The sequence below is a fragment of the Balaenoptera musculus genome, chromosome 11 (genome assembly GCF_009873245.2).
Source record: "Balaenoptera musculus isolate JJ_BM4_2016_0621 chromosome 11, mBalMus1.pri.v3, whole genome shotgun sequence".
Lineage (NCBI taxonomy): Eukaryota > Metazoa > Chordata > Mammalia > Artiodactyla > Balaenopteridae > Balaenoptera > Balaenoptera musculus.
Window position 1 is genome coordinate 21,436,462 of NC_045795.1, and position 246,218 is coordinate 21,682,679.

At 40.6% G+C, this 246,218-nt stretch overlaps 16 protein-coding genes, 1 long non-coding RNA gene, 29 other non-coding genes and 2 pseudogenes across 54 annotated transcripts; 22 read left to right on the forward strand and 26 right to left on the reverse strand.

Moving 5' to 3' along the window:
- Window positions 1-3,835: 3,835 nt before the first annotated feature.
- TRNAS-UGA lies at window positions 3,836-3,917 on the reverse strand. The gene has a single exon. It is a non-coding gene; the product is annotated as a tRNA-Ser (tRNA).
- Window positions 3,918-9,027: 5,110 nt separating this feature from the next.
- On the forward strand, window positions 9,028-9,099 carry TRNAQ-CUG. The gene has a single exon. It is a non-coding gene; the product is annotated as a tRNA-Gln (tRNA).
- A 3,785-nt stretch (window positions 9,100-12,884) lies between these two features.
- On the forward strand, window positions 12,885-12,966 carry TRNAS-AGA. Its single transcript has one exon. It is a non-coding gene; the product is annotated as a tRNA-Ser (tRNA).
- Window positions 12,967-19,538: 6,572 nt separating this feature from the next.
- On the forward strand, window positions 19,539-19,620 carry TRNAS-AGA. The gene has a single exon. It is a non-coding gene; the product is annotated as a tRNA-Ser (tRNA).
- A 4,813-nt stretch (window positions 19,621-24,433) lies between these two features.
- On the reverse strand, window positions 24,434-24,515 carry TRNAS-AGA. The gene has a single exon. It is a non-coding gene; the product is annotated as a tRNA-Ser (tRNA).
- Window positions 24,516-27,191: 2,676 nt separating this feature from the next.
- TRNAS-UGA lies at window positions 27,192-27,273 on the forward strand. The gene has a single exon. It is a non-coding gene; the product is annotated as a tRNA-Ser (tRNA).
- A 1,825-nt stretch (window positions 27,274-29,098) lies between these two features.
- On the reverse strand, window positions 29,099-29,170 carry TRNAQ-CUG. The gene has a single exon. It is a non-coding gene; the product is annotated as a tRNA-Gln (tRNA).
- Window positions 29,171-35,400: 6,230 nt separating this feature from the next.
- On the reverse strand, window positions 35,401-35,482 carry TRNAS-AGA. The gene has a single exon. It is a non-coding gene; the product is annotated as a tRNA-Ser (tRNA).
- Window positions 35,483-40,315: 4,833 nt separating this feature from the next.
- Window positions 40,316-40,403, forward strand: TRNAR-UCU. Its single transcript is given in 2 exon segments — window positions 40,316-40,352; window positions 40,368-40,403. It is a non-coding gene; the product is annotated as a tRNA-Arg (tRNA).
- A 5,931-nt stretch (window positions 40,404-46,334) lies between these two features.
- TRNAL-CAA lies at window positions 46,335-46,441 on the reverse strand. Its single transcript has 2 exons — window positions 46,404-46,441; window positions 46,335-46,380 (listed from the first exon to the last, which is right to left on the reverse strand). It is a non-coding gene; the product is annotated as a tRNA-Leu (tRNA).
- Window positions 46,442-49,861: 3,420 nt separating this feature from the next.
- Window positions 49,862-49,934, forward strand: TRNAK-UUU. The gene has a single exon. It is a non-coding gene; the product is annotated as a tRNA-Lys (tRNA).
- A 3,236-nt stretch (window positions 49,935-53,170) lies between these two features.
- TRNAK-UUU lies at window positions 53,171-53,243 on the reverse strand. Its single transcript has one exon. It is a non-coding gene; the product is annotated as a tRNA-Lys (tRNA).
- A 1,871-nt stretch (window positions 53,244-55,114) lies between these two features.
- Window positions 55,115-55,186, reverse strand: TRNAM-CAU. The gene has a single exon. It is a non-coding gene; the product is annotated as a tRNA-Met (tRNA).
- A 7,802-nt stretch (window positions 55,187-62,988) lies between these two features.
- Window positions 62,989-63,096, forward strand: TRNAL-CAA. Its single transcript has 2 exons — window positions 62,989-63,026; window positions 63,051-63,096. It is a non-coding gene; the product is annotated as a tRNA-Leu (tRNA).
- A 2,430-nt stretch (window positions 63,097-65,526) lies between these two features.
- Window positions 65,527-65,633, reverse strand: TRNAL-CAA. Its single transcript has 2 exons — window positions 65,596-65,633; window positions 65,527-65,572 (listed from the first exon to the last, which is right to left on the reverse strand). It is a non-coding gene; the product is annotated as a tRNA-Leu (tRNA).
- A 3,070-nt stretch (window positions 65,634-68,703) lies between these two features.
- On the forward strand, window positions 68,704-68,776 carry TRNAT-CGU. Its single transcript has one exon. It is a non-coding gene; the product is annotated as a tRNA-Thr (tRNA).
- A 6,399-nt stretch (window positions 68,777-75,175) lies between these two features.
- TRNAI-UAU lies at window positions 75,176-75,269 on the forward strand. The gene is made up of 2 exons: window positions 75,176-75,213; window positions 75,234-75,269. It is a non-coding gene; the product is annotated as a tRNA-Ile (tRNA).
- A 15,455-nt stretch (window positions 75,270-90,724) lies between these two features.
- Window positions 90,725-90,797, forward strand: TRNAF-GAA. The gene has a single exon. It is a non-coding gene; the product is annotated as a tRNA-Phe (tRNA).
- Window positions 90,798-93,825: 3,028 nt separating this feature from the next.
- Window positions 93,826-93,898, reverse strand: TRNAR-ACG. Its single transcript has one exon. It is a non-coding gene; the product is annotated as a tRNA-Arg (tRNA).
- A 1,137-nt stretch (window positions 93,899-95,035) lies between these two features.
- Window positions 95,036-95,117, reverse strand: TRNAS-CGA. The gene has a single exon. It is a non-coding gene; the product is annotated as a tRNA-Ser (tRNA).
- Window positions 95,118-99,776: 4,659 nt separating this feature from the next.
- Window positions 99,777-99,849, reverse strand: TRNAV-AAC. Its single transcript has one exon. It is a non-coding gene; the product is annotated as a tRNA-Val (tRNA).
- A 4,224-nt stretch (window positions 99,850-104,073) lies between these two features.
- Window positions 104,074-104,147, reverse strand: TRNAT-AGU. The gene has a single exon. It is a non-coding gene; the product is annotated as a tRNA-Thr (tRNA).
- A 2,237-nt stretch (window positions 104,148-106,384) lies between these two features.
- On the forward strand, window positions 106,385-106,458 carry TRNAI-AAU. The gene has a single exon. It is a non-coding gene; the product is annotated as a tRNA-Ile (tRNA).
- A 6,978-nt stretch (window positions 106,459-113,436) lies between these two features.
- LOC118904009 lies at window positions 113,437-119,278 on the forward strand. The gene is made up of 3 exons (XR_005021913.1): window positions 113,437-113,884; window positions 115,345-115,446; window positions 117,944-119,278. It is a non-coding gene; the product is annotated as an uncharacterized LOC118904009 (long non-coding RNA).
- A 1,998-nt stretch (window positions 119,279-121,276) lies between these two features.
- On the reverse strand, window positions 121,277-121,359 carry TRNAL-UAA. Its single transcript has one exon. It is a non-coding gene; the product is annotated as a tRNA-Leu (tRNA).
- A 1,375-nt stretch (window positions 121,360-122,734) lies between these two features.
- Window positions 122,735-122,808, forward strand: TRNAT-AGU. Its single transcript has one exon. It is a non-coding gene; the product is annotated as a tRNA-Thr (tRNA).
- Window positions 122,809-129,253: 6,445 nt separating this feature from the next.
- Window positions 129,254-129,325, reverse strand: TRNAQ-CUG. The gene has a single exon. It is a non-coding gene; the product is annotated as a tRNA-Gln (tRNA).
- Window positions 129,326-133,013: 3,688 nt separating this feature from the next.
- On the reverse strand, window positions 133,014-133,085 carry TRNAQ-UUG. The gene has a single exon. It is a non-coding gene; the product is annotated as a tRNA-Gln (tRNA).
- Window positions 133,086-138,845: 5,760 nt separating this feature from the next.
- Window positions 138,846-139,219, reverse strand: LOC118904003 (annotated as a pseudogene).
- A 304-nt stretch (window positions 139,220-139,523) lies between these two features.
- On the forward strand, window positions 139,524-139,921 carry LOC118903989 (histone H2A type 1). The gene has a single exon (XM_036869615.1). The coding sequence runs from the start codon at window positions 139,529-139,531 to the stop codon at window positions 139,919-139,921; it is 393 nt and encodes a 130-aa protein (XP_036725510.1). The 5' UTR covers window positions 139,524-139,528.
- Window positions 139,922-141,621: 1,700 nt separating this feature from the next.
- On the forward strand, window positions 141,622-142,053 carry LOC118903985 (histone H3.1). Its single transcript, XM_036869609.1, has one exon. It carries the CDS (start codon window positions 141,622-141,624, stop codon window positions 142,030-142,032), a length of 411 nt encoding a protein of 136 aa, XP_036725504.1. The 3' UTR covers window positions 142,033-142,053.
- Window positions 142,054-144,334: 2,281 nt separating this feature from the next.
- On the reverse strand, window positions 144,335-144,721 carry LOC118903993 (histone H2A type 1-J-like). Its single transcript, XM_036869621.1, has one exon. The coding sequence runs from the start codon at window positions 144,719-144,721 to the stop codon at window positions 144,335-144,337; it is 387 nt and encodes a 128-aa protein (XP_036725516.1).
- A 311-nt stretch (window positions 144,722-145,032) lies between these two features.
- LOC118903998 (histone H2B type 1-C/E/F/G/I-like) lies at window positions 145,033-145,487 on the forward strand. The gene has a single exon (XM_036869626.1). It carries the CDS (start codon window positions 145,033-145,035, stop codon window positions 145,411-145,413), a length of 381 nt encoding a protein of 126 aa, XP_036725521.1. The 3' UTR covers window positions 145,414-145,487.
- Window positions 145,488-147,229: 1,742 nt separating this feature from the next.
- LOC118904005 (histone H4) lies at window positions 147,230-147,613 on the forward strand. The gene has a single exon (XM_036869632.1). The coding sequence runs from the start codon at window positions 147,251-147,253 to the stop codon at window positions 147,560-147,562; it is 312 nt and encodes a 103-aa protein (XP_036725527.1). The 5' UTR covers window positions 147,230-147,250; the 3' UTR covers window positions 147,563-147,613.
- Window positions 147,614-154,952: 7,339 nt separating this feature from the next.
- LOC118903523 (histone H4) lies at window positions 154,953-155,264 on the reverse strand. Its single transcript, XM_036868678.1, has one exon. The coding sequence runs from the start codon at window positions 155,262-155,264 to the stop codon at window positions 154,953-154,955; it is 312 nt and encodes a 103-aa protein (XP_036724573.1).
- Window positions 155,265-158,545: 3,281 nt separating this feature from the next.
- Window positions 158,546-160,087, reverse strand: LOC118903988 (histone H2A type 1-D-like). Its single transcript, XM_036869614.1, has 2 exons — window positions 159,677-160,087; window positions 158,546-158,587 (listed from the first exon to the last, which is right to left on the reverse strand). The coding sequence occupies exon 1, from the start codon at window positions 160,069-160,071 to the stop codon at window positions 159,679-159,681; it is 393 nt and encodes a 130-aa protein (XP_036725509.1). The 5' UTR covers window positions 160,072-160,087; the 3' UTR covers window positions 158,546-158,587; window positions 159,677-159,678.
- A 212-nt stretch (window positions 160,088-160,299) lies between these two features.
- LOC118903995 (histone H2B type 1-N) lies at window positions 160,300-170,339 on the forward strand. Its single transcript, XM_036869623.1, has 2 exons — window positions 160,300-160,798; window positions 167,415-170,339. Exon 1 carries the CDS (start codon window positions 160,395-160,397, stop codon window positions 160,773-160,775), a length of 381 nt encoding a protein of 126 aa, XP_036725518.1. The 5' UTR covers window positions 160,300-160,394; the 3' UTR covers window positions 160,776-160,798; window positions 167,415-170,339.
- Window positions 170,340-176,275: 5,936 nt separating this feature from the next.
- Window positions 176,276-176,682, reverse strand: LOC118903996 (histone H2B type 1-L). The gene has a single exon (XM_036869624.1). The coding sequence runs from the start codon at window positions 176,680-176,682 to the stop codon at window positions 176,302-176,304; it is 381 nt and encodes a 126-aa protein (XP_036725519.1). The 3' UTR covers window positions 176,276-176,301.
- A 320-nt stretch (window positions 176,683-177,002) lies between these two features.
- LOC118903990 (histone H2A type 1-like) lies at window positions 177,003-177,395 on the forward strand. Its single transcript, XM_036869616.1, has one exon. The coding sequence runs from the start codon at window positions 177,003-177,005 to the stop codon at window positions 177,393-177,395; it is 393 nt and encodes a 130-aa protein (XP_036725511.1).
- Window positions 177,396-178,233: 838 nt separating this feature from the next.
- H1-5 (H1.5 linker histone, cluster member) lies at window positions 178,234-178,969 on the reverse strand. The gene has a single exon (XM_036869602.1). It carries the CDS (start codon window positions 178,912-178,914, stop codon window positions 178,234-178,236), a length of 681 nt encoding a protein of 226 aa, XP_036725497.1. The 5' UTR covers window positions 178,915-178,969.
- A 2,661-nt stretch (window positions 178,970-181,630) lies between these two features.
- On the reverse strand, window positions 181,631-189,688 carry LOC118903524. The gene is made up of 4 exons (XM_036868679.1): window positions 189,284-189,688; window positions 187,022-187,158; window positions 182,939-183,256; window positions 181,631-182,192 (listed from the first exon to the last, which is right to left on the reverse strand). Exons 1-4 carry the CDS (start codon window positions 189,686-189,688, stop codon window positions 181,631-181,633), a joined length of 1,422 nt encoding a protein of 473 aa, XP_036724574.1.
- A 1,119-nt stretch (window positions 189,689-190,807) lies between these two features.
- On the reverse strand, window positions 190,808-191,200 carry LOC118903991 (histone H2A type 1). The gene has a single exon (XM_036869617.1). The coding sequence runs from the start codon at window positions 191,198-191,200 to the stop codon at window positions 190,808-190,810; it is 393 nt and encodes a 130-aa protein (XP_036725512.1).
- Window positions 191,201-191,512: 312 nt separating this feature from the next.
- LOC118904001 (histone H2B type 1-L) lies at window positions 191,513-191,903 on the forward strand. Its single transcript, XM_036869628.1, has one exon. It carries the CDS (start codon window positions 191,513-191,515, stop codon window positions 191,891-191,893), a length of 381 nt encoding a protein of 126 aa, XP_036725523.1. The 3' UTR covers window positions 191,894-191,903.
- Window positions 191,904-199,946: 8,043 nt separating this feature from the next.
- Window positions 199,947-200,018, reverse strand: TRNAM-CAU. The gene has a single exon. It is a non-coding gene; the product is annotated as a tRNA-Met (tRNA).
- A 364-nt stretch (window positions 200,019-200,382) lies between these two features.
- Window positions 200,383-200,453, reverse strand: TRNAG-GCC. Its single transcript has one exon. It is a non-coding gene; the product is annotated as a tRNA-Gly (tRNA).
- Window positions 200,454-204,831: 4,378 nt separating this feature from the next.
- On the reverse strand, window positions 204,832-205,768 carry LOC118903973 (olfactory receptor 2B2-like). The gene is given in 2 exon segments (XM_036869586.1): window positions 204,832-205,395; window positions 205,397-205,768. Coding segments are annotated over 2 exon segments (936 nt in total).
- An 11,329-nt stretch (window positions 205,769-217,097) lies between these two features.
- Window positions 217,098-228,100, forward strand: ZNF165 (zinc finger protein 165). Of its 9 annotated transcripts, none has more exons than XR_005021906.1 (5): window positions 217,098-217,131; window positions 220,864-221,346; window positions 221,691-221,829; window positions 223,905-224,982; window positions 225,059-226,001. XR_005021906.1 is itself a non-coding variant. In XM_036869554.1 (5 exons), exons 1-5 carry the CDS (start codon window positions 217,612-217,614, stop codon window positions 227,903-227,905), a joined length of 906 nt encoding a protein of 301 aa, XP_036725449.1. In that variant the 5' UTR covers window positions 217,212-217,611; the 3' UTR covers window positions 227,906-228,100. The 9 variants fall into 9 exon arrangements, 8 of the variants coding, with proteins under 8 accessions (XP_036725448.1, XP_036725447.1, XP_036725443.1 ...); XM_036869554.1 differs by lacking the exons at window positions 217,098-217,131; window positions 225,059-226,001 and adding exons at window positions 217,212-217,629; window positions 227,697-228,100 and having other exon boundaries at window positions 220,936-221,346; window positions 223,905-224,033; XM_036869553.1 differs by lacking the exon at window positions 225,059-226,001 and having other exon boundaries at window positions 217,115-217,131; window positions 220,936-221,346; window positions 223,905-224,963.
- A 3,646-nt stretch (window positions 228,101-231,746) lies between these two features.
- Window positions 231,747-240,495, forward strand: LOC118903965 (annotated as a pseudogene).
- The last annotated feature ends 5,723 nt before the right edge of the window (window positions 240,496-246,218 follow it).

Sequence of the window (246,218 nt, forward strand, 5' to 3'; positions counted from 1 at the left end):
AAATAAGCTGATGGTACAGAAGAATGCATCCTAAACAGACCCACTTATACAGTCACTTGATTTAAAACAAAGGCCACCCTGCAGTGCACTAGGGAGAGACCGTTCTTTTCAATAAATTGAAATTCAATAAATTGGTGGCTCAATTGGATATTATGGAAATAAATGAATCACGACGTACACAGAACTCTGATGAAATGTATATTTAAACATGAAATAATGCTTCTGAAAGATAACTTAGGATATCTTCATGACTTTGGAGTATGCAAGAATTTGTAAAACAGAGCACAAAGAGCAGTCACCACAAAAGATATATTTATATATTAGACTTCAGCATTGGAAACTACTGTCCACCAGTAAGCAAGTACAAGACAAATCTTAGAGAAGATATTTGTATTACATATGCCTAACAAAAGACTGTGTCTAGAATATAGATTCAGATATAGAGGCATTGTTACGACTTTGTTAAATTAACAATTGTTAAGTGGAGCACAGGATGCCAGATGATGAGTCAGTCAAGTTTCAACAACAGACTACAGAGAAATTGAAATAGAGAAGTTTATTATTCACAGGTCCTGGAGGAAGTAGTACACTGCATACTTCAAGGGGCCACATACAGGAGGTCAAGGCAAAGTATAGACAAGACAGAGCAATAGGACCTGGGGCACACGTTTTTATTAGGGTCCATGGGTGGAGTGCTTTGGGGTTCCCAGACTAAGGCAGGATTGATCAGTTCAAACCAAAAGAGAGAGTAAGTTCTTTTGGTAAATTCCAAAGGGGTCTAATCTAAGGGGTACACAAGGGAATGGTCCTGTGCAGGGATGACAGTTGATCACAAGCGCTGTTGGGGAGGTAATATCAGTAACTTACATTTGTTTGAGACTCTGTAGGCCGCTATCTAGGGCATGCACTTGCATGATGAGGCTAGTATCAGCTCAAGGTCCCTGCACACCGCTTGGCCAAACAAATTGGATGCTAAGGCAGTAATACCATGGAATAGCTTAGCTAAACTCTTGACATGTATAAACACAAATAGACGTGAATAAGAAAAACAAATATGGAAAGGATAGACAATCCATTAGAAAAATGGGCAAAAGAGTTCTACAGGTCCTTCACAAAAGATATATCAAAATAACCAATAAACATACAAAAGGGTGATCTTCATTCGTCCTCAGAAAAAGTGAAAAGTAAAACAATTAGATTCCACTATTTTATTTGTTAGAGTTTACCAGAGAAACAAAACCAATAGGATGTGTGAAGGAGATTTATTTTGAGGAATTGGCTCATGTGATTATGGAGGCTGGCAAGTCCAAAATCTGCAGAGTGAGCAGCAAGACGGTGACCCAGGAAGAGCTGATGCTGCAGTTCAAGTCTGAAGGCTGAGTGTTGGCAGATTTCCCTCTTACGAGGGAGGCCAGTCTTTTATTTTATTTTTGCAATTGGATGAGGCCCACCCATATTATGGAGGACGATCTGCTTTACTCAGAATCCACTAATTTAAATGTTACTCTCATCCAAAAACACCCTCAGAGAAACATCACAGAAGCATGGATTAATGGTTGACCACATATCTGGGCACTGTGGCCCAGCAGGTTGACACATAAAGTTAACCATCACAAATATTTACCTACTAGAAGGGTTAAAATAAAATAACAAAAGACAGATACTACCAAGCATTACCAAGGATGTGGAGCAACTGGACTCTCTCATACATGGGAATATAAATTGGTTCAATCACTTGCAAAAGTGTTTTGGCATTACATACTAAAGCTTGAACATACACAATGACTGCAATCGTGACTCTGCAATTCCATCCATAAGTGTCTCCACCCAGCAAAAATCCTTGTTTGTATTCACTGAAAAACATATATAAGAATATTCATGGCAACACTATAATAGCCAAAATTGGAAACAATCCAAGTGACTTTGTAGAGGAGGTGGATTTTAGAAATGCCTTGACATCTGGGGCTGATTTTGAAGAGTGGAGATGGTGCAAAGATTCCTGTCAGAACAAGGGGCTTCTGTGGTCAAGGAAGCTCAGAATAAGAGTGTCCGGAAGGGGTGAGGACATTCCTGTATTTGGTACCCTACTGGCTTCTCTTCTGTTCCATCCCGTCCATCTCCTAGCCTTCCTCCTTCTCCTTCTCTCCCTCCCTACCCCCTCCTGTTTCTCCTTCCTTTTGTTTTTCCACATATTCTCTGCTCCTACCTGGACCTTTTCTTCCCACTTTCTTCTGCATGGGAATCAAAGTACTGAGTTTCTGAATTCATATTTTGTTTCCTGAATCAACTGTAAGGCCCAGATAAATGTTCACAACCATGTTTAAGTAAGTCGACAAAAAAACAACACAATCAAAAAATGGGCAGAAGATCTAAACAGACATTTCTCCAAAGAAGACATACAGATGGCCAAAAAGCACATGAGAAGATGCTCGACATCACTAATTATCAGAGAAATGCAAATCAACACTACAATGAGGTATCACCTCACACCGGTCAGAATGGCCTTCATCAAAAAGTCTACAAACAATCAGTGCTGGAGAGGGTATGGAGTAAAAGGAACCCTCCTACACTGTTGGTGGGAATGTAAATTGGTACAGCCACTATGGAGAACAGTATGGAGGTTCCTTAAAAAACTAAAAATAGAACAACCATATGATCCAGCAATCCCACTCCTGGGCATGTATCAGAGAAAACCATAATCCAAAAGGATACATGCACCCCAATGTTCATTGCAGCACTGTTTACAGTAGCTAAGACATGGAAGCAACCTAAGTGTCCATCAACAGAGGAATGGATAGAGAAGATATGGTACATATATACAATGGAATATTACTCAGCCATAACAAAGAATGAAATAATACCATTTGCAGCAACATAGATGGACCTAGAGATCATCATACTAAGTGAAGGAAGTCAGACAGAGAAAGACAAATATCAAATGATATCACTTATATGTGGAATCTAAAAAAAGGTACAAATGAACTTATTTACTCTATAGAAACAGAGTCATGGATGTAGGAAAAAACTTACGGTTACCAGGGGCAAAGGAGGGGAGGGATATATTGGGAGATGATTGGGATTGACATAGACACACTACTATATATAAAATAGATACCTAATAAGGACCTACTGTTTAGCACAAGGAACTCTACTCAATACTCTGTTAACCCCTATGGGAAAAGAGTCTTAAAAAGGGTGAATATAGGTATATCTATGTATAACTGATTCACTTTGCTGTACAGCAGAAACTAACACAACATTGTAAATCAACTATACTCAAATAACATTTTTTTTTTACAGTCGATGGTTCAGATACCATTTTACTGTGCAGTGTTGGGCGAGTCAATCCTCAGTTTCTTCATCTTTAAAATGGTGCTAATATTATCTACCTGATAGGGTTCTATTGGTGATTAAGTGAGATAATCCATGTAATGCCAATTCAATGCCTGGGGCATAGTAGGGCTTCCAAAACTGTAGCTGTTAGAATATATACTGTTTTTATAAATCTTGAGTTCCCTAGAACAGATAGTAGCAGTGAAAGCACCTCCACCCTAGGAGAGGATGGAATCTGACTTTGATGCTGAGAGAATCCAATTTGGCATGACCTGTAAATGAGGAAAAATGAACGGCCTTCCTCGATTCAGGATTTGATATCACGCTCACACCGTAGTAGACTTACTCCTCTATTTGAAACTGCCATGTTTCAGGAGGACAGGTTATTTGACCCAAGGGAAATAGGTGACGGATGACGCAGGGTGAATTAGACTACAGAGCACTTTCGGTTGATAACGGCATGAAACTATGCAAAGGAGCTGTCGTCAGGTGCGGATAAAACCGTAGTCGGCAGGATTTGAACCTGCGCGGGGAAACCCCAATGGATTTCAAGTCCATCGCCTTAACCACTCGGCCACGACTACCTGCTGAAAGAGGCTTCTTGTTAACGACTTTGAAGGTACAGCGAGCGGCGTGCCATTTAATCGCTGTGAATCAAAACATAGTGAAAGCTATTTTGGTACATAACTATTAGGTCTGATAACAAAGAATTTCCTATGTCCATTCAGGGCTTCTGACGTTTGGATGAAATAAGTCATCCACGGCAAATTGAAAGTCAGCGGAGGAAGATGGAACTCAAAGAATCATTCTGAGACAAGGGATTCGAATTTTCTATGCCCTAGAACTGAGGGTGGCCCTAGTAGCCTCAGACCTGCAAGTGCCAATGGAACTGGAAACGAGCTGGAAGAAATCTGGGGAAATCCGAAATAGTGGAGCCAGTCGCGTTTACTTTCAGCGTTAAACACTAAAACAGAAATATCTTCAATGGCCTTCAACTGCTTTTACCTTTCCCTGCCTTAAAAAAACTATTTGAAACTGGACTTGAGCCGGGTGCAGGGTGAGAGGGGTAGGGAGGGTCCAGGAACTGAAGGAAAAGATGCTGGGAAGATCTCCAACCCCTCAGGAAAAGTAAACTCCTTTTTGCCTTCCCCAGAGAGGAAAGCCCATAGCCCAGGAGCCTTACGAGGGAGAAGCAGCCTGAGGACATTCTCTATCTCTCTTAACACACAAGGTCGTGAATGCCAGACTAAATCTAGCTGTAATAATAGGATTGTTTCTGGGTTTAGAGACTTGATTCAGTGAAACACTGTAGAAGTGGATTCTTTTTTCCTTTTTTTTTTTTTTTAATGGGGAATTTAGGACTATAGCACTGAGTTCTGAGAATTGAAGTATTTTGCCAAAAACACCGTCAAGTAGATTCAGACAGACTTTCAGATACAAACGGGAGAATGCCTTTCATGGCTGAGACCCTCAAACTCTTTCATACGTAGAGCTCTCCCATATCTGTTGTCATTTACGGCAGGCAAAGAGACAGTTGTTCCTGTAGTGGGTTGAATTTTGTCACCCAATAAGATATGTTGAAATCCTAATTCGAGATACCTGTGAATATGACTTTATTTGAAAGTAGTCCTTGCCAGTGCAATCAAGTTAAGATGAGGTCATACTGGATTAGGGTGGGCCCTAAATCCAATGATAGCGTCCTTATAAGGAGAGGGAGATTTGAGACATACAGAAAAACAGACACACAGAGACAGAGATTGTGTGAAAGGGAGGCAGAGACTGGAATGATGCAGCTGCAAACCAAGGAGCTACAAAGGTTTTCAGGAACCACCAGAAGCTAGGAGAGAGCCATGAAACAGAGTCTCCTGCAAACCCTCTAGAACCAAACTTGCAGACACCTTGAATTTGGATTTCTGGCCTCTGGAACTGTGAAAGAATAAATTACTGCTGTTTTAAGCCACCCACTTTGTGGTAATTTGTTAAGACAGCCCTAGGAAGCTAACACTGTTCCCTTCTCCTTATGCTTGGAACAAGATCCTTCTTGCCACTTTAGCACTTCTAAATTCCACCAGCGAGGCTCATGCAAATAGTTACTCCCTTTCATATGGTAAACTCATTTTGGACAAAACTCTCCTAGGGAAGTAATCCAAACTAAAAGAAATCATTTATGTGCAAAGACATTTATGATATTTTTAGTTATAACAATAAAATAATTAAACATTTTCAACAATGGGGAGGGGGATGATTATATAACTTGGGTTATATATACCTGGAAGAATATTACCAAGCTGTTGAAAGTAATATTTTGTAAGAAGTTTTGAATAGCTCAGGGAAGAAGCACAAGATATAATGTTAAATGAAAAGAGTAGGATAAAAAATACATGTGCTATGTGACCTCAATTATGTAAAATTTGGGGGGGTGGGAGAAAATAAACCGAAGAGTTGCTAGTGTGGTGTCTGGGTTGTGTGATTGTGGGTTATTATTATTTTTTCTTTGTTTTTCTATGATGTGAAGCAGACATCATTACTCAAGTTTTATAAGTGAGGAAGCAGAAATAGTGATTTTATTGCTGGAACAAGAAAAACGTAGTCTCTAGATACAAGACTTTCGTATTATTCCATAATCAAACATTGAGCTCAAGTGGTCATTTTCCAAAGGGACTACTGCTTGCTAGGGTGGTGAAACCCAGGACTTTATCTTTGCTTTCTTACGATGCTTGTAAGTTAACAATAAAAGTAATTAAAAGAGGTGTAATCTCACAGTGATGAAAAGAGCAGGAGAGCAAATGACAGATGGTAAGAAACATTGTTTGCTTTCCAAATTGCAGTAGCATGATGCAGTTGAGATTTATTCCTTACTCGTGTAAGAGTCCATTGTAGATTTTTGAGTCAGCAAAGAAAAGGGAACACATTTTTGCCCTTGTAGTGATTCAGGGACCCAGCTTCTTCCACCTTAAGGATCTGCTATCTCCTAAGGCTTGAGAAAGCCCACGCTTCTTAAAAGTCTAAAGGGAAACATGTTACTTTTGCATTCATAATCCATTTATTATTACTAATCACACAGCCACACTGAGATGTAAGTTGTCTTGGTAGATACAGATGCTGACTGGGTAGCTTATTTCCATAGACAACTCTGTACTATGGAAGATGGAACACGAATTTAGGTGAATACTACAATTACCAACAACATTTTGGGAGGTAGAAAGGCGTTGGATAAATAGTAATTGAATTCGTAGAGTGACTAAAGCTGACACCTTACTGTCTGCAAGGTGGAAAGCTAAAAATTATAAAGTTATTAACATCTGTAAAGGATATTACAGATCCTTGGAAAGGCTAATAGGAATTGAAAAAAAAAAAACATGTAACCTTAGGCTTATTACTCTGGATTGCCCCTCTCTCACAGAGGTCAAAGACAAGACTTTTATTTTAGGGCAAAAATGCTCCAAGATGCTCTTGACTTACAGAGACGAGGCACAGCTGAAGGTGGAGGTGAAAAGCCATACTGAATACTGGGGGATTGAATGAAAGTCTCTCTGGGAGACCCCCAGCTCCTTTTCTGTATTCGTTTCAGAAAGCATGGAGAGCTAACCTTACATAACCTCTGATCCTAAACATTTAGAAGATTAAAGGATTAGTCTCTGAGAAAACTGTCATGGAAAAACTGAACCACAGATATGAACATATCAGGTATCCTGATTGCAGTGGTCTGTCATATACAATCATTCTAGAATGGGCCCATCTATTGGTATATAGGCTTATAGTACCAATTAGGTTTTTGGGTCTACTTCTTAAATAGGACTGGACTGCTAAGGGTCACCAGAAATCTGAGGAAAGATATGTACCAAAGCAAACAAATGGAAGAAAGAGAACCTGATGGAAATAGAGACCAGTAAGTAACAGAAAGAAAAAAAAAGTATTATTAATTTTTTCAGAACTAAAAGAACATTTTGCACCTATGGGACAATAATAGTTGCTATTATTTTTGAAAGAGCATCAAGAGAACAAGAACTCGAAAATTTTTAAAAACTGTGATGATAGGAAAAAATTTAATAGAAGGGTTGGACGATAAATTTGGAAATGTTTTCCCATAAAAAGGAAGAGAAAAGGAAGATGGAAAATGGGAGGACAGAAGATAAGAAAATTAAAAGGTCATTCTAGGAAGTCCAACAACATCTGATTGAAAGAGTTCCAGGAAAAGACAATAGAGAAAATAAAGGGGTGACAATTACTCATAAATGAAAAAAAAAAATCCCCAAACCTAAAACATCCACCTATTTATTACTCCACACAATGAACGAAAAAGACCAAGAATATACCGGAGCGTCTATTTAAGAATGGCATTTAACTTCATCACCACAGTGATATCTAAAAGACAAAGGAGTCATGCTCACCAAATTCTAAGATAAAATGATTTCCACTCTAGAAATCTCTAGCTGACCAAACTAAATCATTTATGAAGTTAGAATAAATATCTTTTCAGAAATGCATTATATTCGGTGGTGGGAGTGGATAACCTGCAAACAGAAACCTCCTGAGGACTTAAATCTGGGTGTCTCTAATGCAGGGAAATCAGAACCCGGGGATGGGCGTTGGGGGGAATCACATTCTGGCAGCAGGCCTGTCTGGCAGGGTCTGGAGTCATGGAGGAGACACAACTGCTGTTGCCAGGTGATGTTACATGAGGCAAGGAAGCAGTTACGGTGCGGCCTCTACAAGCTGGAAGTATTTCCTTCCACATATCAGACATCTTTATGCAACACAGGTTGTCTTGGCTGAATGCCGATTTGTCTCCGGGGTTCTTGCTCGGAAGGTTCAAATCCGCACAGCTACGATTTTTTACTCTTAGTAAAGACGTTTGCTTTTCTCCTCAACCCTTCGGGTTGACAATCTGGAGGCTTCCGTCTCCTGCCGTTTCCCTCCCCTGCTGCGGAGGCAACGAACCGTCCTGGACAAGTCACGTCCCCTGCTTGACATCAGGAAAAGTTTCCTGCTGAGGAGTTTGGGAGAGTCTCATATTTGCTGCCCTTAAAAGAGGCAGGTCACAGCTTTCTCAGCTAGAACAAAGTTACAAAACCCTGCTTTGAAAACATTCACGCTTTTTATCGTGCTTTACCCTTTGGTCTCCACGAGGTGGAAGCTTTCCGAGAAGCAGAAGCCATCTCTTGGCATCCCGCTTTCCACCCACCCTGGGCAACGCCCCACAGGGCCAGGACTGGTTGGCACACCACGTCAGATGAAGTCATCCACAGTTTATATGTCACGAAATTAAACTTCCAAGAGCGTCCCTTGCGTTCGAAGAAGAGAACTCGGGACACAGACTCGGGAGGCAGCGAGCCCCGCCGTTCCTCCAGCAACGCAAGCGGGGAGCGCGGTTCGGCGGATGCCGTGTTGGAGCCGCCGGCCTCTGCGTCTGGGCAGCCTGGCTGACTGCGGCCCAGCGGAGAGCCGCCCCGCGAGCTGCAGAAAAGGCAGAGGGGCGCTAAAAAGCAGGAACCTACCGTATCTACCCCTAGAAACCGATTTGCTCTTGGGTTTTGCACTAGGAGTCCTGTGCGCGCAAGAAAAGGGACGTGTGCTATGGAAGCAGATGGAGAAAACAAGGATGCGAAGTTCAGCTTTTCAAAGGCCTTCTTGATTGCAGAACTGAAGCTATATCCTATCAGGGAGAAGTGCTAGCGCTGACAGCTCACGTGGGGTTCCATGGTGTAATGGTTAGCACTCTGGACTCTGAATCCAGCGATCCGAGTTCAAATCTCGGTGGAACCTAAGTGCTTTTACTTTCTAATTATTTAAATGTATTTACTTATCTTTCCAGTTTTCCTTTTAGGGATGGCTGGCCGGGAATCCGCGATTCACATTTCACCTTTTCTTTATAGACTTTAATATACGTGAATAAATGAATATTTATCGTGGTATAATACATAATTTTAGAGTTTTTCTTCCTTGTGAAAGTTTAAAATGGCCAAGTATACATTCTTCTTTTAAATTATCTTGACCAGATGGGAAGAATTTTCAAATAGAACTTTAAAGACTCAAAGCCAAAACAGAAAATAGTTTTCAAAGTTGTTTTAAAATATTCTAGAAGTAAAGAATTAAGATACAATCACATCCTTATTATTCCTCATTATATTCCAATGAAAATATTTATAAACGTTTGGTGGGAATAAAAGTGTATGATGTCCTTTCTACTGTTATTAGCTAAAGAATGCTTTCATTATATTAATTTCCTTATATTAATTAATTCAATTTTTGTTAATTATTAATATTACATAAAATATAGATAAAATTAACAGTTTTCTCAAATTATTAATTATTGAAGCCCTTGAATATCCATTCACACTTTAACTGATTCATAGTATTTCAGCATGTAAAGCACATTAAGGATATTTTCACTCTATGCTTAATAGCTGGAATTTTTATTCTCATTGCATCTATCTATTTTTTTTTCTTAGCTGAATTTTCAATTACCAACAGATGTTATTGAGCAATCTGGAAAAGCAAATTGCTAAAATAAAGGGGAAAAAACCACCTGTCGACACCTTTTCTTTCTTTGCTATGTTCTTGTGGTTGCTAATACTTCAGCCTAACTGATATTGCTTTTTATGAAGACATCAACTGCCTGATTGTAATTTGAAATCTTAACTCCTCAGGAGTTTGTGAAAAGGCCTTATTTTCATTTCTACCAATGATACAATTTGTGCAAAGCCCTGCGTGTATGCTATTATCAGAGACTGCTTCCTGGTAGATGTATATCCCTGGGGCCTCAAACCCTTTATTATAGGTACACGTTTTCTCACCTTCCCTGAGTGCATTTACTTATAAAGCCATGGAAATTTGATAGGTACAATGAGCCTCAGCTGGCACCAGTTCCTAATAAGGATGTCCACAACACTATTTTTAAACATAGGACTCCATAATAAAACATCTACTAATCCACCTCCAAAACCTGAACTCAAAAAATGGAGAAACAACCTAACTTAATGTCAACAATTGCTGTAGGCAGTGGGGTCCTCAGGGAGCCACTTCCTGCTTCTATTAGCACAGTGGAATCAGCATGGTAGGTCAGGAAAAGGAGACACTCTGGAACTGAATTCTTACTCTGTGAATGTCTAACTGTAATTTTTGAAATATACAACTGCTCTGTACCTCAGTCTCTTTATATGTAAAAGAAGGTAAGGCATTCTTTACTATGTTTTACCACAGTAAGTACCTTGCTTAAGGAAGACACTCCACAAATACTAAAGCTCTCTCTCCCCCTTTTTCTTCTCTCTCCTCCTCCCTCTCCTCCCCCTTCTCCTCTCCCTCCTCTTCCTCCTCCTCCTCCTTCTTCTTCTTCTCCTCCTCCTCCCCCTCCTCCTCCTCCACTCCTCCTCCTCCTCCTCTGAATGAAGGAAAGAAAGAAAGAAAGAAAGAAAGAAAGAAAGAGAAAGAAAGAAAGAAAGAAAGAAAGAAAGAAAGAAAGAAAGGAGAGAAAGAGAGAAAGAAAGAAAGAAAGAAAGAAAGAAAGAAAGAAAAGGACAGAATGGGGGAAAGGGGACATTTTGGTCTCTTTGTATAAATTCAAGTACAATGATGCTTCCTTCCTAAAAATATTCTTCTTCCCAGCAGAAGCAGCCCATCCTCTATCCCCAAACACTAGCCTATCCTTGCTTTAAAATCAGGTAAAGATCTCACCTGAAGCAGTTACCTTGCATGAGGATATTGATTTTTCTCAAGACCCACATCTACCACTCCTCTCTGCCTACAGGCCTCAGGGAATCAGTATATATTGCTATTTTACATACTGAAAGAATCGCAAGATCATGCTAATTCATATCGAAAGAAACCAGAGTAATGTGTGTGGGAGTGCTAGATCAGGAAAAAAGAAACACAGTGTAGAATTGGATCAAATTTATTGATGTGGGTACACTTAATGGAGACTCTGAATTTAGTGTGTTAGCTAGAACAGCTGGGAGTTATAACAGTGTGCTTGGTAGGTTGCCTGCAACCTGAAATCAGTGGAACTACAGTAAATAAAGAAGCCAAGACTTCTTCGGTATAAGGTAGAGAAAGATATCCAATATCTTAAAAGATGCAGGGAACTTGCAATGGATTTATCACATGTGACACCCACTCATCCTCCCTCCATTACCTCCCTAGAAGGCTCAAAGGACACTTCCCTCACAAAAACCCCTGAGAAACAGATTGGTGAAGGGAGTGCCAGGGTCCTTGGGAAGCTCTCTAGTACCTGTCCTCTGTAGAAAGGTTTGATGGTAGTACATGCATCCCTAATTTTTTTTAAATTTATTTACCTTTTTGATCCCCTTCCTCCATTTCTCCCACTTCCCCTGGCCCCGCCCTCACCTCTGGCAACCACTCATCTGTTCTCTGTATCTATAAGCTTGTTATTTTCTTTTTTTTTTAGATTGGTATTTGTCTTTCCTGTCTGGCTTATTTCATTTAGCGTCATGCCCTCAAGGTCCATCCATGTTGTCATAGATGGCAAGGTTTTATTCTTTTTTATGGCTGAATAATATTTCATTATATATGTGTGTGTATGTGTGTGTGTGTGTGTGTATATATATATATATATATATATATATATACTATAACCTCTTTAATTCCTTCATCCATCGATGGACACAGGTTGTTTTCATACCTTGGCTGTTGTAAACAGTGCTGCAATGAACATGGGAGTGCAGATATAATTTTCAAGTTAGCGTTTTCATTTTCTTCAGATAAATATCCAGAAGTGAAATTGCTGGATCATATGGTAGTTGTATTTTTAATTTTTTGAACAACCTCCATACAGTTTCCATAGTGGCTGCACCAACTTACATTCCCACCAACAGTGCACAAGAGGTCCCTTTTCTCCCCATCCTTGCCAACACTTGTTATTTCTTGTTTTCTCGATAATAGCCATCCTAACAGGTGTGAGATGATAGCTCATTGTGGTTTTGATTTGCATTCGTCTGATGATTAATGACGTCGAGCATCTTTTCGTGTACCTGTTGGCCATATGTATGTCTTCTTTGGAAGACAAAGATCTATTCAGACCTTCTACCCATTTTAAAATTGGATTGTTTTCTTGCCTTTCAGTTGTATGAGTTCTTTATATATTTTGGATATTAATCCCATATCAGATATATGATTTGCAAATATTTCTCCCATTCCAATGGTTTAATGGTTTTAGATTCTTCATTCAAGTCTTTAATTCATTTCTATCTGGACATAGGTCTTGGTGATGATTTTTTGGATTTGACACCACAAGTAAAAGCAACAAAGGCAAAAATAAGCAAGTGGGACTGTATCAAATTAAAAAGCTTCTGCACATCAAAGGAGACAATAAACAAAATCAAAAGCCTTAGCCTCCTTCCATCAGAGCATCCGAATAAGGTGTCATTCCAGTCTGAGGAGGAGGCGTTACTTGCCACAACTGCATATTTGTCTAAATGATGCCAAAGAGTAAGAAACTTTGCTTAATACAAGTACATTTTCTGATAGAAAATGTGACACTTTGAAGAGAGCCGAAGCTCTCTACAGCTACTTCCACGAAACAACTCTCTCGTCAAGTAGTCGTGGCCGAGTGGTTAAGGCGATGGACTAGAAATCCATTGGGGTTTCCCCGCGCAGGTTCGAATCCTGCCGACTACGACACCCTTCCCTATTGAGGCATAGCCAGTTGGGGAAGAATGCTGTTGCCTTAAAGAGAGAAACTGGATTGTTCTCCAACCTGGCTCTTTATGGTTGCCCCTGAAAGGCTCCACGAAGCACGCCGATTGCGCCCCAAACAGCGTGGGGTCTTCTTATTACTATTTTTAAGTAATTACTACTATTATTTTTAAGTAATTCTCCCTAGAAGAGCCAAGGCTTTGATGATGCCTTCCTGCTTCCTGCAATCAAAACCCTCCTTACAAGGCAGCCTTTTCTAAAGAAAAAAACTTGGCAGAAACGTTTTCCCCTCATAGGGGCTCTTCTGCTGTCATGTACATCCTTGTTCACGTACAAAACGAAACTCCACGAAATCTTGGATCAAATACAAGTGAAAGCCAAGACTCATAGCTATGGTTGTGAATCCAAACTGGGTATTAATAGGCAAACCACTACATAACTAAAGGTATTAATTAAGCCATTTTTGGGGTAACCCAACAAAAAGGTTGACGACGTTATGCCAGACTGACTTGTCCCGGGGTCCAGGACAGTGGTAAAGAGAGAGGGACTTAAAATGAGGTGAAGTTTTGACTCATTCTGGGCACAGAATTCAGATGCAAAATCCCATTGTATGATTAACATGTATGGGTTAATGTATTAAAGTGTTAAAGGAATGTTAACCACAGCTGAGCGCCTTTCTAGGAATTCCTAGGAAAATTTGATTATCACTACCTTGACAGTTTAATGGAACTGGTCCTCACCTCTCTTGTGGAGATTGGCGCAGTTGTCATACTTTGGTGCACCTCACCCAAGAATGCATCTAATAATTTTTCTTAAACACAGTGCTTTCCATATTCATTGATTAAATACCAGATTCCTTCCTCTTTCATGTGTGTGTTCAGAGGAATGAAGTACAATAAAAAGCGTTGAGTTGCAAAGTCACATGGGTCAGTGATGCTGAGCTGTGACAAGTCCTCTTTGCTGAGTAGTGCCCACCTGATGAACATGACTTGGTTTTGTCTACTAAGACCTGGGCTTCCAGAGGACGAACTTCTTTCTTTGCAAAACTCATCATCTCTCATCAAGCCATCTCTCACATTCAGCATACGGGTTACTTTGACTCTGAGAAACTAATAGAATTCTAGAATGTCAAAGCTAATGAAATGTTAAGGCCCTTCTGTGGAAACAATTCCTAACTTTAGAGCTGAGGAAAGTGACTCACATGACATCAATGTACAGAATTTAAAAATAAAAATTTGTTCAAAAAGATACCTTAGAGAAGAGTGTTGATAGTATAAGCAGAAATCCCTCTCATTCTGGATACTTCTTTCTGTAGGAGCCCATGGAGAATGAAGCTCCGGTTCTGGGGGCTGGAATAGAGATCCTGAGCCAGGACTGACCATTACACAGAATCTTGCTTTGTGGAGAATCAGCCTGTGATCTGGTTTCCGAATACTGCTTAGGATTCTGGAAGGGGTTCTTCTCTCTTTACTTTTAAATCGCTGAAATTTCTTATAAACAAGGAAAATAAAACCAAAACCAAAACACACTGGTGAACAGTGAAACAAAAACCAGAGTTACAGCAACTGCAACAGAGAATGTAAATAAGGAAGTACATTTCCAATAGAAATAAATGTGAGCCACTGACATAATTTAAAATTTTCTAGGAGTCATATTAAAAAGTAAAAAGAGACAAGCATAATTCATTTTAATGATATATTTTATTTAACCCAATATATCCAAAATATCATTTCAACATGTAAGCAATATTAAAAGTTGACAGTGTGATATTTTACGGTTTTTTTTTTTCATACAAAATCTTCAAAGTCTGGTGTGTATTTTGCAGTAAGAGCTCATCCCAAGTAGGACCAAGTGCTCAACAGTCACATGTCTCAAGTGGCTACAGTATTGGACATCACAGATCTAGAGTGTGTAGAGAGCATAGAACTGAGTTCGTAGAAGACTGAAACCAAGGGAGGGTCTACACTGCAAACAATAGGCTACAGTCCAAGATAGAAGTCTTCTTGGCATGCACTTCTCGGTGCTTTCGGGACTCTTGCTGCTGTAACACCCAGTAACTAAACTTGCTATTTACGGGAGCTCTTCCTCACCTCCCTCAGGAGTGTCTGCGGAAGCCCAGCGAGTCCTGCTCCCAGTTCCTCTTCCAGCGCGGTAGGCAGCAACTGGCCCAACATGGTGGACAGCTCCTGTTTCAGTACCGTGGGCGCTGTCAGCCCACCGAAGATTCTATTTCTAGGAAAGCAGAGGTCAGGAAGTTCACGGACCTCCTTCACTCATGTCTCTTTTCTTTTCATTTGTTTCAGTTGTGGGGGTCATTCGTCTCTGATTGGCTGATTTGCTGTCCTTAAAGCCAAGGTAGAGTTCCTCAACTGTGAAATTGATTATTAGCTTCTCCAATGTTGTCACTCCCAGGTTCTTCACCTCCTGAAATCCTGTGCATTCTTAACGATTGCCTCCCCACGTCTCCTACTTTGAAAAGTCCTCAAGTTCATCCTTCATTCCCCTCCTTCTCTGCCCCTTATGGTGTCTTTGCCATAACATTGTTTAAGAAAATGCAACAATAATATTAGTGCTTCCATATTTCTTTGTTTATATGTCTCATATGAAACTACTTCTACATTTGTCATGCATTCTGCCTGCTAGCATGTGTATTTCTGAGGAAATGAACTGTTTAAGTCTTATCTTAATCCTCCAAGCCCAGGTAGTCAGTTATTAAATAACTTTAAATGATGTAAACTAATGTAATAGAAACTAACCCCATTTATGAATCGAACTGGTGTGTGTTCTTTAACTAGCATGTTCCTTTAGTGCATCCTTTCATCTCTTTTGTTTTCCTGGCACCATTTAAAAGTCTCAGTAAAGTAGATGGTCAATTAATCCATCATTTTTCCTTATATATGTTATGAATCTTTGATATTTCCTTTGCTACACCTGTTAGTCTTTCAGAAGCAACAGAACATCCTAAATTAAGTGCTATTTATGAGCTATCTTTGACTTTGAAAAGGAAAGTGCCACCTCTACATGGCAATTGCAGTAAACACTCAGTAAAAACACAGAATTCAGAATAATCATTAAGACTTAAGAGAGCCAATGTTGTCTAGCATCTGTCTCCTTTTGCATGCTACCTTCTTCAACAAGAAAGGGAGAATATCACAAATCAAGGGCTTCTTCTCAGTGGAGATCTTAGAGTAAGGGTTGAAAAGGAAATGAAATAGAGGTTCCAATAACCTCTGGTTGAAAAAGAACAAGGTTCCATTCCACTCTGTGGGACCTACATATGTTTAATTCTAGTGTCCCAAATGGGTACCGTGAGAAACCCACACCCATGATCCCTCTGAAAAAGGCGAGAGACGCTCTAAGAACTGGTTTGACTGGGATTTTAGCTTCAGGCATGGGTGCACTTTGGCTTCCTAATTTACAAAATTGAGGTTAATGACTCATATAGCCATATTTCAAAGATGATATTTCTTCAGCAACTTTGTACTTAATTACAGTTTAGTAATGGTTAAGCTTGTTAGTTAAAATTAGGTTTTGTAACATAAAGGAGACTCTTCAATGTAGAGGGTTCTCAACCTCGTGTCTGTGTTCTCCAACAGTATTTGTGAATCCCTGATATGGTTTCTACAGTTGTTAGCTTTGTGTCAGGGCCATCTCTCTGTGAGAGGGTGAACAAATTTTATTTTACATACCATGGGATTTTGAGCCAAAAAATAATTTAAGGGTCTCTGTCGTAATAACTTCATGACCATTGAATGAGAAGAATTTGTTAGCTCTATTTTGTTGTTTTGGGAAACACATAAAATGACTATGAAAAGATATGTGGGCTCCAAACAAATTTCTTCTAACTGTTGTAATAGATTTGTCTGACATGAACCCAACATCTGTCTTCCCAGTGACAAATTCACACTTACCACTATACTGGGGAAGAAAGTTTTATTGAAAATCACTATGCTCACTGCCATGCCTTTGTATATTTCTGATGTCCACAGACCAAAACAGGCACATGTCCATCTAAAGCAAATAATTTTCAAAGCCTTGCCTGACCCATGTTGCTAAGGGCATTGACAAAGTTTTTCTTTTTCTTTACATTTCACTATCACGTTGCTCCTGAGAACAAATAGGCAGTATCTTAAGGATCTAGTTCACAAGCTACCTCTTGTGTGTAGAAAAGACATGAACTGGTACTCTCTTCTAATCATCACCTTCAAGTCCCATTCACCTAAAATTACAGATTTCAATTTTATTTATGCTTTTCACCTTATCTCTGTCATCATGCTGTCAGTCTTAAGCAGTTTCTTCAAACTGTCCCTGTGTGGGCTATATTTATTTGCCCTGTTTGTGGAGTATCCCACCTAATGGACTTGAATCACAAGGGCAGGGGTCATGCTCTTTGCCTTGTTAACTTTGTGTTATTACACCCCAGTCAATATGATTAATTCCATCCAGAAATGGGGTTTTATCATATCATGAACAATATGAAAGAGACTTTTTAATTAAGGTGGTTAATTAACCATTAAGGTGATTTCCAGATGTAATGATTAGCACTCTGGTCTCTGAATCCAGCCATCTTGAGTTTAAGGAAGCTGTTTATTTTACAGCTTTGTTTCCCTGTTGTCAGGAGTTCATTGTCTACAAAAGCCATACTAAGCAATTTTATTCCTGATCTCTCTCAGCACTTAATATCTGTATCTAGGAGGCTTCAGACAGCCTCATCATGTTTCATAGGGAAATAAAAAGGGGTCAAAAGTAAATACATTCATTTAAAATAGCATCAAAAGGAATAAAATATTCAGGAGTAAATTTAACAAAAGAAGTGCAAAACTTATACTCTGAAAACTACAAAACATTGCTGAAATGAATGGACATCTAAATAAAGAGGAATATATCTCATGTTCATAGATTGGATCTTAAATTAACATTGTTAAGACGGCAATTTTCCTCCAAATCGCTCTACAGATTCAATGCAATTCCCATCAGAATCCCAACTGACTTTTTTGTGGGAATTGATGAGTTGATTCTAAAACTCACATGGAATTTCAAGGGACCTGGAATATCCAGAACAATCTTGAAAAGAAGAAAAAAGTAAGAGGACTTGTACTTCCCAATTTCAAAACTAACTACAAGGCAATGATAATCAAGACAGTGTCATAATCGTGTAAGGATAAGCATATAGATCAATGGGATAGAACTGAGAGTCCAGAAATAAAGTCATATGTCTATGGTCAACTGATTTTTTTAAGGGTGCCAAGACCATTCAGTAGGGAAAGAATAGTCTTTTCAACAAATGGTTGCTGGGAAAACTATGTAATTACATGCAAAAGAATGAAGTTAGATCCTTACCTCATACAATTTACATAAATTAACTCAAAATAAATCAAAGACATAATGTAAGAGGTAATATTATAAAACTCTTAGAAGGAAACATAGGAGTAAATCTTCATAACCTCAGATTTGGCAATGGATTCTTAGATATGACAGCAAAAACACAAATAACAAAAAATAATTGCTAAATTAGACTTCTTAAAAGTTAAAAACTTTTGTGCTTCAAAAGACACTATCAGGAAAGTGAAAAGACAACCTAAAGAATGGAAGAAAATATTTTCAAATCATATATCTGATAAGGGACTTGCATCTAGATTATACAAAGGACTCTTACAACTCAAGACAAATAACCCATTTAAAAATGGGCAAAGGACATGAATAGACATTTCTCCAAGAAAGATATACAAATGGCCAATAAGCACATGCAAAAAAATGCTGTAATTAGTCATCTGGGAAATGCAAATTAAAAGCACAATGAGATACTACTTCACATCTTCTAGGATGGCTTGAATGAAAATGACATATAATAGCAAGTGTTGGGGAAGAATGGAGAATTCAGAACCATCATACACTGCTGGTGGGAAGGAAAATCATGCGTCCACATTGGAAAACAGTCTAGCAGTTCCTGGAACAATTAAACATAGCTTTACCATGTGACCCAGCAATTCCACTCCTAGGTATATAAACCAGAAAAAGGAAAATATATAAATAAGTAATAATGATAGTAAAACTCAAGTTCTTTTGAAATATGTACAGTGAAAACTAAAATCTCTCTCCAGCCTATGTGCTCAGCTATTTAATTTCTATCCACAGTAGCAAACTGAAACCAGGTCTCATATAATCTTCCAGAGTTAAAATATATGCATGCACTTAAGCTCTATTTTTTAAAAATCATTGCTGTTACATATAATTGTCAAGTGAATGTTAAAGTTTGTTCCAATTTGCGGGGGGTATCTATCTCATGAATCTCCACCAGAGGCTGTCAGAGCAGAAGCTGATCTCATTCCAACAATCCATCAAATAAGGAGTCCTTCCAGTTCTGAGGACAAAGTGTTACTTGGCAATATGGTTACAACAGCATGATAGTCACCCAAATGACATCAAAGAATAGGAAACACTGACTGCAAATACTCTTTCTGATACATGATTCAGTCTTTCTGGTATGTGATTTGCTTTTATGACACCTAAGTTTCAGCACAGCTGTTTACTTTTATAAGGAACCACCTTGTCGTGTAGTCGTGGCCGAGTGGTTAAGGCGATGGACTAGAAATCCATTGGGGTCTCCCCGCGCAGGTTCAAATCCTGCCGACTACGTGGTAGTTAACTGAGTTAGTTCCTTAAGGCTGTACATTTTGACAAATCCTGGAGTTGCTAGTCCAAAGACAAAACATGAATTCTAACTAAGATGCAGGTGGTTACTAAACTTGCCAGTTTATGATCCTGCAATTAACTTACCCATGATGGGGCTCCATCGTGCTGGCCAGAAAAAAGAAGTCATAATTATTGTATTTTCCAGTAGGTTTGACCTGTATCCTAATATATTTTCTTTCCTCCCAAGAAGAGTCCTAGCTTCAGAGATACCTTGGTGTTTCCTGCTATCAAAATCCTACTTGCTTCTCCATGGAATTGTTACCTTTTCAGGGATTTCCTTTCTCATATATAACTGTATCCTTTATATGTCTCAACACACTCATATTTTCATCTGTCTGAGTGAGGTTGATCTACATCTCCAGGCTTGCTTCACACAACTCCAGCCTGTTTATGGGGTAAATAAAGTGCCAGAAGTAAATGCTATCTGAAGACAGCAAAATTCTTTGCCCCCATGTGACTGGAAAACTGTATCTACCAAAAAGCAGTAATCAACTGATATAAAGTTTATTTTCCTTCCCTATTAAAAATTTTAATATTTACAATAATAATAATCATATTATTATTATTAATAATCATATTATTATTATTAAACAAACATAATAATCATGATATGAAGCTCAAATGATTTTGAGGTTATATGCAATGAATAAAATCTATCTTCTATCCATGTGCTCTAGCTGTTTAGTTTCTCTCCACAGTGAAATGAATTTTTGTATAACCTTCCAGAGTTATATGTGTGTATAGTATTCAATCCACTCTTTATTTTTAAATGAACGGTAGCAAACTTATATTCAGTGATGGTCTTGGTTTTTCCTCTCCCTTAAACATATATTCTGACCTGTACAAAATATGCCCAACTGATTTTTGACAACAGTACAAAAAACATTCATTGGAGGAGGGATAGCCTTTTCAACAAATGGACTTCCATAGGTAAAAACAAAAACCCACGTTGACCTAAACCTCATTCCGTATACAAAAATTAAAATAAATCAAAACTGAAATGTAAAACTATAAAACTTTTAGAGAATAACATAGGAGGTCTTCAGGATCTTAGTCCTTAGACTTGATACAAAAGCCCAGTCCTTAAAAGGAAAACAGATAAATTAGACCTCATCAAAATTAAAAACTTTTACTCTTCAAAAGACACTATTAAGAGGTTGAAAAAAACAAGCTACAAATTGGGAGAAAATATTCGCAAACCACATATCTGACAAAGGACAATATCTAGACAATGCACAAGAATTCTCAAAACTCAGCAGATTAAAAAAATAAACAACAACAAAAATCCTAACAATCCAAGTAGAACATGGATAAAACACATGAGACATTTCACTGATTGGGATATACAGATGGCAAATCGGCACATGACTAGGAACATGTGCAGGGAGCTTGGCTCAGCTTTATAAAGTTGACTCTAGCAATGGCAAAGTCCCGGGCCATAATGATCTTACAGCTTTCCCACATACCCTTTTTCAGGTCTTGGCTCAAAACTTTCCATTTCCTAGAAAATGACTGATGCTCAGCTGCATAGGCCAAATGAACCTCTTTGGAGGTGGCTACTGTGTTCTGTTAATGCTGGGGTGAGAATACTGGCAGTCGATAAAGATGTAGAAGTGAGGGCCCCCTTCTCCCCCTGCAAAATTGTCTTGGGCTGTCAACATTGGCTCTGCAGTTTCTGTGGCAGAGAATAGGGAAAAGAACAGAAACTCTGAGAATCAACTGGAGAAGGCGAGCAACCTGCAGAATTCAGAAGAGAATCAAAAAGAATGAAGGACAGCTCAAGGAGGAAACCAATCATCATCTTCCGAGGAGGTTTGACTTCTTGCTGCTACAAACCACGCTTGCCTCAGGGGAAACTTGCCCCGATGTTACGGCAAAATCCTCATTTCAGAAAAAGGGCTTGTCCTTACCCTTGGGAGCTGTCATTTGCAGTTCGGGACCTTGGCAACCTGTTGAGTCGCTGGGGCCTTCTATCTTTTAATTCCTAAGTCTCTCCATTTCCGAGCGATGAGAACACGTTCAAATGAACCTCCCATATGAGGAGACCTTTGAAAGTGGAGAGCGAAGCGTTGATGACTCCCCATCGGGTTATGGAGAGGAGGAATCGCAGTTGGCCCTGAATCCCGCAAGAAGGGGGAACTTGGAAAAAGGGAGGCTTACTTTGGAGTCTCAAATAATGGAGAGCAGCAGAGCAAGTGAAACCTGCGCAGACACAGGAGGAGGCGAGAAACTAAAGCTGAAACAGAGATATTGTCCACTTTTGCCTGATAGATAGGAGTGCGTGCTTGGAAGGAGGGAAAAGAAGAAAGGTAGTTGGTTCTAGGACCAAGAAGAAATCCTGAGGCAAGGGCTTTGGTTGAAGAAGAACCTGACTCTTGAAAGGTTTTATAAGGCTTTGCTGGGTTCTTGTTCTGGAAATCTGACATTGTAGCCATCCTTGTTCCCTACCTAGCTATCATAATTCCCAATCCAAAGGGAATGATTGGCATCCACTTGAAGAAAGGTTTGAAGATTTGTGAAGACCTCAAACTAGAGATGGTGTGGCATTAATATTTTGAGAATGACATGACTGTAAGGGCGGGAAATAAAGTGAAAAGTGTAGAGGAGGCGGACAAAGAAAAATAATGAAAAGAAGGCATTGAAGTGTTGGGAAAGTGGGTAAGAATCAAGATTGAAAAGTATTTCTCAGCTTTTCACAGCGAGCAGGGTGGTGCAGCGGGAGCATGTTGGGCCCATGACCCAGAGGTCAGTGGATTGAAACCATTCTCTGCTAGGCTTGCATGTTTTTCTCAAGTCCGGAGATTTTTTCCTGCTTCCTACACCTACCAAAACATCCACAAAGCAGAAATGGTAGTCAAAAGAAAGCCACCGGAGACAATCTCACAACCATTCTCATCCTCACATCTTCCTGGGGCAGGAGTATCTCATTTTCTCTGCTCCAGCTATCTTCAAAGCCCACAGAATGATGGCAAATGCTATCCAATCTTACTTGTCTTCCACCTCAGCTGCTTACTCCCTCACTGCTTGCTTGGCTCTCACTTAGAGGTGCTCAAAAAATATATGCTGAACCAAAGAAGCCTTACCGTGACCATGGCCACACACATTTCCTCAACTGCTGGTCGTTGTGGTCTTTGAATGGGATGAAGTCAAGATAAACTGTGGAAGGAAAGCATTAGAGAAAGACCTGGAATGATGGGGAATCTCCATGTGCTGGGCGGAGGCAGAGGTGGATTAATGTGATTCCACCTTGTCCTAGAGGAAGGGACATGGAGGCGAAAGTGTCCAGTTGGGAAATGCTGGGTAATGGCGGGAGAAGAGGAAGAGGAGCAGAGAGAAGAGGAAAAAGAATGGAAGATGACGAGAAAGGAGACCAGAGTGCAGGTGGAGAAAAGGAAGACATAAGGAGAGAGAAGAAAAGGAGGAGCAGTTGAGTGGAAGTTCAGGAAAGCAAGGAAAAAGTACAGGATTGGGGCGATGTGGAGTTTGAGGGAGACGGTCTTCACCAACTGAAACAAAAATAATTTCAGCCTCCCGTTTGTTTGGTTTCAGGTAAGGGACCAGGAGGGAACTTGACACTTGAGCCTAGGACTTCCTGACCTCCCGCCACATACCTAAAAGGCATCAAGCAAATACATTATGCTTCAGTCCTCTTCATCAGCTGGATGTTGCTTCTTCCTCAAATAGAAGCCGGTTTCCCTCCGCACATTTTTGTATAATTCGGGCCTGGGGCTTTTCTCCTGACTACGCGGAGGTAAAACACACCCCCTTCATACACGTGCAATCATTGATTCCAGGAATAAACTCCCTGAATCAATCTTACCCTAAGTACGCAGCCCGACTTCGATCTTTTACCCTCTACTTTCGCGTATTTATCGTCAATAATGCAGAGATCAACAATGACCTGCTCAGCTACCACCGACCCCCCTATCCCCAAGGCCTGGGGTGGAATTAGGAATTACCAAGACTTCGGAAAGACCCATATATTCCCTCACATTATGGACCACTGAGTTGATAGAGACACACACTTTTAATCTGAGCATCTATGATTCAAATCCCTGTTTTTCTTCTTTTGATTTCAGCCTCACCAGATATGACCTACCACCTACCTGGAAAATCGCTGCCCAGTGGAGAATGTCTGGGGACCCAGTAAGTTAAGAATAAGAAAAAAGTACAACTTGCACATCCATCCACAGTCATACCAATAACTGCTTTGGGGCCCCAGTGAAAGCCAGCCAGGTGTAATGTTGTCGTCCCTATCTGGCTGGATCACAAAGGAAAATGGCTTTATTTAATTTCTTTAGTTGTGTAAGTAATTTGCTTATTAATACCCAGTTTGGATTCGCGGCTTGGTGACCTAGCTATGAGTCTTGGCTTTCACTTGTATTCGAGCCAAGATTTCGTGGAGTTTCCTTTTGTACGTGAACAAGGATGTTCGTGATTAGAGAAGATAAGGGTGCGATTCTTTGGACACGGAAATGCTCCTATGAAGTTTTTTCTTTAGGAAAATCTGTTTTGTAAGCAAGGTTTTGATTGCAGGAAACAGGAAGGCGTCACCAAAGCCTTGGCTCTTCTAGGGAGAATTACTTAAAAATAATAATAGAATAAGAAGACCCCATGCTGTTTGGGGGCGCAATCGGCGTGCTTCGTGGAGCCTTTCAGCGGCAACCATAAAGAGCCAGGTTGGAGAACAATCCAGTTTCTCTCTTTAAGGCAACAGCATTCTTCCCCAACTGGCTGTCTCAATAGGGAAAGGTGCCGTAGTCGGTAGGATTCGAACCTGCGCGGGGAAACCCCAATGGATTTCTAGTCCATCGCCTTAACCACTCGGCCACGACTACATAGCAGTTGCTCACTCTATTAGCATAAGTAGCTGCATGGAACTCCAGCTCTCTTCAAAGGATCAAATTTTCTACCAGAAAGTGTATTCGTATTAAGAAACATTTCTTATTCCTTGACATCATTTAGACAAATATCACGCTATGGCGGCAAATTGGCAAGTAACACTTCCTCCTCAGTCTGGAAGGGCCCCTTATTCTGATGCTCTGCTAGAAGGAACCTAAACAGGAGACATCCTGAGAGACCAGTTTCCTGCTCTGTCAGCTTCTGATGGGGATCCTTGAGATACACACACTCAACAACTGAGACACACTCTAACATTTGTTGCAGAATTATGAGTATAACCACGATTTGAAAAACTCAAACTGATCATCAGTTTTAAAAATAAATTTTGGGACATCCATATAGTGGAAGATTCTGAAATTTCTAAAAGATTTCAGTCTTTTAGAAAACTCACAACTATTTGATTTGAAGGATTGTCCCACCTATATCAACACTTTTTTTTATTTTCCTGCATCCATATGCAGGAATAACTAGGGAACAAACCTCAAATAAAACAGCTCCCCAAACCTTAAAAACGTGAAAATTCATGTTACAAATTTAAAAGACTTATAAAACTGTGCTCAGTGTTCTTTCAAAATGATTTAAAAAGAAGAAAAAAACAGTTAAATGCTAGCAAGCAAGAAGGGGTGGAGAAGTCTTCATTATTTCTAACAATCTCTAAATGGCATTGATTATTTGAGAAACAAGTTTAAGGTGAATGCTTTCACTGTGGAGTGTATTGAACAAGACAGATGATTAATCCACCTGCCACTTGAGGCAAATATCAGCTCTCGAGCAACATCAATAAATAACCAATAAATCAATAAAAGACATTGTTCTGCTATTCACTTACAAAAGTTGATGATTACTTTACACTGTAAAAAGCAACAACAACAAAATTAACTCATAATCCTGCAACCCAGAAACCAGCACTAGCAGAGTTTTGAAGTGTTCCTCCTCTACTCCCAATATTTCATATGCAAAAGTTTTGCATAGTTGAAGTCATGTTCTTTGCATCCTGCTCTTGTCAGTGAACATTATAAACATTTTCCCAGATCAATTACAAAGTGTTCCCAAATTTTGTTTTACTGGCTCTGTAATGATCTATTACACAGATGAAGCAAAATTCTATTTTTAAATACCTGTTTTTTGCTATCACAATGAGAAATAAAAATAAAGATTTTTATGCAGTACGTGTTTTTCTTTGTTAAGATTATTTCCTTAAGAGGGTGCTTCTCAAACTTCGGTGGGCATGAGAACCACCTGGAGGGCTTCTTGTTAAAACAAATTGCTGGATCTCCCGGCTTCTGCCCTCCCGCCTCCTAGCAAGTTTTTAATTCTGTAGATCTGAATTCAAGCCCAAGAATCTGCATTTCTCACAAGTCCCCAGGTGGTGCACACGCTGCTGCTGGGGACAACCACTTTGATAAGACCGCTCAAGGACAACAAACTTAAAAATAAATTTACTGTGTTAAAGGTTATAAACTCCTTATGAATCTAAATGGAGGTATATAGCAAGCGCCATGGTAGTAAGACCAAATAATATTTGCAAGACTACAGTGAGGGGAGGATTATTCTTACTATCCTAAAGAAAAACATGTTTTTTAACTACCAGAGAGACAAATTCCAGCCTCGATCATGGAGGTCACGTTCCTTTTGTATCTGAGATTCTCTTTAAATCTACTAGTTTATGCCCTGGAGACGCACTTCCATTCCTAGAACTCAGAGAAAGTCCTTGGTTTTGGAGTCCTTGACATTTCCATAAAAAGGAATCTAAGCCAAGTGTCCCCTTCATCATCCCATTCTCATAAACCAGATAGTCTCTGACTCAAGAATCAACCTTATTAATTTAGCTAGATTTATTCTGACATACACATGTTTGCATTTCTTTTTGGCGCTATTCTGCGTTGAGAATGTCTTCCTGCTGAGTTCGGATCCCTGGAAAACCTGTATTCTGAGTTCCTTTCCCCCGGGCTCCGGAGGCTGAAGGCTTCGTTCGCTTGGGAATTGCCTCGCGTCCTTCACTAGGACAACATGAGTGACCTTCAAAGGAAGGGGTCCGAGACCTCTCCTGCCTTGTCTTTTCCAGTTAGGACAGAAATTGCTCTCCCCCCACCCCGCCCCCTCATTCCGAACTGTCGCCGCAGTCCGATTTTAATCGTTCTTTTGGAAGCATAAGTCAGTTTGATCCATGGAAGAGATTCCTGATTTAGATTTTAAACCTGAAAGTAAACACGGATGACTCCCCATCCCCACCCCCGCCATTTCTCGCACGTTCCCTTCATTCGAGTTCCTTCTCCCATTGGTATTTGCGACTGGAGGTTATTAGCTCACTCTAAACTCAAAGCTCCCCTTCAGCAGGTTCCCGAGAATTAGGTGTGATCGTGCGTGTCCAAGATTATCACCGACTTTTGGACAAGCTCCAGCGTCTAGGAAGTTCGAGTCGCTTGTCTAGGAGTATTTTATTGAATTACATCACCAGTTGGCTCTTGATTTGCCCTAGATGAGCTCTTTCATTCTCGAGGGAGTGGCCTGGACAGGCTAAGAAACTTTTTGTTGCCAGACCTACTGTTGGGGAACGTGCCACACATCCACCACTAGTTTTCACCTTAGCCCACTAAACAGTGGGCAAGTTGGTAGTCGTGGCCGAGTGGTTAAGGCGATGGACTTGAAATCCATTGGGAGCTCCCCGCGCAGGTTCGAATCCTGTCGACTACGGTTTTACCAGGAACCCTGCATGGTTAAACACGCCTCAAAGAACATTGCAGTCCGTCTTGCTACTAAAAGCACAGTGATATTCTCCTACTGGTGATTCGTCACTACTGTCAACCAAAGGGCTGTCGGGATTCATAAAAAGTAGCGACACGAACCATTTTTGTTGAACACTTAAGATGTGATATAAGCAAGAGCTCCATAATATTTATATCTCCATTTGGTATTTAAACTGTGTGATGGCAATAAATGTATGCAGTAAATATAGAGTTACATTTGCAGAGTAGAGGCGTTTTTTGCATTTTCATCTGGGACAGAAAATTTATGTATCAATAAATACAAGAAAGATAAAGCAAACTTCAATCTTGACCAAACTAAAAGTGATCTGTGCAGTGTATGAATGATGGAGCATGAAGAGTAGATTTCACATACTGTGAAGGTCAAAGGGGTGTAATGAGACCATAAGTAGTGTTTTCACAGTACAGTATTTGCAAAAACAAACAAACAAACAGAGGTGCATAGTGTTTTACAGTTAGTGGCACTGTGAGAGAGAAAACCAACACTCTCTGGTTTTGAACAATGGAATATGTTCACATGTAGAAGCAGGAACTTCACAGAACTCATTTATTATGAAGGAGAATCTACATATGAATGTTTGGATAAGCAATTTACACATGGGCAATGTTAAGAAGAAGCAGACAGGGAATAAGATCGGTGTATGGGGGGAGAATCTTCATTGTGAGCACACTTGGAGTGAGTGATATGTGATGGTTGTGAGAAAAAAATTTTGCTTAAAAATTCCACACACAACCTGGTATCATAAAGAGACTATTTGTGTGTATGTGTGTGTGTGTGGAATCTTCCCAGCCCCTAGTCCATGTGAAATGCTTGCAAATTTCTAATTCAGAAAAACAAAACAAAACAACCCACACTTCATCCAAGACAAATACTATACTAAAAAAAAAAAAAAAAAAAAAATTCCTGAGACCTTGGCAAAACAGTACAAGAACAAATGAAAAAAAGGAAAACTTATAAACAAAGAATGTAATTAGTAAAGAAATCATTCATTAGCATGTCACTCATTTTATCTGAGAAAAAGGAATGTTTGGTGTTTTGTGCATGGCACAATGACCAGATGAATATTGCAATGAAAATATCATTATGGTTTCCCCCCCCAATTTTAACCTGAAGTGTGTTAAATCTAGATATTTTTAAAATGTAATAATGAGTCTTGCATGCCCTTTTACTTAGAGTCACCTACTTTAAGATATTCCATATTTAGATCTGCCCCCCCCCTACCCCGCCGTGTCTGTGGTGTCTGTCTGTATTTAGTATATATAAAGCATTTATATATACTGGGTTCAGTGGCCTTGTGGATGGGGTGGAGGGCGTCAGAAATTGTGCAGGTAGAGGTCATGGGCAGAAGAGAAATTTGCTATTAACTGTATATTATCCAATACTATTAGATTTTTTTATTTCCCATATTTGAAATATTGAACAATTTCAAATATTCTTTTTAATGTGCACAGAAAATAAACTTTATTAAAAGAGTCGTTATTGCTTTTTATTAGAGTCGGTTTTCTAGTGGCAGCAGAGTGCAGGGGTTTTGTTATCTTCCACCTGTACTTAACCTACTTCTGATACTTCTCTTATTCCTTATAAAATGAATTCCATTAAACCAGAATGGAATTCCACTTCTGCCTCCTCACCCAGATGCAGATATGTTTGGACTCACAGGAGCTCACAGGAGATATCAGAGGCAAAATTGATAGCGGTCTTTTAGGTGGACAGTATTTTCCAGGGGAAAACAAGTGAAATGAAAGGACGAAGCAGGTTCCACCGAGACTTGAACTCGGATCGCTGGATTCAGAGTCCAGAGTGCTAACCATTACACCATGGAACCGCACACGGGGTGCTTCATCTCATAATTGTCCATGACATGTCGTAGTAACTCTACTGAAACCATTTAGCTTAAACAATCAAAATTTTTAGTTACGTCCACTCACGTCATTTTCGAAGAAAATCCTAGGGGATTTAATTTTATTTATTTTTTACTTTTTATCTTATTTTTTGCGAAGGAACCCATAGGGTCCGCCCCCACCATTAACTCAGAAACTTGGTGATCCTAGTCCTCGCTTTCTTCATTAAGAAAAACAGAGTGAGCGGTTCTTATATACACCAGCACTCAATTGAACGTCTTACATCCATTATATGATTTAATACTTAAAAACTCGCTGAATTTTTTTTAGTCTTTATGTAGACAGGAAAACTGAGTCTTAGAAATTTCAAGTCTTTTATCTGCACCTCTGCTCAATTTCAGCCATGTGATATTTTTCTCCACAGAGATTATGTAGTTATCAGGTCCATTGCCTCTAGGAAAACAAGCTTTAATGTGTTAATTTCTGGCACAGTCACAGAAGAAACCTTGAGATAAGCTATGTTTTCGAGAAAATGGAAAAGGTATGCTTGAAGAAAAAGTCTGAATTTTGTCACCTGTAGCGATCGGTAAGGGACGCGATATTTCAGGATCAGAGACTCATCACACTCGCCTTCATCAAGAAGGTGCCCAGTGAAGGCTGCCAAATTGTACTAAAGACTTTGTGGGGTGTTTTTGTTTGTTTGTTTGTTTTACTGCTATTCCACAGACACCTTTTTCTTAGATCCAGCGCGCTTCCTTAAACACTAGGTTTCTTAGGCGGGGTCGGTGGATCCCTCCGCGTCCACGCAGCCAATAGAGCCCCTGTTTCCCTTCCAGCTCGCTTGGTCTCTCGCCTCCTTTCGGCTGCACTCACCGAGGCTTCCCAGCAGCAAGTTTCTGTCGCGATTTCCACAGAACTTTAGCCGAGTTGCGCTTTGGAATTTGTGTTGGTGGAATTCCGGGGATGCTGACTCCTTTCCCAGCACTCGTCCCAGTAGATGTGTATATAGGCATTCTCCTACGACTGTATAAATGACTTCTAACTCCATGGAAGGACATCTGCCTCCTTAAATGAGGCGGCGCAGTGACTACCCGGGGAAAACAAATGTCCGCCCTCAGGACTGTTCTGAGAGTTCAGTGACAGAGGCCTCTGCGATGGCAGCGAGAACGTCGCCACGTACGGCCCTCCGCCTCTCACTCACAGCAGCTTCCTGCAGTCTGGTGCACTCGCCCACGCGGCGGAAGACAACGGAATGGAACTCTCCTGCTAACTGAGATGAACAAAATTGCAAAGGGGGCCCACTTCTCCTTCCAGTAGTCTCAGTGATTACAAACAAACACACGAGGATCTTGCAAAACATCAACCCCGTGCAAAACCCTTATAGTGCGGACCTACTAAGGGCTATAGGAACTTGTACCAGACTCTGAGTTGTGTTCGCCCAACACAACTGCATATGATCTCCAGCGCGTGAAGAAAGTATTATCCGTAACTCACAAGAGCACAGAACAAAAACCATAGCCAAAGGAAATAATTGTAAAGGGAATGTAGAACTAACTCTTGCAGAGTCCAGAGATAAAACCTTCCCACCTTTCCTAAATAAGCCATTCTCTCAGGCCGGGTGATAAACGATGTCACCTCTTTGTCTAGGGCTACCATATATATATGTATATGTATATGTGTGTGTATATATATCAGAAAATCAGGAAGAAGGAATGGGATAAGAAGAAATTAGAAAGGAAACAAATCAAAGAATTCAAACAGAGATTTTTTTAAGTTCTTATTGTGGAAAAAATTCATTACATTAGCACCTTTTTCAAATCATTTGTTTAACTAGTTTTACTGAATTCCTGTGAAGGATCAGATGCTGTGCAAGTTGCTGGAGGCATAAAGATAAATAAGATAAGTGCGCAACCCCTGTCCTTGTGGAGATTCGTATCTACTAGGAAGGAAGCTCTATCAACGTGTACATAAAACAAAGCCTAGCCAGGAATAGGTTGGAGAAAGCGCTTGTAACGCAGACTAATGGCACAGGTATGATGGAAAGCTAAAATACAAATAAAATGGAATTTGGTTTGCACAAGAATTAATACTGCTACTCTGCAGAAAGTGCTGGTCCATGATCTTCCATACACAAAATGCATAATAAGAGTGCAGCATATGGATCCTGATTGTAAAAGGAGTGGTTTATCTTGGGCAGCAACAATATAGTAACATATAAAAGAGAAAATTAAAGAATAAGCTCCATAATGGACTTAGAATTATGGCTCAGACAAGCCCCATTGCTGTTTACTTTTAGGAGGACATGCCAGCATCAGTATGTGAATGTGAAAAACAAGTAGGGCATTGCTGGTGAACATAGGAGCTTCCAGTGGGGCTTTTATCCTTAATATATTGGTGAGCATTGGTTGCCATGAGGGAAAAAGGCATTGAGCCCATGTAGAAAAGCTGCTTGTACTAGTTAAAAAGAATTTGCTTGGGGCCTCATGGCCACCGAAAGGCATTTAATGCATTTTTCAAAATAATAAAATTAAGTTGGCATTTTCCTCTCTCTCCCTTTGATAGATTGTGAAGTTATTAGGGAAGACTTCTAAAACCTTTGTTTGTTTAGCACCCCATGGCAAATGCAATGGAAACTTAGGCACTCTCTCACACCAAGATGAACCTAGACACAAAACACAGCACTTAGCAAACCATACCAGGAAATTCACAAAATTATTGAAGACTCTGTGCCTTAGGCTAAGAGTTTCTCCTTTATATCATGTAGCCTAATTGTAACTATTAAAAAATGAAATCACTCAAGTAAAATTAGGCATAAAGCTGCTAAAGAAACATCTTTAAATTCAGGCTCCATGATTCATTAGCCCCAATATTGTAACTTAGGAGGCAAAGTTGCACACACGCCTGAGGCTGAGATTCTAGTCAAACCAGTTCTGAGTGTCTCTCTCATCTCAGAGTGGTTATGGGATGTGGGTTCCTGACTACGCAGTTTTGGGAAGCCAGAGTTAGACATCTCTAGGTCAGGACCAGTGGATGGAACCAGGCTCATTTTTAAGCACAGGGTGATCAGAATCTGCACTGCAGCTTATCCTCAATCTTTATCCACCGTTTCCTATGAGACAAATTATGTTTGAATTACATTTTCCTCATTTCTTTTGAGGAAGGAAACATAAATTTCTAAGTAGCAGCATGTCCCTAAAGTCTCAATGAATATTCTAAAGCTTGTATAAATTAAATATATTTTTTTCCCGAGGCTTTTCTTGTTGCAGTTGTCCAATTGGAGGGAGCACCTGGTATCTCCAAGTCATAGCTGTTACATAAATCATGCTCTATCCAGAATTTCTTGCTTCTGGAAGTTTAAGAAATGGAGAAGAAAATCCAGAAATTGATGGAAGTACAAAGAGAAAGATAAAAATCACAGTCATGGTGGGTTATTTTTGCACAATACACCTCTCTGAAAAACTAATTAAAAACACACATGAAAAAATAGCCATAAGACAAAGGAATGCAATTCATATAATATACATACATATATAAGGAACCGTGCACATATCAACTTCTGGATTCCAACTTTTTCCAAACACACGTGGAGTTATCCCAAACTTGACATTTTACCAGGCCACAAAGCAAGTCTCCAAAAACAACAGGGTTAGATACATGCTATTATTTCAGAACAATAAAATTATGCCAAAAATCAAAACGTAAAAATTAAAATTTGTATTTGTTTACAAAATAATAAATATGCTTCTAAATAATTTATGGTTTAAAGACCAAATGTCAATCAAAATTAGGAACTATTTTACATAACATTGTAAGTCAACTATACTTCAATAAAAATATTGACAAAAAAAGAAAGAAATTAGGAACTATTTTGAAATAAATGATAATAAAAATAGTGCATGTCAAGACATGTACTGTGCAGCTAGAAGGGTACTTAGAGGGTAAGTACCCTAAATATTCTAGAAGGGTACCTTAAACACATATGTATAAATAAAATAAATGCTAAAGAGTAATTAAGCATTCATTACCTGAAATTAAGAAGCAGCCACTAATTTAAATTCAATTGAAACTAGGAAAGGAAATAATGAAGCAAAGAGCAGATAGTAATGCAATAGAAAATAAATACAAAATGGACTCAGAGTGTTCATCAAAAAGAAAGCACAGCTAACACTTTTAGGAACGGAAATGGACTATGTTGAAGACAAATCATCCAGTGAGTTTGTGTCCATTAACCCAAACAACAAAGAAACAAGTGGTTGTGGAGAAAGCTTTAATATTTGACTCCTAGGGACTACTCAGGCTGTAAGCTCCAGGAGCGCTCATGGAAACTCTATGGCTTTTGGAAGAAATCTTGTGACAGTCACATACTTAAAACTTAAAATGTATGGTTGCCTTATGAGTAATGCATTTGAATGCAAAAATTAAGTAATGCACTTTGAAAATGAAAAATAACCAACAAAACTAACAACAAAAATGGTAATCTCTTTTTTCTTTTTGATTTTTTATTGTGACAAAATATACGTAACATAAAATTGACCATTTTAACCATTTTTAAGTGTACTGTTCAACGGAATTAAGCACATTCACATTGCTGTGCAACCATCATCACCATCTATCTCCAGAACATTTTTCATCTTCTCAAACTGAAACTCTGTATCCATTAATTAATAACTGCCCATTTCCCCCTCTTCCCAGCCCTGGGCAGACACCATTCTACTTTCTATCTCTATGAATTCACTCTAAGTATCTCATATAAGCACATTTATACAGTATTTGTCCTTTTATTACTGGCATATTTCACTTAGCACAATGTCTTCAAGGTTCATTCATGTTGCAGTATGCACCAGAATTTCACTCCTTTTTAAGGCTGAATAATATTTCATTGTATGTATATTTTGTATGTTTGTACATTTTGTTGATCCATTCATCCATCAGTGGACACTTGGATTGCTTCTGTCTTTCTGCTATTGTTAATAAAGCTGCTATGAACATGGGTGTACAAACATCTGTTTGAGCCTTTGCTTTCAATTATTTGGGGTATACTCAGAAGTGCAATTGCTGGAACATATGATAATTCTATTTTTAATTTTTTGCAACTTCATTGAGATATAATTGACATATAACATTGTGTAAGTTTAAGGTGTACAACATAATGATTTGATATATGTATATATTGTGAAATGATTACCACAATAAGGTTAGTTAACACTTCACTAAAAGGAGTATGAAGGTGGCAAATAACACCCAAAAGGATGTTCAGCATCATTAACCATTAGGAAATGCAAATTAAAATAACAATGAGGTATCATTACACACCTATTTAAATGGTTAAAATTAAAGATACAGACAACATCAGTGGCTGGTGAGGATGAGGAGCAACTAGAAATCTCATTCATTGGTGATAATAAAGAAAAGTACAGCCACTCTGGAAAACAGTTTGACAATTTCTTATAAAGTTATACACTTGCCGTGTACCCCAGCAATTGCACTTCTAGGAATCTATCCAAGAAAAATGAAAATGTACATACGCTAATGTTAATAGCTTTTTTCCCCACAATTGCCAAAAACTGGAAACAACCCATATGTCCTTCAATGGATAGGTGAAGAAATAAACTGTGGTACACCCACACAATGGAATTCTATTCAACTGCAAAAAGGTACAAAATTTTGATATATGCAACAACTTGCATAAATCTCAAGGCATGTTCTATCTTAAGTGAAAGAAGCTAATCTCAAAAAGCTAATCTTACATTTTGTATGATTCAGTTTCCATAAGATTCTCAAAAAATTCAAACAAAGCAACAGAAAACGTATCTGGTTATCCAACTGTTAGGTACGGGATTAGGAGGTGACTATAAAGGGATAACACAAGGGAGGTTTATGGATTGATGGAACTGTTCTGTATCCTGATTATGGTAGTGGTTACATGAATATATGAGTATAATGTCAAAAAGCCAATATTACTCTATGACAAAATTTTTAATAAAATAGAAGTAGCTTAACACTTTCACCAACGTGTCTCTTTGGGGAGGGTTTTGGGGAGAGAAAAACTCAGACACCCTTGAGCCTTGTACAAGGATGGGAGCTGGGAATTACTAAGGCTCTACTAGGGCAAACTTCTTGAGGGAGTAATTTGTTCTTTGTTTGTTTTTCGCCGGAAGCACGTTTTTGGCAGGCTGGGGCAGGTGCACTCTCCGTTGTAGGTTAAAATCTCAGTCGTGGTCGGCAGGATTCGAACCTGCGCGGGGAAACCCCAATGGATTTCTAGTCCATCGCCTTAACCTCTCGGCCACGACTACTGGTGTGGAAAAAGAAGGTTCTCATTATAAAACGATATGTGGCAGATATAAAGATAAGACTCCTGTGTAGATAAAAGTGTGTGCAGCGAGTTGGGCAAAAACACTCAGGTGAATGAAAGCTTGGGGAGGGAAGTCAAACTCTCTCCGGCAGCCACGACATTTAGGAGAACTGGGATGAGAGTACTCGCTGTACAAGTATCTTTGTTCAAAGTTCAGGTCAGTTCACCAACTAGAGCCTGCCTCCCTCGCAGATGAGTTGGGTTCATGCTGGGTGCTGGGGTCTCCGAAACAGGAACCAAATTTACTCAGCACAGAGGTGAAATCAGCGTAATCCTACTTTTAGGCGTGGTGGGACCAACCCTTCTGCTAGAACTTCTAGCCTGCTCGATGAATGATACTGTGCTCAACGGGTTTCAGGGAAGGAAATGTTCCCTCTGATTTGTGTCTAAGGTGGAGGGAGAGAAAAACGACTTTGAAAATCTCCTCTGGATTCCCTCACTCGTTGTTCCTAGGCTCCTAATTTAGGCCCAAAGTGTTAATCTCACTGTGTTTGGGAAAGTGCTTTGCAGATGCAAATACGCTTTCCCTTTCCAGACACGTTAAGAAGAGGCATAGCCAGTCCTTGAGTTTCATTTTCTGTGAGATCGTAGCTGCTTTCTAAAACATGGGTTACGTGGTTCAGTTTTTTGGGGGCAATGCAAGGGCTCGTTTTCTCTAAATGTAACCCACACTGCACGTTTCCCGTTCTCCTTTTTACGTTTGTAACTCACTGGTTCCTTCAGCAGAATTTCCAGATGCTCTGCAGAAATGATTCAGAATAGAATGGTTAAATGCAGATGCTGGATCCCAAGATGCATATATAGGTCCCCATTTTATGACCAACAAACTGTTAATGGGTAAGAGGTGAGAGCTGATGAATAAGATGTATCTTGAGAAAGCTGGTAGGTAATTGCTTGGATTTAATACATTATATTTAACCAGACGTAACAAAGTGTTCTTTAAATAGAGTTCTATTCAATTCAGATATCACTGAGAAAGCCTTATGGGGGGGTAGATCTAATTAAATATCAAATAATTTACTTTTATCTATATCCAGAAAAGATCAATAATACCATGACTAACAGAAGAAATCTGGTCATGAAAAGCAAGTGCATCACTCACCTGTGTGCTCATAGATTCAGAGCATTTCTAATGTGTTTTTCCATTGGCAATTTTTGGAAAATTCCCAACCATTTGCATTAAGAGATTGCCAAATATATTTAAAATCTTTATCTTCTGTCCATGTAGGAGTATTTTTGGGGCAGACCTGTTTCATGAGGGTTCCTAAAACGTTTTTTTAAAGTTACCATTTTTTGTTATGAAAATAAAAGCCCATAAAAGATTAGTTTATCAAAGTATGCATACAAAATAATTTTAAAAGTCTAATTAAATATTAGCAGGTGATGGGGGGAGAGACACCTCCATGGATTCTACAAACTTCTAACTAGCATCAATTATTCAAGAAACAAACTCAAGGCCCACGTGATTGTGAAGGGCATTGAAAAAGATAGTTGCTCAAACCAAAGACTACTGAGGTAACATTCAGTAACCTCAAAGTCCTTGAGTCTACGTTTAGAGAATTCATCTTTCTTGTGCCAAGTAAAATAAGTTTCTCCTTCTTGAGAAAACTTGGGTAATGATGACTAACACACTGGGGGTGGGGTGGAGAGAAACCAGCAAAAGCAGCACTTTGGTTTATCTCTCCCTCAGTATTTTGAATGCAGAAAAATGTGAATAGTTTAAGTCATACAGGATATGAATTGTGCCAATATCTTCCAGATAGAAACCACCAGGAATACACATGCATTTGAACAAGTTGGACATAGAACTCCTTGTAGCAATTGAGAACACAGTGGGGAAGCATGGGTACATCCTAGTAAAAGAGTACTAAAAAGTACTTAAAGAATTTAGTCTTGTGTTGGGCGATTTGGCAAAAGAGTTAAACAATCAGGACTTTGTTTTAGATTAAATGCTGTCTGGAAGTAAGGGGTGATTCTGTGATTAAATAGCTTAAATTTAGGATTAGGATTTAAAATCTTATCCTGAAGGAAGGAAGAATAGAGCAATGCTAAAACTATGATTGGCAGAAAACCGTAGTCATTTTTTGGCATGTGTATTTACCAAGATAAGGAGGTTTGGGGTCATTTTTGTGGTTTGAACAATGTTTTTGTGCAAGTGTGTGTGTGTGTGTTTCATGTTTGTGTTCGTGTTCAGACATGATTACAAAGTGATCTTAATTTTGTCTTGATCCACCATGGTCATAGAATGGCCTTGTCTGACATTGGTGTTCTGTGAAATTGTTTCTGTTCAACAAAAGGACATCAAGTCCTAGCTGATAGTACCAGGTCAGCTCCCAAATGTCAAGGGCTGCTTTTATCTCTCTAAATTGTGTATTTTACTAATTTAATTGAATATTATATCAATATTTTTTCAGGAGCTTTCTAAATGTTATTTTAGTGGCTTTGTAATGTTCCATTATTCAGATGAAGTAAGAATTAATGAAATATTCCCCTTTGTTGGACAGCTATGTAATTTCTGCTGTGCTACTGTTATCAATTTTTTAAAAATACCATCATTGTTTTTGTGCACCAAATGTTTTTCTTCAGTTAATATTAATTCCCTAGAACAGTGTTTTACAAAACGAATTACTGATTCAAGTGTTATCAAGCTTAAAATTAGCTGAAATGACTGTATTTGGTAAGTGTTATGGTTTCAGGAACAAATAACATCTTGTGAGATTATAAAGAAGGGAATAATTACTCCTGTTACACCAGAGGAAAAGAGAAGCTGGTGAAATTTAACTATGAATGAGACTTTGGGGGATATGGACTTGAGAAAACTTTTCCCTTGTAATCTGAAAATGTGTTGGTATTTACTTGTTTGTGTCCTAGCAACACACTTCGATTCCTAGAATGGGGATTGGCAGTCTAAATTAACTGTCCCTGCCATACCCAGTAACAGGAAGCTGGCTCAAAATCCTCCTCTCATGAACCACATAATCTCTAAACCCAGAATCAACCCTATTTATAATAAAACTTAATTTTACATAGCTGTATTTACATGTTTCTACCTGTCCTCTGAGCTTTGTGCGTGACAGAACGTAGCTAAGGCCGGCTCTTTGGAAAACTTGCTCTCTGGGATTGTGCCTTTTCTTCTGTGGCCGCGGACTTCCCTCTTCGGTACGTTCTCGCGTGCTTCACTAAGGAGCAGAGAAGTGAACTTTGTCCGAGCGGGTTGGAGACCGTCCCTGAAACCTCCTTTTCAGTAAGGAAGAGAGCTAGTCAGCTCCCCACCGACTCTCAGCCAGCATTCCCCGCACGTGAGACTTGGAATAGTCCTTTGGGCCAGGGGAAGGGCAACCCAGTTTACTGTTATCAAAGTCAGTTACCGGTTAGCTGTGAAAGCAAACGCAGACGACCCCGATTCTTTCGAGTGCCCTTCATTCCGGGTCCTTCTCCCACTAGCATTTCCAAGTCTGAGGCTGCCTGGAGGTGCCACTCAGCTCCGGCCCGCGTCTCCTCAGTTCCCGAAACTTGGACTTGAACCGACACGTCCTCAAAGACAAGAGGCTGGAGTGTAAACTCTGTGGTCAAGGAAGCTTGACCAGATCTACCTCCCACCTCCCCAGTCCTTAGGCTGCCGGAAGGAGCTGAGGAACTAAGGAAGTGATGCGCGGCGTGGTCCTGGGAAGAAGCCGAGCACTGGGAGAGCAACCATGGCCCGGAGGAGAGGATGGGGAGTGGGCTGCGGGTGTGAACGCACAGGGTCTCAACACCCAGGCTCCTAGGCTCTAGGGCTGCAAGAACTTTTTCACTCAACTCAAACTTCAGCTCTGGTCTAACATGTCCTTTTTCTGCTTTGCGTTTTTGCAGACAGTCGGTTCAGAGATTGCGTTTTGTCTTGTAATTTTCAGAATTAATTATTTTCATTTCCAAAATGAAATGGCCTGAGCTTTCTTCTCTTCCTTCCACAACCCTCCTCCAGTTTCTCAGATCACAACCACTCGCCTGCTCCGGGTCGACAAACCTTGGACTCTCCCGCACTTGAGTTTCACCCTCAGTGACCTCACCTGTAATTCATCCCTTTCTGTCCTCAAAGACATCAACCCACGTGACCGACGGTCGCTAAATGAGCCAGTGCGACTGGACCATACTGTCTCACAGAAAAGCGGCAGCGAATAAAAAGGTGTCTTTTGATCTCAGCGCAAAGAGTCACCAAAAGAAAATTCCCGAGTTAGAAAACCTGGGATCTCTCCAAAGCTCCCTGGACGCATTTAAAAACGGTAGCCCTCTCCTTCAAGAGAGAGGGCGAGAGTGGGATTGCGTTGCTCCATGACCCCATTGGCAAAACAACATACGAATTCATCTTTTTCAAAAAGAACACAAGTACGAACAAGAAGGCCCCCCAGATCGAAAGAGAGAACTCCAGACTGGAGCTAGAGGAAAGGGAGTTGTGGGGCTGGCCACGTATTTACAATACCTCCCAACGTCATTTGCTGGAAGTTACTCAAATTCCATTTTTGCGAAGCCAACCGTCCCGAGAGTGGACTTGGAGAGACCAAATGAAACTGGACAAACTATTTATTTCATGACAACGAATGACATTAGTCACTGAAAGGCTCAGAAATTCCCCCATGCTGGGCATTGCGTGTCCCTTGCATTGTCTTATTTGTTTTTGTGTTTCTTGAACTTTCACGGTGACTGGAACAGATTAAATCTCCACGAATTGTATTTATTGATAAGCAAATAAATGATCAAAAGTCTTTGGGAGCCAGCCAAGGCCCGTACGTTGTCGGGCTCTGTGGCGCAATGGATAGCGCATTGGACTTCTAGTGTGGAAGCAAGGCATTCAAAGGTTGTGGGTTCGAGTCCCGCCAGAGTCGCGGATGTTTTGTCACCAGCTGGATGCCCTTGCCAACAGTCGGTCCATTCCTGTATGAATTGAACGTTTTCTCCACAGTCAGCGAATACGAGGTCCCTACATTTCTCACTGCCGATATTTCTACTTTCTGGTGTTTACATTTGAGGAGCTTCTTCATAAGCATCCCCACGTGTGTCAACAGTGATTTGATGAAAAAATTATATATCCTACCCATCTTTTGTGTGTATATACATGATAGCAGGAGAAGAGAAAGAATCAGAAAGCTAGATATCAGGGAGAATTGTTGGGGCTTAAATTATACTTGAAATCCTATGGGAGGAAAAGTGGATTCTGTCACTTTCAAAGTTGAAAGTGTCATTCTCATTCCTTGGAGTGGCTACATATTGTAAGTAGAGCTGTTACTAGAACCCAGGACTTCTAAAAAAGAACTTCTAAGCACCCAAAATTGGGTCAGTGGATAGACAGATTATATTGATACTAATAAGAATGCAGTAATAAGGCAGAAGTAGAAACGGATGTGTGCATGGGTCATTCTCTGGGTCCAAAGATAAACAGTCACAGATAGGACATTCATAAGAAATGTGGTCTGTCACAATGAGAAAAAAAAATTTTTTTTCTTTTTTTGCTTGAATGCTTTGCTTAGTTTTGGGGAATTCGTTCTAATAATGACAACGTTTCAGGCCATAACTGTTTCTTATGTCACTTCCGTGCATTCCTTAGGAAACCATAATTATGAGTAAAAGTAACTGATTCATAGGAGAAGAGGCTGGTGATCCTTTCCTGGAAGAAAATGTGAGGTAACTGGATGTGAACCCAGCCATGGAAGTAATGGTCCTGGCTTCTGTACTAGGATGACAACACAATGTCTACACTTCTGTGGCAGAAAATTGGAAAAAGAACAGAATGCTAGGAATCGCTTGGAGAAGAATGGCACCATGCAGAATTTAGTGGGAAATCAAGAAAGGGCCAATGATGGCTCTTGCAGGAGGTCAGTCAGCATCTCCTCAGTTTGGACAAGGCACAGCTGCCCTGGGCTCTGGAATCCTGGGCTAGTTTCACCACAACGCTGTATCACTTGGAGAGCAGTTGTTTCTTTTTCCTTAACATACTCGAGGCATTAGTATACTCTATCTGCAGAATCCCACTTAAAACCTTACTTCCCATTGTTAAGAGTATTTTGTCTCTAAGAATTTTTACTTCAGAGCAATGCAAATTCATTTAAAATTAAATAGGCTAAAATTATGCATTTGAAAGCTAAGATGTGAATATGGCTAACTCAGCACCTGGTCCCAGGGGAGGAGACTAAAACTGGCTCTGGTCTTGGATGTGAACAAAGTCTTTGATGAAGGAAAGATCATAAGTTTGGACTCTAATAACTAAAAGATTAATAATATCCAGAGAACCAAGGGAATATAAGATCTGCACAGACTTGAAGACACTACCAAAAATGTCTAAATAAGTTTTAGTGACCACTCTTGCTGGCAAAGAAGGAGCTTCTTTGGGAGGATAGGGAATGGAGGAAGTTAATCTATGAGAACAAGAACTAAAGTGGAGGGAAATGGCTTTGCCTAAAAAGGATTTAATAAAAAAAGTTTTTAAATGGCTTTGCCCAGTTCCCCATCTGGAATAGTGGACTGTCACTGACAAAAAAAAAAAATCCACAGACATAACCATAAAGTTCTATTTTCTGATCCATCATCCACAGACCAAATGGTCAAGACACTACCAAAAAAAAAAAAAATCAGTTTCCTTTATAAAGTGAAATGGCCACTTCAATTTTCTTTTAAAAATAAATAAATGATCTAGATAACATTATTGTATTATAATCATCAAACTTGGTAAGAGACTAGAACTTAATTACTCAAACCACTAAAAAGAAATCTTAATTACTCTAAGCTAAGAAGTTAGCCTACTACAGTTTCATGGATACTGGCAGAAGATATGAGACTCCTCGATGAGAGACAAAGGACAGTTTATTATTCACCACAATATCAGTAACCAGATAACATCATTTGAACTGATTCCCCAAGTATCATATCCCCACAGGGATCACTGGGAGGACAACTTGGAGGCTGGCTACCAGCTATGTCTAAGTGTGGTCTTCTTTGTATTTATCCAGCTTGGTTGTAGTAGGGCTTTTTGAATATTCAGATCAATTTGCAGTCATTATCTTTTCAAATGTGGCTTCTTTCCAATCTTTTTTCTCCTTGCCTTCTTGGCTGTAACTGTCAATGTGTTATGCCTTCTCAACTTCTTGATTGTGTTTTCCTTTAATAACCTTTTTATTCTGGATATTTTCATCTTACCAGTTTATTAATTCTCTTTTTGCTAATTTGTTTTAAAACCCATCCATTACATTCTTAAATTATTTTTTAAAGTTTATATTTTCTTTTTCTATTTTCAGGTGGGTTTTTTTTTTGAGTCAAAATTCTTAATTTTGTGTGTCATTTCCTTTGACTATATTAAGTTCAGCTAATTTTGAATCACTCTGTTGGACTACCATTGTATGGATTCCAGGAGGGTCTGTTTCTATTGTCAGATGTTTCTCATACTTTTGGTCAGTTTTGTTGGTGCTTTGGAAATCTGCCATCAGAAATGAAGTGTTTTACCAAAGAATAATGGATTGCATACTTTTCTTTTGAACCTCCCCTTGCCATGGGACCACTGGTAAAGTAAAGTAAGATCACTTGAAACAATATGTACCGGTTTGAAGACTATGCTTTTAAGTCATAGTATGCTTTCCAATAGTCATCAACTTTTGGAATAACTTGAAGCATTGCTAGCTTGATTCAGTTCAACTTGAAATTTTTAGATGGGTTAGAAATTACATGGAGTTTCTATAACAAACATTATCCATATTAAATTAAGACATTGAGATAGAAATTACATATTTTATTGTATGTCCTCTGAAAACTCACTGATACTATAGTAAAAAGATTTTTTAAAGCACAACTGTGGGAAGAACACAAAAGAAGTGAAAAGCAAGAAACATTAAAGCCGAAAAACAGGTGGACAAATAGTAATAGACTTCACAGAAACAACCTGATTTATACCAAAGATTCTTCAAAAAGCTCTGGAACTGAGAGCACTATGTACTGGAGGCTAAAGGGAAACTTAAAGCAGATTGTCTAAAATTTGAGAAGCAATTAGATTCCTAAATTCTCTGCACTTATACATACTGACTGTTTGGCCTTCCACCACCCAGGAAAAAATCTGGAGATTTGTTCTTCAAAGAAAATAAAGAATGGGGTTAGACTGTTACAGATGAGAATCTGAGTACCATAGTGAGATCAGGAGAGATTAAGCAGCTTGGTATATAGGAACGCTGAAGGGCGAAATGCCTAGCTCTTTTTCCTCACCTTACTCTCAGATCTCTGCCAGTTAGGGCTTTACCCTGCTGGCAGGACTGAAAAAAAACAGACTTTCAAAAATGAAAGGTAAGAATACTAAGAATCTATATATGGGGCAACCGATGTAAGTTGGGAAAGTCTAACATAACAGATAAGCATATTGAAGGCTCTTTTCACCATTACCTCGACTTTGAGTTATTTTTATAACCTAAAAAAAATAAAAACAAAAAACCCTTAAGAATACTCTCCACTAAAACAGTGGAGCAATTAAACGAACAAAAAATAGATTATAAACAGGTGAGCAAAGAGAAGATTCAGATGACAGCTGTGCAGCAGGTCCACAGAGCAACCAGTTCAGACTGCAAGCAAGTAGAGGTCAGCTGGAAAAATAGCTTCAAGAAAACTATTTGAACTGATATATTACCTGATTTGATTGATCTTGTGGAAAGCTCTACTGAAAGCTATTTGGCAGTTAAGGAAGAATTAGCAATTACCAATAGATGTGAAGGAACTTAGGCACATTAAAGTTTTTCTTTTTAAAGTTTGCCTTTTTAGGCAATTATTAGCATCCAGTAAAGAATGGAAACACAATCATAGCTCACAACAATGCTGTGTGTAATACTTTCATAGGAATATGACATAAACAATAAATGTTGAATTAAACAAAAGCTGAAACATAATTACTTTGGAAGGATAAGGAGTAGTGGGTGATGGTGGTGTAAAACAGTTAACTAATTAACATGATGGAAAGTAAGTAGATAATATCTAAATTGATTAATCAATAATAGCAGTTATACATATTATTTAGGAAAATAGAGATCTGTAAATCCAAGAAGGAAACAGTTAAAATGTTAATTTTGGTGGCATCGAGACAAGAAAATTTGAGGAATTAAGGGACAGAAGACTTATGTATTTCACAATAAGCCTTCTAGCAATATTGAACCTTTTAAAGCATATGCATGCTAGAGGAATTTATACTGAGACATTCAGGAAGCACTCATTTTTATTTTTAATATAAGGACTATTTATAAAGATGTATACAATTAGAGAAAAACCACCAGGGAGAGTGTAGTTCTCCAGCACTAGTAACAGTAGGGGTATTATTACTCCTATACCTGAGGAGGCATGGAGAGAGTGTAATTACTTGAACTCAGAAGAAGAGAGCCTTGTAGAGAGGGCTACCTTGAATGAGGTGTGGTCTCCAGTCAAGGAATGCAGCTCATCTGAAGTGACCTGCAGGGAGAGAGACAAGAAGTAAATACCTGCCGCTCATATCTCCTCCTGGGACTCCCACTGACTTAACCCAGCTGGAAACCAAAGAGCTCAAAAACCCATACAGACCAAGTCCAAGGGCTATATCAGCATGCAGTAGGGTGAAGAGCCACACACACACACACTATAAATATATATAAATATATATATATGGCACAAGCACAAAAGAGAATTGACAATGAGAAAAACAGCAAACAATATAGAGGATATCAGAAGAGAACAACAAAAACAGAACTAAAATTTCAAAAAGGATTAGGTAGAAAATGATATGTAAAAAGAAAAGCAAAGAAGATCCAACATATGAATTGCTGGATTTACCAAAAAAAAAAAAAATCAAAGTAGTAAAACATATATTTAACAAATAATTTAGGCTCTGGTAGGTAGAGCCACCCTTAGGGGCAATGGGACCTGGGCAAGTTTTTCTTTCTTTCTTTCTTTCTTTTTCTTTCTTTCTTTCTTTCTTTCTTTTCTTTTCTTTTCTTTCTTCCTTTCTTCCTTCCTTCCTTCCTTCCTTCCTTCCTTTCTTTTTCTTTCTTTCTTTCTTTCTTTCTTTCTTCCTTCCTTCCTTCTTCTTCTTTTTCTTTCTTCTTTCTTTCTTTCTTCTCTTCTTCTTCTCCTTCTTCCTTCCTTCCTTTCTTTCTTTCTTTCTTTCTTTCTTTCTTTCTTTCTTTCTTTCTTTCTTTCTTTCTTTCTTTCTTTCGTCTATAAAAACAACTTGATTTTAAAATTACTCCTGGTTGAGAATCACTGTTCTACTCCTTCTGCCTCTCACATCTCTCTTATCTTATGCCATAGAATATATCACATCCAACCTCTTCATTTCACAGCACATACCCTTAGACTAGCAAAGAGACGTGATGGGAGAAAGTATGCAAGAAAGGAAAGAGGAAGGAGAAGAAAAAAAGAGAGTCAGTTGAGGACAGTGGAGAGGCAGGGACACGCAGGAGAGGTGTGGAAGAATATTCAAAACTTATCCTTACAGAACAGTTAAAATACTGAATATAGGAACTTATAACCATAACCTCATACATATTTTAAGACATGTATTTTAATACTGATATATTAGTATTATTCCATGTAGATATTCATAAACATGCAATTTTTATTGAAAGAAAGAGGGAAAGAAAGAAAAGGAAAGGAGGGAGGGAAGGCGGGCGTGATGAGGGAGCAGACATCTAAATCGCACTGGTCTAAGAAGGGTGAAACATGGATGGTAATGGGTAAGATTTGGCAACGCCTCCTACGAAGGTAGTTGTGATTCACTCACAGAAGTTGCAGAATTTGAGCTTGATAAGAACAAAACAACCCCATGTCAGAAGTGGGATTCGAACCCACGCCTCCAACCAGAGACCAGAAACCCCGCGCTCGGGAAGTAGAAACTTGAGTCTGGCGCCTTAGACCACTCGGCCATCCTGACACGTCCGCTTTTAACTGTGGTATAACCTGCTGCTGTGATTAACAACCAATGAGATTCGTATTACATCCAGAATACGTGGGGTGAAACACAAGCTCTGAACTGATCGCAAAACGGAAGAGGCAAAAAGACAAATTTTGATGGAAGCTGGAGGCTGTTGCTATGGCACAAAGTTAAGTCAGACCCAGAGCCAGGGAGCCAGGGGTATTGATAAGCCGCTCCCACCACACGTCCCCTTACCCTCCCGCACCGCGCTGCCTGCCTCCCAAAGGCCCTCCAGGCCACGGCCCACGACGGTCCCTATGGTGTGGGAATTTCACAAATCACAGAAAAGCCCACAGAACAGAGTTAGCGCTGGTTTCGAAGACCGCTTCAGCCTGCTTCCCGCGGTGTTCATGCTCTCTCATTCCCACAATAAAATAAAAAGTAACATAGGCAAGAGCCCGTGAGAAGGGCTAAAACCCTCCTTTAATAAACCTATTAAAAAAATAATAAAAATAAACCTATTTAAACATTAGAACTGTCCGTCTAAGAGTACGAGGCAGGCATATTGCACACTCTTCCGGTGTTTCTCCCCATAATCTTCACTTCTCCTTCCATATCTTCTCTTCACTGGCTTTTATCTCCCTCATTTCTTTTCTCCCGTTAATTTCCTCCCAGTGGCCTAGGGAAAGGGGATGCGATGTATTATGTGATACAGGATAATAGATACACGAGTTAAAAGGTTTGATGGCCGTTACCGAGTAACAAATAGTTTCTCTCTCTCTCCACCCCAGCCCCCCAGCCCCCAGTGGTAAAGGTGAGAGGTTTTTACTCTGTTGTTTATTCTTCATTTTGTGTCAAGCTAGTTCCTACTGTCCTTGTTTCCATTTCCTATGGTTAGGGCTCCCAGCGTTGTAGACACCAAGTGTAAATCAGTTATTGCAGTCTACTTTGTATATGGACAATGGCCAAAGGGGAGTTGATTTTACTTTTGTTGTTTACCTGTCTGTAATTTTTTGTCTGACTGAGCACCTAAAATATTACTTGCTGCTTTCTTGACCTTCCCTTCCCAAGAATGTGACTTTTTGCTTTCCTATGGATAAAGCTGACTCGATTTATTTTTTTATTCACTTATTTATTTAACAATATTTAATGTATACTCAGATTCTGTAGTTGGGTCCGAGGATACAGAAATGGAGCAGTTGGAGGCTGGGGGCAGACAGTACCCCAAGCTAATGAGTGCCAAAACGCACTCCTGCCAAAGTCTGCCACTGACACACCTGCAACTGAAAAAGTTGGTTTTACTAACTATTGCAGCAAGAGAGAATGCACACCAGGGGAACAGTGGAGTGTCTCAGTCAAAGAGTGTTAGAAAGAACTGATTATAGGATTTGGGCTTTGGTTAGGTGATTTGGGGGAGGATTTAAGGAAGTATGGCTTTGCAGTGGTTTGTATACTGTCAGGAGGTGGGGGTAATTCTATGGTTGGATATCTTAAATCTTATCTAAAGGGAGGGCAAAGTAGAGTGAAAATAGAGCTGGAATTCGTAAAGAAGCAGCAGTCGTTTATATGAAGTGGGAGAGGGAAATGTTTGGTACTCTGTGGCTTGGACAATGTTCATGTTTTCATTTGTGTTTAGGCGCGATTATGGAGTTGTTTTCTTTCTGTCTTAATTTACTAGAGAGGTCTTGTCTGATATTGATGTTCTGGGAAATTGTTTATATTCAACAAGAAAACATCAAGACATAACTGTAAATGCCAGGTCAGCTCCTGGATGTCCAGGACTGCTTTTCTCTGTCTCATAATTAATATATACAGACAGCTAGATGGTGCTAAAAGCCATAAAGAAACATTAAGCAAGGAAGAGATACGGGATGTGAGGGAGATTTTTGACATTGTTAAATAGTGTTATTATTGAAGGTCTCATTGAGAACGTGGCATTTGCACAAAGACCTGAATGAATAAAAGGATTGACTCATGTGAATATCTGGGGTAGATATTTCCAGGTAGAGGGAATAGCAAGGGCAAAGTTGATAAAATGGGATGAGGCCTGATGTTTTTGAGTAAAGGCAAAGAAACCTATCGATCTGGCAGAGAAATTGTGCAACATATAATCTCATTGCTTAACTTGTCTCCATCCTTTCCCAAATCAAGATTATCATCCTTTCCTGCCCACTCCTCCATCCCTAGGCCTCACCGGAGCTCTCATCCTGTTCTTTCTTCCACGTCTGATTTTTATCTTATCAATGACCTTGAGAGTCAGAAAAAGTACCTAAAATTGCATGAAGCTCAGAGATATAGAAAGGATGTTTACTTTATACATTACTTGGACATTGGGGGGAAAAATATTCTGCAGGTGTGATGGTTTGTATTTTTTTGGTCAAGTCAAAATGACCTCTGATCCACATTTAGTAATATCTAAATGTTATTCCCCAGGCATATAATTGTCACATTATATTTAATTTCTGAAATTCTGTGTGTAACTTATATAATAAAATGACATTTACACACACATTATTTCATAATGGTTAGTATTATGGGTAATATATGAGTTTTATGCATTATTTTCTTCATATTTGGTCAGGATTGCATTTGGCTTCATGTATAGAAAACACAATAAATAATGCCTTAAATAATAGAAGGATTACTGATTCAAAAATAAGTAGTCCTGGGTTAGGCAGTCCTCATGAAACTAAGCACTTCCTCTCTTCCTCTTCTGCCACCTATGCTTTGGGATGTTTGTCCCCATGATCTCTCTACGGGTGCTCAAAAACTGTCTCATGAACCAATAAACACTGAATGAAACAAGAGCACTATTTCCTTAACTGCCAAGTCATTCGTGTCTTTGGAGGAGTGGGCCTCTAGATAAAATGTGGAGGAGAAAATTAGAGGACATCTTGGATTTTTTTCCCCCTAGCCCTGAAGAACCCACACATTCCATTTCTGAAACTGAGGGGAAAATACCAAAGGGTACAACCAGATTTGATTCTCCTGCATTAGGTCCAGGTTATGAACCTCATTTCTTTCCATCTTTTCATTCTTTGGAAGATTCTCCTCAGTTACTCCAGTCGTTCCTAAAAATGGTCATCTCCTCCGGGTTCCCCCACAGGTTGGTGAGGGAGCCTGTGCATCTTCTCTTCAAACATATCTGAGAAGTAAATACGGTCTCCGAGGGTTCTTCTGCCTAGATCAGCGAATCCCCTTCGGCAATAATTGACTCTAGGAATAATCTTCATTCTCCCAGCAATTAAAAAGTGTGCTTGAACGTACAGTGCAGAGGTTAAATGGTCTGTTTGGTGAGTAAATGACTCAAGTGGTCGAGCCACACTTTTGGAAGACCCTGGTTTTTCTGAAGCCATGGATTACTCCAGCTCTTCCTGAGCATTGAAATTGCTAATGGAATTTGGTTATTTATAGCACGAATTAAAATGCCCAAAAAGGGCCTGGATAGCTCAGTTGGCAGAGCATCAGACTTTTAATCTGAGGGTCCAGGGTTCAAGTCCCTGTTCAGGTGCTGATTCCTGTGCTTTGTTGGTTTTTTTTTTTTTTTTTCTTTTAGGCAACGCACATTGACGTATTTTGGAGAAAAGGGGGAAGGTTTATGTAATGTACTTTAAATGACTCAGAAAAATATGATATACATAGAGAAAATAATAAAAACAAATGGGGCAAAATGTTAAGAAAAGGTGAATCTCGGTAAAGTGTGTTCCCTCTAGTATTTTTATTTTTGCAACCTCTTGTAAGTTTGAAATTATTTCCAAATAAGAATTTTACAGTTAAGTATATTAGTAAATGTAATTTTATAAACATCAAGAATCACCAGACTTTGAAATTTTAAACTACAAGTTCAGCAATTTTTACAGGTTGTATATGTCCAAATTTCAAAACATCCAAGTATAAAAGAAACCAGCACACTGTATATGTTTAGGTGTACTGTATAACTTATGTTAGCTAGCACCTAATAACGACAACATTATCAGGTTTTTTTTTTTTTAACCAACACAATAGGTTTTCATTTTTACATATAAAAATTAAACTACTTTGGCAAATTAGAGCTATGGAAGGTGTCAGCTCAAATGTCCATATTTTTACATGAATTGAAACATACTATCCCCGCTGTACATTTTGACACTCTGTGGTGACTACATGATTTGGAGGAGAAACACAAAGTTACTTCTGTTGTTGCTACATAATGAGTAGTAACAATATCATCTACGTTAGATCACTAGTGGGTTTATGGTTTTTATAATGCTTTACAAATAGTTTAAATTTTATATTAAATACAATAAAAAATTGAATATGTTAGTAACATTGTCAGAGTAACTAATGACAGAGAAATGACCAGCAGCTCCCAAACTTTAAGGCATATTGAAATCACCTAGGTGGGGATTTTAAAAATCTACTGAAGCCTGGCTCCCACCCCCAGATATTTTAAAAGCACCCAGGTTATTCTAATGTGCATCAAAATTTGGGGACCATTGAGAGCTTTCCAAGGGCGGTTCTTGCACAAGCAACATCTCCATCACCTCAGTCAACAAATGAAAATTCCCACTGCAAGATCCTGGAATATTTCCAGAGCCAAATGGGCATATTTTGAACCGCCGCGCTGAGGGTAACTTCTTCCAGAGAGAAGGCGGCCGTGGATTTCCATCTGTAGGCCTTTGCTTGCTTGGTGGATGCATTGATAAACCAAGACGCAGGAATTCGAATAAAACAAAACAACGAAAAGAGAGAAACAAAGCAGCAAGATTCCCTTTCTGTACAGGTAAAGACTGGGAATACTGCTTCTCTGCCGGGGAATCAAACCCCGGCCTCCCGCATGACAGGCAGGGATACTCACCACTATACTAACGAGGAAGACGTAACCATTGACTCAAGAGTCTCAACTGAAGAGACATTCACGCTTTGTGTCCGGAACTCTTTATGGACAGTGAATTCCTGGGAGTTTCACCAATCTTTACAATAAGAATCTGTTGTAAGAATCTATAAAAAGGAATTCCCTACTTATCTAAATCTGAAAACGGCCCCACAAAAGATTGCAACATTGCTATAGTTTTATCACTAATAGCAAAGAAATGTTCGTTAATAGTAAGGAGGGCATTAAACTTTAAAGCAAGCAAACAAACAAACAAACAAACAAAAATCTCCCTCTGCTCCAAATAACTTCCTTTCTTCTTCACCTCAAGCTTTTTCCTTAATTTAGATTTACCTCAAGGGTCACCTTCCCCTGGGACTTTTTCTCACACCAGTGTGATTTAGATGTATTTCCTCTGTTTCACTTTGTCATGATAAGATCATATATAGATGTGTGAATTTCTACGTGGAATAAAGGTAAGGGCTTAGTCTTAAAATCTAGGTCTTAGATTTTTCAGGGTTGGCTTTAAATGCATGTTTATTTTTGTGTAGCCTCTTAGTAGTAGAAAGTCCACCGTTAGGAATAGTCCTCAGTAAAATTCCAGCTCAGTTCCATAGGTGGCTTTGCAGAGGATAGTCATTGTAGCAATTCTAGGCAGCAGAGAATAGGAGACAACTTGGATATCTAAAATGAATGTGCTACACAGAGAGAAAAACAGTAAGTTTTCTAGGGCTGCCAGAATAAATTACCACAAACTGGTTGGCTTAAAAACAACCGAAATTTACTCTCTCTCAGTTCTGAAGACTAGGAGTCCAAAATTAAGATGTTGGCAGGGCCATGGTCTTTCTGAAGGTTCTCTGAAGATCACCTTCCTTGCCTCTTCCTAGCTTCTGGTGGATCCCCAAAATCCTTGATTTTTTTACTGGCTGTAGCTGTATCATTCCAATCTTTGCCTCTGTCCTCTTATGACTTTCTTCTTTCTCTCTGTGTCTGTGACCTTTCTTATAAGGATACCAGTCATTGAATTTAGGTCCCACCCTAACCCAGTATGACCTCATCTTAATTTAACTAATTATACCTGCAAAAACTTATTTCCAAGTAAGGTCACATTCAGAGGTTCTAGAAGGACACAAATTCCAGCTGACACTATTTAACCCACTAAAATTAAGAATGAAGGATGAAGTGTTATATGCATAAACATAGTTAACTGCACCAAAGTATACATTAATAGCTGTAAAAGTACTGATTAAAACTGGTTGTGATGAGAGGGAAGGGAGGTGGGGAGGAAGAGTATACAATCTTGTGTTATTATTGTTCAGACTAAAGAAACAAAAGAGATTCTCTAAAGAAAGACAGGCACCAAATGCCTAAAAGGCAAATCTTCATGGTTCATGTTCTTTGATTGTCGGTGAGAGCTTCCTGGTTCATGGACCGCTGTCTTCTCACTGTTGCCTCACATGGCAGAAGGGAGAGAGAGCTCTCTGGGGTCTCCTTTGAGAGGGCACTATTTTTATTTAGGAGGGATTAACTCATGACCTAATCACCTCTCAAAGATCCCACCTCCTAATACCATCACATCTAGTCGGGTCCACCCAAATTGCTCCCCTCCACTCCCAGATTAATAAATCATTTTAAGGGAACTTTAAAATGGCTTACTTCTCAATAAATCTATTACTGGTTTATTATTTTTATATGATGCCCTTTTTCAATTCCTCTTAGAAACTTGGGGAAGTGTTTCTGTGAATATTTGGGAAAGGAAAATTAATGAAAAACTAGGAGGTAAACTATTTTAGGTCAGTGCCTTTGCCTGATTTGACTGTTAAGGTTTCACCACTTTCAGAGGCATTCCTAAATGGGCTCTGTTACCTAAGTTTAAATGAAAAGCAACACCACACCGCCTGAACAGGGACTTGAACCCTGGACCCTCAGATTAAAAGTCTGATGCTCTACCGACTGAGCTATTCAGGCTCTGCAAAACGCTTTCAAATTCATTATAGAAATGACTAGGAACACCGAGGTGTGCTAGTGATGCTCATGATTTCGGAAATCACTTGGGTCTCCCAGGGGCGTTGATCGCGTACCTCCGACCCAGCGCTACAACTGGCTTGACTGTATTGAAGATTCCATTTAACCCCCAAACTATTTCTTCGTTGCACAGACAATTATTGTGTAGCACTTATTGCAGGGGGAAAGTCGTGCTGAGAGTAGGGTGGGATCCGTTGGGGAGGGAATATTCCTGCAGTTAATAATTGCAGGCAGAGCCCTTTGAGGCCGCACCCACTAGTCAGAGGCGGCTTTAGAGCGGGCGCGCAGGCTCCTTCACCAGCAATGACTTCAGTAGGTGGGAAGAACTTCAGGAAAATCAAAAATTGGGGAAAGAATGAAGGTTATGTCACAAGGAGGAGGTTTATTTCCCTTTGTTTCCTCTGGTGTTTTCTTTCAGAGTTGGGGTCTCCTGGAATTTTAATGCCAGAGCAAGAAACAACCTAACGCCCACTTCGAAGTGGTGCTTCCGTCCAGGAAAAGAGCTCCCTGAAAACCCACTTCTTCAAAATTTTCGTACATCTCACTTTTTCAGCACGCCCACCTTTCCGCACCTTTCCTTCACACTCCTTTTCTTCACCCTCTCCCCAGTCTCCTTTCCCCTCTACTCTTCCCTTTGGCTCTCCAACCTCCCTCTTGCCAGTGCGGGCAGTCCACATTTGTCCCTGTCCTATTCCTTTACTTTCCAACCCCACATTTTATCTTGAGCTCCACTCTATTTAAAGACAGGAAGGACCAGGCAGGTGGAACAGCATTCGCTGCCTCTGTCACGGCAGGTCTTCATTTGTTCATGAGACTGTTACCGAAAGTGGGGTCCGGCTGCCCGCTGCCCTAATACTTGAGAGGCAAGGTTGGTGAAAAAGAAAGTTTGCTTTATTTCGGAGGCCGGCAACCAGGGGAGAGGGCGGACTCCTGTCCAAAGGCCGACTCCCCCCACTGACAATCAGTGGCCAAGAGCTTTTAAAGGGGGGGTTTCAGGGGTGGATAGGCGGAGGGAGGGCGCTACATGCAGAAATAGCACTGTTAGCTCTAACAGTCATCTTGAAATTGGTCGTGGTTGGTCTGATCAGTGTCATCTTGATTGTTTTGAGTACAGCCAATCTTTAGTTCCAAGGCCGATTTTTTCCCATTTCTTTGAGGTCAGTTCTCAGAATTGTGGCAGCTTATGTCGTAGGTACAGTCTGGTCATCAGGTAGTTAACTTCTTCCACCTGGTGGGGATTTCAGTACCTATAAGACAGCTCACAGGATGTGGCTCAGAATATTACCTATTGCCCTTGAGGAGGAACTAAAGGTCATTGACTTTGCTTAATGACTAAACTATTATTATTTTGTCCTGTTTGACTGCTTTCCTTTGCTTCTGCATTTTCTCACTTCTCTGATTACACTTATTCTTTGGCTAGTTTTTCTACAGACAAAAGGCAGGCGGGGGGGCATGGGGAGGGGCGGGGAAGACCGCAGAGTCCTGCTCCGTTTCAAGGCTTGTTAACACGTCTGCATAGGCAAAAATGCAGTGATAGAGTCACTGCACACAGACGATAATTAAGATGTTGCATTGTTTCCCAATATGTTGCGAGCTTTATAAACATTGATAAAGACATTTTTTTTTAAAGACACATTTTTGATAGAGGTCAATTTTCATCAAGATCCAAAAGAAAACAAGAAATGTAAGTCAGTAGTGTCACTGTCATGAGTGTTTGAATTTACCTGCCTCTGCCTGGTGTTCCTGTGGGAATCTTGGAGTTTGAGGAAGAGAATAACGTGTGTTGGTCCAATATTGGAAAAGGAGAAGAAACCTAGCAGAGGATGGTTTCGATCCATCGACCTCTGGGTTATGGGCCCAGCACGCTTCCGCTGCACCACTCTGCTTTTTGTTTCTCGAGTCTTTCTTCTACCTTACCAATTTGTATATAGATTGATAGACACTCAAGCCTGTCGATTCTTCCCTCTCCCCCTTTCCCACTAACTAACTTCCTTCTTTCATTCTGAGTCAGCCCCACATTTCCTTCTCAAGATTGCTGCCTACGAGCAAATCTCTAAGGCTTCGGCACTTTTGTAATTTACTCAAAAACCGAAGCTCTGAAACCCTTTCTCAGGAACTTGGTATTCAACCCGTTAGGGTCTCCTACACCGATTTCTAGGGATGAATTTAGAACTCAGACTTTTTTCCCCCGCGCCTCCCACAGCTCACTCCCGGACTCTGAAGTTGGGACGCCTTGGCTCTTCCCCGTCAATGGCAAGGCCGAGGACAGGGCAGGGGCATTGTACGATTGCGCCCCTGGAGAAACTGAAGACGTGGCGGAAGAGAAGGAAAAGCAAATACTTCCGAGAATCGTCACTCGCAGAGCTGAGGGAGACGTGAAGCCCAAGGTGATCTACCCTAGCTGGATTCTTTGTTCACACCTCAGTCCATGGCCACCTGCTGCTTGCTTATTCAAAACCAGACGTCTCCCTTTTTATTTTCATGGTTATATGCCATATTCTTTTGTATGATTTGGATTGCTCTAATATATTTTTAAAATAAATGTTGGACATCGAAGGTGCTACTGAGGAGGTGAAACTTTTAAGTGGATTTTTACAAAGACAGGTTATCAATACTCCAATCTCCTTAGGAACCAGAAATGATCATTTTCCAAGGGCAGAGAGAACTCGAGCTTCTTGAGATGAACCTAGCCACCAATATTCAAAATCCAGAAGGGTGATTTTTTGCTGCATAAGTCTACCTCAGAAGATGATTGATTGATTCCTTTTCTGAGCTGTTCTTTCCTTCTCAATTCCCCTCTGAATTCTACAGGGCTCCGATTCTACTTTTTTTCATTTTCTCTGCTACAGAAGCCACAGACTTTGTCTTAACCTCCTAAGACAGAAGCCATGGAATCATCACTTCCTCAGATATTTTCATCCCCAGTAACCTCCCCAGCTACATTAACAGAATAAAACTACCACCTTCAAAAAGAGAATCATTGGCCCATGGTCTTGTAAACCAGTAACTTTTAGTCCTGAGTGCTGTCCCAGGAAAACCTTGGAAGGAAGGTTTGGAAATTCGATGAGGTACGGTTGGGGTCCAGGCCTTGGCATTATTAGTGGACTTTCTGTAAATCTCTTCAAAAGCTCAATGCAAATGTTCTTATTCCAGCAAAGTAACCTGAGTCCTTGAGGGTCACACCCTTTTTGTGGGCATTTATGTAGCTTTGGATTCTAGGGCATATACCACACATATTTCATTTCTATTGTTCATTCCTTATTGCCTCATCTTTAGCTTCAAATTTATCTTTCAATTTCTATTCATCTGCTTAAAGTTCTTATTTTAAAGGCCCATATTGCAGTCACTGTTCAGCTACAGGTTGGAGCAGCTAGAGGAGCTGCAGGTGACATTTCATCACCGGAGAGACCAAGCCAGTATCTCTCCCACAAGATTCTGAATACGATTTATGCTCCCTAAATGGGCCAGATTCACGGGCCTGAGACCTATGCAGTCACGCAGCTCACTGCCCCCGAACCCACACTCAGAAGGGTCCTGCTCCTGGGGTTTAATGCTCTGCAATTGCTCTCTTGAAATTCTTAATAGTTTTACCTTTACACACGTTTTGTGAGGTCCAGTAGGACATGGAACATGTGTAGATGTGGGGCTTTCGTTGAAGCCTTGGCTCTCACAGGTCCCGCCACCCAGAGATGAGTTTTCAGCGGCCAATGTACCCTTCAGCTGGCAACCTGCCCTGCTATCCTTCCCCACCCCCCTCTCACACCTGCCTCAGCAGTAAGCCCCCTGGGAGGTCTGGGGAAGAGGTAGTTAAGCAGCATAACCCTGGTGCCTCTCGGCTGTGGCACAGTGTCTGTTGTCTCTGCCCCAGGCTGGCAGTCTGACAGTGTCAGGGTAAGTTGGGTGGGAGTCTTGGTGGGCATGAGCCCTTAACCCAGACTCATATGGGTATATTTTCATAATTTTAACAGCACTTTCTTCCTGCTTTTTGAACAAAGGGCCCTCATTTTCATTTTTCACTGGGTCCTGTAAATTATGTAGCTGGTCCTGCTCCCCAGATTTCCAGAGTCTGGTTCTCTTGCCTGCGAACCTCCCCCCCCTCCCCCACAGCTTCTTTACTATCTTACTATCACCTTTGAAAGGTCAGGCCTGAATTCTCAAAGAGGGAGCCTGATATCTTCATGGGAAGAATGCAGGATCAGCTACTCCCCACAGGACAGGCCAATAAATTGAGTGACGAGGTGTTGAGGCAAGGAGAGTGACTTTATTTGCGAAAGCTAAACAACAACAGCAAAGAAGAAAAAAGAGAAATCTAGCTAACCAAGAAGATGGCGGACTAGTGCCCTTAAAAAACCATCTTAATATGGTTTTTAAAGGCACAGGCTTTTAAAGGCAGTGTGAGGGAGGGGCTCCAGGGTGTGTGATGAGCTTGTGAACAATTCTCAGATTGGTTGGCATCAAGGTGAAATTTTGAGCACCATGCGTCTTCTGGTTTCAGTCAGTCTGGGGTCTCCATGTTTGTGGTCAGCAATTTTCATCTGGTGGGCATCTGCTTCCTGTAGAAAGTTAGTAATGTGTGTCAGACCTTTACATCTATCTTTCAGGGAGCTGGGAGTTCAGTGACTCTGTTATATGGCTGGTTTATAGTCTAAATTGTTACTAGTTTCCTGGACCAACAGCTGTTCTTTGTGTCTATGTCTTCACAATTCCTAATCATTAACTCTTGAGTCAACATTTTGAGACTCAGAGGAGGCCTGGGATGCTAAAGCAAAAAGCCTTTAACCTCAAAGGACAAGAGCACAGGGGCTTGTATATGGTTTCAAAGCTTCATTTTGAAATCCCACTGCTTAATGCTGCTTAACCACTCCCCTGTAGTACTCCCTCAGCAGATTTTTTTTTAATGTGGTCATCTGGATTGAATTGTACTGAATTGACCTTGAAGTGTTTCCAGGGAGGAGACAAAGTAAAAACACTTAAAGGATACCAATGAAGAATATCTTTAGGAACTAAAGGTAGAAAAGAACTTTAAATTAAAAGGGAAAAATCCAACTATAAAGACAAAGATGACAACTGTGACTATTTTAAAATCAAGAACTTTTCATTAAAAATATTGCACTTTGGGAGAGGCGTGGTGGTGGGATGAACTGGGAGATTGGGATAGACATATATACACTAATATGTATAAAATAGATAACTAATAAAAAAAATCGCACATCATTCAACACTCAAGGGATGGGGCTAAATTAAAAATTAGATACAAATGAAGAAAGAAAAAGTAGAAAAAATATAAGTGAATATTCCTGAGTCAATAAAACAGAGATTAATAGATGAAAAATATGAAAGACTAGTAAATAAGCATGAAAAAGGAGATTTAAAGTTCCAAACAAGAAATAGAGAAAACAGGATTAGAAGTTGCTCCTTGACTGGAGAATCAGCCAGTGATTGTTTATATTTAGTCTGTAGATTCTGGAGTTAAGATATCACATGATAGGTAGTCTTCCTGTTAGCATGAAAAGATAGCACCATGTCTAATAAAAGAGAAAAAATGTAATCTCTCTAAAGTTAGATGTTGAAGGAAGCAGAATATGCCATCCCAAAATATGCCTCTTTGGCATGTGAATTATTTTGAGCTGAAGGCAATCAAGACCCAGCTGACTCAGGAAAAAAAATGTTTTTACTTCTCCCATAACTACCCAAAAGAGTTTTGATAGGGAGCCTGTACCAGAAAAAACAAACAAACAAATACAACAACAAAAACAACAACAAAAAACTATTACCAGATGTAACTTTTCTATCTGAAAGACCTATTTGCATGGCAGGGCAAATTTCTAATTACCAAACTTCTCTTCTTATCCTCCTGTGAACTACACACCTCCCCTTTGAAGCCTTAGGCCCGTATCCCATTCCTGAGCTCAGGATGGCATAAGCCTCAATTCGCCACTTTGCCCCTGAGCCTCAGATCTTTGGGGCTCCTGTATGTATGAAATTAAATCAGCTTTTCTCCTGTTAACCTTCCCTATGTCACTTCAGTTACTAGACCAGCCAAAAAACCTAGAAGAGAAGGGAAATATTTTCTGCATAGTACAGTCAGCTCTCCATATCCCTGCATTCACATTTGCAAATTCCACCAAATTCTGATAGAAAATATTTGAAAAAAAATTTCAGAAAGTTCCAAAAAGCAAAATTGAAATTTGCCAAGTGCTGGTAACTATTTACATAGCATTTACATTGTAGTTACAACTATTTACACACGTTTACATTGTATTAGGTATTATGAGCAATCTAGAGATGATTGGAAGTATTAATATATGGAAGGGTGTGTATATGCAAATACTGTGCCATTTTATATAAGGAATGTAAGCATCCTCGGATTTTGGTATCCTTAGGGGTCCTGGAACCAATCCTCCAAGGATACTGAGAGATGACTTTATTTGCATATAACCTACACTCATCCTCCCGTACACTTTAAATCATCTCTCGATTACTTATAATACCTAATACAATGTAAATGCTATGTAAATAGCTGCTGGTGCATGGCAAATTCAAAATTTGCTTTTTGGAACTTTCTGTAATTTTTTTTCCAAACATTTTTGAACCACCGTGGGTTGAATTCAAGGATTTCAGAACCTAGGGATGCGGGAGGGTTGACTGTATCTCTGGGGGTGGAGCCCAGGCATCTGCGCTTTAACAATTGCTCCAGGTGATTGTTTCATATGTTAAATGTACTGAATAAGAATCTGCATTTAAACAGATCCCAAGGTGATTTGTAAGCTCATTAAAATGAGAGAAACACTGACCTACAAAACTTAAAAAAAAAAAAAAGAGGCTACTGTTCCAAGATGCTTCAAGTAATATAACTTAGACTTGCAGATACTAATTCCACATTATATGTTTATTTCAGAAACTGTTCTCTTTTCAAGCCAATTTCTAACCTATTTTGAGTAAGTGGAACTCAGTTGCAGAAGTCTTTATTCCATTGATTTCTAGCTTATGAGAAAATTCCATGACTTTGTGCAAATAACTGCCATCACAGACTATCTTCTTTATGGCCTAAGCTGTCCCAGTCTCTCTTTTCAGGAGCTCTTAAAACAACCTCTTTCAAGTGCACACATACAGTTTGTGGAAAATGTATTTTTATTGCTTTTTCCCCTAAAAGATAGCCTTACAAGAGAAAGTTTCAAAAAGTTCCCAGAAGGGATTAATATGGAGTTAATCAAACTGTGGAATCTCTAATGTGGAGTCTTTATTTCTCTGGTTTGCCAGATTTTGACCATTTCGATTGAGCTGCACATTGTATTGGGCTTGGGAAACAAAATTCACTTGCCTTCTGGAGACCCTGCTGATTTTGAATTCCCTTCACGCTACATACACCTGATATTTTAAATAATCAAGTGGGGAGGGATAGAAGAAAGATTGGAAACAAAAGCAGGATAATACATTTGTTTTTATTCATCTTGGAAACACAAGAGTCCATTAGAAAGCATGTAAACTAAGGAAAGTATAAAAGATTTTAAAATGTTCCACCTGACTACAGCACTGTAATTAAATATATACCCCCTCAGTTTTACAAATAGGTAAACTAAGACGAGAGTCAGAACTCAGGGACCTGATCAAACATGTCTCCATTTCCACTAACACTCTCCTAATTAGCTTACTGTTAGACGACTTATATAAATTGTCATATGTGTCAGGAAAATGTGTCAAAGATTTTAAAATGAACAACAGAATGTACTGGGTCCTTGCGTTAGTGAAGTATAGAGCATTAGTCTAGTAGACCACATAGGAATTATCTGATTTTATAGGGGTGTGCGTCTCTGACTGACTTTCTATTTACTAGGCTATTCTGGAATTCTATGGTGGGAGAAGTTAACTCACAGAAAATTGATAATAATGCAAATGGCTCTTGTTTACATCAATGCAAAGGACTTTGCTCAGTTGAGATACAATTTTACCCAATAGAAGAAATAAGTCCAATCTTAAGTTTTATTGCCCTACAGAATATTAACCAATTTTGCATCTGTTAGCACATTTATTTCAGCCTTTCAGATTGTGTGTTGTCTGTTCTTCATATTCTCCTCTGAAGCAGTTTTAACAGCTTACTCATTGATTAGTGAGGTATATGAAATCTTTGACACTGTGTTCGTATTATATTTGTTTGAAAGTCAAGTTTTCAGCTTTTCATTGAATGATAACACCAATATGTTTGGGGAGTTCAAACGAGGGAGAGAGAACTCCTGCCTGGAATGTCGAGGGCTGAATGACAGAGCACATGACCAAGGGGAAGGGGGAGCTGTTACGTTTGAAAAATTATTAATTGGCAGAAAAGGAGAACCCAGAGCACATTTTCTAAGTGTTTGGAAGGTAGGACACCATAGTTCAGAAAGGGCAATGGAGCAGGGAATTTGGGTTGTCGCAAAACCGTATAAATGCCAGAGGTTGTAAATAGAACCTCGAAGGTGAATGGTCTGTTCAGCGACTGCTCTTTGTCACATGGCTTGCTAGGGAAAGTACCTACATAAATTCTTTTTAATCTCTCAAGAATCTTGAGGTAGGGATTTCCCTCTAAATTTACAGATGAAGGAAGTGTTCACATATGGTCACAATAATATAAAATATCACACATCACAGTTTTGTAAGTGATGAAGCTTGAATTCAAACATACGTATCTGATTCAAGATCCTCATGTTTTCTACTCTTCCTGCATTGCCTTTAAAACTGTATTTTAGGTTCTCTGCATGAAGACCAAAAACGAAGCAAAAGAAAACAACTCACCCCTAATCATTGTGCACACAAAATTGGATCTTTCAATAGCTGTTTTGCCAGTTCATACATATGTGTTTGGGTTGTTTTCTGTAGGAAATGAAAAGTTTCTGAAGGCTATTAATTTGGGAGAGTAACTAAAGACTACTATGCGAAAGAATGGAAAGAAAACATTGGATGAACCTCTCTTTAACCAAAGCAGGAGGGATTTTAACAACAACAAAACATTTTTTAAAACTCAGTAGAGATTTTAAACCAAGACCAAGACCTAATTTTAGTCCTCCATGCTCTATACTTCTCTTATTATGTGTCCTATAATAAACCACATCCTGCCTCTTCACTTCCCATCCCTTCTTTCACGCAGGTGGAAAGAATGGAAGAGGGAAGATAAGTTAGAGGGAGAGAAAAATGGCAACGGAAGGAAAGGGAGGAGAGAAGAGGAGAGAGGAGAAGGGAGTGGACCCTTGCAGGAACCGTTAAGATGCTGGAAATACTACTGTACAGGGAATCTTTAAGTCCCACTCACAGGCCCAGTCTCCACTAATAAAAACTTGTTAAGATAAAATACTGTGAGATATTGTGAGCACCGGGGAAAGCTACTGAAAGACGGTAGTTGCAACATGGGCCGATAAAATCTATATCCCAAGTCCCCTACTCCTTAAGGTCGGTCTTGTAACCGTGGTCAGCAGGGGTGGAGTGGGAGAGAGACTCAAAGTAGGTGATGTGGGCTCCCTGTCTTCAGAGCAGTATCAGTTCTGTCGCCCAGCGCACGTCTTCACCGTAAAACTCCTCCTTTCCTGTCTTTCGGTTTTGCAGGTAGTGCTTGGTTTGCTCCTGTAATTTCTAAAAATGACTGGTTCCTCTCCTTCCTGGATGGAACAGTTTTCAAACATGGACAGAATTGTTACCACTGAGGGTTTGCCAATGTCGTGTCAGGATGGCCGAGTGGTCTAAGGCGCCAGACTCAAGCTTGTGTCTTCCCTTTCTTGGGGCTTCTGGTCTCCCCATGGAGGCGTGGGTTCGAATCCCACTTCTGACAGGACTCACTTTTGTTTTCGTCAGGCACACTCACCTTTCAGCCTTTTAAAAATCTCACTCTTGCCCTTCCACCTTGGTTCCCCCGGCACTTGAGCGTCATCCTCGCTTATTCCGTAGTTCGGCCCTTTCTGCTTCTAAAGACACCCCGCCACCAGCATCTCTCGAACCTCCAGTCAAGCCTCTGACAAATGAAAATTCCCAACTAGAGAACCTGGAGTATTCCCACAGCCAATTGGGCACATTTAAAAAATCTTAGCGCCACCGATGATGACCCTCTCTTCCCGAGAGAAGCCGGCAGTGGATTTCCAGCAGAAGGTCGTGCCTTGCTTTGTCAGGCTGTTGATCTTAACGAAACCCAGGAACTTGACTCAAAAACAAACAAAACAAAACAAAAATACAAAGTAACCAGGAAGATCTCCCTTTCCCGGAGAGATCCACTTGCTGTGGGCAGGAGGAAAACGTTATACTGTCTGCCTCGCTGTTGGCAAATCAAAGGCCAGTCTCCTGCATGACCACACCAGCCAGAAGGACCCAGACTTTCTTTAGTGGTAGCTCAGCTTAAGGGTCTCCCACACAAAGTCTTAGACTTTTCCAGTGGGGAAATTACTGGCAAATTCACAGCTTTTCCCCATAGAGAGGAATTGAAAGAAACAAAATGGAAACAATCATACAATTGTTAAAATCAATTTGCAGCCTTTGTATTTTTGTATTAATGAGAAACATACAGGAAGGAGTAAGTATATACAGTTTCTGGTTTTGCCTTTTGCATTTAAAAACAACATCACAATACCTTATTTTACCATCTTCCAAGTTAAATAAGAAATGACACGTTGGGGAAAGTGGCAAGTACTCAGAACATTGTCTCCTAAGTTTTTTTTTTTTTTTTTTTTTAATCAAGCTCTGTAACAATTTCCTGGCTAGAAGGATCCTCAGAGCTCAGTACTCAGCGTCTTGAGCAGGTGTTGGGTACCTTATAAAGAGAAGTAAACATTGTAAAATTATTTTTATTTTATCAATACTTAGGTTTCTCTGTGTAGTCCAAAATATAGTAAGAATGCTTTGAAATAGAAAATAAAGCCAGTAACAGGAAAATAAACAGTCCCAACTCGAAACAATGGCTGAAAACGATGAAAATGGAGAATGGAGAAAAATAACTTGGAATTTCATGATTGCAGGGGAAATGCAGAGCAGAAAAGTGTGGTGGGTGCTTAGGAATCTGTAGAGTGTACAAAAGTGCAATTTAATGATGGAAGGGAAAGAGAGGCTTTGGGTTCAAAAGGTAAGTTAATCACACTTGGTTGTCCAGGGCTCATTTGTGTTATTGGTCCATGAAAGGTCATTCTCAGTTCTACTTTGTTTCATGGCCTGTATCCATCCCTTTCCTCTCCCCCCAACATATAGATCCTCTGTAAAGTTTTTAATGTTCTTTAGAAAAGAAACTACCCTCAAAAAAATGCTGTTGCTTTGTGTGATTTTAATTTTCATTGGCACTGTTCATCCTGATATTTTTTCTTTTACTCAATGCAGTTTGAAAAATCTATTGTCTTGCTACATTTACATCTGCCTTTATGTGCAGCTGCTACATAGTATGAAATTCATGGGTGGCCTCTGCTGTACACCTGATGGACATCTAGGTTGCCTCTAACAATCCGGTACTGCAAAATGCTACACTAGGTAAGGCCAAGCATGGAGCTGAGCTGGAATTTCACTGAGATACATTTCTAGGAGAAAAATTGCTGTGTAGTGATTTAAAAGCTATACAGGAAGAAAAACTCATTTAATGTCAAAGCTGCAGAAGTCTAAGATCTTAATTTTAAGACCAAGATCTTACTTAGCCTATGTAGAACTTCATAGAAGGCATTTTTTACTTTATAAAATGAAAGACAAGACAACTAGATCACATTCTGAAAAGAAATCTCAAAATGAGCTATTAATTTACTTAATTTTAATAGTAGGAGCATTTTTTTGGCTATTGATAACCAAAAAATGTTTTCAGCAGTGTCATAATCTTGAGGGACTTTCCCTCTTAGATTTTAGAGGTGATATAAGAAGGTGACAAAGGAAACTTTTTGTTAGAACTTTATAACAGATTCCTTTCTGTGTGCAGAAAAGCAGTGAAGGTTTCAGTAATTCTTCCCACAGTAAAAACCCAAGATCCAAGTGTGGATGACTGGTCAGTTGATCCACTAAGGAAAAGGCCACAGGTTGTTATGGTATTTTTTTCCTGGGAAGAGGGATCTCACAGAAGGCAGCGCTGGAGGTTGCCTCCATATAGCTCTGGAAGTATCCTGATATTCTCAAGCTGGGGAATTCTCATTTTCGAGTGTCCTTCAGGGCGGGAAGTATTTGCGGTGTTGAGGGTTGAGTTATTACGAGCTATCCAAGGTGAAACTTTTGACATGAACGTGGCAAGTGAAACAAAACAAGGATGTGTCAGAAGTGGGATTTGAACCCACGCCTCCAATCGGAGACCAGAAGCCCCAACAGTGAGAAGCAGAAGCTTGAGTCTGGCGCCTTAGACCACTCGGCCATCCTGACACGTTGATCTCATGGAAAGCGTTACACTGTAGACTCTGAGGGGTTAGCGCCTAGCTGCGTCCCAGAAGAAAGCTTCTGAAATTTGTCGGACTAGGAGTTCTGAGTTCAGAGACTGAGAAACAGAGAGGTAGGAGAGTACGAGCGTTAGTGCGGACCTGAATAATTCTTTCCGCCTTGGAGACGGGGTGGCAGGGTATTGAGCGACACTCCCTCCTCGCCCCTCCCCCTTCCCCAGTACTCCCAGCCCAGTCCCCTGCCTTCCGCTCCGCCGCTAGCCAGACCAGGGTCCCACGCCTCACACAAATCTCCTCCTACGGCCCCGACCCCCACATGTGATCTGGACCCCAGGTCACTGTGTCCTTTGTGATTCAAACCTTTATCCAGCAGGTCCAGTTCGATGCTGCCCCAGGATCGGTGGAAACTTTAAGTGAATAAATGGTCAACCCCACTGCTCTGGACAAGAGAGGGTCAGTCCCCTTGTTCTCAACCCATCCAAACTGTGATTTTATCTCCTGAAGCCATACTTACATCATTCATTCCACCCATCACCGTCTTCTGACCTGCAGGGTCGCTTGTGCTCTACAGTAATAATCCTGCCATTCTTCTCTCTAGAGCTCTCAGATGCTTTCCAGTAAATATTACCCATCTTGGGTGACCGCAGCTATTCTGAAACATAATGTTTACCTTTTATGACTGAAAAAAATATGTTTAAGTGACTGAAAATGAAATAGCCAAAGGGGAGGGGGAACAAAAAGGAAAAAAAAGAGAAGAAATATCTTTGTTGCAATGATTATTCTAGGATTAAAGGAGAGAAGAAATTTAAAATTCCGATAACTAGGAGTATCACCAAGTTTCTATAATTAGATCCGTCTTCCAGCGTTTCTTGGAAAGCTCTTCTTGGAGAGGTATCTCACTGAGAGCACTCCCCTACAGAACACTCAAGGGGGATGCTGGCCAGGGGAAGTTGGTAGCTGCTGGTTGCTGCTGGATCCTGAAGCAGGGGAAAGCCATGCCTAGTGTAGGAGCAAGGCCCTGGGGAAGCAGCAGGCCAAGTAGTGCGTGGGAACCAGGATGCAAAACCCCCTTCCTCCTGCAATGATTCTCCACCATCCTCTACCTGCAGAGCTTCAGTGCCGATTGGCAAAAGAAAACTATTTAAAGGATTCATATCCATTTCCACAAGGCAGGAAAAAAGGGTGAATTTGGGACTGAGAGACACTAAATTCATGATGAGTACTGGGTAATGGACATTTTGTTACCTGAAAATGGGAACAAACCCTAAAACATGTGACTCTGGGCCCGGGCAGCAGACAGAAACCGGAAAGACCTTGAGGAGAAGGTTACTGAAAAGTCCTGAGGACAGTTTCTTCCTGTTGCCCGTCTCGCCGTATTTCATTGAGGTTATACATTACTTTAGGTGCAAGAAAACCAGAGGTGATCACTATACCTAAATACAGGATGAAATCTGAGAAAACTGCAAATCACAGGTTTGTTGGGACTTTATGATCTCTCTTGAGCCTGCATCCCCTTCTTCTCTGATACTCAGGAGATGAGGAGGAGCTTCCGGAGACAGGCCCTTCTTCACGGGCAAGTTTAGGATTTTGGAGAATCTGAACAAACTGGCTCCCCCGGAAAGCAGGAGGCAGACCTTGAGTCCAGAGAAGTTTAGGAAGCCGCTGATGAGTAGTAGTGATAAAATTGACCTCACATTTCTTTCCCTCCCCTCACTCTCAACTTCTTTAATACGCCCATTTCTTTTTTTCTTGCGTTTCCCTATTATTTGCATTTATGACACTCCAGGTCACAAGGGCATTGTTTGGCCTGTATATGACTTTGGTGAGTGGGAGGTGAAGTGTGTTGTTTTTTACCCTGGGAGACCTTTTAGAGAGCTGGCTGGCTGGCTTTTCAGAGATTCTGCAGCCTCTCCTCTGGATTATGGGAGAACTGTATTCCAGGCTGGGACAGATGCACAGAGACTGGATTTCCCTCTTCTCCACCAATAAATCTTATTTTGCTGAGTTGTTTTAATGTTACTTGTATTTGTCTGTAGTCGAGGTGTTTTGGTTTTGCTTTTCGTTTGGAATTAAGAGCCATTGTTTCTTTATTAGCCAGCTATCAAATCCTGAAAGTAGACAGGAAAACAGTCCTTGCTTTGTTTCAGGTGCACAGGGCCTCTGACTTGGGACAGGAGACCTAGGATTTGTGGTTGAGTTTTCTTCTTTACCAGCTCTCTGTACATTATGGTTGGTGCTTGTGCAAGCTGCGTCGCTATACAGAATTTTTTTTTTTTGGTGACCCTCACAGCCCCTTTGCCCGGATGGAAATTAACAATTTTCTGGTATCTTTGCCACAGCACCTTTGGACAGAACTTTTCTATTTGGATTTCAGCGACGCACGGTGGAGGAGAAACATGGCCCTTCCTTTACGCCCCGGATTGAGGCTCCAAAAGGTATTCCAGCCTCAAGGACTAGGCTACAAAAGGCAGAGCCTCTCCTCGGCTTCTGTTCCCGGGAGGTCGCTCCATTTCCTTCTTCCTGCTGGCCTCATCATTACCCTCACCCCTCAGTCTCTCTTCTGATAGCTGATATCGGGGAATTTGAGACAGATCTTGCTTGCTTTCCCCCAAGGCTCTAAGAACTGAAGTCTGGAATATCTGGGCTTCAATCGGTGCGAAAGGTACCGCAGAGTAGCGGGCGTGGCTGTAACTAAAATCAAGTGGCCCAGTAGTTCTCACCCCAACCTCCGCATCTTGGCAAATGGGCAAGCTGTTTATTCCCCACTCTCGTCAACGTGCAACCTCTGACCCTCGGCTGCTCTGGATTCAAACAAAACTCTCAGAGGTGATTGAAGGGTCTTGTACTTCCTTTGACAAAAGCGAATCGAACGGGATGTTAAAACTATCAGAGAGTGAGGGAATTTGTTTGACCACAGCCCAGAAAATCGAAAAGGGGATGGGGGCAGAGCGTCAAATTTTCTAGAAACCAATCAAAACAAAACAAAACAACAAAAACCTAAAGATTTCAGCCTATAATCTGCTTTAGGACAAGGCGTGAAAAAGCTTACCAGGCGAGGCCCCGTAGCTCAGGGGTTAGAGCACTGGTCTCGTAAACCAGGGGTCGTGAGTTCGAATCTCACTGGGGCCTTGAAAGCGTTCGTTTTCCATCTGGCGCAGACCTCAATTAAGAGATGTATTTCTAAGGGGTGAGTTTCGGTTGTCCTTGACACCAAAACCTAGAACTAAGAATGGACCTTTTCAGGTACAAAAGGAATTACATAACAGAAATAAAGCTGCTGTGCCATCTGAATTCTTGATGATACCTGAAATTCAGGTATGAAAACCTCACTCGAAGTGCCACCAATAAAATTAATACCAATATAAGCCAGCTGATAAACTATCAGTAATTTTTATTGGGATTCAATAAATTGCAACATAGAGTCCTGACTAACTTGGGTGCTATAGGCCTAAAGAGATATTGTAATTATCGATTTTATCATACTTACCTAATGGACTTTAAGCTCCCCTGAAGGCAGGAGTCATATCTTGTTTGACACTGTATCTCAGAGCCTTGCAGAGTGTGGAACCTAGTGGGTGCTCAGTAACTGTTTGTTGAATTAGGCCGAGCTGAAGAAATGTAACCAGAGTGTGGTGAGTTTGCAAACACCTTAGGAGGCATAAAAGTTACCTGAAAACCAAGGAACCAAGGTCAGTTCATAGAGAAGAAAAAAGAAAGTAACACAGTGCTGATGAAGATGCTACCTAAGTAGGAAGCAACTAATCTTCCCGGTCTCAATTTATTATCTCATTATTGGAATTAGCTGTCTGCAAAAGCAAACCCCTGATCACTTCTGAATGGCTAACATAAATTGCTAAAATCAAGAATCCAGATCAAAGATTAAAATGATGGAATTTCCATATACCACATTTGTATTAAATAATTAATAATATAATAATACCCAAAAGTCACAGATACAGTCCTCAAAAAGTACTTTGGATTCTTGAAACAATCCAACACACTTTACATGTACCATGTTTGAAATTTATTGTAAATTGCTGAAGATGCAGGACAGGCACAGATGATTCGTTTTTGTTAAAATCAACCAGAGTAGCTGTCTATTTCTTGCAACTGAGGACTCTGGTTGTTGCTCAGTCTTCAGAGTTTTTTATGCTTTTCATAGCTTCATGAATACCACTCTCTCTGCTCGAAATATGCCTCCATCCCTTCTTCTAGCTAAGTCCTACTCATCTTTCAGAATTCAGCTCATGTATCACTTTACCTTCAATCTAGGTGAGAGGTGTCTTTTCATAGCACCATTTGTACACCTTTATTATAGCATATATTGAATAATATCTAGTAAATAATTGAGGTATTTTTTCTCTTTTTCTTCTAAAGTGACACTTATTGATAGTAGAAACCAAGCCTTGTTTAGAGCTGTATCACCACAGCAAGTTGGCATTCAAATATGTGTGAATACATTTTTTGAAAATGAATGAGTGAATGCTACATTTCCAAACCTGCATGTACTCTGTAGACAGATGACATTATCAGGAAATTATTTAGCCTGGTGTTAAAAGGAAATAATATGGAAAATTAAAACCATCTTTGTAATAACTTTACAGTGTTAATGTCTATAATATTTGCAGTTTATCCACTGAACTTCAGGGACCTTGATTTTGGCGCACACTGGTAAAAAGCTATTAATTATGTGGCACCGTATTCAGTAATGTTAAAAATGCAACACATGGTTTCCAGTTCCTCAGGTAAAGAGCTTGGAAGTCTCCGCCCTGTCCTAACAACAAATAAAAAGCTGAACAGACTAAAAGCCAACAACTCTTCTTGAATCCTTAAGAGAGAGGAGAATACAGGACAAACCCCTGCTGGCAAGATTGGAGAGACAAACTGGTAAATATGAGTCACAAACCTACCAAGCAGAGACCCATGACCAGAAACTGCCGGGGAACCAGCACTGGGAAGAAAACCTGAACTGTAATTTATGAATTTCTGGAGGCTCAATGTGGAAAACTCTGAGAGTTAAAAACTCCAGGGGAACTCAGTCACAGGGGGACCCTAACAATATTGGGAGATTTACCACCAGGAGTTCAACCAAGTTCTCACAGTAAATATTGGAGAAAATTTTTTTCATAATACTGGCAGCGGAAACAAAAAAAGAAGAACTATTTTGAAATACACCGGAAGACTCTGTCCATCTATAAAAGGCCTGCTCTCAGGAGAAACTAGTTAACCAGAGCCTAACCTGATGGCATATTAGCAGAGCCATATTGACGTTGGGGAGGGGAAATACTCATTTCAGTCAGTTCTAGCCTTCTATATGGGAGAAGGAAAATGCCCAACACCAGCACAGTCTAATCATCCTATACCATCTAAGGGGGGGGGGGAGAAAAAAACAGAAATTTTGTGAAGTCCACAGTCCAGATGCATAGACTCACTAAAAGGTCACTGACCAAATCATATGACTACAGAACACTTCCCTGCCCCACACACCTCGCCACCACATTACTAAAGGTCTACTTACAGCAGTCCTTTTTACTCAGCACATTATGTCTGGCTATCAAGAAAAAATTACAAGGCATACCAGAAGGCAAAAACCAAAAACCAAAAACCAAAAACCAAAAAAAGACACTTGAAAAGACAGAGCAAGCATCATAGCAGGGATGTTGGAATGATCAGACCAGGAATGCAAAACAACTATGATTAATATTCTAAGGGGACTAATGCATAAAGTAAACAGCATGCAAGAACAGAAGGACAATGTAAGCAAAGAAATGGAAATGAAAGAAAGAAAGAAAGAAAGAAAGAAAGAAAGAAAGAAAGAAAGAAAGAGAAAGAGAGAGAGAAAGGGAGGGAGGGAGGGAGGAAGGAAGGAAGAAGAGAAATGCTAGAGACCAAAAAACACTATAATGGAAATAGAGAATGCCTTTGATGGCTTTTAAGTAGACTGCACACAGCTGAGGAAAGAATCTCTGAGCTAGAGGATATATCAATAGAAACCTCAAAAACTGAAAGAGCAAAGAGAATAAAGGCTGAATAAAACAGAACAGAGTATTCAAGGACTGTAGGACAACTACAAAATGTGTAACATATAAGTAATGGCAATACCAGAAAGAGAAGAGAAAAAGAAACAGAAGAAATGTTTGAAACAATAATGACTGAGGCTTTCCCTAAAATTAATGTCAGACACCAAACCACACGTTGAGGAAGCTCAGAGAACACCAAGAAGAATACATAACAAGGAGACTACAAGTAGGTATATCATTTTTAAACCACAGAAAAATCAAAGATAAAGAAAAAGTCCTGAAAGAAGCCAGAGGATAAAACACCTTACCCATAGAGGAACAGAGATAAGAATTACATCCAACTTCTCCTCAGAAACCATGCAAGCAAGAAGAGAGTGAAGTGAAATATATAAAGTGTTGAGAGAAAAAAACCCACCAAACCAGAATTCTGTACCCTGCAAAATTATCCTTCAGAAGCAAGCAAGAAAGAAAGACTTTCTGGGTTTCCCTGATGACGCAGCAGTTAAGAATCCACCTGCCCATGCAGGCGACACAGGTTTGAGCCCTGGTCCGGGAAGATCCCACATACCGTGGAGCAACTAAGCCCGTGAGCCACAACTACTGAGTCTGCACTCTAGAGCCTGTGAGCCACAACTACTGAGCCCACGTGCCACAACTACTGAAGCCCGCGTGCCTAGAGCCTGTGCTCCACAACAAGAGAAGCCACCAAAATGAGAAGCCCGCGCACCACAGCGAACAGTAGCCCGCACTCGCGACAACTAGAGAAAGCTCACGTGCAGCAACAAAGACCCAATACAGCCAATAAATTTAAAAAAAAAAAAAAGGAAAGACTTTCTAAGACCAACAAAAATTTAGGGGATTTGTTGCTAGTAGACTTGCCTTGCAAAAAAATGCTAAAAGAACTTCTTAAGAGAGAAGGAAAAAATATAGGTCAGAAACTCAGGTCTACATAGACAAAGAAAGACCACTGAAGAAGGAATATGTGAAGGTAAAATAAAACCCTGTATTTTTCTTATTCTTAATTGATCTGCCATATAACAGTTTGTTCAAAATAGTAGTGTAAACAAAGTATTTGCTCATGTATGCTTATTTGTATATCATATGTATATGTATATATATTTGCTTATGTATGTTTACATATATGTGACATGAATGACAGCAATGATACAAGGTACAGGAGAGACGAATTGAGATTATTTTGTTATTATAAGGTACTCACACTATTCATGACGTGGTATAGTGTTATTTGAAAGTAGACTTGGATTAGCTGCAAATGTATATTGCAAACTCTAGGGCAACCACTAAAAAAAGTAAAAGAAGTATAACTGATATGCTAAGACAGGAGAGAAAATAGAATCATATAAATGCTCAATTAAAACCTCAAAAGGCAGAAAAAGTGTAAGATGACAAAAGTAGGAAAAAAGAACAAGGGCAACAAATAGAAAGCAATAATGAATTAGTAAATATTAATCTAACTATATCAATAATCACTCTGAATATGAATGGTCTAAATACCCCAATTAAAAGATGGAGCTATTATCAAAAAGACAAGAAATTACAAATGTTGGTGAAGATGTGAAAAAAAGGGAACCCTTCTGCACTCTTGGTGGAAATGTAAATTGGTGTAGTCACTATGGAAAACAGCATGGAGGCTTCTTAAAAAATTAAAAATAGAACTACCATATGATCCAGCAATTTCACTTCTGGTATTTATCTGGAGCTTGAAGGAAACATCCACTTTGATGAACTAGACCAAGTTGACCCAGAGAAAGGGATCCAGAGAAATAAATACTCCAACCTCTCTGTCTTCTCTCATTCTGGTTTCCTGCTAGTGCTCCCACAAATGAAACTCAAAGCTGAAGTCACAGGGCAGGGGAGCCCATGTTGTAGTCCATACAGGCTGGCCTTCCATGGAAGAGTAGGCAGAGATCAGAAGGTGTGTGTGTGTGTTTCAACATTAACAATTAAAGCACTTAGCTTTCTATCAACATTTTTCTCCATGAACGTGATTTCATGCTTATAATGCCTATGTTGTGTTAATGAAAGTCAGTTTAATATCCAGTGACATACTGTGAGTCTTGTAAGTTTTCATCTCTTAAGAACAGTAATTCCCTAGATACTGGTTCTTCTTACCTAGATCCAGACTTGGAACACAGCACCATGAGTGCTCTTATGAGGTTTATATAAATCACTTAGAACAGTGTCTGGCCCATGATAAGCTCGATCCAACTAGTGGCTGCTATTATTATTTAGATGGAATGACCTCTAGAGGTTCAGGCAGATCTCGGTCTCTCTCTAGGACTGTGTGGTGGGAATGTAGGAGGAGATCGTGTGGTGAGATGGTCATTACTAAAGAGTCTATATCGCTTCTCACTGCTCCTCACTTTAAGGTGTATGTAAAGATCCCAATTCAGTAATGCAATAGACACCGAGATGTGGAAACACTTCTGCCCTCACATCCCTTCATGCGTCTGTATGGAGAAATTTGCTCACTGGTCTATTGCTCTCTGTCCTGTTTGTTAAGTATTCTGTGGTCAGGAATAGACTATTCCCTTCTTTACACAATTCTCCTTTTCTCTGACAGGAATTATTCCATAAAAGCCAAAAGGCTTCATATCTCGTGTGTATGTGACAGCTGCGATTTCCCCACGCCAAAAACAAGCAAGCAAACAAACACACAAATAAACAAAACTAGCCTTTATAATTAGATGCCCCAGGCAGGAAACGAGGATACTGGGTGGGCATTAGATCGCAGAGGCAAACTATCTGCAATGAACCTCTAAAGAAGGTCAAAACAGGTGGAGGAGCAGGGTGGGAGTAGGGGTGGTGGACACCGCCTTGATTTCTGTAACACGCGCCACAGAGGAGCGGTTACCACTCTGGCTTTTCCCGCAAGAGATGTCGGACCAGCTGGCTGTATGACTTCGAATGCGGTTTTCAGGCAGGCTCGGGGAGGATTTGGGGGAACCGGGAGGCGCAGCCTGGAGGTGCTGGACAGCGAGGCGGGTAGTCCCTCCAGGAGCGCGGCGGGTGCTGGGAGACTCGCGGAGCGAGGGCTGGGCTATGTCCGCTTCTCGGCGTCCTCCATCTGGCAGGAAGCGTCACGGACCAGCCAGGCGGTGCGCGGTGATGCTTTGCCTCAGCCAAATAGCCCTTGTCTTCCATGGATATCTTTCCCTTCTTGGGGTCAAGGCGAGGAAGAGCCAGAGTCCGCTCGCCCTTTCTCCGCAGCCTTCTCTCGGGACTTCTAAAAGGAGCACCCCTGGATCCCGGGAAAATGCTGATTTCCGCTGGCGTAGAGGAAGGATCACATACACGCTTCTGCGAAAGATGAAAGCGTCTCGAACAAAGCGTGTTTTATTCGCCAGGGTAGCCGCGGTGGATGAGGGTAGGGGTGAAGAGGGTCCCTAGCAGTGCCGCGCGCTCCAGCTCCAGCTTGTCGCGGGGACCGAGCGCTCCCGTCGCTCATGACTCTGTAGAGCGCGCACCGAAAAACCGGAGAAAGCATGCTCCAGTGGCGCAATCGGTTAGCGCGCGGTACTTATACAGCAGTATATGTGCGGGTGATGCCGAGGTTGTGAGTTCGAGCCTCACCTGGAGCATGTTTTCTGCCCTTTACGATTTCAGTCTCTTTTCATTCTACTGCTTTCTGTCCCTCTTCTTTAAAGAAAAAGCTAAAAAGAGGTCATTACATTTTCCATGGTGAGAATGCAGATATTCCATGATTAAGGAGGATATTTGGTCGTTTTCAAACATAGGAAGAAATCACAAGCCAAAAGGAAGCAAACTGAACATGTTCTAGCAAATTCGATTCTCCTCAATCAGGAGAATTTAAAGTCAGGTTGTACAGCCTCAAATGAGTCTCCCTCACCCTTTCCTCGCTCCTTTTAAAAAACCATTTCTCAGATCCTTGGGGACTGAGCAAGGAGGAGGAAAACCTGGGTCTTGTGCTCTGCAATTTCGTGCAGCTGTCACCAGGGCTCACGGATTTGCAGAAGCTGCTGTCAGGCATCTTAGCTTTGAGTTCCACAAGATTTGCAGTGAGGTTGCTGAACTCCATCTTTGAAATATAAATTGTGCTTTGAGTCGCGCTCCACCGCCTACTTTACATAAATCAGACTGGGGAACAGAAAATAATTTCCCCCAGCAATGAAACATAGGTGGTTATGTATGTATCTCTTCCTAATTTCATCAGAAAATAAACGGCCTTGTTTGGAAAAACGACATTCATCCTGACGTTGTGTCTGAAATAAATGATTGAATGTTGCTCTGCTTTTAACCAGTTTCTCCTGGATTTCATTGTCTCACAGGGCCCACCTTCTCTTCTGTCTCTTACATATGGCTATATCCCACAGTTCCATCTCAGCTTTTTTCTCATCTAATGATATACACATTCTTTGTATTATATTCATTCCCTTGATTACAACATCTCTCTAAATACTGATGATTGTAAGATTTCTTTCCCATCCAGACCTATGCATCCTACTGCCTACAGGACATTTTTGTCCAGAAATTCACGCAGGTCTGTAACATCAACACGTGGGAAAATCATCAACTTCAAATCCACTCCCTCTCCTGTGCACTGTATCTCAAAGGCAGTCATTCAACAAATACCTGATGCCTGCTTTTTGCCAGATCCACTCTAGGTGCTGAGATTACTGCAGTAAAATTTTAAAAATCAAGCCTCTGCTTTCTGGAATCTAAGTTCTAGTAGGGAGAAATAAACAATGAACAATTAAATATAAATATATAGTTAGACAAAGTGATGATACATTTTATAGAGAAAACAAAATAGTATAAGAGGGATCAGGGATACCAGGGATTATGCTGGGAGTGCCATATGAGGTAAGGTTGTTAGAGAAGGCCTCTCTAAGCAAGTGACATTTGAGCAGAAACCTGAAGGAAATAAGGGAGAAAGTCTTGGATATATATGTTGGAAGAGGTGGAGGCAGATGTAAGAACAAATGCAAAAGCCTAGACATGGGAATGGCCCCATGAGCATAGTTAGAGAAGAACAAGGAATAGAGGTCACTCCAGTAAGTCCCCTACATACAAACCTTCAAGTTGCGAGCTTTCAAAGATGTGAATGTGTGTTTGCATGTCCAACCACGTAAGTTAGTTCACGTGTCTGGCGTACCTTGTCATGTGCATGCATCCGCTACAAGTGGGTGTGTTTTTGTGTACTTTACTGTACAGTACTGTACAGAGTACAGTAGTACAGTATCTTTATTTCAAGCCCAGGATGTCTGGAGGCAAGTATAAAAGCAGTGGTGATGTAGATGGTACTGCTAAGAAGCACCAGGAATTGGAGGCCCAGACAAAGGACGAAGAGAGACTAGAGGAAGAAGTAACTGAAGAACCAAAGAGATTCACGATGCAGTCAATGGTAAGGGGATTTTCTTTCTTTGAGGCGGCACTGTTAGTTTTGAGGCACGGGACCTGAAGGTAGAACAGTGCATGAAGGTTGCAGCAGCCGTTCAGAATGCAATCCAGTGCTACTATGTCATCTATGACAAGAAAAAAAGAGCTACTACCCAGACATCACTGGATTGTTTTTTTCAAGAAGGTAGATAGAATTGAATCCAGCAAGGAACCAGAACTTGTGCCATCAACATCAGGCATTAGTGAAACTGCAGCTTGCCCTCCATCTCCTATTGCTGACGATCCTTCAGCTCTACCATCTCCCACCTCCTCTCCCTCCTCCATTCAGTAGCTCTTCTTGCCTGTGCACTCAATGCCAGCCCCTGTATGCCAGCTGTTGGACTGTACTACTGTATTTTTCAAGGTACTGTACTGTAAGATTAAAATTTTTTTTTAATTTTTGTGTTTGTTTTTTATGTATTATTTGTGTGAAAAGTATTATAAACCTATTACAGTTCAGTACTATATAGCTGATTGTGTTAGCTGGGTACCTAGGCTAACTTTGTTGGACTTCGGAACAAATTGGACTTATGGATGCACTCTCCCAAGGGAACTCATTTGTATGTAAGGGACTTACTGAATTTTTAAACAGAAAAGCCTCTTCAATGATTCTTAAAAGCTAATGCCTGACATGATATTTTATAATACTAGTTAAGACAGTGACCAAACGATGTTTGAGGAAACAGTGTGAAAGTAAAGTTGCCAGAGGCACAAAGATGTCTCCAGGGACTATTCATGTTTCCTGTAGGAATCTCAGACCAGTCAAGGGCTGGGGTTGTCCCTGGTTTCCATGGCTTGATTTTAGAACTCTGTAATGACTCTGATCACACCAGCTTCTGCGGAGCTGTTCAAAACAGAAAGCAGAGATATAGTTCTCTAACATTTCCTTTTTAGTAAGACATGCATGTACAATAAGATTCACCCATTTTAAATGTAGAGTTTGATGAATTTTGATAATTGTATTAATTTCCTATTGTTGCTGTAACAAATTAGCGCAAATTTAGTGGCTTAGCACAAAATTATTTTATTTAGAAGTCCAGAATGGCTCTCACTGGACTAAAATCAAGCTGTTGGCAGGTCTGTGTTCCTTCTGGAAATTCTCGCAGAGAATTCTTTTCTTGCTTTTTCTAGCTTCTAGAGGCTGCCCACATTCCTTGGCCATGGACCCCCATTCATCTTCAAAGCCAACAGTTGCATCACTCTGATCTCTGCTTCTGCTGTCACATCTTCTCTGACTCTCATCTTCTTATGCCTCTCTCTCCTATCTTTAAGGAACCTATGATTATATCAAGCCCACTTGGATAATCCGGGGTAACCTCCTTGTTTTAAGATCCTTACCTTAATCACATCTGCAAAGACCCTTTTGCCATGTAAGGAAGCACATTCACAGGTTCTGGGGACTATGGTGTGGACATCTTTTGGGGAACCCTCATTTGCCTACCACAGTAGTTATACACCATTGTACACATAGCACTGCACTTAACATGGAGAACAGCACCTTTCCCCTGAAAAGTGTCCTCCTGCTCTTTGGTAGTCCATCTTCTCCCTACACTCCTGCCTCTGGCCACCACTGATCTGCTTTCTATCACTACAGTATGTCCTTTTCTAGAATCTCATGTAAATAAAATGACACCTTTTATAGCCATTTGTGTTAGATTTCTTTTACTGAGCTTAACACTGTGCTAATCTCTGTGGCAGAGAATCATTTTTGATTCCCGGCTTCTCCACACTCCCCATATTTATCTGTTACTGAGTCTTCTCAATTCTATCTTACCTCCTTAATATCTCTCAATATTTCTGTGCCCACCGTCCATGTTCCCGAAGGCCTCTGTACCTTGGCAAATACTCCTCTTCTGCCCTGAAACTTCTTTGCTCCTCCTTTTCATTTGCTTCTACTTCTTCCATTGGAGATCACTTGTCTGTCCTCAGGGCGTGATGAGAGCTCCATCTCCACGGTTTGGATCTGACGCTCTCCTGTGAGCTACATATGCTGTGCCAGGCACTTGATGTATTAGTTCAGTCTTATCTTAATTCACTCTCATTTATTGGGTCATAAGCTCCTTGGGGGAGACAGGGGCTGCATCTTCATTGCACCCAGCTCAGCTGCTGACTCTGAAGAGACTGTAACTCTCAGCATACTTTTTCCGCCTGTGGTTTCGTGGACGTCTCTGCTTCCTTTACGGTACTCCTTTGTCTTCCCCCATTCTCACTGCTTAGGGTGAAAGTTTATTGTATTGATCTAATTTATTCATTTTGGCAAAATAAAGGTTAAATTTCAGCTCTGGGAAATGAGCAACGTTAGCAAGAGAGTTTTGTTTTGTCTTGCAGTTTCTTTCACTAGAGGAATGTAAAGATCTGAGGTCAGAAAAGAGATTTGCCAGTGCAAATAAAAAAGATCTCTTAAGCTCTTTTCTCCACAGATAATGCTCTTCTTCCTCTTGTCCATGTGACAGATGCCTACTCATACTTCATGGCCCAGAAAAAAAAATCTGACAATTTATTTCTTCTTACTAATAGGTAATTCGTAATATTAAATTCACATTTATCTCATTGTAAAAACGATGTATTTACACATACAACTGTCTTCCTACTAGTTTGCTTATCAAGGACAATTGCCATGACTTTATTTAAAAATTTTTTTTTCAATTAAGTAGTCCAGTATGTGACACTTAGTAAAGCCTCAAAAATATCAATAGCGTCTCAAAACTGTACAGTGGAATAAAGTCAGAACTTTGGATAGAAGAGGAGGATAGGAAAAGAAGAAGGAAAAAATAAGGTGGTTTGGATGGGAATGATGAGAAGAAAAAAAAACGTGTTTCTTTTTGGTTGTTCCAGATGAAAATATTGGACATTTTGAACACTGTTACTCAAGGTTTTTCTAGAGTTGACATATGCTTCTGCCAAATAAAGGACTAATATATATGTTTGGCTAATAATTAGAATTCGAAATGAGTTTGTTTTAGCCCCATCGTAGGGTAAATAACTACTGTAGATCTCATACTATTATGAAAAAGAGTTAAATAGTCTACATAAAAATTTTTCCTCTTCATATAAGAATACTCCAATAATTTTTTAGACTATTTATGGAATTATAGCGTCTTATATAATAGTGGAACAAGAAACTTTTCTTACCATTTTGACCTTCTGGGTTTCTTTACTATTTATTTCTCCCCAGTTTCCGTTTCCGTTGCTGATGCAAGCTGAAAAGATTTGTATCCTTAAAGGGTCTCCAAGTGATTTTATCTATAACATAAATATGGCCTACTTTTGTGTCTTTGGCATGTCCAAATTATATTTCATATAACTACTTTGTTAATTTTCAAATTTTTTGTATACATAATATATGGTTCAAAATATTTTATGTATAAAGGCCCTCCCTATTCCTATCCCCAGCCAACCAGTTCCCCTCAGTACAGGCTATTCATTTATGTTATTAGTTTCTTGGAAAAAAAGAATTATTCGCATCCTCTTTGCCAGATACCATTCTAGGTGAGGGTCTGGGGAGGAGCCCATCCCTTCCCATGTAGAGAAAAATTTGGCCACGCCCAAAGAGAGGTCTGGCCTTTGCTCTCAGCTTTTGGGAAGTAATCTATATCACATCTAACAGTAGTGTGTTTGGGGGGCGGGGGGCGGTGGGGTTGGCCATTCTCTGTAGCCATGTCAGAAAGACCAACCATGTAATTTACAGCGAGGGCTTCGGGTCACTTAGTATCAGTCAGCCTAGTGAGTGAGTTCAAGCATGTGGGTAGTCAATCACTCATGCCTATGTAATGAAGATCCAATAAAAATTCTGGACAAGGAAGGTTGGGTGAGATTCCTGGGCTAGCAATAGTCTGTGTGTATTGTCACACATCGTCGTCAGGAGGGTAACTCATCCTGAGGACAAGGAAAGTCATATTTAGAACCCTGCCAGAATCTACACTATATGTCTCTTCTTTTGGCTGATTTTAATTTGTATCCTTTTTCTGTAATAAGTCATAACCAGTGAGCATAATAGCTTTTGGTGAGTTCTGTGAATTCTTCAAACCCAAAGGTGTTTTTGGGAACCCCCCCCCCCAAACTTGCAAATAGTGTCAGAAGTGAGGGCAGTCAAGGGGACTTTGCTGTTTGACTAACTCCAAGTAGAGAGCTAAATACCTCTTCCAATTTGACAACGCTTCCCATGCAACTCATCAATTGTAATATATCAAATAAATTAAACTCTTTCTAGCACCTCTCTTTTTACCTCTTTTTCTAGGGCCTTCTGGGAAATCTCAAAGCCAGTTTTAGCTGCAAATGATATACATTAGGACTTGATTTGAGGAAGAAAAATGTCAAAAGTTGTCAGATATTTTGAACACCTAATTAAACAGGATCACTTATTACTGGAAAACAATACTTGGCTGCCTAGTTAATCAAAGTGACAATAAGATTTTAAAAGTAGACATAGAGGACTTCAAGTTTCTACCCCAATTGTAAAAAGTTTGGAAGTCATCACTCCCTACCTCACGACAACAGGAAAGCTAAGAAAAACTAAAAACTAACAACTCTTCTTATATATATCAGAGAATTGAGTCACAAGGAAACCTGCTGACACAAAAAACTGGAGAGAGAGGCAGGTACCATGAATCACAGTTACCAGGGGGTAGAAGCCCAGGAGCAAAAGCTCACAGCTGGAGCCAGTACTAGTTGGAGTATCCAGTACATGAACTCTAATTGATATGCTAAGAGGAGAGAAAAAAGAATCTATAAAATGCTCAATTAAACCCAGAGAAAACAGAAACAGAGTGGAAGACAAAGGATAAAACAAAGGATAGGAAAATGAATAGAAAGTAGTTACAAATATGGTAGATATTAATCCAACAATAGCAATAATCACATTAAACATGAATGTTCTAAATATACTAATAAAGAACAAAGACTATCAGAGTGAATAAAAAGACAAGATACAACTACATTGTTTTCAGTTGAATTGTGTTTCCTCTGCTCCGAATTCATATGTTGAAGCCCTAACCTCCATTATTTCAGAATGTGGCCTTATTTGGAAATAAGATAATTGCAGATGTAATGTGGATAAATGCAGATTAATTAAGTTAGGATGAACTTATACTGGAGAGGAGGGGAATCCTAATCCAATAAAACCAATATGACATCTCCTTATAAAAAGGGGAAATTTGGAAGCAGACATGAACACAGGGAGAATGCCTTGTGAAAACGAAGGCAGAGATTGGAGTAGTGCATTTACAAGCCAAGGAACACCAAAGATTGCCAGCAAACCACCAGAAACTAGGGGAGCTCACAATTTATATTTATAACTAATCTAAATACTCTTTCAAATAACACTACACAACTTCATGGGTAGTGCAAATACCTCATAACAGAATTTTCCCAATTCCTTCCTCCCATCAATTATAATGTTGCTGTTATTCATTTCAATTATCTATAAGTTATAATCAGTGAATACATTGTTGCTATTATTTTTAGCAAACTGTTATCTGTTAGATTGATTTTAAAAATAAAAATAAAATATTTGATTTTACCTTTATATATTCCTTCTGTGTTTTGGGTTGAACTGTGTTTCTCCAAAATATTTTGAACTAATAAAAATTAAAATACAACTTATCAAAAGTTGTGGGATGTAGAGAAAGTAGTGTTTAAAGGGAAATAGACAATGAATGCATATATGAGAAAAAAAAAAAAAGAAAGATCTAAAATCAGTAAGCTTCCACCAGAGGAAACTAGAAAAGAAGAGCAAATTAAATCCAAGGTAAGAAGAAGAAAAGAAATGACTGTAAAAACTGAACTTTAGAACTGAAATAGATCAAACTGAAAACAGGAAATTAATGAAAAAAATCAACAAAACCAAAAGCTGGTTCTGTGAAAAGATCAATAAAATTGATAAACCTTTAGCCAGTTTAACAAAGAAAAAAAGAACACAAAATTACTAATATCAGAAGTGAAAGAGAGGTCATGAGTACTAGATAATAAAGGAATATTACATATTATTATTTATGCCCACAAATTTGATTACTTAGATTGAATGAGGTAATTCTTTGAAAGATACAGTTAAAATCCCAGCAAGTTACTTTATATATATTGATAAACTGATTCTAAAGTATATATGGAAAGACAAAAGATCCAGAATAGCCAACAGGACGCTGAAGAACAAGGTTGGAGGTCTGACATTATCCAACTTCAAGATTAGTTATAAAACTACAGTGATCAAGACAGTATGGTACTGGTGAAAGAATAAACAAATAGATCAATGGAACAGAATAGAGAGCCCAGATATAGATCTAAACCAATACAGTCAAATGATTTTTGACAAAGGAGCAAAGTCAACTTAATAGAGAAAGGACAGTCTTTTCAACAGATGATTCAGGAACAGCTAGACATCCACATGCCAAAACAAAACAAAGCAAAACAAAACAAAAACAGTCTAGACACAGATCCTATGTCACAAAAATTAGTTCAAGTAGATGATAGACCAGACCTAAATGTAAAATATAAAACTTCTCTAGATAACATAGGAGAAAACCTAGCAGACCTAGGGTTTGGTGAAGACGTTTTGCCATGCTGCATGGCTTATGGGACCTCAGTTCCCTAACCAGGGATTGAACCTGGGCCAGGGCAGTGAAAATGCTGAATCTTAACCACTAGACAACCAGGGAACTCCCATGGCAATGACTTTTTTAGATGCTACACCAAGAGTATGATCGGTGAAAGAAAAAAAAGTGATAAATTGGACTCCACTAAAATTAAAATCTTCTGCTCTGTGAAAGTTCATGCAAAGAGAATGAAAAGATAAACCACAGACTGGAGAAGATATTTGCAAAACACATATCTGATAAAGGACCAATATTCACAATATGCAAAGAACTCTTAAAACTTAGCAATAGGTAAACAACCCAATTTTAAAATGGACAAAAGATCTGAATAGACATTTCATCAAAGAAGAACTACAGGTGGCAAGTAAATGTATGAAAAGATGTTGAACATATATCTTTAAGGATTTGTAGATTAAAACAACGAGATATCACTACATACCTTTTAGTAGGCTAAAACCCAAATGACTGACAACATCAGATGCTCTTGAGGATGTGTAGACAGAGACTCACTCATTGCTGGTGGGAATGCAAAATGGCACAACCACTTTGGAAGACAGTTTGACAGTTTCTTACAAAACTAAGCATAGTCTTTCCAGATGATCCAACAATTGAACACCTTTGTATTTACCCAAATGCATTGAAAACTTATGTCCACACAAATATCTGCACACAGACGTTTATAGCAGCTTTATTCATAATTGTCAAAATGTGGAAGCAACCAAGATGTCCTTTGTTAAGTGAATGAATAAACAGTGGTACACCCATACAATGAAATATTATTCAGCACTATAAAGAAATAAGCTATCAAACCATGCAAAAGACATGGAGGAACATTACATGTGATAGCTAAGTGAAAGAAGTCAGTCTGAAAAAGCTACATACTGTATGATTCCAACTATTGAACATTCTGGAAAAGTCTATAGAGACAGTGAAAAAGGTTGATGGTTGCCAGGGGGTGGTGGTTTGTGTGAGGGATGAATAAATGGAGCACAGGAGATTTTTAGGGCAGTGAAACTATTCTGCATGACATTATAATGATGGATACATGACATTATGCATTAGTCAAAATCCATAGAACTGTACAACACAAAGAGCAAACCCTACTGTAAACTATAGACTTTAGCTAGTAATAATGTACCAGTATTGGTTCATCCATTGTAACAAATGTATCACACTAATGCAAGATGCTAATATTCAGGGAAACTCCAAAGTGGGGAAAAGATGGTATATAGGAAGTCTCTGTATTCTCTGCTCAGATTTCATGTAAACCTAAAAATTCTCTAAAGAATAGAGTCTAGTTAAAAAAGTAAACATAGGAGGTAATGTAATTATAAATAACCTTAGCTGTTTCGAAAGTGGAAAGACTTTGTTACCTTAAATAATCAAGACAAAAAAAAGAGTGTCCTAGTAGTTAAATTCTGCCATTTTAGGAGGTAATGACCTGAATTGTTATCATAACGCAAAAGCATGTAATGGTGAGGGTTGAGGGGTGAATTTTATATTTTAACCTAAAATGCCAAAGGTAAACAAAAATTGGCAACAAAACCAAAACAAAATAGTGCTCAAACAGGGAACCAAAATCAAATCCTTACCATACTACAACTGACACATGTCTGGAGCACAGGGACCAGGAGCTGGGCTCACTGAGGGATCTCCAAACTGCCAGTCAGGAAAGGACCACAGCAGGCTTGCGAGGACTCGGTGCCTGGATGGAAAAGATGGGTGTCTGAGGTGGGCTGTGACTCATGGCAACAAACTGTCAAAGACAAAACCCAGATAAATGAGATTTATTTTATTCGGGCTATTGCATTCAGGAGAGAACTCCAGATTCAAAGATCAGTGTCTCTGCAAAGTGGTTTGCCTTAGATTTTTATAGGGAATAGTAGACGAGTTACAGGTGAAGTTATTTACATTTGGAGTTGCTCGGAAATCTCAATCAGATGGATAGAAAATATTTATCTCTGGGTCTAGTTACTTGTAAGGGGATTGTACAGAAAAGGGTTAACATAGAAGCCTGAGATTGCTATTCTTAGAAAGATCAGCTTGCAAGATGGGCCCTTAGCTGGCATCTGGAAACTAAGATTTTGAAATAGTTCCCACCATTTCTTAAATGACACAAGTGGCTCAATCTGCCTAAACTGTGCAAACAATATGGTTTATCCTGAACACTTTCTTTGTGGGAGTTCTGGTACATGCTAGGCAGCTACCAATAAATATCTAGACATTGAGTCTCTAATGAATGAATTTCCCTTGTGGACATTTCCCATGTGTTGTCTTTGCAATTATATACAATATATATTATATATAATATTATATATATATATATAACGACTCCTATTTATAGATTAGAATGTTATTGTTGTTAATGGTGCAGTAGATACTGACTTTGGGATTTCTCATTATTCATGGTGCTCAGTTAATTAGGCTTTAATTACAACAACTGAACATTTCTAAATATTGTATTTCCATTTTCAAATAGTTATGATAGCACTTTTCTATGTAAAATGGTGTAAGAAATAATTTTATTAGGATCAGTGGGTTCTAATAATGTCCTCATCAAGTATCCGAGCTCTTTCTTCTTGATAAAGACAAAGACTGTGTCTTTGTTATGGCTAATGTGGGTAGTATGCTGGGTAATGCTTTAATTCTTTTAAGATGAGGTCCTAAATTCAAGCCCCTTAATATGAAATTTGAGCTTAACTTCTGCCTCTGAGAAAAATTATGTAGGACACGAAATCCTAAAACTCCCACTACAACAAGAAAGAAGGCGAGATGAATCACAATTACAAACATCATATTTGTAAAACATGGGAGTGTTATGGAAGCAATGAAGACTGTATGAATTGGAGTTTCAGAGAGTGGTAAACCCTTCTGTGGTGAGCTTATATTAACTGGATTTTTTTCTTTTGTTTTGTAACATACTGAGATTAGCTTGTAAAAGGACTGTTCTGGAGGAAAGAGAAGCCCGAAAGGATTTGGTTGGTTAAGGGAGCTGACATGACAATTTAGAAACTACAGGAGCCCCAAATATGATTAGTTTCCCTAATGAGACAGTTGATAGATTGGAGGACTATACAAGCATACTTGGGGAGTTTGGCCAAAGGCTTCTAAGGACAGAGTAAAATCTTCCATAATCATACTGTTTAAAACAGAAAGTCCTGCTAGAGACAGGCCTCTACCTTGTACACACAGCTGCTCTCCCTTTCAAGATGTTTGCTAGATTTGAAGCTGTAGGAGATAGGAGACTAAAAACTCAAAATATCTGAGGGCCAGCACGTCATCTCCTACAGTCTTCCACAGCTAAAGAGACAAACATCTGTCAGGGTAAAACAAACAAACAAACAAAAAATGCTCAGGAAATTCAAGGAACAAGAACAAACTAGACATAGTAAAGATGTGAAAATTTAAACTGCATGATTAGCCAACCTCACTAAATTGACATATCTAAAACAATATATAGAACAGTGTTAGAATGCATATTACTTTCAAATGTACATGGAACATATATCAAAATAGACCATATAATGAGTCATGAACAAAATCTCCAAAGACTTAAGTTACGTAGTATATACTCTCACATCACAGTGCAATTAAATTATAAATCAATGAATGTATCTAGAAAATCTCCCACTGTTTGGAAATTAAGCAAAGAACACATTTCTAAATAACACTGGGGCCAAATAAGAAATCAAATGGAAAATATAAAATAGGTAGAATTGAATGATAATGAAACTATATTAAAAGTGCTGAGGTGTAATTAGAGCAGTGTTGAGAGGCAAATTCATGTCTTTAAATGTATATGTTAAAAAGAAAAGGTTGAAAATCAAATATTTAAGCTTTCATCAAAAGAAGCTAGATAAACAAAAGCAAATTAATTCTAAGAAAGTAAAACGAAGAAGATGCTAAAAATAAGAGGAGAAATCCATTGAAATGAAAGCTAACACACAATAGAAAAAAATCAACAAAGCAAAAATATTAACATCTTTTTGCCAATGAAGTTAACGATTTAGATGAAACGATTTCTCACAGAGTGAAAAATGCAATTTGCCATAGCTGACACAGGAAGAAATAGAAAATCTGATCTGTCCTATATCAAGCAGAGAAATAGAATCTCTAATATGAAATTTTCCTACAAATTAAACTTTAGGTCGATATAGCTCACTGGTGAATTCTTCCAAATATTTAAGAAAGAAATAATACAAATTGTACACAAATTCTTCCAGATGATATAAAAGGAAAGCTTCCCAGCTTACTTGATGAAGTTAGCATGATCCTGATATCAAAACTTGACTAGGACATTATAAAACTAGAAAATTTCAGGTCAATATATCTCAGGGAAATAGATGAAAAATTCTAAATATTAGTAAATTGAATCCAGCAACGTATTAAAAGAATAATCTATTATGACCACATGGAACTCATTCTGTAAATTTAAGAATATTTGGTTTAGCCTGTAAAAAACAATATACATTAGCACACTAAATTTTAAAGGAAAAAAATTATATGTATATCTCAATAGATGCAGAAAAATCATTTAATAAATTTCAATCCCCATTCATAATTACAATTCATACAAACTAGGAATAAAGGTATCTTCTTTAATCTAAAAGAGTATTCAGGGGAAAAAAAAAAACCCTACAACTAACCTTATGCAATGGTGAAATATTGAAAGCTTTCTTTGAGATTAGGAATAAGACAGGAGTGTCCACCATAGTAACCTCTATTCAGTATTGTACTGGATGTTGTAAACAGCAGGTAAGGGAAAAAAAAAAAGTATAAAGACTAGAAAGAAGTAAAGTCAGCATTGATCACACTGACATGATAGCATACACACAAATCCAAATGATCTACTAACAATTATCATTAATAAGTAAATCTAGCAAATTTACTGTATATAAAGTAGATATACAAAAATAAATGGCATGTCTCTATACTAACAATAAGCAATTAGAAAATGAAATTTAAGAAGAAATGCCATCTAAAATAGCATTGTTAAACATCAAATGCAGAGCAGTTAATCTTTTAAAACAACACTTCAACACTGAAAACTTCCAAACATTGTTGAGAGAAATTAAAGACTTGAATGGAGGAATCTACCATGGTCCTGGCCAGAAAAATCCAATCTTGCTAAAATATTAATTCTCCCCAAACTTACTTATAGATTTTATGCATCACCAAAAAAACAAAAAACAAAAACAAACAAAAAACTACTAGCAGGATTTTGGGGGAGAGTGGGGGGTGGAAATTGACAGTTGGTTCTAACATTTATATTGAAATAATAATTTTTTTAAAATCCAGAATAGCTATGGCAATCCAAAGTGAGAAAATCAAAACTGAGCCCCTATATTATCAGATATTATTACTTACTTTTAAGTTAAAAAAATTAAGACAGTAATATTGGTGTAAAGACAGACATATACCAATGGGACAGAATAGAGAGCCTAGGGAAAAAAAAACACATATGCAGTTCCCTGTTTGATGACAAGGAGACATTGTAATTCAGTGGGGAAAAGATTGACTTTTCAATAAATAATGCTGGGTCAATTGAAATCATATAGTAAAGAAAATGATTTCAATCCTTATCTCACACCATACATAAATTGAAAATGGAATATCAACTTAAATGTTAAAAGTAAAATACTTAAACTTCTAGAAGAAAACATAGAATAGCTTCATGACTTTAGTGTAGGCAAACATTTCTGAACTAGGCTGCAAAAAAGCACTAACTGTAAAGATTGGACTTCATTAAAAGTCCAGTTGGACTTCATTAAAACTGAAAAGTTAAAAATACAAAATTAGGAGAACTAAAGGTGTGCCACAAATTAGAAGATATTTGCAACACATATCTGACAAAGGACTTGTATTCACAATACGTAATGAACTACAAATCAATTTTTTAAAAACTGGAAATCAACCCAATTTTTTAAATGGGGAAAACATATGGGAAGATGCAAAATATCATAGTCATCAAAAATGCAAGTCAAAATCACAAAGACCTATCACAACATCCTGGCCTGAGTAGCTAAAATTAAAATGACAATACCCAGTAGTGGCTAGGCTGTGAAGCAACCAGAAGCCTCTTACATTGTTTTCAGTAGTGAGAACTGGTACGTGCATTTTGGAAAACAGTTTAGCAGCACCTAATAAAGTTAAACATACATATATCCTATAGACCAGCAATTCCACCTATGTATCTATGTATCTATCTAATAAATCAGTGATTATGTTCACCTAAAACCATGCACAAGAAGGTTCAGTGCTTTTTATAATAACCCTAAATTGAAAACCAAATGTCCATCGACTTTAGAATGGGTAAATTGTAGTATATCCATAAAATGGAAGTCGATAAATAGGAACAAACTGCTTTTAACTACTTTAGAAAACATAGATGAATCTCAAAGACAATATTGAGTGAAAGAAGCCAGACATAAGAATGTGGAGTCTACCTGATTCAATGTAGAAGTTTAAAAACAAATGACAGTAGATATAGTGAAAGAGTTCAGAACAGTGGCTTACTTTGGGAGGGTATCAAATCAGAGGGAGCAGGAGGGAGCGTGCATGGTGACAAAGGGGTGTAAACTTGTAAAACTCAACACGCTGTACAATTAAGATGTGGGTGCTTTACTGTATATAACTTATACCTTAATAGAATAGAAAGGAATAAAAAATGACTGAAAGAGTAAAAGATATTTAAGCGTCAAGCTAGAAATGATCCCAAATGATGTTGTCTTATGTATCTAGGAAGCTTACCATTCCAACAGGAAGCTCTGAATCACCACAACCCTATAGCTATCCAATTCGTATCCTTAAGAACAATACATAAATTTTCTTTTATCACTGTTTTTTTGTTCTTCCTATCATACTCAGGAAACTTTGAGTATGTTTCTCTATTGTCTGAGTTTTGGTTGGTACAATTATTTTTGAAATGGGAAATACGTTACATTTTCAGAAAACAAGGCAAAAATTTTTTTTTTCTTTCTGAAATGGAAGAGGTTGTTAAGAAAAGACTATTTAAAGGGAGTAGCTGAGAGAAAATTAGCCACTGGGTCGCCGAAATAGCTCAGTTGGGAGAGCGTTACACTGAAGATCTAAAGGTCCCTGGTTCAATCCCGGGTTTCGGCAATTCTTTGTCACCGTTTTGTAATGTGAACTAGGAGATACTGACCTAATACCAAATGTCCGTCACCTTCAAATATATTGTCCATAGTGTCATTTATACAGTGAGGAGTTACAAACATTTACCCTTAATTTCCATGGCAAAACGCAATTCTATGCCCATATGCATAAATTCTTCCACAGCTTCAAGTAATTCCTTGCGGTAAAGAAAAAAACAAAAAACAAAAACAAAAACAAACCCCAAAATACCCCCCAAAACTTAGTGCTTTATTTAGTTTGCACCTAGATGTTATTAAAGGCATCTGTAAGAAGCAGGGCATAAGCACTTTCAGTTCTCCACTTATTTACAGTAATTCTTTCAGTGTTCAAATTACTAAAACAAGCTCATTCCTTCGCGAAGTCTTTCTATGTGAACATCAGGGATCTATACACAAATTGTGGGATGTACAAGGATCTTCAAAAGCCAGAATGTGGTTGATTTTGACAAGTACAGAGGACGTGTGACTGCAGAAGAGGTGTCAGATAGATTTCTTTTCTGTGATTTTTGAGCACCTGGAAGTCTTAGCTCTTGAAACCCAAGACAAGAGCCCTTGAAGACTAGAGGAATAAAACTTAGAAGACTGGCGGAACTTGAGCCCGTAACGGTTGAAAATTTACCACTAGAAACCCACACTTCTCTCTTGCGCCAGAGTCGGCCTAAAATTAAACAAAATCATCACTTGCTGATTCATTTAGCTTTAAATTAATATATTCGTTGAAAATTTAACTAGGGGTCAGTCAGCATGAAAGTTCGAAAAGTAGAAAAGAAATGATACAACCTCAGGAAATGTAAAGGGACACTTCCCGAGGCTGCAGGAGATTCCTTCAACTTCAAATGATAAAAACTATAGCCTCACCAAGGACCAAAGAGCACATCTCACTTGTTCTATCTTCTCCGACCTAGTGCTTGGATCCTCTGCTTCTCAAAATGGAACTTGAGTGTTACAGAGAATGCACAGTTGGGTGAAAATTTTAATACCGACTTGAAAAAATTAGGTCACTAAGTTGCAAGTCATTAAAGAGACTTTTGCAATTTGTGATCCAGTAGGGACAGGCTTCTAAAAACCGGAGGCTCCCTTCATTCACGATTGAAAATCTCGTAACAGTGCTTTCTCCACAAATAAACTAGACAGCCTCTGCACGAAAATTTCTCCGTGGATTTTCTAGTCCAAATAAGAAAGAAGAATTGAAATAGTGTAGTTTCCCCAAGAAAGTCTATGAATGTGGTTTGAGGGAGCGGGGGAAAAGAAGTTCCTTTTATTTTTCAAACACAAAAAATGTAAACGAATTTACTTTCTTGAAAGAGAGTAACTTTCAGAGTAGCAGGTTAGTTCAGTTGGTTAGGCCGTGGTGCTAATAACACCAAGAGCGCGGGTTTGATTCCCGTAGCGGCCAGTCGAGGTGTGGTTTTGACCTTCTGGTGCCTGCCGAGTAGGCACTTAGAATCCACAGTACGTATTAACTCCGAAACGCCGCTGCTCAGAACCGGAAGTTCAGATATTGTCTCCTTTGTAAAACAAGAAGGCTATGTATTTTCGTTTCGCCTTGGTGGTTGTAGTTTTTCAAAATAAAAGTAACTTTAAAAGTTCAAGTTTATTGAAGAAAATTGAAGGAGTAGTGTGGGAACGAGACGGTTGTGTTTTAGGGAAGGATTAAGGTTAAAAAGAGTTACGAAATGTGCCTGCTTAGTTTTTGTGAACCTTCAGGAGACAGTATTATTTTGGCGCTTTAAACGAGTTTCAATCGAGAAAAGGAAGCAAGCTCAGGGTGGCCAGTGACCGAGTTGTTTAGAGCGTGGTCCTAGTAGCAGCAAGACCCGGGGTGTGTTCCCGTAACGTCTGTGCTTCGTTCTCTTTCCTTATCCCAGGCAGTTTCCAAGGTAAATGCCCGCTCCACGTGAGGTTGCCCCTTGGCTTTCACGGAAGATCTTCTCTCCCTTTAGCAGTAAAGAGCTGGGAACGGAATACGAAGCTGTAAGACGCCAGTTCTCCTTTCAATCCGTTCACAGCCCAACAGACTTGGGCCCCCGGAGGTAGCGCGTTTGGTGGTTCCTTTCGTTTCAGCCTCAAGGGCTCCTCATAGCGCACGTCGGCAACTTCGATAAATTTACCTGCGGTGCAGAGCGAGGATACAAGCTACACCTTCGGAAATCGAGCCACATATTAAGATGCTCTTTTGGTTTAGTTTGAGGAATCCTCCCCACCCCCCACCCACCCTCCCGCCTTGGCAGTGATTTCCCCCCAGCCTCTCTGTTCTGTCTCCACACAGAGAAAAGAGGTAGGTCTGTTCTTTGGAGAGGCCGCTCCAAAGCTGCCTTCCCACGTCTTCCTTACACGCTCATCTTCTCCTGGGGTGTTTACTTTAAAAAAATAATGGGGAGGGCACTCCTCTTGGTTCTTCTGTCCACTGAGGTCCGGTTTCCCAGCTCCTGCCTACTTCCAGAAGATGGTCGGTTCTGACTGGTGAGGGAGGGGGAAGAGCGGCATCCGCCGGGCTTCAGAACTGAACCCTAATGGGCCCAACTGAGTGAGGCAAGGAGCCTCTCGCATCCCGCGTCCCCAAGAGCCGAACCTTTCTTGACCCAACCTTTCCCCAGGAGATGTCCCTTTTCTTTTTGCTAGTAGCCATGCGAGGAAAGAGCTGTGCAGGGTAGTCCTCTGTGAGTGAGGACTCTTCCCAATGGGAAAAAATATTGATGGAGAAGATACTGCCAGGAAATTTTTTTCGTTTATTTTTCTTTAAAGTTTGATTTAACCCACCGCCCCCCACCCTTCCAGTGGTCTTTTTCAGCCAATCTCTTTTCTCAAGTTCAAGAAGTGATGAAAGGAAGAAAATTTTCAGGATGGTCTTCAGATGCTTCTGAAGTCTCTTTCAGACTCAACTGACAGAAGGTGAAGGATCACTTCCACGAAAATACATTCGAAAGACTTTAAAAATTGTTTCAGTATCCTTTTGAAAAAAGTACCTAGGAAGATGAAGGAAAAACCAAGCTTGCCGAGCCAGCCAGGAGTCGAACCTAGAATCTTCTGATCCGTAGTCAGACGCGTTATCCATTGCGCCACTGGCCCCTGCTGGACAGTTGTTCTCATGTTCATATCTTCATTACTATCCACAGTTTATGCCAGCCGAAAGAATGATTGTTTTTTTTTTTTTTTTTAATTGAGTAAGAGATTAAAACCAGAGACTGTATGGACTTTGGGAAAGCATGATTTCTTTTGTGCTTTGGTTGCATAACATAGATTTACATAAAATGTTTTCTTTGAAAACAATGGTTAATCTTCACTTATTCTCTGACTATGCGTTGAAAACTTGTTTGGTGCTTAGTATGCAGCTGCTCTCGTTGCTTGAACAAATCTCTATGGACTCAGTTATCTGTTCACTTTTCCTCACTCTATTTCACATCCTTTCTTACCCAGCTTATATTACTGCCTAGTTTTGAGCTCTTCATTCCTTCTTTTTTTTCCCTCAGAATATTCATCTGCCCTCAAAACGCAATAAGGAGACAAGAATTCAACAGAAATATATATTTTAAGAATTTCATTTGACAAAGAAACTTAGAAAACAGAATGGAATTGGCTTAAAAATGTACTTAGCTGTTCAAAGTAGGCAAAATAGCTGAAAATGCAAAAGTACTCTAAGAGTGGTTTACTACGTTAAGAAGGAGACCAGATTTTTGAAATTCAAGGCAAAGTCAGAAGTTAAAATGTAATATATCCTCTCTGTGCCTCAATTTCCTGGTTTGTATAAAACGCTTGTCTTAAAGAGTGCGTAGCAAATATGATGGAATATTATCTTAAATTTTTATGGCTCTCACCAGCAGCCGCTAATATCAGGACAGACACTGAAGATTGCTGCCTGGGAATGCTTTAAAGAAGCTGCGGCTCTCTATAATCACAAAGAGAAATGATTTCCCCAAATTCCAACGTCTCCTCTGTACACTTTGCTGCTGTAATCTCTCTTAACAGATTTAACAACTTTATTTCAACGCAGCCAGTACTTTCGAGCGCGCTCTAAGCCCGGTGAGGACAGTGGGGAGGCTGGGCTCAGGAGGCTCACAATGAAAGGGAATGAAATCTGGCTGCCGCCCACGCTCTTTAAACCTCTTTAAAAACTTGGGTTCTAAATCGGAACTGCAGCCTGAGGGATTTCTGTGAGGCTAGTTGGCACAACAGTACATTTTGCGGAAGCCACATCGAAAACGAGGACGCTGTGAACAGGGTTTGAACCTGCGCGGGGAATCCCCATTGGATTTCGAGTCCAACGCCTTAACCACTCGGCCATCACAGCTCGGGGACAGCGACTCCTTTCATCAGACTAAAGACAAGTATGCATTGTTGCCATGCAAGGTGGAAGAAGGGATAGGACCACGGACTTCTAGGTGTCCCCAAGAAAACCTTCTCCAACTCCAGGCTTGCTTATTTCACTCAGTGGCGATTTCGACTTTTCAGATATTTAGGCAAAAAAAAAATCTTGGCAACATTTTTTAATACTTCAATTTTTCTTTCATTCCACGGATGTGGGGGAATTGTCTTGTTCTACCTACAAAATGTATCTAGATCTGAAAAACTTCTCACCACCCCAACTGCTACAGCCCTGCTCCAAGAAACCTTCATCCCTAACATGGAATATTGCACAAATCTCTTAATAGGTTTCCCTTCTTCCACCTTTTTCATCCCTACAAAAAATTCTATGAAAAGCAGTCTGAGAGATATTTGTGAACCTAAAACACTTTATGGCACAGCTTTGCTCAAAACTGAACCGGCAACTCCTCATTTCATCAGAGTAAATGCCAAAGTCCTCACTGGGCCTACTGGATTGTCTGTGATCTCATTTCTCTGGTTATACTCCTTCTTGCCTACTCTGCTGTCGTTACTACTGACCTTCTTGTTTTACATTGTATATATCAGGCACATTGCTGTTTCAGGGCCTTTGCACTGACTGTTCCCCCTGCTGGTAATACTCTTGCTTTGATATATGTATGACTCAGCCCCTTATCTACTTCAGGTCTTTTCTCAAATATCACCTTATCAGTGAAACACGGCCATAAGTATAAACTCCCCTCATTCCAATGCTTCTCCTCCCCTCATTCCAATGCTTCTCCTCCCCGTTCTTTATTTTTTTCCATATCACTTATGATCATTTGACATACTTTAAAACTAGCTTGTTTATTTTGTGTATTTTCTGTCTCCTCTATGAGAGTGCAAACTCCAATGAGGGCAGAGATTTTTGTCTCTTTACTGCTAGACTCCCAGTACCTAGAGGAATGTCTGGTACATTTATTGAATGGATGACATTCAATAAATATTTGCTGAAAATGAACGCAATGGGTTTTAATATCCCATTTTGCAGATGAGGAAATGAGATGCAGAGAGGTTATTAAGTTTCCCAGGATCACAACATAATGAAACCAAGACTGAAACCCAGCATTCAGACTTCCTTCCTAAAGATATTTCTGCTCTTCCAGAGATGCCTTAAGGGTTAGGGATCAAGTTGAGGGGGGAGGATAGGGACGCAGTGTTGGCTGACTTGGGGAAAGAGGAAGAACTATAGAGGTTGGGATGGTTCAAAACAAACAGCTTCCTCCACAAGAACCATGTATTTGACTAGAACTTTTCTGATGCTCACATTCAAAGGTAGCAATCTATATAGTTTGTCTTAGGGAACACTACCTCAACATCAGGACCATTGTTCATACCCATTTGCTTAAATGAAAAAATTCAAGTCTCCTTTTGCTCTGAAATATGCATTTCCCCATTTCCTCCAGGGGAGCAATACCAATAACAAGCATAATATTTGTGACAGTTATCTCTGGTTACTCTCCATGTCCTCTGAGACTCTTCATATCTGGCTTTCTCTGCCTTCTCCCTAATCTGGTAAAACCACTTTCATATTCTATGCTCAGTATCACCATCTTAATATCCATGTCTTTCTTGTAGGCCCCTCCTTCTAGAAAACTGCAATAATGTGGAACACTTCAGCCCCAGTCACTCATGGATGCAAATACTGGCTCCAAATTTTACAACTTGGTGATCTTGAGCATTCCTCCACGTCTGCATCTATAAAACAAGTAAATGATTGTCAATAACAACGGCACCTACCCCCTTAGGCTTGCTTGTTAGTTTATATATGAAAAATCAATAACTACTTGATTTAATAGCTGGTAACAAATGGTAGCTATTACTACTGTTCTAGCTCTTTCTTTTCCATTTTTAGTTTCAACAACATAACATGGGAAGGGAATCAGAATATGCCACCCCAAAATATGCCACTTTGGCATAAGGATGGTTTTGAAGGCAACGGAGAAAAAGCAAACACAGGAAGGACTCTCAGTCCTCTTCCTCTCTGTCTAAAAGCAGGGGGTAAATTTCCCTTTGTGAAGATGTTCCCCTCCCCATCCCCCATACCAGAAGGAGGAGAACAACCCTTATCACCAGAGATGGAAAGTCAACACCAAGATGAGTCTGCACACACAAGCCTTACTAAAATAACCCTTATCTTCTATTAGTTTCCCCATGTATTTACCTTCCCAGATTACTGCCTTTGGGAGCCCAAACCCCTCTTTTCTCTGTCTCTACTTCTCTATAACTTATTGCCCTTTGTTAAAACAGTATAAAATCTTTTGAGTCTAACTGCTTCTTTGGGTTTTCACTTCTTTTCTGGGAAGTCTCTGTGCATGTAAAATTAAAATTAAAATATTAACATCAATAAAATTTGTAAATGTTTTCTTTTAGTAGTCTGTCCTTTGTCAGTTTAATTCATAGGTCCCAGCTACAGACCTAAGAGGGAAGGGAAAAAGTTTTTCCTCCCTTACACACGGCAGGTGCAAAGATCAGAGCTTTGCGACTTTGAAGAAAATATACCCACTTCCAATGGATATTAAGGAATGAACAGGTAATATGGAGCCAGGTGTCCTCATGTTTGAGTCATAACACACACAGTAGCTCCACACTTAGGCCAGATAGGCGATCACTGCAAGACTCAGTATCTCAAATTACTGAGATACTGAGTCTTGCAGTGAAATTAGGAAAAGAATACCTTCCTCAGAGAATCATGGTAAGGGTTCAAACTTAACACCAGTATCTACTGAGTGTCTATTTTGTATCAGGTATATGCAAGGCAGTGTGGATTCATTGATGAGCAAAACCAGACACTGCTCTTACCTTCATGCAATTTACTACATTTCAGTGAGAGAAACAGACATTAAGCAAGTTACCACACTGATAAATGTAAAATGTGCAGGGAAAGAGAATACATGATACTATGAGTAATACAGGACGTTCACTTAGGGATTTTAAGGAAGACCTCCCTGAAAAAGTAATAATCCAGCTGAGATCTAAGCATGAGCAAGAGATAACTAAGCAAGGAGGCAAGCACAAAGCTCTTCAGCTAAAGGGGACATCATGTGCAAAGAGACTGATTACCTGAAGGCCCATGAGTATGGAACACAGACTGCAAGAGACAGTGAGCTGTAACATGAGGGTGGAGAAGTACTTAAGAGTTGGTATTTGGGGCAGTTATACGTAATGTGTTGTATAATATGACATCTACAACGCGTAGTGTGGTTCAGACTCTTAAAATGCTTGTTTCTGCCTCCTCTTGCCTTTATCTAGACAAAATATCCAGAATATAAGATCTGGTGTGACTTAACCTCGAAGGAAAAACCAGTTAAATTCCCCCAATAAGTTTGAAAGAATTCACCTCAGAAGGATCGTGAGAACCCTCCTAGGGGCTGGTAGGGGCAAATTCGGAGCCCCTGCTTCCCATTCGGAGATCTCAGTCTCTGTCGCCCCCGTGTGGTCACTTCGTGAAGGCACGGATGTTAACTGAGTTGAACGCTTGCAAGACGAAATAATTACCCTGAAGGTGGGTCAGGAAAGCGGAAGCACCTTCGTTCCTGCGTTATGTCCATTCCAAAAGAAAAACTGTCCTCCTTAATGGTTTTTAGCAAAATATATCATGAAATACACACAAGCAAGTCACCAAACTTCTCAACCCTTTCTTATTTCCGGGAAATCCCTCAAACTGCCCGAATACCTAACTGATTTCAGAAATGGTCAGGATCCTTCCTTTCATCCGGGACGGTCTCCGCCTGAGCTGGATGCCAGATGCTGAGTTTTAGGAGAACGTTGCGTTGATTCCGCTGAAGAAAAGGAATCAACGACAAGCGAAGGCCCCGAGTCCGCCCTGAGCCTGGGGGTGGAGTGGGGGGAGGGGGCGGATCCGGCATTTCCCCCTGCGGGGGGACACCCACTGGAGTTGAATAGCCTAAGATCAATCCCACCGAGAAGCAGACCCAGAGGATCTTCCTGGGGTGGTGGGAACGGAGGGGAAGGGGCGGTCCCGAAAATGCAGGCAAGAGTCGCCTTTCTCCAGTACAGATACCCAGGGGGTTCTTGAGGGCAGGGATCTTCTCTTATTCAACCCCCGACCCCTACCCCTCCCCACAACTCTTATTCCCCATCTACGCCTGATGACTTTTGGAACTACTGGATGGTACTAACAGGAATAAGCATAACTGGACAGTTGGGCGGTCGCTGCTCAGTTTCGAAGTGGAGCACTTTTCTTCCTCTGAAGTTCAGGAGAAAGTCACTTTGCAGAAAACCCACACGTCCAAGGGAGCCAGTGTCTCCCGCGCAGCGCAGGCGGGGTCTTGTGCAGCGGGTGTCTCCTCGGGTCGACACCATTCGGGCCTCTCGGCCCTTCCAGCCAGAGGACGCCGAGCGCAGGAGGAGAAAGAGCGGCCCGCGACCTGCGCGGGAGGGGAGGCGGGGAGACCCGGGCTTCAGCGCAGGTGGCGTCGGGACGGCTTTTCATTTTAAACCCCTGGACCTCAAAAGAAGCGCAAATGTCTGTGTATGTTTTGAAGTCTGGCACCACCAAAAGGAAATACGGGTTTCGTGCTGAAATGGGAAACAACTCAGAAGTAAGAGTAGTGAAACCCAGACCTGTTTCCGCCCGGTTTCGAACCGGGGACCTTTCGCGTGTTAGGCGAACGTGATAACCACTACACTACGGAAACCGGACACGGAATAAAAACAGCTGAAGGTACTCCTTGATGCCCTAGGTCTCTGAAATTTTTCCATTTTTTGAGATCAACGATATTATACATGAATAGAAATGCGTTTACCAACTATATCTACCACAATGTTCAGAAGAAGCCTGTTCGAACAGCCAAAAAACTGGAATGCCCTTGAAGGTTTCCCAGAGAAAATGACACCAAATCTAAGACTTCATAGATGAAAAGAAGTATGGTGGTTGTAGAGAGGTAGAAAGGGAATTTTGTTACTGAGAACTGAATGAAGTGGGAATAGTTCGTGGAGTGGAGCGAGGGTGGGAATCCAAGAATTTGAAGCAAGGCATGGAAAGAAATGAGACTAAATGGAAATATATGAGCCAGATCAGAGGGAAGAGGGATGTGCCTTCCAAAGAGGGGAAGGTAGATTTCAATCCGAATATGATGAGAGATTGGAGACTAACCTTTAATTCTTGGAGTATAGACGTTATCACTGAAGGGTTTTGTGTTTTTTTAAATCAAAGTGTAATTTACATACATTAAAATGCTCTAATTTTAAGGGTACTTATAGCTCAATGGGGAAAAAATGTGACAACAACTCATTGATTCAATAAGCTCAGCAAATAACAACCAAGATAAACATAAAGAAAACTATAACTAGCCAAATTATGTTGAAATTCTTGAAAAACAAAGATAAAAACATCTTAAAAGAAGCTGGAGAGAAACGATACTACATGTTAGATTAAACAAAGATTAAATGGAATAACAAATATTAATTCAAAGAAAGGTAGAAAAGGAGAAACAGAGAACAAGTAGGACAAATGGAAAACAAATTATGATGACCAACTTAAACCCAAATATAAATAATTGCATTTAATGTAAATGGAATAAACAATTAAAAGGCAGAAATTGGCAGGCTAAATAGTAAAATAAAACAAAGAAAAACAAGAGCCCTCTGTGTCCTGCTTACAAGAGGTACACTTGAAAAATAAGACAACAGATTGAAAGTAAAGTGACGGGGAAAGATAAACTATGAAAACATCAACCAATAGAAAGCTGGTGTGGGTATACAATATGAGACAGAGTAGACATCAAAGTAAAAATTCATACCAAAGATAAAGAGGAACATTTCATAATGATAAAATCAGCAAGAAGACATATTAATTCTTATATGAAGCAAAACTGAGAAAACTAAAACAAGAACTACAATAAGCACAATCATGGTTGGTGATTTTAAAGACCACTTTGAGCAGCTGATGAGAAACTGACAGAAAAGGGGAAGTAAGTAGGGATAGAGAAGACGAACCATAGCTAGTAACCAATCAACTTGACCTAATAGACATTTAGACTACACCCAACTACTGCAGAATTCACATTATTTTCATATTAAAATATGAAAAGTGCATATTAAAAAGTGCATATTAAAAATTAAAAAGTGCATATTAAAAGTGCATATTAAAAATTCACCAAAACAAGTGCCATCAAACAAGTCTCAATAAATTTTAAAGGACTAAAACTATTTTTTAAATGTTTTCTGACAATAACAGAATTAAACTAGAAGTCAACAACAAAAAGATAATTAGAAAATTCTAATACTGGGAAGCAAGCATTACACTTCTAAACGAAGTATAAGTACAATGGAAACTAGAAAATACTTTGAACTGAAAGAATGGAAATACAGCATGCAACTAAGCAGTGCTTAGAGGGAGATATATAGGTTTAAATGCATATATTAGAAAAAGAAGAAAGGTTTAAGATTGGGAAATTTTAAGGAGGAAATGATGTTTTGTATTTTAAGCCAGAGATTTTGGTCTGCTGTGTTGAGAATGGCTTTAGATGGCCAGTCTTGGAGACAGGGAGAACAGGAAGAGGCTGTTGTAGATTGTGGTGAAGAAGAGATATTGAAGATCCAAATAGGAGCCAACAGATGAACAGAAGGGAAGAACATCTCACGTATGCTGAAGGTAAAATCAGGAAGACTTTGAGATAATTTGATTGGTCGGGTAAGGCAGTGGGAGGAGTCAAGTTTAACCACAGATTTCCAGTGGGATTGATGATCAGTTGAGCTCATGGTGTACTGTGCTAGTGGTACTCACGTGAAATGCAGGTGGCAATGGAAATATGAGTTTGATATTAGGGAGAGACCTGTTTCAGACATGGATATTTTGAAAGATCAGCTCCAGGCAGGCAGCCAAGGAAGGGTCAGCTCCAGAGACTCCACAACGGAGACAAGATGTAAATGTCAGCCTTGGAGAGTGCCAAGTGCTTTCAATTTTTCCATGTGTGATCGTGGTTTAGGTGCAAGGCTCAGAGAACTTTAAACTTAACAATGTGTGGATGTTCAAGACTCCTAAGTCTGGTGTGCTGCCTATGTGGAATTGTACACACAGAAAAGAAAGTATGATAACAGGAAACAAGGACAGTTGAATCCAGAAGATCTCAGTTGAGTCTGCAGAGTAACAATGTTTGGAAGTAGTTTTCCACAGTGTAGTCGTTATTATATTCACTTCACACACCTAAGTGTGTGGGCACCAAGTGGAAACACTTCTTAATCATTTCTCTCCCCCCAACATTTTCCATCATCACCGTGCCTTACCTTCCACCTTTTAAAGGGACTTCCCGTTCGAATCAGTTCACCAAACTTTATCCAGTGCCCAACATGAGAAATGAATACCTGGCCATGAAGAAGAAAGAACCACACAGCTGGCCTAAGACAACGTCAGGCCTACATTGAGAGCACAAAAGTGGAGCTGTCCATTTGAGGATCCCAAGCCAGGACACATTTAATGGGGGAGGAAGTTTGAATGAAGAATTTAGGTCAAGAATGAAATAACATTTCAGTTAGAGAGAAGTCCTTTTAACAAAGACACGATTGTGAATGTCCATGATTTGTTTAAAGCTGTTTTATAGAATAACAATAGTTTTATCATTTAGTACTATTAAGTAGTCAACATTTCTGGAGGTACAGAATATTACTGATTAGATTCAATTCCATTTTAAGGGGTTCTTTAAAATGTCAGTCCTCTGACACATTTGCATACCTGATGCTCAACAAAGGTGTAATTAATCTGTTGGCCCATGACAGTGAGAAGCAAGGAGGTACTTAGGGTGCAATCATTGCTTGTAGAATTCTGTGCACATTTCTAAGTATGGGGGAGTGGGCATTTGTAGAGTCTGACAAATTATTTTAAGATATATCTTAGAATGCCAAAAGAAACTGCAGATAAAACAGAAACACATTTGTTTTTAGGATTTGATGTGTTTTTCAGAACTTTTACGTAAAAATCTGTCTAGAGAAGAGTCTAAGACTTCAGACCTCAAAATGCTTTTTTCATCTGTCTCCAAACTCTTGTTAGATGCTTTATATGTTTAGTCACTAACCATTTTTCTCTTAAGATGACATCACATTCTTCTCTTTTCAAAAATTTCAGTGATGTCCTAGAGTCCAGAATCACTTAAAAAGTAGAAACAGCTATTACAGTACTCAATTTAAAGTTTAAATTAGGTTTTTTTAGCCCTTTCTTTAATTTTTTCCCCTTACCTTCCTTTAGAATAGAGTTAAGAGCAAAAATGCAAGGGAAAATTGTAGGTTTACTAGGAGAAATGGTGAGTAGCAAGAATGATTCAATGGTAGAGGATTTAAACTCACCCCCTTTGACCATGGGTCTCTGTCTTCAGTGCACTATCCATTGTCCCTCAAAGGTACTTGATAAATACTTCTACTTATTACCTTGAAATTAGAAAAGCCATTAGCCATTTAATGGTCCACTGTAAAAAAAAAAAAAAAACTTGAGTGCCAACTCTATTCCAAGTGTGTTTGAGTCTGCAAAAATAATTAAACCTCTCAGTAATCAGGCAAATCCAAAGGATATCTGAAAGGGCATGTATTTAAAGCTGTTGAATCTCCATCACTTGATTCAAACACTTGGATAAAGGGGCAAACCTCTGCTAGGCTAGGCTGCCTATCCACTGCTAATATCATGATTCGGACAAATATTCAGAATCCTTAAATTACTCTTGGTATGTGTATTGGGAATGCTTCTCCGGGTATTATTCGACCTTCTACCTCTGTCCTCTTCTACAAGTACCCCATTTTGCCCAAGCAAAGCTTAAGTCCTGACTATTGGTAGATTCATCTGGTGTCAATTCAAGTTGGTTTCTACTCACCTAGAGAAAAATATTTTCTATCACGTTAAATCGCAAAAACCCGGAGCTCAGCAGGGTAAGAGTAGGCCCCGCTGGGACTTGAACCCAGGATCTCTTGTTTACTAGACAGGCGCTTTAACCAGCTAAGCCACAGAGCCTCACTCACTGTAATATCTGGTTACATATCATTTGAAAACAATTTTACACATCTCTGCTCTAATGAGTCTAGTAACTGGCTTACCAGGTGATTAAAAAAAAGACACCTTGTCTCAGTCAAAACTAAGGAAAAAATGTTCTTTTAGAAGAATAAATACAGGGGCTAGATTAAGATGACTATCTCCTCTTGGGAAATTGTTCCAGCGTGGACACCACTAGATTCACTAGACTGTAGACTCTGGCAACAGGGGTCAAAGACTTTTGTCCCAAGAGAAAAAATGAAATGGCTTTCTATTAACCAGCATTTTGTTTAAACCACGCCTGCTGTCTTCTCTGTTAGTGTGTTGAGGCGTTACTGGTCAAAGATTAGCACATGTCTGACACATGGTTGCTGAAAGAACTGTGTGTGTTGCACCTGTCAAATCATCCTCGGGATGGCAGCACTTATTTCTCCACTTCAGGAATGTTGACTTCTGATGGCTTACTACTGGGTTGGTCTCTGTGCACTGTCCTCAAGGGAAAAGAGGCACCTTGCTCAAAGTTATACCTGCCCCTGGGTGCAGCTCAAATCCAGCCTCAGTTCAGAACATTACTGAAGGGCCATTTCAGGTTCAGATATCCCAGTGAGATCAGCTGAGGCCTCTGTTACAACAGCAAGTTCAACTTCTGCCTCTTCCTAATCCTGCTTCCCTCACCCTCTCATTGCTGTTGATTCTAAGAGTGTTCCCAATAAAACTCCTGCACACAAATCTCCATCTCAATGTCTATTTTCCAGGGAACTGACCTATGACCAAAAGCAAGTGACTGTAGCCTACTATCAAAGTAAGTCTGAATGTGGCCCAGATTTTCAAAAATCACTTAACCATACCAAGTACCCCAGTAAAACAAGAATGGTAGATACTACTAATAATATTCTGCTCTACAAACTTTCAAAATTTTCACCACAGAACAAAACAAATGAAGACACCTGCAAGATGATTTGGAAGATGTACAAATTTACTGAAAGGTGCTAAAGAACCAGAAGAATCATTTACATTTATGATATTAAAAGCAAAGGATTGAAATGGAAAGTTAGAAAATAAATGGCAAATTTAGCTAGTCAAAGGATATGATTCTCATTTCTAGGGGGAAAAAAACCTGTGAATACCAAATACTAAACACTTTATATACTAGCAGTGCATATCCAAAAGGAAACTATGTAATATTTATAGATATATATGCACACATGTACTTATAAATGGCGGGAGAGAGCATGAAGAAGGCTTTTTACAATGTACACAGGTCAATTAACTTCTGAAAAATACTACTACCCCTAACTTAACAGAAACAGTCGTGGTGGGAAGGAGGGAAGAAGTAGAACCCAGCAAAGAGAGCAGAGGGTGACTCAGGAATTAGCTGCTCTACTGGCCCCTCCCTGGGTTGACACCTGCCCTCAGGTGGATCAGGGTGCACTTTGTCCTGGAAAGGGTGCATTTCTCAATTATGCCTCTCGAAGGAGGTTTCCAGCCTCTTTCCACTGAGTTGCCCAACTGGGGCCTCGGCTCCTCCTTCCCTTTCAGATCCCAACGTTCGTCTCAGGTCCAGATAACTGACCTGACCCCTGACACGTCCTGGCTTCGACATCCCTTGTCTTTGGTTCTACCCAAGGACGTGGCCGGTCAGATGCTCTTGAGAAGCCATCCGCAAGGTTCTTTCCCTCCCGCGGACCCCAGCCGTTCAAGTGTTCGATGACCAGCACTGCAGCACCAAGGCCGTGACTCTCTCCTTCGGGAGAGGGAGGCCCGAAAGCGCAGCTGAAGACTCAGGGTCGCGGTGACCGCGGAAGGACCCCGGGGCCAGGTGGCTACAGGGTGCAGGTTCCCGGGTCCCGAGGCTTCCAAGAGAAGCTGACCTGCCTGAAATGGTCTCCAGGAGCAGAGAGGAATCTGGATCCCGCGCGCATGAGCCGAGTCCTTCGAGGTCTGTGGCGGCTCAATGGTCAGTTCCGTGATCCACCCGTCGCGGTCTCAGGAAGCCCTGCCTGGGGACGTTGGCCTGAGTCTTCTCGGGCCAGAATCCGATGTTTGAGAAAGATTAAGTTTTCCCGGAAGAAGGACACTTCTTTGAGACAGAATAAGAAGCTTTTCCCTCCCTCCTCATCCATTTCCCCGGCCAAAGAAGCATCTCTCTTCCCAGTGTAAACTGCAAGACAATGCTGTTTAAGTATCGCTGGTAATTTGAAGAAAATGAATCTTGCTCCGGCCGGTTAGCTCAGTTGGTTAGAGCGTGGTGCTAATAACGCCAAGGTCGCGGGTTCGATCCCCGTACGGGCCAAACCTCTTTGACCTTTTCTATCTCCCAAAAGAGATACTGCACAGAGGAAGAGTGTCTGAACGTAGTAGGACTATCACGTTTCCTTCTAACTTCCTTGCTAAAGGGTTCTAGAACGTTGCTTGGGCGGAGTAAACAGACCCCCCCCCCAACCCCGCCCAAGACCTGGTACCTTTTCTAGGCTCCAGGCACTTCTCCAACTCACAAAGCACAACAGTAGTAGAAACCTGCAGGTAAAAGGTACAACAGAGGGCCATTCTTTATTTCATTTTGTTTTGTTTTCCTGTAAGGAAACTATTTCTTGGAGAAAAAACTGGGTTATTTGATTGCTTCCTCCGAAAACAAATTGTAAAACCACCCATTCTTCATACTGCTCCCTCTGGGTCATTCTGTACTCCCCAGTTCCTTCTAAGAGAAAACAAGATTTAAAAATAGAAAAATTGTCCAAAACTTAAGTAGAAAAAGTGACAAAAGATCTTTGTTTTATACACTCTGCACATTTATACCAACATGAAAGGTATACATAACTTTAAACATTTTTAATTTTGTTTTTCTTGCATAAATAAGACATTCACATGTTTAAAAAAGCAGAAACTAAAAATAGATACATTGGAAAGTTTCCCTTCCATTCTTACCCTCCACCAGCCCACTTCTCACCATCACCTCCCATAGGTAAAGTCTGTCCTTAATTTTTCATTTATCCTTATTGGTTTTCTTTATGCATATACAAGTAAACATGTATATTGATTGTTATTTTTTCTTGTTTTTCCACACGAAAGATAGCATCATTATTTATTCACTGTTTTGCATTTGCATTTTTCTCTTAGTATATATTGGATGTCCCAAATTGCACTTTCAACTTTGTACACTGTCAAATCAGAGTTTATTTTAAAATGAGTTGGTCCTGCCAGCCAGAAGTTGACTGACTCTGCAAACTTCTTAACCATTGTACAAAGTGTAGGCTTTTCCAACCCAAAGAAGGAGGTGGTGGAGATGATATCCTTAATCTTCTCTTATAATGTGAAAAAAAGCACTTTCTTAAGCCATATAATGTTCAAAGAGGTTTGAATATGGGCTCCCAAGCTGCTCAATAATCAAAGAAAATTAGATATAATTTCAACAAATATTTATTGATCTCTCTCTCACTTTTCAGTATGGCAATTTATTGTCCTTCATGAAAAGATATGAAGGAAATATAGCTAATTGACAAATTAGAGTACAAAAAAAGTGTGTGCATGAATATGATCTCTTTTTAAAAAAAATACACTGCAACTAACTCTCAAATGGTTCCGGGGGAAAAAATGAGTATATATGAAGAGAGAACAAAAAACCAAACAAATGTAGAAAATGTGTTAACAATTGCTGAAAATGGATATAGAGTATATAGGAGTTCTTTGTATTATTTTTGCACTTCTTCTGTAAGTCTGACATTATATATATATATTTAGAACCTTAAAAGTGTAAACTCAAGGAGAATGTGTATACACATATATTAAAGGACATTCAACAAATGTGCTGAATAGTAATTCCCTCCAGATGATGGAATTTATGGACCATATTTATTTTCTTCTTTTTGCTTAGCCACACCTTCTAAATTTTCTACAACGAACCTTTATATATAATTGTATAATATAAAAAGAAAAAAAACTTCAGAGAAAAACAAAGAGGGAGAAAAAAATCAGTCAATCTCTAGGGTGTTTGCTCTCAATATACCTCCTTTCCTTATTGGGGAACCAAGAAGAGGGAGTGAATTACTAAATAATAGAGTAAAATTCCTAGAAAGAATTACCCTGCCATAATAATGCAGTGCACATGGCTGATGCTCAGAGTTCCTTACCTGGGATAGGACTTTTCAGGTCCATGTTACATATTCAGTATTAGTGGTGAGATTAATATTAATTGAAAATTGAAGCAATTAATACCCTAGGGTATAAATCAAGATGCTATGAATTTGGTTATTTGAATAGGAGGGTCCTCAGAATATAGTAATCCAGCAACAAAATGATGAACATGATTTTAAGAAGCAGTTTAGTGACTTAGTTAAAAGGAAGTTCTCTAGAGCTAAATGATCAGAATGCTGACTCTAAATTCTGTCCTCGGTTATTTGTAAAATGAGCATGATTATAATACCCACCTCATAAGTTAGTTGTTATGTTTAAATATGTTAATTCATTTAAAGCACGGAAGTAGTGCCTGGTACATATGTCTAAATAGTAAATATTGAAAAACCAGAACTGCAGTATAGCATAGCAATTCTGGGATCAACCTTAAAAAGCAGGTCTATTTTATTCTTACAACACTACATTCATTCCCAAATTCAATGTATATTCTTTTCTACCTGTCCTAAGAATCAGCTGACTTTTCTCACCTCAGATCTAGTTCCTCTTTTGTTCATGCAAAGTTTTGTTCATTACTATTTCCTGGGTTCATTTTAGAGCTTTTTCACGATGAGTTTTTTCCTAGCTTAGCCTCATTATCAAGGTCATATGCCTTTTGTTTATCACAAGCATTACATTTCCATTATTTCCTTGTGGAAGGAAGCTTTTAATTTTTGCTCAGGGATGGATGGATGGATTGCTTTAAATTAGCTGTTCTTTAAAAATACTGCTCTATTCCTTCCAAGCACTCATTCTTCTCATTCCCAAAGAGTCTGCAGGTTGGAAGACTCTTTTCCCATCTATCATCCTTTACTGTGGTCTCCAAGATGCAAATACATCTAAGTCTTTACAATCGAATGTTTCAATTTGCCATTTTCATTACAAGTGGTTTTTGTACTTGTTACAAAAGAATTTGCATTGGTTCCAAGAAAGGATTTCCTGAAAGACAATGTTCATTCTTGACCAAGACAGAGCTTTCTTCTTTACTTTCTCTTTTAACGAAAGTGGGCCCGGTGGAAATACGACTGATGAAATTCCTGTTAGTGGTAAAGAAATTTCACGAAGTCAACGCTATTAAAAATATTAACGAAGACCCACTGAACACGTATGTTGGCCTGTTAGCTCAGTTGGTTAGAACGTGTTGCTAATAACACCGAGATCGCGGGTTCGATCCCCATATAGACTAATTTTGATGCCCCCGCGGCAACCTGGGACAAAGTTTTCTTTGCTCATGATTCAAAAGGAAATCATAACTTCTTACAATCATGAAAGTTTGATTATGACAATTTAGCTCCCTTCCCTACCTCTGAACTGATAATAGCCAGCAGGGGAACACCTTTGCTTATTGGTTTAAACCTAAATTTATAAATCAATCGCCTATAAAGGCATAGGACATAACATATTTATCATAGACTAATCATGAATTGCCCCTGGAACTTAAAATGGGGGTAGAATCTCTTGAGTTATACAGTTTATGTGCATGAGTAGTGCATATCTGAACAAAATCAGAATTATATTAAGAAGGAAAAAGGGTGAAATGGATACCAGGTAGCAACTGTGACCAGTAGTATAGACTGGCTTCCTCTACACCTCTGCCACCCCATTGTAGTGTGCCTCCGATACACTGGGCCTGCAGCAGTAAAAGCTACATTTCTCAGACCTCCTTGTCACCAGGATTCCCTGTGTCACGTAGCTTTGGCTGAGCAGACATACTCGTGCGAGACTTTGGAGAAATGAATATTGTGAGATAAAGCCTGGATAGCTCTTCTGGCATATGTCGGTCTAAATAAAGAGGTAAACTGAGGCAAGTTCAAAGGACCAGAAATTGAGTTTATTTGGGAATAGCAGAGGAATTGCAATTCAAGAAACGCATCATGTAGCAAGCCATGGGTGGGTCTGTTGAGGGTTTGGGGTGGCTGTATTTACGGGCAAGGAGTGTAAAGGGGGGGGGGGGAAGTCCAGCCAGATTAGCGGCTATCCATGGATCAGGAGATAAGTCTCTGTCTTCTGTAAATCAGGCATTTAGGGGAAATCAGTCCCTCAGTTCTTACCTTCCATTCTTCTGAGGGTGCATGTGTGAGATTCTCTATTTCATATCCTCTGGTTCAATTTTAAATTGAAATCCTTTCACACGTGCGTGGTTGTTGGGATATTTTAGTTTACCTGCAGCTACTGTCTAGGATTTTGTGGAACCAGAAGTAGCAGCAGCAAGATTTCTACCCAACCATTTTCATGGCTGGGTGCTTCTGACAGTGTAGTATCCACACTTGATTCTGGTCTCCAAGAAACTCTGTAAACTCATAAGAAATCCCTTTTAATTTACCTAATTAGAGTGGATTCTATTTTCTGAAACTAAGAACACTGATTAGCTATAAACATTGTCTGCTGCAGTTGTGGTAAAGATAAATGGTGGGAAATAAAGGCCAAAAAAATCCAGTTAAAAAAGCTGTGGTCCATATTTGAGGTAAAGTAAAACTTAAAGGAGTTTAGGCAATTGATGGAGTATAAGGGAAGACCTTGACATTGGGAACACTGTAAATGACTTCTGACTTTTTGGCTGGCTTTTGCACAGTGAGGCTTACTCATCATAGATCAGCCTACAGATCCTACTCCTTCATGGACCTTGATCGTTTTACTCATCTATCTGATTGACAGACACCAGATTTCTCTCTTTTCTTTCCTGTGCTATCCCACAGCCATGATAATTTTTCTCTTTACCCATTCCACTGATTATGATCCTTGTTTCTCTTTTTATATCTCTATCCTTGTCCACATTCCTTGATTTTCTTTTTGCCCCACTACTCCATCCTAGTACCATTACCCACCATTACCACTATCTGAGAGACCTTCACATTCCTACCTCTTTCCTACTGTCCTACTCTTTCATTTACATAAACTTCATACCCAGATATCAGCTTTCCCAAGACAGCTTTCCCAGACCAGGCCTGTTGGAAGTTTGTTGCCAAACCTTTGATGATAACATAATGCTTCAGATGATCTATGTCTATGGAATTGATAACATATGGACCTCAGATACTTTTATCTAAGAGATATCTTTTAGCTAAGAGAGTTCTCCCTCCAGCCCCTCCTTGTTACTCACCTGTGACCTCAACAGGTTTCCAATCTGCGCACAAAATAGGCAAAGAGTTTGCTTTTATGGAGCTTTCATTCTAGTGGGAGAGACAAACAAGTAAACAAATGAAGGATCAAGATAATTCTGAATAGTGGTAGGTGTATTATACTTACGAGAAAATAAGACAGGGTGGTATGATGGAGAAGACTGGGTGGAAAGCTATTTTAGATGGGGTGGCCAGGGAAGGGCGCTCTGCAGAGGTCACTTTCAAGCTGATAAGGGAATGTGGAAAAAGTCAGCCATGAATGATTTGAGGCAAAGCACTGGAAGCAAAGGCACAGCAACTCCAAAGGCCCTAAAACCGAGTGACCTTGCAATGCTGTAGGGACAGATGGCTAGTGTGGCTGAAGAAAGCTGGGAAGGGAAAGATCTAGTACTCTGGCTTTCCCTGCTCATATAAGTCTTGGAACAATCTCTAGTTTCAGGTGGTCCAGCTGCAAAGTCTGCTTTTGTGAGGTAGGTTTGCTGATCTGTGGGCTTTGCCATTAGGAAATAGACTAAGCTGGTGAAGGGTGGAAGAGTATGTTGGCCCCAAATATGCCATTTTGGCATAAGGATTATTTTGAGCTAAAGGCAGTTGAAAACTAGCAGCTATAAGAAGAACACTCTAATTTTCCTTCTTTTTCTTTAAAGTAGGAGATAAAATTTCCATGTGAAAGATGTCTTCCTTATACTTGGAGAAAAGTAACATTCCTATTATTAAGGATGGAAAGTCGAGGCTGAGGGAAATCTTTACAAATTAACCCTTATCTCCCTAGTCAGTTCACCCAATTAACTATCCTAGCCCAAGCCCCTTTGCCTTGTCATGGTTTCATAATATTACTACTCTTTTTCTGATTCAGTATATATGCATCAACTCTTAACTGCTTCTTTGGGTCTTCATTTCCTTATGAGGGCTCCCATATCACAAAAAACTTAAATACGTTTGTATATTTCTCTCCTCTTAATCTGTCTTTTGTTACAGGGGACCTAGCTGAGAATTTCGAAGGGTAGAGGGAAAGATTATTTTCCCTCCCCTACACTGGAGTGAGTGACTTGAGTTTTCTGATGTGTGCATTCTTAAAAGTCCCTGGGAAACAAAATCTCAGGTTTCTTCTACAAATACATGAAAAGGAGAAAGAGAGAAACTATAGATTCAAAAAACTTGAGACATATATGTCCAATGAATTGTTTGTAAAACACATAGATATGATATATATATATCTTGTATATATGTATGATTTTTATAATATATATTATAGAATATACTTACAAAATATATAAAACTGGTGAAATGTGAACAATGATTCCATACTTGATCTTATTTTTGTTATTATTTTTAGATGTGTTAAGGATATTGTGATTATGTTTTTCAAAAGCATCTTATCTTTTAGAGATACTTTAGTTTCAGTCTTGTGTCAGTCATATAGGAGCTAAGCAGAAGGAAAAATCAGTAATACTGATTTTCTATTTAACATACTGTACTCATTACGGGTTTTTTGCATTAATTTTCATTTAAAAATATTGCTTTAAAATATTATTTGCCTCTATTGCTAAGCTTTTTGGCAGCCTCTTAAATTTTGTGCCCGAGGCAAGTGTCTAACTCGTTTCATCTTAGTCTAGGCTTTGTTAGATTTATCAGTGACACGTGTCTGAGATTTACTTCAAACAATGTGTCTGGAGGAATGAGGGTTGGGTTATATGTTAATAAGATTGCCATGAGTTGATAATTGTTGAAGGTGTGAGATATGAACATCGAATTCGTTGTACTAGTCTATCTTTGCATATATACTTTTGAAGTTTTCCCAAATAATTTCTCTGTCAAACCTTCCTAGCACATTTAGAAGGCAGGGCCTAGGACCGAGTTAAAGGCACGTGAAGCCTTAACAGCTAGAAATAACCACAGAGACGCAGAAACCTCCCAGGTTCCTAGAGCGGACCTGGAAATAACGCCAGTGGAGGTAAACCATCTTTTATGCAACCCCAGGGCGGAAGAGTTCGCCGTTTTGTTTTCCGGACAGTGGGCCTCTGTGGTCTCTGGAACAAACACCCTGAATCTCGTGCCCAGGCAGAACCGCCTGGTGCTTCCAGGCGGCTTGAGAAGGGCTAGGCTTCGGAGCCTCCAACCTGACAAAGGTGGGACTTGGGCCAATGTCGAGAGCCCTAAGTCTGGGACTAAGTTGGCCCCCACGGCGCACATTCTTGCTCAGAAGCAGCAGATTGCAAAAATCAGGAGGTGTCGGGCCGGGCGGGGAATGAAGGCAAGTAAGCTCCGGCGCTTCGCCTCCGGACCCCAACAGAGCCTCCGCGGATTTGGGAGCTGAACGGAGTCGACGACTCTGCAGAGACGCCTCTGGCCAGAGAGCGGATGGCACAGGTCTGCACACTCGTCATCTGTAAGGTCCACCCGGAAGCGGCCTGGCCTTGCGGATGGTAATAGGTAACGAGTCACTGTTTATGGGTGTGGTTGTGAGGGGCGGACGCATGCAGGGAGGCATTCAGGCTCGTGAGCGACAGGTGCTGGAGAGTCCACATGCTCTGGGTAATAATACCTGGTGGAAAACCGTTACCCGCAAGGCAGAAATGTTGCGACTGTGTTGAGTGCACTGCTTGATGATTCTGGGTATCAAGAAAATATGAGCTGTGTAATGGTAAAGGCGGGGAGGGGGGTGTTCGTCATCAGACAGTACGTCTCCACAGCCAGCCTGCCTTCACTTTAGAACCATCTAGAGAGCTTTTAAATTTCCTAGGTAATGCTGGTGTGCAGCCGGTAATAATAACCACCGGGCTGCTGTCAGATCCAAGAAGTGCATCTCACTCTTTACTCTTCTGGGCAGAAACCATTCTTCTGACACTGCCTAGTCGAAGCATTGCGGCCTAACTAGCACTTAATTTGTGTGTAGAGGTTCTCCGAATGAAATTTATCAGCAGGGTACTGAGTCCAACACTTGGATGAGACAAAGACTGAGTAGAAGAAGACAGTTCTCATTTGATGCTGTCTAATCTGAGGCACTCAGCAATATTTTTCTATGTTTAAGCAGATATTTCTTCAACAAAAAGAAAGAAAAGCCAGATCATTGTTTAGTAGAAGAATCAGGGATGTTTGAAGATGTGGTTGAGGATGTATTTGCCCTCAGGTTTCATCCTTGTGGTGGCATGTGTCAGAATTTCTTTTCTTTTTAAGGTTGAATATTATTCTATTGTATGTATATACCACATTTTGTATATCCATTTATTCATTGATGGGCACTTGGATTGCTTCCACCTTTTGGCAATTGTGAATAATGCTGCTATTGCACATGGGTGTACAAATATTTCTACAAGACCCTACTTTCAGTTCTTTGGAGTTTGTACCCACAAGTGGAATGGCTGGATCATATAATTCTATTTTGAATTTTTTGAGAAACCTCCGTACTGTTTTCCATAGCGGCTGCCCCATTTTACAATTCCACCAACAGTGTGCAAGGATTCCAATTTCTTCTCCTCCTTGCCAACACTTGTTATTTTCCTGAGTTTTTTGATAGTAACCATCCTCATGGGTGTGAGGTGGTAGTATCATTGTGGGTTTGATTTGCATATGCCTAATGATTAGCGATGTTAAGCATCTTTTCCTGTGCTTATTGGCCATTTGTATATCTTCTTTGGTGAAATGTTTGTTCAAGTTCTTTTTCCATTTTCTAATCAAGTTGGTTTTTTTTTTTTTTTGTTAAGTTGTGATTTTTTTTTTTTTTCTGATTGAAGAACCTCCTTCATCTGCTATTCTTTGCAGGGATGGTAGATAAAAGAGAAGATATGCTCAGAAATAAGTCTTGAATCATGTTCAATTCTTCTGGTTTTTTTTTTTTTTAGTATATGTGTGTAGAGAAGGTAACACTTAAAAAATGAATTCTTGTTTTCCAGATGGACAAGGTGGAGACAGAATTCCCAGGCAGCAGGATGGTAAACAAGTGCAGATCTGAGAAACAGCCTGCTGACCTTTGGTAACGTGTATAGCAACAGCAGGTAAGTCTGGAGAGAAAGAGCTTTATAGATCATGTAGGAGGCTTAGACATGCATCTTGTAGCCCAGTGCTGTCCAATAGAACTTTGCATAATGGTGGAAATGTCCTACATCTGTGTTGTCCACCATGGTAGTCACTGGCTACCTGTGGCTATTGGACGCTTGAAATGTGGCTAGTACTATTGAGTTTATTTTATTGAATGTTTATTAATTTTATTAGCTCCATATGGCTAGTGGCCACCATATTGGACAGTACAACTCTAGGCAGTGGTTTTAAATGAGAAGTAGCATAACCAGATTTATATCTTAGAAAGATTACTTTATAGTCAGGATGTGGAGAATGTGTTGGACAGGCGCAAGACCCCAAACAGTAAAATCAGTTAAGAGACTCTTGAAATAATCTAGGTAAGTGTGTATAAACTTTAACCACCTCCTCAGTCAACAGCCCTTTATTCTCTTTTTTTTTTTTTTCCATGTATTTGTTAGGTTGTTTATATGGTTAGAACCCCAAAGAACAAGTAACAGTGGTTTAAGTAGGATAGAAAATTTATTTATCATGTGAATGTCCTGCTGAAAGGCAAGCCAGAAACTTCTGGAAGCTCTTCTCCAAAAAGTTCTGCAGTGGCCTGTGCTTTTCTTGCTGCTCTGCGATCTCCAGAGGACTTTCCTTGTACACATGGGCAAAACCGAATCACAGCCTGTAGGAAAGGGAAGGAAAATATTGTGACCAAGCAACTTCCTTTTAAGCAACATGACAGAATGAAAGTTGCCCACAACACTTTTGCTCACACTCTGTGTTAAGCTAAAACTTGGGACATTCTTTCTGACATCAGAGGGGCCATATATTTAGGAAAGAGTTTGTAAGTATGAAAAGCATGGGCAAATTTTCAGCCACAGCTCAGCCTTTATGTAATAGCGTCCTTGCATGGAGAAAGAAGGAAGTGGTCTTTGAATGTGAAGGATAAGAGAAAACTTTTGTACAACATCAGAGAATCCTTGCTGTACCAGTCTGCTAGGGCTGTGGTAACAAAGTACCACACCTGGATGGCTTAACCAACAGAAATGTATTGTCTCACAATTCTGGAGTCTGGAAGTCCAAAGTCAAAGTGTCAGCAGGGTTGATTCCCTCTGAAGGGCTGGGAGGGAAAGATCTGTTTCAGGCCTTTGTACACTTGTAGATGGCCATCCTTTCTCTTATGTCTCTTCACATTGTCTTCCGTCTGTGTGTGTCACTGTGTTCATCTTTCCTCAAGACACCAGTCATATTAGATTAGGGCCCACCCTAATGACCTCACTTTAACTTTTCCTCATTTTATTTCTTTAAAGACCCTGTCTCCGAATAAGGGTCACATTCTGAGGTACTGAGGGATAGAACCTAAATGTTTGAATTTGGGGGGAATACAACTCAACCCATAATACCTAATAAATATCCGACCAGAGTTCACATCTCATTTGATACCAGGAATCCATATTCCTTAAGGAAACCATTCATAATTACATTTAACATGGTTTTATGGCAACTCCAAATAAATTTGCCAACTGCTGCTCTGTTTTGGTAGTTAAAGCAGAGATGCCCAAAGTTCAGACTTCAGTGTTTTAAACAGTTAGAAAAGAAATAAATCCAGTCCTGCCTGTCTTCTTTAAATAGTCATCCAGTTTCTTCTGTCAGGGAACCTAAATCTCCAGTTATTAATGCCAGCCTGAAATTCAGGACAGAAGAATTTAATTCTTAAGTTAATGCTCCTTGTTCCCCAACTGTATATAAATGAAACAGGAAGAAAATACACGAAGAAGCCTTTTTTAAAGAAGTATATGATCTATTTGGGAAGTCACATTAAAACACAGACACACCGCAAGAACTACCCTGTAGGACTACTTATAAACAGGTATTTAAATAACATAAGCAGCATTTACAAGTTCAGTAGAATCTTTTAAAAAAGGAAGAGAGATAGCAATTAAGAGGCTTCCATGCTCTCAGGTTTTATGATTTCATGTGATGGCTGAGATGGAACATGCAGGGGAGTGGACATCCTTTTCGTTAAAATATTTGGATGCTTGAGTCAAGAAATGTGGGCTTGAGAGCCATATTTTTTGGATCTTTAAAAATCTAATGAAAGCTGTGGACTGACTCCTCATAAAAATACACATACATTTGATATTTTGCATGAGTTTCTGTGTGTTCATGGATACCCTTTAGGCAGGTGGTGTATATTATTTATCCTAAACTCCTTTCTCCTTTGATTTCCTCCACCATGGTAGCTAGAGAGCCAAAATCCTTCCCTTCCTTCTCTCTTGTAGTTGGGGTGGGATATGAGCTGGGTCTGACCACTGAGATTCAAGTGAAAGTCGCTCGTGGGGGACTTCTGGAAACATTTTTAAAATGCGAGTGACTTCTCTAAAAACATAAAATATAAAGGGCGGGGCTGTGACTTGGCTGGCATGCTCCATCAACTCTTTACCCTATATCCTTTGCTCTTCTCTCTCCCTGTCTGGAATTCAGACAAGATTCCTGGAGGAACACCAACTATTATAGGTCTGTGACGATAAAAGCCACGGAACAAAGACAATTGAGCAAAGAAGACAGAGGGAGCCTGGGAACTTCATGACATTCTTGAACAGTGGTGCCAGCCCTGGATGATTGACCTCAGGACCTCTTGCTAAATGACATATACTAACTCCTTTCTGTTTAACCCACTGGAGTAGAATTTTCTTTTGCAGTGAATCCAATCCTAACTGATTGGCTAATATGTATTAGCACCTGTTGTGGGCCAGTGGAGTTCTAAGAATGTTTATGTACTAACGTTTTTAATCCTCACAATGAATGACTTTATGAGATAGACCAAAGGTTCTCAAAGTGTGGTCCCTGAGCCAGCAGCATTAGCATCACCTGGAAACTTGTTAGAAATGCAGATTTGGGGGCCTGACCCCAGACCTCCTGAAGCAGAATCTCTGGGAGTGGGGCCCAGCAGTCTGTGTTTTAACAAACCCTCCAGGCGATTCTGATGTATGCTGAAGTTTGACAACTTTATCTCTGTAGATAGGGTATTGTTGCTGTCCCCATTTTACAGATAAGTAGACTGAGCTGAATTTAAGTCACTTGCCCAATGTCACACAACCAGCAAGACTGACTCCTAAGTCTGTGTTTGTAGCCGCTATGTTACATCACATGTTAAGAACTCCTGCTCTAAAGCAGTAGTCTTCAAAATTTGAAAGCATACTCCTCTGAAAAATTATGTACCCCCCTGCACATTTTTAGATCAACATCTGAAAATTTCACATAAGTTCAAACAGTTGTAAAGAATCTGATTTCCAGTACATTGTAAATTGTGACATTTCAAAATGTGTTCCATCACTCTTCTAAATGAATCTAAATACCATAGTGATTATTTTTTAAATGGACGATCATCTATTTAAAAAAATAAATTTTCTCTAACATTTGAAATTTTACATCCTCTCTTTTGTATTTGAACTCGTATTTTCATTCCCCTACCCCACAAAAATACATTTTATTGTAACATGGCTGTTTTTGATCTACTCTGTTGTGCTTTCTGCAACAAAAAAGTATAAACATTGAACTTAATTTAAGAAAAAATTTCCGGTGACTATATAGCTTTGAGTTAACAATTTGTTTTCTGCATTAAGTTATTGCAATTTTTATTAGATCAAATCACTGTGAGTGTATGTTTTGATAAGTTATAGACATACAAACTAAAATTGAATTGCAAACTCATCTCTTAATGAGATGGATGGGACTAATATTTTCTAATTAATTTGTGTATCCATGGATGAATAGTCCTTGTTGCAAGGCTGAAACAAGTTCAACATCAATTTTATGTGTATTTCATTATTATAGATATGAGATAAATAAGTAGATAGGAATTAAAGGAGTTTTGAAATAGGAATGCGATTCTAATTTTTCTAACCTCTATATTACATGCTAAAACCACATTATCATTAAAATTTTATTTTTTGGCCGCGCAGTGCGGCATGTGGGATCTTAGTTCTCTGACCAGGGATTGAACCCGAACTCGCACCCCTTGTATTCGAAGCATGGAGTGTTAGCCGCCAAGGAAGTCCCCATTAAAAGTTTCTGTTAATCTATTATTGACAACTGGGTTAGACCCTCTCTCATGTTTAAAAGCAAATACAATAAGAAACCACCTGAGTTGCAAAAGAATTTTGTTAACCAGTCTTTTAAGACATTCACTTTCTGACACCATGTTTTAGAGTCCTTTTGTCAGATGCTTCGAGGAGGCTTTGTGTCTTGGGGAAATATGAAGGGTAAGATATGGGATGGTTGAGAGTTATGTCCTTTTTCCTTAGTGGGAGAAGAGTTGTGACAAAAGGAGGTGGGAAAGCAGAAAGTTTTCAGGCAGATCACTCAGTGAATCCACATGGGCGTCCAAGGTCAGGAAAATGATTCCCTTAAAACTGTCAGTGTCCATTTATTCCCAGGGATATACACATTCTAGTTTTAAAACTAAAGGATACTAAGAGATACCTCTTAGAATCACCATTGTCAGGTCTCTTCCTCTGTCCAGAAGCCTGGGAGGATGGGGACTTAGTCGTCCCCAGCCCAATGCTGCATACTTGATGTCGAGATGTATGCTGCAAAACAAGTAGATTAAGGGATCAAATGGTAGTTATTGTTACATTATGTGTTAGATGTGAAATTAATATCTACAATAGATAATATATATAACACTTAGGAAGCATGCTTATATTAATCTAAAATATAAATATTGGTTTCCAGGTATTCATAGGGAGGAAGTGTGTGAGGGTCACTCAAGAGAGTCAGTGGCATCTTTGCTCTCCCTGTCCCCAAGAAAGGGACAGGGGGAGCAAAGATGGAGAGTGGCCCCCAGAGGCACTTGACATTCTACCAGACACAACTCACATGTTAAGACACAGAAAAAATCGAATATATCAAAGATCTAAATATAAAAAGAAATAATGGACATTCTAGAAGAAATCATAGAGTTCTTTTGTTACCTTTGCTGATCCTGTAGTGGGAAAAGGCATATCCAAGTCAGACATAAAACCAGAAGAAAAGACTGATAATTTCACCTGCATAGTTCAAAGTCTGCATGTCCAAATTTGCCATAAAGTGCAAAGGCAAATAGCAACCGGACTACTTGTGACATATCAAAACATGACTTAATCGACTCATTTAAAGGGCTCCTAAAAATCCGAAGAGAAAGACCTAACAATTAAGTAGAAAAATGAGTAAAGAATATTAAAAAGCAGTTCACAGCAAAGGAAATACAGATGGCTTTTAAACATAAAAGATGTTTGATAACACAACAAGAGAAATGCAATAAAAAACTCCATTAAGGGACCACTTTTACATTTCAAACTGGAAAAACAAAACAAAAAAACGTATTCTGCTGGCGAGTAATCAACAGTGTTTTCCAAAGTTGGAGGGACAGCCCAGGCAGAGTTGAGTTGGGCTTTCTGAGTACAACCATTTGGAAACAATGAGAATCCCCCTACTCACATCCTGGGGGCTACAGAGAGCTTCTTTACTGTTGCCTGAAGAACAAATGGGTCCAAAGTTCCATTCCTCTTGGAACTCAAAGGACTGGAGTATTTAAATCTCTTTAGGCAGACTATTGATTCAGGTGGTTTTTCTTATGTTGGCAATCTGATAAGACGGGGGGAAAATAATTCACACACTTAATACTGCCTACTGAAGCAATTTCTTTAGGCTTGAAGACAAAAAGCAAAGTAGTGTTTTCACAAAAGGATAGAAAAATAGACATGTAATCAATCGCGTATATTTCCAAAGCCCTGTATTCCTTTCCGGAAAGATTCTGGGGATCAAAACTTAACCTACCGAGAGTGGGGTTCGAACCCACGCGGGCACTAGCCCATTGGATCTTAAGTCCAACGCCTTAGCCACTCGGCCATCCCGGTTGCTGGGTATTGTGCTTTTGCAATTATTTTTTAATTAGAAGCAATGTATTTGTGCTGTGCATTTAAGGAAATACTGAATTATTTCTGGTTTTGTGGAATTGCATCAAAATATGAGGATTATTACAGAGAAAACACAGCAAGCTCTCTGTGCTTTCAGAATCCACCCACTTTTTCCGATCCCCTCTCACTAGATCACCTCAAGTTCCAGAGAAATGTTTGCCTTTACTCAATACGAAAGGGAGAAGACAGAGTGGGAAGAGGGGAGCAGAGAGCAATAGAAACCACCGCATTAACGCCACCTACTACCTCGACTTTACCAAAGGCGCTGGCCCAATTTTTCCTTAAGAGATCATCGTTTTGCCTGCTGAATTCAAGCCCCCACCCCACACCCAACGAAGCATTGGAGGTAACAGGTTGGGGCCCCAAAGACATTATATTAAAACGAGCTGACCTTGGGGTTACATTTGGAAATCCCTAGTGGACACAGACGCAGTTCAAATTCGTGATTTTGATTTTAATGACAAAATGCGTTAACTGACAGACCAATATGTCCACAAAAGAAACACATTGAGCTAGGTATGGGCTACAGACAGGAAGACACCGCACCAGAACTCCAAGGGCTTCCAGAAAAGCCAGCGATTGTTACAATGGTGAATCCAATATTTGCAGCCAAAAGTATCCCCCGGGAGACTTATTACAAATGCAGATTCCATAACCCCTCTTGCAATGGATCCTTTACTAAAGAGATATAGGGTAGATAGATCCCAAGACTCTTAATTTTACCAAGCACTCCCAAGTAATTCTAACATCAATTGTCTGCTGGCAACACTGAGTTAAGAGTGCTGAAAGTTGTCATGGGAATTTAAGAATCCATGAAAGAAACTCCCAAATAGGAATTTTGGTGTATCTGGAGGAGACAGAGCTGAAACGAAATCCTGAAGCAGGGTTGGAATATAACTAATTAATACTGAACACCTAATGTGTGAATGTCCCTCAGGTAACCAAGGGAAACCCCACAATGAAAGAGTTGTGTCAGCTGTACCAGACAAGCAAAGAGGGTCCAAGGACAACTGCTCAAGTTGATGAAGAAGCCCAATCCTTATTTGGAATGTTTGGACTGACTGGGTCCACACCCAGATCTTTCTCTTTGTCTGATAAATTCATGTACAAGAAACGGCCCCCTCAAGTCCTTTGGCTGTCCAGTTCTGAGTTTTATCTCTGGCCAGATCAAGGTTCCATTCTCCTCGAAGAGGAGATTCCTGCCCAGGTACACCTTCTAGTTAAATCCCAAAGAAACTGCTGAAATGAAAAAAAAATTGCAGATTAAAGTGTGACATTTTGTAAAATAAGATGCTCAGTGGCTTTCAGGAGTGGTGGCTTCGTGGCTTAGTTGGTTAAAGCGCCTGTCTAGTAAACAGGAGATCCTGGGTTCGACTCCCAGCGAGGCCTTTCTCTTCACGGTTTTATAAGGTAAAGGCAAACTCCTCACCGCTTAACAATACGGATTTAAACCTGACTGAAGCCTCAGACGTTGAATCTTGATGGCTGCTGTTTGAGGCATCTTGCAGAGAAACAAAATAACAGGAGTTAGAGAATTATTCGCCATAAACTATAATTGGGTTGTTGTGTCGTTGTGTTTTAACACATTTTGGGTAACAGTCCTTTATTAGATGTGTCATTTGCAAATATTTTCTCTCGGTCTGTCTTGTCTTTTCATTCTCCTCAAAGTGTCTTTCACAGAGCAGAAGTTCTTAAATTTGAATGAAGTTCAGCTTTAATTCTTTCTTTAATGGATTGTGCCTTTTTAAAAAATTGAAGTATAGTTGATTTACAAGGTTGTGTTAGTTTCAACTGTACAGCAAAGTGATTCAGTTATTCATACCTATATCTACATCTATATATACAATCAAACATATTGTTGGTATTATTATTTTGAACAAACCGTTATCAGTCAGATCAATTTAGAATAAGAAAAATAAAAGTTTTTATTTTACCTTTACTTATTCCTTCTCTGATGCTCTTTCTTTATGTAGACCCAAGTTTCTGACCTATGTCGTTTTCTTCTCTCTAAAGAACTTCTTTTAACATTTCTTGCAAGGCAGGTCCACTGGCAACAAATTCTCAATTTTTGTTTATGTAATTCTTTATTTCTTCTTCGCTTTTGAGGGGTAATTTCACAAGGTGCAGAATTCTAGTTTGTTTTTTTTTTTTCTCTCAACGCTTTAAATATTTCACTCTACTCTCTTCTTGCTTACATGTGTTCTGAGGAGATGTTGATATAATTCTTATCTTTGCTCCTCTGTAGGTAAATTTTTTTCCTCTATCAACTTTCAAGATTTTTTTCTTTATGTTTGTTTTCCTGTAGTTTGAAAATGATATGCCTTCGTATAATTTTTTTGGCATTTATCTTGGTGTTCTCTGAGGTTCCTGGGTCTGTGGTTTGGTGTCTGGCATTAATTTGGGGAAATTTTCAGTCATTTTTGTTCCAAACATTTTTTCTGTTTCTTTTTTTCTCCTTCTGAAATTTCCATTACACATATGTTATGCCTTTTGTAGTTGTCACAGTTCTTGGATATTCTGTTCTCTTTTTTTCCAGTCTTTTTGTTTTTTTGCTTTTCAGTTTTGGATGTTTCTATGGAGATATTCTCAAGCTCAGTGATCCTTTTCTCAGCTGTGTCCCGTCCACCAGTAAGCCCATCAAAGGCATTCTTCATTTCTGTTACAGTGTTTTTGATCTCTAGCATTTCTTTATGATTCTTTCTTAGAATTTCCATCTCTCTGCTTACATTGCCCATCTTTTCTTGCATGTTGTCTACTTCATCCATTAGAGCACTTAGCATCTTAATCGTAGTTGTCTTAAAATTCCAGGTCTGATAATTCCAACATCTCTGCCATATCTGAGTGTGGTTGTGATGTTTGCTCTGTCTCTTTGTCTGTCTTTGTCTTTGTCTGTCTTTGTCTTTGCTCTGTCTCTCTGTCTCTGAATTCCATGGACAAACTCAGAGGAAAAATAGAAGTTTTACTGATATATTTGCCAAAGAAATTGAGAGAAAATTTCTAATTAAAATACTTTTAAATGAGTGCCTATAGTATGACAAGATAATATAAACTCTTCTAAACAATGAGAATTTACAGAGCAAAATATCAAAAGAAAAAATATTAATAAAAATTTGCAGGAGGTGGACCTGTTTTGTTCCTTTACTTTGCTGGTGAATATGTTCTTATTGGGCAGGACCAACCACCTTCAATTTATTTTGCTTGTTTACCCCCTAAAAGCATTTTAAGTAACTAAATGTCCAGGCATAGGAGATTGGTTGAATAAACTATGACATGTGGACTCAGAGAAGAAATGCTATGCAGCTACAAAAAAGATAGGGAGTGATTTCCAGGAGATATTGTTAAGTGGTGGGGGGGGGGGTGGGGGGCAGGGGAAGGGGCAGATCAGGATTATAGTATGCTATCTTTTTTCAAAAAAAAGGGGAGGATTAGGAAAATATATGTGTTTTTCCCTTTGGAAAGAAAACAGCAAAGGTAAACCAGTGAAGCTGGTTATCTAAAAGGATAGTAATAGTTCTGGGGTAAATGGAATATAAGGGATATCGGGAGAACATTTCTCTGAGTACACTTTTTTGTATACATTTACCTTTTGAAAGCATGTGAATCTTCTACATTTTCAAAAAATAATATTAAATCAGCAAGGATAGGAAGTGGAGGGGAAAAAAATCCAAAACACAACAAATGAACTCAATTCTATCCCATTATCATAACTACATGGAAGAGTAAAGAATGTAATTTGTGAACACGGCAGTTGACAGTGTACCTTTACTCTCGGTCAATGTAGGGGAGAACTGCAAACAAATCTTCAACACTTTTCAGTAGATTTTTTTTGGTAGTGGACAGCAAAGCGATTCCTTAGCCACTGTGTGTGTCTAGAAAGCAAGTGAGTAAATATGCTGATATTGTTGGAGCTACGGATCTCAGTGTGGAAGAAGGGACAAGTAAAGATATGGAATGAGGTAATGCCAGAAAGAATCCTGCAGAGTTGGATTAGAGTTGGAGGTATCAGTGTGAGCTCATGATTTTTTAAGTATGAATATGTATGTATATAGGCATGTATATGTGCACATATATGCATATGCATATGTGTATGTATATATGCACATGTGCATATACATGCACATGTATTTCTTAGGTCTTTCCATTAAAAGGGCCAAGAAGCAGACATCATAGAAGTAACTAGAACAAGTCCCCAAGAGGGCCTCCAACACTATCCCCCATTGAAAGAAACCAGAAATCTCTGAGAAATGGCTGACTTTGGGGCTGGGGCAGGGTAGATGCAAGTCAAGCCTGGAACAACTAGTTATGTCAGAAGGTAAGAACGTGCTCAAACAAATGACAGTGGTATCTTCAAGGACCCAGAAGCCAGCTTGAAAGGGCTCTACTAGGTAAATATGGCTAATTTGAGCACCGTGTAATAGGAAAAAAAATAAGATTCCATGAGTCCAGATCAATGATAGATATTTAATTAATGGAGAAAAGGGAGAACTTTTGCTTAAAATGGAACATTGAGCACAGACAGGTAAATAAGGAGGGTGTGCCCGAGGAGCCCTTTACACTTTGATGCTGTTACCCTCAACCTGCTGCATCTCCCTCCTCAGTCTTGACACTTGTCTTCCAGGCATGAGCTATGGTGGGATTCTTTAGACCTCCTCTCTCTGCTCTCACTTCACCACCTGCCTTGATTCTCTTCTCGTTCCTCAGATCCCAGCGTAGGCTTTACAGGGCTTCTTACTGAGGCTTCTCTGGCTTCCTTTATCTCGGCTTAGCTGCTCCCATGTATGCTTCCTCGGCACCCAGACTGCCCTTGTCATACCACCACATATTTTAATTGCTTCTTTAATATCTCCTTCCTGCCCTCTAGCATGGTCCCTTTAGATCTCTGTTTAGTTATCTTACTCGTAGTAAAGATGCTGGTGCCATTAAACACGGTCCTTTCTTTGGCGAACCCTGCAGGCTTTGAAGAGATCCAGAAGATAATCATAGGTCATAAAAGGGCTTCAGCATTTGTTTGAGATATTTGGGATGTGATAAAGCTCATAGTTTACACAAATAAAGCCAAGGGTTCAATCTCTGAGGGACATCTTTTGATTTGGAGACAACTGTGGAGACAACTAATTTTGGAGAAAAGTAACCCAGTTCACTGCATTCTTGGCCAGTGGTCTGGAGAAAAAGATCCACATCTGTTTTTCTTTTTGTTTGTTTTGTTTTGTTTTGTACTTAGTTGTATATGTTTAGCTGTTAGTTGTAGAGGCCCCATCTTCTGGTGCAGTGCCCTATACTTTGAAGGAGTCAGTAAAATTTTGTGGAAATGAACAGAACATTTTGAGAGCTCAACTGCAGTGAGCAAGGATTTATGCAATTTTCTCACCATTCTCCAGGTGTTTCATTCCCAAGACTCCAGACGAATCCAGCTTAGAATAAACTTTCTGACTTTTCTCCACATAAATTCTTTGATTCATACATATGATATAAAAGCCTCAGTGTGATTTCAGGATTTGAAACTGCCATTCAATCTGTAGGTCTCTTGCTGCAACCATTTACAAACAAGCCTGATGTTACTAAAGTGCTTCTGACAGTTCCAAGCCTTAAATGCAGTCCTTCAATTTATCTCAAAAAGAGCAGCGACAATACTTCACAGTTGGTTTAGTTTGCAAGTAGGCAGGAAAGAGAATAAAGAAAACAAACAAAACAGGTCTGGTGGGAGGAATAGAGAAGGAACAGGGAACAGTGGAAGAGAGGGAAAAATAGAACAGTCACAGACTGTCCTTGAGGTGTGGATCATAAAAATCAAAAGATGTCCCTCAGAGATTGAACCGTTGGCTTTATTTGTGTAAACTATGAGCTTTATCACATCCCAAATATCTCAAACAAGCGCTGAAGCCCTTTTATGGCCTATGATTGTTATTTTCTGGATCTCTTCAAAGCCTGCAGGGTTCACCAAACAAAGGACCATGTTTAATGGCACCAGCATCTTTACTACGAGTAAGATAAATAAACAGAGATCCAAAGGACTGAAACCCAACTGCTGGGATTTGTCTACCCCAGGCTAACTGGCTCCTATGTCAGCTCATCTCAGTTTGTTCTCAGTTCTTTACCAGGAGCTTGAAATTACAAAATGAAACATTATTTAAATCTCCAACCTCCCCCTCTTTATCTTCTTATTCCCCTGCACCTGAAAATGTCAGATAGCCTAGGGGAAGAATGCTCTATGGGCAGTAAAATGTATTAAAAGAAAATCTAATCAGAAGATCCTAGCACTGTCATAAGTATATACATAGAGGGAAATAGATAAATTTAAAAATGGATATAAGGATATGTAGAAATTAATAAATGATGAAGTTGATATTTCAATTCAGTAGGTAGGCAAAATTGATTTTAAAATAAATTGTGATGCTATAACTAACTTTGCCTATTGGAGAAAACAAAGATGGACATTTACCTCTCAGCCAGTAACAAATCAAGTTCCAGATAGATTAGTGACTTAAATACAAAATATAAAATAATAAAACATGTAGTTGCAAATAATAAGAGAACTCAGAAGAAAAAAATTTACTTGGAAACTATTGCATAAGAAAAGTTTGAGCAACAAAGGCTTAATAAAAATATGCTTTGATGAAAGCCTACAAAATCATAATAAGCTATCTTAAATCAAATGTACACAAATGGGAAATTCACAGAAGAAAAAAATCCACCTGAAAATTAGAAATGAATGAGTCTGAGAATGAGATGATGGTGAGGGGGCTGCTTTGGTCTATCACTTCATTGTTTTAACCAAGGACAGTGTCTTCATGCTATCTTAATTCCTTAGTCTTTATGAATTGCCAAATATTTTGATGCTCTTACACACTGCTTTCCAGTGGTCTTCTAAAATGTTTCTTAATAAATTTAAATCATTCTAAAGAATGTAATTGCCAGTATATGGTAAGATTTGAACATTAAAAGAGTCCAATCCATCATTGATTTTTTTGCATTGGCGCCTAAGATCAATTTGATATACCCTAGCATCCTTTAAAAATGTACTTGGTATACTTTTATTTAACAGTCGAAAAATGTTCATGAATTATTTTTCTCTTTCAAAGGCATTTCTGTTCTATAGCTGTCATGGAATTTTATCCCCATATATTGCATTTTTTATGCTTAAAGGCTGTGACTGATTATTATACTACTCTGAAACAGAAAAATATATTAAAAATGAGATATGGTATTTAGTTATTTCCAATGAGTGTCTTTGTATTTTTTTTTTTTAATTTATTTATTTATTTATCTATGGCTGTGTTGGGTCTTCGTTTCTGTGCTAGGGCCCTCCCCAGCTGTGGCAAGCGGGGGCCACTCTTCATCGCGGTGCGCGGGCCTCTCACTGTCGCGGCCTCTCCTGTTGCGGAGCACAGACTCCAGACGCGCAGGCTCAGCAACTGTGGCTCACGGGCCCAGTCGCTCCGCGGCATGTGGGATCTTCCCAGACCAGGGCTCGAACCCGTGTGCCCTGCACTGGCAGGCAGACCCTCAACCACTGCGCCACCAGGGAAGCCCTGTGTCTTTGTATTTTAAGAATCTCCCCCCCCCCACCCCCCCAGTTTGAGTTGTTTTCAAGTTTAATAGTAACATGTGATCAGTAAAAAGTATCTCAAAGCATTTTTGAGAAGTATTTAGTATATGAAGAGTAAAATTATATTTGAACCTAATGAAAGGGACAGGACTTTTTCCCCCAAGTTAGCTCATGTGTCTGCGGATGGAAATTTCTAGGGGTTGGAATGGGAAAGCTTCCGTAGAAATAACAAAATTATCAGAAATTTGCAGAGAGGAGATGGATAACCAGATAAAACAGGTAAACCTCAGGTCCCACCGAGATTTGAACTCGGATCGCTGGATTCAGAGTCCAGAGTGCTAACCATTACACCATGGGGCCTATTCTTAACCAATACTTGCTAAATTCTTTGATGATATAGTTCTTCCTCCCTAAGTCCCTTGATCTGGTTATCTGAAAGGTATACGTACATTTTGCTTTTCCTCCTCTAGGATTAAGTCATGGACGCTTACCTGTCACATGCCTGCATCCATCTTTTAGCCAGAATCTAATAGAAAACATTGACTTCCAAATGTTAGGAATCCTCCCCTCCACTCACCCATTCCCACAGAGTGCTCGGTTTTGTGACAAGTGTTCTGTACTATTACTTCGCCCAAGGCTCACAATCGCCCTGTGAGATGGGGGGGCATTATCGCTATTTTACAGGTGAAGAAACTGAGGCAGAGACCTGGTGTCTTTCACCCTACTTTATCGGATCCTGTTGCTTTCACGAAAAATCGTCTTTTTCTAGGGTGATAATCTTTCTCTTTTACGGACGCGTTATGGAAAGATTTACCAAAGTAGCAGAGGAGACATTGGTGTTTAAGGAAAAACTGAAATAAACATGCTTGGAAGACGCGGCTGGAGGAAGGATCCCTGCAGTCCTGGGAACACAACTTAGAGTTGGGGGGCGGTGGGGGGGAAGCAGAAAGGAGAAGCGCTTGGGAGTTTTCCTAGGACCGAGTCCAGCCCCACGGTCCTCCTGCTCCCCTTTCACCAACGGGAAATATGAGCAGAGGAGACTCCCAAAAGGACACAAAGAAAATTCCCTCCCCGCCTGTCACATCTATTTCCCGCACACACATAGGCGCCCACACTTTGTGAAAACCCACAAGACAAATCAGTTTCTGTGATGGGTCTTGGCGAATGTTCTGAGTCGCATCCTAATCCAGTATCTTCACAAACTCCTTGGGCTGGCTTTTCGCTGTCTCAGAGCGCGACGATATCCTGCGCAAGTTTAGGAGTGAGTGCCTAGCAAATTCTTTAGTGGTATAGGGGAGTCCAGTTTTGCTCCAAATATTTTCCCAGAATTCGACGACTGTAGGATGAGACTGGCCTAATTGAAACTGAATTTCTTGGCTTGCAGCTTGGGGTTGCCTACCAGGATTTCAGATTTTAAGCGAAGATACGCTGGAGGCGGGCTTCGAGGACGGCGCGCCCTCTTGTGGACACAGACTCTAAAGCGCAAGCCCTCCCTCCCCGCCCCAAACAAAACCCCACCAAATACCCCAAACAAACCAACAAAAAACTCCACAACCCTTTAAGTATCCCTGTAAACACCAGGCTTCTTGCAGGATTCCCTTGAAGAAGGATTTTTTCAGGGTGGCTTTTACTGGAAAAATCTTAGATTGGTTCTTTTCTGGAAAGCTGGGTTGGGAGTTTTCCTCAAGCTTAGAACAGGTGGAGAATGGCCAAGGACGGTTCATTTTTTGCATAGAGTGGGTAGGAAACCCTCAGGAGAGAGGGTAAACATCCTCCACTGGAGATTCTAAACTGTTGAAACCTGGCGGATTCAAGAAAAATGTCCTTACAAAGGAGATGCTTTTAAATCTGTGTGGGGAAAGCCAGGTAGATTCCTCTTCCCTCGGCATAACCAGTCAGCGACGAACACACCAGTTCAATTACATTTTCCAACGCCACAGGGAAGAATAGTCCCAATGGCCTTGACCCTGCGCGGTTCCCGATATGTTAACAAAAGTGCACCACGTGCAGGAAGGCGCCTGTGACTTGTGCAGAAGTGTGGCTCCCCGTCTAGCAGAGAAAAGCATCTGTACTTCTCCAGGGCCACATCCTACAACTCTCCCAGACTCTTGCCCCCAGGCAAACTGTGATGAGAGCAGCAAGTGAAACCCTTCTGAGTAGGGGACAAATAAGTGCAGCGTTCAGAGGTTAAGGTCTGTCTCCTTCCTGCACCCTCAGAAAGGGAAAAAGAACACCTTCAGCCTAAATCCTAGCTTTCTGTGCTGCGCTCAAAAATCTTCAACTGAAAGACAAATGTGTAATTAGTGCTTTCCAGAGGCTAAGCCCATGGCAGGCACTGTCCTCCCTACAACCAATAGGTAACCAAAACTAGACACATACAGACTTCAGGAAGACAGGGCAAGAATGTAGTCAAAGAAGACTTTCTTTTCAAACTCTCATTCAAAAGTGCAAAATTCGGTGCTCCAATTACACTTCCCCCCACCCCCCAACTTTAGCTACTGCTGTGGTCTCATTAAGACAGAGTCATGGTTGACATTCACCTTCAGGGAGGCTTCTGCTCCAGTCTTGGGCAAAGACTTGTTCTTAGAGTCACTGTAGACTTGGGATCATTGAAGGAAAAGAGAGAAGAAATCTGGGAAGAAGTGGAGCAGAAAGATTTGGAACCAAGCATGGACATGAACTATCCTGGGTTCTGGGATGATCAAACCAGGTTAGGTGAAAACTTTATGCACTCAGCAACTAGTTTTTTGTTTGTTTGTTTTGTTTTGTTTTGTTGGCCATGCATCTTGTGGGATCTCAGTTCCCCAACCAGGGAAAGCCCAGAATCCTAACCACTAGGAACCAGGGAACTCCCTGCACTCAGCAAGTATTTTTGAACTCCTAACAGGAACCAGGGACTGTGAGACTGAGAACTGAAAGGTGAACAAGGCCACAGTACTGGTCTCTCCCCTAGGAGACCTTGCTGTCTAGAGCAGGAGGGAGGGCTTATCAAACAAGCAATTAAAACGTGAGGTGGTAGGAGAAGGGGACATTCCGGTGCTGAGGAAACACAGATGGGGCACGTAAGCCTAGAGGAAGGGAGTCAATGAAGGCCTCAGTAAGAAGGGCTGAAAGGGCTAAGTTAATATTTGAGGAATGAGTAGAGAATCAGACCTCATAACATGAGGGGAAGTGGGAGGGCAAAAAAGTTTTGCTGGTAGAAAATGTGGAGAGGAAAAAAAATGGAAGAATAGAAATAATTTTATCGTGGCCTGTGACTAGAAACTAATTTGTAGGTAAGTGTGTGACAGGAACGGTGACAAATGAGGTTGGAGATGTGGGCAGGTTAGGGCAGCAATCATTAAAATGTGGAAAGCTGCCCCGAACAAAGTGGAAAGAACTTGTCCTGTCTTAGGATTCTCAAAGGTGACAACAAGGTCTGCTCACTCATGGGTTGCTACCTGCAGTTTGAAGAACTGTACCACACGGATCAACTTAATCCAAATGCAGAAGTATTACTAACATAAGTCTAAGAAAGAATCTAAAGAATTTGGAGCTAAGATGGGACGAGGTGGCCTGAAAGTGGTTATGGCCCGGGACTGCTAATCCATCGTGCTCTGCCTGTGTGGGCTCGGATGCCACCCTCTGAGAAAGCTCAGTGAAGAGCAGAGCCGCCAGGGAAAGCAGCTTCTAATCAGATATTTATCACGTCTCAGTTTAGACTTCCTTTTCCAGTTTTAGGGTAATGTGGCCATTCTTTTAAAAACAGAAAGTCCGTTTGCATGCGCACATAGATTCCTTTCTAGGAATAAAGCCCGGGGAGACAGCCGAGAGACAGCCCCTCCGCGCCCGGACCTGGGCACAGGTTACAGGATTGGCGACTGCTCCCTGCGGCGCTGGTTTCTGCATACAGCTTCGCTCCAGCAGCCGGTGGGCTCAAATTTCCGAAGCCTGACCAAGATACTATTGTTCATTATGACTGACGTGTGGTGGGCTGGATTACAGGGGGAAATGCTGGTTTTAAGGGACGAGATGGCAGAAATAAAAATGAAAACGAGAACAGCTGGCTAGGTCCCACCGAGATTTGAACTCGGATCGCTGGATTCAAAGTCCAGAGTGCTAACCATTACACCATGGGGCCCACAAGGGAGAAATTTGGAAAGGTATCTCTTGTGACAAATATCCATCTTTTAGGCACCGGATCCCAACTAGTAAATTTTAAACAACGTGTTCCCCCCATCCCACCAACAAAACTGTACCGCCCCCTGGAGGGGCATTTTGAAAACGTGTGGGTGTTTTGGTTGTCTCAATGGCTCAGGGCACAACTGGCGTTGACAGAACAGGGCCAGAGATGCTGGAAGTTCAGCTGTGCTCAGGACAGTCCTATACCCAAGAATTATCGTTAGGACTGCACAACTTTTGTAAAACGACATTTTCATTTGGGTTTTCAGGGACCTTTTCTAAGGGTGACATCCCTGCTTCCACCTTTGTACCTCCCACTTAATCATCTTATATACAACTAGCAATGCTGTGTGGGACCTGGTTAGGATTTTGACTTTTATCCTGAGATGGGAAGTCACAGCTTCTGGTTAAGTGTCCTGGGATACTCACTTTTGGAATATATGAGAAGTCTGAACACTCTGGGCCACCACACAGTTGGGAAGCCAGACCACATAAAAGTGCTCTGGCAGACAGTCCCAGCCCACAGCCAGTGTCAATTGCCAGACACGTGAGTGAAGATGTTTCCAGACGATTCCAGACCTCAGCGGCTGTCCCAAGAATCACAAGTCAGTGATCCTCCACCTGGGGCCCCAGACATCTTGGAGCAGATAGCCATTCCTGCTGTGCTCTGACCTAGTTCCTGATCACAGAATCCATGAACATAATAAAATGTTTTGTGCCACCGAGCTTGGGCTGCTTATTATGCAATAACAGTAACCTGAACAACTCTAGAAACAGGAATTTTCCTGATCTACTCCCTTAGTTTTACCCAGTAGGACTGTCCCCAATTTTTTGCCATTATAAGTAATGCTTTAGTGAACATCAGTGTCTTCTTATGGAGCTATATAAGTTTGTCATATGTTTTCAAAAATGATGATTGTTTACAAAATTGTTGGGCTTGCGTGGGGTTTTGTGAGAGTGGGATGATTAGAGATAAGAAAACTTCCCTAAAGACACCATCTAAGTGCTATGTACGGTTATTATACTAAGCTGTAAAAAAACATTTGTTGGGGTGTCATTCACTGAGTGAACATTCCAGGCTCTGTGCTTGGGGTATGGCTGAGAACAAGACTCCTTTGTTGGAATTCACCTCTTTCGGGATGGTTTTGCAATAATACTGTTTGCTTTCCTGGATCTAGAGCCTAGCAGAGGTGGCGCCATCTCGTCTTGCTTTGCAGGGCATTTTTTTCAGCAGCTATTTAGAAAACATGCAGGCTGTCAAGGCTCTGTGCAGAAATTAAGTTGGACTAAGAGAAAAAGACACAAGAAGCTCAAAACTGCTCACCCCATAGCTCCCTTTCCCCAGCCACAACGGCCTCTTGCAGTTCCCAGAACACACTAAGTACCTGACTTGGGTACTTGTTCCTTTTGCCTGGAACAGATTCCCCCAGGTAGTGACTCAGCACTTTATGCCAATGACTCCTCCACGACGCCTTTCTGCATACCCTCCTTAAAATTGAGATCCCCAACTTCCTATCCCCTTTCCTGCTTTATTTTTAGCCAAATCACTGACTAAGGAGCTGATATATTAAGAATTTTATTAATTTATTCTTTTATTGCCTAGCTTACCCCTCCCCTCAAAGTGCCACAAGAGCAGGAACTTTCACAGGCTTTTTTTCACTGTGTATCCTCCATACTAGCATAGTGCTTGTCACATAATCATAGGTGCTTAACAAATACTTGATGATGAAATAAATTAATTTCCCTTCTGCTGGCTGATTGGGTCACATAAAATCATTGGCTCTACAATTATATGCCTGATTTATAACTGGAATTGGCAATACTTTCTATATAATTCTTCTTCCCTTATTGCATGATGCTTAATTATTTCCCTGATACATATATTGTCTTATTCGATCCAAACAACTTTTTGATGAAACTGGGCTGGGTTTCTACCCCTGTTTTGCAGATAAGGAAACTGGTACAATGAGTTTCACTGACTTGTCTGTGATCGCACAGTGACCAGAATGGCATTTGCACCTTTGTGGTAGTGAAGTCACCCCTCGGTGACCTCAGATCATCCATTTTCTGGTATTTTGTTTTGTTTTGTCTTGTTTTGCCAAGGAAACATGGTCTTGGTATCTAAGAGTTCTAACTCCTACCTTCATTGCATGGAGAGGGAGAGGAAAACCTGGGGGCCACTAAACGAGAGGTTGGACTCATCTGCTTGGTTAAGCTTGCAGGTCTCCTTCTCACCCCTTTTCCTTTCTTCCTGCAGCACAGTTTTATAAATGACAAAGTTTTGTTTTAAAATTCTAAGTCTGTAGTCTTTTTTGTACACACAGATATTGAGATTCTAAATCAACACATTTGAGAGCCTGAAGGGTGCTAACCTCTCCCATATGTAAGTGCATCTTTGGGGGCTCTCATCTGGGAATTCAGTTTTATAAAACTTACCTGGAGTTCTTTCCCAGAAGTTGAAGAAAGGGTACAGAAATAGAACCTGGTCATAACAGGAGCAGGAATAGATGGATGAGGTTCTTTGAAAGCACTTCCAAAGCTCTAATGTTTCTCAGATATTAAGAAATCATGCAGTCAAATGTAAAATGATATAAAAGTGAAATTCCAACAATTTAATGACAGGTATGTGCACGGGAGTTGAGATGGAATGCTAGAATCTGAGCAAAGAAAGGTGAGGTGTGAGGATTGTTGGTGACCTCTACCTCAAAATCCTCCAGGGAGACAAGTAATTCATGCTAGATTGCAAGTGTCACTGTTTAAGATACAATTATACCAAGAATAAAGAGAGAGAAGTTATAGTGCTGTTAAAGATTTATGAAAATGTTCCTTAGGAATCAGGCTACTTCATTTACTTTCTTAACTTACTAAAGCAATTTATGACCCATAAATTGGTCAGTCAGGCCAGGCATACTTCTCATTACAACTAATATAGTGAATTCTAGTTTGATGAGTATCTCTTGTGAGTTTTGTTATCGTGAATATATTCCTCAGATGTAAGAATCCTAATAAAGTCCCAGCTTGAAGCATTCCATTGCTACTTCCAGTTTATAACAACTAAGGCTCATGGAAACACTGCAGAGGAAGACAGGCTAGGGGAGAAAGTCAGGTTTCTCCTTAAGGAAAGCAGGCCCTCCTTAAGCTCTATGGATTATCGCATCTCTGTTACAACTTCTATCTTATAAACCTGCTGAGACAGACTAAACAGTAGGTTCTCATAGAAGAATATGAGGTTATAGAAAACAAATTTATTAAAAAACTTGCATGAACGAAGGTGAGGAATGTACCTACTAAACATATGAAAATAAAAAAAAACAAAGAATACCCTTATTGACAATAAGCCAATCTGTACAGTAGAGAAGACTTCCTGGATGGTGGAAGATAAAGCCCTTTTGAAGGCTAAAATCCTCTACAGTCTTTTTTCTATTTTTCATGTAAAATATGAACTCAGGCCTGCTCTTTCTTATAATATTAACTACTTAAATTTCAGAACCTAAACTTAAAAATGAAAGTCTATAATTAATGATTCTCAAAAAACCAAGATGTTCCTCTACCCTGAAATTACAGTTCCAATCCTCCTGCATAAAAGTAGTCAAAAGAATGTGATCTAAAGAGTTGTCAGATTCTCTTTCTCCTGTCCAATATGGAATTCTCTGCCGGTATTCAAAACTACCACCGAGTTGTCTGTTCTCAGTGAATAAAAATGTGGGAGTCTCATTTGATTTGTAAGAGATCTCCTAGGAAGCCCAAACATTAGACATTGTTGCATATTCCTTAGATATAGATCTATGCAGTTTGCAATTCTGATCCCCTGGCTGGCTGCAAAGGTAACAATGTTGAATTTGACATCTCTTTTCAGCTGGTTAAAAAGAGGACTACTAGTTCCAAAACGGACCAGTGGTAGTTTCTTTTTCTCCTTCATGCTCAGAGGAACAAAGAAACTCCTATGACTGCTAGATTAATTTAACAAGTAACGTGAGAGTCTGCTTCATTTAAATAACCATACAACGCTAAATTGGCATCTTGAATCATGAATATTTCAGAACCTTATTTGATAAACGTTTCATGGTTCATACCTAGTGGTTTTATACTGAAATCCTGTCATCGTTTTGAGAAGCCCACTCCTGTAGATTTTAGTCCCACTAACCATTTCCGATGCCTTGAATGTGATATCCACTTTCTTACTTCAAGTGCCCAGAATGCTGTTTTGTACACCACCCTCCTCTATTGGTAATATTATTTATTCTGTGCTCCTTGGGCTTTCCATGCACATCTCTACTGAAACATTTATTATCGTATGTGTGTTTTGTTTATTTATGGACAATGTGTACATGTGATTCAAAATTCAAAGTGCTTAAAACGGGCCCAATTAAAAAGAGCCTCCATCCATCCCTGCCCCTAGGCCATGCAGCACATTCCGCATTCTCTGGTTAATCTCTTTTTCGTGCCTAAAATACATCTCTGGGTCCACAGCACCTTTTCTTCCCTCCAAGGGCACCGCACCTTAGGCCTCACCTTATCCAAGATGAACTCAGCTACTTCGGGCGTAGAGGGTACTTCCTCCTCCGCCTTTGTTTGGAACAAGGAAGGGGCGGAGCGAGAAATGCGAGTCTTCCCCGCTCGGGTGTCTCTAGTTTTCAATTTGGTCCGAAGAATTCAAATAAACGGCTGCCCCCCCATCCCCCCATCCCCCGCCTTGAGTACACCTTTTTTCCACTGTTGTCTTTAGAGTTTTGATTTATCTGTACTCTCAACATGGCAAGGCCGCGGCAAGGCGGGGAGGGGCTAGGGTTAATGGTGGTGCTAAGAGCCACGGTAAGGTCCTGTGTGCCAACATCCAGGGTGGAGTCAAGTGCATCTCCGGTCTCGTCTACAGAGACCCGCGGGGTGCTGAAGGTCTTACTATGAAATGTGACCATGACGCCATAACCTACACCCAACGTGCCAAGCGCAAAACGGTCACCGCTGTAGACTTTGTTCTCTCTAGCTCCAGGGACACACCCACTATGGCTTTGGCGGCTGACTGCATTGTATCTTGTATTGCCGTTTTCAATTGTAAAAGCTCTTTTCAGGGGTACCTATCTTTTCTTTTAAGGAGTTAGCTGTTCAGATCACATATTGTAGCTGGTCTTGTTCCTTAGTTCCTGCACTAGTGTACGGCATCGTGGTCTGCTGCAAAGTGATACGAGAAAAAGGGCTATGCAGTGAATGGGTCTGGAGTTCCTGTACACGTAAAAATGGCTTCCATTCACAATGCTTACAGGCTCCCAGGCGCACTTTTAGAATGTGCTAAACTGCAAACATTTTAATTTGGGGCTTCCTAACTGTGAAATTAAACTAGTATCTAAAGGGAACCAGTCCAGTGACTTCCTGGATTTCCCTGGCGTTGTCATTGTTGCTCTCGAGGTTTTCAGGTATTGTCTGTCCAGTCAAAACATGGGGAGACGGGCTAGATGAATCAAAGAACATAGTGTTCACACCAGAAATGCTCGCAAAAATGCACTTTCTTGTCTGAACATGTCAGATTAACACCGAATTTGGGTTAAACGTCACTTCCTCAAATATTACCCAGATCCAGCAAAGACACCTCCTCCTCCTCCTCTCTCCCCGCCCCCTCCACCCCCCGCACGGAAATGACAGGCAAGGCGCCCCAGCTCTTTCATGAGAAGTGTTAAGCAGCTCTGAAAAGAGCCTTTGGGTTTGGCAACGCCTATAAATACATTTACTTGGAGCTGGTATACTTGGTGATAGCCTTGGTACCCTCATACACTGCGTGCTTGGCCAGCTCTCCAGGCAGCAGCAGGCGAACAGCCGTCTGGATCTCCCTGGATGTGATGGTTGAGCGTAATGCGCCAGGCGCGACGCCTCGCCCGCGATGCGCTCGAAAATGTCGTTAGCGAACAAATTCATGATGCCCATGGCCTTGGATGAGATGCCAGTGTCCGGGTGGACCTGCTTCAGCACCTTGTACACGTACACGGAGTAGCTCTGCTTGCGGCTGCGTTTGCGCTTCTTGCCATCCTTCTTCGGCGCCTTGGTCACTGCCTTCTTGGAGCCCTTCTTCGGGACACGAGTGGACTTGGCAAGCTCAGGCATGCTGAAGTACTGCAGTCGAAATGAAACAAAAGGCCATAAAAATAAAAGGCACTTCTTTAACAACAAGGGTTTATGCAAATGAGGCGGGATAAAGGTTTCTGGTGATTGGTAATATTCTCCAGTGACGTCATAGCTCAATTTTTGCCCAGCCGAGGTAGGCATCCAGCATAGTCGCGTTTCCATTGGCCTAAATGAAAGTAAAATGTTAGCCAATCGTATAGCTTCCTTTTCGCGCCTAACAGGGCCTATAAAATATGCGTTTTAAAGTTCTTGCTTGTTATCTGTGATAGTGGTTGTTGATCCCGAACCATGTCCGGGCGAGGCAAACAAGGCGGTAAGGCTCGCGCCAAGGCTAAGACTCGCTCTTCGCGGGCCGGGCTTCAGTTCCCTGTGGGCCGAGTGCACCGTCTTCTCCGCAAGGGCAACTACGCCGAGCGGGTCGGGGCCGGCGCGCCGGTGTACCTGGCGGCGGTGCTGGAGTACCTGACGGCCGAGATCTTGGAGCTGGCGGGCAACGCGGCCCGCGACAACAAGAAGACGCGTATCATTCCGCGCCACCTGCAGCTGGCCATCCGCAACGACGAGGAGCTCAACAAGCTGCTGGGTAAAGTCACCATCGCGCAGGGTGGTGTCTTGCCCAACATCCAGGCCGTGCTGCTGCCCAAGAAGACTGAGAGCCACCACAAGGCCAAAGGCAAATAGAAGTCTGGATTAGTTTAATGCAGCTCAAGTTTCTCAATCAAACCAAAGGCTCTTTTCAGAGCCACCTACAGTTTTCTGGGAAGAACTGAACACTAGGCTTACAAAGTTTCTTGTGCTCTAGATAATACTTCGGACCATTATAGGTGAATTACATGAACCTCAAAACTTGTGTTAGGAAGTGATTTCCACTCCATGTTAAAGTGTGTGAAATAACCTATAAACTTTGATTCATCAGCATTGGCAGATTTGAGGGGTTATGTGGAGTGAGTCATTAAGTATTGTCACCTTCACCTCTACCCATCACGAACCTCTGGAAAGCACAAACTTCTGGTGGAAGGTCAATGTGCCTTTTTGTGGCAGTTTTAAGACATTTTTGTTTTCTGGGTTCTAGACATCCTGAGTATTCAGGGATCAAACCAAACCTGTATCTTAGGTCAAAGGCCATTTTTGGAGCCGTAAGATTTCTGAGAAAGACCTAATTTCACGTCAGTGTGCATTACCTTTTACATTGCTGATTAAGGAAAATTTAAATACTCAGGCTTCTTATCGGAAACGTTAGCTGAGGTGCCTGGCAATTATACTCATTGTTTATTATTGGGTTCTCAAGTATTTTCCAAGCTCCCTTGCACCCATCCATACAAACAGGTGTCTATATAAGTCGATGATCATTCGTTTCAGGATAAAAATGCGATATTCTAGTTTTAAAATGCCGTTTTCTTGGTCTTTTTATTGTTAAAAGACCTTGTACTGATGGGATTAGATCATTTTTTCCTTAAAAAAAAAAAAAAAAGCTTGCCTTGGTAATTTCTAGGCCCTGGGGGGAGGGGGAGGATCAGATGTATCAGATGCCAGGCAAGGAGGCTCTCCTAAGGTTCTGCCAGTTGCTAAGGAACTATTGGATGTAGATGCAAACTCAAGGGGTGTGTAGCTTGCGGTAAACATAGGTTACTGGTGGGGAATTAGATTCTTTAAAAACAAAGGAATTACATTCTTAAAATAGAAAAATAAATTGTGCTGCAATGGAATTGTTTTATATTAACTAACAATGAAAAGAAGTTCATGTAAGGATGAGTTTCCCTATGAAGTTATTAACCCTTTAATTCCTCACATGCAAATCAGATTGCACTTACTGAAAAAAATTTAAAAGTTCTTAAAATTCGTGTTTGAAGGAAAGCTGAGGGGTGATGGTACAGCGCTGCTATTAACCAATTGTGGCCACTGATCACTGGATATGTGGCTAGTTTGAACAAAGTAGTGGACAAGTAATATACACACTGGATTTCAAACAGTGCAAAATTTAAAAAAATGTGAAATATCTAACAATTATATTGATTACATGTTGAAATGAATATTTTAGATATATGGGGTTAAACAGAATACTATTAAAAATAATTTCTTCTGTTTTTATTTTGTTCTAATGTTGCTAGAAAAGTTTCCGTTTCTTATGTAGCTTGTATTTATTTCTACTGGAAATTGCTGTTACAGAGCAAACAACTTTACAGGAAAAATGCAAAAAAAATTGAGGCCACAGATAACTGAGACTATCGGAGGATTGCGGGAACTACAAATAAAATTTTCGACTCCTAAGCAGTCCGGTTACCGGTTGGATAGTTCTGGTCTCTTTTTGTCCAATCAGCTTGTGACTCTCGCTATAAATAGGTGGCCAGGCGGCGCCTGTATGCTAGCTGAATCATCTAGCCATGGCTCGTACTAAGCAGACCGCTCGCAAGTCCACCGGCGGCAAGGCGCCGCGCAAGCAGCTGGCCACCAAGGCGGCACGGAAGAGCGCACCGGCCACGGGCGGCGTGAAGAAGCCGCACCGCTACCGGCCCGGCACGGTGGCCCTGCGCGAGATCCGCCGCTACCAGAAGTCCACGGAGCTGCTCATCCGCAAGCTGCCGTTCCAGCGCCTGGTGCGCGAGATCGCGCAGGACTTCAAGACCGACCTGCGCTTCCAGAGCTCGGCTGTGATGGCGCTGCAGGAGGCGTGCGAGGCCTACCTGGTGGGGCTCTTCGAGGACACCAACCTGTGTGCCATCCACGCCAAGCGCGTCACCATCATGCCCAAGGACATCCAGCTTGCCCGCCGCATCCGCGGGGAGAGGGCGTGAGCCTGAAGGTCTCCCATTCACCCCAAAAGGCTCTTTTCAGAGCCGCCCATATGCACACTGAAAAAGGACTGTTTCCCTGCTAATTACTGCTACTAGCTTTGCTTGTGGGAGACAGGTGGACTTTATACATTTTGATTTTCTAAGTACCAGGTGTATGTGTTATTTCCATTTCCCAACTTAGTAAAACAAGTGGTTAGACCTTTCTTACATTCCTAATTTCTCTTAGTTAGAAAACACATTACTGCTACGATTAGACTGTCAGATGTGATCATGCCCATTCCTTTTCTGAGGGGGCTTGTGAAATGCAGGACCTATGATTTCCACATGGGATTTAGGGTGATGCTAATATTTTACCAAGTTAAAATGATCTAATGCTTTCTACTTGGATTAACACCTTAAGCAAAAAGTAATTGAGTGTCCCCTCCCAGGAATCAGCCTTCCTATGGGAAAAAAGATTTGATGGGAAGCAGTCGTCCCCCACCCCCGCCCCAGCCACATCTAAGGCCAATTTCTAAACAGATTGGTATTCTTGAGTGTGTAAACAGGGCCTTCTGGCTTGGGGAACTGAGATATTAAGTCAAGAGGGACCCACAACAGAGATGGCCCTTTCTGCTGGCTGGGTAGGGCACCCTCTCCTGGATATATGCAGTCAGTATATTGCTTCTCCAAGTAATCTTTCAGTTCTCATTATTTGAAGATTTATTCAGGGGAAATGAGCAGTCCTAGTTATGTGTACGTTTCTAATTATGTGGATACAAATATTCCATGTCTCTAAACTCTCTATGTGCTGAACTCCGGTAGTCAGTTATCCTACCTAAGCTTTTCTGGAATTTCAACATAATTTCATCATTCCATACAAGGAACTTGGAGTTTTGCTATAGTAATGGCTCACAAAAATGAATACTCAGACACCAGACCATTTTGGCTCATGCTAATGGATAGATGGTGATGCCAAGTACTAAGATAAGAATCACTGGGAAAGTAGTGATGATGATGTTCAGTCTGGGATATACATTTTTAATTTCCCGGAGATCTACAAGAATATCAGAAAGTAGATGTATGTGTATGTCTGAACTTGAGATAAGTCTGGGATGGACATAAAAATTTGGAAGTCATTAGTATATATAAAGCATTTGAAACCAAAGGACTGGCCTAGAGATCGCTCTGGCTCTTCCTCTCTTGTGACCACTCTGCCTTATTTGCCAGTATCGAACTTTTTGTCATTTGCCTGCACATACCACAAGCCATGAATTTGGTGACGCTCATTTTCTGCTGGAATCCCTACACTTTCCTCTATTTCCCGATTTCCTTTAATCCTCAGACCAAGTGTTACCTCTCACAGATCTTACTCCTCTATGCTCCCCTTATATTCTGAGCTTACTTATCTTGCTACATTGTTCTTTATTTACTCTTGTTTCTCCCCATTAGATTTTCTTTAGGACCGGCGGCGTCTCATTAACATTGTATCCTTAATGCATGGTACCCAAGTGTGTGATATTTTTTGAAAACAAGTGCATTAGAATTTAATAAAAGAGGAAACAGAAGAAATTGCCTTTGTGCCTGCATTTCTTGAAATGGCAAAACTGCAAAGTGGCATATATGTTCCAAATCTTTCCTAAAGCATAGAATTAAAGGACCTTGCTATGCCTGATCAGAAATACGAACATACCAGAATCTTTTATTATTCTGAAAACGGCCTTTGGTTGTTTCAGAATTCATCTTTTTTTTTTTCAAACTGTAAGTCTTAATCATTAGTGCTCTTGGAATCAATAGCATCCACCACCATCGTTGTTACAGTCAAGCTTGAATTGTTCTATTTGTATATCTACTTAATTTTTCCAGCCTAGGTAACGACTGGGTATCGTTAAGCGTTTTAAAACAACTCTTTAAGAGCAAAATTTTTAAGATGCAGGATTTACTATCTTCCTGACACCCCAGATGAGTTTGTGTATCATTCACAAAAAACTTCAGGGCCCCTCCAACAGATGCTTTGGCTTCATAAAAACTCATTTATACCACTTGCCTACCTCCCACATACGAACATAGGTGAGTCAACTTAATAACCTTGTAGCTTCAGTGATTTTGAAATTAGTCTGACACAAATGTGAATTTTGTTGACAACGGCTCCTAAATACCAACTCCGAAATATGGAAAAGAGTTGAGGACACCCTATGACTGAAACCTAATTTGAAAGTATCAGTACTGTACTTCACAGAATAAAAGTGTACCAAGTCGTGTCACCTTTTTTATGATGATAGAAGTGGCTCTGAAAAGAGCCTTTTGGTGTTTCCAAACTTAGTCCCTACTTGGTCTTGTGGTGGCTCTCAGTCTTCTTGGGCAGTAGCACGGCCTGGATGTTAGGCAGGACACCACCCTGCGCGATAGTGACTTTACCCAGCAGCTTGTTGAGCTCCTCGTCGTTGCGAATGGCCAGCTGCAAATGACGCGGGATAATGCGCGTCTTCTTGTTGTCGCGGGCCGCGTTGCCCGCCAGCTCCAAAATCTCGGCCGTCAGGTACTCCAACACCGCCGCCAGATACAACGGCGCGCCGGCCCCAACCCGCTCAGCGTAGTTGCCTTTGCGGAGCAAACGGTGCACTCGGCCCACGGGGAATTGGAGCCCGGCCCGCGACGAGCGGGTCTTAGACTTGGCGCGAGCCTTCCCGCCTTGTTTCCCTCGCCCAGACATAACTACTAACCTATAAACGCTTTCAGGGATAACAAACACAAAAGCCAAGAATCGCATCTTTTATAGCCCCTGCTAGGAGCGAAAAGGAAGCTATACGATTGGCTAACATTTTACTTTCATTTACGCCAATGGAAACGCGACTATTCAGGATGCCTACCTTGATTGGGCAAAACTGAGCTATGACTTCACTGGAGAAGAATCACCAATCACTAGAAACCTTTACCGCACCTCATTTGCATAAAGCCTTGTTGTTAAAGAGGTACTTGTTGGTTTCCTAATCGTTCGTTTTACCTTGATCGCAGTTCTTCGCCATGCCGGAGTCTGCCAAGTCCACTTTTGCTCCAAAGAAGGGTTCCAAAAAGGCGGTGACCAAGGCCCAGAAAAAAGATGGTAAGAAGCGCAAGCGCAGTCGCAAGGAAAGCTACTCCGTGTACGTGTACAAAGTGCTGAAGCAGGTGCACCCGGACACTGGTATCTCGTCTAAAGCCATGGGCATCATGAATTCGTTCGTTAACGACATCTTCGAGCGCATCGCGGGCGAGGCGTCGCGCCTGGCGCATTACAACAAGCGCTCTACCATCACCTCCAGGGAGATCCAGACGGCCGTGCGCCTGCTGCTGCCCGGCGAGCTGGCCAAGCACGCCGTGTCAGAGGGCACCAAGGCTGTCACCAAGTACACCAGCTCCAAGTGAGTCACTGATTGCTGAGCGATTGATCAGACTTTCTCACACCCAATGGCTCTTTTCAGAGCCACCTACACTTTCCGAAAAAGAGCTTGTGCGTTGTTACGTCTGTTTTGAAATGTTTCATGTTTCTTTGAATGTGTAAGTATAGCTTTAGATAAAAAATTTCTACGTTTTTGGGGGAGCCTTGATCCTCATGCATTTTTGCATGTTTGTTACAGTTGGCTTTCACTATTATAAGTAGCTTTCGTGTACTTAATGAAGAACTAATAATGCATGTATCCTTCGGTTTGCAGAAGTATTTGAAGATAAATCTTTGCACTGCAAGTAGCCAGAGCATCGCAATAACTCCTGGGGTTTTCTTTAATCTTATCTCTGGATCCTATCCCGATAAGCTACCTAGTTTTTGGGTCCTATCCAATAATCTACTTAGCTACTTACTGCCTATGAAATTGAAGTAACGAATTACTTACTCCTTCTGGAGGATCCAGAAGTCGAAGGTATTAGTTGACAAGGAAGCCGAATTCGCAGCCAGTGTGTCTGAGTGCTTCCTCCCTAAGCTGCAACAGGTCCACAACTTTATGCATTATTAAAGTCTCAGCCTTAATAGTTGGAAGCTAGGGTAATTTTAAGATAGAGTGCTGACAGGACTTGATGACTTAAGAGTTGCGAGACAGCATAATGTAGGTTGTTCCATTTTCTAGTTTCTCACCTAGTTCCCTCTCCTTTCAATTTACCCCACCTTGCTCCACCACCTCTCATACGTAACTGTAAAATGATAAACATTGTTAAAGGGATTAGATGGCTTTTAGTCATGGAGTAAACAAGAGCAGTTTGAAAAATAAACCTGAGTCCTTTCTCTTGTGCCAGGCTAAGAGTAAAGAGTTGGAAATTTAAAAAATTTTCCTTCACCTCTTCAGTTCTCTTTGAAATGATTATAATTTTTCTATGTTGGCAGGAAAGCCTTGTGCCTCTGAAAAACCCAAAAGCGTTTTCTTTTTTCTTGAAACAAGTTACAATGTTAATACATTTTAATGGAAACACAATAGGAAGGACTAGTGTCCCCAGTACATTACAGAAATTACGTTAAAGAGGGTACTTTATCACTGGCAAATAAATCCATAAATCTTGCTTGCTGACCACTTGATCAACCAAAGACAAAAAAAAAATCATCTATCCCCAAATTAATTCTGAATGTAACAAATAGATTTTGGAAACCATAGTATATAGAACAGAATAGAATTTTAGTAATAGCTCCAAGTATGATGTTAAAGGCATTTCATTGGTGGAGAAAAGAATTATTTTAAAAATCTGGCTGTTTAAGGAATTGCTAGGGAATTGTTTGAAACTGTGCTATGGAGAATTCATGGGGAGGAATAATAAGCAGATATTAATAACTTATTAAAAACTCAAGGGAAATTGAGTTAAATATACCAGTGTAAAGAGGTTTTAAAAGGGCATATGCAGCATTGCATACATTTTCTTTGAAAGAATATCTGCTTTTATCTATTCACCAAAATACCAAATTAGCTACCAGCAGTGATCTCTGTGTGGTGAGATAACGAGTTTTGCCCTTTTCCACAACACTAATGTTTTGCGTTCGCATTCAAAAGCAATTGTTAAAGCCTTAAAACATGGTAACAAAATAAGTTACCACAGCGTGAAACTGTACAAAAGAACAGAGAAAGCCTCTTTTTCTTTTTTTTTTTGGTCAAATTCCCCTCCCCCCCCTTAGGGCGGGACTTCCCGCCTTCAGGTTCTCAGTTCGGTCCGCTAACGGACGTATAAAGACTTGCATCCGCGAGCTGTATGAAGCTAGGCTTTGGTGGGCTTCCAAGTGTTCGTTATGTCGGGTCGTGGGAAAGGGGGGAAGGGTCTCGGAAAGGGGGGCGCCAAACGCCACCGCAAGGTCCTGCGCGATAATATCCAGGGCATCACCAAGCCCGCCATTCGGCGTCTGGCCCGGCGTGGTGGCGTCAAGCGCATCTCCGGCCTTATCTATGAGGAGACCCGCGGGGTGCTGAAGGTGTTCCTGGAGAACGTGATTCGGGACGCTGTTACTTACACCGAGCACGCCAAGCGCAAGACTGTCACCGCCATGGACGTGGTCTACGCGCTCAAGCGCCAGGGACGCACCCTTTATGGTTTTGGCGGCTGAGTGTTTAGTTTTGTGTCTGTTCCTTTAACAAAAGGCCCTTTTCAGGGCTTCCTACTTTTCCCTTGTAAGGAGCTGTGATTCTGATATTTTTCATTGCTTGGAGTTGTTAAAATAACGAAAAATGTGGTTATTGTACTTTGGTCTGCAAAACTGTTTTGTGCTTACTCTGGGACGCGTGTGTTCCCAATCCCGCCCAGGTACAGCAGGGGTCGTTAGGATCGCTATCCAGTCAATTCCTTACCTAAGGATATATTCACGCTGAATTGGTATGGGGTCTTTAGTTGTGTAATTTGCTAAAGGAGGTAGTGGGGAAAGTCCTTGCAGATGCCTACGTTCACTACTATGTAACTTTCTTTTAGAAAGTAATTTTTATAATTTAACCACGTATGAAAAGTGGGGTAACTTTGTGTCAGTTAATACACTACCACTGGCAAGAAGTCACACACAATCGAGTCTGGCACTGTTACTTGGAAAAAGTGTATTCAGATCCCAAACTGGGAAAGTGTTTTATAGAAAAAGAATTCGTCTTTAAGGTTAGTTAGTGACATCTCTGCCCCTCTAAAGGTAATAACTATCTTGTCAAATCAAGCTCGCAGGCATGTTCTATGTGCCTGGAGGGATAGTCAGTAGCCTATTGCTGGTCTGGATCACTTATTTACCACAAAGGATAGGGAGGACATTTTATACAAATTAGTCCACTCATAGAGTCAAGTGAGTAAAGGGTTTTTTTGGTTGCTTTTAAAAGGCGAGGCTCATAATTGGCGCTCATTAAGTCTTAATTTATGTATTTGGTGAAATGGTGAATGTCACTGGTGACAAGAACTGGGGAGGGACAGTTATAGTAATGGATTCAGATAAAGCAAAAGTACAAACATTCCTGGTCCACATATGGAGAGCACATATGTTTTATTTAGACATATTTTTCTTAATTTTTTTGTCACTAATGTAAGCATGTGAATGAAAAATGTACTTGTTTTCAACTTGTGAAAAATCGTCCGATTTGGCACCGCTAAGCAGACCCACATATATTTTCGACATAAAGAATAATCTCTCTGTTTAGGATGTAAAAGATAAAAATAAATATTTTAAGAGATGTAAATGTCCTGTTTTGTGACTTTACTACCAAAGGGATGCAAGATGGTGAAACATTTAAGCATAATCATTAGAAGCAGATGGCTTGGGATTAAACCTATACCACCATTCTCTTGTGGTGAGAACGGGTTAAGTTACACATCTTTTCTGGGCCTTAGTTTCTCCATTTATACAATTGTGTGATAATGATATTGATACCTCGCTCAAAGGATTGTTTTGAGGATTAATGAGTTGATAAATGAAAAGTACTTAAGTACCAGTGCCTGACAAATAGTAAGTGCAATGTGAAGCAGTTATTACTCATTTATGCCTCATCCCTAATTGCATCACAACCACATTCCAGCTGAGATTCTCTAGTCTGTTATGGGGCCATGGGAAATACCCTAAAGTCAATATGTTTTTTGAAACAGTTTTTGCACTTGGAGATATTATCTTGATTATTCCTACTGTGTCACACCTGTTCGTTTGTACTCACATTCTGGGTGGTAAATAAAAGGCAGGAGGAGCCTTCCTTAGCCTTCTGAGGATGATCACAGCATAACTGGATAGGTTTGCTGTGATTTTTGTCTTTCTCGTTCTCACTTTCTATCAACCTCATCTCATTTTTCTGAATAGCCATAGGATTTAACTGCCAAAGAGAAACTCAGACATCATGTGGACAAAAGATCTGTCTCTTATGTGAAGGCACATAAGAATTACTATGAAAAAGTTCTTTGTTTAAATAATAACTGGTCTTTCCATAGACCAGTTAATCAGAATCTGTAGGATTGGGTCACCTCAAATACAACTCATTAGCACCTCCCATTTCTACTGGTCCCACAGGCCTTTTCAAATCTAAGGGGAAATCTCGGTGTTTTAATACCATCTTTTCATCAATTTCAACTTTAAGAGAATGCTCCCAAAGGCTGTGGAACTCTCAGACCCAAAGCTCAGACCCAAATTAAGGGACAAAGGATCAATCATCCTTTGTTGCAATGAGAGGGCCTGTCCAGGAGTTCAAGTTTTTACCTTTCTCCCAAGAGAGGATTTAGTTCAAAATTCATGGGTTTATTTTATCTGTTGTTAATGGATTAAAGTTTGTTGCATAAAAAGTTCTTGCTATAAACATCTGCTAGGTTCAGGGGTTATAGAATCAAGACATCAGAAACCACGGACAACTTCTTGGCTTTCCTTTCCAGCTGTACTGGGAAAACTACCCTTGAAAAAGAAACCATAGGAGTTCCCTGGTGGTGCAGTAGTTGGGGATCTGCCTGCCAATGAAGAGGACATGCGTTCCTTCCCTGGTCGGGGAGGATCCCACATACTGCAGAGCGGCTAAGCCTGTGTGCCACAGCTGCTGACCCTGCACTCTGGAGCCTGAGAGCCACAACCGCTGAGCCCGTGCACCACAACTACTGAAGCCCGCACGCTCTAGGGCCCACGTGCTGCAACTACTGAACCCACATGCTGCAACTACTGAGGCCCACGCACCTGGAACCCATGCTCCGCAACAGGAGGTGCCGCAGTGGGAGGCCCACATACTGCAACAGAGAGTAGCCCCTGCTCCCCCGCTCGCCACAACTAAAGAAACCCCACGTGCAGTGACAAAGACCCAATGCAGACCAAAAAACCCAAAAAAACAAAAAACAAAAAACACAACATAGTCTACACTAAAACCTTAACAAATAGAAAAAATTATTGTGACTAAATACCCTGAGAATCAGCATGTATTACTTAACACAGTTTCATTGCTTGTTCAGGACTCTAACCTAGTGAGTATACAGGAAAGCTCTCAGTCAATAGCATCAGGAATGTTAATTAATTCATTTATTCATTAATATTACTGAATGACTGCTGTGCTTCAGGCATTGTACTTGGCACTGGTGATACAGCAAGGAAAAAAACAGTCTCTTTTTACTAGGGAAAGACAGAAGATAAACTAATACACAATCATTTTTCTACATCCAATGGCCAATTATTAGTCTTCATTTTATTTGACCTATTGGAAACACTGACATAATTGACCCTACAATTTCTCTTTGATATACTTTCTTCACTTGGTTCTCTCTTACCAGAGGCTCTGTATCTATTGCTAGCTCATCTCTTCTCCCCAGACCCTTAATGTTGGGGTATACAGGGCTAAGTTTTTACTACTTCTTTTTCTGTACTCACTCGCTTGAAGATCTCACCAAGTTCAGACTTTCAGTACCAGCTGTACATTAATGACTTCCAATTTTATATTGCCAACCCAGGCTTCTCTCCTAAACTCCAGACAGACATACACCCAATTTCTTTTTCTTTTTCTTTTCTTTTCTTTTCTTTTTTTTTTTTTTTGTGGGGGGGGGGTGGGGGGCGAGTGGCTTGCAGTACCTTAGTTCCCCCACTAGGGATTGAACCCAGGCCTCAGCAGTGAAAGCACCGAGTCTGAACCACTGGACAGCCAGAGAATTCCCTACAGTTCCCTATATTTTTTCTTCACATGGATGTTTGACATCTTAAAGTTAGCATGTCCAAAATAGAATCCTTGGTACTCCCCCATCCTAATCTTTCATTAAAACATTCCCCCATTTAGTTGATAATTACTTCATTCTTGTCCATTCAATTCTTCTAGAAATCCTCTTGATTTTGCCTTCAAAATATATATGGAAACATCAATTCTCTGTACCACTATGCTACCACCCTGGCTTGAGGACCGTCTTCTCTCCCCTAGGTTACTGGCTTCAGTTTCCTTAATATTTTTCCTACTTCCACATTTGACTCCCCACTGTCCTGTGGGAAGGTACTTTGATGCCCTGGTAGCCTCCAAACACACTACCAAGCAAGCTCTCCCATGGCATAAAAAGACTCAAATTAAATCAAAATGTTGGGGATGCATGATTTTTTAAATCAATTTAAACACATAACCTGAGACAAGGGGAAAGATGTAGGGTAAGTTAAGACTTAAAATAAGGGTTCAAGGAGATGGGCCACAGTAGCTGAATCATGGGTTACACAATGCTCAGATATCTTTCTGCTGCATCAACCTTTCTTACTGATGGTTTGGTTATGAAGCCCAGAGTCCAGGTTTGGGCAAGAATGTCCACAGATAGACCCTGGCCTATCAAAGAGAGATTATTACCCCTGGCCACACCTGTTGCTCACCAATTTGCCTGCCAAATAGCCATGGGTTTTATTTGTGTTATCTTGGGCAAAGGACGCATGGGGGCCAGAATGGATACCCCATATCCCAAATATATTTAGTGTATCAGGAATATTTAGTGACTCATGTAACCCAGGCATATTTAGTGTCCAGGTGTATCAGGTATAAGTAGTGCCTCAGGATCGTGCAGATCTCCTGGTCCTTTCTCCTTATACTTAACACACATGTGCTCTACTTTCTAACTACTTATCTATACAGTACTTAATGCATCTTATGAGTTCATCCATCACATTTGTTTCTCTGTAGCAGAATTAAATCTTTGCAAATAGTATAAGAAATACATATTTCATAATATTTAGGAAGCCAAGATCAAGAATTGGATTAGATATGCTCAGACCTTTAGATAGGTATTTTATAATAGAGTATTTAAATTTTTATCTTTTGTTTAACTTGGTCTGTTTTTTATTAATATGACATAGTTGTGAAAAAGGGATGAAGGCTTACTTGTTTAAGGAGGAGTGGTTAGTTCTAAGCCTATATTAATAACCACATTCCTATGAAAAAGGATTTTGTATAAAATCCCATCACTCTTCTGTATTGTTTTGTAGACAGGGCCAATCAATCTATATTATATATTTTCAAAAGTCATGTTAAGTATTACTTTTTATCAAAAGTTCTTTTAATGGAATATTTTTCTAAAATTTGATGAGTCAGTTTGAAAAATATAGCAACTGAAAGTATATAAAAAGGTTTTAGTAAAGGACCTTTAGCCACAATCAAATCAGTTCATTCAGTCCAAAGTGATTAATTCTTGGGAATTCCCTGGCGGTCCAGTGGTTAGGGTTCCGCGCTTCCACTGAAGGAGAGACAGGTTCGATCCCTGGGGGGGGGGGGGGGAACTAAAATCCCCTCACGCCACGTGGCCAAAAAAAAAAAAAAGTGATTAATCATTGCTTTGTTGATCTTGGGTTAAGCAACCTGCTTCTAATATGGCTTGCAAAATCTTAAATCAGACCTGTGGTAGAGCTTGACAGTATCAGGTACAGTTATTTATTAAAGTTCTTTTGATGTTTCTTCTGGAAAACTCAGTTTCAGATCTGTTTTGTAGCAGGGGCCCTTTAGAGATAACTGCATAGAAAACCAGCAACTATCTGTTGATGATAAGAGAGAAAACGTCTGGTCAATGTATTATATTAATCAACATTATCAGTATGGAGTAGGATAGAATCGCCAATTTAGGTATGTATTATGAATAGCGAGGACATTGACATACCTCCCAGTGCGCTTTGATATAGGCCATAAAGTATTTGCTATTATTGTCACCAAATGAGAAGGTATTTATACCTAGGAACAAAATCTGTTGGCAGGTTTTTGTGTCTTTTATATGCATATAATTATGGTCTACCCAACTTAAAAAGTATAACTGTTAAACATTTATATCAATAACATTTTATCTGGTTAACTTAGGAATGTATAGTTTCCTCTTTTGATTTGCTTTCTTTTTTCAAACATTGCACAATATATAGAGAACAATTCTCACAACTGTATACGCTTCATTACAAATATAAATGAGAGAACAAACCTTACGTTTGGCCTAGTGGTCACAACAACAAAAATAATTTAGATATAAATAGATAATACCTTAATGGCTTCATTATTCAAAATTTGGGGGTCTGGATTTAGAAAAAGTAATATCAAAAAGAAATCAGGCTATGAATGTAATAAGAGATTTCTACAGCCAAATACTAAAATATTGGGTATAAGATAGCATTTAAACTATGCACAGAATACTTAGGGATTTTTTTTGATGGTTTTTTTTTTTTTTCTTTTTTCTTTTTTAAAGAACTGGGAGACTTTTGTCAAAATTATTCGAGAAATCAATGGAAAGCCACAAATAGTAATAGACCCTCAGAAAATGCTGGGGAAATATAATTAAAAGCAAAATCTCCCAATTCAGAAAAGCTCTCCAAAAAGGGAGTAGGAACAGAAAAGTTTTACTATTGCATAAGCATTAAACCAGAATGTGAAGCATGTCACAGGCAATTTGCTAAAGGGATTGCAAAGCAAGGAGAGAAATCTCTTTTATACAGCTAAATGGGTACAACCCTTTCAAACATTATGTAGGCTTAGCAATTTGGAATCTTGTGATAAGGGAAGTTAGGCCTGTCTCTTTTTGGAACAGAGATTGTGTTATCTTCCTTGATTGTATTTCAAAGAGGAAACATTCCTGAGTTGGGAGACTGGCTAGATGAGTGTTTAGCACTTGACATTATGAAGATTAACTACTGGTGAGGCGAGGGAATTTTTAACTTCAGCTATAAAATATGTAAATCTGGTCATTGTTTTCTCATTTTTTGTACATGTGGGCAGTTGTCCTTTAGTCTGTGTCTCTGCATTAGTCAAGCTTTCACCTTTGGCTTTGGGTTTTTTCCTATAGCTTCGAAGACCTGTGGGAAGATACTAAGGCCTCTTTTGAGGTTAGGTCTGGATTTCCTAATCTGTTAGGAAAAACTCTACCAAGGATCTTTTTTTAATTAGGTCTCCTAGCTTAGAGGGCTGCCTTTATTTTTTCATCGTAGAGAACACTTCTGTAATGCGACCTTGTTTTTTTTATAATTTAGTTGAAACGCCTTTTAATCACATCCCACCCTCACTAACTATTCTGTGAGATATTACAGTGAGCCTGTCCTTTATCAGCCTTCCATACTGGAGTGTTAAAGCCTATTTAACAGCCACGGGTTTGTTTCTTGAGCAGAGGACACATGGAGCTAGAATAGGTTATTGTGATCGAATCGTAAGGCCTTACGTATACTAAATATGCCACGAATTAGTGAGGAGCCAGGTGCACTTCTTTTTCATCCCTTTCTAAACATTCGCTTGCACTCCATCTACAAAGAGAAATGTCACTCTGGTAAAACTTTCAAGTCACATGTATTTGGGTGATCCGTTTGCTTCCAGCTTATGACCATCTAAGCTTTCTGTGCTCAAGCAAAGGAACTTTCACAGTAAAGGGTGTAAGCTGTGCTCATAAATAGTTAAGGGTAAAGAGCAAAACGAAGAGCCAAGGATGTAGAGAATGTGAAGCGTGAAAAAGCTCAAAACAAACCAGCATCACGGCTCCTCAGATGAAAAGATAGGGGCCCTGAAAAGGGCCTTTTGTTGAACAAAGAGCGTGAACACTCAGCCGCCGAAGCCGTAGAGAGTACGTCCCTGGCGCTTGAGCGCGTAGACGACATCCATGGCAGTAACAGTCTTGCGCTTGGCGTGCTCTGTGTAGGTGACGGCATCCCGGATTACGTTTTCCAGAAACACCTTCAGCACCCCGCGGGTCTCCTCGTAGATGAGACCAGAAATGCGCTTCACACCGCCACGCCGTGCCAAGCGTCGAATAGCAGGCTTTGTGATGCCCTGGATGTTATCACGCAGAACTTTGCGATGACGCTTGGCGCCCCCTTTTCCAAGGCCCTTACCGCCTTTGCCGCGACCAGACATGCCGAAAACCTCGAGACTTAACAAAGGTTAACTTCCAGGGCTCCCAGATGCAGGCCTTTATACGTCCGTTGGCGGACCGAACTGAGAACCTGGAGAAAGGTAGCGGGAAGTCCCGCCCCGGGAGGGGGGAGGGGAATTTGACCAAAAAGAAAAAAAAGCCTTTTTTGTTCCTTTGTACTGTGTTTCACACGGTGGTAACTATTTTGTTACCGTGTTTAAGGCTTTAACAATTGCTTTTGAATGCGAACGCAAAACATAAATGTTGTGGAAAAGGGCAAAACTCGTTATCTCACCACACATAGATCATTGCTGGTAGCTAATTTCGTATCAATATTTTGGTGAACAGATAAAAGCACATATTCTTTCAAAGAAAATGTATGCAATGCCGCAAATGGCATTTTGGAACCTCTTTGAATACATTTTAACCAATTTCCCTTATTTAAAGAGAAAATACATTTTTTATGTTTGCTTGTTATTCTTATGAATGCTCTTTAATACAGTTTTAACCAACTCCCTAGCAGCCAGTTTTTTTTTTAATAAATCATTTTTTTTCCATTTAAGAAAAATTTACTTCTTCACTATACTTGGGTATATACTATACTGACATTTCTAATGAAGGGTAGCAGAATACGCCACTCCCAAATATCCTTTAGCATAAGGATTATTTTGAGCGGACTGTTTCTGAGAAAAAGCAGACACAGGAGAAGCTCTAAAAACAGAATAGAATTCACCCCTTTTTAAGGGAAATTTACATTTATATGAGAAATCTCCATTTGTAAGGGTGTCTCACTCAATGCGCCAGGAAGAGAAAGATAACTCACAAGAAACTTACCAATGGAGAAGGTGCAGGATTTAATCGGCCTCCCCTTGTTTACTGTGCTCTTCCAGTGACCTCCTACAACAGCCACCCCCCCCCCCCCCCGCACCCACGTCTTTTGTCTTTAGCTGAAGATGATATTTGAAGTGGCGGTTCGGGCCACTTCTGGGAGTTTTACTCAGTTCCCCTCTGTTTATTCCATGTATACATGAGACGTACACAGTATTAAACTTTGTTTTTCTCTTGTTAGTCTGTTGGGTTTTTTTTTTATTACAGGAGGGTCTCAGCCACAGAACCAGTGAAACTAATGTTTTCATATAAACAATTGAAATAGTAAGCATAGATAAAGGTCTGGAAGAGGAGAAATTTATAAAAACCACAAAAAACCACCTTAGGGGAAAGGCATTGTTTGGGAGCCTCAGAGATTTGTATTGTTGAAGGCTCCCTAATTCTCTGTACTTAGTGTCTGCCCCTTGTCCAGAGTCCCTGCCCTCTTCCAAGTTACTTTTCCCCAAAATCACTCAGTATCTTCATTATTCCACCGGGTAATTAATATTCATTAACATCAGTTGCATTTATTTAAATCTGAGACTGTTGCTAGACTGCAGAAGGAAGTAGGAGGTACACCAAATTAATAAGGTCATGCAGATCAATTTTTTTCCAGATAAATTAATATCATGAAGTGAAAAGGCAGTGTAACTCTTTACAACTTATATTTGCTCGTTGGATCCCTCTGATCTTTAGGCTCCTTCCTCCAGTTTAGCTACTTTGAAGTTATTCATTTGAAAATCCCTACATTTTCCTCCATGTGATCTCATCCTTGTTTAACTTTCAACTTCTTTTTTGCCTTTATTTATATCACTTATTTACTTTATAAGTATTTTTATTATTATAAAATTAACAGAATTTTTTGACTATATTTTATGGGCTTGTCATTGAACTAGGGTCTGGGGATATGCAAATATGAATAAAACCCAGTCTCCACTCCAAGGGAATTTGTACACTAATGGATAAGATACCAAAAGTGTTCAGAATGAGCTCCCCAAAATGTGCCACATTTGCACATTGATTATTTTGAGGTAAAGGCAATTGAGATCCTGCAATCTCAAGATAAACTTCTGCCCCTCCCTTAACTACTTAGAAGGATTTGAATTGGGGGTCTTTCCCACTATGAGAATTATTACCTGAGAAAAATTTTATCTGAGTGAGCCAGCTGCATGGCAGGGCAAACTAATTACCCAATATTTGATTTCCCTCTTATTGTCCATGTGAATTATCCTCTTGTGCTTGGAAGCCACTAAGCCATTCCTTAGCTCATGATGGCATATATACCTCATTTTACCTTTCTGTTTTTGAATTTCTCAGGTATGTGGGGTTTCCGTATGTATGAAATTAAATTTGATTTTCTCCTGTTAATCTATCTCATGTCAATTTGATGATGAGGCCAGCTAAAAGAACCTTAGAAGGGTAGAGGAAAATCCTTGCTCCCCGACAATACACAACAAATCTAATATGGGAAGATACTGTTAGGTTCTTTCATGGTAGTCCAGAGTCTGCAGAAAGGAAAATTAATGGGAAGACCAACTCCAGGAATAAAGTTTAAATAATACTTTCATAAATCTTGTGCTACTAAACTTGAACTGTACCTCTTATGAAAACAACTTTACAGTATAAACTATGGAGTCCTAAAAAGTTCTTCAGCATCTAATTGAAATTAGAAATATCTAAATTATTTTGGCAAGATTTTTGGAAAGTTTGTTATCTCCATTTTTAAATACAAGTTTTACTTTTTTTCTGATTATGTAGATAGTAAAGAACAGTACGTGCTTTACCCAATGAAATTGGTTTAATAGTCCATTAATTTAAAAAACTCAGTTAACATGTGGAATTATAAGCAATGACATATCACACTTGAATATTTTATTTTATTTAAAACAAAAATTTATATTCATTTATCAACTATTTGATTATAAGTTCATTGATTTTATCAATCAAAACCACATCAATAATTGTAAAGGCATTATTTTAACAATGTGGTGGTTCTTGCCATGGGGAATAGAATGATGCAATGAAGCAAGTGTTAGTAATTGCATGATCAATATCAATAATAATAACAACAGCATATTTTATTTTTAAAAATTGAAAAAACTCATAGGCCTTCCTTGGAGCTGTATCATTTACTCTACTTGACAGTTCTACTTCTGAGATATATTTGTTTAAAATATACAAACTCAAGTAATGCAGATGACTTTCTTTTTTTAATTTATTTAATTTATTTATCTATTTTTATTTTTTGGCTGCGTTGGGTCTTAGTTGCGGTGCTCGGGATCTTTCGTTGCAGCGCGCGGGTTTCTCTCTAGTTGTGGCGTGCCGGTTTTCTCTCTCTAGTTGTGGCACGCGGGCTTAGTTGTCCAGCAGCATGTGGCATGTAGGATCTTAGTTCCCCAACCAGGGATCAAACCCGCGTCCCCTCAATTGGAAGGCGGATTCTTTACCACTGGACCACCTGGGAAGTCCCGCAGATGAGTTTTTAAGAGGGAAAAATTGAATAATTAGATTCACTGAAATCAGGATTCGGGTCTTCCAACATCAAATAATGAAGCCAAAAAGAAAAGGGAAAAAAGGTAACATTTACGTCCTGTTTGTGATTGCTGAGGTCACTTTTATTCCAAGGAATATTATTTACATGTGATTGCAGTTCAGATTGAAATATAGGATATACTGGGAATTCCCTGGCGGTCCAGTGGTTAGAACTCGGCGCTTCTACTGCAGGGGGCCTGGTGTGTGTGTGTGTGTGTGTGTGTATAAAACAAATATTTCAGGAGACTCAGAAAACCTATTCCAATGGACTAGGAATGCCATAGAAATTCATTTTCATTAAAATGTATTCATAAGGAAAACTACACATGAGCTGATGTGGAGAGGAATTGAAGGCCCTCTCTAGCTAGGGTGACTTGGTGATCTGAGAGAAGGTGAGAGCGATGATGGTGGGGGAAAGGGGAAGCAAAAATCATTGACAGCACTAGGACTATAAGAACCTGATAAGTGATTTACAATCGACCTTTCCTATTTGTTAAGGCACACCCTCTTCCTAATGCAGTTCCATACCGCCTTTACTTCACCATCATTGATGTAAACAGTCCATTATGAAATGTATTCTCTGCCTGAAGTTACTTTTAAACAAGTAATTTACCTGTCTGGATTACTACTCTATTCCCATTTCGGAGGGTGTGTGGTGCGCAGTAAGACTGAATTGAATTAGAAGGGAAGGTAGGCCAAAGTCGTATGGTGCTGTTTTTTGTCTGATGGACATTTGCCCCTGTAGAGGAATCACAAAGATGTTAATTTTGCTCATAAATTTAACCTAAATTATGTAAGCAAATGTTTTACTTTTTGGAAGGCAATTAAGGTACTCTGGGGGAAATGACCTAGATGTAAATGACTTAGCCAAACTTTGTTATAAGATTAATATTCAACAGACTTGCTTTCCAAAACAATGTGACTTTGAAAGCACAGCTCCTTTTGTTGATAAGGTGGGTGGCTCTGAAAAGAGCCTTTTGGTTTGGAAAGATTTGAGTTGCAAAGAACGACGGACTTCTACTTGCCCTTGGTCTTGTGGTGGCTCTCGGTCTTTTTGGGCAGCAGCACCGCCTGGATGTTCGGCAGAACGCCGCCCTGAGCAATAGTGACTTTACCCAGCAGCTTGTTGAGCTCCTCGTCGTTGCGGATGGCCAGCTGCAGGTGGCGCGGGATGATACGCGTCTTCTTGTTGTCGCGGGCCGCGTTGCCTGCCAGCTCCAGGATCTCGGCCGTCAGGTACTCCAGCACCGCCGCCAGGTACACCGGCGCGCCGGCCCCGACTCGCTCGGAGTAGTTGCCCTTGCGAAGGAGGCGGTGCACTCGGCCCACGGGGAACTGGAGCCCGGCCCGCGAGGAGCGAGTCTTGGCCTTGGCGCGAGCTTTGGCCCCTTGCTTGCCACGTCCAGACATACCGAAAGTAAAAACCCACCAATACGAGTTAGGTCTGAATAGATACAGCGAGAGCTACCCTACTTATAGTTTTCACTGGGCGCGAAAATGAAGGTGTACTATTGGCAAAAACTAATTTTACTTAACCCAATGAAATCGGATTTTGAAATACACTTATTTTGATTGGACAAAACTGTTACGTGACGTTTCCAGGATTCACCACCAATCAGACCCTCGACTTTACTCACTGCCTCCTTTGTTTAAGAAGCTGTGAAGGAAGCGGACTCAGCTTTGTTCTCATTCTTCCTGTTATTTTTGAACTGTTTGGCAGTTAATTCCGCACCATGCCTGAACCCTCCAAGTCTGCTCCGGCCCCGAAGAAGGGCTCCAAGAAGGCGGTAACCAAGGCTCAGAAGAAGGACGGCAAGAAGCGCAAGCGCAGCCGCAAGGAGAGCTACTCCGTGTACGTGTACAAGGTGCTGAAGCAGGTCCACCCGGACACCGGCATCTCGTCCAAGGCCATGGGTATCATGAACTCGTTCGTTAACGACATCTTCGAGCGCATCGCGGGAGAGGCGTCGCGCCTGGCGCATTACAACAAGCGCTCTACCATCACCTCCAGGGAGATCCAGACGGCCGTACGCCTGCTGCTGCCCGGCGAGCTGGCGAAGCACGCCGTGTCCGAGGGCACCAAGGCCGTCACCAAGTACACCAGCTCCAAATGAGCCAGGCCGCAGCGGAGCGAGCGGTAAGGCTAGGCCCCACACCCCAAAGGCTCTTTTCAGAGCCACTCAATCTTCTGAAGAGAAGTGGCACTCACTTTATATAGCAGGTGTTTCTTATTTGGTGCAAAGTATAACAAGTTCCGCGATTTCTTTTTCTTTTTCTTTTTCTTTTTTTTTTGTCTTTAAACAACAGATTTATTTTCTCGCAGTTCTGGAAACTAGAGGGCCAAGATTTGCTGTCAGCAGGGTTGGTTTATTCTGAGGCTTCTTTCTTTGGTTTGCAGATGGTCATCTTTTCTGTCTTCATTTGGTCTTCCTTCTGTTCGCGTTTCCTCATTTTCATTTTGTTAGAAATTACTTCCACTACAATGTAGGTGGTGCTGCAGCAATACTCGAGACATTTTTATATGTTTTTATGTCGAGAAGGGTGAGGTTCATTATCAGACAAACGTAGTGAAGAAGACAAAATGCACTTTGTCCCAAAGGAAAATCCTCTCGCCTTTAAGTTTGAACCCGGCAAAAGATTTTGCTAACAATGGCTTGAGCGCTCCATCCTTAATTTTAACGTGTACGTACCTGACTAATGAATTGCTTGGCACACAATAAGGAAGGTACAAATCGTTTTATTCACTTATGTTTTCTTTGGGGAGGGGTGCTGTCTCTCCTCCCCTTTCCCTGGGTTTGGGTTTGCCAAATATTAAGTTAGAAAGGCAGAAGAAAAGCAAATGGAAGTGAGAATCCAATTCAAATTATCGCACACATCAACCAGGTGCCACGTTTATCGATAGCCAATCCAGACGCTGCGCGCGCAGTTTGAAGTTTACCAACGGTGTCCCTCGTGAGTCTATCCTAATTGGGAGATTTCTGGGCCACGCGGCTTTGTGGGAAGAACTCTGCCATTTTGTCCACTCCCTAATTTCTCTGAGTGAAATTCCTCTGTATGGGAGGGATTAGGTCCTACTCCTGCCTTTACTGTGAGGATCCGCTCCATGCTTGCTTTCTTTCTGCATGTCACTTGCATTTACTGTTTCTCTATTAATCGGAATAAATTTTTTAAAAATAGAGAAGGGCTGTTCCCCTATCCTCAATTCGGGAAACCAAAACCCATCTCTTCATTTTAGGCCCTTAGGAATGAATGGCATATTTAAAACTATTTTAGTCTTTACAGGGAATCAGCATGGAAATGCTTCCCAAAGAAGTATGTTATTCTACAAAGTGACCACTTGATGCAAAAATTACCATTTGTTCATATTGCATATGAAAATACATAGGTGACCTAATATGTTTAATTTGCAATATGCCAAGACAAATGAGTGACTAGCCATGAAAAGTCTTAAGGACTAAAGTCTTGCGATGGGGAAACTACTTTGAATCTTTGCTTAAGGGCTTACATTCAGAATTAATAATAAGTATGACCTACATCTGTGCAAAGTGTATTATATTATTTTTTCTAGGTGATTTATAATTTCAAATTTCTGACTTTTTATATTAAGCATATTAAAAAGAATAATTTGAATGTAGGTTATAATGAAACATACAGACAAAATATTTCCCAGAGGATTTCCTCATGTGCTTAGAATGAAGAAAAATATCCATTAATAAATTAAGGGTTTTTTTAAATATGTTTTAATTCTTTAAAAAATGACTTTTTATATCATGTCTGCTTTAATTGTGAAAATAATACAGGATATAAAATTGAGAGTGTAGGCATGGCCCATTCATGCATAAAATGATAAATGTTCAATGATGATAACTTTCTAAAGTACTTGCACATGTCCAAGAAAAACAAAAAGAAAACTATAAAGTTACACCTCATTTAATACTAGGAATATGTATATGTGATGTGACTCTGGAGTTGCACCTAAAATATAGTTCAAATATATCAGTGTCTTCTACCAGTTGGTTCTTGTGGAACAGTGTTTTGAGAATATGAACTGTATAAAAATATCCCACTCAAATTTGGGACGTGACATTGTATAAATGTAACACTGGACTTTTAAAAAATAATTTTTTAAAGAAATATTTTATGTGCATAACATTGCTAAGTTAATTTAATTTTATTTTTTTGCCTTATTTTCCTCATGTGTGGAATGAGGCCAACAAATACTACCTCAGATGCTCATTGTATTTATTTATTTTTGGCTGTGTTGGGTCTTTGTTGCTTCGCGTGGTCTTTCTCTAGTTGCGGCCTGAGGGCGCCACTCCTCGCTGCGGTGCACAGGCCTATTACTGCGGTGGCCCCTCCTGCTGAGGAGCATGGGCTCTAGGCGCGAGGGCTTCAGTAGTTGTGGTACTCGGGCTCAGTAGTTGTGGCTCGCAGGCTCTAGAGCGCAGGCTCAGTAGTTGTGGTGCATGGGGTTAGTTGCTCCGCGGCGTGTGGGATCTTCCCGGACCAGAGCTCGACCCCGTGTGCCCTGCATTGGCAGGCGGATAATCACTGCGCCACCAGGGAAGCCCCTAAAAAATAATTCTTGATATTAATTTGATTGTAGCTTCGTTTTAATTTACTCTTTCTTCCCCAACATTTATTTTAAACTGATATCTTGAAAATAAACTAGTGAAATATTAAGATACTCTGTATGTTTTAATGTATTTGTATTTGGCCAAATAGCTGTATTTGACTAAAAATCTTAAGAAATTGAAATTCAGTGCTGCCTGCAATTAAAATAATTATACCATAATATGAGTGTTTGCATATATGTATATGTACATATATTTATGCATATGCATATACATATAATATACACATAAAATGTTTTATTTATACACACATTACTAAAATATGTTATATTTCAATTTTTCCAACATTCTTACTCCAAGAGGGTGACAAAAGATATAAAAGCATTGACTGTCTAATGTCTGATTATTTTAGGCTCTTGGTACAGAACAGCAGTGAGATGGAGAGTATAGAGCCAAACCTTTGAGATTTTTAGCTATACCATTCCATTAGCCAGGATACACTTTATACATGTATACGTATATATTAAGTTTTAATGTCTATTATATTTTTATTATATTTAATGGAATTAATAGAATAATCAGAAAGTGGAAAGTGTTGGAAAAATTAAAATTTCATTTTCTTTTAAAATAACTGGTGTACAGATGATAATGACTGGGGGAATCATTTGCAACAATGCATTGCAAAAAGAAAACATAGTAAGAGCATCCTCATGTTTATGAGCTGTGGACTATATTGATTCTTCCAAAAGCTCAAAGTGAAATATTAAAATTACTAATGTATTATGTGTATCTTAGAAATATATACCTGGATAAAAGTCCATTGTATGCTTTATAAAATTTTTAATAATACTGTTTTTTAAACACGTTGTTTAGATACAAAATCTAGTAAATTAACCTTGGTGAGGTGATGTTTTATATGGCAGAGAAGAGTGAAGCTATCAGCTCAAGAAGAAAAGTGAGTTTGATTGAAAAAAAAATTTATTTGGGGACAAGATAAAGGACTTTCTGTGAAAAGAATAACAGGCACTTAGCCTTTAAAAACAGGGTTTTGGGCTTCCCTGGTGGCGCAGTGGTTGAGAATCCGCCTAGCCAACGCAGGGGACACGGGTTCGCGCCCTGGTCTGGGAAGATCCCACATGCTGCAGAGCGACTGGGCCCGTGAGCCACAACTACTGAGCCTGCGCGTCTGGAGCCTGTGCTCCGCAACGGGAAAGGCCGCTACAGTGAGAGGCCCACGCACCGCGATGAAGAGTGGCCCCCGCTCGCCGCAACTGGAGAAAGCCCTTGCACAGAAACGAAGACCCAACACAGCCAAAAATAAATAAATAAATTAAAAAAAAAAAACAAAAAAAAAAAACAGGGTTTTTAGTCTGTCATCATAGTGTTCTCACAGTCATCTGATGCAGCCAGGTGCATCACGCAGAACAGTCTAACATAAACCCTGGTGTGGAGATTTCCACCTCTATTCAAGAAACTAAATTCCTTGAAGAGGAACTGATTTCAAGTTTTGAGACAAGGGAAATTCTGATGGGTCTAGAACATCATGCTGACTGAAAGCAAGGATGATCTCCCATGTTTGGAGTAACAATAAAGAGAGTTAAGATGAGAGTGGCAAGAAAGCCTGAAAGAATCCCCACGGTGTAAGTAGTGCTAACTTGAGAATTAAAACTAAACAAACAGAACAGTTGTTGTTGTTTACTGGAATAGATTCAGCATATAAAAAGCCATGAATCCATGATAATAAGCAATTGGAACAAATACTACGATGAGCTGAATAAGAAGTTTACCTGGTGTGTCTCACTATTCATCTTTTCCCAAGTCTTTGTGCCCCATGTCACTGAGATGAGCATCTTCTTCTCCAGAAAGTGCCTGGCTTTGCAGTCTTAAGGTTCTGTTGTACTTATATTAGGGGAAACTCCACCTCCTGCAATGCTATAGGATCAAGTCTCAAAAAATAGCTCCCTGAGAAACTCGCTGATGCTTTGTTCAATAAAATTTCAGGAGAGCAAATTGCATTTTAATGATTGCCATTGTTGGAAATCAGTCCAAACACTAATTCCCAAGGCATTCTCAAATTGTCCTGTGTACCAGCTTCTGCCACAGCCATCCCCAACACTACCACCAACAATGTGGTTACTAAATAAATAAATAAAATGTTAGCCTTCTCTTTGTCCTAAAGGCAGTGATTCTCAAACTGTGGTCTGGGGACCCCTGCGGGTCCCTGAGATCCTTTTAATGGGTCTGTGACTCTAAAATTATTTTCACAATTATCCTGAAACTTATTTAAAAGATATTTGCAAAATATAGAACAGTACTAATCTTCTTACTAATTTTTTAATTTTGAAAAATATAGCTCTCTTCATAAAATATGTATGTTGAAAAGGGTTTATTGTAATTTTTAAATGAATTAATAAAACAAATATTCTTTCAGTTTTAACTTCTAATAAGGTAAATATCAATAGTAGTAACATACAGAAACACAAATTCTTTGGATCCTCAATACTTTTAAAACGTGCATGGGTCAAAAACTTTGAGAACTGCTGCCTTAATAATTATGTCACACTAGGACTGTTTGATTTACTGTTTTTCAAATTATTTGGAAATAATTTCCTGTGTACTTATGCTACCATCTGAATACACAGATCCATTTGCTTCATTTTGCTGTTATGTTTAGGGATTTGGCTTTTTAAAATTTAACCTTATCCTTACATAAAATATTTTTACATAGTTCCAAGGTCAAATCAAGGTATGTTCAAAGAGGTCTTTCTCCTTTAGCCTGTAGCCTCTCTCATCTTACAGGTAACAATTTTTAACGTTGTGATTTAACATCCCACTATTTGTTTGTTAATTATAAGCATACATTTGTGTATTCTTAGTTCCCCTCTATTACGTATATTTTTAAATATTTATTTTATATTTATTTATTTGGCTGCCTCGGGTTTTAGTTGAGGCACGCGGGATCTTTCATTGCGGCGTGCAGGCTTCTCTCTAGTTGTGGCGTGCGGGTTTTCTCTCTCTAGTTGTGGCGCACAGCCTCCAGGGTGCGTGGGCTCTGTAGTTGTGGCGCGGGTTCCAGAGCGCGTGGGCTCTGTAGTTTGCGGCACGTGGGCTCTCTAGTTGAAGCGTGCGAGCTCAGTAGTTGTGGCACGCCAGTTTAGTTGCCTCTTGGCATGTGGGATCTTTAGTTCCTTGACCAGGGATGGAACCAGCTTCCTCTGCATTAGAAGGCGGATTCTTTACCACTAGAACACCAGGGAAGTCCCAGTACCCCTCTACTAGATAAACAGTAACATCTTACACACAATTTTCTCTATCTTGGGTTTTTTTTTTTTTTTCCTTTAAAATATATATCCTGAAGATCATTCCACAATAGTATATGGAGATTTTCTTCCTTTCTTATTTTCTAGCTGCCTAGTACCCTGGGCTTTCTTCTTTTTCTGATTCTTGGCTCTGTAATTCATTTTCTTGTTAGCTGCCTGACCCTTCAATCAGATGTCTTCTAGTTGTTCTAAGCATCAGGATTTATCTGAATTGCCTAGTCTACTATTACTGGACATAGGATCAAGGTATAGTATTCATTAAAATTTTTTTAAAATGTCAATCCATAAATTACTCTAGGACTTCCAATCCTTAAAATCTTTAAAATGCAGCTGTGTAAAATTGATATGGGTCACTGCAGGCGTACCCTCTGGTCCAGTGATAACTCAAGTTCTTGTTAACAATGCTCAAGTTAGCACATCAGTTGCCATAGTGGGTTAGTTGTTCATGATCAAAGAAGTGAGATGGTAAATTGAATGTAAATAAATACTAGTCACAGGACTAGAGGAAGAGACTAAACACTGTATTGTTGGTTCAAGAAATCAGGTTTATAAATTTGAAGAAATCAATAACTTTTATGAAGTGTCTGTGAAGCCCAAAATTTAAACACACAGAGATCAACTGCAATACCTTATCAGTAAATGGTAATAGGATATACCTTAAAAAGTATAGGTTATATTTGAGTCAAATCTCTTGAAGTTTAGGCATTTCATTCTGGCTCCATTTTTTTGCAGTGTCCACACCAACGAGCTTAACATTCAAACACCTTCACCTCACTGTCAAGGACATTTTTATCAAAGCTACCATCTCTTCAGTCACATCTTTTTTTCCTTGAACTTTCACTTATGCCTTGTTTTCCAGAACTACATCCATCACTTCGTGCTTGAGAAGGGATCCTTCTGAAGTCATCAGAATAATTAACCTCATCAGAGTACTCAGAATGACATCTACTATGGATTCTCCGCTTCTGCCATCCTGACAATCCTCTGATACATTTTTGTTGGATCCAAAATCTTGGTGGAGGGAAATCCCTGAACAACATCCTGACTTCTTAAGGTGGGATGCTTATCTCCTTAGGCTACATCAGACTGTAGTTGTTGCTACCTTCAAGCCTAGTGTTAAATTTTCACAGTGGCCACACCATGGAACATAGACCTCTACAAACCACAAATCATGACTTTCAATAATTTTTAAGTTGTAATTTGATGGAGTTAAGAAATATAGAAGAATATATACCATTCATCTGCACCGTGCCCTGCTGCTCCAGTGTCCTGGACCTCAGTCCATCCTATGTAGGAAGATGATAGCCTGCAATAGGACTTTAAGGCCACTCTCATTCCATACCTATTTTCTAGATGAACAAACCGATGCACAGAGAAGGGGAGTATTTTGTCTAAATAGCTAGAGGATCAGTGACAGAATCAGTTTATAAACCTCATGGTAGTAGCCATCAGTGTACAAATGATAGATTTTGTGGTCTTTTGTTATCATCAAACTAAATTCTTTCAAAACAAATGGAGATGACCCATTCGTATTTGTTTTAATAGTGAAAAAGATGCCATTCTTTATTTGAAAAAAAAAAAAGTTTCTCCCTCTTGTTCCCAAGAACAGGAAAAAAAAAAAAAGGCAATTTTTTTTTTTTTTTTCTTGGAGAATACAGGTAAAATTCTCTTTGGAGGGTCCTATAGCTCTACCCTATCATCATTGCTCTACCCTATCATCATTGCACAATTAACAACTTTTGCCTTTCCTGTGGGAAACAAGCATGTATAGCAAAGTCTGCCTGTTGATTATAGTACTGAAATTAAGACAAACTAAACTCCGTCTGTAACTTTTCCAGAAGACAGTGTTTGAAAATTGCAACTTATACTCACACAATGCTTGCAGACACCCTGTATTTCAATTGTTGGAAATTTGTGCCACCAAGGAGCAGAGAGAAACCTGCCCACTGAAATTGCGCCATGTGAGACATGGAGTTGTTGTTATATCTCTTATCTGACCATTATTTCTGCCTTGACAGCAGTAATGAAATAGACAAGAAGAGGCCTCTCCCTGAAGCAGCAGCCCCCCTGGGAAGACCCTTTATACTCATTCTCCCAGAGGGTCAGCAATCCAGGTTTGCCCAAGTGAAAGGCTAAAGTATCACTGTGGATGAGACCTGAATGCTGTTTAATTATTTGCAATAGATACAATGTAGTTATTTTTAAAGTAGACGTTTAAACATTAACCTATCCTTATTCTTAGTTTCTTTTGTCCTCCTCATTCCAAAGAACCAAAACTAGGCCTAGTCCGGGGGAAGGGAGTCATACACCCCTGATTTCTATGGGCTGTTCTATTTAAAGGAAGGCAGCTATTATGGGGAGAATTTTATCTGCCTCCCCCAGCCTCGCTGAACCCTCAGAATGTAACCATATTTAGGGATAGAGTCTTTAAAGAGGTAATTAAATTAAAATGAGGTCCTTGGAAAGTGGGTAGGTCCTACTCCAATATGACTAGTGTCCTTTTAAGAAGATGAAATTTGGATGCAGACAAGTACAGAGGGAACACATGTGAAGATAGAGGGGGAAAGATGGCTGTCTACAAGCTAAGGAGAGAGGCCTATAACCCATCCTTCCCTCACAGCCCTCAGAAGGAAACAGCCCTGCTGGCACCTTGATCTCAGACTTCTAGACTCCAGAACAGTGAGAAAACAAATTTCTGTTTTTTCATCCACCCAGACTGAGGTACCTTGTTATGACAGCTGTAGCAAACTAACAAAGCAGCCAATATGTTACTATAATGTTACAATCCCAATCCTCTGTCTCTTTAGCTGTAGACCAAAGATACCACTAGCACTTACCTCATTTGATTGGAAAAATAAATTAGATAATGCACAGTATCCAAAGATAGTACACACTTAATAAATGACAGCCAATAACTACTGTGACTTTTTCCCCTATATGCCAAAAGCAAGATGTAAGTGCTGTACAGTTTACTGCTTGAGGGCAGATCCTTGAGTGAAGAGCCATGACGTAAACTCTGACATTCAATAATCCCTCAAATGACAAAATATTAGAGCAAACGAAATGAAGAACTTCCAGATGTACCGGAGATAAGCAAGAGAAATACGTGAATGGGAATAAAATGCTGAAAATAGCAAAAACAAATAGAGCACCAAAGGAAGGTCATTCTTATAATCTGAATTAGTAAAGAACCTACTCTAAAGCAGCCTAAACAGGTGGAAGGAACATAGGCCCTGGAAAACCTTTTGTGACTGAAGTTCTGCCCAGTACTTGTTAGCTGGTTATCTTGGATGCTGCTTCAGTGAGCCTGTGTGTATGATCAGGCCACACAAGATGGCTGTTCTCTTGCTCTCTGTACATCCCCTGATCGAACAGTCCCTGCTTCACCTCACCCTAGTCACAGGACTGACCTTTCCTCTTAATCATAGAGCTTATCAGTATCTGCTTAAGTGCTTGCCCCAGCTCCAACCAGAAATTTTTCTGATTCTTAGAACAGAACGGCTCCAGCATGCTGGGTTATTAAAGAGAAATATCTGCCCCCTTGATGGTTGTTAACCAAAGGGACAGTGAGGGATGTCCTCCTCTGCTGGTTTCCCCGGTAACTGATGAGCCCACCTGACATCAGTCCCCCCTATAACTGGTATACTGGTACACCCCCCACCCAACCCCCACCATGAAGACTGCTGCCATGTCCTGTCTGCTGTTGGTACAGAGTGGGGAGTCACTCTAGAACTTTGCTTCAGACATGTAAGATCCCCTGTTCAATAAACCATTGATGTCTCTGTTGCTGTCTCCAGGCATTTTCTTTGGTCTCGAGGCTGGGCAATTACAGGACTTGCAGGCCTACAGGGTGCAGCCTAACACTGTGATTCTTCTGATTACCTGTAAAATGGAGATAATAATAAGGCCCCAGTTCTTAGAAGGATTTTATGAGATGATGTACCCTGCTTCCAAGTGTGTTCTTGGGACCCGGGTGAGGTGCACAAATAAAAGTTACTATGAAAAAGACATTACATAGATTTTTTTTTCTTTCAACAAAATAATTATTAAATAATATGAGAAATAAAAATAAGTGTAATTTAATAAATGTTCCACCACAAAGTGAGATTCCCTGGGTCATATAGCTTTATATTTCCTGAGTTAGACATATAATAGTGGCTCAATTAAATAGTACATTAATTAACCAGTATTTTCTCAGATCTGTACTAAGTATCACTGGGGGCATGGAAAATTATCATAAGTAGTATGTGGACTTTGGTGTTTAAAATGTTGAAACAGAGAGTGAAAATATCATTCTCTTTTCTACTCTCTTTAAATCTTTCTGATTAAGTAACTGGGAAAGCATTAATTTGGTGCTAGCAGATCTTTAAGGCCTTGCAAACACTTGTTAATCCTTGCCCCCTTCCCCAGTCTTTCAACTTCATAACAAAGAACAAGTTTCAGACTCAAAATAGTAGGCAGCAAATAGCATATAACTGAAATTGAATAATATATACATATATTTACATATTTACATATTGTTTTATACTTGTATTCTGTTCATGGTCAGAAGCAGGAATTTTCCACTATGGCTGTCTTTTAAAATACATTGATTTCACTTCTTTTTTTTTTTTTCTTTTTTGACCGAGCAGCCCTGCTTGCAGGATCTTAGTTCCCCGACCTGGGATCGAACGTGGGCCCACAGCAGTGAAAGTATAGAGTCCTAACCACGGGACTGCCAGGGAATTCCCCTAAAGAATATATTTTTAAAAAATATTAAGTAAACAATAATATAGATTGCACCCTGATACAGAAAAAAGAAAAAATCATAAAAGTGGAACTCAAATAACTGAAGTTTGAACAATACTGAATAAAATAAGCAATGTCATAAACCAGTAAATGGCAAAATGGCACTATTGTTATATTTTATACTTCTATATAAATTATAGATCTATATATGTTATATAAATTATATAACATTAATATAACACTACTTATGTATAATTGTATATATAAAATGTAATATAATTAATATTTATTATTATTACATCAAACTATTTAATATTAACTGCTGTAGGAATTTGGAGGGAGTAATATTATTCTGGAATGTGGCAATCTGGGAAAGTTTCTTGGAAGAGGTATAACAAGGTTTGACCTTGAAAGAAAGGATCGCTAAGGTTTCAGTTGGTATATTATCAACTAAATATATTGGGTAACACATTATTCCAAAATTGAGCAGCTTAAAACAGCAAACATTTATTACCTCATAGAGTTTCTTAGGGTCAGGAATCTGGGAGCAGCTTAGGTGGTAGTCCGATTCAAGATCTCTCACAAAGCTGCAATCAGGTCATCTAAACCTTAGATTCTAAAGGCTTGACTGGGACTGGAGCTTCTAAAGTCCAAGAAAAAGCTTGTTTAGAATGCTGTTGGCTGGAGGCCTCAGTACCTCACCATGTGGATATCTCTATAAGGTTACTCATGACAAAGGCTGGCTTCCTTCCTCTGGAACAAGTGATCCAAGAGAGTGGGAGTGATCAAGATGGAAGTCCCTTATCGAATCTTGAAAGTGACATACCATTACTTCTGTCATATCCTGTTGACCATAACGCTGGAGCAATGTGGGAAGGGCACCAATATTAGAAAGTAGGGGTCACTGGGTGCCATCTTAGAGGCTACTTCCCACAGTTGGCACAGAAGAGTGTGCCTCTCAATCCTCATAGCCATCAGCATTAGCTGGGGAATTTCAAATACCCCAGATGTCCAGGCCCCTCCTCTGATAAATTGAATCAGAATCTCTAGGGGCAAAGCTCTGCAGTAATATATTTTTTCAAAGTTCTACCAGCAAGTTTGATGCATGATTAAAATTGGGTACCACTGGACACAAGAGGAGTGAGAAACTAGGAACGTAAAAGTGAGAGTGGCCCTTTGATTATTACCTAGTTACATGGATAATGTACCATGAGAAGAAATATGAGAGATTTCGCTCTCTTGGCTTGAGACAAGGGTGGAAATAAGGCCAGAAAAAGCTAAAGAAGTTGCAGAAAGGTTAAGATTCAGGAGTGGATGCACGTGTTAAATGGTGGTTATGGGTTTGATGTTTGAAAGACATCCTTATTTGTCAGTGGCTCTTGTTTGTGTGGTCCCTGGTGACCCCCAACTGGAAACAGATTCAAAATCGGTGATTCTTTCACAGGAATTTGCTCAGTTCAGGAGGCTGTGGAGAAGAAGACTATTCTGGAACAAAAAGTAACTGCTGGGGGGCTTCCCTGGTGGCGCAGTGGTTGGGAGTCTGCCTGCTAATGCAGGGAACACGGGTTCGAGCCCTGGTCTGGGAGGATCCCACATGCCGCGGAGCAGCTGGGCCCGTGAGCCACAATTACTGAGCCTGCGCGTCTGGAGCCTGTGCTCCGCAACAAGAGAGGCCGCGATAGTGAGAGGCCCGCGCACCGCGATGAAGAGTGGCCTCCGCTTGCCACAACTAGAGAAAGCCCTCGCACAGAAACGAAGACCCAACACAGCCATAAATAAATTAATTAATTAAAAAAAAAAAAGTGGGACTCCTGATATTCATCCCACTTTAAAAAAAAAAAAGTAACTGCTGGGAGTAAAAGGCCTGGAGTTCCTATATCTGTAAGGAAGCGTCTGGTACTTCTCTGGGGTCCCTGATGCCCTGACTTGGCCTGGTAGTCCTTCTCTCTGACTTCTCTGAGAGGTTTCAGCAAAGAAGTAAAATGACACTTCCACACAGAGCACCATGCCCACTGTCCTTTTGAAGTCCAGGATCAGGGGTCAAAATGAGTCACAGCTGATCACCCAAAACCCACAGCTTTCTGCAGCTACTAAGAATTTGAAACATATAAGAATGAAATCCAAAGCCATTATACTGTCATATAAGGTCCTACACATTCTGGAAGGCCCCTTTCCCAGCACTGTTTCCCACCTCCAGCTATTTTGCCACCTCAGTCCCAGTCACATTGGCCACCTGTTGTCCCTTGTCTAACACCGGGTATTTCCCCCTTACCCCACATATACATTCGGGGCCTCTTGTTCCTACTTCCTTCTGCCTAGAAGAATCTTCCCCAGTTGCCCACTCCCTTGTCTCTTCATCTTTTTTAAATTTCACCTTCTTGAGGAGCATTCTGTGATTATGTTATTAAAATGGAAGATACAAAACCATTCTTTATCTTCCTTTTCTGCTTTGTTTTCCTCCCAAATGTTTAATGTTCATTATCTTCTGACATTCTTTTGTTGCTGTTTTTTTTTATGTGCGTGTCTGTTCCCACATTAGAAAATAAACTCTATGTGTGCATGACTTCCTTTCTGTTTAGTTCATTGATATATTTCTGGCACCTAGAAGAGTTTATGGGACATAATATGTGCTCAACAAATATTTATTGAAAGAAAAAATGAACTAGAAAACACTGTACCGGCTGAACTTTGAGATTCAGTTTCATAAATGAAGATGACCTTAAGCCTTTCAAATGCCAAATAGATGTATAAGATTCCTTTTTAATATATACAAAATATGTGCATAATAATTCTTAGACATTCACAAAGCAGTCTCACTGATCCTCACAGTAGTCATGTGACTAGGAATTGCTGTTATTCCCCAGTTTACTGATAGGGAAACTGTGTTTCAGAGAAGCCAAAATCTTGACCTCTTAAAGTAAGTGGCAAATGTTTTAGGAATTGGTCTCCTGATTTCAAGTGTAGGTCCCATAGGCCAATCATAACAGTGGACACAGGTAATGTTGATTAAAAATGAATTATAGGCTTCCCTGGTGGCACAGTGGTTGAGAATCTGCCTGCTAACGCAGGGGACACGGGTTCGAGCCCTGGTCTGGGAAGATCCCACATGCCGCGGAGCAACTAGGCCCGTGAGCCACAACTACTGAGCCTGCGCGTCTGGAGCCTGTGCTCCGCAACAAGAGAAGCCGCGACAGTGAGAGGCCCGCGCACCGCGATGAAGAGTGGCCCCTGCTCGATGCAACTAGAGAAAGCCCTCGCACAGAAACGAAGACCCAACACAGCCAAAAACAAATAAATAAACAAATAAAATTTAAAAAAAAAAAGGATAGAGAAAGAAAATTAAAAAAAAAAAAAAATGAATTATAAGGGAATTCTCTGGCGGCCCAGTGGTTAAGACTCTTGTGCTTCCAATGCAGTGGTCGGATATCTAGATCCCACAGGCCATGGCACGGCCCAAAAGAAAAAAAAAAAAATTGTAAAATAAAATGTTAAATACTGAAAGAATACTCTAGAAATAAATCACACTTCTTAGGTCTAATGGAGATAAAGGCATAAAGATATAGGAAAGACTGGGAGGTCCTGGCTTGCATATAGACAGGGTGTACGTGTGTGGGAGAGGTTGAAATAAAAAGGAAAACAACTCTGGAGAAACTTCAAGAAGGTAAAACAATGCAAGTTGGAATAATCAGAGAGGCGATTAGATTTGGGATTGGCTTTGCAGGACAGACAGGATTTAGATGTTAGAGGAACTGGGGCTTAACAGAAACAGAATGGAGAACGGCTATATGGTGCATTTCAGGAAATAACTGTATCTTTCTAGGCCTAATATTAGTCATGTCTTCACTACCTTACCTCAATAACAATTCTAATTTCATATTCAATGTTAATTGATGTAGTAAAGAAATGAACTAATATTAAACTCCATAAATATTCTGCATGTTTCTAGTGACCTTTTTGAGGCTACAGGGAAGGCAATCACTGGCTTTTGTCTACAGTTTTGGCTTAACTCTCCTTTGCTCCTGAGTTCATAAGTTCAGCCCCAATTTTGTGCTTTCTATTCCCAGAAGCCCAAGTCCTCCTGTCTTTTAATGGGAAAAGATTGAATAATATCTAGAAAAACAGTAAAGATGTTGGGTTTTTACCATCTTAATATCTGATAGTCTGTAGCATGTTTGGGACTTATATTTCCCCACTGATTCTTGAGAATGCCTAATTAGCTCTGAAATACGGGCCTAAACACCGGGAGATTGCGCTTCCCCCTTGGAGAAAAATGCCATCCTTCAGGTCTCAAAGACTGCCTTTTCATTTAGAATTTCTCCCTTATTACAAGGGGAAAAAAGGTAAAGAGGAAACAGAGTGAGATGAAATGTGGAGCTGATTTAGAAAAGAAACTGATACTCTTAAATTCTTTTTCCCAATTAAAAAATTTGACCATGTGAAAATAATAGTGAACAGAAATGCCATTCCCAAAAGGGGTGAAACATTAAAAGTTAAGAATAATGCAGCAGGATCAAATTACATGAAAAATCTAAAGGGAACACAACCTGCTTGTTTTCCTTTAATTCATTTTTTGGGGTGATATTTATAAAGCATGGGGAGGGTCAGGGCATGGAATGGCAAGTGTATGACTGCTGAAAAATGATGTAAGATAAGTAAACGTTCAGTTACAGTTAAAGAGCATTTGAAATTTGCTAGCCACTAACTTACTCAGAGATTGATCCTCAGCGTAAAGCTGAGCTGGACGGTAAGTGAAATAAGCACAATAAAATTCGTTTTGGGTGATGGCTGTAACATGTACAACTTGTTGTCAGATCATCTTATTTGAAATACCACAAACCCAAAATCTAACTTGTTGCACAAATTAAGCAGCATTTACTAAAGGCTTCAGATTAATACTGCTTTTGTCGACCTCAAAAGCTGTTTAAACTAAGTGCCAGTTCTCTTTGGAAAGCGTGGATGGCTCTGAAAAGAGCCTTTGGATGTGACGGAAGCTGATCAACTGCTTTGCAGCCAGTGGCTCACTTGGAGCTGGTGTACTTGGTGACAGCCTTGGTGCCCTCAGACACGGCGTGCTTGGCCAGCTCGCCGGGCAGCAGCAGGCGTACGGCCGTCTGGATCTCCCTGGAGGTGATGGTAGAGCGCTTGTTGTAATGCGCCAGGCGCGACGCCTCGCCCGCGATGCGCTCGAAGATGTCGTTAACGAACGAGTTCATGATGCCCATGGCCTTGGACGAGATGCCGGTATCCGGGTGGACCTGCTTCAGCACCTTGTACACGTACACGGAGTAACTCTCCTTGCGGCTGCGCTTGCGCTTCTTGCCGTCTTTCTTCTGAGCCTTGGTCACCGCCTTCTTGGAGCCTTTTTTCGGGGCAGGAGCGGACTTGGCAAGCTCAGGCATGGTGAAGAGAAGTTAACAAAATCCTCGAGAAACAAAAACTGAGCAATGCGCGAGGCGAGTCCATTTTATTTACAACTGCATATGCAAATGAGACTTAGTAAAGTTCTATGTCTGATTGGCGAATTCTGGTAATGACGTCATTATCAATTTTGTCCAATCAGAACGCGCATTTAAAGGACCGACACGTCCTCTTTTAAAACGGAATTACTACTTTGACCAATGGAATAGCTCCTTTTTCGCGCCCAGCTGCAGCTATAAAATGTGCGTTTTTCTTCTTTTCCCTTAGTTGCTTCTGGCGTAGGCTTTTAAAATACTGCATTATGTCTGGACGTGGCAAGCAAGGAGGCAAAGTTCGGGCCAAGTCCAAGACCCGCTCTTCTCGCGCCGGGCTCCAGTTTCCCGTGGGACGAGTGCACCGCCTGCTCCGCAAGGGCAACTACGCTGAGCGTGTCGGGGCTGGCGCACCGGTGTACTTGGCGGCGGTGTTGGAGTACTTGACGGCCGAGATCCTGGAGCTGGCGGGCAACGCGGCCCGCGACAACAAAAAGACGCGTATCATCCCGCGTCACCTGCAGCTGGCCATCCGCAACGACGAGGAGCTCAACAAGCTGCTAGGCAAAGTCACCATCGCTCAGGGCGGCGTCCTGCCCAACATCCAGGCGGTGCTGCTGCCCAAGAAGACCGAGAGCCACCACAAGGCCAAGGGCAAGTAAGGCCTCAAGAGCAACGCCTTCGAAACCAAAGGCTCTTTTCAGAGCCACCTATTTTTTCTGCAGAGGAGCTGCGACAGTAGTTCCACTTAATTCCATTGTCATTACTGCCTGGGGAAAAGAAATTAATGTGATTAATTTGGCAAGCAGTTTGAGCCACTTTTCGGACTCCTGGTCATGTCCTCGGAATGTCAGGAAGAAATCAAGAGCTTTAGTAAGGAAGTGAGTGCAGTGTCAAGGTGCAAAATCAATCTAAGTATCTATCTTTAAGGGCCCCTGAAGACACTTCTCGGCTTATTTGCAGTAACTCGACCTCTGCCAGTGCTAAGGTTCTGCTCTGTGCCTTGATTCCTGCAACATCAAATTAAAAATAGATGTCTAAGAAGTCATCTTTTGTTGAGCTTAAAACAATGTGCAGTGAATTAGGTGGCTCATAAACCGGAATAAAAACGTCTACCATTTGAACAGGAACAGTTGACCTATCTGAACGTGACGCGGGCTTTTTAACTTTAAAAAGTTCCTTGTAGCCAAACACCCAGGAACCAAAATGTCTTTAAATGCTCAGCAACTCACATTTAACATGTTTGTGGACAATTTTGCAGAGGTTACTGGATCCAGAAGATCAAATTTTCTAACTTTGTTGTATTTTAAAAAGAATATCATGTTTTTTGCTTTGAGTTCCAAGCAGGAGGAAAGGTGAAAACATTGAGTGGAAGTAGAGGGCAATTTTCTTGGCGAGCGGCCGAGAATAAAATATGTTACTCAGTGCACAGCTGTTTTCAGAGATCTCTGGGTGGCTCTGAAAAGAGCCTTTGGGGTTTGCTTCTTAAGCGGCAACTTCCTACTTCTTTTTGGGAGCCGCCTTCTTTGCCTTTGCAGCTTTGGGTTTTGCTGCCTTAGGCTTGGCGGCTTTGGGTTTCGCCGCTTTTGGCTTCACTGCCTTAGGCTTCGCAGGGCTCTTAGCAGCCTTCTTCGGCTTTGCCGCGGCTTTGGTTTTCTTGGGACTCTTGGCCACCTTTTTGACGCCAGCGGCTGCGGGCTTCTTCGCCTTCTTGGGAGTCTTCTTCACCGCTTTCTTCGCTCCCGCAGCCTTCTTGGGCTTCTTAGGGGTGGCCCCTGCAGGTTTTTTCGCTTTAGCAGCCCCCGCCTTCTTGGCCTTCGGCTTGGCTTCCCCGGTGGGCGCCTTCCTATTGAGCTTAAAGGATCCGGAAGCACCCGTGCCCTTGGTTTGCACAAGGGTACCCTTGCTCACCAGGCTCTTGAGACCCAGCTTGATTCGACTGTTGTTCTTCTCCACGTCGTAGCCGCCAGCTGCCAGTGTCTTCTTGAGCGCTGCCAAAGAAAGGCCATTGCGCTCTTTGGAGGCGGCCACAGCCTTAGTGATCAGCTCGGAAACTGGGGGGCCGGTCGCCTTGCGCTTAGCCGCGCCACCGCTCGCGGATTTCTTAGTAGACTTCTTCTTGGCAGGGGATTTCTCCACCGGCGCCGGAGCAGCCGTCTCAGCAGGAGCGGTTTCCGACATGGCGATGGGAGAAAACTGCTAGAAGAAGAGAGATTCAAAACCCAAAGAGCAAGTTTTGCAATGCTACCTTGCTCGGGCCCGGGGCTTATATAAGCCGTTGCTGCCCTGTGATTGGTGGAGCGTCCGATCCACCGCCCTCAGGCAGCCGGCTCTCGTGGTTGGACTCCCAAATTGTGTTTGTTAGTCCCAAAATTTGATTAAATGCTAAAAACAATGGTACAGAATTTGACTCTTTGAAGCTCCAAAGGAGGAAAACAGCCTCCATGTTCACATACTTGTTTGTGTTTTTATGAATCACGCGCAATTAATGAACGATATTTTTAAAAATCCCTTCAGCTTTTCATATGTGTCTATCGGGCGTAAGGCATCGAGCTAGTTAGTTGCATGTTGCAATAAATTTTTACTAAATATCAAGTGACCGTCTTTTAAAAGGCTTTGTCCCTAAGTTCGGCCTTTGATTTTTGCAAGAGGAAAGACAATAGGTTCCGTGGTTTTGCCATAAACTTTGTTTCAAACTGCGGCAAGTAACACAGGCGCAGGACAGCTGGTTGCCTACAGCCCAAAATTAACCATATAGATGTTACTTTAAAAACCGGTTCTGCCTCCCAAGGAGTTTCCACGTGCCAATGTCTTTAGAGAATGGGATTTTGCCGCTAGGAAAAGTTCTGTTGCCAAAGTGACTTCTTCCAGGAGGAATAGAAATTGCTTTGGCTACAGGATCCAATGACCTGCATTCAAACAAATTTGGTTTGTTTTTGATTGAGATGCTTTCTCTCTTTAATACCTAAGCGAATCCAATAAAGTAAGAACAAAGAAAAATGCTTAGTCCCGATAATGTATTTTAGAAAAAACCCTGAAACCTGCTAAAAATTATTCAAGGGCTTCCAGTAGCCCTCGAAAGCGCAAACTGTTTAGATGGCGTGGGACTTTGTCCCTCTTTCACGGTGCTTTTCCCAATGCTCTCAAACTCCTTACCTCCATCAACATTTAACAAATTGCACGGTCAAAACACCCTCTTTTGTAGGACATCAGTATGGATATTTTTGTGTGTTTAAGTGAAGATAGACCTGTATCTTCCAGTGAAATAATTGGCCACTGACTAAGTGTGGACTGGCTCTTAAGGGACTGGAGGTTATAGAAGTTTAAGAGAATTCAGGAAAACATTAACATCCAAAGGAACTGAGGCAATGACCAGGAAGTGGAATGGAGGATGAAGTTTGCTATTTATTGGGAGGTGGGAGGGGGAGGCATGGACAGGATTTTGTGCCTGGATGGGGTGATGATTAGGATCTCTCATGCAATCAACAGTCAATTCTCTCCTGTGAAAAACTGTAGGCCAATACACTTCATCTCTTCAGGAGCTCCTGGAGTTGAAACTATAGCCTACTATGGCCAAATCTAGACAGTGGCCTATTTTTGTATGGCCGTCGAGCTGAGTTTTTCTATTTTTAAATTGTATTTTTTTAATATATATACTTATTTATTTATTTATTTATTATTTATTTTTGGTTGCGTTGGGTCTTCATTTCTGTGCGAGGGCTTTCTCTAGTTGTGGCAAGCGGGGGCCACTCTTCATCGCTGTGCGCGGGCCTCTCACTATCGTGGCCTCTCTTGTTGCGGAGCACAGGCTCCAGACGCGCAGGCTCAGTAGTTGTGGCTCACGGGCCTAGTTGCTCCGCGGCATGTGGGATCTTCCCAGACCAGGGCTCGAACCCGTGTCCCCTGCATTGGCAGGCAGATTCTCAACCACTGCGCCACCAGGGAAGCCTCTTAAATTGTATTTTTAAAAAACTGTGACAGACTATATGTTGCCTGCAAAACCTAAAATATTTACTATTTGTCTCTTTTGCTGTTTTGTATTCCTTCTCACAGACACAGTTCATGGTGTGTTGCTACAGGCCTGCCTCTTTCAGGACTATGCAAATCGAGATCTAAAGAAAAGGAGATTTTAACAAGAAAATGTTCCAACCAAGTATTTCCCACTTTTTCAATCACAAAACTTTCAGAAAATTTGGGAAGGGGGTTGGGGGAAGTCATGCTTTACAGGAGAGGAGCATAATAAAAAGAGCTAACATTCATTGAGCATTTAAGCGCCAGGAACTAATCTAAGCATGCCCTACAAACTAATTCGTCTGCTACATTTTACAGCTGTTCTAGGTGAGTCCCAGAGAGAAGATAAGTAATTTGGCAAAGATTATACAGCTAGTAATAATTGGCAGCTGTGAGGCTTGAACTCGACCACTATTTCTTTCTGCAACAGAAAGGCAAGAGGCACATTTTCTGAAGTCAAGGAGCTAGGGTACTTGGCAAAAACAAACAAACAAAAAAAACCCTTTATTTGCCATTTACACAATTATCCACAGAAACCAATAAACTTTCGCAAGGTATGGGCCAGTTTTCCTTCAGTCGCTTCGTGTAGCCAAAGGCTTAATGGTTTTATCACTTTAAGTATGCTTTCCCAGAAACAGCTCGATAGGCTGACTAGGAGCACAGAATACAGTAACCTCCGTCTGCAGCTTAATCGCCAAATACGCAGCACTGAAGTGACAGTAACAATTAGGCCCACAACAGCTATTTCATCAAAACCCTCGTGCCATTTTTCTTTTGGGGGTAACATGTATCCTCTAAAATGAACAGTTCCTTTTTGGGTGACAGTTGAGGGGCTCTGAAAAGAGCCTTTTCGGATGAGGTATATTAATAGGAGACGGTGTAAGATTTAAGCTCTTTCCCCGCGGATGCGACGGGCGAGCTGGATGTCCTTGGGCATGATGGTGACGCGCTTGGCATGGATGGCACACAGGTTGGTGTCCTCGAAGAGCCCCACCAGGTAGGCCTCGCACGCCTCCTGCAGCGCCATGACGGCCGAGCTCTGGAAGCGCAGGTCGGTCTTGAAGTCCTGCGCGATCTCGCGCACCAACCGCTGGAACGGCAGCTTGCGGATCAGCAGCTCCGTGGACTTCTGGTAGCGGCGGATCTCGCGCAGGGCCACCGTGCCGGGCCGGTAGCGGTGCGGCTTCTTCACGCCGCCCGTGGCCGGCGCGCTCTTACGGGCCGCCTTGGTGGCCAGCTGCTTGCGCGGCGCCTTACCGCCTGTGGACTTGCGAGCGGTCTGCTTAGTGCGAGCCATACACAGGCAGCGCCAATTATTTAACAGTAGTAAGAGGAACCAGTCGTCCCAATATATATATGGACCCTCGCGTCTTGATTGGACAATAGACTGCTGCCTCCCTCGCCTGCCCCGCCCTTCCCCGCCCACAGAATTGGTTCTGGGCTTATTCCTCAAAGAAAAGGAAGCGTTTTCCCGCCTCTACTTCGGTCATTAGGATAATGTACAGAGGAAATATCTTGTTGGCTTTAAAAGACTGCAGGATGAATCAAAATTCTTAAAGTGTTATCTAAAGAATCTCAAAGTGCCTTGCACTATTTTAAATACAGTACAAGATGTCATGACTGGGCTCTTGACAAGAATAGTTTACTGAATAACATAAAAGGGAACCAGCTTATGATAAAAGGAGGCATTGAAAGTCGAAATCCAGCCATGTTCTATGCTAGCAGTCTCAAACTTCAGCGTGCTTGAGAATCTCTCAGCTTATTAAAACGAAGGTCGGCCAACTTTTTCTGCAAAAAAAGGTATGATAGTATTTTAGGCATTGCTCGCTATACTGTATCATTACTTTGCCCTTCACGTGGGAGTGCGAGCGCAGTTAGGTTAAATAGATTAAATGAGTTCGGCTTACACTAAACCTCTGTAAAAACTGGCAACGCAGCTAATTTATCAGAGAATTTGCCACTGTAGGTGGAAAGGCTGACGAGGTACTGCCTGGGGACTGCGACCACGCGCAACTTAAGCTCAACTTCAAATTTTTAGCCCCCCCCAAACCACCAACCCAACACTACTGCTCCAAAATACTTCAAATGGGCCTTAATGCCTACAGCTCCTTAACAGATTTCGTGGGTGGCCCTAAAAAGGGCCTTTAAGCGACGTTATGATGCCTTGGAACAACTCTAGCCACCAAAGCCGTACAGAGTGCGTCCCTGGCGCTTGAGCGCGTAGACCACGTCCATAGCGGTGACAGTTTTGCGCTTGGCGTGCTCAGTGTAGGTAACGGCGTCCCGGATCACGTTCTCCAGGAACACCTTCAGCACCCCACGGGTCTCCTCATAGATAAGGCCGGAAATGCGCTTCACCCCGCCACGCCGAGCTAGGCGTCGGATGGCGGGTTTGGTAATCCCCTGGATGTTATCGCGCAGAACCTTACGGTGGCGCTTGGCACCTCCTTTCCCCAGGCCCTTCCCACCCTTGCCGCGACCAGACATCTCAACAATTCGAGTAAGTATAATACTCCAAATCACACAGGCGGTGTTTTATATAGTGGTATATCGGACCTGGTTGGGAACCGCTCAGGCCAGCTGCGTCTCCTCAGGGAGGATCCAGACCCGAAGCCCCGCCCACGTTTTCAGCACACTGGAAAGGGCGGTGCTTAAACTACTTGGTCAGAACCGACGCCTAATAAAAATCCCTCAGCCCAACTTCTACATTGTGTTGCGCTCGCCCGCCCCTGGAGGACCTTTCTTTTGGTTTGGTCAGGACTTGCTGTCCGTTTTGTTTTGTTTTGTTTTGTTTTCTGCCGTCTCTTAGCGACTTGTGGCTGCTGGAATGAATGGCGCATCTCAAGAGCGATGATTGTAGTCATTTGGGAGCTTTTGTGAAACCTCGTGGCTGGCTGCCTGATTATAGATAGCTTCCAGGTGGGGTTCTTCGTCGTTCTCAGCGTTGGTGCCCTACCCCTTTTCCTTACTCATCCTATCACCTTACTTTCCCTTCCCTCACTGGCTGCCACATTTTGGGGGGTAGTACTGGCTTTTTCAAATTTTCTTCATCTCACTTAGAAACACTTCAGGAAGCTGTTTGAGGAAGGTCATCTTTTACCTGCAGTTTCCTTTGGTGAGTCCATGAACAAGTGAAAATGCCTCTCAGGGATTACCGCCCTGCCCCCCGCCCCCCGCCCCCCCCCCCGCTTCTCTCCTTTGTTGAACTGAGAAATCAAGTGCACCCAAAAACTCCATGCCTTTAATTTACAAATACAGTTGCCTTGCCAATGCTTTGCCCTGGAAATATTTATATTCACATCTATGTGTCCCACAGGTGTGATTCTCTTTGTTAAAATAATTTGTTAAGTCTCTTCTCCCACCTTCATGGAGGAAACAAACTGACTGCAGATTTCTCAGCTTAAAAAGTTTGAGAATCTTAATAACCTATAATGGAAAAGAATCTGAAAAAGATAGATATCTGTATGTACATAGATATATAGATATATTTGAATCACTTTGTTGTACACCTGAAACTTACATAAAATTGTAAATCAAATATAATTCAATAAAAAAAATTGAGTTTGAGAATGTTATCTTATTTAAATTAAGTACTGTTCAAATGCTTCATTTTTGTCTTTCTCAGCAAATAATAATGATATTGCCTGATAAATTCTTGTTCAATAATTGGGATAAATATTTAGGAGTTGTTTGTTTGTTTTTCACATTAGGAGAGATATTCTTTTCTGAGAGAAATGTTGGCAATGCTTTACAGTCCATAGAATTCCTTTCCCCTTCAATCAGATGAATAAATGAGGTATACTTGCCTTTCCAATGTTCTGAGGGTTGCTACTGATTCACACTTGTCTGGTTGACAATTCTTAATGTTCTTAGTTCCAAGTGTTGGGCTCAATCCTTTTCATTATTACTGTATTTTCAATTTGATGTGCCACACGTTTATTTTCTTGACACTTGATTTTGTTTTCTCTGTTTTGGTTAAACCTTTGGAATTAGCTGGTAGATGGTGTTTACATCTCTTATTTTTCTTTTTTGTTTTTAATTTTTTTCTCTTTTATTGTTCTTTAATTGTTCTTCATTCAAAATTAGTTTACTGACTAGTAATTAGCACCTTTCCTAATTCTCATTTCTCCTGTCCCCAAAAACACACACACACTAATCCAAAACACCACTAGCCATTTGGAGTCTTTTCAACTCCATGAACTTAACCTCTCAAATCTTTCCTTCCATTCCATACAGTCTTATTTCTCCACATAGATTAGCCTTTTACCAAGTCAGAACCTTAATGGAAGCATAAAGTTTCCCTTCTTTCTTGGTCCTACCTCAGAGCAATCACCATCCTTACTTTCATCTTTAAAGTTTCCTTAAGCATTTATGCCTCCATGCGTTATCAAGACCAATTTAAAAATTTTGAAGATGCAGAATCTACTGCCCTTCCTGGCCTCTTCCTCTCTTCATCTTACTACACCTTCTTTTTATTTATTTATTTACTTTTGGCCGTTCCACGAGTCTTGCAGGATCTTAGTTCCCCGACCAGGGAATCGAACCCGGGCCACAGCTGTGAAAACACTGAGTACTAATCACTGGACCACCAGGGAATTCCTCACACCCTCTTTCTTGAAGTTCACTCTGCCCTGTTCTTGTCTGCTCATGGCTTGAAATCTGATTTGCAAAACCCTTTAAGAAACCCCTTACTTTCTCCTGAAACTCTCTCGAAACCTAAATGTATTCTCTAATATACACAGCTTTTCATGCTTAACACTCCCTTCTTGTTTTATATAATGTCCTACCTTGTTTCCAAAATTTTTTTTTTTTTTTTTTTTAATTAATTTATTTATTTTTGGCTGTGTTGGGTCTTCATTTCTGTGCGAGGGCTTTCTCTAGTTGCGGCAAGCGGGGGCCACTCTTCATCGCGGTGCGCGGGCCTCTCACTATCGCGGCCTCTCTTGTTGCGGAGCACAGGCTCCAGGTGCGCAGGCTCAGTAATTGTGGCTCACGGGCCTAGTTGCTCCGCGGCATGTGGGATCTTCCCAGACCAGGGCTCGAACCCGTGTCCCCTGCATTAGCAGGCAGACTCTCAACCACTGCGCCACCAGGGAAGCCCCCAAAATTTTATAATACCATGGTCTTTATAGTCCCTTCTAAGTGTCTCCTAATTTAGCTAGTTATCATGCCTGAAATATATCAAACAATAGCTGCCAGAAACTCTGATTCCCTTTCATTCACTTCAACTTACTAGCATCTGCAGGGTTGGATACTGAGAAAACAAGAATCAAAATGAAGGTGTGGGTCCCTTGGGGTAGGGGTCCTCTGCTGCCTCGCCCTCTTGGGTTTACAACAGGGACAGAGGCTAAGAACACAGTGCCTAAGCTTCTAATCTTTAAAAGCAGACTGGTTTCTATAGACTGAATGTTTCTGTTCCCCCAGAATTCATATATTGAAACCTAATCTCTAATGTGAGAGTATTGGGTATTTGGAGGTAGGGTTATTGGGAGGTGCTTAGGTCATAAGTGAAGGGCCCTCATGAATGGGATTAGTGCCTCTATAAAAGAGACCCCATTGTCTCTTCCACACTGAGAAAATAGCCATCTATGAATTAGGAAGTAGGCTCTTACCAGACACTGAATCTGACAGCACCTTGATCTTGGACTTCCCAGTCTCCGGAACTGTGAGAAATACATTTCTATTGTTTATAAGACACCTAGTCTATGGTATTCTGTTACAGCAGCCTGAGCAGACTAAGACACTGGTACTCTACAAGTCATGCTTTAAAAAAGTACTCAGATTTTTTGCCTTTGGTTTTGGTGGTTATTCTGGATTTGCTTGTTTGTTTGTTGTTTGTTTTTTAAAATAAAGCTAGAAAATGCTGTTGGAGATCCTGGCACAGGTGTGCCCAGGTATGGACTGATTCTTGGGTCCAGCTCTTATTTTTGCCATTTATTGGTTTCTTGATCTCAGAAGAAAGAGGGAATTTCTTATTATGTGCCACTATATTTTATTTATTCCCTTGTATTAGACCAGTGAAGTCTGTCAGATAACTCCTAACTGTTCTTGTTTTTTCTCTTGCATCTGTTATTTATTATTGTGTAGTGAATTACCAGAAAAGTTAGTAGCTTAAAACAACAAATGTATTATCTCACACAGCTTCTGAAGGTCAGGAATCAGAGAGTAGTTTAGCTGGGTGGTTCAGGTTCAGGGTCTCCCAAGAAGTGAAAAGTCAAGCTGTCAGCAGGGGCTGCAGTTACATGAGGTTTGACTGGGCCAGAGATGGCTCACTCACACGGCTATTGGTAGTTGCCCACTGACTGTTGGAGAATGCATCAGCTTCTTATCGTGCCGGCGTCTCCACAGGGCTGCCTGAATATCTTCCCAACATGGCGGCTTGGGGGTTCCCCCACCCCATCCCCAGCAAGTGACCTGAGAGAGGGCAAGCAGGAAACACAGCACCTTTTATGACTTAGTCTACAAAGTACTTATTGTCACTTTGGCTTTATGCCACACCAGTCTCTAAATCCAGCTCACATTCAAGGGGAGAGGAATTAGGTTCCTTTTTTTTTTTTTTTTTTGGCCGTGCTGCACGGCTTGCGGAATCTTATTTCCCCAACCAGGGATCGAACCCGCGTCCTCGTCAGTGAAAGTGTGGACTCCTAATCACTGGACCGCCAGGGAATTCCCTAGGTTCCATTTTTTGAAGGGAAGATTATCAAAGAATTTTTGGATATTTCCTAAAACCACCTTTTCTACAATCAAACTTAGGCTTCAAATAGAACATGTCCTCATTGACCCATAGTACACTTCTGAGATCTGAAGTTCAGATCTCAAAAGACTCCCAAATCCCAGCAGATGTCCTTGCTGAGGAGGACTTCTGCCTTTCCACTTAAAGGAAATCAGGCTTTTCTGCCCAGCTCTTTCTTTCTTTCTTTTTTTTTTTTTTTTAAACGATTTCTCCTCCTTTATTCTCCTACAGTCATTGGAGGCTTACCCAGATCTCGTCCCCTTTCAGGGTTTGTTGAAAGAATCCCAAACAGATTTACTGGCTTTGTCCTCCCAATACTTGGCTACCTTTAGAAAAGACAGACTTTTTTAGAGCTAGTGAAGGATTTATATGTGCCTCATCTAAACCCGGGGAGCTATTACCAAGTTCACATATGAAAAGACGTGTGAAAATACTTTGGAAACTATAAAGCTTTATATAATTGTTGTCATCAGTATTATATCTACTCCCCATAGAATTCAAAAAGAATCTGTGATGAAATGTGTAATGCAGAAGGTGGGAAGCACTCAGTGACTGAGGCTATCTTGTGTCTACAAGGTTGCTAATCAGCAATACATTCATTCAACTAGAATTTAATGAGCACCTGCCTGTGTCAGGCTTTTTCTATTCTGGAGAAACAACAATGAACACGAAAAAATCTTTGGCCTTATATGTATATGGTGAGAAAAAAGGGGCAAAACTCGACTTTTAAAACAGGTTCACACAGAGTTGGGAGACTACGCTCCTGGAGCTAGTATTTCATACTTGTGAGTGTGACTTCATGTAAGGGATAAGGAGACACGGGGAAGTCCACACGTGGTGTGGGGGGTATTACTGTCCCAAACGGGCTCACTGTGGCTTCTGCCTCAGGGAAGTCACCAGATGTTGATGGCATGCATGGTGCCTGTGGATTACTCCTCGTGCACATCTGCATTAGGAGGCTCCTGAAAGCTGTCAAATAAAAAACAGCTAATTTGTTAATTTTACAGTATTAAATCTTGGAATGGGTGTGAAGGAGAGTAAACAGTTCAGAGCTTTATCCCGTAGCGTTACGAGGTGCTACTACTAAACAGTTAGAAATGCAATTCTCATGAGAACAAATATGCTTAGTTTGAACACCCTGTAGCTTCAGCCAGATTCATTCTTTCCTTTTGGAGTTGTATAAAAGAAACTGAATTAGTACATTAGAAGTCTGCCCACTACTGTTAGATCCCGGGCAAACCACCAACATTGTCTGGCTTAATCGAGATGTACTCTGCCCCTCCTGGGACCCTGGACCTGGACAGTTCAAATCAATAATTGATTAGGGCATGCAAAGTGCTTGTCCTTCCATGCACTGCGAATACATCACAGAACAGTCAACCAGAACTCCGCATCCCGACTATATCCGAAGTGGGGGAGGGACTGGCTAATATTTATGCTCTGAATCCGTTTACTTGGTTGACACAGTTCTTTTGTTGACTGATTCCTTCTAGTGAAATCTTTGATTACTCAGGGTCCAGGTGACCTCAATGCTGGAGACACTGTTGCCCTTATAAGCTGCTGTTCAGCAAGTCCTTTTAAATAGCTAACAAAATGAACACGGCATGTGTAGCCTTGGCCAGTACTCTGTATACCCATTTTGCATGACAAATATTATGTAGTTCCTGGAAAGAACCCTTCTCCCCCATTTTCTAAATACCCATCCTAGTATAACAGCTACTCTCAATGAGAACAGAAGTGGCTCTTAAAAGAGCCTTTGGGAGGAAGCAAATGCACCCAAACCAGATTAGAAAGGACAGTTTATGCCCTCTCCCCGCGGATGCGGCGCGCAAGCTGGATGTCCTTGGGCATGATGGTGACGCGCTTGGCATGGATGGCACACAGGTTGGTGTCCTCGAAGAGCCCCACCAGGTAGGCCTCGCACGCCTCCTGCAGCGCCATGACGGCCGAGCTCTGGAAGCGCAGGTCGGTCTTGAAGTCCTGCGCGATCTCGCGCACCAACCGCTGGAACGGCAGCTTGCGGATCAGCAGCTCCGTAGACTTCTGATAGCGGCGGATCTCGCGCAGGGCCACCGTGCCGGGCCGGTAGCGGTGCGGCTTCTTCACGCCGCCCGTGGCCGGCGCGCTCTTCCGTGCCGCCTTGGTGGCCAGCTGCTTGCGCGGCGCCTTGCCACCGGTGGACTTGCGAGCGGTCTGCTTAGTCCTAGCCATGCTTCAACGCTAATGCCGCGAGAGAAGCAACTGAGCGCTTCCAGGACCAGACTTTATACAGATGATCCGATCCTGATTGGCCACAACTTTGCAGGAGTAACCTGATTGGCTTTTAATTCAATCTTTATTTGGTTTTTACCGCCTCTGAAAAGGTTTTGTTTTCCATAGTATTAATTTTGTGATTTCTATTTTCGCAGGAAAGAATTATGGCTGTACTCCATCCTGAGTTTATGGTTTTCGACCAAAACGTTAAGATTTCACCAGTAAAAAAGGAGTCTGGTTCAGAATTTGTGGAAGTCAGCGCCTAAATTGTCCTAAAAGAAATACATTTTTTCATTGGAGAATTTTTCCCTTTTCAGATAATGTGGGGGGAAATTACAGCAAAATAATGTATTTGCTAGTCTCTCTAAATAGTAGTTCCATTTCATAACTGCATCAGGATCTGCTTTTAATGACCGTACCAAGACCTAAAATAAAGTTTCAGAATAGACTATGGCACACCGGCCTCCTGAACACAGAACTTTGCCTAGCGTGGTGTGGGGAAGGGGGAGCTTGATGTGTGCTTGACTAAATACTAGTAAATGACTATCTGACCATTAATTGATTTTGATGCAATCAAATGGCTGATTGGCCTTTAATATGTAAATTGTGTACTTAGCAGGCCTGGAGTAATGATACGTTTACATTGATCAGTGATTAGGTGTTTTCCTGTAAATAGGGGTAGCTCTGAAAGGAGCTTTCGAGTAGGGGCAGTTTTAGTTAACTAATGGACCATCGGGTTTTAACGATGAAGACCCAGAAACAAAACAAAATTGGTTTAATATGTAACATATTTGCTGGAACAAATAATCACCGGAAATGTGTTCCTGGGGAGGGGACAATAAATGCGGCCGCTTTCATGGTTTTACAATCGAGTAAACTGCAAACTAGTTTTTACCAGATGAGTTAACGCATGCTCGGTCAAATCAACAGGGGGACTACATATTGCAGCATACAGTACTGTAAACTTAGCCAGGGATTCGTGATAGGTTTCAGGACAGTGTTCAGTTCTTCAACAGAAATTGTGGGTGGCTCTGAAAAGAGCCTTTGTTCTTAGAGATTGGAGTATTAATTCAGACCTTACTTGCCCTTGGCCTTGTGGTGGCTCTCAGTCTTCTTGGGCAGCAGCACGGCCTGGATGTTGGGCAGGACGCCGCCCTGAGCGATGGTGACTTTGCCCAGCAGCTTGTTGAGCTCTTCGTCGTTGCGGATGGCCAGCTGCAGGTGGCGCGGGATGATGCGCGTCTTCTTATTGTCGCGGGCCGCGTTGCCCGCCAACTCCAGGATCTCGGCCGTCAGGTACTCTAGTACCGCGGCCAGATACACCGGCGCGCCGGCCCCGACCCGCTCGGCGTAGTTGCCTTTGCGGAGCAGGCGGTGCACTCGGCCTACGGGAAACTGGAGCCCGGCCCGCGAGGAGCGAGTCTTGGCCTTGGCGCGAGCTTTGCCGCCTTGCTTACCACGTCCAGACATTGTGCAATGCTTATGCACCTACACCAAAAAAGACTGAAGAGAAAAAAAACCCCACAACTTATAACCGCAGCTGCGCGCGAAAAAGAAGCTATTCCATTGGCCAAAGTTGCTGTCCCATTTTAAACAAGACAATGCAGTTCCTAATAATGCGTGTTCTGATTGGACAATATTGAAACAACGTCATCACTAGTATTAGCCAATCAGACAAAGAACTTTACTAACCCTTATTTGCATATGTTTTGTAAATAAAAAGGACTCGACCGACTCCCTATTGTTACTTTGCTTCTCGGGAATCTTGTAATTTTTTTCATCATGCCTGAGTTGGCTAAATCCGCCCCGGCTCCGAAGAAGGGGTCCAAGAAAGCGGTGACCAAGGCCCAGAAGAAAGATGGCAAGAAACGCAAGCGCAGCCGCAAGGAGAGCTACTCTATCTACGTGTACAAAGTGCTGAAGCAGGTCCACCCGGACACCGGCATCTCGTCCAAGGCCATGGGCATCATGAACTCATTTGTCAACGACATTTTCGAGCGCATCGCGGGCGAGGCGTCGCGCCTGGCGCATTACAACAAGCGTTCGACCATCACCTCCAGGGAGATCCAGACGGCCGTGCGCCTGCTGCTGCCCGGCGAGCTGGCCAAGCACGCCGTGTCCGAGGGCACCAAGGCTGTCACCAAGTATACCAGCTCCAAGTGAGCCGGCCCGCTACCACACATGACCCAAAGGCTCTTTTCAGAGCCACCTACACTTTCAGAGAAATGGCTGGTGCACTTGCCTGTAGTCTAGCTTCTCTCGGGAGAGTAGGGTGCTGGTTTGGGAGCGGAAAACGGGGTAAAAACTTAAAAAGCCCTCCGTAAACATTCTTCTATAGGCATTTATGCAGTGTCATGCAAACTTCGTATGGATTCTTTGGCGTCCTTTGAAAAAGATTTTCAGTTTTGCCCTCAGCTGCAATAGCCAAAATTTTGCTTTTGTTTACCCTTTTTCAACTCAAGGAACGCTCCCCGTCTCTGATTGGGCAGCAGCACTATTTGAAAAGCCCGCCGTGGGCTGCAATTGGCCAGATAGTCTGCCATCAGGGTTGTGCGTTTTGAAGAGATTTTCTCGAAAGTAAAAGGATGACTTGCTTTATCTGCGGGAATGCACCGGGCTCTGGAGCCAAGAGCCATAAAGCTGACAATTAACGGTACTGTGTTCTGCAGTCGGATCCTGGGCGAAATTAACCTCTCAATGTCTATTTCTCATCCACTACAGGATGGGTATGGTAACATTAGACTTGTCTATCCTACGGAGATCTTAGGGTGAGTTGAAATGATTTATGTCAAAGTGCAACGGGAATATTAAAGGTCAGGGACGTTCCTTAAGGAGAAAAGGTTGAACAAGGAACCCAGCAATTTGGGAAAGCCGCGTTCTTCCAATGTTTAATCGATGTGCCGGAAGGAGATATGCCAGGACTCGCTAGGCCGGGGGAGTAGTTATCTGGCAGTGATTTTAGAGTCCACGATTAAAAATCCCGCGATAGAAGTCAGAGAACTCAGTATTTAAGAGAAGGGCATATTTACTTAACGCATGGACTAGCTAGTAATATTAGGGAATGGAATCTCTCAAGGCATGATCGAAAGTCCTCCAATTCCCCTCTCCCCTGCATCTTTCAACAGTGCCTAAATTCTTTTTTTTGCAGTTGGAAGCATTAACACTTTCCGCTACCCTGTCATCCCCTCTCACCAGTAGATGACTGCTATTGTAAATCTTTTTTTCCCCCATTAACAGCAAAATAAGCCCCTACTACCACATCCCCCATCCAGGCTGTAACATTTCCTGTCTTTCCCTGTTGTCACTTCCCTTAAAGTTGTAGGTATAGACCCTATCTCAGACAGTCTTGTCCCTGTCACAGGCAACAAGCCTCCAGGAATTCATGCCAACAGGTCAATGGGTCTGCAAAATATACGGGTTTGTCATTCACTCCTCTAAAATGAGATTCTTTTTCCAGTCCCTGCGCCCCTGTCATTAGGTCTTGGGAGTTGGCGACAAAACCTACCGACAAGCTACCCTACTTGGTGGAGAGCAGTCCCCTAATTTCATCCTGAACTCATCAGCATCATATTCATCCCCTCTTTCTATTATTTGCTTTTTCCGAGATTTTTTTCTTCCACTGTTAAGAGATCAGAGGGATAATTACCTTCAGAGTGGGTGAGATAAGAAGTATTGCCCTCTTCTGCCATCTTGTGGCAAGAAAACAGAAGGACCGATCCAAGGCGTCGTGTTTTCCAGATCCAACTGAAATGCTTCCTAACTTCAACTTTTTACTAACAGTGAGTTAGGATGAGTAGAGTGATCATTTCTGTCTCCCTTTAACCGCCGGATTTGTTAGTCACTTCAAGAGTCACTTGTGCGCATGTGAGAGAGGGAGAGAGGTATTGTTTTGTGCTCTGGTCAGAGCTGTGGAAATAAAAAGGAATAAAATTTAAAAAAAGAAATCAAAATATTCTGCACCCTAAAATAAATAAAAAATAATAGGGTCATGCTCACCCTAGTTCTGGTCCTCAAAGTAATAAATACTTGAATGTTTTCTGTAAACCTAAACACCTGACAGAACAATGATACCCTGATTTTTGCTAGACTGCTCTTTGAAGATGTGTCAGGACTTGTCAGGATAATGATTACCATGTGAGTTGCAATTTTTCCACCATGAACAGGCCAATGTGCACGTGGTAACCTCAGTCATTTTGCAGCTCCCCCTCCAACACACACCATTTTAAATACGTGTGTGTGTGTGTGTGTGTGTGTGTGTGTGTGTTTTCCTCAAAGTCTGACTCTTGACCTCTTTGCAGGTAGACTCTTTCCTTTCCAAATGTTTCTGTCTCTTAGTCCTGCTTTGACAGTTTCTACTGCCTAAGTCCAAACAAACATCCTATTAAAATGCTTGTATTAGTTTGCTAGCACTGTCACAACAAAATACCACACACTGGGTGTCTTAAACAACAAAAATTTATTTTCTCACAGTTCTGTAGGCTAGAAGTCCAAGGTTAAGGTGTTGGCAGGACTTGTTTCCCTCCTTGGCTTGCAGCTGGCTGTCTTGCTGTGTCCTCACATACTCTTTTTTCTGTGTGTCTGCACCCCTGGAGTCTTTTCTTATAAAGATACCAGGGCTTTCGGATTAGGACCCTACCCTTATGATCTCATTTAACCTTAATTACCTCTTTAAAGGCCCTATCTCCAAATATAGTTATTTTGAGGTTAGGGCTCAAAACAAAGGAATTTTGAGGGAACACAATAGAGTCCATAACAGCATTTAGGCCATTTTTTCCATGCTTTGATCCCAACTTTCTATTCCAAATTGTCTTTCATAAACTGTTTACATTTAGCTTTAACTGCAGCTAAAGAGACAGTTGTGATATTCCCTAAACCAGAGGTTAGAAGTCATATGCTCATGGGGGCCTAGCAGATAAAAGCAAAACTGGCTACAAGGTGCTTTTTGCTATTTTTCTTGAAGTACAAAGACTTCTGACACTGTATTTCACCTTCCCAGTTTTAGTAGCATATTTCACTGTTCTCTTAATACTACCCTACGACAACCACAGCACAAGGATGTTGATAAACGCCAACTAACACTTGGAAACTAAGGGGACCAGTGAGAACTGCAGAAAACTGAAGGCTACAGAGCCTATGCACTATGATTTCACTTGACTGTTGCCTCATGGGGCTGCAGGCTTAGTGTCAGTGAGTCTTTCAATTTTTTCAAGAGGATTTGCATTTTAATAAGGAATACTTCAAATTTTCAAAACTGGCAATTGTCAACAAGAAAATTAATCGGTCGATCTAAGAAAGAAATGGAAAATTTTATTCAAGCCAAATTGAGGCTGATAACCCAGGAACAGTCTCTCAGAAAGTTCTGAGAACTGTTCCACTCATTAAAGATCAAAGCACAGTTAAGTTTTTGAGACTGAGACCTGTACATACAATGACGTGTTATTGACAGTTTACACAATCCAGATCTATGCATACAAATCAAGTAGTGGGTCAGGGCCATCATGGCCCCTTACGAGATTACGACATTACGACGGAAGGTTATCTCCTAAGGAGTAGTGACCCTTGATGAGATTAATAAGGAATGTTATCTCCTAGGGAGATCTGGTTAATACAGATGTACAACACACACTAAAGGGGAGGGAGGAGGCCCAAATAGGCAAAGAAAAATTTTATGTTTAAAATTTTCTTCTCTTGCCATAAAATATGAATTTTACTTCATCACAACTAATAAAAAAATGTATAACAGTGTGGACTAAACAAAAAATACCTGAAAGCTTCATGAAAACCTTAATCCCACAGCTGGAGAACTCTGGACATTAACAGAGATTTCTGTGTCCATGTCAAGCTGTCCAGTATACTCTCCATACCACCAAAACCCAGATCAAATGCCTGGATCTTCCCATCCTCCTAAATTCTCAACTGAAAAGAATCTGTTTCTCACTTGGCAGCTCTAGACAGAGCAGAGGGTCACACACACAGCAGGCATTCAACAGCTTTTTTTTTTTTTTTTTTGGCAATTTAAGTAAATGGATACAAAAGTGAACTAAACAAATAATAAAAAAATTTAAGCTCCCTACCAACAATGAGGTATAAGTGGTGAAAGTTGTTTGGAATAGTTTGTTGTAGATTAAATAGTTAATAAATAAACTCATTCTTTTCTAATTATGTCATATTTGTCTTACTGTGATGTATTCTCCTCTACCTACTTTTCTTTGGTCCTTTCAAATTTTTCTCCTTTTTTTTTTTTTTTTTTTTTTAGTAACTGTTCTTATTTCTCCTGTCTTACAATGAGTAAAATGAAAGGGGAAGGTAGAGGCAGTACGGACCTTAGCGGAAGCTCCACCTCTTCCCTTCCTGGTTCCACTGCCTTCTGCAAATGGCCCACCCTTGTTCCCTGAACCCAGCTTGCCCCTCTCTCTCCTTTAGCTCCTTGTTTCCTCTATTTACATGAGGCACAGACTCAAATTCTGTTGAAATCAGCTCTCTAGTAAATCACTGATTTCTTTTAATATTTTTTTACTTTATCTCCACGCATATGGGAGAAGTAGGAAAAACCAATTGTCTTCTTCTGATTAACAAATATCACAAAGATAAAGATCTTGAGGAAAAAAGGAGCTGCCAATTAGCAGCTTATTACTAGGGCAAGACGTATTCTTTGAGAAAGACAATCACTTACAGACTTTTACAATTTAAATGTTACTTCGTAGTAACATGGGTCATAGTAACAATCTCTGAGGTCAATGTCTTTGAACATCATCAGAAATAGCCATTTTACGAAGCCCTACAGGATGTGTTCCTCTCTCCAGCACTAAAAAGTGTCTGTGTTTTCAAGGCTAGATCCTGGAATTCCACTGGTCAGTAGAGCGATAAAAGCAGGCCTGAGAATGAAAACTTGGCATTGGAGAAGTAAAAGGGGAAAGGAGGATTATTAACAGAAGGTGTATGAGTTGTCAGAGTAAGTTACCAAACTTGGAAGTGTGTGACTGGGAGCTGTGGACCAAAAATGTCACCTGTCACATCAGTAAACAAAGGATTTTACTGCAGCCATCAAGCCATCAGCCACTGCCACGCACTGCCTGTGCACCCTGAGGGGCTTCAGGATGGAGAAAAGCAGGATACTGGCCCTAGGTAGTTAAGATACATATCAAAGGAATGATTTCAGTGAGCCCAGACTCTTGCATCTTCCCACACATAAAAAAGCACTAAATTCATTAACTTGTGATGTGTGGTTTTCTTTAATTAGCAGTAATATTTTGATGTTAGACCACCCGGTGTTTTTGTTTGTTTGAACTCCTATATATCTTGACTCCTCCCTTACCTCTTCACAGCAGTCCCTCAAAGCTATCTGAGAGGCTGCATCCTGGGCTTAAGTCCTCAGCAGGTCCACGGAATAAAACATAATTCTCAACTTTTAGGTTGTGCATTTTTTTTCAGTCGACAGCTCGCAGGGAGTCCTTTCAGTGGTGCCCGGTGGGGTGGCGCCAGGTGGCTGAGCCTCCAGGATGATATGATCTATGGAGGTGTGCATCTTTGATTGCCTTTGAATGATTAGGCTATTTTACAACTCAGAGATAGAATGTAAGTTGTAGATAATTAATAAAATGCAAATGATTCCAGGTGATGGGTGTGGACAGGAAGGAGGGGGACAAAGGTAAACTGGTCTGAGTCCCATTTTCTTCCTCCAAACCTTATTGAATAGACACTCAACTCTCAGCCAGCCGATTATTGCCCCACACAAGCAGTTTCTAGGCCTCTCTAGGAAATTCTGAGATTTGGAAATCTCTATAGTCCAAAGCTATGAAGTGAAGACTGTAATTGAAGAATAACACTTTGCGGAATCAGAAGGCTTGGGTTTTATCCACCACCCAGCCCTGCTGTCACTGCTACCACATTCTGTGTAACTTACTGGACGGTCTCATCTTCCTGGTCTGTTCCTGAACTAAAAGTGATCTCTGAAGTCTCTCTTCCAGCAGAAATAATCTGTTTCTAAAAATAAATCTCCTTCTTGCCGGTCACTTGAAGCTACTGCTAACAAATGTAACAGATGACAAACTTTGTTTCAATCTTGCAAAATGCTTTTTGTGGGAGCTGTGCTATACACAGAGAGTGTGCTTGGAGGCCCCACGATAAAATGACTATTGTGAGATAAAATTCACGTTTTATGGCAAGACAAGAGAACTTTAAACATAAAAAATTTTCTCTGCCTTTTGGGCTCCTCTCCCCGCCCCCCCGCCCCCCCCGCCCCCCCGCCCCCCCCGCCCCCCACCTCCCTCCTCCTCCCCCTCCCCCTCCCCATCCCCCCTCCACTGTGCATTATGTGTCTGCATGATTCATCGACCAAACCACTCCCATCAGCAGAAATACTGGCCTCAACCGTAAAGAACAACATTCTCCTATCACCAACAAGACAACTCCTTAAAAGAAAACCTTCCTTCTTGATCTTGTAAGGAGCCATGATGACCCACAACTTTGTACTTGAAGATCTGAATTGTGTAAACTGTAAATAATACGTCGTTTGATGTACAGCCCTCTGTCTCAAAAAACTTATATAACTGTGTTTTGACTTGTAATGGGCGGAACAGTTCTTGGAGCTTTCTGAGAGGCTGTTCCCTGGTTATAATCCTCAATTTGGCTTGAATAAAATTTTCCATTTCTTTCTCAGATCGGCTGATTAATTTTTCGTCGACACTATCATAACAGAGCTCTTCTCTTTTCATTTTTATGCATGTCAATAAGAAATTCTAGGTAAGCATGAATTTGCCACTGTGAGAAGATGCTCAATCTATGGTTACAATATCCAAGAACGGACTGAAAATTTATTTCTTAAATAGAACCCAGAAGAAAATAGTGAATAATGTTTCATCTTTCTGGGCAATTTTTTTCCTTTTGATTAATCACATGTTCCTCTGGTGATCTGTGAGATTAGAAAGCTTGTTACTGAAACACCTCAGATGGAAATTGTGTCTGCCATGGGCATCCATGTAAGCAAGACTGAAAATGAAATGAGATCTCCCCTGGTACCTAAAGTGATGCTTTGCTGTGACAGGACTTTCATGTGGAAAAAAATTTAAATACAAAAAAAAAAAAATTTAAATACAATTGATAAAAGAACTTTAATGACAGGATTTCTAAAACCTCTATTGCCAGGTTCATAAAGATGTTGCCTTCACTTTAGAACCACCTGAAAATCAAATATGGCCCTTTGGCCTCTCAGTCCAGACATTTATGTAGACATTAGGTATACTCATGTTTAGTTATAGATTATTACATAGAAATAGACTTACTGTCAATGGTATCATAAAGGAAAGCCTTTTATGTTGGCACTTTGTCAATACTTTTGAAAATAAGCATTGTGTTATTTAAATGAAAACTTTAATATGAGTTGTTCTCAGGCTCTTTGCAAATAAAAATTATTCATTAAAAAAAAAAAAAGGAATGGGAGATATGCACATCAAACTCATGGTAGAGTTGCCCTGAGAAAGGGGATATTAGGACTGGGTTTGCAGCTGAAGAGTACTTCAATTTTATGTTGTTGTTGTTTTCCTTAAATATAAAAGAAATTTGTAGTTTATATACTATAATGTTAAATAGTAGATAGATTCTGTGTGGTAATTTTTGTACTCTTTTGTAATTTTTTAGAAAGTAAAAGAAGAAGGTGAAGAATAACGAAAATAGTCGTGTTTGGTGTATTAGAAATCGTAGCTTTTAACGTATTTAACAAACGAGCAACGCCCAAGATGTGACAGGCCATGTTGTAGATACTACAGGAACCACAGGGGGACTAAATACTGAATGAATAAATAAAATATACTATATATTACATAGTGATAAGTGCTAAGGAGGAAAACAGAGCAGGGGGGAGAGATTGCTGAGAACTGTCATTTTAAATAAACCCCAACTCCCTTTAACCAAATCTCTGAAACTGAAATCAGCTATATATGGTTCTTTTTAACTCAAAATTTAAATTCTCGTTTACAGTACAGTAGTAGGTAAAGATGGGCACCTTTCAGCGGATGGATTAATATTAATTCTGTGCTCTCTGAGATGGGGCACATGACATTAGAGACTTTCTGATTTGTGAATTATTTTCGTCTCAAAATTTTCTTGGAATAAACATCTACCCCTGAATTACCCACATTTTCATGAGGTACAGAAAGAAGGAAAACAGGGTTGCTAAGACTACAGTAGTTCCCCCCTCCTCCCGAAAAACAGAAGCACCTAGCAGAGGATGGTTTCGATCCATCGACCTCTGGGTTATGGGCCCAGCACGCTTCCGCTGCGCCACTCTGCTAAACACGACAGCGAGCGTTCGCAGGAATGCCTTTATTATATTTTTATTTAAAGGGAGCTGTTTCTGTAAGTTGGAAAAAGTTTTCTTTCCCTCAGAGTCCATTCGCTGGCTTTACTCATGCTTCAAACAGAACGAATCCAGAGCAGATTGACTCCATATATTCTGAACACAGAAAATTGGATGTTTCTTTTAGGAAAACAACCCGTCTCCAGCCAGCCTGCCCCTTCCACCTAGCAGAAGTGACTCTGGGTCTTATGGTCACAAAACATATGAGTAGGTCAAAATTCGAATGTAGAAAGTATCCGATTTCAAAACCAGAGCATTTTCAAAATTGGAAGGATTTTTTGAAAAACAAAGGTCTTGTTGCATTGGCCGGGAATCGAACCCGGGCCTCCCGCGTGGCAGGCGAGAATTCTACCACTGAACCACCAATGCCCACACACCAGCTTTCTGCACACTTTCCACATGGCTTTTGCCTGTTATTTTTATCACTGCATCGAAACAATCCGAATTTTCTTTCCGAAAAAAATGTTTAGTTTTTTGTTCTTACTGACTAGAACCTTGTAATGTTCCTTCTTTTCAGGAAACCGTTCCTTCCACTGCAAGCTCAGAGCATCCCCCTGCGACACCGGAGGCTGGCCCGGGTGTGGGCGGCCCGGTCTCGGGCGCGTCTCGGCGGCCGGTAGCCGCCCCCCAACGATGTTAGCCCCTTGGACCCTGGGTCGCGGGCGCCCTCGCATGTGTAGGGGCTCCTGTGTGTGTGCGTATGTGTAGGGGATCGTGTGTGTGTGTGTGTGTGTGTGTGTGTGTGTGTGTGTGTGTGTGTGTGTGTGTGTGTGTGTGTGTGTGTGTGTGTGTGTGTGTGTGTGTGTGTGTGTGTGTGTGTGTGTGTGTGTGTGGAGGGGCTCCAAGTCCGGGCGGGTTGTGGAAGGTAAGGGAGCAAGAAGAAAAGGGAGGGGAGGATCGAGGAGGAAGAGAATCGAAGAGAGGAAGGGAAGGGCGTGGGGAGCAAAAGGAGGAAGAAGGGGAGGAACGAGAGGGAAGGGGAAGGGAAAGGAGCCTAGTGCTGTTCCCCTCTGGTCACCCCAAAGGATAGGCTGTGGGAGATTTAGGACTTCTGTGGGTTTGCTTACCTTATGCTTCGGTTGCCATGGTTATGGAGGTGGCACTAGAAACTCCTTGCAGTCAAATAAAGAACAAAGATCTTATTAAAGGGTAATTTTCCCCAAAAATATACAATCATGACTCTCATACAAGTATAAAAATGAACCCCTTTGAAAAGATTTTATGTAACTCATTAATGAGGTAACTGGTGAGGTGTTACTACAATTCAAAGGAAAATTCGAAGAGTGGAGGCCATTTATAGATCAGGAATATTGAAATTAAAGCGTAAATAGGGCCCAAACTGGCCTTTACAGGGTTGGGGATTGGTGGGGTGGGTGGACTAGGGAGGGAGAAAATGTCCCACCAGGAGACAATTAATTTGCATGTCTATAGACAGGAGTTATTTTCTATTGCTATCAGATATCTACAATCTACAGAATTGTAAAGTAGCTCTCATAGAATCAGAATCAGATGACACAAAAGGGTGCGCTATAATTTTCCTTTGAAGCACAAATTTCCCTGACAGTCCCTTTCTTTCTCAGGAAAATTCTGCCGACTCAGCACAGACAGAAGGGCTAAACTCACAAATTAAACACACCGTTTAAAAGCTCACCATAGCTCAAAGCCAAGGGCGCTGGTCTGCTGTTTCTGACCATCTCCCCTTAGAGTCTAGGGTGGGGGATTCTTAACAGGTGGGTTCACAGATCCTTGTAAGAACTGATGAAAGATCTGGATAAACTCCTTAGAAACCCGTGCACATACACACATTTGCATTCGAGTTCAGGTTTGGGGCCTAGGATAACAGTCCGTGATCCAGTAGTTCCAGGGTCTCTGCTCTCCCTCTTTTAACCTGGAAGGTGGTCTTCATTAAGTACCATCCTCTCCATACTTCTCATTCATTCATTCCTGCCATCACCCACTTCAGGAACTGCAGCCTCTCTTTTATGAAGGCCCCACTTGGGGGCTCAGCGTAGTTTAGGGGTGGGGTGGATGGGAGCTAATGTATAACTAGGTGTAGATCAACCTACATCCCTTAAAATCATGTCCAATGCCCTACATGCCTGCCTTACCCACACCTACACACACGTTGTATGATTAGGCCACCCAAGGTGGCTGTTCTCTTGCTCTCTGTACCTACATCCCCTGCTCGACCAGTGCCTGCTTCACCTACACCCTACTCACCTGACTGACCTTCCCTCTTAATCATACATCCTAATCAGTAAATACCTATGTACTTGCCCCGGTCCCATCTAGTGACTGTTCTAATCTTTAGATCGGAACTATCTCCACTATGATAGCTTATCAAAGGAGCGGTGAGGGGCACGGACCTCTGCTGGTTTCCCTGGCAACCGATGAGCCAATCGGATGTCAATTCCCCCATAACCTATAACCTCTCTCTTCCCCTGGGAACAAAGACTACTGGCATGTCCTGCCTGCCATCTGCCGCTGGCGTGTCACACCAGGACCTTGCTTCAGATATGTAAATTATGGGAAGAAAATACGCAGGGAAATTAATAGAACACAAGGGTTATTTTACTGAAGTATCTTTGTGCAGACTCATCTTGGTGCTGACTTTCCATCTTCTTCATGGCCATAAAATTCCCCTGGAGAAGGGATTTATGGCAGTCCTCATTTCTCAGAATTTTCTTTTAGTCAGAAAAGGGAAGTTCCAAGATTTCTTTCTACATCTGTTGTTACCCGAAAACTGGGTTCACCTCTCAGCGAGTATAGCCAAAAGACACAACCAAACCAAAGATCAGGAGAAGGAAGGATTTACTACTTGCAGCAAGTCCGGAGAACACCAGGGCTCTTTCCCAAAGCAGTGTCTCCCAAAGCAGCAAAATTGGGGAAGTTTTAAGCTAACAGTACATGCATATTCATGAAGGGGCTTGAACAAAGGAGAATTCAGCATAGAATTGGGGCAAAGGTCAGCAGGGTTCAAGCTTTAGTCAAAGTCACAAGGGTCATAAAGGGTCAACATCGTCATCCCTTAGGCTCCAGTTGATCTGGTGGTTGAGCACTTGGATTTAAATTCTGCAAGACAGCAGGAGAATGTGCTTCAGGCTAATCTTTATCACAGAAACAGAACTGGGAGTACTGATTTACTATCTTTGCTATTGTTATCTCTCTTGCCTGATAACAGTCCTTTGTTCCTGCATTCTTTTGTTCCCTTTAGATCATTAATTACTGAGACCTGTTCAAGGGCAAAGATCATGACCAGGTTTAGATCCATTATGGGCCGTTTTCAGGCAAAGCAGGGTAAACCAGGGTATGGTTGTTATGCATATTTAAGTCAGTGCCTTCTCCATTGATAAAAGTTTCTAGAGATTTGGTTATCTTGCTATTCCTGATACAGAGAGGGAGACACCCTTGCAAATAGAGATTTCCCTTATAAATATAAATGTCTCTTACGAAAGCGGAACTTTTACTCAGTTTTCAGAGCTTCTCCTGTGTCTGCAGGTTGGTACTATTTGATAAACAAATATTTGCTAGGTCATATACATTAATATGTATAAAATAGATAACTAATAAGAACCTGCTGTATAAGAAATAAATTAATTTAATTAAAAAAAAAATTTGCTAGGTCACGCAGAGACAGTGGTCTCTGATCTGTAACACCTGCCGTGTTTCCACTCCACGCCTAGCCCATATTTGTTGCAGTGTAGGGGAGCAGAATTTGCCACCCTAAAATATGTCTTTGGCATATTAATTGTTTTAAGCCGGTTATTTTCTGAGAAACAGCAGACAAGGGATGTAATCGAGCAGTACCCCATGGAGCCTTCCCAGGACAGGCCTTCCTCCATATCCTCTGCTTTAGTTCCTCTCTGAAGTACCTAGATAATAGCATTTGATGCACATTTCCTGGGTTGTTTCGCAGATGAAAAAAACCTCCCCCTCTCAAACAAATGGAAGATGTTAACTACTTGAGGACCATAAGCACATAGACCCAGGCCTCCTGGAGCCTAAGGACTGATAATGTTAACCCCTGTGACACCACCCTGCTGCCTCACCATCAGCCAATCAGAGAATTGTGCACAAGCTGATCACAGACCCTGAAAACCCTCCCCCCCCCAACTTCCTTCAGGGATCTTGGGGCTTTTTAGGGCATGAGCCACCTGTCTCCTTGCATGGCCTTGCAATAAACCTTTCTCTGCTCAAACTCCGACGTTTCAGTTTGTTTGGCCTCACTGTGCATCGGGCACACGAACTTGTGTTAACAGAGAAGGGCTCTGAATATCAAGTAGGAGCTGCCCTTTTATATGGAACATTTACATTTTTTAGGAGGGGACTTTGGATGGCTTTATGGACTTCTGTTATATCTCCTGTAACTAAGAAAAAATGTCTGGTGTGTGTAAGTGTATTTGCATGTGTCTAAAAATGTTGTTTCCTAAGGTTTTATTCTAGTCTCACAGAAATCTAAGACTCTTCACCAAGTATACACACCAGTGTCTATAAAACTGGAGACTTTAAATATTTTAAGGTTACACTATTTTAGGGGATCATAATGAACCAGTTCTCAGGACTTGTGCAATGAATGTATTTAGGCAGTAGGAAATAAGTGTAGTTTTCTGTCAATGACATTTTATTTGAGGAAGGTCACCATAATAGTTCTTTCTAAGAGTAGTCAGACTAAAGCAACTTGGAGAGAATTAAATTATTAAAATATGTAAACTTCAAGTCTTTAACAAGGCCTGTCATTTGAGTATTCCTATTTCTTGATTAAGAAAATCCTTGCAATCAACCTCTTAAATGCTCCCTTTACATCTTTGTTTCTAAGTGTGTATATAAGGGGGTTCAACATGGGCATGATGATTCCATAGAAAAGGGATACCACCTTTCCTCGGTCCTTGGAGGCAGGGGATGGTGGTTGCAGATACATGTAGATAGCAGTGCCATAAAAAAGTGACACCACTATTAAACGGGAGCCACATGTTCCAAATACCTTTTGCCGACCTTCAGCTGATTGTATTCTCAACACTGCTTGTACAATAAAAGCATATGATATGAGTGTCAAGGGTATTAGAAGGAATAGCACACTGATAAAGAATAGTTCAGCCTCATTTGCTGTTGTCTCTACACATGACAACTTGAGCAGAGCAGGGACTTCACAGAAGAAGTGATCCACTTCTTTGTGGCCACAGAGTGGCATCTGCAGCGTCAAGGTGGACTGCCATACTGAGTTGCTGAAGCCTCTAATCCAGGATGCAGCTGCCAATTGGAGGCAACGCCTTTGGTGCATGATGACTAAGTAATGGACAGGCTGACAAATAGTTTACAAACCTATCAAAGGACATGACGGCCAGGAGGAGACATTCAGTGGAACCCAAGGCCGGGAAAATGAAAAGTTGGGCCACACAGCCGCCATATCTAATTACCTTCCTGATGCTGCATATGTTTACCAGCATTTGTGGAACTGCACTTGTGGTGTAGCAAAGGTCCAAGAGTGAGAGATTGGTAAGAAAAAAATACATGGGGGTATGGAGTTTGAAATCCAGACGTAACACGAGAATTATTGCCAGATTGCCCAAGATGGTCAAGATATAGGAAACCAGGAACACCACAAAAAGTGGAAGCTCTAGCCACGGTCGATCTGAGAAAGCTAAGAGGACGAACCCTTGGGAGACACCCTCATTGAGCCTATTCATGTTAAATAGTTCAACTCTTGGTTCCCTGGAATATAAAAAGTCAGTAAGTTAACAAGCACATTTATTTACTGTCAGTTAGTTATAATCATTTTGCTAACAATTTGCATAAATTTACAGACTGATGCTATTAATAAGGTGAAAGCATGTTGACAAAAATATACATATTTACCTCTCCAAGTATTTCAAGTGTTTCTATTTTTGTAACGGTGTATTAGCAAAACAAATTTCAAAAATTTTAAAGTATACCTTCAGCTTCCACACTCACAGAATTTATTTTTTATAAAATATCAAATTTTGATTTTTTGTTATTTTGCAAATTCATTGTTCTCACCTCTTTCTACCTAGGTGCATACTATTAGATAGATACAGACACAGTTCCTGCTATTTGAATTCATTCTAATTTCTCCTTAATGCCAATGAGATTCCCTGTTTGTATGAATCAACTAAAATTTTGTAAATCTCACTCCCCCAAAAAAACATGTAGAGAGTATCTAATAAGTTATCAGACACAGTTAAGGACATATTTTCTTTTTGTTTTAGAAGCTCAGAATTCATATAGGATTACTTAATAATATGGAACTGGAAGTCTGGCAGGCTTGGGCTCATATGCTACCTTGCCTAATTAGTCACATTACCCTGGGAATGTTTCTTATCCTCTGATCTTCAAGTTCTTCACTGTAAAATGAAGATAATAATGCTTTTCCAAGTTGTCTTGATGTGAAGCATATATTCACATTGCTTAGTCTAGACCCTGGCCCTTAGAAACAGAGCGGTGTGGATGAAAGAGACTATAATGATTCAAGGTCTCTGAGGCTGCTCAGAGAGGAATTACTTATGGTTTACAAAACTTTAAATTTTCTAAGGTCACCAATGAAAAATGGCTCTGCCAGTCGAAAACTCACCTTCCTTTTTCTTCCTTAGCTCCCAAACCATCAACCCCCAAAATAAGGATCATAGTAACCACCTGCTGTGAAGTGTAAATGTGATTTTCAGTGATAATTGCTTGGCATAGTGCTTGGCACGTAGAAACACAGTTGTGTTAGTCAAAGTATGATAGTGATGTGGGAACTCTGACATGCTTTAGGCAAAAGCTGTTCAGAGCCCTATATTTCCTAGAAGTACTAATATGTCAGCTCCACCTGCTAAACATGTATTCATCCCAAAGAAATCTTAACAGGACACTTTAAATTATTTTATTATTTTATCAATAGCAGAATATAAATTTTTCATTATTATTCATATTCATTAGAATGTTAGCAATTTGTATTTTAATTTTGTTCTACTTGCTCTAGGACTATTAGTCTGCTAAAAATTGCATTGCTCTCATTTGACAAAAACTTTGAGATACACAGTCATAAGTATAAAGTGTTCAAATGTATCTTTAAATGAAAAAAGATAGCTACTGAACATTTGTATAGCATAATTTTATCAACTTAAAAAAGAATATTTTATATATACATACATAAAAGTATTAATATATAAATTTAAAATTACCTTGAAGAATACAGAACAAAGTGTTACTCCTGGGAAATGGGAAAGGGGGGAGAGTAAAGCAGAATTATTTATAAATTTATCTGTTTATTGTTCTAATTTTTTTAAAGTCTTTTTTCTTTTATTAAATATTAGATACAAAATAATATTTGTGAAATATGTATAATAAATAAAAAGAATAATAAAATAAAAGCCAGTAAATCCAAACACAGTATAAGAAAGAGAACATCACCAGGATCTTTGAAGCCCAGTGAGTACCCCTCCCTCACCCTATCTTTTCTTCCGCAGAGGTAACCCCTATACAGAATTCATGTTTATCATCATCTTGCATTTCTTCACAGTTTTAACAACTCTGGCTGAAACTATCACAAGGCTGCTCTATAACACTTCAGAGAATAAGCAAGTATCTGAGCATGTCTGCTGAATTGGAACAATGCAGGCCAGCATCGCTCTGACTCGCAGCCCCAAGAATATAGTGCTTAGTGTTGCGAATTTTAAACTTTATTTAATGGAATTGTATGATATGCACTCGTCTGCAACTCTCTTTAGGCTGCTCAACACAGTCTTTTGAGAGTGAGTCACCATATACTCCTGGCTGTAGTTCATTTATTTTCACTGCTGGACAGGATTGTGCAGGACCAATGGACCAGTCTCTATACATCTGCCTACCTTCGGGCATTTGGCTGGTTTCTGAATTTTTGCCATTATAGAATGCTGCTGTGAACATTTTGTAGATATTCCCTGGAGCACATGTGCACAAGTGTTTCCAGTGCAATCCTACGAAAGGAATGTCTGTATCTTGGAAATGTACAACTTCAGTTTTACTAGATAATGCCAGATTGTTACCCCACAGATTTTTTGGAACATGTTTGCCAAAACTTGATTTTGTTAGACTTTAAAAAATTCTACCATTCTGACTGAGTGTAAAATAGCATCTCATCATGGCTATAATTTGAATTTTCCTGATTAATGATGGGTTGAGCATCTTTTCATATTTTTAATAGACATGGGTGTTTTTTGGTGAAGTATTCCCTCAAGTCTTTGTACATTTCTCTTTTGAATCATCTTTTTTTTTCTATTGATTTATAGTAGTTCCTTAAGTAGTTTGTATTCTAATTCTTTGTCAGTTATATATGTTGCAAATATGCTTTCCCAACTTGTGGTTTATGTTCATTTTTTACAATGAATTCTTATGGCAAAGAGAAGTTCCTAGTTTTACTATGTCTACATTGTTTTTTCCTTATGATCTGCCTTTTTTAAGCTTAAGAAATTTGTTCATATCTTGCAGTCATAAAGATATTCTTCCATATGATTTTCTAAAATGTTTACAGTTTCATGTTACACATTTAAATCTTTAAAGCAACTGAAATTAATTTTTATGTATTGCATGAGGTAATACTCCAATTTCTTTCTTTTTTTTTCTCCACAGTTGTGTAGTTAACTGTCTCAGGACAGATTATTGCAAAGCTTATGCTTTCTCCTTTGCTATACAGCTTATTTCTCTTGTTTAGAAGCCTGTGTGTGGACTCCCTGTTCTGCCTTGTCAGTTCACTAATGCCATATTGTTCCAATTTTTAATGAGCAGATATTACTCTTTTAACCTTTTTATTTTTTATTGCTTCCTACTCTGCGTCTCATCCTCCTCTTTGGGACTCAGAAACAAGTCGAAGAGGCCCACTTTGCAGTCAGAGAAGGGAAAGAGGGATGGGACACAGAGAGGGGACACGGAGGGGACACAAAGAGAGGGTAGGGGGTGGAGGTGACGCAGGGCCAGAGTCGGGCGGACATGCGGCTGGTTGCTGTTTTAAGCCACTAATGTTTCGAGTGACTTGTTATATAGAAAAAGCTAACCGATACATACCCTTTGGCATCTGAACACGTATGTTATAGCAGTGGGGACACACTACTATATATTGGTCATTTTTCAATGTATATACAACACCCTGGAGTACAGCATCCCAAAACTTCTGGGTGTTACCCCCAAGCTCACACATTAGCTGAGGCTTTAAGAGGCCATTCCACTGTTACATTAGGCTGAGTGCTTCGCGGGAATGGAATATATGGCAAGACAAGTGAATCTTGACCATGTGCCGTTGTCTCACCTCCTTTGCCACAAAATGGGTCCTTTTATCTCAGGTGTCATTGATAGATCAAGCATTTGTAAGCCCAAGGATGGTGTTGCTGACAGAGTGCTGAAGGCAGGGAAGATAAATCCTATATTTAGAGAGTAAGTCAACCCATGCCAGAAAAGTTTATTTGTTATTGATGTAATGTTTGATATTTGTTCTTTCAGGGCCTCTTGGGAGAGAGATGTGTTACAACCTGGAACACATCCTGGAAGGCTTCCTGGAAGCCTGTTAACAACTTCCAGATCTTTTAATTCCCTGAATCTCCTAGATAATTGTCTGCCAGGTACCTTATCCCCAGGATTGCAACTGGGAAACCCACAAGGGGGATGAAGTAACTGTTACTGAAGTTGAGGGAGCTTGTCAAGACTGGGTTCCAAGAAGCTACAAAGAAGCTGTAAATTTCAATGTAGGGAAGTCCTGTGGTTACTCCAGTTCTCACTGCCTCAGATATACCCTCCCTAAGAACCATCCCATCGCTCATCCTTGTACATCCTGGGGGAAAGGCTACATTCTCTCTTTTTTACTTTTCCCATCACCATTGAGGGAGACTTGGAAGCTAAGGTCTCTTCCCAGAAGGTTCCTGATATAAGCATCTGGTAAGTGCAATGGGAAGTGAGTAGGTTTGAGAAAAAAGGAGAAAGCATGTCTTTACTTAGATAAGCAAAACAAGTTCAGTTGAGTTCTACTCAAGGTCACCAGGCATTATCTAACATATAGTAGGTGTCTAATAACCATTTATGGAATGAATGAATGGATTAATTAATCAGAGCCTGCCCGGTGAAGGTATGAAATATCCTAGACGCAATAGTGGCTTAATGAAAAGTGAGCTAGATTTCAAATCAAGAAATCTTAATTCAGATCCTGGCTCTGCTAAAACTGTGTCTATATAATGAGGATATGTGCCCTATATTATAGAGTTGTTATGAGAATTAACAAACTATGAAAACATTTACCATGGTATAGAGTACTTGATAGTGGTAAGTCTTGTCTTTACTTTTTTTTTTTATCTTGGTGAAAATTTTATAATTTCTACACTGCTTTAGAATTTACTCAGCTGATTTCATGTACTTTTCATTGTTTTATCATGTTTCCAAGAGTGAAAACACTTTGTCCTATGGAAAATTGAGGGGGAGGGATAATGTCTTTACTGTTATCACCAGTGCCACCACCCTCGTGCACTGACAAAATCAATAAATGTTTATGATTATGCATCCAAAGTATTTTCACATGGATATAACTCCTTTATGTCTCCTGTAGATTTTATTTATTTATTTATTTATTTATTTATTTATTTTTGGCTGCTTTGGGTCTTTGTTGCTGCGAACGGGCTTTCTCTAGTTGTGGCGAGCGGGGGCTACTCTTTGTTATGGCGCACGGGCTTCTCATTGAGGTGGCTTCTCTTGTTGCAGAGCATGGGCTCTAGGCACAGGGGCTTCAGTAGTTGTGGCTCACGGGCTCTAGCGCACAGGCTCAGTAGTTGTGGCACACGGGCTTAGTTGCTCCGCGGCATGTGCGATCTTCCCAGACCAGGGCTCAAACCCGTGTCCCCTGCATTGGCAGGCGGATTCTCAACCACTGTGCCACCAGGGAAGCCCCATCCTACAGATTATTGAAAAGCTCATTCTGCTCCCTCCGGAGTATTTATTTCCTGGACTATTTCCTTTGTTTCTCTGTAAATGAATGTTTCAATACTCGGATTAGTTCTTTTTTTTTTTAATTTTTATTGGAGTATAGTTACTTTACAATGTTGTGTTACTTTCTGCTGTGCAGCAAAGTGAATCAGTTATACATATACATATATCCACTCTTTTTCAGATTTCCTTCCCGTTTAGGACACCACAGAGCATTAAGTAGAGTTCCCTGTGCTATAGAGTAGGTTCTCATTAGTTATCTATTTTATACATAGTAGTGTATATATGTTAATCTCAATCTCCCAATTAACCAGATTAGTTTTTTTTTGTTGTTGTTGTTGTTGTTTTGTGGGGTTTTTTTTACCAGATTAGTTTTTTAACAGAATCCTACAAACAGCTTAGGATAACAGGCTTGGGTGAATAATGAAAGAATACTAGGGGAAAAAAATGTACCTGCCATTGAAATGCCAATGGGTATGAATTAGGCCAATGGGTATGAATTTGGCCCAAACTATGAACAAAAATGAAGTAACATGTGTCTTCAGAACAGAATTTAGGCAGAATCCAGAAGGTCAAGGCTGCAAAGGTGGAAGGGAAAATAAATAGGGGGAAATCCCTTTAGTTTGTCAAAGCCATTAAGAAATGAGTCTGGGGCTTCCCTGGTGGCGCAGTGGTTGAGAATCTGCCTGCCAATGCAGGGAACACGGGTTCGAGCCCTGGTCTGGGAAGATCCCATATGCCGCGGAGCAACTAGGCCCGTGAGCCACAACTACTGAGCCTGTGCATCTGGAGCCTGTGCTCCGCAACAAGAGAGGCCACGATAGTGAGAGGCCCGCGCACCGCGATGAAGAGTGGCCCCCGCTCGCCACAACTAGAGAAAGCCCTCACACAGAAACGAAGACCCAGCACAGCCAAAAAAAAAAAAAAATTAACTAATTTAAAAAAAAAGAAAAGAAAAAGAGTCTGAGTTGAAGAAGATCACTATATGACTTTCTACCTTCTTCATCTACTTTATTCTTCCCTCTCTGCAGGCAGGTTTCCTCTATTATTCAGTCCACACAGCATGAAGTGGCAATAGCTCAAATTCTAAATTTTCTTATCTCCTCGGTCCAAGAACTAACCCTACTTCACCTGGCCATTCCCCACCATCCCCCAAAGATCCCTGACTTTAATGGAAGAAGAGAAAAGATTACAGGGGCCATTTTCTCTTGGAGATTTCTCTTTAAGCAGACGTAAAGGATCTACACACTAGAAACAGCTACTGTCAAGGTAGAGAGGCATTCTACAATTTATGTGCAAAGTGGTGAAAGTCAGTGGCACTTTGGACTCCAGAGAACTCAGGACTACGTTAGCATTAGTCACATTAGCACCTGTGAGAGCATCAGTGCCATGACATTGCATCATTTTTGTCAAAGCAGGCACTGGCAGAACAGTAGCGATGAGCAACTTAGATCAGAAAAGGAAGAAAATAGAGGGTTCCCTCCACCAGGGAGAGGGCAAAGAGCTCATGTGAGAAATTCCTGGGGACTCTAAGTAGAAATGATGGCAAATGATAAACGCCCAGATTTCTGTTGTGCCGGTGCAAGACGTGGAGGTGAGGAAAAGTACAGCAAGAAGAAACCTCCCAGAAAGGACTTTTTAATAATTTTCTTCTTTCTGCTTCTTGCAAAGCTCAGAGCCCACCCTCCCCTCCATCTATGTCCACTTGATATTCCATGGTGAAATCTCGTAGTCTCCACAGATGTTAGAGAACACTTTTTCAGCTAACATTTTTGAATGCCCCCTATGTGGCAGGAGCAATACCGAGTGATATGATACAACTCTCACCTGCGTTTCCTGAAACTATATCAGCCCATAGGCCCAAGAGTGGTAATAAACAGCAGGCTGTTATTTTATCTACTATTACAATCCCTGCGGTCTGTGGAAAATGGCTTTAATTATTTCTGGCAATTCCCAGAAAGTTCTCACAAGAGCTCTGTGTTCTCTGGATCCCAAAGTGCCAATGCCTCTCTCCACTTTGCCTATATGTGTGTAGAATACCTCTCTCTTCCATTCAGTTTCGTTATTCAATCATTGAAAAAATAGTCCAGGGAATTTCCTAGTGGTCCAGTGGTTAGGCCTCTGCGCTCTCACTGCTGAGGACCCGGGTTCACCCCTGATCCAGGAACTAAGATCCCACATGCCTCGTGGCACGGCCAAAAATAAATAAATAAATAAATAAATAAATAATCTTCTAAAATTTTTTTAAAAAAAGAAAAAAATAGTCCAACAGAGTTCCTCCATTTTCTTTAGTTTAGGTAACCACATTGTCATGCAGGAAAAACAGCAGAGAATAAAATTGCTATGTAATGAAAGGTTCAAACTATAACTACAATGTGAGGTAAGAAAAAAGAAGATATTGGTAAAGGCTTAAGAGTTCAAGTAAAACTTCAGGGAAAAGACAACACTTTAATCTGGGTCTTGACCACAGATGAGTTTTACAAAGGAATGATGAAAATATTCAAAATATATGAGGAAGAAGTGTAGGTAAGGAGGACCATGGTATGTATGAGTAAATGTATTGAATAAATTAATCTTAATTAAGGGTCCATATTAGGCATTGGTGAGAATGAGGGATGGATTATTTCTTCTCACCCCAATGTTTTATTCATGTTTTATGTCTATATTGTATGCATTTCCTATGATCTGTCTTTATTCCCTTGTGTAAAAAGCAGGATTTATATCTGTTGTCTATGTATATATATATGTATATATCTTCATGGTGGTCTACAAAAAATTACCTGGGAGGCTATTAATTATCATTTTAAATTTTTAAAATCTGTGTGGTTATTTACTCTGGGACATGTATAAAGTAGCCTATATGAGAAGTAGACCCCACCAGCAATAGAAAGCATGTGCCCTTGTGATTTTTGATTTGGAAATCATATCTGATTTAACAGATTGTTTTCCCTGTCCACAATGTCCCCCAGAGCCCTACAAAGTGCATTTTTCCATATGCCATATGTCTCATATTTTAAGTCATACCATCTGAAATATCTCTTCAAAGCTGGTTTTTCAAAATGCTCAATCATTTTTATATGATGTGATACCTGAGAGAGAAATAAAGATAAAAAGATAGAAATGAGATAAAGATAGAGGTTTTTTAAAAGATATTCTGCTATAAATATGTATTTATTTGTTTATTTATGATTAGAAGACCTTCTACAAATTATCCTTGTGGTTTTTATCTTCTCTGATGAGAAAGAGATCAGAAAAATTTGTTGGAGCATGTAAGGACCAATGTAAATAACACTAGGTGCAAAGACAGAAGCAACAGCAAAAATGAACCAATCAGTTCCCAATTCCCTATCTCTTGAAAGATCTTTGTATGCACCAGATATCTTTGTTGCAAAGAAGAAATCAATTCTTCTTAATTAAGCAGAAATAAAGTTTACTGAAGGAGTATTGAGTAGTTCATAAAATTGCTGGAAGGGTTGGAGAAGCAGACTCAGAGGCTCATAACCAGACCAGAGCCAAAACAACATACATAACCCTCCTATGAGTTGACCCAAATCACTGTCATTAAACACTGGATGTTACAGCTTGATCCACTGATGCTTTATGCCATGGACACTAGATGCCTATGCTAGCCTACTGCCACTGCTGACCCAAGAACTGGCCATTTCTGCCACTACTGTCACTACCAGAGAGATTTTTCCACTGCTTCTAGTTTTTGTATCACCTATCTTTGATCCAAGTTGCAGTGAGGCTGTATCTGATTGGTCAAATACAGACTATGTGCCCTTGCCCTAAGTACAAAAAAGGCTGAGAAAGAGAATATCTTCAATTTTTCCCTGTGCTGAACACCATGCTATGCCTCCCAGATCCCCTTTCAAGACTGACGGGCTTATTCTCCCAGTTGCTGGGAGTGTTGCCAGACTGGTAGCCCTTTCTGACAGCTCTCAGTGTCAGTCCTCTCCAGTAACTGCCCTCAACTGAAAAAGACCAGCTTGGTCCAAGGTAATGACCCCTCCCTAAGGGCAAGCTGCATCCAAGGGACTGGTCTCTTGAGGTGGTATAAAGACCTTACCCCTCCACCCAAATCAGGACAATTCTAAAGGACCATCTTTGTTCCATGGGAACAGTAGAGACTTTTGTTGTGACTGCATCACAGCCCAACTTCTTCTGCCCAATGCTACGGCCTTCAATCCCTCACAGGTGTTAATCCCCAAATCACTACCTATAAACTTCCTGCCTGCTAATCTGTCTTTCATAGTATGCTTCTCTTGGAAGCCAACTTGTGACACCAACTATAATGAAATAGTTAAGTAAGCATTCTCTGAATATAATTCAATATAACTAAAAATTAATGACATTCAGAAACAGAAAACATATTCTTTCATTTGAAATCTTTTTAATTCTCTCAGCTATTGTTTCAAAGAGACAATATAAATATTTGAGAATATCTAAAAAATTGTGATAATCAAAACACTACACCTGATAAAGTCTGGGAACAACTACAGCAGTGTGCAAAGAAAAATTTTTAGCCATAAACATTTAAATGAAACATAGATATACTTTAAGAATCCAGTTGAAAAGAGACAACAAAATAAATAAACTGAGGGACTGCAGCAGAAATTGAGATAAAAGCAGAAATCAGTGAATCAGAAAACAGAAAAATAAAACTTTAAAAAATAAGTCCAAGAGTTGTATATTTTAAAAACCATTAGTAAAATTGAGAAACTACTATCTAAACTAAGTAACAAAAAGAGAAGAGAGGGCTTCCCTGGTGGCGCAGTGGTTAAGAATCCGCCTGCCAATGCAGGGAACATGGGTTCGAGCCCTGGTCTGGAGCAACTAAGCCTGTGTGCCACAACTACTGAGCCTGTGCTCTAGAGCCTGCCAGCCACAACTACTGAGCCCACGTGCCACAATTACTGAAGCCCACGTGCCTAGAGCCCAGGCTCCGCAACAAGAGAAGCCACCACAATGAGAAGTCCACGCACGGCAATAAAAAGAGTAGCCCCCGCTCGCCGCAACTAGAAAAAGCCTGCGCAAAGCAACAAAGACCCAATGTAGCCAAAAATAAATTTAAAAAAAAGAGAGAGAGAGGAGAGAGCAAACATACAACACAAGATGATGGTAGAAGTTCCACATGAGGGGAAAAATGATATTCTGATTTAAAAAAACAAAAACAATATCACTCTGGCTGCTCTATTGAGAATGGGCTGTGGGGGAGACAGGCAGAAGCAGAGGGCTCACTTAAGAGTTTACTGCGGTAATCCAAAAGAGAGATAATGGTGTTACCAACCCATCATAGGAGAAAGGATGAACAAAATGATATATTCACAAATGGAATACTATACAGTAATGAAAATTAATTTTAACTCAACAATATGGGTATATCTTAACATATTGAGTGAAAAGAAGCAAATTCAGATTACCTATGAAATGATGCCTTTTAGACAAAAAACAACTAAAATTAAAAGCCTATATTGTTTGGCCATGAGTATGTATCAAACAGAACTATCTTTTCAATAAGTAAGGGAACACAAAATACGGAGGGAGACAAGAGAAAGAGTTGTAGTAAAGGTTAGGTTATTGTCAATGTTCTAGTTCTTATAGATTTGGTAATGGATTAAAGAATGTTCACAATTTAGGGTAACGCAAAGTCTTAAGCCAGGCGTTATGATCAATCCCATTTTGCATATCTGCAGTCCACCCGGGTTGGGGGAGAAGCCAAGGATTTGGGAAAAGTTTCCCATCAGTCCAAAGGTGAAGTTTGAGCCGCGTCCCTGCTGCGTGGGCTTCCATTTCACGGGCCCATACTGAAATGGGATGAAGTCCAGGATGAGGATCGCATGAGAGCTGCAGAGGCAAGCTTACTACTACAAAGAGAAGAAAAGACGCCTTCTCCTTCAAAGTCTGAGGACTTCAAAACCGTAGCGAAGACGCCTGGGAAATGGAGTCCCAGCTCCTGAGGAGGTCCTAAGGCTTCTGGGAAGCGCAGTCCAAAGCCGGCCCGTCTCCTTCTGCGCAGCCTCAAAAGTCTCTGTGGAAGGACGCCTTGGGGGGTATTGCAGCTCCGTCCTTCCACCGGAAGTGTCCGATCGGAACCAGCCCTGTGGGAGAGGTGAGTCCGGCTCTGGGGCCTCAGATGTCCGGCCCTTTGTCCCCTTTAAACACCCAGTCCCTATCATGTTCCCTTCGGGATTGCAGCAGCCCTGTGGCGCTCTGGACCGGAACCTCAGAGGAATCCCGAGGAAAGGTGGAACTAGGTTTGGCGTTGGGAGAGCGTTCGCGCCCTCCTATTTCGGGAAAGGATAGGGGTTTCCATAGTTACCCCCGCCGCGCGTGACGTCATCGTTGAGGGCTAAGAGGGCGTGGTTTGGGGGGGGCGGCCTCGGGCATTCCTGCTTGCGGAGATTATAGGGTCACTGGTAAGAGGAGAGGCCTGACCCAGTCAGGCAAGGCGAGGAAGGGTGGCATCTGTTTTGGATAGGCTGCGTTCTGCCAGAAGAAAACTGCCCCACGGTCCGCCCCTGACTTCTGCTTCTCATGGGAGGAGTAATCCGCCTTTTCGCAGGAAAAGTGGGGACAGCCCGGCATCCTCATGAAATTTACTCACGCGGTAAATATTTAGTGAGTGTTTCCTGTGTAGCGGGGAGGCCGCGAAACCAGTATTGAAACCAATATCTTGTTCAGAATGAGAGAGAAGACAGCAAATCAGGCAGTTGTAAGACTGGAAAGTGCCTCAATTTGAGAAACGCAAGGTGCTGTGGGAGCTGTGAATCCCCTGCTCTGTGACCTCTACTGAATTTCCCCTAACTGCCATCCCTCCGCCAACAAAACTACCCCCCCCCACCCCCGTCCTCCTCCTACCCCAACATACACGCCCAGAACCTACCCATTCACCAGGAACCTACTCATCCAACAGGAAGCCTGCACTTTACCAAACTTCCACCTTTCCCAACGTAACTAATTACTCCCTACTGTCTGTTCTAATGGCATTTGTTTACATATCTGCTTAGGTATTTTTGTAACTCTGCTCCAACACAATGATTGTAAAGCACTAGATGCTCAATAAATGTATATTAGCTTGAGGTTAGTAAGACATTTGAAACCCAGCTTTAGGGGATATATATCAAATCCTTGAGAACTAGATGATTTTATCTAGAGTTGTGGACTGTTTTAAGTGGATGAGAAGTGATTAAACATCTGAAGACAGAACTTTCAGCTATGTGAGGAGATAACATATGTTGTAGAATCAGCTGCTTAGCATGATAATTTAAGTTTAAGCTAGGAATTGTGGATTCTGTAGGCCTACTTTACTGTTCATCTTCCTACGCTAAATGAGATAATGCCCATAAAGATTTAGGACACTACCTGGTAAACACTTAACACGTCTAGAAAACATAACAAGAAGTGAACTTAGGTCTCTATATCAAAAGAATGTCCCCATAAATTATGAAGGATTGAGACTGATATATATACCATAGCTCTAACCCCCCATTTTCCTCCTCTATCATTGCTAAATTTTGTTCGTACTTTCACCCCCTCAAACTCTGTTTTCCAAGGTTCAATCTGAGCCTGTGATCTTCATTTCATACTTTTGGAGAATTATCCTCAATATTTATCTTTAACTGCCCTTTCCATGGATCTTATCTAAATTTGTATTTCCATTCCTAACTCCTTTCCATTAAAATCTCTTAATATCTGTTGGAAATGTTTTTCTAAGTGGATGTCTCATCATCTAAAATACAGAATACCCAAAACACAAAGCAATTAGGAAACTCAAATTTCCTAATTTACATTTTTATCCAATAAACCAACGAATGTGGGAACTTAAGAATAAATATTAATAATGCATGGTTTTTAACCTCATGGAGCTCCAGTCAATTGATGAAAAAAAAAAAGAAAAAAAACCCAGCCAAACAACTAAAAATAATACAGGTTGATATGTGTTGTATCCACAGATGTTATGTGTTAGGAACTGTAGGAACTCAGAGTAGAGTTGGTGAATTCCTTATCAGAGGGAGTGCAATTCTTAGTCACTCCAATTACACCCTGCAAGCTGGTCTCACTATCAATCTGCTGTTCTTTCCCACTTCCTCAACTCTTTGCTCTCCCTTCCCTTTTGCCTTTCTGGATCTTTCTCATCCTTTATTGTCCAGTTTAAGCCCCACCACCTGTAGGAAATATTTGCACACATACACACACATTCTTTCCTTACCTCAGAGCTATTAAGATATTCAGTGTCTCTACCATGCAATTTGTTTAGTACTTCGGCTTTCAACATTTATCAAACATTTTCAATGTGTGTCACATGAAACTTGTTTTGTTATTTAAATGTTTTGTATCCATGTGTGTTTTATGTCATTTCTTTCCAACTATTTTGCAAACTCCTTGCAAACTCAAATACTATTTTTTAAATTCCGTATATCTGTACATCAGAATAGAGAATATCTAGGCATACCCCATACTAACCAGGTCAGCATCTCCAGGGGCAGGGCCAAGGAATCTGTTTCTAACAAAGTTCCCACATGACAGTTAGGCAGTGAGCTCAGCTCTGAATTCAGACTTTCTTGGAAACCACTGCCATATAACTTCTAGCCCAATGCTTTGCTGTGTTAAGATTCTTAATAACGTACACGTCTGTGCAAGAGTCAATAGTCAGCTTGGTGAAATGTTGAGTAGAAGGACATGAAAGATTGGTACTTGTATTTTGCTATTGTACTCTGGGGCTTCACCTCTAAATTCCTTTATTCAGTTTTTCAGTTCAGACACCAGAATGACCATTCCAAAGTGCTGATAAGACTTGAGGAACTCATATCTAACAAAAAGACTAACAAAATACCGATAATCAAGTCTTGGTGCTGGTTTATTATAATTTACTGGTGATATGATAGGCCTCAATGTCCAGGACATAGACTGAGCCATGAAACCAGAAAGGCAGAGAAGGAATTGTTGGGACAAAAGGAAACCTACCTGAGACTTTTGGGGAAGAAGCTAGTTACACTGACTGAAATTGTTAACCTCTGGCTGTCAAGAAAAGTTGCCCTATTTTATTATTTAAGAGATTTATAAGTAATCCTAGTTCCACATTCTGAATAGATAATTATAACATTCTAAGCTTGTATTTCCCACACACTTTTATGAGTATAGTAGCCTCTTTATGTTTCTATCTTTTCATATTGTGGTCCATCCTAGAAATAAACAATATATCTCCACAAACAGTATTTGTCAGGCCATTCTGCTCAGAAGCTTTTGTTGGCTCCCCAGTGCCTAAAAGATAAACTCTGAATTCATGAACTTGACATTTGAAGCTTTCTTCAATAGGGCCTTTGTCTCTATAATCTCCTTATACAAACCTACTGACATTTTGCATTCACACTTCTGTGTTCCTACCATTAACCAGTTGTTCAAGCTTGTAATTTCCTATTTCTTTCTCCCACATCCTAGTCAAATCCTATCCATTCATCAGAAGTTAGTTTTTTAATCAAGCTTCTCCTGACCATTGTAACCTACTGTGCTCTTTTCCATCTCCAACTTTATGAAGCACTTCTGTCATTTTTCTCTTTTGATGGTTATTTTCTTTATGACTAATAAATAATTTAATTGCATGTGACAAGTTAACATTTAATATTGCCTTATATTTATATTGTCTTATATTTAATATTTGTAATTTAAATTATCTTATTTTTAAAATAAAATTTTAAGCTGCTTTTAGGTAGAAATTATGCAACAGCTGTATTCCACAAAACAGGTATTTCAGTGTTTTTAAGTGTATAATGAAGAATAACTATTTCTATGATGTGATATTTTGTCTTCCTAGACAGTAATAACAATTTTTTTTATCCCTGAGGAGAGCTCTTTAAACTAAAAAAGGCCTTTCACAGAGCAGAAGTGGGATTCTGATCATACATTTTATCTCAAGATGACAACAGAATCAAAGAAAGCTGCAGCTCAGAACCTTCAAGAGCATGAAGGACTTCTGATAGTGAAGATTGAAGAGGAAGATTTTGTCTGGAAGCAGGACACTTGCTTACAGAGAAGTGATCCCCTCAGGCAGGAGCTCTGCCGGCAGCTGTTCAGGCAGTTCTGCTACCAGGATTCCCCAGGACCCCGCGAGGCACTGAGCCGGCTGCGAGAGCTCTGCTGTCAGTGGCTGAAGCCAGAAACCCACACCAAGGAGCAGATCCTGGAGCTACTGGTGCTAGAGCAGTTCCTGACCATCCTGCCAGGGGATCTACAGGCTTGGGTGCATGAACATTACCCAGAGACTGGAGAGGAGGCAGTGACCATACTGGAAGATTTAGAGAGAGGCACTGATGAAGCAGTACTCCAGGTACAAAGGGGATGGGAGATCTAAGACCTCCAGGATGGGAGGAGTCCCACAAAGGGAGAAAACGGCCTGAGATTGATATCTAGTGAGCTTTGTAGGAACTCTTAGTTCAGTATGCAGTTATGTCTCCTTCCCTCTCTGTTTGGTACCATACTACCTTTTATAATTGAGTCAGACTTAATTCTTCCTTCCCCAGTTTTATATTATTGAGTTGGCCAAAAAGTTTGTTCAATCCGAACGAACTTTTTGGCCACCCCAATACTACAGGAGGTTCTCTTTGGTTTTGGAAGATGTTTAATTCCAACAGGGATTCTCTCATAAACTCAAATGTACTTTGTTTTTCTCAGATTCCAGTCTGTGGACATGGACAAGAAGTATTCAGGAGAAAAGTGGCACCTCCTGGACCACCACTTAGTGTCCAGTTCCAGCCAGTGAACACCAAGGTCCTTCATGGTTCTTCAGAACCCCAACTCCTACTGGACCATGGTAAGGGACAATACTGTCTGTGGTGAGCGTCCCTGAAGAACTGGGACAGTGAACCTCCCTTCTCATATTAGTCTTTGTAACTGTAGATGGTCCTTTCCTTTATTACTTAATGAGAAATAGAGAACTTTTTTCTTGTGTGTCATTGGCCAACCAGAAAAAGAGAGAGAAAACTTTGTTTCTTATCCAAAATGTCTCCTTTTTTTCATGTGTTCTTTATCCATAATAGTTCCAAAACATGAGATGTTTTCATGTTATGAGCAAGTTAAAGGAAAGAAAATGAATGAGTTGAGATGTCAGAGAATGAGAAAAGAAGCAAAAGGGAAAGAAACACATACACAGAAACAAAACATGTTCATAGAGAAGCACATACAATGATAGAGAAAAAGAGAGGCAAATATGTGATGATATACTCAGAAATAGAATATAATTCGCAGATACGTAGAACAAGATCCATATTGTTGCCTTTTTTAATTTTAATTTTGGTTTTACAAAGCTCTTTTATGTTTTTATAGAAAGTTGGCCATACTTGCACTGACTACCTCCATAGAATCCTCATTGCTATTCGAAAACTCATTGTTTAAAAAGTTCATGGACTCAATATCACTTTAGGTGTATATGGTCCCAAAAATAAACCCAAGAGTAAATTACAGTAATTTTTTTTAATTACCCAAATTCTGCTTTCAAGTTTTCTCTGGACACATTTCCGTTCACCCCACCTAAAATTGTAAATTTTCCCACCCTAAGACCAGCACTGCCTAACCCCCTTTACTACCTAGCTTATTCTAGACAAAGGACACCCTATAACAAAGAGGGGCTGCTTGATTCCAGCATAATATAGAGTCATGAGCACAGTATATGGTTGATGAGCTAGAAGGTAGGAATTTTGAGGACTAGATCATAGTCCTGGAAACCAGTCTGAAGAGCTCAGGTGTGTTGTAGAAGAGATTAAGGGTTTCTGAGTAGGGTGTAAGAGGATGACAGGGTTTTTTGTTGTTGTTGTTGTTTTATTTTTGGCTGCGTTGGGTGTTTGTTGCTGCACGTGGGCTTTCTCTAGTTGCAGCGAGCTGGTACTACTCTTCGTTGTGGTGCACGGGCTTCTCATTGCGGTGTCTTCTCTTGTTGTGGAGCATCGGCTCTAGGTGCGTGGGCTTCAGTAGCTGTGGCACATGGGCTCAGTAGTTGTGGCTCGTGGGCTCTAGAGCACAGGCTCAGTAGTTGTGGTTCACGGGCTTAGTTGCTCTGCGGCATGTGGGATCTTCCAGGGCCAGGGCTGGAACCCATGTCCCCTGCATTGGCAGGTGGATTCTTAACCACTGAACCACTAGGGAAGTCCCAGGATGACAGGGTTTAATGACAATTAGTCTGGTAAGGGTATTTAGGATGACTGGGAAGAAGAATAGCTCAGAGTCAGAACAGCAAGGAGGCTGTTACAGTTATCTAAACAGGAAGTGGTGAGGTTCTGTAGTAACAGAAATGTAAAGAAAGGGAGGTATATAGGGGACATTTAGCAGAAATGACAGAATTTGATTATCCATGAATGATGAAGAAGAAATGGAAGGGTGGATTGGATGGATAGATGGATGGAGGTTTTTCCCACCACATACATACCTCAGAGTCATTATAACTTTACTTTTCTCAATGCATCTATGTCCTCATCTGCTTTCTTTGAGATGGTGCCTCCCTTTCATCCTCTAAGCCTAACACTAGAAATATCATAGACCCAAAGTTCCTCAATAGCCCTCTCAGTCACATTGCATGGTTCTTTCTCCTTACTTTGTTCCCCACCCCCATTCTTGCTGGTGGTGATCCTCTTCCTAATCTTTTCTGTTGTATCTGCTCATCCTCGGATGTCTGTTTCCTCTCTCTGCCAACCACTGCATAAATTACTTGCTTTTACCAATTTTTCTTTCTTTTATATCCTCATCCATCAGTCCTCTCATTCCAAAGGCCACACATTTTTAGAGTGGCCAAATGAAGTACCAATAGATAACCATCTTGCGTGTACCTCAAAGTTTTATTTTCTATCAGCTCAGCAAACAGGTATTTACCCCTTTATTTTTTCATCATTATTTTAGATAATAAGAGTGAAAACAGTGGATCCATGCCAAAGCTGGAAATTTATGAGAGAATGGAATCGCAGAGAATTATATCAGGAAGAATTTCAGGATTTGTATCAGAAGGATCTGCTGAGCCTCAAGACATCTGTAAGTCTACAGGCAGGATAAAGAGACAACAGGAAAAAGAATCAGGGGAGTCTCAGAAACCATCATCTGCTCAGGATGGAGGTTTTAGTAAAATCCTCACCCACAAAAATACACTTACAGGTGAAATAATAAGCCATGATTGTTGTGAGAGAAGCCTAAATCTGAACTCAAATGAATTTTCACACCAGAAATCTTGTAAACACAGTACCTGTGACCAAAGTTTCAAATGGAATTCAGATTTTATTAAGCATCAAAGAATTTATGCTGGAGAAAAAATTTACCAATATGGAAAATCTCTCAAGAGCCCAAACCTTATTAAACATGCAGCAATTTTCAGTGGAGAGAAAACTCATCAGTGTAATGAATGTGGGAAAGCTTTCAGACACAGCTCAAAGCTTATTAGGCATCAGAGAATCCACACTGGAGAGAGACCTTACGAATGTAATGAGTGTGGGAAAGGCTTTGGGGGGAGCTCAGATCTTATTAGACACCAGAGGATTCACACTGGGGAAAGACCCTTTGAATGCAAAGAATGTGGGAGAGCATTCAGCCTGAACTCACATCTTATCCTGCATCAGAGAATTCACACCAGAGAGAAACCCTATGAATGTAGTGAATGTGGGAAAACCTTCAGAGTGAGCTCACACCTTATTCGACACCTGAGAATCCACACTGGAGAGAAACCCTATGAATGCAGTGAGTGTGGGAGAGCCTTCAGTCAGAGCTCACACCTTAGTCAACATCAGAGAATTCACAAGAGGGAAAACCTATTAATGTAAAGAACTTAAATTCATAAGGAAATAGCAAAACGTGAAAAACATTGAATAAAAAATAAATACTGGGTGAGATGAATGACTGTAAGACCAGTGTCTCTTTATTCTCTCTCTCATTCTCAGTTTTCTGTTCTGCATATGATCTTCATCTGTATGTGTCTGCTTTCTGTGAGACGGTGTTCTCCCTCTCATTCTCAGTTTTCTCTTCTGCATATAATCTTCACCTCTATTTGTCTGCTTTCTGTGAGACAGTGGATGGTACCTCTTCCGTTGACCGCTAAAATCAAACCAAAATAGCAGAATTTGGGGGAGGCTAATAAATGGGTTAGTCTATGGCAATGAAAATAGAAAAAGAGGACGCTTTTGGGAAATAACCATGATTACAGTGTGGGGGGAAGAAGATTCAGGTAAAGAGACTGATCATCAACTCTAGTTAATGATTCTCCACAAGAGGAGGTAGGCTAAGCCCAGGAGTGGAATAGCTTGAGCAAGGTACTGCAGAACAGTTCTTTTGGAAGATTCCTTTAAAGAATGAAGACATAGCACAACTAAATTAGACAGTCGTGTCAAACGAGAGGACATATGCAGTGGTGGCATTCCAATATGTAAGCCAAAATCTGTGTCCAGAGGTCATGCCAGGAAGTGAACAACCGGAAGAGCATTTAAAGCAAGAGGCCATAATCCAGAGATTCAAATAAGACAGGAGGAGAATAGAAGCAAATTAGGCAAGAGCTAGGGTTAGAGGTAAGGAAAGGTGTTCAAATTGAACTAAACCTTAGAATTTGGAGGAGATACACAGTAGTATAACTGGGATTTTACTGCCACGTATGCTGTGGGGTTTTTGGCACCTTCCTGGGGTAGGTGGATAGAGAGTGTAGTTCTGGGGAGCTCTCTTGACAGAAATAGGGTTCTCTGGCTACTGACAATTGTGGAAGAGGGCTGAAGGAATTAGTACTAAAAATATAGGTCCTGAAACTTTATTTCATTGCTGCTGGCTGCTATTCTCTCCAGAAAAGACCTAGAGCAGAGTGTAGAAAGGGTAGGTATCTGAGAGAAGAGTGGAGAGGAATCTGCAACAAGTTGGAACTCTACCAATGATTTCAGTATATAAAGGTGAATCCTGCTCTACTTGTTTTACCTTTTAGATGAAGCACATTTGAACTAATACGAGAAATAAAAACATTTAAGGCCTAAATATTCTATAGTATATAATGCTTTTATATGAAAACTCTCTGGCTAGAAACAGAACTTCCATATGAGAAGTATAATCTAATGAACAAAACTTTCCACTAAGAGGCTTTATAAAAAAAGCCTTAGCATTTATTTTTCAATGCCCTTGAACTAGAAGTGTCCTGATAGTATCTAAATAACCCAATATTTGTTTTAAGGTAATGTTGAACCCATAGTTTCTTTTTACAGGCACTGTGCTGATAAAACCTGTCTCATGATTGTACAAGTGCTGTTATTTTTACCATTTTATTTTGTTTTATTTCCCATTTTATAGTTGAGAAAACTGAGCTGTAAAGTGTCTGGCACAAGAACACATAGTAAATGGTAGAAACGGGATATAAACACACATACTATTCCAGTGCCCTAGTTCTTAACCTTAACCTTGACTATGTCACTGACAGTATGACAACGGGATATAAAATTAGAGAAGACAGTACTGGGGAATTCCCTGGTGGCCCAGTGGTTAGGACTTGGCGCTTTCACTGCGGGGGGGGGCCGGGATTCAATCCTTGGTCCGGGAACCAAGATCCCGCAAGGCGCGCGGCACAGCAACACAATTTTAAAGTTAGGGGGAAGGGGTTTGTATATCACCCTTTTAGAACACTAATTGACCATACGTTTCAAAATCAAGGCGGCAGCAGAGACCTGGTAGGCTAGGCGGCGACTTTGCCCTGAAGGCCCCGAGAGACTACCACGAAGACTACCACCCGCCTGGTTAGCAGGCATTTGGGCTTGTGTGGCCCGGGGGCTGTTGCCCAGGGTTTAACTTCCCTCAGGGCTGCTGTTGAGATTCAGGAACAGGATTCCAGAGGTGAAGGCGGCAGCTACAGGAAGGGGCTGCGACTTAGATCGCCCCCCCTCACACCACACCACACACATGCACACCCACACACCTCTCTGTTTATGTTGCTAGTGAACGTCTGCACACCATTTGATCATTTGCTGATCATGATCAGAAGTCTTATCTGTAGATTTATTTCTAGTGGAAAACACCAGCATGCTCGGTTTGGTATTTTTGATTTCATCCCTTTGTGGCCAAGCTTCACATTGTTTCCAAATTATAAATTGTACTGTTTGTCTTGCCAAGTTTGTGCTTTCTGTCACATGTGACAAAATTCACCAGCATTGTCAGTTTTCCTTTTGAATTAATATTTTAGTGGTCCATTCAATGAGTTTCAAGATGACTAGACTTCTTTAACCTCAGTTAAAGATTTCAGTAACCTTTGGCATTTCTCTACGTTAGTAATGATTTATTTTGCCTTAGGAATGACCCCGACAAATCAGCCCCAAGGACAATCCCCTTGAAGCAGAGACTGCCATATACCCCCAACCCTTGGAGTAACAGTTTACTCAAACTGTCATAGGCCATATTGGCTGCAGCCTTGGCTATTAAATATCAAAGGGAACAGAACAGTCTCCTGACAGTAAAAGAGGAGGACAACACGACTGTGGGAGCAAGGTTGCAAAGCTTCAGTCTCTACTCACCCTGACTAGATATATTAGTCTCCGTGTTTCTACTTCCTCTTGAGAATGGAATAAGACTGTGCACATTCTTTGTCTATTGTACGCCCTGAGAACTGTTCCCTGAGATGTCTTTCTAAGGTATTAACTCTGGTTCATTCATTGAGTCTTTCACACCCCAACCATATCTTGTTTCCAGGCTGTAGCCAGTGCCTGTGGAATGGGAGTGCATTCCGAATTTCCTCATCAAGAGACACAGGAGCCACCAACTATTCCTTTCCAGACTATGAAAAAGACAGCTTAAATGGGAATATCCAGAATTCCAGGCCATTCATGAGCAAGGTGAACATCAGAATCCATCTTGAGAAGAAGGGAGTGGTTGAAAGCTCTGCCAGTTATCTACGTTGAACAGCATCAGGAACACTTTAGACATAAGAAACACCATGCTGAATCAGACTGAACATCCATCCCCTCAAGTATTGCATTCCAGCTTGGGTTGCATCAACAAAGGACATGATGCAGAATAACACAGTGCTATCCTCCCTGTTATCAGCATCAGCAAGAAGCTATGCACCAGCTTTCCTAACTTCATTTAAAAACCTATTCCTGACTGATCTCATAAAATAAAAATTTCTTTATTTAAACCTATTTGTATTTTCATCATGTGTAATTTCATAGTCTAACCTCTACTGTACATTTAGTGCTTGCTCTGTAAAGTAAACTTACTCTTCTGTCTTAAAATTTTTGTACCCTCTTTCCTATTCCCTTATAATAGAAGCCACATCATCTACCTGATCTTTCAGACTCACCTAAGCCTTGTTTGTTTGGGTTTTTTCCTTTAGTCCCTGTAGTCTTAAAGGGTCAGAAATGATTCTAAAATATCTCCTAGATCTGTCCTCTTCAGTATTACCTCCTCAACTGAAGAAGGGCCCTTCTTCAATTTACCAGTTACCTGGAAGTCCTGCCATTTACAACAATATGGATGGACCTTGAGGGCATTATGCTAAGCGAGGTATATCAGACAGAGAAAGAAAAACACTGCATGATATCATTTATAATTGGAATCTAAAAAAACTGAACTCATAGAAACAGAGTAGAATGGTTGTTACCAGGGGTTGCAGGTGGGGGAACTGGGGAGATGTTTGTCAGAGGGTACAAACTTGTAGTTAGAAGGTGAATAAGTTCTAGGGATCTAATGCACAGCATTGTGATTATAGTTAGCAATACTGTATTATATACCTGAAAGTTGCTAAGAGGCTAGATCTTAAATGTGCTCATCACAAAAAAAGATGAGATAATCATGTGAAGTGATGGAGGTATTAGCTAACACTAAGGTAGTAATCACATTGCAATATATGTGTATCAAATCCAAATGTATACCTTAAACTCACACAATGTTGTCAATTATATCTGAATTTTTTAAAAAGACAAACACAAAAGTATTTTTTAAATGTCAGTATCTTGAAATGGACTCATTCTGACATGAAACATGTTTTCCCAAATCCCACTATTCATATGTCATGATTATTAGCTTTTAGATTAATAATAAATAAATGAAATTTTATTTTATTTATTTTTTGGCTGCGCCATGCAGCTTGTGGGATCTTAGTTCCCCTACCAGGGATCAAACCCAAGCCCGCTGCAGTGAAAGCGCTGAGTCCTAACCACTGGACTGCCAGGGAATTCCCATAAATGAAATTTTAAATTCATGCTATACCAAAAAATTGGATTTAAAAATGACCCTTTATTCTTTTCATTTTAAACCAAAATTTCTCAGTCTCAAACGTAACTTCTTCTTATAGACCCAAGTCTTGTTTTGTTTCCTGAAATTTAAAAAAGTCTTAAAATATTAGAGCACATCTTTCCCATCTGAAGACACTGCTCTTCCATATTTTTTAAAGAACGAATATTTGGTTGGAAAGACAGCAACGTTTATGTCTTCTGAATGTGAAATTTTTATAAAAGCATAATAACAAATGCTCTGCAATATATACCTTAGGAAAAAATTTTGGTTTATATTCTGGAAACACAATTGTAACCTGTTTCTTAAGTGATATTTGTAAGGTTTTTTTTTTTAATATTTATTTATTTATTTGGATGTGCCAGGTCTTAGTTGCGGCCCGCGGGATCTTTGTTGTCACATGCGGGATCTTTAGTTGTGGCATGTAGGATCTGGTTCCCTGACCAGGGATGGAACCCGGGCCCCCTGCACTGGGAGCACAGAGTCTTAACCACTGGACCACCAGGGAGGTCCCTGTAAGCTTTTAATATGTATTTTATTTTTGTTTATTTCTTTATTTAATATGTCATACTTTTTCTGTTTGTCCATTTTGCTTTGGCAGAGCCAATACTCACCTGTACTACAACATTCTTAGACCAGCACAGGAATGCCTGTATTCAAGATGCCTTTCACATGATACCTTCTTTTATCCTCATATCCTTACTCACCACAATTACAAGGGTTTTTTCTCCAGTATGGTTTCTCCTGTGCTTGATAAGATTTGAATTCCAGCTGAAATTTTTCCCACATTTATCACCTGTTTGTTTGAAGGCTTCTCCACAGTTGCCTCCCTTGTAAGGTTCCCCACTGAGTCTGCTAGATGTGTAGTGCTAGCTTCAAATATGTGTGACTTATGCAGTCACACAATGCCTTAGCACTCAGAAGTGTCCTGCTTTCAGAAGGTCAAGAGCTTGGTTTAATGCCCTGTTGTCACAGTCTTGAAATTCTTAACTTTATCATTCAAACTGTGTTTTGTAAGTGAAGTAAAATAGGACAATAGAGCATGTGCCTGAGCAGAGGATATGCCCCCATTCAAGTGTAGCATTTGTAATCACTCATGAGCACAAAATTCCAGTGGACCCACAATTCATGAAGAGTTCAGCAAGATGCAAAGTGAGTATGAAGTAGAGCAGAATAGGCTACCCAAAAATGTGCCACTTTGGAATGTGGATTATTTTGAGTTGAAAACTATCAAGACCCAGCAGATTCAGGAAAACTTTTACCTCTCCCTTAACTACTGGAAATAATTTAGACTGGGGGCCTGTGCTGGAAAACGAGCTATTAACAGAGATAACTTTTTTCATCTAAAAGACCTATCTGCATGGCAGGGCAAACATCTAATTACCAAACATCTGCTCTTCTTATCATCCTGTTAATTACCCTCCTCCCCTTTGAAGCCCCAGACCCCTATCCCATTCATTAGTTCAGGATGGCATGTAAGCCTCTCTTATCTTCAGGGCTCCTAGAGATAAAAAATTAAATTTGTTTTTCTTCTGATAATCTGTTTTATGTCAATTTAATTATAAGACCAACCAAAAAACCTAGAAAGGTAGAAGGAAAATTTTTCTTCCCCAACACCTGCTTCCCACTCCACTTACCAACTTAAAAAGCCTACAGAGTAGAAGCGTTCTTTACAAGCTACAGACCATCAGTTGTTAAATTTTTCCAGAAGACTATTCTCAACCTGGGGTTCTAATTTTCTTAAAGAAAACTTTTATGGTGTCCGAGCCCTGCAGCAGTCTCATTTGTTCATGTCAATACACACGATAAGCCTGGAAACTGTCATTTTAACTTGAGCAGTGGTGGTCTCTCTCACTGCGGCCACGCTGCAGGGATCCCAGGACAGGTCTTGGTCACACATGCGTGGGGTGCATCCTGTCCCTGGGCTGTGCAAACTTGGGCAGGTCACTTAGGCTTTTTGCGTGTTTCCGGGTTGTAAGTAGAACACACAGCACCGCACCCATCATAGCGTGCCTTAAGCCTCCTCCTTTCCCTTCCTCTCCTTGTGGGTCATTTATGATCCAGACGGAGCGACTGTACTGATGGGAACACTGCGGACACATGCTGGTTGCGCGATGTGCCTGCCTGGTAAATACATTCAGGTTGACGGAGGTCGGGACGGAGTGAGGGATGCTGTCCAGGGAGGCAGGGATGGGGAGAGGACTCGGGGTCGGGGAACTGGAATTAGAGAAGTGATGCTCGGAGGGCAAGCGTGCCTAGGAAGGTCCCCGCCCGCTGCCCCGCGCGGGGGAGGGCGGAGGGACTCAACGACGCGGAGCCGGCGCTCGGACCCTCTTTTTAAGATGAGGCGAGTTACACATCAAAACCCCATAGGCCTAGGCGTCCTGATGTGCAGACCTCGCTGCAGGCACGGGACGCTCGGCCAAGCCAAACGGCTCGCACCTTTCCGAAGCCGCCGGAAGCGCAGGCGCAGGGCTGGGCCGGGTTCGCGGACGCACTTCCGCCGCCGGCAGGTCTGGGGCTCCGAGGGGCTGGGTAGGTCCGGGGCACCGCCTTCCCCGGGCGCTGGTAAGACTGGAGGGAAGACGGCCCCGCGTCGGGGCCCGGGACCCCCAGGTCGGCTGGGCGCGGGGGGGGAGGAGCCACCTCCTTGCTCAGTCGGCGCTGGAAGTGCCCGCGGGGACCCCGCAGCAGCCGGCCCAGCTGGCGGCCGGCGCCCCAGAACGTTTCTAAGTCTCGCACTCCTGGGTTACTGGTGCTAACACGAATAGTTCTATGCTGACCACCCGTTTGTCCAACGTGGCCGCCTACTCCCGCAAGCCTTTTGTGGTCTGCCAGGTCCTTGTGGCTTGAAGGACACAGACAGCCAACACCTCCTGAGCCTTGCGCTCGTGGTTGGTCACAATGATGTGCCAGTGCGGTAAATGAGAACGGGGTTTGTAGTCTAGCCTGTTAACTCACTATATTGTCTTGCTCTTTCGAAGATCCAAACTAGTGGAAGACATGTATAAGTGGCTCCATGTCCTTTATCTTGAATGATTCCTAAAACAATCTTTCTCCAAGCCCAGTCTAGAATCCCCTAAATTAATCTTTAGGGCCGGGAAGGTGAAGGTGTTTTGGAAAGTTGCCCATTGAGTAACAGATGCTAGGCGCAGAGAAGGCACTAGAGGGCCTCCTTGCATCGTCCTATATTCTGTGCCCGGAAACCTAGAAGTGTACCTGAGCTCCAGAAGTGATCCCTGGAGCCAGCACCTGGATGACCAATTCACAGTGGTAACTGCATCCCTCTAACTGAGGTCTTACTAAGTGCCAGGCACTGAATTTAACTGATTCTCAAAATAACCCTATGTAATAAGGTCTGCCGTTTAGTTAATCGCACTTTAACATTATTTTCCTGGTTTTGTAATTGTGCTGTGGTTATGTAAGATGTTAACATTAGGGGAAGCTGGGTGAAGGTTATGGGGATTGTTCTGTACCTTTTTTCTGGCAATTTTCTATAAGTTTGAAATTATTTAAAAATAAAACGTTTAAAAACCTCTACGATATTTTTGCAGAGGGGAAAACAGAAGTTTAGAGATGTTAAGCCACCACACATAAGAAAAGAGGATTCAAGCCCAGGTCTTTTGGAATCCACAGCCCGCGCCCTTAACCACTGCCTGCCATGCTAATTAGTTGGTAATCCACATTTCCGCAAACCCATAGGCCCTGCTTAAGTCTGTTGCTACATGGAAAAGTGAAACCACATACCCCCACACAGCCTACTACCTACACTAACATAATTTGACTGTTCAACTGTCTTCCCTAAATGTAACTCCACTATTCCACTTCTTTAGCAACATACCTTTACTATTCCAGGAAATTCTTGCCCTAGAAAGTAAAAGTTGCCGATAATTATATTTGTTTCAAGAACTTGCCCCTCAATCCATTTATGTGAACATCAAACTCTTCAACTTTCAATGGATAGGATCTAGACTTTTTGTAACCGTCAACTCAAATTCTGCACCTTGCTGTGCCCATCAATCCTAAACTATTGTATCATGATCCTTGCCCAATCCTTATCCTGCTTTGAAAGATCTGCCTTAAGCCCCCAAAACCTCATAAATACCCTGTCTTTGCCTTCTTCCCTGGTAGACACCACTAAGACTCTGTCAGGTAGTGCTCTCTAAGAACAAACTTGGGTTGGCCTTATCAACTGATTGTTTTGGTGTTATTTGGAGGAAGCAAGCATCCAGCAATATTCCCAGTATTGTCAAAAATGCAGTCTCCTGACAAACTTCCCTTCTCCTACTTGGAAAAAGGTTTGAATTGCCTTAAACTTTTATTTTTTTTTAGTTTTCTTTATTGAATTCTCTTTAATTTGGGATTGAGCCTCCTTTTTCTTCTAAAACAGAAAGATTAGACTTAGTGTGTGAGCTCAAATATTGAATCAGCCTGCATATACGTATGTTTTTAACTATGGTTTCTGTAACCTTAGGAGTGTGCCCTAAAGGATAACACGTATCAGCAATCCTCCTCTTGGCCCATTGGAGTGGGAATGGCTGCTGTTTTCCTTCCAGATGTTCCTGAAGAGCCAAAAGAGCTCTTTGAAGTAACTAATAAAAAAAGGGCCTGCTGTGGGTCAGAGATCTGGCACAAAAGGGAGCAGCCAAAACAACCAGGAGTTATTCTGCCAGCTCTTCCAACATTTCTGCTACAAGGAGACTCCCGGGCCCCATGAGGCCTTGAGCCAGCTCTGGGTGTTCTGCTGTGAGTGGTTAAGGCCTGAGATACACACCAAGGAGCAGATGTTGGACTTGCTGGTGCTGGAGCAGTTCCTGACCATCCTGCCTGAGGAGCTCCAGGACTGGGCACAGGAGCATCAACCAGAGAGTGGGGAGGAGGCGGTAGCTCTGCTGGAAGATCTGGAGAGGGATCTGGATGAATCAGGCCAACAGGTAGGAAAGGGCCCTATGCTCAGCGGAGGGATAGTTGGGAGTGAGCATCCAAACTGGTCCTTTGTGGGGTCTCTGGGTATCATTTACTCTGTGGGCCCTTCAGATGCCTAAATGAGCTTGCTTGTCCTCAGGTTTCAACCCAGGCCTGTGGACAGGAAGTGCTTTCTGAGACATCAGTACCTCTGGATCCATCTAAGAAAGCAACATATCTACAGCCTCAACCCATGGAGATCCAGCTTAAGGGTGAATCTCAGGACCCTCTACACCAACAGGATTGTGGTTAGTGTTGACACTTAGGTCACATGGCTCCCCTGGAGACCTTAGAATCGTTCATCATTCAGCAGATGTATATTGAGTACTTATTATATGCCAGGCACTGTGCAAGGCACTATGTGTAATAAACAAAGTGGACATGATCTTTGTTTTCATGGAGCTTACAATAGTCTGACGACAGAGGCATTAAACAAACAACCACACAAATAAATATGCCATGATAGATTGTATATGGGGGGAGAGGGATGACAGAGAAGGTCTCTTTGAGGAAATAACATGGTAACTGAATCCTAAAAGTGGAGTAGGAATTAACCAAGTGAATACTAGAGGGGAGAAGCATTCCAGGCCAAAAGAGCATGTGCAAAAACAAGTGTGAAAGAAATTGGTGGGTTTGAAAGACGGCCAGTGTGACTGGAACGTGGAGAGACAGGCAGAGTAGCAGAGAGAAGATGGTCAGGAGCCAGAAATTGGGGGCTTTGTGGGTCCTGTTAAGAAGTCAGTAAATCTTTACCTTTCACTGTGTGTAAGCCTAACTCTGGGTTCTCTGAGGATCCCTGCCCTAAAGGGGTTGAGTATCCATAAAAAGATAGCTGTTGATTTGAGACAGTGAATGATTATGTGCCAAATTGGAGATCATGGTTCTGAGGAGAAGAAATCTACCTCTTCAGGCCCTGGTGGTAGCAGAATGGCTGGGATTTGAACTGGGTCATAAAAAAAACAGGTAGCATTTCACTGGGCAGAGAACATCAGGAAGGCTGTTGCTCATACTCACTCCTCTTCTAGCTCTCTCTGTCCAGAGACCCTGTTCTTCAGCTCTTCAGTGGAGATTTCTAGTTATTTAGCCCTTTTTTTTTTTTTTAATTTGTTTATTTATGGCTGTGTTGGGTCTTCGTTTCTGTCTTCGTTTCTGTGCGAGGGCTTTCTCCAGTTGCGGCAAGTGGGGGCCACTCTTCATCACGGTGCGCGGCCCTCTCATTATCGCGGCCTCTCTTGTTGCGGAGCACAGACTCCAGACGCGCAGGCTCAGTAATTGTGGCTCATAGGCCTAGTTGCTCCACACATGTGGGATCTTCCCAGACCAGGGCTCGAACCCGTGTCCCCTGCATTGGCAGGCAGATTCTCAACCACTGCGCCACCAGGGAAGCCCGTTTAGCCCATTTTTTTCCTCCCAGTGCTTCTTTCCTTCCCTGTCCTATCAGACCCATGACATATTTGGGTTTTGCTAATATGCTCAACATTCTCCCGGCCACCCTCACTGCACTGCCACACACATCACCACCCTGTTGGACTCATAAAACACCACCTGTGACCATACCTTCTCCACTCACCTGCCAAACCAACTCAGAGCTATTCTTCAAGACTCACCTCAGCTGTCGCCTCCTTCAGAAAGCCTTTCTTGATACCTTCCTACATGTTTGAGTTATGTGATACCTCTTGTGCATACCTCTGTCACAGCAGTTAGCATATTGTATTTCCACTTCACTTGTCTGAAGCTCCTTCCGTTGATTACAGTTGGTCATTCTTAGGAACCAGTTTCTTTTTTAAATGTGAAATGGACATTTTCTTTAATAGTAAGATGTTAGTTAAGTTTTCTGACATGTTTTATCAATTTCTGAGGCACCGTTCTTGTATGCCAGCACCTTTGCTCTGGATTCACTCTTGTTGAAGTTCATCCTTTAATAATTATTTTATTGAGTCATTTGTTGAGACGTGGATGGATCTAGAGACTGTCATACAGAGTGAAGTAAGTCAGAAAGAGAAAAACAAATATCGTATATTAACGCATGTATGTGGAACCTAGAAAAATGGTACAGATGAACTGGTTTGCAAGGCAGAAATAGAGACACAGATGTAGAGAACAAACATATGGACATCAAGGGGGGAAAGTGGGGGGGGGGGCGGGTGGTGTGATGAATTGGGAGATAGGGATTGACATGTATACACTAATGTGTATAAAATGGATGACTAATAAGAACCTGCTGTATAAAAAAATAAATAAAATAAAATTCAAAAATTAAAATAATAATAATAATAATTTTAGCAAGATTCTTGGGTAGTAGACTTAGTCTTTGCATGTCGGAAAATACCCTTATTTTGCCCTCCCTCCTTTTTAATCATGGTTTAGCTAAGGTAAAATTCTAATTGATAATTTTTTTTCCTCAGCATTTTGAAGATACTACTTCACTGTCTTCTAGCTTCTATTTGCTATTAAAAGGTTACTATCAGTCTTACTGCCTTTTAAATTTTTTTAGGGATTCCATCTTTATCCATTAGTGGCTTTTAGATTTACTCTTAACCTTTATGATCTGAATTTTCATTAAAAAGTGTGTCCTGATAGGGTTTTATTTTTGTTTGTCTTGCTTCATCTGAAAATGCTCTTTTGCTCTAAGATCTCATGTTTTTCTTCAATTCTTGGAAAATTCTCAGCTACTAATTCTTTAAATTGTGCTGCTTTTAAAATTCCTTATATTATTTTCTTCTGGAACTCCCAGAATACACTGATTAGAACCTACTTATCAATCTATTCATTTAGCCACTTTTTCACATATTTTATGTCTTTGTCTCTCTGTGGTACATCCTAGTGGATTCCTCTTCTGTTATCTTTGAGTTTATTGTCTCTAGTTTATCCACTTCTAAAATTTCTATTCAGTTTTTATACCACATATCTTTGTTTCATTTTTGCTTATTTTATTTCATAATTCCATGCTTATTTGCCATGGATGGTATGTCATCATTTATCTCTTTTAGGTATCTTTATTCTACTAATTTTTTCAGGATTTTTGATGAAAATAACTTCATCTGGATTGAATTCATGTTCCAATTGACTTTCTGAACCATCTTTCTTAGTGTTCAATTCATTCTGAAATTTTCATATCTAGGCTCACTTTGAGTTCTTTCTGATCTGTTTTACATCATCTGCTTCCATGTTTAGCTATTCTGTTGTTACTGTTACCTGGCCCCCTGGAACCAGGTTTTAGGGCTCCTGTTTCATGTCATACACAAATATCACCAGTGTAGTCCCAGGCTTCCAGGTGGCTTGACATGGTTCTTGGTCAGAGTTGTATCTTTCTCTGTATGTGTCTGTGTGCTTGTGTATGTGTGTACCTGCGTGTCCCACCCAGCCTCTGGCATCAAGCAGTGAGCTGGTGCTACTCCCTCCTTTCATGGAGTACTTTTAGGTCCCCATTTTCCTCTGGGACTAAGACTTAAGTCACTCTCTGGGGCCCAGCAGACCCACAGCTTCAACTGTAGCCACCATTGTGTATTTTTGTTTCCTTTCTGGTCCACAGAGATGTTTATCTTACTTTTTAGCACAGATGGGTTTTTAGATTTATTTTTATTTTTTACTCAGTGTATTTAGAGCTGAAGTGTGAACTCATGGCGCCATCCTGCCTAGAAGTATACCATTTTCCCCAACCTTTTTTAGACAGTTAGAAATTGAGTTTCTATGCTGTACATTTTTATATTAATCCATAAATTTTTTTCTCATGCTGATACGGATTTTAGTTCTATTATATGTGCAATGCTGTTTTGCAACCCATCTGCAGTAGCCATTTTTTATTTGCTAATGGCTCTAAAAGACTATGTTCTTGCATAAATGCGTCTCTTCGTGTAATTTGCCTTTAAATTCTACACAGATATATCTAAGGTAACTGTAATATAAATTAAAGTTTTAAAGCACCTAAATACTTTAAGATAACCTTATATAAACCACTAACAATGAGGGTTTTTTAACCGTAGTGGCAAGCTGGTTTGGTGAGGAAATTATTGCAGGTTCCTGTCCTAAAAGGAGACCCCGAGGAAAGGCTTCTCTCACTTTTGGCAACATTCTTTCTCAGCTCTGCCTTATCTCTGGGTTTCTGCCCTTCACAGAATGGGCGCTCAGGACCCAGAAGTGGCTGTCACTTTTCTCAGGCAGACTGCCAGTGAGCTTCTTCCCTCATCCACACTCTCAGAGATCTGGAATCTGCTGTTTGACCATGGCTCCTTCTCATCGCTCATCCCAGAGTCTCTTTAGACAACCCATTTTGTCACAGTCAGCCCAGTGTTTCTGCTCAGAGTTAGGTCAGACTTGTACTACATCCTAGATCTTCAACTGGCTCCATAGTAGTCTTTCCATTTTTTTCCCCATTGAATATCTTTTATAACACAAAGCAAACCACTTTTTCTTGCATTATTTCTACATGGTTATAAATTCTGCCCTTTACTCTGGGTCCTAAAAATGTGATTACTTCAGGGAGAACCTGGCTTGAATGGGACAATCTCACTTTTTTTCAGAAACTGTTGATCATCGAGGAAGTGGCCACATCTCCCACCCTGGAGGAGTAGGGGGTGTTGGGACTCTGCTCAAAGGAACCTCTGTAGGAAAGAAAGGCAGAGGAATTATGGAATCATGCTTTCCTTGGGTGAGGTCAGATGGGAGTCTAGGGTCTGCTAAAGAACCTTCTCTGTGCTAGTACTGGTTTCCTGGGAAATCTCGAATGACCCACAGAGTGTAGCTTCAGGTCTGACAGATTTCCAGTGTTCTTTGCAAGAAGAGTAGTAATGTCTCTGGGAGCTAAAGCAATTTCTGTCTGTCCCCACATGAGAACATCCTCTTTTACCCCATGTGTCTAGACTCTAATCTCTTTGTCCTGCATGTTTACAAATGTGATACTTCTCTGTGGCTGATCCCAGAGGCCTTCAGAGCAACCTGAACAGAACTGTTTCATGACTCCAACTTGGTACCTGCCACTGTCAGCTTCCTGTTTTGTTTTGTTCCTCCCACAGTTTCTGTTCTTTCATCCCTCTCTACTCAACTTTTGGCCTTCCTGGTGAACCCATTCTTATCTTAGGTCTCCTTCTGTTGTTTATGATGCTTGTTCATTGGACCACTCTTAATCCTCCCTGATTTTTCTCCACTTTTTTCTTGAATCACCCCCTCCCAGTCCAGCCACTGCTAGTCCTCTCTTCCTTTGCCATCTCCCAATTTCCTCCTCAAACGTTGTAAAACCATTTTGTTGGTATATTGAAGCTGTGTACTTCTAGTATAAGAGTTTCATTTTATTTCCTTTATATTTCAGTGACATTTGAATACTGTATTTTTTATTTCAGATGATGTGATACGAATTGAGAAAGAAGAATTCGTTCAAAAGCAGGAGCTTACTGTAGATATGGAATCCCAAGAAAAGTTATCAGACCAAATCAATGGAGAGGCTCTTGAATGTGGAGAAACCCAAGAACATGAAGGATGGACAGAAAGATATCAGAGAAACACTTCAAATGACAGAAGATATAAATGTGATGAATGTGGAAAAAGATTCACTCAAAACTCAAGCCTCATTAGACATAAAAGAATCCACACTGGAGAGAGACCCTGTTCATGTAATGTATGTGGCAAAACTTTCATTCAGAGCTCACAACTTACTGACCATCAGAGAATACATAGCCAATTAAAACCGTATCAGTGTGATGAGTGTGGGAAAGCCTTTTATTATGGTTTACACCTTGTTCAGCATCAAAGGACCCACACTGGAGAAAAACCTTTCCAATGTAATGATTGTGAAAGCTTTTCATTACAGCTCAGGCCTTATTCAACACCAAAGGACCCACACAGGAGAGAAACCATACCAGTGTAACGACTGCGGGAAAGCTTTCTCTCTGAGCTCACATCTGATACAACATCAGAGAGTCCATACTGGAGAGAAGCCATACCAGTGTAGTGAGTGTGGGAAAAGCTTCAGCCAGAGTTCAGGCCTCTTCATCACCAGAGAATCCACAGTGGGGAGAAACCATATGAATGTGATGAGTGTGAAAGGCTTTCAGTCATAGTTCAGCTCTTGTTGGACACCAGTGAATCCACAGTGGAGAGAGGCCCTATGAGTGTGATGTGTGTGGGAAAGCTTTCAGATATAGCTCACATCTTCTGGGACACCGAAGAATCCACACTGGAGAGTAGCCCTATGAATGTGATGTGTGTGGAAAAGCTTTCCGGCAGAGCTCACACCTCATTGTACATCAGCGAATCCACACTGGAGAGAAGCCCTGGTGATGTCAAGAGTGATGTAGAATTTTCCATCTATGCTCATTCCTGTGGGACATCAGAAAAGCACAGCTAGATGTAGGGAACTCTGTGATCACTATTGCAATTTCAGCAGTCTTTTGAAAATACTTATAGAGGCTGAAATAGGCAGGCACCTGACAGCTTACCAAGCAAGACGTTGTGATGTTCTGCCACTAAGCACATCATGTGATGAACTGGGACTTTGGAAGGGCTCATTCCATATTCTCAAACTTTTCTTCTCTGAAGCAAGTGGCTCAGGCAATCTAAATGGTCTGTTAGACAAACAACAAGATTTTAGAGATTACTACTGTTTCTTTTCCCCTTCCCTTTTTATTCTCCCGTTTTCTTTGGAGATGGAATAATAATCTTGTCTAAAGTGTGAATTTAGAATTAACATCTGATCTGCATTTTTTAAAAAAACATGAATTTTTGGTTAGCTTGATAAAATACATTAACCAATCAATTACATACACTAAAACATTGTGCAATACAAAAGCCACTTTGTAATATTGGAATGAACTATGATTTGTGCGGGTAGGATGGGTTAGTGGCAGTAGAGCAAGAAGATTTACCATGCAATTTCCCAGTGACCTTTCACATCTTAAACCAGAGAGGGCAAACAGGCCAATGGGCTGTAGTTGGCCTGCACATGCATTTTTCTCACAAAGTTTTTTTGTTTTTTTTGGTGAGATAAAATTATTGCAACTACTTAAGTTCACATAAACTCTGCCTTTCCAGATTCTCTTACAAAAATGCATGATGTGGCAACCCTGGGCACCACATTCCCATGTGGGAACAACTGACTGGAGCTGATTATCACTGTTGTCTAGTTGGACATGGTCCCCACTGCCACACAGATTCCTACTGTCTTATGTACCCCCCTTAATTCATTTTGTCTGTGTGAACCCTGCCCCTGCCCTAAGGGTTTCTCAGAGAGGCTTCAGGGCTCTAGGTCCCTTACCACCAAAACAGCTTCATTTTAATTAGTTTTAAATATTGGCCTCCTAAATAAGATTTCTCTGAAGAAAGGGTTTTCTGCTAGCAACAGTTTGAAGATTTAGATTAAATAATAAATTCTAAAATGTAACTTTTGAGCACCTGAAGGTAGAGGAAAGCCACTTTAAAATTTTCTTTAGATAGAATTTATAGGTAATCTATTGAACGTCAATTATAATAGCTTCTAACCAAATTCTTAGAGACCAGTTAATCAGGAGAGATGAAAAACATAAAAACACACATGAAGGGAGTCAACATTAAGTGAAAAATTGAAAAAATGCAAGGCCAAAAGCAGAGACCATTTGGGAAAGAGAACCATTGAAATGTGAAACATTCAGTAATAGGAGCAGTTGTGGGAAAGCAGTGGGATGAGGCCTTAATGGGAGAGTAGGCAGAAGTGAAAAAGCAGCTAAGAAATGGAAAGATGGGGATAAACTCTACGACAGGAGGAAAGCGAAGAGAAGTTAGGGAGAAAAGGGAAAGACCAGAGATGCCAGAAAAACAAACTTCGAACAGGAAATGGAAGCAAAATTAGTGAAAACATAATAAATGAAAAAGCAACCTTTAAAGAAACGTGAAGGGGAAGTTGAGGGTTTGTAGAGGCTAGAGCCCATGTTTTGATTGTTGACCTCCCAGTGACTTCAGAGTAATAATCAACCCTTTATTTCTATGCCATGTAGGCCAAATCCCTCATATGAAAGATCCTAACCCAAACCTGAGTTCACTACTCTATGTACCACTCAGGATCCTGGTCCTGCATGGGTCTCTGAGTGTTGAGACACAGGACGCCCCTCTTTACCACTCTAAGCCCCAACTTGTTGAACTCTGCTCACCCTGAACTCTACCTTCTTAGCAAAACCAAACAAGCAGAAGGATTCTCCTGAGGAGCAATAGTATATTCTTGGCCTCTCTCTGCGAGGCATGTGGCTTGCCTGTTCCACTAAAGAGGAAAAAGCATGTTGTGAGATAGTAATATCCATTATAAATTAAATAATAATATATGCAAAAGGAAAAGCCCTTTGCAAAGTATAACAATAATAGCTACCATCTGTTGAACCCCTGTGTCCCAGACACTATACCAAGCACCTTATGGTCAATATATATCTCATGTAAACTTTCCATCTCTTCTATAAGCACTATTTATTATATCTCAATGTCTACATATAATTTATTCTTATGAAAAGCTTGTAATAAAATGAAAAGTTTTTATTACATTAAAATGTTAAATAGCCTGTTAAAGTGCTTTTAGAATAAAATCACACAACTATGTAAAACAGATTAAAAATATCAAAAATTGGAAGGGAATGACAACAAAATATCAATAGTGACTGTATTTAGGTGATAAAAATGGAATGATTCTCTTCTTTTCTTTCTACTTGTCTTATATTCCAAATGGAAAAGTTAGAATTTGTCCTACACATGTGATAAATACTTTTAAAAGATTAAAATGCTACAGAATTTTCTGAGCCTTTCTGGAGATGATTCTATGATAGTTTTTTCAATTATTTTCTTTAGGATTGGTTTATTTAGATTTTTCTACTTCTTGAATGAATTTCGGAACTAATGGTTTTTTCCCAGAAAACCATCAATTTCATTAAGATTTTTTTAAAATTTTGGTAGCATACTTACCTCCTCATCTGCTATTATTTGTCATTGATAACTTAATTTTCTTCTCTCACTTGGATTTACCATAGGTTTGTTGTTTTTATGGGCTCATTTACAAAGATTTCATTCTTGGATTTATTTATTAACGTGATTTTTTCTATTTTTAATTCATTTACTTTTATTTTTCTTTTCTAACCTTTTCCTTGGGGATTTCTTTCTCATTCTTTTTCTGATTTCTTGAGTTGAATTCTTAGTTCATTTATTTTCTCTCTGTTGAAATAATGAAAGCAAGTGGATATATACATCTACCATGTGCTGATATTTTTTAAAAATTGTCCACTAGTGTTTTTTCTGGGTTTTTGTTTTGCTTTGCTTTGTTTGTTGGTAGTTTTGGAAGATATAACTAGAGGGGGAGAAGGAAGGACTCTCCTTGTCATACATAGACTGTCTGCTTATGCCTTAGCAAAGAGGTCAGAGAGGCTTTATCCAAGTAGAGGAAGGACATGCCTAAGCCAAGGGCAGAGCCAGGATTTTAACAGGATCTGTGACAGTGGTTGGAAGCCTCATTTTGTCTGGTGTTCAACCACTCAAGTTACCACAGCTGGTGCTCCAAGGCGCTGGTGTGTTGATTCTCCGAAGTTGACGAGTGACTGAAGCCAGGGGTAGCTGAAGAATACTCTGGGCTACTCAGTAAGTTCACGGCCTCTAGCAAGGTTTGTGTTTGAAAACCTGATAAGAGAATTTGATACAACAAGGCACTAAATAAGGAGGGAGAAACATGCTAATAGTGCACCATGCACTAAAGGGGAAACAGGAAATAGTTAAGCATTTTCTAGATTTTTTACTTGCTCGTTTGTCTATGAGGGACATATTATGCCACAGTCAAGGGAAAGGGCTTTGGCTTTCCATCATGTAATTCTAATGAAAAAAGAACAGGGGTTATCCTTTGTCTAAGTTTTTCTACCCAGAGAGGAGAGTTTTCTAAAGCTTACTTGAAAGTCACTCATTTCTACGCTTTCTAAATGTTCCACCCAGGTTTACTTGATCACTTATATTTGCCCAAAGCACAGGGAAGTTAGATCTGATTTTCATCTTAAAGGAGTTATACTCTTTTACAGGATGACTTGTCAGGCAAAGAATTTCAGAGAGAAAAAAGAGATATTGATGGCATTCTCCAAACAGGAAAATTGTAAGTTGTGAAGAATAAATAGGGTTTAAAAACAATTATCTTTTTCTATTTACACCAGTATTAAATTTTTATAAAAAATTAAACCTTAACAGAAATATATAATGTATAAAATGCAAGTTCTCTGTAAGTTTACCCCAAGTGATAATCACTGAGAACACGTTTAAGATGATTATTTGACAAAAATGATCATATCATACTGTTTTGTAACTTACTTTTTTTACTCAATATGTCTTTGGCATCTTATAGTTTTTAGTTTTAAAAGTGATTGGGTATAAAGGCTTCCCTGGTGACACAGTGGTTAAGAATCTGCTTGCCAATGCAGGAGAAATGGGTTTCGAGCCCTGGTCCAGGAAAATCCCACAGGCCGCGGAACAACTAAGCTGGTGCACCACAACTACTGAGCCTGCGCTCTAGAGCCCATGAGCCACAACTACTGAAGCCCGCACGCCTAGAGCCTGTGCTCCGAACAAGAGAAGCCACCACAGTGTGAAGCCTGCACATCAGAACTAAGAGTAGCCCCTGCTCGCTGCAACCAGAGAAAAGCTCACATGCAGCAACGAAGACCCAACGCAGCCAAATAAATATAATAAAAATTTTTTAAAAGTGATTGGGTATATAGAAATTTAAATTCCCAAATGCTGGATATTTGGGTTTCCCAGTTTAAATAAAAACTGTCTTTTTGTACACATGTTCAAACATTTGTATAAGTATTTTATATGGATAATTCAAAGAAGCTAAGTTGCTGGATCAAGGAGTACGGACATATTAATTTTAAGAGGTCTTGTCTTCCACAAATACACAACAGTGCCTCTATTTCCACACACTTTCTAATATTGAATATTATCGATTTTTTGTCTTAAGTAATCAAAAAGATTTTTTAAATCTCATTATTGTTTTAATGTAAATTCTTTAAGTAGTAAACTTGAATACTTTTTAACAGTCATTTTTGTCTATCAATATTTGTGTTCTATAAATGACGACTTAGGTCCTTTGCCAATTTTTCTACTGGCCTGTTCACGTTTTTCTTTTCTTTTTTTTTAAGAGATCTTTGCTTATTAGGAAAATCAGCGCTGTGTCTTTGAGATGTGTGGTATATTTTACTCTGAGCTTATATTTTAGGTGTTTTTTTTTTCATTCAAAATTCCTAAATTTTTCCATCACCAGTTCCGTTTATCTTTCTCTTCATGGCTTTTCAGTTATGTCTTCAGGGTTTTTTATGTCACACTTAGAAAGTCCCTCCCCACTCCAAGGTAGCAATAGCTTCACACTTACAAGTTTATTTTTAACACAGCAGCCAGAAAATCTTTTCAATGCCTAAGTCTGATCATGCTACTCCTCTGCTCAGAAATTCTGAATGGCTTTTCATCTTGGAGTACAAAACAATATCCTTGCACTCACACAAGACCCTCATCTCTCTCTCTCTCTCTCTCTCTACTCCCAACACCCGTTTGCTCCTTCAGCTCCAGACACATAAGTCTCCTTCCTGTTCTTCGATTATTTCAAATACTCTCCATTCCAGGCCTTTGCATTTTCTATCCCTCTCCCCGACACGCCTTTACCCCTAGGGCCCACTCATCTCCCTCAGTCTTTGCTCAAGTCAATGTACTAATGAGGTCCTCGATGACCACCCCTTTAAAATTGCATTACTACTTCATTCTCATCCCAAACTCCATATTTTCTTTATTTTCTCCTGATCACTAACAACCACCATCTGATACACTATATATTTTTCTTGTTTGTTTATTGCCTGCCTCCCTACCCCCGCCCCCCCCCCCACACACACATTTATAAGTTTTATGAAGGTACGGGCATTGTTCTACCTTAAACTAGTTCCAGCTTCTAGAACAGTGCCTGGCACAGTAGGTGAATAATAAATATTTGTGAAAGAAAGAGAAAGAAGGAGAAAAAAAACTAAGATTTTCTTACCCATCAGCTTGGCA

Bases quoted from the DNA above. Each gene is read 5' to 3' on its own strand.
- ZNF165 (XM_036869546.1), top strand. The intron at 221,347-221,690 runs GTACAAAGGGGA...TGTTTTTCTCAG, and splicing joins CTGATGAAGCAGTACTCCAG to ATTCCAGTCTGTGGACATGG. The intron at 221,830-223,904 runs GTAAGGGACAAT...TCATTATTTTAG, and splicing joins CCAACTCCTACTGGACCATG to ATAATAAGAGTGAAAACAGT.
- LOC118903988 (XM_036869614.1), bottom strand. From the start codon at position 160,071: ATGTCTGGACGTGGCAAGCAAGGGGCCAAAGCTCGCGCCAAGGCCAAG.
- H1-5 (XM_036869602.1), bottom strand. From the start codon at position 178,914: ATGTCGGAAACCGCTCCTGCTGAGACGGCTGCTCCGGCGCCGGTGGAG.
- LOC118903998 (XM_036869626.1), top strand. From the start codon at position 145,033: ATGCCGGAGTCTGCCAAGTCCACTTTTGCTCCAAAGAAGGGTTCCAAA.
- LOC118904001 (XM_036869628.1), top strand. From the start codon at position 191,513: ATGCCTGAGTTGGCTAAATCCGCCCCGGCTCCGAAGAAGGGGTCCAAG.
- LOC118903989 (XM_036869615.1), top strand. From the start codon at position 139,529: ATGTCCGGGCGAGGCAAACAAGGCGGTAAGGCTCGCGCCAAGGCTAAG.
- LOC118903991 (XM_036869617.1), bottom strand. From the start codon at position 191,200: ATGTCTGGACGTGGTAAGCAAGGCGGCAAAGCTCGCGCCAAGGCCAAG.
- LOC118903995 (XM_036869623.1), top strand. From the start codon at position 160,395: ATGCCTGAACCCTCCAAGTCTGCTCCGGCCCCGAAGAAGGGCTCCAAG.
- LOC118903990 (XM_036869616.1), top strand. From the start codon at position 177,003: ATGTCTGGACGTGGCAAGCAAGGAGGCAAAGTTCGGGCCAAGTCCAAG.
- LOC118904005 (XM_036869632.1), top strand. From the start codon at position 147,251: ATGTCGGGTCGTGGGAAAGGGGGGAAGGGTCTCGGAAAGGGGGGCGCC.
- LOC118903523 (XM_036868678.1), bottom strand. From the start codon at position 155,264: ATGTCTGGTCGCGGCAAAGGCGGTAAGGGCCTTGGAAAAGGGGGCGCC.
- LOC118903996 (XM_036869624.1), bottom strand. From the start codon at position 176,682: ATGCCTGAGCTTGCCAAGTCCGCTCCTGCCCCGAAAAAAGGCTCCAAG.
- LOC118903993 (XM_036869621.1), bottom strand. From the start codon at position 144,721: ATGTCTGGGCGAGGGAAACAAGGCGGGAAGGCTCGCGCCAAGTCTAAG.
- LOC118903524 (XM_036868679.1), bottom strand. From the start codon at position 189,688: ATGGCTAGGACTAAGCAGACCGCTCGCAAGTCCACCGGTGGCAAGGCG. The intron at 187,159-189,283 runs GCATAAACTGTC...GCCCTCTCTCAG, and splicing joins GCCGCATCCGCGGGGAGAGG to GTCACTTGCTGGGGATGGGG. The intron at 183,257-187,021 runs GTGAGTGAGCCA...TGTGATTTGGAG, and splicing joins GGGCAACTACCAATAGCCGT to TATTATACTTACTCGAATTG.
- LOC118903985 (XM_036869609.1), top strand. From the start codon at position 141,622: ATGGCTCGTACTAAGCAGACCGCTCGCAAGTCCACCGGCGGCAAGGCG.